The following is a 231,598-nucleotide window of genomic DNA, read 5'->3' on the forward strand; positions in this document are numbered from 1 at the left end:
AAAACAGGTAAGCTGTGGGTTGCAAAACCAAAATAATTAGCTGAAAGATGCTAAAATGATCTGAGTGGAACTAAATAACTCTATGTGGGTTTGTCAATAAGGGCAACTCCTGTCTTCTTTCAGTGTGATTCACTGTAATTTGAAAAATATTCATGAAAACGAAATGTTGCCAAATGATTATGTAGTAGAGTTCAGTGATGCAGCCTTCAGCATACTCTTGTTTTTGTGTGCGAGTCAGTGGTTTGGAGGTGGTGGCAGGGGATGCAGTGACAGGTGCAGACACCAGGTAACTGACGTGATGCAACGAGACAGGGCGATGAGTCACCCTGACCCTCAGCGCGCTCCTCTGCTTAACCTGCAGCAACTCCTATACCATCACCTATTTATAGCCCTTCCACAGTCGTCCCACAAACCACTAACAGACTGGGAAATCTGGCTTCCTCTCAGCTCTGTTTTGCTCAGCAGCATATTGAAGACACGTCGCTAAATCCTCTGCTGTTTAATGGGTGGTTTGATAGGTTTAATGGAAAATCCTAAAGCTGAGAGCTCTGACATATGCAGGCTGGGCCTGTGATACACCGGGGCTCTCAGCTCTGGCAGGGCTGGAAACATTGTATTGTTAATTCTTATTAGACTGTTGAGATAGACTGTGAATAAAAGCGTTTCCCTGCAAGTCATACAGCAGACCGTCATGCCTGGCTGACTCATCACCTGGTACACCAAACACTCTCTGCAGGATTAACGTGCTGCTCATTAGGACTGCTAATGTTTCAAATGGTAATCCTCTGAGGTATTACCTCTGAACAAATGTGTCACATGTTCGTATCAAATCATGCCTATTTTCATTCTACAAATCAATAATGCAAACAACACGGCTATTATATATTTTTTTCTTTTTTTTTTACAACCACGACTTCTGGCACAGCATCACCACATTAGAGGGAATCCATCATATTAATGATCCCAAGGCCACTTCATTATTCACAGAGAAGGAGCTCGGCTGTCCAAATAAATTATCATTGGTGTTCCATTAATGGAAGTTTTCAAATCTTGCCACAGAAGATGCCATTAATCTGCAAGCAGCTTCTCTCCAGAGTGGAACGGTCGACTACTGTACCACTGCCAGCGATCTGTGAAGATGAGAAGCTCCCCACTGTCCTCCTTCACTTTCCTTATGTGGGAGGAAGTCCAATTATGATTGACGTTAACTACTGCGGCTCCACACCGGATCTCTCCCAAGCTGCACACTTTGCATTTTTTATGCACTGCTATACAGATATGTGCTTACAGGTGAAGGGTAGAGCTACAAAGTGGTGCTTCTGTCTGAAACTGTGGATGACAAACTCCGACCTCTCGCCTCCTGATGGAGCACTTTCAGCTAATTCGACACATATTGCATTTGTGTGTTGGAAAATTGCAAAGCCAAAAGCCTCCGCCGCTCCCCTGGGACTCCCCGCACATCCATTCCCCCCGCACACAGACATGGGCCAAGTCCCAGACACATACTGTTAATATTCTGATTGGACATTTGTAGAAGGACCTTGAAAAGTCACATACTGTGCAACTTTCTAACACTTTAATGAAATTGCTTCTCATAATGTTGGCATTCACCGACTATTATGTTTTTCATTATGACAGCCTACTGTAGGAGTCAAACTCATTTTCATTTTCTCTGGATGTAAGAGGGCAATAAATCTATTTCCTTTAACGCCCTGCAGACCGCCTGGCTTTACTGTCAGACAAATAACTAAAGTGAAGTTCTGTAATACAGCACTCTGAAATTAATTCTGCGGGAGCCTGATAGCAGCTTTTTATGGTAAACAAAGTGAGCTATATGAAAGAGCTTTTGTTGTGTTTGTCGGCTCTTAAGCTCAATTTGCTTGGAAGAAATAGCCACTGCCTGAAGGTGCTCAGCTGGATCAGTTATTTATTTCCCCACCTACCTGCTATTATTCATCACCAACTCTGATTTAAATGCTCTCTCTCTGCCCATAACAGGACATGATGCCGTCATTGCCTTCCTGGCCAGCTCATTGTACCCTTGAGTCAGGTGGTGAATATGAGGCAGTATTTAGCTGCGGCTTGCTGTTCTCATGCGAGTTTTCAGTTGGAGGCTTGCAGCATGCCTCCAGGTCTGGAAGGAGCTCCAGCCTCCATTCCTGCCAAAACCTTCCCGTATGCCGAGCCTCCTCCTGTTCTTGCACCTGAACCTGGCGCTGCAGGGATTGAAGTCCCACTGTTTTCTGCAAACTGACCTCCTTGGCCAAATGGATGAGGTCTTCACACAGCACCTGATGTCTGCAACAAAAATAACCACCAATCTAAGAAATGCTTGACTCTTTTTCATATGAACAGAGTGGCACAGATACAACGTTGGTTTGAACGTGTGCTGTAAATACACAAATATGTCTTAATTACGCGGCAAATATGAACAACAATGTATCCACACAGATTTAATTGTGTGTTCTTCCTCTTTTTCCTCAGTCCCATGGGCTGTTTCAGTGGTCAGAGGAGCTCTATTGGTATACAGTTTGTTAGTGTTTAATCAAACAGGAAATAATGCACAGAATGGCCATTTGGGAAAAGCTGCTTAAATCCTCTCTTTCTTCGCAAAAGCCGGCTAGGCCAGATCAAATTAAGTGTTTTGATACTTTCCTTGCCAATCGGATTAAGCTGATTAATTCCCAAAAGTGTTTAAATGATTAAAAGCTGGTTAATGGGCCTTAGGAAAGTTCACGGTGTCAAGAGGTGGCTGCGATCTCAAACAGGGGTGGAGGAACGTCAATAATCTATGTAAGAACACTCTCTGCTCTAGTGTTGCTATTTGTCAATCAAGAGCACATGAATACCTGCACATTCAGCCTTAATCATCTTTTTGTTTCTCCAAATTACAAGACTCTGAGGAGAAAATGCTTGACAAATAGTGCATCTGCTCTGTAGTGACACAGTGCCTAAATATAGAGTGGAAAATGGAGCAGAAGAAGGGGGCACAGTGAGGACCATAAATATTCACAGTCCATCCACAGGAAAAGAAGGAAAAAGCCTGGTCCAAGGAGAAATCTGCTCATACACTATGCTTAATGTAGCACCAGCTATACTGGTTACGCCTTCATGGTGTCTTCATCTTCATTTGGACATGTTACTCTGAATCCTGCTGCAAATTCTGATGGACGGAGAGAGAGAGAGAGAGAGAGAGAGAGAGAGAGAGAGAGAGAGAGAGAGAGAGAGGGAGGAGAGAGAAAGAAAAAGAAATAATGGACAAATGGTTGCAGGTTTTGGTCCCCCTCCTCACCACATCTAATATACTCATACTCCCGAGGGAGTGGTATCCATCATGGAGACGGCAGGGCTGTTATGTCACATCGCTTCGTGCATGTGAACACAAGGTGACTCTGGGAGGGACGCGGCTCATGTGTGCCCAGTCTTATAAATGCAGCCCCATGTTTCTCCTATAAAATGTCCATCAGCACCTTAATGCATACCCCAGTGAAAGTGACAGAGCCTGGGCTTGCACATTATTAACTCCAGACATTTTTATGAGGCTGTGGAACAGAGTGCTCCTTCTGAATAAGATATGTGTCCAGGGTTCTGTATATCAGTCTTTTAGTTCTTGGCATAGCATTGCAACCTCTGATGGACACTATTTTCCGTGTGTTTCTACATGTGCCTAAACCACAGACGGTGGCCGTGTAACTGCTGCAGTTATGTCATTATTATTATCCAAGGGGATCAAAATAAATTAGACTTAGTTGTGCTGTGTGGAATCTATTATGTCACCCATTTGCTTGTATGGGAAATACATTTCTATTAATGTTATGTAAACAGCATTTACAATGATAAATTGCAGCATGGAATCATAAGCAGCTTAGCAGAGCAGGGTTAAAGGCATATCCAAATTGGCAGGCTCATGATAAATGCATGGGATTTGTCTGAAATATTAATCAAATATAAATGTGCAATGAATTTAATAGTGGCAATTATTCCTGAGCTATATTTGGAACAAGTTCAGGGTACATATTGCAGAGACATGGGGTGAGGAAATTAAGGTAAGGCTGGCATTTTTTCTGAAAGAAAATAAAAGCTGAAATTATGTGAAAAGGGGGACTCCTAAAATGTAGCAGGAAAGCTTCATAAGAATGATTTGTGAAGATGTTGTGTGTTAGTGGGCGGTCTCAGGGGGCGAAATAACACTTAAGCAGTTGTGCAAGTAATGCAAGCTCAGATGTTTCAGGATACAAATCTGTCTGTGAAGTGGCTCATGTGATCTAAAACTGGTTACCTCAGGAGGGAGACTGTTTCCAAAGGACGCTCTGCTAGATAGCCCCTCTGGGGAAGCGTAAACCCTCAGCCAGCACATGAGACACTGGGATGGAGGAAGGCAAGACAAGTAGAGTTTGGAAATGTCAAATCCGTGGTCGCTATTAGAGTTTACAGCGCGCCTCATACAGCCAATCAGTGGGCTGGAGTCAGCTCAGCCTCAGCCGGAGTTGTTTGGGAGCCTGAGCTCAGTGTGATACTGTGCGTAAAATCTACCTGTCATACGCAGCCGCGGTGCCATGGCGGGCAGAGCTCAGCGAGCAAAGTCCATGCTTACAACCAGGGAATAACTTCCTTTTTAACGGATGCCATATGTTGTGCTACGATGGCAGTTTCTTTAAAATTGATAACGTGAAGTAGAAGTGTGGCTGCGTCCGTCTCCAACGACTCAGTTGCGCCGAGGAACGATGCTGAAGAAAGCTGCGGGAGGATTTTCCACCACAGGTAAGATGATTTTAGGAGATGCTTAGCTTCTAGTATGCAAAAATATTCTTAGCCTGTTATTCCTGGGCAGATATGAGATGTCCCTATCACAGAAAAGAGCAAACAGTGAAAGAATAGGAAGATTTCCCTCGTGCTCAGTAAATGTGTAAATGAAGTATTTGCAATTTTATAAGGTTAAAAAAAGGTGTGATGTCATCAAAATAATAAAAAAATGTTTTGCGAGTGTGTGTGTGAGAGAGAGAGAGTTTATGAATATATGTATATATGAACATACATATATGAATAATCTGTAGTAAATGGACAGAAGCTGAGACAGTAGAGAAAGAGAGAGAATGAGCTCCTGACCATTAATAATTGTGGAGTCTGAGCACACACTTGCATGTGCTAAGTGCACATCTTCTGGTGTCAGATGAATTATTTGTGGATGTGGGACGTGGTTTTTGTTGTCTAATGTAGTGTGTAATGGAATTCCCTGTTATCTGGAGAGTGGCTCAGCCTCAGAAGCATGTCAGAAAGGAGTCGGCAGGACAGGCATTGAAGATATTGAGACTTGGGTGTGTGGGCTCAGATTCAGCCACTGGCCCACATTATTCATGCTTCTCCACGTCCAACAGCTCTGACACCTGCTGTGACAGCCCCAGCTTTTGTTCTGCAGGGGTCACAGAGGCCAAAGGTCTGCTGTAGATCCACAGGCTAAGAAACCATTGCAGACAATATGGTACACACAAACACATGTTCTGGACTGAATATCAGCTGTGTGATGGTTTTTACTGTTGAGGTCTTAGAGCTGTAGTTTGTGACGTTGATGCACTATATGGCATTTTTTGGGGGGTGTTCATGTTATTTTGTCCAGCCCCTGGATGTTTGTGTCCGGGTCTGTTCATCTCAATCAACTCCCAAACCTCACAAATGAAGCCCCGCCATACCCATTTTTCCTAATGTGGGAAAATCTCTAATTCTTCTTGTGTGTTTCCACCCTGTGGCTCATTTCTCGCCACAGCACTTTCAACAAAAAAGCATGAAATTACTTGATTTGCTACCTCAGTCATTCTAAAATACGATGCAGCTGCGGCTCAGTGGCTATTATCTTATTTCATCATAAGACAAGGATGCAAGATGAATTTGGTGGATGAGGTCTGCGTTGGCCAGACGGGACTGACCATTTGTGGCAGATTTGCAAAACAAAATAATGTATTTGCTTCCTCACAAGCTCTGAACACACAGCTTCTCATTTGCAGACTTGTTGCCTTAGTGACGGCCTCTCCTGACAGGCGTAACTTGGTTGTTTTGTTTTGTTCTTTTTCTGCTTTATTTTTTACATGAAGTGCAGATTTTTAACTGATATCCACTCATTTATCCCACTCTTCAGTTACATTTGAAAACCTTCAGGAGGATTCGCAGAGGCCAGTTCACAGACAGTCGAAGTCATCAGTATTCAGTGCAAAGTACAGCAGCACCTGCCACACTTTCCCCGGTTTTCAATATAGGCAGTTGTGATGTGTGGAATATATATTTTTTCCCTACATGTTTATGTGGATCTGGGGGTGTGGGATGCAACAGTTGAACATGCAGCAGATGGTGATTTTATGGCTCAACGTGATGAGAGCTTACGAGAAGAATGCTAATTACCAAACAAGATGAAATATTTCCTGCAATGAATTCATGTCCTCGATTAGTCCTCGATTATCACATGACTAAGAGCCCAGTGTTGGGTCTGATTGGATAGCTATACTACACCTAGATTAACTGCATGTTGCCAAGAATGTGACATGATTTAATTGAACTGCCTGTTATTTATTAATGTTTTTATTGATCAAATTTAATTGTTACTGTGCTTAACATGTATTTCCAGCTACCAGACTGCCAAATCTTTTGGACTGACCCACTAGACGTTTGAAGCTGCCATCATGGAGAGCCTCAGCGAGCTCCAGAACCCCCTGCTAGACAAAACCAGCAGACACGTGGTGCACAATGATTACCAGGGTTACCAGTGTGACTACCCGAGCCAGCCTTACCAGGACAGCCTCATTGGCTACAACTACAATGAGACTAACGGCAAGCATAAGACTCAACAGTTCCTGGATGCCACGTCCCTGCATCTAGCTGTGGAGGCCTTCTACAGGCCCAACTTCATCCTATACAAGGACGACGTCAGTCTTCACAGCAAGGACTCCAAGAGCGAGAGCTTTGAGACCACGTTCACAGAGAGTAAGGACACTGTGTTGGATGGAGTTTCCACAGAAAATCCTCTGGACAGCGTACAAGGAGAGAAGGATATGAAGATCCAGACGGTGTCATACGAGGTGGAGGAGGAGCAGGGTCCTGAGTATGAGGTCAGACGACATGCCAAAGAAAAATATGAATAAGTCCTCTGCATATATGTTTGCTGTGCGTTAGCTGTATTTTATTTGAAGATGTGTAATAATCTGGGCCACTGCAAGCGATATATGTTTAAACTGTAGCATTTATATTCTAAGTGTGCGGATGTAGAAACAAGTATGCTTCAAGTTTCTTCCTCCTGCTACAAGCTATATGGGGATAATTGGTGTAACTGCACATATTGAAGAGCAAATTGATGCAAGTGAGAGCCATTTGGCAGTGTTTGACGGAGTAATTAGAATATTGAGTTGCTATATGAAATTAAAGGCGTTACAACACTTTACTCGTAACTGTCAGGGCCATCTTTCATCTGAAAGTGAGTCATGGCGTTTATAATGATGCTTATTATTTCATTATTTCATTCTAATAGACTGCCAGTGTGATTCACGCTCATTTCTCACTCTGTTCTCTAAATGGTCAATTTACTGGAGTCTTTCAAACCTAGAGCAGAGCAATTGTACTTCTTTTCTGTAATTACATTCCAAGAAAATGACACATCTGAGTTTATCTATCAAGGCTATTGTTCTTTAAGGGAATATAACTTCCCTCTCCAAAGGAAGCCATCGCAGCAAAAGAGCAAAAGTCTTTTTAGAAGTAGCAAAAATCTAATTTCATCCAGGGACGCTTGTGAAATACCCAGCGCTCTGAGCTGGCAGAGGAAGAAGTATTGCAACCTAACTGGGCTGATGATCGCGCCAGCTCTTGTCACTCGGAGGCCTGGCAGATAGATAGAGATGTGGCAGCGACTGCCATTAATGCCATAAGTAATGCCGTGCTGTGAGGGTATTAAGCAGGACTCCGCTGATGCATGGCTGTCGGAGCAGGTGAGCCCGGAGCTGAAGTTATTCCACGTCAATTCAAAAGAGCAAATGAATCTGATGAACGGTGCTCAGATGAAAGTTGGCTTTGCTGCTGGAATATGAAAGTCTTTGCACAGCACCTGCATTTCTTCACTTTCCCTGCCTGTGTGTGTGTGTGTCTGTATGTGTGCTTCATGTGTTTTGTGCATCACATAAAGACACACAAACAGTGCCAGATGTTTGTTGAAGGGCATGTGAAACATTTGCATGACTTTCACAACAATGAAGATTAAAAATAAGGAGAGAGTTGAGGTGGTAAAGGTTCCACACTCATTCCAGAATATAGTCGGTGGCGGTTTCAAACCATAATCCATGTTTTGTCAGCAGTGTGTTTCTTTACACACCTCACTGCAAGCCATATCATCACTGCCCACATCCATGGTGCCACATCCATTGTTAAAGAGCCAGCACAGAAAAAAAAACAACTTTACGAGTCCACAGCTAGTTTTTGTCAGCAGATGTTTGACATCTGCATGACAGAAAAAGAAAATTGCAGCTACCAGAGAAAGAAGATAATGTGGTCGGTGCCACTGTGACTGCCCCGAGTAACAGGGTGCAGGGGTCTGTGTGTGCCCTGCTGTAGAGCCCACTGTCCCCTCCAGACTCTAACGAGGCCTCGGGGAGAGAGAGCTGTGACAGGGTTGTTAAAGGCACTGTACCTTGATGGAGCCCCATCAGTTAAACTGGCATCAGACCAGACTGGGAGTGTGTCCCCCCCGGCCGGCCTCTGTGTCAGGCAGACTGTCAGTGGGACTGAATGCACCAGTCACTCAGAACTGTTATCAGGTCTAGCTACAAAGATAAAAGGAGATTACGGCTGTTTGTTCCCACCAGTTTATTCATGTGATGTCAGATTATGTGGTTATGACCAGCTGCTGTTATGATGGATCACACCCGGCTGTCCAGGTGGACAGTGCTCATAAAGCAGATAACAGAGAGCTTCATCATTTTTTCTTGGCCAAGGCTTGGAAACGGTTTGGATAGTATAGCGCTACACTCCTCCACCCTAACAGCTACGCAAATAAGGTTTCTACACATAAACCCCCTCAGATTAGCACAAGATAATTTCAGTTAGATCCTGTGGTTTGTTCAATGAAGATCACATTAGAAGCTAAAGGAGAAAAATGTGCACAACATCCTTAAAATATGGTGGATGTCAGTGCAAAAGTATGGTTCCTTTCTTCTTCCCTGTCTGTTCTTTAATTACCTCTAAAATGCTTGGTTCAGTTCCTGCCTTACATATTGATTTCTATTTTGTTCCTTCCTTTTCCAAGCTTTGATTGATCCCTGCAGGCAGCAAGACTAACAAATGAAACCTGCTCCTCATCGAGGCTATTCATTCAGACAAGCATCCACTCTATCTCTGGGACAGCTAAGAGAGGTATCAGGCAACGTCCTTTTAAAGGTCACCCATGCAGTCACATTGCCATCCTTGCTGCAGGCACAATGTGCCAATGTAGCCTGAGTGGCGTCTGAATCTATCATTCATTAGCCCACTCAGCTCTTGTGGCCCTGAGTTTGAGTATCGAGGCTCAGTATTGGGAGCTTGTTGAACACTTGCAGACCTGTAAGACGCAGGGCGAATTGAGGAGAAATGGTAGAGGTCTCTCGTGATGTAGAAGCAATTTAGCACCTAAATGACGCTGTCTTCTTGCTGTTTCCCCTGTCACATTGCAATGATGGAACAATCCGTTAATCCTGTGTTATCTGTCAGGCCGCTCATGGGTGTTGACAGAGGCACCAAATCCTCTCTGGCTGGCTGAGCACATCCTGTCCTGGGTGGTGGTGAAACAAGGGCAGATACACCGGCCTGGGGGTGGGGGGGGGTTGTCAAGCAACACCTCTGTGAAGATGTCCAAAGTACATCTGACTATCCACACACGTCAACCTTACTCAATTATTACTTAGGCGTCAATATCAAGATCACTGCACTCATCTTTTGTCTCATTTTGCGAATGTTTAGTCTGCCTCGCAGATTTTATATAGCAGAACAGGAAGTCAAGTAAAAAGTGCATCATCCTTTCTTTTTCTGACATTTAATTATTCTTCATCAACTCGCCGTGTTCCAGAGTGACAGCTCCAGTGACAGCGAAAGTGAGGACAACTTCATCGTGCTGCCCCCTCGGGACTACCTGGGCCTAGCCATCTTCTCCATGCTCTGCTGCTTCTGGCCCTTGGGCATCGTTGCCTTTTACTACTCTCACAAGGTAAAGGCCCAGAGACCTCAAGCCTGTCATTAACTCTGATTACACTGCATTCTATTTAAGGTCAGCGAGCACAAGCACTCAGACTCGCTGCTACCGCAGCCCATTTTCCACCCTGTGACCCTCCTTGCAGTTATTTCACTTGATTGACTACGTAAATTCAGCAGGTTTGGCCCTCTTGTCAGTCTTTCATATTCACTTTAGGAAACCATTAACGCTGAGGATTTGGTCCGCAGTGTGTTCTGTGTGAGCAGTGCGCTGCAACTGCATTATGTTAATCTGCTGCATCCATAGCTGAGAGTGTGTTTGTAATTATAGCAGCACCATAGGTTCCGCTAATGTCAGTATGTTTATGGTCCGAGAAGATAAGGCTCACGCCCTGCAACCTCAAACAAAGCACAGCATATCTTAGTGGTTTTGCAACATCTTCCACAGTAATTGCAGAGACAATTATACCGGAGCAGCAAATAATGTGTCAGAAGAATAAATAAAAGGCCAGGTTCATTTTTTGATAGGAAACCAAAACACCCAAACAACACATTTGTCACTGTCAGAGGGATAATGACCTAATTGCCATGGTAACTAATGGCTCCCCAAGAGCATTTCTTGTTTTCTCTCTTTTAACCGTGGCTTAACACCTACTCATACACTCGGTGCTGATGAGTAACACACCGGCTCATTTCACTCTCTGCTTTGTTTTGTCAGACTGGCAAGGCCATCGCTAAGGGAGACTTCTCCAGAGCAGGAATGAGCTCCAGAAGAGCCCTATTCCTGGCTGCCCTTTCCATCACCATTGGAACAGGGATGTATGTGGGGGTGGTTGTGGCCCTCATAGCCTACCTGTCCAAGCCTGGACACGTATAGCACTGGGACTGCTTTGCTTGGGGGAAGATGGAGAGAAAGAGGAAGCAAGAGGGGAGGAAGGGAAGAGACGAGGAAGGACAGATCACTTCTCCTGAAGGCGTGTGGCTGAGCTGCTGTGTGGCTGTCTGTGAAAAGAAGAAGCTATATGAAGAGAAAATACCAGAAAGAGAGAGAAAACAAGATACAACAACATGTGTGGATGGAGTAGCCTATTACTTGGACTGCATCCAGACTCAATCTTTACTTCTGGGATGAAACACTCCCAGCGAGGTATTCCACTACCACCACCACCACCACCACCACCACCACCACACCAAGAGGACAAACAGTGATGACTACTCTTCCACAAAGGCCGTGCTGTACTTATATGTTAGACAAAAAAACTGAGCTCATAGCAGTAAAGAACTACCTACCTTTTACCACATTAGTCATTTACAGCAGTTTTATTTTAGATTTATAGTAGATGTATTCTCTGTCAATACTATTGCAGGTTGTGTATCGTCCACTTCGTAATTTCTTGGAAAAACAGTCAGCCGGCGGGTTTTTATGTGATTGTTTATTCGAGGAATATACCAGAAAATGATCCAGTCAGTAAACAGAGAGAAATGGACCCTTAATTGAAAGAAAACAAAGGTGATTTTCACAGTGTAAACAAAGTTGCTGAGCAGCAGTCAAGAGGGTTATTTGTGTTTATTGTGAACCGTAAAATTAGTTAATAAATACATTTGGCATGAATAATGAATAATCCTCTGCCATGTCTCTCATCTTCTTCATTCTTTGTCTCTGAGAGGAGTTGTGTCTGCCTTTCAGGGGCACTTTTAACCCATGGGGTACACTCTGCAGTTGCCAGGAAGTATGTGGAAAGCTTTTTAATCCACATATTTGTATTAGAGGTTGAAAATGAAGAGACAAATATGATTACAAATTGTTGTGATGCTGATAAACTGCCCACCAAAAGGAGTCAGTTGTAAACCACATTAGGAAGTAAGCAGAGAAACAGCCATAAGTAATAGACAGTTGAAATGGTTTGCTAAAAGAAATAGATTAAATAAGTGGTTCAAAATAATTGCTAAACACTTGAAATAAAACTGAGGAATAAACAGTTGACACAGTTAGCTAAAAGTACTCTAGTTGAAACATGCAGGGTTCTGTCACTCCAAGCACAAACCTGAGCACAGGAACCTTTATGTAAATGTCCAGTTTCTAATCCATACAGTAAGAATATATTTGGAACATGATGGCGAGGGTCAATGAGGGGGTAAATGAGCTCAACTGATGGGGCTGTCAGCGTACGTCAGACAACAAAGACCAGGAACCACTGAACAAGTCATGGATTGTGTGGTTAGCGAGGCCTGTCAGAGCGCGTTGTCGATCATGCGGCCTTATATTGACTACGGCCTCTGCTATAACTGCCATGGCTCTTCTCCTTCTTTTGGCATCACTCACTGTCTAGCCTCGAGGTGACTTTAGCTGCCAGAGCGCTGTGAGTGTCAAGAACAATGCCTGTTTTCTAAAGTCAGGATGTCAGAACAAAATGAGAGCAGCACTTTATCCCCCTCCAGGACTTGGACGGACCATCATGCACATCCTGTTCTCTTGCCCCACCCGCCATCCAATCAGAGCACTCACCTCTGGAGCCATGGTATCCTAAACCACTTAGAGCCCTTCAGGTTCAACTTGCAGACAGAACTGATCACGTACTGAGCTCAAGAAAGAGGAGAAAAGAGTCACTACATCTTATCATTCACTGCAACAGGATAAATGGAGCAGATGGCAAGGTAAGCAAGTCTTACAGGAGAGCTTGCACAGCCTGTCCTCTCCGATATTTGTCCATTTTCTCTTTTGCAGCTTCTCTTAAAGCAAGCCTCTAATGCATGTGGCTCGACGGGGGAGACGGAGGCGAAAAGTGCTGCTCTCATCAATGGGAGCTGTATGGGGTGCTGAAGTGGGCTCACTCTGTGAGTGAGTGCGGTGCTGCATGTGTTTTCTCTCCCTCAATAGATAGGAAGCTTCACCCACGCCTGCTCGCTCACTCGCTCGCTCACAGCATCCATAGCTAGCTCAGACCACCAGAAGCAAACTGATTTTATTAGTCATCCGCCCCCACGAGAATGAAAACTTTCCAAGAGGCAGCAGCAGCTTAAATCTAAACTTCTTTGTTTATTTCATTACATGTGCACACTACAGGTATAATGTGGATATTGCTGCATGTGTAATATGCACTTTAAAAGGATTATTAGTCATTGCTGTGTTTCTAAATATAATCCCCGTGTCTAAAAATTAACCAAATGTCTGCTTTTGTCAAGTTTGACAAAGTCATACCCCGAACTGTCACATCTAGCAAGTGACAAAAGCAGAGAATGAATGGGCCTTTGTGCACAGAAACGAAAGTGAGAAACATTTGTAGAGGAAAAGCAATGATGAATGGGCTAAAACAAAACGGATAAGATGCTGAAAGGGAGTGGAAAGACAAAAAGACATTAGAGCTGAGTGCCGCATTAATAAGGAGCATGATGCTCTTGACTGTTCATGTGACCGAAAGGCCTTATCAGATTCTTGTTGTTGCTTTGATGAAATACCTGTCACTGCTCTGCTCCTGGAAGGCAGACGCATAAACAATATCTTCAGTTTGTGCCATGCCTCTGCAACAGAGAATTTACTTGAAGTGGTTGCAACAATTCCAAAAAAAAAATGTGTGAATGTACAGACTGATGATGGACTGCTGATGGTTTGAAAAAAAAAAAAAAAAAAATCCTGGAAAACTATCAAGGAATTTCCCTTGTGAAAAGGATCGAGAAATCAAGTGTAATACTAATACTGTAATGAGATTCAGCAGGCACATCTACAGCTCACCATCCGAAAGCACTGTGGGAGGATGTGAAGGAGGAGTGTGGAAACAGTGTCCTGAAATTTCCAACTACTGGGGGAAACAGTGGTTATCTGGTAAAAGTGGAAAACCTCTTGGCTCTGTGCTGTTTGACAGATCTTAAATCAGAATCACATAGTTAATTTGGCAGATGACAAGACACTTGCATGCTGTTTGAAGTTCGTCCAGAGATCATTTTCCATGCAGGCGGATGTATTTAATGTATATTTGATTATTCCAGGGACACTTTCTAGTTCAACAGCAGCACCAAAGACATCATAGTGGATGGAGCTAAACTCATGTCTGATGCCCTTTGAGATTCCAATAGTTTACATGCAGATATGAATTGCAATGAGCGTATAATGGTACAAACTCTGCATTTCAACACGCCAGGAGTTTCAGATATTGGTATTCTAACATATCTGGAGCCAAATTCAAAAGCTTGTTACTGCAGTTAGCCTCGATTTTACAGTATTGTAATTTAATGAACTAGTGACCCATTAAAGGTGCAGAGCAATATGACTTGTTTTAGGTTTCCATCAGTCTCCTGCCAGGACCCCTTTATGTTTCAAACACATTTAGGTAACTTAGTTTAAATCCAGTTGTTGAACAGAAGAAAAAAGACTCATCTACTGTAGATCTAATAAAAAGCAACATCCTTACCAGGGATCCCATAATGACCTGCTGTCTGAACAACAAAATAACTTATTTATCAAATAATAATGCCAGCTAGAATTCATTTGCATCCCTCTGATGGTGTTCTTGAGGGATTAAATCCAATAACTCTTAGCCGAAGTGATGGATGTACTCAAGTAAAGTATTTCAATTTTTTGCTACTTTATACTTTTACTTTAGTACATTTCAGCAGGAAATAGTGCACTTTTTACTTCATTACATTTATGTGAAACATTTTTAGCTTGTGTTAGCAGCAGTGTCACCAATAAACTCTCCAATAATTAACCAAAAGCTAGAACCCTAAAATGTGACTGGTGTGTGGATGCATTTATATGCACATCTAATAACATTAATTATAATAGTGTATCTGTCAGATGGGACATTTATCATGCAGGATGAGTACTTTTAAGTGCATTTAGCAGGTCATACCTGCGTACTTCCACAGAAGGATTTTAAGCAGGACCGATCTGGATTCCCGACAGGCGTTTCCACAGCACTTTTTCAGTGTGCATGAGGAAATGAAGACAGCCCTGCAGCACAACAGATGTCAGCGTCCATTTTTGTAAACCCATCTCTCCCTCTCCACCCCCCCCCCCCCCCCAGCCCCCGCCTCTCTCCCTCTTCTTTTCAAACCCCACTTTAATATCAGAGTTAAGCTCATCTTTGAAGCATTTCACACATACGTGCTTATCTGTCCTCACACCTTTGTTGCACGGCAACATGTCTCTCTCTGTGCCAGGACACACTCTGGACTGATAAGGGCCTCAGAGCCTCATCATTTGGCTTTACTTATCACTCTTCAGCAACAAGGCTACACCGTCTATCTGTTCATGTTTCTCTTCTCTTGATAAGTCTACATTGGACACCTTCCTCACCCTCCTCCTCCTTTTTTGCTTTAAGCTTCCTTTTTTTCCTCAAAGCAGCTGTCTTGTGCCAGCAGAAGCATCTAATAAAGTTTTTTAATTGCATCCCAGGTACAAGACACTTCACAGGAGAGATGATGTCCACCTTATATATGGAGCAGGAAGAACTAAAGGCTGGTGAGATAATACTGAAATAAAGGCAGACTAACACAGTTTATGTCTGCCCATATGACTGGAGCTGGCATGTGAAACTGGCCACAGATGGCCTGCTGAAAATACCAAGCAGTGAGGGCTGGAGGGTGGCTGCAGTGGACGGCTGGTGGTGTTGTGCCACACATCATAAATCTTTCTGGGACAAGCAGTAAAGTCCAACTTCAAAAGATAACCGATGTTCGTTACTAGACAAGGCAGTGACAGAGAGGAGTGTAGGTCTGTGAAGCAGAGCACAGACAGTAAAGGTTATCCAGGGACAAAACTCCCATCATGCTACTGTAATCGGTCTAACCCCATAATCTTGATGCATAATATTTAAAGGGCTTTAATATCCAATGCCTTTTTCTGGAAAAAGAATAGAAATTGCATATGTTTTTTAGCGACTGAACGCTTCAGATGCCTGATATCAACACAAATTCATGAATGTCGCTGTTTGATTTTACAGCTGCAATGCTGAAGGAAATGCCAACAGGCCATCAGGTGAAATAAAATGTTGTTTGCTTCCCATTATGTAACTTCCTTGTTTCTTCTCCTGCTGTAGTCAGACTTTAATCTATCCTAATGAAAGCACAGAGCAGTATTCAACAGGCCACCGACATCAACAGCAGACTTCAATCAGCTGCTTAATCAAAAGGCTTGTGGGGCCAAATTAGCATTATTATTTCACAAATAAAGCGCTAATGCCCCGCACAAGCTCTGAATGCTGATTATCTCAGCTAGTTGGAGGCAATGAGATGACGGCTCTTATCCAGTAAGGGGTAACAGAGAGCTGGTTGGCTGCGTGTTATCAACCAAGGAAAAAAAATGAACCTTGGAGATGAAATCAGCCCCCAGCCAGGACAGATCATTTAGCCACTGTATCAATACAGTCTCCATTAACCCACAGCAGACAGCCTCATCACTGAGAGCACCAGATGACTGACAAGAGATGACAAATATTGATCAAGATATCAGATCATGTCTGCTCGAAAGCTTTGCACATAAGCCTTTTTTCAGCCTGACAGATATGAATCAATGGAAAGACGTGTGTGAGGTTTCAGCACCACCATGTTCCTATACTGACCGTGTAACAGAAAAGACTATGAAGGTGTAATTTAATTCACAGGAACACACGCCAAAGGATCTGAATTTGATTGAAGCTCAATACTGCCACCATGTGGAGAACATGTTACACTACACTCAGTGTTTTAATACCATGTTCGTGTTTTTGGCAGATTCATTGCGTGATTAAAAGACATGAGGACAAACATCGAATGTTAACAGAATTAACATAATGAATTAAATGCATTGTTCATTAATGTAAGTGTATATGTCAGACACATATTTTAGACATATATAAACATATGTTTTATTTATACAATGTAGGTACTGGTTGCATGTATATATATCTACAGTATACACACACACACACAAACACACGCACACATACACATGTATAGTATATTCACGCACCATAGTTTACATAAGCGTAACTTCTCACACTCACACATAAATACTGTAAAGCACGCACACACTGCAAAAAACATGTACACACATAAAAAAAATCCACTGTGTGTGTGTGTGTGTGTGTGTGTGTGTGTGTGTGTGTGTGTGTGTGTGTGTGTGTGTGTGTGTGTGTGTGTGTGTGTGTGTCTGCTGCATGCTTAACCAACAGATTGCAATCGCACAAGTGTTACAATTTGGACTCAATGGCAGACACACAGACAGGGAGCAACGGTAAAATAGGAATTTATTTGAATGGATAATGAAAGAAGACTCCAGGTATGCAGGAAACGAGTAGCTGCCAAAGTCCTGGCAAAAGCAGGTGAGGCACGAGGTACTGAGGTGGAGAGCAGCTCAGAGGTACGCGGCGTCGCACAGGGCTCAGGTGGTGTGAGTACCTGGTCAGAGGGCACATGGTGGTAGAGGCACAAGTGAACCTAGGTGGTGATGGTTGAGGACTTGAGGCTCAAGGGAGGTGGTCGCAGGAACAAACAGGAGATCGGGCACTGGTTATCGACACAAGAGAAACAGAACTAAATATACACTTAAACTCTCAGATAGCACCAACAATACCACAAAGCAGCAGAAACAACCAGGTCTCGAGTCCTCTGCAGTCCACAGTCTTTATGCTGTGCTTGATTGTGATGAGTCCCAGCTGTGATGGAGTCGGCTCCCAGTCACCTGGGACACACAGGAAACACACAGGGGGCCACACCTCTACACCCCCCCCCCCCCCCCCCAACTCTCTGCATGTTGTGTTGATTGTGACTAATAAAGGGATGTCTTTCGTCTTTAAGTTCAGTTCATTCACTCATGGCTGAACTCTGATACCATAGTTATTCAGTAATTTCTAAAATTCTGACACATTGTCATCAGCCTTTCTTTCTTTCTTTCTTTCTTTCTTTCTTTCTTTCTTTCTTTCTTTCTTTCTTTCTTTCTTTCTTTCTTATATTAAATGCATATTTAGGATTCAGTGTAAAAAACAACAGCTCTATATTCCACTGAGGTATGACCAGGCTTTAGTTGATAACTCCATGCAGCAGAGGGCAGAACAACACCACATTTCAGTCCTCTTCAGTCTAACTACATTTAATGTTTCATCTGAACTCAAGCACACATCCAGAGCCAGGAGCCCTCCAAAAACGATCTGCATGGACTTAATCTCACCAGCCAAGTCACATTGCTCTAAACCCTATCAAAAAGAAAATTCAATGTTAATATTATATTAGTCGAAATCTTCCCATAAACCTCCCTCTGAGCTCACTTTGCATGGATTGAGATGATCTTATGATGGTCTTCAACAGGCAGACTGTCCATCATAAGGGATACTGTGAATTACCTCTTCATATCCAATGTAACCAGCTTGATCTTCAGCAAATCTGATCTATCATATCCTTCTAGTCCACTCTCAGGGGATTAAATAGCTTTGCACTTTACTGGAATAATCCTCACTCTGTATGTGTCTTGGCCTCAATAACTGAATTGGGTGGAGGGTCTGTGGAGGTGAGGACTCGCTCTATTGCACATCATTTCAGTCACGCAGCCTCAGATCGTTACCGGGCTCCATGAGGATTCCACTTTAAAAGAGGATGTGCAAAATCAGATTTCTTATGATGATCTTTGTTGCTTAAAATGTGAATCTAATTCCTCTGAAATTTAGGACTAAACCAAAATCTTCCAACTTGTACCAGTTTAAATATCTAAATGTTCTTTACAAGTGATCAATTTAAAATTTTAATAAGGTTTGGGGTGTAAGGTTTTGGGCCTCACGCAGATCTGACTCAGATCAACAGTAAACAAGACAAACAGTGCAGCATGCTAACACCATGCATGTTAGCATTCTCATGACAGCTAATTGCTAACATGCTTACAGTGGCAATGCTAACACACTGGTGTTTAGCCAGTATAATATTTGTCATTCTAACCATTTTAGTTAAGTGTTAGCATGCTAACATATGCTAATTTGCATAAAAACACAAGGTACACATGAGGCCGACGAGAATGTCATAAGTTTTGCAGGTATTTGGCCAGAAACTAATATACTGGAGAGCTGAAATTTTGTCATGAAATTTCACAGCAATCCATCGGATTGTTGTTGAGATATTTCAGTCTGAACCAAAGTGGCACACCAAGCAAGCAGACTTAGCAACAGACCAGCGCTGCTGTCCCTGAAGCCAGGCTAGACGCTGAGAATCCCTTCTGGGTATCTCTATCATTGGATGGTTTAGAAAATAGAGGGTGCATATGTAGTTCAGCTGCGGGATGGTGAAACAAGAAAGCGATGAGATTTGCCGTTAACCACTGGTGTCAGGTCCAAGAAAATGTGTGAACAAGCACTTTCTGTGCTGAAGTGTTGCTTAACAAGATGCTGAATCTCAGCTCAGGGAGACGGCTGCGTGTCTGATTTTATGTTCCTCAAAATAAAACCACAAAAGTGTATTTGTTAAAGGGTGATGATGCATCGTGTCTTTTAATGTAAGCTTTTAAAGTAAAACAAAACTTCCTTAACGCTGCCGCAGGAGCTGTCCGTCACAAATTCAGCCTGTAAATCTCAAGCGTGCCACACTTTACTTCTCACACTGTTTATATGGTCAAACATCATCCTGAAAACACACCAATCAGTGTTACTTGCAGGTTCATGCCTCAACACTTCTCATTACTCTGACACACTCCAGTCCATCTCCCAGCCACTATTAATTATTGCATGTATACTTATCTCTGTCAACAATGTAATTAGCAACCTTTTTCCCATCCGGTGACATTATGGTTCCAATCTGAGGGCCATTCAGCGCTGAGACATGCAGCAGCATACTGATAATAGTTGTCCCTTGCCCTTTGAAATTGCTCTGTGTTTAATTGGAGTAGAACTCAATTGTTCAACTCATTAGGAAGGCTCGGCCACTAACTGAGGAGGAAGTGTAAAATGTGTTATGGATTACAGCTAATGCGTACACATAGATGTGTTATAAAGCTGCGTTCAAGTGGCCTGATACAACGTTTTATGAACAGCCTGTGGAAAATCAAGACTGCCGACAAATAAAGCTGTTAGACTCTGGCTAAGTGTTTCGATAAGAGGATGAAACGGCTTGAGAGTCGGCTGGTAATAGCATCTATTAAAGTGATTTCAAAACGGGCTGAGGTCACCCTTCTTGGGGAAGTGCTTTCACTCTTTCTTCTGTCCCAAAAGCACTGGTCCCCTAGTTTAATCTGAAATTGAAGGCTCTCAACTGCGACGGATTATAGGGACTAACCCAAGCATGCAGCTGTGGACTCTGTCCTAATGAGCCCAGCCAGCAGAGCATCAAGTGACAACAAGTAGCCACTCCAGCAAGGAGGGCAGCTTCACACCGCTGAAGAGTTACAGCCATGCCTCGACAATGAACTCATTTGTACAGAGCGTTGTTTGAAAGGAAAGCAGAATAGACACCAAAAAGCCACGTTTAATAAAAGGCGATGTCTGTTTTATGCTTTGTATTTTGAGTTATACATATTTCAAAATGGAAACACAAACATTGTTTAAGACTACAAGAAAACATGTTTCAAATTGTGCCTTAGTGAGAGAGGTTAATATATCAATTATATACAAAGCGATATAGGACAACAACTACTTCCCTTCTCTTAAAAGAGCACTGCCGCTGGGATGGTTCTTATTTCAAATGTCACCATTTAGCACAAGCAACATTAAGAATGAATGCCAACAATGAAATGTAGACCTTCAGGCACTGACTGCTCACTGGTCATTTGTAGTCCTAATTAACGTGTTATATCTGTAATACCGGATAAAACTTTACTCATCTGGCTCTACACATAATTGTGGGATCTATATACACTAATATTAACACTTTTACTCCCACTCGGTCAAATCCTCTCTACAACAACTGTATGTTTGGAAGTAAATCAGAGAAAGTGCTTTTACATCTTCTGCGCAGAGCCAGTGAGGGCCAGGTGAGCTTTCTTCTCAGAGAAGTCCAGATGCAGGCCAGTTTAGTGAAGTCAGTGAGGGATGAAGACCTGCCGGACACTCAGCTACGTTGGGCCGGACGCATGCTGGAAGCAGCCAGGCCATTGCATTCGCTCTCGAGAATAAGAGTCCTCAGGATGGTGAGAGTCTCTATGGACTTTTCTCCTCCTCTGCTGGACTCAGGCGATCACTGGCGTTCTCCTCGACCGCCTGTCTCTGCTGTTTTCCGTCCAGCAGTCTGTCGTGAGAAACCGTCCCCAGCACTTTGGCACTGTGCTCCTGTGCCTTGGCCCTGAGTGCAGCAATGCTGTTCTCCCTCAGTTCTTCTTTAGAAATGGTGGACTTGCCTTCCGACCTCTTCTCCTCCGCCTCAGCCTCCTCTGCCCTCTGAGAGCTCGGCTGCTGCGGCGCATCGCACTTTCCTGTTGGTGGGGGTGCTGCTGCCTCCGCGGACTTTTTGTGCATCCCTGCAAAGAGTTGCGGGTATTCAGATTTAGAATAGCGTCTGTTGATTGGTAAGCCATCTTGGACTGAAAATAGCAAGCAAAAATAGTTCCGGTTTAGAATGTAATGCTTGAATACATGACCAGCACTGAGGATGAAACTATTTCATGTAATGCAAAATGTTCTCTAAATGGCAATGCTTAGCATACTGAAGCATCTACTAAAGTTGTGCAAAGAAGACATGAGTGCCTGCACTCAGTCCTTCACTGCTGCAGTGAAACACTGACAGTGTATGGATTAAGCATGCATACCTTGATGAACAACCACGTTGAAAATGCTGTCCTCTTACTCCTGAATCATGTGGTACATAATGAGACAATGATACTGAATGTTTGGACACAGTCAGACATCAAGCCTTACCGAGCAGCCAGGGGGCGCAGGACTCCATGATGCCATCCTTGGCAGACTTGAGGATGGACTCTGGCAGGGGGATTGAATGCCTCACCATGGCTCCATACAGCCCATACTCAGCCATCACGGTGCTGCGGCCCCAGCACTTCTCCCTCTTCCTCCACTTGGCTCTGCGGTTCTGAAACCATACCTGTGAGAGGAGGACACCCAGATGTTAGTCAAAGATACATGAGATAGAACTACATAACACTGGTGCATCTGCTAACCCACATGGCACAGACTAGACAATGTTCCTGCTCATTAAGGGGTGGCAGAGATGGAAGCACATGAGATTAGTGGTCCTTTTGACTTCAGAGGGGATTTGTCTCAGCAGAGTGAAGGTAATGAGTGGATTCATGGATTCATTTGTCTTTTAAGGGTTGCAAACAGTCCAGCTGCAGCTTGTAATTTGTATTTCCTTGTTTGCAAGATGCAACAACAACAACCACTTCCTAATAAGGCACCCCAAAGAGGCTTGGCTTCATTAGTGAAATAACTTATTAATTCTTCATACATCAATTATAAACTATCAGCAATACTAAAATTTGTGCTGGTAGATTGTGGAAAATCCATGTGGCAGCTGTTTATCCTTTCTTTTGGGGTCTGGTCCATAAGTGCTCATGTGATCCAATCGGTCCAAATGACATGTTGCAGACTATGGTAAAAACTCTTTATTGATGACTTAATATTATTTATAACTGCAGACATGAAGGCTTATTAAAAAGTGCTAACCCTCAGTATTTATTTCTACAAGCACATTATTAGAAAGGACAAACACCATCAAAACCTGGCAACCCAAAAGCGGTTATTAATGGATTTTAATTGACCTGTAGAGCCTCAGTAAATGATTTATTAACCATCACTGGGGCCATTAGTCACACCTTATAAACCCTTAATGAAGGATGGATTATTAGAGAGTGGCATGAAAACTCAATTTCAGCATTTCAGCAGTTGTTTTAAAGATGACCTCTTTGGGAATCTGCAGGGTGATTCAGAAGAACTTAAGATAACAACTGCTCCGTTTGGATTCAGTCCATTGATTTCCCATAACCTGCCGACCACAGGTGTGAAGGATCTCTGCCTCCTGTCAGAGCTGATCTCCAGCTACCTGCTGTGGCATTATAGATGGTTTGACACATCAAGACACTTCACTCGGCCACAGCCAACAACTGCTTGAGGCCCTGCAGGCTATCTGTCAGCTCAGAGAGAGAGGGGGGGAGAGAGAGGCCAAATTGATTGTATAGCACAACACAGGATTGTTAAACACTCCACTCAGGGCAGCTCTGATGGCTCTGGGAGGAGAGGAGGGGGCCGCACAGAGGACTCAAGCGAGGGGACAGATATTAAATTGAAAACGATCAAACCGTTTTCAGCCTTTTTTCTCCTCTCTCTTCTTCTGGTAATTCTGATGATAACCCTTATTTCATATAAGATACTTTTTTTCCCTTTGCTTCTCCCTCCCTCAAAAGAAGCCAGTGTGGAAGCTGCGACGAGCAGTGACCCTGGGGCACGCCGAGGCTGATTGAAAAATAAGTTAATTTCAGGCCCAATCGATGGCGGGCAGGCGGGCAAATATCACGGGAAATTAAACTACCGGGACTCGGGGGAGCAGCGCCATTGACCCGTGCTAATAAATTCAATGTAGTTATTTCATCTGAACTCCCTGCGTCTCTCCAGCAGCCAGCCTCCCGAGCTCGTCTGATTTAACTAATTACACTCGATGAGAAAATTGGGTGTTAATTTTATTTAGGACAGGAGCAGGCCCGGCCTTATTTATTTATTTCCTTTTTATTATTTATTCGCGGCTGCACTGTTGCGAGCCCGTAATGAGAAGGAGATTAAAAGGCGCCCCGGCAGATGGATGGTCCAGGTCACACCGCAATCTTCTTCCGCCTTGATAGCTTGATTAGGTCGTTAGCGGCTCCTTCTCCGAGAACAAATTGTTTCACATCCAACTGCAGCCCGGGGAGAGATGATCTATCCTGGCGAGGATGCTGGAGGAGAGCGGGCTTTGTTCAGACAGGAGGGGAGCACCGCTGATCGATTTGCGGGGGCTCACTTAGAGCCCACCGCCCTTTAAACAGAGAGCAGCTGAGGCGGTCTGCAGGAGCTTATGGGCGCTGATGGGGAAGATTACAGGCGCATATTCATAAGGAAAATAATAATATTTACCTTCTAATACCCACACAGCTCAACTAGGCTCATCATTTCAGAAATACGTTGTTTTTTTATTAAATAATATACTGATGAGATATGCTTTGCAAAGTCATTCTAAAGATAATTATTATATAGATTATTATTATTATTATTATTATTATTAGTGTTATTATTAGTGTTATTATCATTGGATTAAGTCGAATCGTTTAAATACAATGAAATTAGCAACATAAAACACTACATGCTTTGACATTATTGTGTGGGAGCCTTGTTTGGCATTAATTAGTCAGAAATAGAATATATACATATTGCATCTGACAGAATAGATTAATAGATTACGCTATGCTTCAAATAATAAGAATAATAATGCTAATAATAACAACAACAATAATAATAATAATAAGAAGAATGCTAATAATAATAACAACAATAGTAATAGTAACAATAATAATAATAATAATTTTACGGACCTATTTGAATATTCTTTTTTTCTTTCTTTTTTTTTTTTGTTCATAGCCAGAATCTAATTTAAGATAAAAAGTAGCACCTTGTAACACCTTGATCTATCTGCGAATGCAGACATTTAAAATAAAGCTTAATTCATGAGTTAAAGAGCGGATTAAAGGAGGCATCTAATTCATATAATATATACAATACAATATAATATATATAATATAATGCAACTAATGAGACGCATCCCTTGTAACAATAAAAACTATATGTGTGAGAAAAATATCCAGGACTCCAGCAAACAAGATGATCCATGCTTAAAAACCGACAAGCAAAATTTAAATATTACTATCATAACACACACACACACACACACACACACACACACACACACACACACACACACACACACACACACACACACACACACACACACACCTGTATCCTGTCTTCAGGTAGCTCTGTTTTCATGGCCAGCATCTCTCGGGCGTAAACATCCGGGTAGTGCGCTTCGTTGAAGGCCTTTTCCAGCTCCTCCAGCTGATACGAGGTGAATATGGTCCTGTGGAAACGGGTGTCATTTTAAATACTTGAACACATTGAACAGAAAATGTGGTGAGCTGCAGAAATCGTTGGTCCAAAGTAAAGGGCAAGCCAAGCCTGCTTTATTTCAAACGGAAATAAAAGCGCAAAAGGTAGAACAACACTGAATGAATGTGCATGAATAATAGACGATTTCAGTAAAGTAAACCTTTTATTGTTCGTGTGCATGGATGTAAAAAAAAAAAAAAAAAAGCAAACCAAATAAAGACAAGCCAAACATTTCATGTCAGTAATGAGTGAAAATACAGACAAACTAGGGCTAATTTGTAACTGCATATCAGTGATTGGACTCGTTCATTATGAAAACTATAATAAAAATATAAAAACAAAAAAACATCACCAATGAACACTGGCTGCCGAAACTCTTCCTGTAAATTATTATTTTTCACTTTATTTTACAGGTTGGAAATGTCTAAAAAAAAATGTCATGAAGCAGAAATCATTCACTCACCGGTGGCGCCTTTTTTTGCGTTTCTTGCTCTGACTTATTGATGACTTTGAGACTTTTCGTTCGTTGGAAGATAAATCCTCCGAGTCTGGATTGAAACAAGAAGAAAAATGTTAAAGCTGATAACATCCGTGAGAATAAACCCTGATGACAATGATACGACACTGCTGTTCATGTTAGACCATTACGTTTTAGATATTTAAAATCACACAACAGGCCTAATAATAATAATAATAATAATAATAATAATAATAATAATAATAATAATAATAATAATAATAATAATAATAGACCAACAGTGTAAAAACAAATGGCAGTGCATGCACAGTAGCCCGGGCTGGAGATATGACAGTCAGACACCCTGCAGTGAGATCAGTATTTATTATCTCTGATTAGAAAGTGGTTGCAGATCACCTGAGCTGGCGGACTGGCTGGTGTCCAGCGGTCCTCCGGACCTGCTGTGGGGCTGCAGGTGAACATCCTGTGCGTCCGACAGCACCGTCTCCAAAAACGCTGGCTGGCTGTAAAACGACGGAATTCCACCAGGGCCGATTAATCCCATCCCGACACCCACACCCACCCCGACGGGGCCCAGCAAGGACCTGGCGGTGATCAGGTGCGCCCCGGCCGGCAGCGAGCCCGGGCTCCTCTGGGCCGCGGGCGGCTCCTTATTCAGCCCCAGTATCTCCTGGATGCCAAAGCCGGTGCACCTGGGCGGCGGATGGGTCGCGCTGCTCTTCGGCTGGTGGCTGTTACTCCCTCCATTTGCACCCAGAGAGGTTTTCTCCGACAGATTTAAACTTTCCGACAGCACGGCGCCTTGTTTCCCCGTCATGATATCTTCGATCAAAGGCCCTTTTCTCTCTACAGCGTCTTACAGGAGGGTCCCCAGTGCATGATCCTCTGTATAACACACAAGAGTCCTTTAGAAAATGGTCCTTTTATCCAACAGGTCCATCCCAACAAGAGGCAGGACCCAGCAGCCAATCAGCTGCAAGGATTCAGGATTCCTCTGGATCATGGATGCATTATACGCCCTCTCGGATACATATCTGCATTTTTCCTCGGGACTATATGGATAAAGCGGAAGGGATTTGGGTTACAGAAAGAAAGGGAGGAACGAAACGACTTTCTTCGAGACTACAGGCTGCAGGAAGAAAGGCGAGAGGCTGAGAAGGGAAATTTAATTACCGCACACGAGAGAACCGAATCCTTCACTTCTTACGGAGACAATAAATATGAATATTAGACGTATAGCAACAAACAGCACACCTTCCTCAAGCTATCAGACACTCACTGCTGACATATCAATGCTTGTGTCAGTTTTCGTTAGGAAGCCAGGCCTAATTAAATCGCCTATTTCACACCTCTCACTTACCTTTTTGCTATGCTATGGTTTAGAAAATTACCTCAATCTGTAGGTATAATTCAGTATGTACTGCACACACACACACACACACACACACACACACACACACACACACACACACACACACACACACACACACACACACACACACACACACACACAGAGCCAAGTAAGATCTCTCAACCACTAGCTCACACGAATGGATAATTGATCTCCAGATGCTATGGGAAACTCATCACACGCAAATCAAAGGCTCTCCCTAAAAAAAAAAAAAAAAAAACGCCAGCTGGACGGTCTGGACCCGGTGTGCGCGGCACGGTCCGGCACGGCTCTAATCCCACAGCAGCAGCAGCAGCAGCACGGGCTACAGAGCAGATTAAATCACTGAGATGTTGATGTTTCCTCCGAGGAAATGCGAAATCATACAGAATATGGGACCCAAGTGTAAGCCTAATGAATAATTAACTGACATTTTTAGCTTATATATGATGACATTAATAATAGGCATGATCACTAGTTCCAACTCATCTGAACATTACACTGAAATAGGGCTAATTATGGCTTGTGTCTAAGTCATGTATGTGCCTAAAACATTAACTTCAGTGAAATGATGGCAGGAACTTGATGAAACATGCTGGTTTATTGATGTTTTTAATGCAATTAGTGGATTTGCATTTTTACTTGGCGTCTTTCTTTGCATTTAGTCCTAATTGGGCAATAATGTATACGAAATTTCCTGTTTTGTGGCATAATTGTAGAGGGGAAAAGGCAAACATGTGCCTATTTTGGGCGTCGTGATTATTTTAGTAAGTTCAGGTATTCTAAAACTATTAAAGATGCAGACCTGGTGTTTCAGTGTCAAACAGATCATGAGTGTTGGGGATTAAAAGAGAGAATAGTGTCACTATCATGAAGCTAATTTTGACATATTTGTGCCAAAATTTTAACTCGTGGACTTAAATGAATATCTGTTGTGTACTGTGCTTGTAGTTTAATTTTAGTTTTGATCTCACTGAGTTCGTTTGGAAATCATTTAAAACAAAATGTGGATTGTCCCAGTTTCTGCATACATGGTCCAAGTGTGGCTTCCAATAGATTTACTCTGCCTGCATCGCCTGCATGCATGCAAAGTGATAAGTGATAGTGCAAAAATAATGCAATAAGGCAACTCTAAAGCAGAATAATAATGAATTAAAGAGCAAAAGAAGAAGATGCGGGCCCGTGCAGCCGCGTGGATCTACAAAATACATAAAACCATCAATCATCAAGTTAACCCAAAACTATATGAACTGTGACTGAGACATAGAAAAGTCATATTTTAAATCAAACAATATGAAATAAGCTGCTGATTAAGAGGAGAAAAACATCGCTGCTGCAATTAACGCTTGGCCAGTTGAAACTAATTAGGGCCTATTTAGAGGAAATTCTATTAATGAAGAAATCAATGTTATCAGGATATGCTAATGACACATCAGCGCGTTGGGATCAAGTCATTTATTAACATGGATGGCTGTGAGTCAGGATGACCCGTCAATTACAGGCAACTTGCAGCTCCCTCTCACTCCATCATCACTTCTGCCGCAATCTATACAGGCGGCTTTCCCTCTGTTTGTTGACAGCGCAGCGCGTCTCCTCTCTGTATGGCTTTTAATAACCCATCTCCTGGAAAAAGGCTGCATGCTGATTTACATGCACGAGAGAGGGCGCCTAATAAGGCTCTAGATTAAGGGAAGATTTAGTTCAGTCACTCGTGTAGATTGGGTTGCCCATCAAAGACCTGCAGGATCTGACGCCCGCAGATTAAAAAGCAAACAGCTGTTGGGAAATTTTTGTTTATCAGCCCCCCTTCTCCTCCTCCGACCCCACATCCTGCCTCTGCTCCATTCACTCCCCCTGTTGGGGCATTTTTCAGGCCTTATGCAAAAATTAGGAACAGCGTGTCCTGAAACCTGATTTCGAAATCAGCAGTGATAAACGCATCCAGTATGTAACCTTCAAACTGCAGCAGGTCAAAAACTCATAAGCAGCTGTGAGCAGAAACCGCCCCCTGTAATGAACAGCATACCTGGCTGATGCGACTGGTAAGGCTTGAAACGCATTTGTGATAATGAAGAAGCAGAAAACTTTTTCTTTGCGCGAAGGTCACAGCAGGAATGTACCTGAACGCATTGACTGATCACATGGATTGTGCACATTAGGCTGGAGTTATTCCTCAGCTATCGTCCCATATATGAACTTGTGCTCATGCAACACTGGTGCGTTCAACATCTCTATTTTCATCAGGCGGATCAAAGCGGTGTGAGAGTCTTCATCCGCTGCTGCGGTTCGGTATGCTGAATCCAGCTGCATCCTCGGTGTTGGAGCAGGGTGCAGGCAACTTGATGACAGCACACATGTGGAGCCGAGTCAGGGGAAAAACTAAAGCCCAGCCAGAGCCTCTGCTTTCCCAAAGCAGGGCAGGGCGTGATGTGATGCGATGCCCCCCCGCCTCCCGCCCCCTCCTCTTCCTCCTCCTCCCAGTTACAGTAAGAGTTTGCAGGCCCCGCAGCTTTCTCATGGCTCCTCCACAATGGCATGTTTGGTAGCTGCCCGTCGGCATTGCTTAATTAGGCGAGGAGTTGATTAATTTGCACTAATTGACAGCTAATTTAAGGACTCGGGGCACATTGGATTGACGTTTGTCGGGGCACTGAGGCTATGTGAGGTCAAGGTAACGCACTGCGGATGGGTGGATGAATGGATGGATGCAGAAGCTCGGATTTCCTCTCCATATGGATGACCAGCTCTGCAGGGGACTGACCCGCTTCTTGACGAGGCTGTTCGGCTGGAGGCAGGCTGCGGGTGACAGGCAGCCACTAGTGCGTGCAACATATTGAGGATGTCAGGTCGCTTACCACGTCAACGCTCCGCAGACTGAATGCTCATCACCGGGCAGCAACAAGTGTCCACAGGCAACCAGTCCCAGTGACAGCGGGGTCACCTCCAGCATTCAGGGCTGCACAAACTGCAGAGTGAAACTTTTCACTCACAGACAGCGCTTCATACTTTTACACTTCAGAGTGTAATTGTGCTTTTTATTGCACTATATTTATTTGAGCTATAGTTCCTTTACAAATGAAGAATTTACATAGAAAACATAAGGTCTTATACAATATGATAACCTATGCTGTTAATAATACATGCAACGTAACCGCAGGTCTAATATTCAGTATAACACTACAACAAAATAAGGGTCGTTTTTCTGCAGAGCCAAGACTTTGATTTTTTGTAAATTTTGCTAATAATATTTTTACTTGAGTAGCATTTTCAATGCATGACTTTTACTTGTAATAGAGTACTTTTTACCTTTACTTTTTACTTGGTAATAAATTCTAATAGTTTGCAATGCATTAATAAACACTAAGGGGGTTTTCACTTTTTATGGCCATCAAGTGTGCAGATATGAATGTTTAAATACACACACACACACACACACACACACACACACACACACACATATATATATATATATATATTTTTTTTTTTTTTTTTTTTTTTTTACAAAAATCCATTAAGGCTGGAGTATGAGTTGGTATAAATGGATGTTGGTCTATCTGCTATACAACTCTTTTATTGTTGGCAAAGCAAGTGTCATGCTGGAGGAGGATGAATGCCAAATGCCAAAAGAAATTTTACTCAACTTGGCAACCCAAACGTTTTCTCATTGTTGGTTTATTATTGATCAGTACAAAGCATTAATGAACGCTTTGTTAACCATTAATAAAGACAGGAATTGCAGCTTATAAACACTGTATAAATGGTGCCATATTGGAAAGTGGTGCTTAGCATGGAATGGGGATTTACATAGGCTGTTTTAATGCATTGATACTTAATTATGTAACAATACACAGAAAAGATTTGGTTTTTCTAACGGTCCATACTGTATTTCACAGGACAGTTTGTCTGTTATAGGTTATAATATGATTTGGGGAGGTGGGAGGGGGGAGGGTATTTTGTTAGTATTTGGACTGCCTATTGTGCTTTCACAAAGCCTAAGTAAAAAAACAAACAAACAAAAGAACTCCAAACAACAGTTGGTTATTCAGACACATAAAATTTCTTTCTGGCCCCCAGTCTTCCTGCTTCCAGGCCATGCTGCGTTCAAGGATCCACAAACTGTGTGTGAAAACTGCAGAGCTGTTTAAATAATCCATATTTTTTGAAAGGGGTGAACCAGGGTCCGTGCAAGAGGCAGGGGGTGAAGCCACTGAGGCAATGGCGGCCTCTGTCCGTGTGAATCGGAAAGACGATTAGGGGCTTATTAGTGGCCTGGGGAGAAGTGTAACTTGTTGAGAGTGAGTGGCCAGAGCCCCAGCGACATCTCCAGCCGAGAACAGTCCGAGGCATTGTCTTACCTAATTATGGCGGATGGACTTCTTTTTGTTTCCCATTCGGCATGCCTGTCTGATTCTCTTTTTGCCCGGCCGCTAGCTCCGACAAAGCCGAAGTGTGCTAATTAGAAAAGAAATGGTCCTAGTAATTATGTCAACTCTCATTAAAGGCGATGACAATGAGCAATATTATTTTTACGCAATGTTTTGTGTAGGGGACCCTGCTTCCAATGCTCATTAAATGGAAAACATGCCCTGGTAGCCGGGAAAGCACTCTCATGTCGGAGCTCCTTACATGTCCACAGCCACAGAGGTGCTGCACTTTGTGGAATGAGAGGCATGAAGTTATTGCCCTGATTAAAAGTTGAACAGTCTCCGAAAACTGTTGCATCACCAGCTACCGCCTAAGCTAGCTGCTTCGGCTGGAAACCTAATTATTCAAGGGGGTTTTGAATAAAAGGCAATCATCTTTTTGTTTTAAAACTTTATTATACAACTTCACAATTTGCAAAAAATGTAAATCATGTTTAAAATAGAAATGAAAATAAATAGGGAACATTTAATCAGAGCAGGTCTACAAGCTACAGAAAAATTCAGTGAGGAAGTAATAAATCATTTGAAGTTTCCATAAATGTAAAGGCATCTATCTATAGGAGGACAACAGATGCACCGAGGACCTCGGTGTGTGTGTGTGTGTGTGTGTGTGTGTGTGTGTGTGTGTGTGTGTGTGTGAGCATTCTGCTTCAATTCACGGTTTGAGTGCAAAGTCTTTGAACGTTGTTGTGAAGGTCTGAACATGTTCAGATCATATTGGTAAAGGCATAGATCAGATTCACCTTGCAGTCCCACATGTCCTGTTTTGTGTGTGTGTGTGTGGAGGGGGGAGTCACTTCTTGGGCCTCTCCAAGATGTTCAGAAACTTGCCTCTGGTCATTTCTCTGGCTGGAAAACAAGAAGACACAACATCACATGTACAAGATAAACCAGTGTACAGGCTAAAGGACCAGGTTTTTCATTCCTACGCCTGACTCTAGTTTGCTTCACACCTTTGATAATTTGGTAAAATAAAAATCAAAAGAAGTCTTACACAACATTTGCCTGCAGCTCAAACCACCTCAGAGCTGTTGTTTAGTAATGCAAAGCATGTATTTAATATCTGTAGTGTCACACCGGGAGGTAATTTATACAAACATCTGTTCATTCAGGACATGGAAAGCAACATAAAATGGAGACGTAGCTACCAGAGCCTTGTGATTTGCTTGGTTGTCGTCTCTGAGGTACAAGTGCTTGGTACATGCAAGTGTGTGTTTGTGTGTCTGCAATCCACCAAGATGAGAGAGAACAAAGCAAAATGTCTCCATTAGCCTCAATTTGTGATTATGGAATAAGGGCACGTCTAAAAGAAGTTACAAATGACGAGCAAAATAAAAATAACCACTTCAAAGGCAAAGGAGCAATATTCATCTAAGTAGTAAATAAATCATAGCAATTAACCCTTTAGTCCAGTGGTTTAGCCACAAAAGGGGTCGCAAAAGAAAGCTGAGGGTCAGGAGATGTTTGATAAAGTAGAAGACAATGACAACCAACTGTGCTTCTTTAGCTTTTTTACTACAATCAAATGCTATAATATCCATAGACTTCCCCCCCATAGATCATATTACAAACCCCATGAATGGATGTACCAACAAATCTACTAGAACTGCAATCACATAACTGGCATTATGGTATTGAATGCACAGATTTCCCAGCTCTAATCACGCTCTCACACCCTGTAGAGTTTCAGTGGCATCTGCAATGCAAGTAAAGCACATTACTAAAATGGTTAAAGGCCCAAAACACCGACATGTCTGGGTGGGATCCAGTGAACTAGGTTCTGCAGCGTTAACTCTGTCTAGACGGTCCTACAATAGAACTGTTCCTGCTCAAGACCCTCTGTGGAACAGGTCTTCACTGGGAGAGCAATCACTGCAGAGGCTTTTCTGTCAGAGACAAACCCTTGTGTTACTATGGAGACTGAAGGGACTTGTCTGCAGCATCATCATAAACCCTGCACAGGTGCCATGCAGGTACAGCAATTACTCTTTGTTAAAGATAAGAAGACACTGCAGGTTTATGGGCTCGCCTCAGCGACTCTGTTCAGTCTCTAACTAACCTTGTATATCACACAAATACGAGAGCACAGAGCAGCAGACAGAGGACGGATTTCAAACAGGCGTTTAGCAGAAAGCCATCCACCTTCATGATGCCTGCACGTGATCGGGATCTGTGCGCTGGTGTGAGGGGCCCCGCCTCCCCCAGCCCACAGCGGCTAATGAAAAATCCGGGCCAGTTAGTAATTTAGATGAGTTGCCCAGTGTGGAACGATAATGGTGCATCTGGGCGTGGGGGCCACGTCACCTTGAGGTGTCCCTCATTAGGTTAAAGATGATGCTAATTGGAATGGGATGGATTCATTTTGCACTTTGCTGTCTCTTCAAATCACCCTAAACAAAGTCATCAAGGGACCCCTGGACATGCAGAGGGTGCTTTAGATTGAAATCAAGCCATCAAAATTAGGCGAGGGAAAGCAATTACATTGGGATGACCCTAAAGCCGCAAGTACCTTGATGTCACTTTCTTATTAGAAGCAGTTACAATGAGAACGGTAAAAGGTAGCAGTTAATATTTTGGATTTTTAATGTGTCATGCTTCTCCCTCTCGCTCTCTTGTTATCGCTTTCTCCATCTCTTGATGAGGCCAAACTGTAAAACAGATCAAGGATGGCTGTGCCACTCCTCCCGAGACCCCTCGCCCCACTGAACGTCTCATTAATTACGGCTCAGTTCAGCCTCCCCCAACTCAGATAGAAATATCATTGATACCATCACATTAAAGACCCCATTAAACATAAATCAGTTCTCAATTTATGATGCGTGGCTCTCTTTTTAAAAATAGGAATCATGGGGAAAAGTGTTGTGATTGGCAAGGTGAAGGTGAGCTCTGTGTTGGTGACGAGCCCGACCAAAACTCAAACCTCAGCAGGTTATTACAGTGTATTAAAGGTTGGGAAGAACGCAAGATGAACTCTAATTAATGGTGTAAGCAGCAGGAGCATTGAAAGCTCTGCATCTGTAAACTGTAAAGCTCCTCAAATTAATACATAAAACAAACACGAATGGTTTTGTTTGAGGTTTGACTGACGCTCTTCTTCTGCAGTGGTTTAATGGCACCCGACTTGAGAAATATTGCCACCAGCTGTTTATCTCGATTCACCCGATTCCTAATATTTGCATAACAGTCGTAGATGGAAACATGCATTGATTCTCTTCTGCTGATTATCTGGAAATTCGTTCATAATTTGTGCTACATTTGGATGGAAACTTGGCTAGTGTCAGCATGCAAAACCAGAACCTCGAAACTGAAGCTGCTAAAGGGAATTCAGCCATAGTTAACTTTATTATTGACACTTGGACCGGCGGCTGCTGCACCACTTTGTGACAGTGCTTTAAGTTATTTCATCAAATTTATAGTTATTTTTGTCACCAGTGATTGTACGTTTTTGTAAAACCTACATAAACAGAAGAGGTTAGAAAGTCTCAAACCACACACACACACACACACACACACACACACACACACCACACACACACACACACACACACACACACACACACACACACACACACACACACACACACACACACACACACACACACACACACACAAGCTTTGTCATACAACAGGGGAGATCAATACTGATTAGGGGGACTTAGAGATTTGTTTAGTTGATTAGAAAGGTCAATTACTAATTTTGCACTAAGTTAATCAGCATCTTGTTACGACTGCCATCCATACTAAATAACACCGTATGGATTCTGTGAGCCATCTCCTTGCCCTGTTGATTTGTTGCTATCTAATTATCATTTAGCCTGAACCGGTGTGAGATTCCATCACAGTCAAGGAGCAGTTCAGTGAACACGGCCACATCGTACTGGATATAATCATTTTTTCCATATTAGATATTCTACCGTGCTTGACTGCAATCCATTTTTATCTAAGCAATTTGAAGTCAGTTTCATCCATAAATAGACACAACATGTAAACAAACGGGGCTTAGCCAGGTTATGATCAGATTGGGGGCTGAGGACATGTTGGCAGTGTGGAGCAGAGGAGCCTGCTGAAGGCTCCACTAGTTCCCACATCAGCCCACTAATCCTCTGGCTGTAGATTCAGGCCTGATTACTGCTGTTAAGGTTGCAACAATGGGGATTGACCTATATCTGCAAGCAGCTAAATATGCCCTGAGGCTATTTAAAATGCTGCCCTTTTTCACAATTATGCAGCAACGACTAAAACTACACTGTAGGGAAATACGCGGCCCAACCCGAACATTTCTGCAATTTATCTTTTCTGCATGGGCAAATCATTTGGATTTGGAAAATCCCAGGTGGCTCAAATGTAAATGCGGAGGGAATGCGGCAGTGTAACATCTTACTTTCCCCTCGTTTACGGTGAGTGATCTGGGTGTCATTGTCACAGCCCACTCCCAGCCCCCACCACCACTCCCCTGTGTATAAAATGAGAGTAATCATCACTTGGCACCCCCGCAGCCCCCCCCGCCTCTCTCGATGGCACGCTCCCGGTGAGCCGCTGGACCCCTGTTAGCTCCAAAGACAGATGACCACCTGGGTTAACTGGAGTCCTGGACCCCGGCCCCGACTGCCCCAATTCACTTTCATTAAGAGTTAAGAGGACTTATCTGACCCTCACTGCCCATCTCAGAGCGCTGCTCAGCTATTACGGCCTGTAAGCTTTATTTAATGGATTTAACATCCTCTTTCACTGCCCTCCTCCCCGGGGACAAGGGAGACACAGAGGAGATGAAACACACAAACACACAAGCAAAGAAACACTTGGAGGCACACACATTCAGCATACACCCCCCCACCCCCCAGCACCTCCCCGTCTTGCAACACATACACATGACGCTCATGTTTGTGTTCAAAATTCAATTACCCACTTATTGATACTTCACAGGGATATTTAAGATGCAGACACGAGCTGTGATTTCCCAGGGGAGCCACTGGTTCCTCTTTATGTCCCAACCGAGAGGGCCCACCCCTCCTCTCCTCCTCCTTCTCCGATGCATTTTCGCCTGGCTGACACACACACACATTCACACACCAAAACAAACACATCTGCACCTCCCAACCCCTGCCCCTGCCTCTGCCTGTTCAAGAGGTGTCCTTATTAATAGGCAATCAGTCAAAAATCATTCATTAAAAAGCCTAAAAGGTTTTACACCCGCGCTATGATTAGCTGGGAAAGAAAATCCAATGAATTCCTAATGCCTTTATGGAAATGAGGTGTCATTTCCGATCTGCTCAGGGAGGCGGCAGGCAGGCAGAACTGAAGAGCGGTGTGTGAGTGTGAGTGTGTGCATTAAGCTCTGCCTGCCTCTGTTTTCACACAGCTCCGACAGTGATCCTACCTAAGATATGGACAGGCTCCATCAGATGCAGCTGCAACCTGCTACACCAAGGAAGGAGACACTCGTGTCATCCTGTTGCAGATAATGAGCGGAGCTGCATAAGATTTTCCAACAGTGCACCATCACTTTAGCAGCAACACTATTACAAAATAGCACGTCTGATAATTAAAAAGATGGGAGCCAATTTGAGAGATCTAACCCCTCAAGGCCCAAGGTTACTGAATATTCAGATTATAAAAACGGAGCCATCCTAGATCCTTCTTTCACTTTCCTTCCAGCCGAGGCGTCACCTTCAAAACGGCGCTTCACCACACTGACATTCATTGCGGCTATGAGGCCACGCAGAGAGAGGGGAGAGGTGGAAAGACGAGCACAGAGGAGTAGTAGAGGTGAGGAGGAGGAGGAAGGGTGGTGGCAGTGGGGAGGCATCCCCTGTTCCTCATTCAGCGGCTGTCAGCTCAGCCACTTCATAACCGCCCGCCCCACGGTCAGCCTGCCTGATGGATTGATGGAGGCACATTAGCACCAGTGGGGCCCAGTGAATGCAATCATATTCAGCAGCGGCGTGCTTCTAATAGGCCCGAGATTGATCCCAAGGGTGAGGAGGAGGTGGTGGTGGTGGTGGTGAATGCAGGGGCCCATTAGGAGCTGTCAGGACAGGGCAACCTTCAGTCTCACCTTCACGCAGGGAGACGCAACAGGGGTCAGCCTGGGTCTACGCCAGGCGGCATCATGGCGGAGGACAGGTGCTGCATCAGAGACAACAGGTGGTCCTTCACCCAGAATACACTGACTGACGCTGGTTTTAGCTAGGTCTCCACATTTTTGACCACGTAATATGACGTCACCTGCATGTTTCTGGCTTCAAAATTAAGTGGTACATTTTTTAATGTGTTCTGGCTGAAAAGACAAGATGTTGGTACCACTCAGGTTGGCAAAATCCAGCTAACATTTACCAAAAGCTACAATAGTTTAGTATGAGTAACACTTATGAGTGGCAGCTTTGTCTCCGTCATCAGCTCAGGAAGCTACTCAGCCATGATAAATGGAATATTTTTAAAGGCTTGATTTTAGGACTTTATTAATCTTTTACTACAAGGTGTTTGATTTAAATAGAAATGGTACATTCTTAGCTTTCATTCAAGCCCTGTCCAGTCGTGTCATGTTGGACACACAGTTCACTTAAACTCTTCAATTTCTGCCTAAATGGTAATCTTCAGACTACACGCAGGCCTACAATCACTGTAGTTAGCTTGTCAGTAGAAGTTTTGTAATCTTCTGTAATTGGTTTCAGTTTGTTTTCTGTAAAACAAAAATCTACATTAATGTGTAGCGAGGGGCCGCCCCCCAAAAGTCAATTATTCCAGTCATCTGTAGAGAAGACCAAAAGTCAACGGCCACTTTGTCAGTTAAGTCAATGCAATTTTGTTTTTGAGCTGCATCATTAAGAGCAACATCACAGCAGGCTGAAAAATGATCACAAAACTCACTGTGATAGAAGCAGAGAAGGGCAACAGAAAGAGAAGGGAGTGTGACGCCGGACAGCGTGAGGCAGGGGTGTGTGGCTCTGACGCTCTCTGCTTCGGTGATGAGCATCAGTGAAGTCGGCTACACTGCTTTGGGACCGGACGGTGGTCGACTGTGATTGACTCTTCGGCTGGGAGCGCTGTCAGCAGCCCAGCACAAGAGATGCTGGGATTTTATAACTGAACTATGAGCAGGACACATGCTTTCACTTTCTCTGACTGGGTGGAAATCTGATGCTTTCACATCACAGATGCTGAAGAAAGACATTAAAATATGAGTCTTAGAGGTAAAACATGAGACTTATGCTGGCTGATATTGATTGGCAGGTAGTCTATATGAGGAAAAAAAAAAGTAAGAGACGCATCTTCGAGTCTAGAGTTGAAACCTTTCCTAATTAACAGCATGCCCTAGACATATAAGTGTTAAATGGTATTCAGTAGCCTTGAGCCCACAAGTGTGATAGAGCACCATCACCAACTCCAGCAGTTTGGTGCTCATCCCAAAGGAACACTCAGCTTTCAATTACCTCCAATAACAGCACTTATCAGAGTCCTCAGCTTTCCCCAGAGACTCGGGGCTTGATGCCCGTGCTCAGTGGCCCACGACAGGGGTATTCATCATGGGGTGGAGTAACAGCTGGGGCCTGAGGAAGAGGCACGCGTCAAGCCCCTGTGGGACTAGGCTGGGCCAGCGTCACGCAGCCATCACTGGGGGTGTTGGTGGGAGGTGGGCTGGGGGGAATTACGGATGTGTTACATCCCCCCACTTCATGTTAGGACATATGTACAAACATGAGGATACAGCAGAATGTGCACGATGCACAATTTGCAAGAAAAAGCAGAAACCAACACCACTGCTGCTTAGGCATATGATAACGGTGCTCCTGTAATAACGTTTGGTCCAGGTCTCCTTTCTCACTGCAGCAGGGTGGGTGAGTTTTCACTGCTTGATTGTGCTCTGCCCATTAACCAGCTTCCTCTTTAATGGTCCACATGTTGAAGGGGGAGGGGCAGTAAATCCTGTCCCCTGCCCTCGCTCTGCCGTGCCTCTGCGGAGTCTCGTTTACGGGTACTGAAGAGTGCACAAACATGATGAAAAAGTAGCTGAGATTTACAAGGCCTCCCCTGACAGCCAGGAAAAGGAGAAAATTAAACCAGAGAGCATTAAACAGGCACCCATTACAGGCCTGCTCCGACACCAATAATAACCATCATTGTGTCCCGTCATCCCGAGGTACATGACATGATTGCAAAGCCTGCAGGCCTGCACCTGTGACAGTGAACAACTTTTTACCAGCCGGATTACACGCTTTTCCAGGTCTGGGGGAGTCAGGGAGATTAGACGCTTTTTCAGCAAAATGAATTTGCGACTTATGCTAATAAAACACATGCAACACAATCTGTGGTCGGTGAATACGTAGCTACTCTTATTGAGGCTTCTGTGATTCCTGCGGTCTGTTTATTTGGATATTTGTGCACATCATTTCAGTCACTCTGGAGTCAAGGCTTTCAGTAATTAAAAAGTTCCACCTTTTGCATCTCTCAAATTTCATCAAAGCCCTTCCAAATTATCAAGTACAGGTTGTCTTTATGGAGTTTTACAAAGCAGTGCACTCATTACAAGCAGGCCGCAGTGCAACATCTCAACTGCTTTCACCTCACTGTCTATATCCCCGCACTGTGTAAAAGCATGTTGGTTGAATTAAACTGACTTGGGTAAAAAAAAATCAGTGTGCATTTATTCATATATGCCACTGCAGTAAGAGGGGTTCTATACCACAATTCTTCACTGCTTATGTGCCTTTTCAGTGGAAAAATAAATACCCATTTTTCTCTTTGGAAAATATGAGCACTTAGCTACATCTCTCTAATCCACACTCCATAAGGATTATGACAATGGAGGCAGTGGGGAATGGATTAAAACTAGATTTTGCATCCATCAAATGCTTGAGCACTTGTTGTATGGGCTCTTGCGGGCATGCCCTTGTTTCTTTACCATTTTCCAAATTAACACCATTGACCTCCAACATTTGACTTAAATTGAGACCTCAGAGTCCATTTATCACTGATGTCTGATGGCTGTGTGACTCTGAATGTCTCAAGTTTCAATCTGAACATCATTCATTCTGTCTTTGGATAAAAACGCCTATGTGCAGTCAGCCTGTTTGGATTTTGAATGAGAGCACACAAGGATGCTGTGAAACCCAGCAGCTCTACACGGAAAGGCTGTGAGCGCCATCTAGTGGAAACATGTGACTATGTTGCCTGTGTGATTGCTTTCCTGTCAGTTAGCTTTTTAATCAGGTTTTATCAGAAGAGGCAACAAACATTTTGAAATCAATTATATCAACACCTCTGCACCTGTTTCACAAATACAGTCTGTGGTGCACACTGTGGTGTTTGTGTACTCACACTCCTCTAATCCCAGCTGGAAAGCGAGGTTCTGAAGTGCTTTGACCTTCTCCATCAGGTTGGCGGTGGTCAGACTCCCCAGCTCTACAGACGGTTAACAGCAACCATCATGAAAACTCTTAGCGACGTGTAACTTTGAACAGCTTCAGCAGAATGTTTGATTATATATTGTTTCTGTCCACAGGTGGGCAGAAAACGTGACAAACGAACACTTACCTTTCAACATTTCAATATCCTCACTCTCTAGTTCAGCCATCCACTTGGGGGGTGAATTCGTGATGGGCTGTGATGTAATACACAACAAAGGTCTCAGTACACAACTCGTGACAGATTTATAGATCAGGCATATATATTACAGTGTGTGGAAGCTACTCCAGTTTGTAAATCAAACTCACATTTTTACAAGATGCAGCAAACTCTGCAACTCCAGGCACTGTATGAGACATCACAGGAGAATCGAGATTATAACGACATAAAGCACATTTCAAGAGTGAGTAAGAAGACGAGAGCAGGGAGGATTGAACTTACACTGCTCCGGCCACAGGTCTGGTGATGCTCGGTCCAACTTCTCAAAGCTCAGCAAAGAGGACTCAAAATCATCACCTGTCATGACACAGAAAGCATTTTGGAAGTTTAACATTTCACTCATTTTCATTTAATTTAATTTATCCATTGTCTGAGTGGCGGCTGGCACATCCCCAGTTTGAAGAAGCAGACAGTACTGACACGGAAGTAAAGCAGTGATCAGTGTCAGCAGCAAAATGTATTTGTTTAGCTGTCTAAAAAATGCCCACCTAAAAAATAACAATCAGTTTAAGTGAACACAATATTTACTTGCTTTCCAGAGTCCACAGTCAACATCATTTCATTGCTGCTGTCATACACAACATGTATGGCCTTCACAAACCACACAGTGTGCACCACAGACTGCTCATTTTGCTCATTTCTATTTTGTTGTATTTGTTGTCTCTTCCGTAAAGCACTGAAAGTCTGACCCAAACAGCTGATCAGCTGATGACACACGGCTTGTGTAGGAAGGTGGAGGTTCTACGGTTGAGAAAATGTGGTGCCAAAGAAAAGGGCTGTGTGACAGCAAGGCAAAAGAGTTAAAATGTTCAAAATATAACACACACTTAAAACGATATTGAGCGTTTTAGGTGAGCCTATTTTAGGTGGTCATTCACAGCAGTCTGTTGCTGTGCTTCTGTGCAGAATCTGAACTATCCCTATGTTTTATCTAGTCATTTGAGTATTATCGCTGTATAATTTAATTTTTATGAAAATTTAAGTTTAATGTGTTAATTATTTCTCCTGACACTGAACTGCTGTAAGTCTATGAAAAAAGAGGATTCAGCAGTTTCAGTTTTATATCCAAAAATAAAAAAGTTATATGAAACGCCACTTGTCTATCAGACAGTCAAGAAACAAAGTGAATGTAGAGCAGTTTTTTATGAACAAATTATTCAGGAGTTACTGTAAAATGTACAGATTATACAATATATCAAGATAACAATGTCTGTGTGTTCGATCTGATGTCAAAATTGCAAATTTCATACAACACATGTTACATATATAGATATAAAATATACAGATATTCACTTAGATACTAAGTTTATAGATATTGCAATATGTCTTCATCAGAGCTGGAAGAAGTACTCAGATGTTTTACTTAAGTAAAAGCAGCAACACTACGGGGTTGAAATACTCTGTTACAAGTAAAAGTCCTGCATTCAAAAATTTTACTTAAGTAAAAGTACAAAAGTAGTCTTCTAAATATACTTATAGTACCAAAAGTAAAGCACTCATTATGCAGACTGGTGATAATGTAAATAATATTATTGAGTTATGATACTTACTGATGCATTAATGTGTACATCACTTTAAAGTTGGTAAAGGTGGGGTTTATTTTAAATACTTAATATAATTTATCTGGTGGGTAGCTTGTGAATTTCTCTGGTGATCAATAAAAATGTATCTTAATCCACAACATTACATCACAATTTATTTGTGGATTATATTCTGTATTATTCATCAGAACCGGCAAAGTAACCTGGAAAAAAAGTTATTAAATAAATACTTTGGAAGTATAAGGTAAGATAAAATTGGAACACTCAAGTTAAGTACTAGTACCTCAAAATTGTGGTCAAGTAACGTTACTTGAGTAAATATACTCAGTTACATTCTACCGCTGGCCCTCATTTATGTTTATTCTGCTTTTCTAATTTTATGCAAATCGGTTAGTAACCAGGATTAGACAACTGCATCTTAACAAGGGCACGAGGGCAACTCGGGTTACTGTCATATACAGTGCTTCACTGTGAAAACGTGAAATGAAAACCCAACACAAGTACACAATCTGTAATAAAAACAATGCGGTTATGTGCGAGGCAAAGCTTGACAGACCACCGCCACTAAAACCCATAATGAATCACCATGTTGTGAAACAAAACACTGTAACTGTTACTCATAATGTAAATAGAGGTGATTCAGCCTGGGTATACTACAGCAGTAAGCTTCCGCGGGTAGCTAAGCTTAAAGCTAGCAGCAGCCACAGTTTGAGCTGTGTGGGTCAAACCGGACGGAGGGTCCCAGCTTGCCGTGTGTCTCTGTACACTGGTTAGACTCAACACTGGGGCTAGTGAAGGCTTTAGCCAACGGTAAAAACATCTCCAAACAGTAAAAATACAGCGTTCACAAGTGTGCTCTGTCGTCTCTGGGTGTTCGTGTAAGACAGCAACGAGTTCGCTGACGATTTAACGTCCTTAACAATGTCAAATTTACAGTTTATACACAGGATAGTAGGGTAAGGAATTAGAATTTACCTCCATTTGGAGACGCCATCTTCAGAATAAACACATGATGAACGACAACCAATCACAACAGCCGTCCTTGGAGTTGACGTATGCGGATGTACTTCACAAAAACGCCACCAGGGGGCCCGCTGGTTTACTGGCCATACCACCAGCATCCAGGTGAGCGTCAAGGTGAAGCCAGAGGTGTAAAAATACATTATGTACATTGACATTCACAGCGTAACCGCCTCCTTTGGCTACATGAATGTTAATACAGCAGCAAGTCAAGCAATCGAATCTCCTTTCATGTTTTTTAGCCTTTGAATTATGTTTCTATTTTCTGTGGTGTATACTTACATTCCCTATTCATAAATAATGCAGTGGCATCTCAGATTGAATCAGACTGTGAACAGAAATTTACACTTCCTGCTGATTTTATTCACAGTCACTTAAAGTAGTGTGTGTCCATTTTTTGCGTCTGCCCTTCCAGCTGTAACTGACAATGAAAAATCTCATCACTCCCACACTGACAGACCAGTCCTAAATAATTAAAGAATCACAGCTAAGTCAGGCCAGTCAGAAGTGGTCTTATTGCTTATTGGTTTAGACAGCTCTTATGCTGTTTTAAGGTACATAAGAAGAGATAGGTTGGTTAAAGAATATAGTAATAACAATGCATATTTCATGCAACAGTACAGCAAATGTATATATAAGAAAAGGTTTCTTGAAGTAGCTTGTTTTAAGCTTAATTATTGATGGCATGAATATAAGAACAGACTACAAGAATATCATAGTTTATTAAACATACTGAGATGTACATATGACACTGAAAGTAGTGTTATACTGTAAAAACAGAAGCCAGTACTGGACAGCACTAATAGAAAAATACTGGGCACTAAGATCAGGACAATCACACAAAAACAACACAGTCTCTGCAAACTCTGACACGTACCTACATAACAAAAAGCATTTCCTTTAAAACTGACCAACAGAGAGATGCAGCATTAGAACTTTCCAGATGTATTTTCACTACCTCCTTTCAGGCACTTTAGCTTATCATTATGATGTGCAGTATCCACACATACAAATACAGTACGTGAGATGTGTTGTGAGTTAAGGCAGCTCGATTAAAGAGTAGTTTCCACATCTTTATTTTCAAAAACTCCACAACACTCTGGCATTCATATTGCACTGATTTAGGTCTGTCTTACAAAGCATTATTTACACATTACAGACGACAACACTTGGAAATGTAAAGACAAATACCTGGACAGGTAGAGATTCAGAGTAGTGTGTACAGTCAGTACCTTAAGAAAACTATGTTTGTGTAAACTCTCTACGATCATAAGAACAGTTTTTATACATCACATTATTATTTTCTTCTTCGTGCAAAGCTGATTAGAACTCCCAGGAGTCCATCCACCTCAGGGCAGCCATGGCGCTGCCCGGCTCGTGTGCCAGGGGACCCGTCATGCCATAGGAGAGAGGATGGAACAGGTAGAAACTGACAGACAGAGAATGGATTATTATAAAGAGTAAAAGAAGAGCTTTCAAACAACAGAGGAGTGTTAAGTGTAAGTGATGTGACAGTTGATGAAGGAATAGTTCAGGAAATGTGTATCCGCTTTCTTGCCAAGTAACATGAGAAGGTCGATGCCACTCTCATATCTGTACATTAAACATGGAGCTACAACAACATTTAGCTTAGCATAAAAAACAGAAGCAGGGGCTAACAGCTAGTTTGGCTCTGCTCAACAGTAAAATCAAGAGGCCTAATCAATTAGCTCACTGATTCGTTATCTCAATTGTTACAGAATAAATGGAAACATGATACACAGTAACATGTTAATTAGTGAGCTTTAAATAGTCGGTTTCGGTAGGCTGTTTTTGTTTTATTTTTACCCTTGGACAGCCAGCTGTTTCTCCACGCTTACAATCTTTGTGCTAAGCTAAGCTAACTGCCAGCTGGCTGTGTATAGTCAGTAGTCTCAAATTTAACAGATTAATCTTGTGCCAAACTATTACTTTAATATCACTTACACTCTTCATCTACACTCACAGCAGACTGAAGGGAGTGCAAATATGTTTTTTGGGAGCTTCTGAAAGGGTTCAGGTGTATCAGGGGATGTACAGTCACAAGAAACCTCATAATATGCAACAGGCATCAAACACAAACTATAATAATGTTTTCCTTCACAATAATTACTCTGCTGGTCATCTCACCTGTAAAGAACACTCAACAGAAGTACCGTCAGGCCGACTCTCTGCAGCCAATCAGAATAAGGTGGGCGGAGCAGCAGGTCAATGCTTTCAAACAGAACGTCTAATGTAATTCCTGAGAAAAACAAGCAGAATGCTTTAAACAGGACCCCATGACCAACACCACTGTTTTGTCTACATCAGGGCTTTTCAAAGTGCGACCCTGTGGGCCCCCCATCAGACAAAACTGATATATATACACACTGATTGTGCAACATGAACAAGGTTATTATTAACGGCTTTTGTCACTCTTACTATTATGATTTAGGGAAATCAAGATGCTACAAGATCTGGAATTACAGTTCCTAAAACATGTAAACAGGGAATGTTTAACAGGTAGTATGATGCTGCCATTAAGTCAGTGAGCTGTAGTCAACAGTTTTAACCAATAATTGTTTAGATTTTGGTGAAAGTGATGATCAGAAGTATGCAGAATTAGCTATTAGCAGTTCTTGTTTACAAAGCACCCATGGACGTACAGACAAATATCACTCAGTTTCTTTGAAATTGAACAAAACTTAAAAATGTGATTCTCAGGCAAGTTCTGAGTTCAGGGTCCAGTGTGGAGGATTTAATGGATCTGGCAGTGAGGTTGTGACTCAGAGAAGAAGTATGACTTTTGATGTGCTTTAACTGTCTTTCACTTCATGTAGTATCTTTGCCTCACACCCCTCCCTCCGCCCTCCCCCTCACAGTTTCAATACCTCGGGTCTACTGTACATAATGCAGGTAACTAAAACGCAGTGAGGTGTGGTACCTGTTAGCATGCTGTTGAAGAGCATTGCAGGGAAGTAGTGGTGGTAGTAGAGTACACGGCCCATAGTGAAGAAAGGTGCATAGTGCAGCAGCCAGCCGAGGAGCAGCAGTCCTCCTTCTCTCTTGAGCACACGAGAGTGCTCTGAAAGACAGAGTGAAGAACAAAACCATCACTTGATGTTCAAATATTCTTTGTAATGCTGCTGTCAACAATCATACCTATTCTTTTTTGGCTCAGTGAGAAACCTCTGTGGAGGGCTATGGACGCGACTGCCACCATGATCAGATACAGTCCCAAACTGGCCAGATTCATCCACCAGACCACCTGAAAACCAGTGTTTCATCGTCAGCGCTCTGAGGTACTTTGGTCAGACAAGAGTAGCAAAAGGATAGATGAAGACTTACAGGGTTCCCCAGCAGGTAAACACGATAATCTGTGTCATTCACTCCAGAAAACCTCAATCCCTTCAGACAAACAAATCATTCACAGTTAAAAGCAGTTATGCATTTAATCTGACTTTTTACAAAAATGAACTTTATCCTGTAGCTCATTCAGTCCACCTGGTAGCTGATGGGCCAGTGCCAGGGTTTTGACTTCATCTCATAGTCTTTGGGTTTCAAGCCACTGTTCCCCTACAAAGACATTACTTATGTCAATAAATGCTCTCTGATGAAACTTGTTTTGTGAGCACAGATGGACTTTTCTCATCATTTCTTACTCTTAACATAACGATGTGGGACTCCAGCAAGATCTCCAGAAAATGGGGCTTCAGCACAGACAAACTAATGTTGGGCACTGCCAGAACACACAAGAGGAAACATGTTGGTTAGTGTTTGACATCATGTCATATTGACAAGAAACACAGGAGAGCAAGGAGTGTGTTTACCGTACATTTGGGATTAATATGATCTTCGATGTTCCACTGAGAGCTCGGAGTCTCCTTCAGGTAGGGACTGCAGGTCACCTCCACCTGTTCCCAGCCCCTGACCACAAACAAAACTTTCTGTCAATGCACATGATCGACCTTGAACAGAAGAGGAGGTGAAGTCAGAGCAGAAGAGACCAGTTTTTACCACTTTGGGAGAGTCTTGCCAGAGGAGTAAAGCACACAACCGGTAGCTCGGTGCAGAAAGCGGACTTTGCTACGCAGCACCTTCACCAGGTCACCCTTCCGGCCTCCACACACCTCCACCTGCCACAGGTCGTTGGTGTCGCCTGTGCCATTCTAAGAACACGTAAAAGGTGAAAATGTGACATAAAGTCTAATATATTATTAATGCTGAAGACGGCAGTGAAGGGTTCTTTTGAGTGCGGCTTTATGTAGCGGACCAACTCACAATGCCATAGCCTGTGACCTGGAAGTGTTTCTTGGTCAGAGGGGCCTCGTGGAGGTGACTGTGAAGGTTACGGGTTGTTCTGAAAGGACGAGGAAAAGTCACATTAATAAAACAAGGACACGCACCGAATCATTTAATCATTAAGTAATGTTTTTTTTTCATTTCACTGCTCTGTGGAGTCGTGATGCTCACTCTTTGTGCTCCAGGCGAATGATGTCGCCATGACGAACCAGATCAGGTGTCCCAGATCGAGCTGCAAAGAGATTAATAGATTATCAGTAAGACGCTCATATATTAGTTTCTTATGACAACTACTGGTATTTCTCAACCCCATGGTCTCACATTCATTATCACCCTGTCTGTGAACGAGCCACAGGTTGTTGTAGTCCTTATGGAGATAGGCTGTCACCTGTCAGGAAACAGGAAACACTTGATTTAGAATAAATAACAGACATTAGCATATGTATGAGAATGCTTCACACTTAGCTCTCTGTAGCCTGACCTGCTGCTGCTTTGCTCCCACTCCCTCCGGATATAAGTGCCAATGAGAGTGCAAATAGCCTCCAGCAATACGGAGGTTTTTTACTGTAATGGTGGACCCATATGCCAAATCTGCATCAGAAGAACAATTAGATACTGCCTCACATCATTAAAAAAACACGAGAAACAACAACATTTAATGAAAAACGTCTTTTGAAAAGTCACTTAATGTGACTCGTAACCACCACACTAACCAATGTACGTGTAATGTATATGCCACTTTGTGAGAGCATCAATACTAAAGGTAATTGAGCTAAGTTATATTCCTCATTGACCTCCTTTTCCATTTTTTAATAAGTATTCACTAATGGGACTCACACTCCGGCATGGATGCATTGTGCAGGTTATTCCCGATGAGACGAGACTGAAAGGCTGAACTGAAGAAACCATCCCCTGGTCCACTGATGAGAAAAGACAATTATTATAACTCAGACAATGAATTGGCGTCATCACGCAGTATTCTGTGAGAGGAGCAAGCAATGATGCTGTATCCATAACATAACAACGAGACACACCTTTTGTTCAACACAACAAAGTGGACTGCAAATATTGTGACGTAGAGGAAGAGCGGAAGCAGGATGAGTCCAACAGCCCGAGCCAGGAAGTGCTTGGCAATGTCCACCTGGGGCCAGAAAATAAGGTCAAACCTCAAGCATTACTCATCAACACCATCAGTTCACCAACACCATTAAATATATGCGGCTGTTTACCAGTGAGAGGCTCAGGTCTCCCAAAAGTCTCCACAGGTCCCAGACTGTGTTCAGTCCCACCAGCAGGATGACAAACAGACCCACAAACTTCACCCCCAATGCCCCAGCAAGGTTCACACCTGTCAGTACCAACCAGAGCCACCAGGAGGCAGTAAAGGGTCTGCAAGAAACAGCAAGCAAGAAGACTCAAATAAGTGTGCTGCTTCAAAAGTTCCGAGTTCATGTTAGGCCTATATACCACCTATTAATCCTTCAGACAAAGCAAGACTTGTTCCTGATGGTATATTTTCTTATCATATTGATTAATCTATAATTGTTTTCTAGTAATCATTTCATCATTTAGTCACCAAAATCTCCTAAACCAAAACAGACACTAGAGTCCAAAACAAGGTCTTAAATCTATTTATTCTGTCAAAAAAAAATAAAAAAATAAATAAAAATCAGCAACCAACCAACTAATCAATCCACTAACAGTTTCACAGCTGCATTGCATGGGACAGGTAGAAAAACTCAAATAACAACTCCAGCGGTGTCCTACCTGCATCTCTGCTGCTTGAACTTCACCATGCTCAGCACTGCTGCCATGATGAAGAACATGAGTATGGGGTCCAGCAGGATATACTGGGAAATGGTGATACAGCCTGTGTCTGTCAGAGGGGTGAGAACAAGTTGAATTTTCTTTTCTCCTTATTGCAGCATGATGCTCTGAATGACCTGACAAAGCACCGTCAGTGAGATCAGCAAAAGACACAAAAGTCATTTTGGACAGCTGCTTCTCCACTCCCAAAATGTGTATGTGTGTTTATGTTTTTGAGTTGTCAACTGTTTTAAACAAATGATTACTCACCAAATATGAGGAGGGTGGCAGAGATGAGAGCAGCAGTGTGAGACTGAGACAGTTCCAGTACTATGAGGTAGGCGAAGACGGGGAGAAAGGAGCCCAACACGGCACAAAACTGGAAGACACGATGTAGGACGGACACATCAGCAGCCCAATATGTGTGTGTATGTATTCAAAGTGCATGGTTAATGACAAGTGTAGGTTTTCTAGTGCAGGAAAGTGGCCTACTCCTCTCATTCCCCAGTAGTTGTGGTGTTCATATTTATCTCCCGGCCTTATAAAAGGAAAGGTTCCATCATAACCGGTCATGTAACCGGCGAGACCTATCAGCATCTGCAACAGAGTAGAGAAGGTCAGCGCTCATGGCAGAGAGGTTTCCCTAAAGACACTTATTATTCTGATCGTCTGCTGTCTCACTTTCCCAAGAGGAGGGTGGACATCAAAGAAGAAGGTCCTGTTGATGTAGTAGCTTCCCATCTTCCCAAAGTGCGTCTCATCCCAGCTGCAACACAATAATGAGTGTAAACAAACAAACAAACAATAAAAACGGCACACTCCAGATGCATTAAGCCTGAACACATGCACACATGCAGAGCAGAGTTACTCACCACACATGGGGGGGCTCTGTGATCTTGTAGAGGCGTGTGGACAGAGACAGACCGAGCACCAACAGCAGCAGCACCCTGCTTGGGGGCTCATTACTGACATTCCCTTTGGAAAACTGACCACATGTCCCATTTGAGGACTGGGTGTCACCTCCTAATAAGTGTCCGGCAGTTTGACTGTTTCTGTCCTTTGACAAAGGAGTGGATGAGGTCTTTTCTGAGGTGGGACAAATCTTTCTGTGTCGCAGCGTTGAGGCGTCCCCTGTTTTGTTCCATGTTGTTGTGCATTTTTCTTTTGCCATTAGGAATTAAACCTGTAATAAAATGACCAGACCCCCTTCCAACACAGGTAAGCCCGATGTTTTGGTAATACTACCTTATCATAAAATGAAAAGAGCTGGTTAATGAGTGATAGCTGGACGATGGGTCTGTACTATCTGGGACAAATAACTACAGTTAGCATTAACAAACTTAACGCTGTAGCACCAAGTAGCTGCTCTTAATACTTATGCCAAAACAGGCGATGTTGACAGTGAACGTCACACCGTTCCCATTCAAATGATCAGACATAGTATGTGTGCCACTGCTGCCAAGATATCAAGACATTTTCATCAATAACGTACTTATCCTAGCTTATCGTCGCTTGCTGCTTTCTAACCGAGTGTCCACTCGTCCAATGGCGGCATTCCAAATAACAGCAGCTGACAAACTACAAATGGTCTCTGTCGCCTCAAATGTCTGTATTATTATTCAAACATGTACATTAGCAACACAGCGAGAGCACGAGAGGTTGCGGCTGCTCTTTACGCATCCATAGTCGCAGCTCGTGTCAACCGAAAACGTAAAGAGCGATGTGGGTTCTGGGAGGTGTATTCCACTGTGTTATTCATGTGGGCATGATGTGGCAAGATAAACACAATTTCCCAGAATCCTTCTGGAATACATCCTCGTTCTCGGTTAACCAATGAGGAAACGATATGGAAAAGCTGGAAAAGCGGAATCTGTGATGTGCTGTTCTATTTGGCCACTAGAGGGAGATATAGTATTATGAATCATTTTGATGCTCTTTCTTTCTTTCTTTCTTTCTTTCTTTCTTTCTTTCTTTCTTTCTTTCTTTCTTTCTTTCTTTCTTTCTTTCTTTCTTTCTTTCTTTCTCTTTAAAATCATTTAAATGTGTGATTTTATTAATGCTATTATTTGGGACCAGTCCACATATGAGACTTTAGAAGATATAATGTCTAAGAAACTAATTACACCTTTACCATACAGTTTTGATGTGCCCATATTGTATATTGTACTTTTTACTGCACTACATTTGTTGTCAGCTATAACTACTTGAAGATTTCTATTTTACATAGTGAGAGATTAAAACTACCCAACAGCACATTAAGTGTAGAATTAAGTCTGCCTTGACCAGCACCCACTTTAAAATCTTGCTTACATGCTAATATACCAAATGATACTTTAATAACATTACTATTAACTATATAACAATCTGGAAGGTGTCATTCAGCATAATAAATCCTTCCAATAGCTTAAAGTACATTTGGTGGTAGCAATTCTGCACTTTTACTTAAATTAAGTAATGAATAAAATTAATCTACTAACATAACTTTGAGTAAGGAACTTTTACTTGTAACAGAGTACTTGTACTTGTAACAAACTGTATATAATAAAAGAAGTTATCAAAGAGATTTGTATTTTTTATGTTTTTATTTTGATGACTGGTAGTGATTACAGTCAAGAGGTAAACAAAATGAATGAGCATGATATTTCCAATGACCACAGCTTTACAACAAGACAGTTATCTCAAGTTATTTGTGGTTTTGAAAGACTTTAAATATTCCATCTTTTACCTAAATGTTAGACTTCTGGTCCGTTCAGGCGATGAATTGAACACAGCAGAACACATCATTTGTACACCTGTAGGTTTGTAGGTTATGAATGCATGTGAGCTTTAGTCACTGACCGAAGTTAGAATTACACTTGTATTTCTGCGCTGCTGAGATTTCTTGAGAGTTCAGTCCATTAGACAAATAATGCCATTAGTCTCTTACACCTGAACATAAAAGACAAAAACCATGGTGAGTGGGAGTTCAGAAACCAAATGAGGAGGCCGATTCTGTCCATGATACATTCATGACAAAAGGATCCAACAGAGACTAAAAGAAATAATGTTCACAATTTCTACGATTTAGCTGTAAAGTTGTGATGCACAGAAGTTGGTGCTTGCATTTCAAAAAGCATTGTCTTTGTAATGAACTTGAAGAGACAAAATGTCTGCAAGTAGAACAGTGCTGCCACTTCCAAAAAATATATTTCAATATTCTGCTCCACAGGGCAGGGTATACACACAGTTCCTCTGGTACAGTGTCAGCCACTCTCCTCATACATTAAAAGATATGCTTTAAAAAACATTTTTACAGACATGTATAAATCTACAAAGCTATAATGCCAGATTCTTCTTACATTTTATGCTTTATGTCAAACAAAATATTGGTTGTGCTATGATGCATTAAGAGAATATGTAACAAAAATAATACATAGTACTAGATCTGTACAAAATATACCAAACCTCTCCAACGAAGCCTTTGTCTTTACATGCATTCAGAGATGCACACATGGGAATGGTCTGATGTGAGATCTGGGATATGATTGCATTGCAGGTGAATGTAAAAATCCTTTTGCCTGTGTGACACTGGTACATAAAGCAGTGATATCTGTGGATAATTTCAACTAATAACCTTCCTGTCGTTTCAGAAGTTCGAGGCTCGAACCTGGAATCAAACTTCGCTAAGTCATGGTACATATACGGTTTTTACAGTATAAGTATAAAACAAATTAATACTGTTAAAAAGAAAAAAGATCAGGAGCAGCAACTGAGTCCATGTTTTCCTACTTCATTGCTGGTATTAAGATTGTAAAAATGGTGTCAAACAGAGGAAGGCAGGTTATACCTATTGCACCTTTTTTCAAAGCATTACATAGATCATCATATACATCTACAGTCTTTCTAGGTCCACGTAAGGGCTGAAGTTTTTAATAGTTTGGCTACGTTGACTTCCCGGTTCTTGGTCCAGACATTCTTCAGCTCGTAGTTAATCTTGAAGAATAGAAAAGAAAATCCGTTGTGGGAAAAGCTTTCTCTTGAATTTCTGATGGTGTGTCAGCCGTGGCATCCACTGAGTCCACAGTCAATGCTAATTACAACGACTGAGCGAGATAACATTGGTGAGAGGGTTTGACAGTGAAGCACAAGCTGATTTATGAGTGGCTGAATTCTTATGACATTCCTTCTTTGACAAAAGAAACAAAAAAAGAAAAAAAAAATTATTATCTCCCCACGCTGTCTGAGGTCAACTGGCGAGACGAATAAAACAAGAGGAATCGAGTGTGCCCTCTGAAATAGGTCGCTTTCTTAGTTTGCAGAGGCCCGTCATGTAAATGAAATAAATAACACAACAAAAAAAGTGACAGAGAAAATAATGTGGAAAATATATCTGCATATCAAATTGCCTGGGGTCACTGAATAAAAAAAAAAAAATCAGTCCACAAAATCCCTTTAAGGCAAATGGATATCTGGTGAATACTAAATCCCATGTAATACATTCACTGCACATTTCCTGGTCCTCTTGAGTGTGTATAAGGGGCATCTGAATGTGTTCTGTGCTGAATGTACGTGTGTGTGCTTTTGCATGTGTGTGTGTCATGTAGGGAAACGAGTTTGGACGTCTCAGCGTTACTGTTGGAGGTTTCGTGCCAGGCCCTGAAACAGGGCAGAGGGGTGTAAGGTGATTTTTGAGGGAGCAGGAGAAGCCGGCGCTCCAGCAGTCACCGCGTCAGTTTCCTGCCTCCCGGAGCTCGGACTCTGGGATGGCCGGGATGCATTTGTGTGGCTTGGCAGAGGCCACGAAGCCGGGCAAACAGGTGCACTTGTACGATCCCTCCGTGTTGGTGCACTGCCCGTTCTGACACAAGGGCACCTTGTCGCTGATGTCCTCGCACTCGTTTATGTCTGCAGGAAGACGAGACATGACGAGTTAGTCAGTGGGGAGATTTCACAGCTGAAACAGCTGCCTGCGCCACATCTGTGGAGGGATGCTGGAACGCTGAAGTACTTTAGGCTTCTGATTTCACTCTAACGCTCTTTCCTGCCTTTCTTCCTCCCTCCTTATCTTCTTTCCTTGATTCCATCCTTTCTCCCACCCTTTCTTTTCTTCCTCATTCCCTCCTTACTTTCTTTTTTCCTCTCTCCCCCCTTCTCCCTCCTTCCTTTTCCCCTCCTTCCATTTCACTTTACTTTTGCTTCCTTCCTTCCTTTCTCCCTCCCTCCCTCTTTCTTCTTTTCTTCCTCATTCCCTCCTTCCATTCTTTCATCCCCCTTCCTCCTTATTCCCCCCTCCTTCCCCTTTTCCCCTCCTTCCATTTCACTTTACCTTTGCTTCCTTCCTTCCTCCCTCCTGCCTTTACTCCATCCTTTCTCCTTGCCTCCTTTTTCCTCTCCTTCCTCTCTTTCATTCTTTGAATTTCAAAGCTCATTCTTGACCTTGGATGCAGCAGCTGACAAACAGCCTCACCTCAAGGTTCACTTAGCAGCTGTTTTGGAGCTCTCAATCATGTCGCAGCACGTCATCAACAGATGGAGTCAAAACTCAAACAATCAATGATTTTGAAACTGTTAATCTAACAGGAAATAAAAGTCCTTGAAATGCCCAGAAGAAAAGGAAATTTGGGCGTCAATTAATTGACTAGTTGACCAAAAGAAATGTGGTCAAAGCAGATTTATTTTGATAATCCATCAATATTTTAGAATATTCTCTGGTTTCAGCTTCCTAAATGTGACTATCTGCTGCTCATCTGACATTATAGTAAATTATAAAGTGAATTTTTTGGGATGTTTGGACTGTTGATCAGACAAAACAAGACGTTTAATTTCACTAAACAATGAATCAAGAAAATAATGGGCAGATGAATTGATTATGAAAAATAATAGAACAGTTGCACCCCTATGTAAATCCATGACAACTGGTCAAACTCCATGTGCTGATAAAGATCATGTCACATGATCACAAAGCTTCTGAATAGATCTGCATGTGAGTTTGCTGAAAACCTGACGTGATCTCATGAGCAACAAACAAACGTGTTTAAATTTGTTCCAGGAAAGTTTACATTTGGCGCTCCACGGCTTTCACTCAGCCCAATAATATGCTGCATAATACCTCATCTTGCATATCTTCAGTCAAACATGCAGTCATGTTGCGTGTTGGCCGGATAGGATGTGAACTTGAATTCCCGGCCATCTCGAGCACTGAACTATTCGGAGTGACGGTAAAAATTAACAATGCATCGGATTATGTTTCCTTTTGGCCTTCGAGCGGTTTTTCTTCCCCCCGTTCAGTATGGGAGGTCTCATTGTCATTTCATGGCAGTCAATCTCAAATGACCCTCCTTCTGTTTATGTCATGTTCTGCAGGGGAATCGCTAGTGGTGATATTTCTAAAAGGAGGCAAAGCACAAGTTGCATGGCTCCCACATGTTTCCACAGTGTTGGAATTCAATCATTTTCCTTGGGAAAACGTCTGGCCTTGGAGCTGATAAGCTTGTATGCAGGAAGAATACTGTAATCATAGTGTTTCATTACAACAAGACAGTCTCAGTTTCCTACAAAACAAACAAAGCACACTTAAAAGATACAGTATCTCATGGAATACACTGAGTGGCTGCGATTCAAGGCCTCCTTACTCTTGGCAGTGTGTGACAAGGGAATTTCAGGCCAAAGGGTAACACACAGCGGTTTTGAAGAGTACACTGCTTTCATTAGTGAACCATAAAATATAGCTTAATGCAAGGTTGTTAAATTCAAAGCTTCTCCTTGAGCCTGAGCATACAGTACGAGTTACCTCACTGAAATTAATCCCACCTGGCTCCAAAAGGCTTAATCCTGAAGCTCGCTGCGGTTTGATTTCAAGATTCAACACCACATTCTGAAACCAGATTAAACGAAGTGATTGATTCCGCATTTATTCTAAGAAGTCCCTCAACGTTTTTATTTGGAAAACTAAATGTGGGTGGTCTGTTGAGAAAGATATAAAAGATGCAGGGCAAAGAACTCACCTATACAGGCCATCTTGCTCAGGTCGAATTCGTAACCGTCGAAGCAGTCGCAGGTATAACCTTCTCGCACACGGACGCAGCGGCCATTCTCACACCCGTTCAGGATTCCACATTCCTCCGCTCGCAGACCCTCAAAGCTATCGTAGCGCTCTGATTGGATAAAGAGACATGTAAAAAAAATGTTGTGTTGCTGTTGTTTTGGAAAAGAACCTCGTTCTCTTATTTGCTTCGGTCTACAAGGAGGTCAGAGGCTGGTGGGAAATCTCGTGGCAGGATGGTCTACTTGATCTCTACACTGCCTTAAATCCTCATGAAGAACTGCATGTACTCAGAGGTTTCTTGAAGAGTACACAACCAGTTCAGCTAGAGGGGGCCATTAATGACGAGTTCACACACCTGTCTTTAAGTATTTACATAAACTATAGGGTTCAGAATTATTTAAGCTGCATCTATATAAAATTATACATTTACTAAAGTCGCTAATTACTTTGCAGCACATGTGTTTTATTTGTAGCACAATAAGCTTTTAAAACATTGTTCTAAACTACTCAGCAAAAGTGTAAAAGGAGTATTTATGCTGATGGAATAGCCGATTTTATGGCCACTTGGGGGCAGAGATAACAAGGTGTGAACACTGACCTACTATCGTCTTTAAGTTGAACTGACAAAATTGGTAGCAGACATTTGCTTATGCACAGATTCAGCAGTTAGAAAGCAACGTGAGCTTTCATTGTGAGTCATGTGTCTGGTTATCTGTTGGATATTCACTCTCTGCTAGCTTTCTTTCTGGTCTTTACCAACTCCTGAGGGTAAATACTGGCTCTTTTCTATCCTCCTCTATGCTCATCAGCTTGTCGCTAACTGTGTCTGAGTAGGTAGTGCGTGACAGTTTCCTGCTGCAGCCAAAAAAACAACTCTATGAGAGCAGTGAGAGAGAACCAAAACAGTCAGTTTGAAGGCTGGACAGCTGAACAATGAGCTGAAACTCACTGAACTCCATAAAGCAGATCTGGGTGAGAATTTTCTGCAGGTTTGTCACTAATGACCCCGTCCACTTCGCCACAGTTACACTACTTTGCAATAAAAATATCAATTATAGCCGCTTTCAGTTAGAGGTAATACCATCACTGGTCAGCTATGAGCAGACTTAAGGGAACAAATATCAGCGACTGTTTAACATTGTGATTATCAGAAGCTGAAGCTCATTGTTTACCAACATTTTACCAACTTCTGCATATAGCATACTGTATATTGTATACAAATCAATGAACTGGTGATGAAAACCCTTACATTACATCCTTGTCTAAGAAGGATGCATATACCCACCAGCATAGGGATCCACTGGCTGTGGCTGGTGCTCCTGAGGTTGTAGGATGGGGACACGGGCGGGTGGCTGTTGAACGCTGTAGTCATTGTCGGTGAAGAGAGGAACGCTCTCAGGAATGTCATAGGGTCCCGCTTGGTTGCCATAACTGTCAAAGTATGGAGTAACAAAAGGCTCCGCAGGATCCTCCGGCCCCTCAAGACCATACTCATATCCTGGCCGCTCTCTCAGACTGTCTGAACCTCCTCTCCGAGCCAGGTTGCACATTATTGCGTAGTCCGCTGAATACAGCAGCACAGAGCAGAGTTACTTTGGATATTAACAACGGTTCATATAAGACAGGAGTTATTAAACAGTTACACGCATCCTGCTTCTCACCAGAGTCTCTCCTGGGACAGAAGGCACACTGTCCACTCCAGGCGACGCCGTACAGGCAGCAGCATTCAGTGTATGTAGTTCTGCGTCCCCGGAGGGGCTGCGAACACATGTTGTCCCCCTCCAGATGCTGCCAGCAAATATCCATGTGCACATCGTGATCAGGCTCTACAGTTTCTGGGAGATAGAAAGAGGAGGGATTCACAAAGAGACTGAGAAAAAAAAACAAAGATACAGCTGTCTACATGACCTAAATCTCATTCTGTGGTACTGAATAGAAACTGTCCATTACAGTCGTCATGCACTGAAAACTGCATACGTGCAGCTCTAAGGACTGGACTGAGCTCCACCTCCATCCACGGCGAAACAACGGGCTCACAGATCCGCATATCTCATTATAGACATTATGTTCAGAAACTCAGAGCACTCTTTGTTGTCCCCCAGCTCCTGATGTTATGCCAATATGTATTTTTTTTCTTGTGAGACATGAACATGTGCAGATTATGAAAACAAATGTCCCTCTTGGGACAATGTTCTGGGACTATCTGTCAAAGCATGCTGGGTCAAAGAAGAAACAGGAAGTATCTCTGCAAAGCCTAACAGAACCAGGGCTGCAACTAACAATTACTTTCATGACTGATTAATCTGCAGATTATTGTCTTAATTTATCAATGAATTGTTTGATCTGGATTTTTGTGCTTGTTCTGACTTTGATGCCAGCACTTCATAAAACTGTATTCCTGATTGCATTGCATTATGGTTTAAACAGCATCCCAACTTTTAGGGAATTAGGGTTGTGTAAGAAGTACAAATGCTCTGACTGTGAAACATTTGAGCATAAAGGTTTGTCACACCTTCTGTGGTGTTGAGGCTGATGCAGCGCCGCCGTGTGCTGTCCAGGACTAACGGAGGACTGCAGAAACAGTTGAAAGACCCGGCTGTGTTCACACACACTCCATCCTCGCAGGCACTTCCAAAGCCACACTCGTCATAATCTAAAGACACAATTACAAAAAGAGGCACACAAACATTACAATATGAACAAATGATCATTTGAAAGAGGTAGAAATGATCCAGAAGCAAAATCCAGCATTTTAATCAGCAATAGAAACTGATTGGCGGCTTCTGAAGACCTTTACGATAGATTTTTGCCAGTTAGTTTCGCCAGAAACTAAAAGATAGATGTCATCTCTTACCCACACACTCCAGCCGGATGTTGTCATAGTAGAAGCCACTGCGACAGTAGCAGGTATAGGTAGAAAAGAGATTTGAACACTGTCCATTCTTACAAATGTCCGATCCAAACATCTCACACTCGTTTGCATCTGAGGGGAGAGAGAGAGAGAGAGAGAGAGAGAGAGAGAGAGAGAGAGAGAGAGAGAGAGAGAGAGAGAGCGAGCGAGAGAGATTCACACCTTGGTATTAACTAAGTGAGGTGGTCAGTTGAAACCTAACACTGTTATCCTGCTTGAAATGTCATTTGCTCCTCGTGTAAGAAGCTGTCAGGACACTAAGGTTACAGTAATTAGTCAGGTATGCAGGTATCTCATTAAGGCTTGGCTAACTATAGAGACACCCTCAAACACTGTCCAGGATTATGTCTATCTAGTTTGAAAGTGTGTACAGAAATGAAACAGGATGACTTTACACTTTTCTGTGCAAGTGTAAAGTTGCGTGTGAAGGGAAGCTGTACAAGCTCAAGAATATCAATAAAATAAGTTAGTGTGTACAAGAGTAAGAGTACCTATGTAAGCACGCTGTTCTCCCAGAGCTTGTGTAGAGGAAACAGGCCGGGGTAATAATCCGAAGCCATGAGGGCACAACTGGTTATAATCATCTGGAAAGTGAAAAGTGTCACAATCACATGTTATGAAGTGCAATGAACAATGTTAGACCCTTTCTTCTGATATATTAGCCTCTTATTGTACCTCTTCCTGGGACAGGACAGGCGTGGATCTCACAGTTGTCTCCCCAGCCCGCCCCCACCGTGCAGCAGCACTCCTGCTTGGTGGTGTTTCGAGACAAGACGTTGTCGCAGAAGTTGGCCACATTCAAGTTATAGTAACACTCTTTCCTCTCCTCGGCTGAGGGACTGGATGGAGGGACTCCGGCAGCAGGTTTTGGGGTGATATCAGCTGTAGGTGAACAAAGAAAGCATGGCTTTAGGCCCAGGGAGGTGAGAGGTCACAGTTAGCTCCAGAAAAGCACCTGTGAAGGGATTTTCAGGAGGGCAAATGCTCACTCGTAGAGCTGCTTGAACTCAAAACTCCCTATTAAGGTGGGATCCCTGCGTACATAAAGTAGATGCTACACTTCAGTCATACTTCATCACACAGTAAAACTGCTCTTCATCCTCCAGCAGGTAGTGCATTACCCTTGTCTGCCACTGCTGAGCCTGCTCATTTGTCCAAAGGCATGGGCTCAGGCATTTCACCGTTAAGCTGCCGGCTTAGCCAAATGGAAACACTGGCATGTGAGTCAACACACCATTCACTCTCACATGATTGATTAACACACGTCAAAAGCAAACAGCGGAATGTGGCAAAAAGGTACACAAAGGCATAGCTGGGGTTTAGTGCCCGGGCAGAAGAAAAAACATCCCCGCTGAGGGCGCGCCGCTTAATAATGTAAATACGGCCAATTTGTGTACACATAGGCCTATCTAGCTGAAGAGGTGATGGTATTTCCATGACTCAAAGGACCTTTTCTGTCCTTCTGAAATTGCAGTGTATTGCATATCCGTAACCTCTGCACTCAAGATCATTTTAGCACGGAAGAGAGCAATGTGTCTTCAGCGCTAATGGCCAATAGCTACACCTTATCCCTGTTTGTCTTGGTGAGGAAATGGGTTTGTAGTAACTAGGTCCTTTGGGTATTTACTTGGCTCTACTGGAGGAGTTACTTCATCAGTCATTCGAGGGATTAGGTTAATACAAATTTTTGTAGGCAACCCACCCAACCATAGCTCGAGCCTACAAAACAAATGGAAACAGCCAGGTCAAAAGATCCTCTAAGAGATGTGGAGTAAGTCATGTCCACCTCATCACCCTTGTTGTTTGGATAATGAGAGACGGCTCATTAAATCAGGGAAAACTCCGTCTCCCAATGATGGGATGGAGAATTAAGTCCTGTGAGTCACTGTGAGTGCTAGCCCTGCTCTATTACCCAGGGAGCGGCACTGGCTGGTGATGGGATCAAATTCCTCATTGTCGTTGGTGCAGATGCACAGGAAGCTGCCATCGAAGTTCTCACACAGGGCCTCCCCGCACAGCGCCAAGCTCATCTCGCACTCGTTCACATCTGAGAAAGATGGGAGAGGAGGGCACGAGGTCACCAAAGGATCACGCACGTACACACAGGCATGCGCTCCACAAGTCCGGGGCAAGGTCACGCAAAATAATCTTTATCATCTCGTTACTGGAAGAACAATTTCTATTCAATTAACTTTAAAAAAGTCAACACTTTTAAGCAGTACTGCACGATGACTATTTATTGGCGAGGGGATACAGACCAACACATTTGCTCATATCTCCCGGCGGGTTGGTGTAGCCTTGGTCACACTGGCAGCGGAAGGAGCCGTCTGTGTTCTCGCAGAAGCCGTGGTTGCCACAGATGGTTTCGTTGACACATTCGTCAATATCTGCAAGGTGAGGCGCACAGGAAGGTGAGCACGACATTAATAGTTACAGTCTCCCTATGCACAACAGACAAACTAGCAGGGTAAACACAGTGGCTTTCCAAAACAGATACTCACTACAGTTTTGGCTAATCAATTCAAATGGATTTCAAGCTCTGGTGGTTGTAAAATAATTCGGGGAGCCTTCGTCTCTGCAGCAACACAGTGAAAGTGAGAGTAGTGTGGATCTGGAAAAGTGCAAGTGAATGTTCTCTGGTTGTGTCAGTGGAGTGAGAAGTGACACGTAGGTCACTGGGATGTTGGCAAAATGCAAGAGATGGAGGAGTTTCCAGCATGCAGCCGGCACTCAGCATTTACCCAGATGCTTTGCAAGCAGTTGGAGAGTGATGGCTTGGCATCAAGAGATTCTTTAACAGCCTTTTGACAGGAATTGCTTTCACTCAGCATTTTACATGTTTTAACCAATTTTAATGTGCTTGACATCAGCTGTGGAGCTCCTTTGAAGCTAAAATGGTACAAGGACAGGATTCAGGAGCATAGGATCCGATTTTAGCCCAAATATGGTAGTTATGGGTCAAATCTGGCAGGGATTTTTTGCATCGTAATAAATCATGCTACAAGTTTAATGGAGAGACTATGCTATATGTCAGAGAGAGACATGAATGTTGAGGCTGTTAACACTGGCCCATATAACAGCAGTGCTGATTCAATACTACTTGCTGTTTTAAGGCAACATTTGTTAGCAATTTCTTACATAGATGATTTAGTATTTCTTGGCATCTTGAGTACAGCAGAGAGGCCAAAGACTGATACTGCTGGAGGCTAAGTCTGATTATAATTGTTTAAAAAACAATCAGAGAGTTTAACGATCACACGTTAGTCACATGAAGCTGTTCTCTGGTCAGTTTGGCCTGCTACTGGCTAATGTTAACCCAACTGAATTGGGACAAGTTAGCAAACTCTGACAGAACCACCATCAGTCAGTTTTTCAGTTGCACTGAACTGTTCGTTTTAGGGAGTGTTAATGCTCTAAACCACATAAACAGCCATGCAAAATGTCCTGCTCATCTGTTGCAGCCTCGGTGTGGTCTGGCATTTTTTGAGATACGATTATGAGAAATTTGTTCAACAATTCATGTTCGAAAACACATCTTGTTCTTTTCAGTTTAGATATTAAAAACAAAGTCCCCCCCCCCAAAAAAAGTCTCAGTCAGAGATAAAATTAAGTCAGCGCTTTTATATTTCCTGCAAGTCATTAAGTTGGGAACATTATGACAGACTGGCCTGTAACTTGATATGAACTGCACTAATGCAATTAGAGGACACACCACTATGTCTGTTTTATCGTAAGCATGATTAGATTTTTTTTCAGTTTCATAACAACCCTCAATGATCATTCCATTCAAAGTTTCCATGACTAAGAGAAACTCCACTGCAGTGCTCACAAGTTTTAGAAAAACATGTAGGCTTGTTTGAAATACGGACAAATGCAGAGAGCAAAATCACAACAACCTGAATATTTAAATGACATTTTTATCACTTTCACTAAACAGTCTCAAACCTCAGATGTTATAGTGAACAGCACTGTCATGTATTGTCTGAAGCATTTTTATTTTGCCTCTGAGCACTCGTAAAGGCTGTATCAACTGAAGAAAGGACAAAAGTGGGCCAGAGAAGCCACAAGCCGTTTGATTTGAACCGAGGGCTTGGACGAGGCTCTGTCCTCCCCTCCAACACAGACAAGTACTTTCTCAGGCTTGCTGGGGGACAACTCTGTCAGTGTTCCTGTCCCAACTTGGCCACTTCTCTAACATGCCTCTGGGGTCAGACACAGGGGCTCCCACAAGTGAATAAAACAGCAGAGACAAAATTGTCTTTGTTGTTTGTAAAACCTTTCACAGGAAATGCTGAAACTTGTGGGCTCAAATGGCTGCAGGATGATGGACGATGGAGGATGGATGGACACATACTGAAAACCGCCAACCCACTGGATTTGCATTTTGCAGCTGTGGATTCAAATGCAGAACTGGTGTAGGATGTATGATTTTTGGATACTGTGAGATATTACATGCAATTAAAAAACACATTTTTGAGAAGAATATTCCCAGAGCTCAATCATAGAATTTGCATTAAGGTGAAAAGTATTGCATATCAGAGTATGAGGAAGTTGTCGTAGTGTGAAGAGTTTAAGCAGAGTTTGGAATGTTGGAAAGACAGCGGCCACCGGCTGGGAGGTCTGAGACAAAAGTGATGAAAGGTCTTCGCTAATTTATGAAATGATCGGCGTTTGAAGGCAGCCTTTCATTCATGTGCAACATGGAACAAAATCTGCTGCAAACCACATGTTTTGATGGGATGCAATCAAAGTATCATCCCGGGGAGAAATGAGAGCATCGAGACCAGAACAATTTTAATGGCCTTTGTTTTTCTGTGTATCTGTCTCTGGTTGTGTCTGAGTGGCAGCATTACCGGACCAGCCATTTAGAAACTGTCATCCAAGCAGAGAGTCAGCTTTCTGATCACACCACTAATGGTTGACGGGGAAAAAACAAGCAATACCAAATGAGGTAGTCTCCCACCCGCAGGACTTGGGGTTGCCTTCTTAATCTTTCCACGCAGCAGTCAGTTACGTCACGACACATGCTGAGCTGTAAATTGCCCGCAGGAAAGAAGGAGTGGGTGAGGAGTTACAGCGTGACCCGGCCTAACAGGCACCCATCCTAATGGTCTGACCCAGGAGGACCTGCTTCCTGGTTCCGGTGATGTGGCAGATGGGGGGTGCAGAGGGTTAAGTGTGGGTCTCTGTGCCCTGTATTAATCTGGAGCACATGGTGGAAGGCAACAAGAATATAGGAATCAGTGACTGTTGGCTCACCCTCTGCAGCTCACACTTCTCCCATATTTTCTGGGCAACCCCTTGTCTGATTGGATCCATATGCACAGGTTGTTTCACAAGCGACTGGGCAAGGATGAGGTGGTAGGTATCTGTTTTCAGTGAAGCACGTTTGTGCTCTTTATCTGACACTATATCTACAACCTGTCTTGGGTTAACTGCAATGGAGGCTGAACTGTCATGTCTTCTAAGAAAATCCTCTTACATCTGCACAATGGCATGAGCAATCATACACATGGTAGAGTCTTTAGATTTCTATATGTTTAAAGTGGTGGGAGGTTGGCAAGAGCGTGACCACAGACAATTTCCGGCCTTGGGCAGGCCTTATTAAAAACAAGGCATAGCTTGAGGGAATTTATGAGCATGATGGCGAATTAAAGCTAAAAAACAATGACCTGTGAATACACACATGCTGCCCTCGCAGTGCAGTTGCAGCTGTCACAATGCTGCGGAAAAATCCCCAATTTTCCCTTTTGTATTATGGCCTCTAAATCTAAATGAGCACTGCAAGCAGAGCCAAAGACAACCGCTGCCCCTTCGAAGGCCGGTGAGTAAAAATAAAACAACGCCCCTCACAGAAACGGCAAATTACAGTCTCTGGCCTCTTCTTAAATATTTGATGATTTTTACAAGCAGACAAAAATGCCCCGGAGTAATTGAGCTCCCTCCCTGGACTTTTATTGGGGTGACGGCAGCATCTCCCACAACTTGCCATCGTGAGGTGAAACAAGCCACTATTGTGTGTGGTGTCGGGCTTCTGAGGGTAAGAGGGCTTGGTCCTCAAACTGGGGCTGTGACTCAATGCTGAGCTGTACGAGTGTTTGTTTTGTGGGGTCTAGAGAAAATACGAACAGCTGGCGTCACAACATAGCAACAGGGGAAAGATGGTCAGATGCGGTCATAACTGGGCACCCATTCAGACGAGTTAAACTGGGAGTTTTGTTGCACCACAGGGGACAATGTGAAAGCTTTTCAATCAGGTCCCGCCTAAAGATTCCATCACACGACATGTCAGGTAAGAAAATGTCTAACTTTTCGCACATAACATGACGGTGGATGTCTTTGGCCCTTAATACAGTTATCAGGGATGCATTTTTAAATCACACACCAATAAGCACTAAACTGATTTGAACCTGTATGATCTGCTTAGCAGGGTTTGGACTCTGACACTAAAGGAGCGCAGTGGTGAGCAGCTGGTTTCAATCTGCCCTTATCACTCTGCAGGCCCCTGCACTCTTCAGCTGGTGCCAGACAGACAACACCATAAAGTGCAGCGAAGAGGCAGCCACACGTAGCAGGGATCAGTGTGATGGAGGGGGCGGGGGTCTGATCTGTCACTGATCAACACTGCAGCAGCATATCCTCCCCCTGATCTCCATCTGTTGACAGTCCAATAAAAACTCAGGGTCATGAGAATATGCGAAGCCGCGCCGCAATCCGAGTGCATCTCTGCAACGGTTTCGGTCTCTGCCTCTCTTTCTCTAACACAAACACACAAGTAAGGATGCGAAAACCCACAGTTAACCACATGCACGCACACACTCGCACTCACATACACACAAGATCACCCGCAAACACCCACAGCTTCCATCTGCAGTCCAACACATCATTCCATTGTGATGCTCTCAGTCTGCTTTCCCCTCTTCGCCTGTCACTCTCCAGTGTCTGTTTGGACTCTGTCTTAATATGAGGAAAATATTTGGCCTTTTGTTTGTATCTCCCGTAGTCCTCATAAACCAGGCTTGTTGTTTTATGGTGCTAGGAGAGCAACGAAGACAACTGTGCTACAAAATAAAGAGTAATAAACTCAAATCCTTGAGCAACAAACCCCACTAATATCTCAAACCCCAGGTGTCTAATCCTGCCAGTAAACACAGAAGGCTTCATGTGTTCTGGAGGACATGGACATGTGTCCGTTGTTGTTGGCCAGCTGTGGACCCAGATGTAGCATAAGTACAAACCTAGCCAGTCAACCCAGGTGACCAGGCTGCTCCATAGAGAGGACAAAGAGGTAAGGGCCTGACAATCCTATCCCCTCTCAAAACATGAACAGCAGTGATCAGGTTCCACCGTCTCTCTGCCAGAGGCGCTCCGTTCGCTCCGATGTCAGGAGGAGCAGACCATTATCAGCCACTGGCCTCACACACCGCCTCCAATGACAGTGCACTCCTCTTTCTAAAGTGCCCCAATTTCAGGGGCCACTTCTCCTCATCTCCCCCACGGCCCCTTGTGCGGGAAGAACTCGAGTACCCGATAGCTTTTGATTCATGTCAGCCTCTTTGTGTCTGCATGCCAAACAGATATCATTATCTACGCATGAAGGGAGAGTCCTGCAGAGAATGCAGAGTTCTGAGTTGATTTGAGGCTACACTCTCCCCTATCTTGAAGCACAGCCCACGTGGTAAATGGAATGAATTAGGGTACATGTATGGCACAGAAATAGGTAGACAGCCTCAAGATCTGCCTGTTTTTTCTTAACATAATTAACTATAACTATACAGGGTTTAATCACTCACCACAGTCTGTGCCGTCTTCTCCCTCGAGGCCAGGCTGACAGCCCATGAAGCACCGATAGGAGCCGACGGTGTTCTCGCAGCGCCAGGTACCGCACACTGAGCTTCCAAACTCTTTGCACTCATTCTGGTCTATACAGTGAGAGAGTGACAGACAGATCAGTGAGTGACAAACACAGGCACAAATCAGACATTAGCACAGTCACATGCGTCCCCGCACGCACACTTATACTCCCTCCACTGCTCCTCTGCTTCCCATGTAACAGCCGTACAGCAGGAGTTGGCCAGGAGGCCTGTGGTGTAGCTGTCCTCAGTAAACGCAGCAGGCAACAGAAATGGCCAAGAACAATATTATCACAGCAACCAAAGAACTTGTGAAGGAGCTAAAGGGAGACGTTCCAGGGGGAGAAACACCTCCTGCTCACAATGGGGTCATTCATACTTCTCTCAGGGGAGAGCGAGCTCAGGGCTCCAGCCATGTTATCCAGGCACCCCTCAATCCTGAGACCATGGAGGAAAGCCTCTAAGCCAGGCTTGGACACTTTTACTGGAGCCCAGTCACCACTGGCTATAGATAATCAATCATAGCCAACTGTGCTATACTGAGTACGCTTAAGCCTAAATGTAGCGTGACAATCAAACAGCTAATGCTGACATGCTCGCTTACTCAGAGAGTAGAAACCCTAGGGTCAATCACTATGCACACCCAGGAGGACATCTCACACCGAGTTTTATTCCGTCTTACCTTCACAGTCAGACATGTCAGCATTGATCTTGAAGCCAGCTTCACACAAGCAGAAGAAAGAGCCATCAGTGTTGAGACACTGTCCCCGGCTGCACACGTTGTCTTTGCTGCATTCATCCACATCTAAGGCAGAGAGAAGGCAGACAAATTAAAAGAGATAATTAGAGAAAGGGTTGGTCAAGATTTATTGCCTATTGATTATCACTAAATATCCCCATATATCCTCTGTCTTCATTAAGTCCACAGGGAACACCCCTCCTTTTCATAAGTTTCACAAAAAGAATGTGTAATCAAGCGCTTGTCTGAGCACAAGATGCATTGCATCTACCTCAACTTTTCAAGCGGAAAACATTTTCCTCCGACTCGTAAAAATTAATAATGAATGCGGCATGCTTGATTAGCTGTAGATTGGTGGATAATTGCGGCATTACAGCATAACTTGTAAGGTACTTGGACCCGGGGTAAAAGGAGGGGGGAAAGGCAAGAAAGCGGGGGAAACTCATCGCTGGGGAAAAGCCTGTCTTCCTTTTCCAACCTTTGATAATCAGATGAATCTTTCAGAGACGACAAGGTAAACACCCATTTGCAAAGATAGGAAGAAAAAACAATATCCCAGACTTTAAGTAAACACATAAATATGCTGTGACTGGATAGTTTTGGAGTTAATTCAAAGACTTCAAAGCCTGTATTGAAAGGCACAGCAAGGCTATGGTACAACCTGTTGATTTGGATTAAATTGAGCTGTGTTTCATTCTGCTGTCAGTCCTTTATTACAAATGTTCTGTTTTTGCTGAAAGAGTGCTCTGGTCAAAGCCAAGCATCATTTTGGCCTCACCTGACTAAACCCATCTTTCACTCATAAACTCACATGCCCTCATCCTCCCTTCACCTCCCCCTGCAGACTCATGTCAGAGGGGTCTGGCTTTTATTGTGTCAGCACTGTACACACAATGGCAGACTGCAAGAAAATACATGACAGCTGCTGATTTATAGGATAATTAGAGGCCAGTATTTGTGGTGGCGGGCAGCCAAAGTACCTGATGCAGACTGGGCAGTTTGCTCCAAGGCCAAGTCTCAGTAGAAGCATGTCCCTGCTCAAGGACTGACCCTAGTCAAACCTACCTGCTTCACATCACAACAGGATATTTCACTGCCAGACAACCTGCAGTTTACTTAACATCACCTCTTACTATTCTGCAAGACACACCAGCAATAACACTGATCCAATTCTGACATCCGAGCCAAACTTATATCATGTATTTTGACAGCAAATGCCCCAGTTTGTTGAAAAGAAAAGCCTTGCTTAGCTGATGGTCAGGCTCCTTTTTTTTCCCATCGTTATGGCCAGTGGGTCACTGGGTGCGGCTGGAATAACATCAAACTGATGTCTAAGCAGAGAGGGACTGAGCTGAGAGGAGAGGCCATGGCCCATTACACAGAAAGCAGCCATGCCAGGGGTCCGAGGCCTGGCCTCAGCACCCAGGACAGCATAGTGAGGATACTGTCTGTCAGCCTGCCTGCACTGGATGAAGTAACTTGTGCAAGCCAGCTAGGTTACTGTAAAATGACTTGAGCAATAAGGGCTAAAAACCATTATTGCAGTATTACCAACTTTCTCCAATTTTGATGCTGCCTCACCCAATTACACAAAGCCCATAAAATCATGAGAAAAATAATTTCCCATTGCCATTGCAGTTCTCGCAGCAGTGTGTTACTGTACCTTGGCAGCCGGTCCTTTCATTAATGGTTGTATATCCGTCAGGACAGATGCATGTGTAGGAGCCGTCAGTGTTGAGACAGTCTCCTTCTCCACAGATCCCCACGATGGTTAAACACTCATTGATATCTGTCACACACACGCACAAATATACAGGTACAGCTGCGTCAAGATGCCAAAATGAGGTAAGCCACAAGAAACAATGAACCACTAATGGTATATTTCATGCGTCAGATGACCGAGAGTGTATGCGTGTGTGTGTGTGTGTGTGTGTGTGTGTGTGTGTGTGTGTGTGTGTGTGTGTGTGTGTGTGTGTGTGTGTGTGTGTGTATACCTCTGCAGGACGTCCCGTCCACCAGCTCCAACCCATCAGGGCAGGAGCAGCTGTAGGAACCGACGTTGTTGTTGCACAGGCCTCCTACACACAGGCTGTTGTCTTCACATTCATTCACATCTGCATTGACACACACACACACACACACACACACACACACACACACACACACACACACACACACACACACACACACACACACACACACACATTTACACACGTCATCAGCATGACACATTTGCACCAGCTGTAAATCACTGGGTCTCACTTCGATTTTGCCCATTTTGCCATTTGAATAAAGAACTCTCAGACTGCAATGAGAATGTCAGAAAAGTCATGCATCATCTACACCAGCGAGTAATGACTTAGTCTTACTGTGGTAGGTCATACTGCACTGGAACGAATGACTGTGAAAAATTATTGCACAGAAATCATAAGTTCTTGTGACCACAGTGAACCACCCACTGCACTGTACCTTCACATGAGAGCCCGCTGGGTGCCACTGTGAAGCCTGGGTCACAGGCCATGCATGAGAAGGAGCCTTCTGTGTTGGTGCAAACACCCGTGGGGCACATACCTGGGGTCTGGCACTCATCAATGTCTAAGGGACAGAAGAAGAAGAAGAAAAGGTTTGTTATAGGTCATCATCTTAAGCAAATGAACCTCTAAAGAGTCCACTTTCTGATCATTCACTGTCTTACCTGTTAAAAATGATTAATGGCTGACTGTGACTCAGCCTAACATACAGTAAGCAAAGCCTTCTTTATTAGATCGCTCTGACAGTGTTTTATTAAAAAGGGTGGAAAGATAAGTATGCGGGACGGTCACTGAATCCAAAACAGCAAGCTATTACAGGTGGCGTATAATTACTCTATCTACAAACAGTCACTGGCTCGCTGTTATGTGATCATTAGAAATTCCTCGAGCCGGTACAGATTGTATTTCTTACAGAGAAAATAGTGTGGGCCATTGTTAAGTGATTGAGACGGCTTCGTTTTGCCTTTGGGTGAACAGAGCGAGTTCAACAAGGCGAGCCCATTGCAGTACGTGGAAGGCTGGGGAGTGGTTGACTTCATTTCAAATTAAGCCCTTAATATTTTCCATGGCATCACAGGCATCCATTAAAATCCTATCAGAGGTCCACTTGGACTTGAAGTTGTTTTATAAAACTTTTTCCCAGCACAAAGACACATATCAGTGGGGGATCTTCCTCCTTGGCTAGATCCACACTTCCATTCAAAAACACACTGCAATATATACAGTATGACTAACTGAGGCCATGTTTGAATCCATTTAAATAATCATGCCTTTTCTGCTTCCCATGAAGTCATGACAGATCCAACCTCCCTGGATTCGTCAAAGGAGCCCTTTCACGGCATCCATCTCATAAATCATGTCACGACAAATTACTGAGCGCTGTAAAGATTTTCTGTAATCATGTTCTTGGTCTAATGCATTCCTTTCTTAATGTGATCTACTGTAACGTTGGTCCAATGTTTACCACAGCGACAGCCAAAGTTGCTCCAAGCAGGTAGGTAAACAAAGAGGAAGTTTTACCTTCACAGCCATGACCATCCACCGATAGCTGCAGGCCAGCTCCACAGCTCCTGCAGGTGTAGGATCCCGGGCTGTTCAAGCACAGCTGGCCTGGGCACACGTTAGCCACCAAGCACTCATCCACATCTGGACACAAAAACAAGGATACATCATAGCACAGATTACCATCTCTGGCTTCAAATAAATAAAGCCTGCCAGTTGTAATCACTTCAATCGGTAATCACTGGAACTAGGAATTACAAACGTCGACACCTCTGTCTTTTTTAGCTGAGCAATCTGCAGGACATTTGCCTGACATCATTGTTCTATTTGAGGGCTGGTGTCTCATTGTGAGCAGTGCCAGAGGTGGAGGGGTCCAGGATCCAGCTATGATGTGATGTCTAGAAAGAGTATTTTGGGATTTTGAGCCCAGATGATGGGGCTTTGGGGGTCAAAGCTGCCACACCTGATGCTGTTTACTTACAACCTGAACCAGCTGGCACATTCACCCTCAACCACAAGTTTGTTGGGTATTATAAGACAAGGTCTGGCATGTCTGAAAAGAGGCGGCACCCACACACCTGTGCTCAAGTGTACAAACATAACAAAAGCATATTCCTGCACAAACACAGCCAGAAGCCTCACCATCACACTGCTGTCCATCCTCAGAGACTCTGAAACCAGGCTGACAGACGATACACTTGAAGGAACCCTCTGTGTTAGTACAAGTTCCCTGGGGGCACGTAGTGGACACTGCACACTCATCAATATCTGGCATGAAACAACACAGACTGTTAGACATTCGCTGCAGGACGTCTCTACAGCCAAGACAAAAAAAGATGCAAATTCATAGCGAGAGCCAAGAACCACGAAACCCCACCAGTGTTAGTTCTTTCAGGCTGAATTCAATATACATGTGGTGTTATGCAGGAGTTCGTTTACAAGAGCGGTGTTGGATAAACTAACCTTCACAGAGCTCTCCATCATATGATACTCTGTACCCAGTGGGGCAGTTCTCACAGGTGTAAGAGCCTTCCGAGTTCAGACAGATCCCGTTGGCACAGGTAGACAAGGACTGACACTCATCAACATCTGCGTGCAAAACACCAGCACAGGCATGTATAGTAAATACTGAATAGTATATGTAGGGAACTCAGTTGCACAGCAAAGACATTTTAACGGTGAGTTGACAAACCGCCCATATGTGTTGAGTAAGTCTTTAACAATCGTAACAGTACTGATGGTTTTCACTGAATGACGAGCGCAGCTGGAGATTGAATTTACCTTCACACCTCTGCCGGTCTTGAGACACTCTATAGCCGGCCTTACATCTGGTACAGGTGTAGGATCCCTCCGTGTTGGCACACACCCCACCAAGACACAAGTCACCCTGGGAGCACTCGTCCACATCTGGAAATAAAAAATACCAAATTCACCACAACTGGGCAGACAAATCATCACTATCTGCTGGCTGCAGTTTAGTGCAAATCAGTCGATTTCACACCTTCACATCTCAGTCCATCAGCAGATGGTCCAAACCCAGGCCTGCAGTTCTGGCAAGTGTAGGAACCTGCAGCGTTGATGCAAATTCCCATGGGGCACACATTACCGGTTGCACACTCGTTGACATCTAACAAAAAGAAATAATTTGCAGGCATTATTCTGCTGTCGAGAGAGCGCCACAAGCTGAGAAGTATGCAGTGGTGAGTTACGCCCAACAGCTCTAGATAATCCTTTGCAGACCTTCGCAAGCTTTGCTGTCTGAGGTGACTTGGTAACCATGGTTACATGTGCATTTGTGGGTGCCGTCCAGATTGACACAGCGGCCGTGGAGACAGACTCCAGGGAGCACGCATTCATCCACATCTGGAGGGAGGATACAGAGGAAGAAAAGGGAGCATAAAGATAGCCGCTAACTCTTTGTAGCCTTTTCAGAAACCATAAATAGTGCTGTGAGGCTTCTGTGGTAGGAGAATATTCACAATAATGTCTTAATAATGTCTGACTACGCTTCTCATCGACTGTTACCTTGGCAAACGTTGTCCGGTGAGAGTTTGTATCCTTGGAAGCAGTTGCACCTATAGGAGCCCTCGGTGTTGACACACCTCCCACGGCCGCACACTGTTTGGTTCAAGCACTCGTTTACATCTGAGGACACAAGGGGTCAGGACAGGACGCAGCATAATGTGAGAAGGTGATTGTAGGTTTCATCCTGCCACAGTTACACTGTGTAATTAAAGGGTCAGTTCACCCAAATTTAAAGTCTCACTTCCTCTGCCTCTAGCGGTATCTACACATGTGGATAGTTTTTTCTTTGACATATGCCACCAACCCAATACGACAAAAGTAAATAAAAAGTTTAGTTGTCGTGTTTACGGCATACATGACATTTAAAGCATTCATGAGCAACCTATCGAGAGAAATTACATTACAAGTTTTCTTAGTAGTTCCAAAGAAGTCTTCACAGCATGTTGAATGAGCTGTTGAATGTGTATGATTTATTTTTTTAATGCTGTAAAAGCCAAAAATCCTAAAAAAAAACAAAAAACTATGTGCATGGCTAGATAGCCCTAGAGGTAAGTAAGTAATTGTGTTATTTTTGTAATTTTGGTGTAGAAAACTTTTAAGATAAGGTGAAATTGGACCATTACAGCAGGAAACAACAATAAGATACAGAAAATACAAATAAAGATGTGTATACAAACTAGGGGTCATATTGGCACAGTACAGCAGAAAAGGAGAGACAATTACAGCATAATTAGTGTGCAAAATGAGAGCAAAACAGCAGTCATTAAATTCCAGCAGTGCACAGACCCAAACCTCATTCATGATGGTCTTTTACTGTGTGCAGCAGTAGCTGCCTTTTCCACTTCAGGGGTCTGAAAAGTTTACCAAGGAATTATATTTGTGGAAAAGCACACACAGAAATAATGTTTTATAGTGCAATTTATCAAGTGTTAACAATGGCAGTATTTCAGGTTAGGTGAAGGTGTGGGAAGAAAAAGTCTGCAGTGAAGTCTGATTATGTAAGTGTAAGAGAGACAGAACAATATGTTAAAAGAGGAAGAGAAAGGGGGGAGAGAAAGGAAAAGCATTCTTCTGCAAAGGAGGGGGAGAGAGGACACTACAGAGAGGTGACAGATGCTGAAACAGAGAGCTTGCACAGTAAAAACACTGGGAGCGAGTCACAGACTGGGTTTTGTTTGCCTAGCCGTGCCCACTGCCAGACGTCTGTCAGCGTGGCCCCTTGCTTTGTTTCTGCAATCATCCGGCATCTCTCAGGCCTCCGCGATAAGCCCTGACAAGGGAGTGGAGTTGTTTTCTCTATCACACCAGCAATTAGGCTTATCCAGGATTCGGCCAATTGGGCCCAAACCACTGTGCTACTGTCAATTGACTGAAGCAAACGCTGGAAACCTTGTGCTCATGTTTTATGTGACTCCCACAGCGCCAGGCGTATACTGTAGGCCTGTTAGTGCTGCCTGGGTGGATGTTCTGAGAAAAAATATTTATCTCCAATGTTATCCCTCTTCTACATGGTTCCTCTCAGTTACTATTTATACACCACAGATTTAGACAGAATATCAGTAGACTCACAAACAGAAAGTAGCTCTGTGGTGTTTTCTTTGGCGGCAAGGAAACCATGAGATTTTAAACCGAGGCATCAGTCATCAGACTTGCTGAGAAATCGATTATAAAGATCCCCAAATTTCTACTAAAGCTAATTTCCATATTTTCCATCCTCATTCTGCCTTTCAGCTTTTCACATTTCTGGAATACTCAGTCCAGGAGCTTAAGTTTCAAAACAAATTAGAGGGGTGCAAGGTCATAGAGAGGGGATATGGTAAGTAACACCAGTCAGGCTCTTATGTAACAGGGCCACTCTCAGGTTGGGAGCTGCTGGAGAGTTAGCCGAAACACAACACACATCAAATGTAGTTTGTTGGCCATTTGTGGATTCAAATCTAATAATCGGCAGTGACACTATGGGTGAGTGAGAGGATTTGTTTGCAAGTCGGGACCTCTTTGCAGCAGGGAATTGACCCTCAGACCCTCTCATACATCTCCTGTGACTGCTTGGTCCTTTCACCTAGGCCTGCAGTGGTAATAAAGCTTCGCTGGCCTCCGCTGGGCCCAACAGTACAGTGGCCAGAGCTCTCCAACAATAATATGCTGTTTGTTCAAGGCTGTGGCCAAGAGAAAATATTTGGACTCTCCCAAATTGAAGTATTATAAACAATCTTTTTACGGAGGCCAGTGATATCGAAAGATCAGCAATAACATGGTGAATGTGTTTAAACAATATTGGGGATATGCAGAAGCTGCTGGGTGGAGGACTTGATATATCATACATGGAAACACTGAATGGAGAGAGAGAGAGAGAGAGAGAGTGGAGGGTTCTGCACAGCCTGCGCAGTATAGTCATCGTCACTGTGGTTTTGGGCTGTCGTGTGGCCCCAGTAGTGGCCCACACTGGACATAAAACATCCAATATAAGACTCTTGAAGCATAAAATGCAATTTATTTTATATAATTTCCATGCATATCAGCAGTCAAGAGTGTCCCCATTCAGTGAAACTAATTCAGCTGGTGCTATTTGGTGAACTGTACAGCATCACAAGCTGTCAGGAAGTCATTAACAGTGCGGCTTGGTGCCATGCTGCCTTGGTTATTTTTGGTGATGCCAACCGGGAGCAGCAGTTTTGTCTACGTCAATATGAGCTAATACAGGAAGCATTTACAGTGTACGAGGGAAACCCGGCTTATTTTCATGCGGGAACGGGAAACACCTTCGGGAGTTTGGGCAGTGGTGGTGCTCCTGTGCTATGATGGGGTGTGGGGTTGCCTTACCCACACATCTGTCATCGGCAGGCCTGAACCCTGGGCCACAACCCTGGCAGTGGAAGGAGCCCAGAGTGTTGACACAGACACCGTTGGGACAGAAGCTGGGATCTCTGCACTCGTCTACATCTGCTCAGGGAAAAGGCGGAACACGAAAATAATCCTTTGAATTAGTTTTTACTAAAACAATGTGCACATGCAGGGAGGAAAGAGGGTGTGAGGGCACAAATTCTAATATATACAAACACACAGTCACGAAGTGAGCATAGTTTTCTTCCTGGCTTCCACCAGAGGAAAATACATGTGTTTTGTTACTGGGCTACCCATTAACTCATGGCAGCAAACAAATAGGTCTGGTTAGGATTGTGCTGTTACGTGAACTTGATTATGTGTGCGTAGGCGCTTGTGCATGTATGTCACCTTCGCATAGGCCTCTCCAAGACTTGGCGTAGCCACCGTTGCATTCACAGGTGTAAGATCCCTCTGTGTTGACGCATTTGCCATTCTGGCACTTATTGGGCATGCTGCACTCATTAATGTCTGCCAGTTTGAATGAAAACCAAGGAGAACGGAAAAGAAAGTGACTATTGTGTTCCACAGCATTAATTAGGGCAGGACACTTTTTAAATGAACTGCGCTGACAGACAAGAACTTACAGTGCCCTAACAGTCAGAAAGCTAAAAGCAGCCTGTGGTGGCTTTCGTCCACTGGAAACATAATGTCTCCTGCTGTCATTTGGGCTGTGTCTCACCTTGACAGAACTTCCTGTTTTGGGTGATCACCTGGCTGTAGCCGCTGTGGCACTGGCAAGTATAGGAGCCATAGTTGTTCATGCAGAGGCCCTTCCCTTCACATGGGTCCTCGTCACACTCATCCACATCTGCAATGGGAGACAGCGAAAGAAAGAACAGGCAGAAGTCAGAGAAGGGAAGTATCGAATGTGACATTACATTGCAGTTAAGGAGAGACTGTTCACTTTCCAAGCCCTGACTCTGGAGCTCCTCTACTGCACAGGCATTCTTCAGTGATGGGCCTGAGCCCAATCGAGGCAGAGCAGGGGCCGCAGCCAAGGCCTTCACCGTGAGGTAAGGGATCACAGCACCGTGGCAGCTCTTTGGATGGCCTGTGCGCTGTTGTCAGGCATCACGGAATAGGTCAACATAAACAAACGGATCCCTTTCATTTTGGCTCGCTTCATTTCTCAAGGCTTCTGTGCCGTGTAATGTTTGGTGCCGAGGACTTGCTCGCACAGAAATGATGATAGACAGAACCGCTGGGGCCTCTGTTGTCAGCATGTGTGTGTGTTTGTGCACCCCTCCTTTCCTTTGAGTGTCCCACCATTCCCCCGTCTTACTCCATCTCCTTCTCTCTCCCGTTGTTGCTTACCAATGCAGTTGGTCTGCAGCGCACTGAGCTTGAATCCTGGCTCGCAGTGACAGGTGTAGCCAGTCTGCACGGGAATACATTTCCCACGGCCACATATGGCAGGGGTGGTGGCACACTTGTCGATACCTAGGAAAAGCCCCAGAGATGTGCACAGTTATTACTGAGAAAGCACACAAGAATATTTTTGACCTACGGTTACACAACAATATAGAAAAGATAAAAAAAATCAGCATTCCACTACCACATGTTGTTTTCCATGAGAACCCGTCTTACTGTTTTATGGGCGGGGTCTTGGATGAGAGGACAGGTTTTACAGTGCTGTAGTGTTCTAACAGGTGGTATGGCGCTCTTACAAAGGGGTCGGCAAGAAACAGGTCATGCACAGTAGAGCCTGACATTAGTGTTGTTCTTGTCTTTTTCCATCCAAATGGACTGTGGTATAGCAGAGACACTGAACTGGGCCCCTGAGTCTGGCTGAGGAGGAAAAACCCCACTGCAGTACACCTCTCTCTAAAGGATTACTGTAAATTTTCCTCACTTCCTTTATCTCCCGATCGCTCTTCCTCTCACCCTCTCCGTCACCCAAACACACTTTAACCCCGTCTTCCGCTCTCCCTCCATTTTTCATAAATCTGGCCTTTGTCCACTCAGCCGATCGCTTCCCCTTCCAAGAGGCACACTCTTTCTTGGTTTCTCGCCCTCTCACCCTCTGTGCAGCGCAGCATCTTCAAGCCAAATTGGCTCTGAGAAAAGGGGTCAAATAAAAGCATATGACAAGCTCTCCTCGGCTTAAGCCTGAAAAAATTAGATGCACTACTGTCTGCCAGCAGTTGACTGAGAGCATAAAATATGAAGAGTTGAGCTCTGTGCTGCTCTTGGTTGTTCTGCAGCTCCATACCCACCTGTCATCAGCCACTGGTAATCTTAGACGTGTATCCAGTGTAATGTACAGCAATGTATCCCAGTGATGTACAGCATGTTTTACCTGTGGTTGAGTCTGTGTGGGTTGTGTCCTTTGAATCCGGCCTCCGACTGATGATGGAGGAGTCCGGAGAACTCTCTGTGAAGAGGGATTGAGACAGGGTGAGCGTGAACACAGTGAAGCACTAACATTGTGACACGTAGTAAATTCTCATTCTCTACAACCTTAATGAGACACTGCTTGTTTTCCCAACCACCAGTGCCTCGGCTGTCACTCACTGGGCAGCTATATAAAATGATCTATTCTTTTCTCCAGGCTAAAAACGGTGCAATGACCAAAATAAATCAAGTAGACTCATTGAATATAATCAAGCTTCAGACTTTAATGTCAATGTTTTCCCTGGCGTTGAGGGCAGAGCAGACGAGGATTGAGACTGCCACCGCTGCGAAGGAGTGAGCAATTTATAGAAAATGCATCATGTGTCTGCGCTTGACTGAAACTGCTACTGACCTGCAGGCTTACAAATGCTTGACAAAAGTCAAACCACAAGGAGCATCATTTAGACAAATCTTTGAGTAGTGTTGGATGATCTGTGAGAGTAAAGCCAAGATACAAATACCTGGATATTTCAGTGGTGAGTCAGTCACAACAGCTGGCTAGAAAACATGCAAACAAGTTTTGGTTACATTTCATCACCACATCCATGTTCGTACAGTATGTCTGCTTTTGCTGTCATAGTCAGTGCTAATTAGGTGTGTGTATCTACCAAAATGTGGTCTGAATAAGTTATATAATCATAACAAACCCTCCAGCTGAGATAGCTAGAGCATATCGTTCTAAGATAAACATTTCAAAAGCATGTGCCAAGAGGTTGACAGAGAGGGAGAACTTACCGGGCTCAGAATTTCCACATCTGCAGAAGAAGAGGAAAAGTTTATCAGTAGCAAAAGTTGACATTCTGTTCGCATTAACGAGTACCATTACTGACTACACACAGCATATACAATGACCCACGTTCTCCTTAGTCACTTGACTTGCAGCTTTGAAGGCTTTTATTTCTAATAAAACAAAGCCTACGGCACATTTATCCTCTAAGCCAGACAGAGAAAGTTGTGTCAGAAAAGCTGTGCAGACTGCTGGCCAAGGAAAAATGCACAGAGACAAGGAAATAGATATCTCTGATAATGAAGACAAAAATCCACAAATATTTACAGAATTGTCTCCTCATATAACTCAAAATGGCGTAGCTTTGCCAAAAAAGTATCTCACAAGCATTAAATCAGGAGGGTACATTTACAGAAAATCCTGGGGATTTAGATGTATGGCCGATGTGGATTAGTTGTGTGTGCTGCTGTGATGCTCAGAGGAGTTTCGCTTTGATGGATGAGGGATGTGAGTACTACTCCGAATTGTTCGATGTTGGATCAAGCATTTATTTGTGGGGATCAAAACATGCTGTTGATGTTTGGATTCTCACAAAAAAATTATAACAATACTAATCCATCTGCATCCTGTAGAAAAAAAATTGTGTGTCACTCAGTTGCCCTTCAGGGTTTATGTTATGGGTTGTGGTGAAAATATGCAAGTGGTTACCGTGTTTGGATAAGTACAAAGCTAAGTGCATAATATGCAGAGAGCATTTAGCAGCAGCGACAGATTCATCTCTTTGCCATTCGGAGTAAACATTTACCAATCTTAATGTCAACTTGGCAGAGATTTAATGCAACATTTTATTCTCACCTTCCTGCCGTTTAGGTGTCTCTCTGGCTGGCTGAGAGGGATGGAGAGGCTGCTGTGGCGTCAGAGGGTGCTGGGGTGCTTGCGGTGTCTCAGGGTACTCGGGGTATTGGGGTACTTGAGGTGTCTCAGGGTACTCAGGGTACTGGGGTACTTGAGGTGTCTGTGGGTAGCTGGGGTGTTGTGGCCTGAAAGGCAGCAGCAGTGAGGGGTGGGAGGAGGGAGGCTGAGGGTACGTGGGGCTCTGGTCCTCCCATGACACTCCCGTGCTCTGCACATCATCTTCCCCCAGCAGTCTGAGAGAAATCTGAACATCAGAGCGCGAGTAGGTATATCCGTGACCAGCTGGGCAGATCTCCTTGAAATGATCTGCAGGGTAGCCAACACACAGCGGAAACAATGAACCATAGAAAAGATCACCTCTGTATCCTTCTCTTGGGCTCCTACAGCTACATAAACCTCTGCCAGAGTGTAATTATAGGTCATATTTCTGTCTGATGCTCGTAGCAATACTATAAGCCATCCGTGTAATACTCTTGTGCTGAGCATGCTGCGTTTTACTGTGTGCTGTGAATGAGGGGGTCGGGTTTTGGCTGTTTCTGCAGAACAAGCTAGCTGGCAGGCCATTGACAGCTGTCACAGAGGGCTACCAGCGAGGCGATTTGGAAAGCCTGGGGGATATCTGCACACTCAAACAGACACAGCAATGCCAGTGGGGGAAGTAGAGGATCATGTAATACTGACTGACCTTTGAACTTTTTGTTGTAGAGGCATGTGAGTGAGAGGCTAATGGAGGGTTGGCTGGCTAGATAATAGGAGGGAGACTGCACCTCTTTGTGTCGGAGCCCAACAAACCTCAGCAATGGTCAATCCATTACAAGTGAGAAGCACTGTGTCCCCTACCTGACCCGAAACCAGCAACACTATGCCAAAAGAGTCTGGAATACAGATATGAGCAATGACAGATATGTGGTCGTTGTAAATGCTTGCATAAATGCAGGAAACGTGGATACGATAGGCTACTGAATGATGAATCTAAAGCGGGGGGGAAATGGGGCTATACATGATCAGGAGCCACATCAAAGGAAACGGAGTAAATATGGAATGAAAGTCAACAAGCTCCTGTTACGAAGTCGCGAGGCCTGGCTGCTTTGTTCAGAGCACGGCTCGAACAGCTTGTCAGGCCACACAAAAGCCAGCATCCGAAATAATCAGAGGCTGTGTGTCTGTGCACTGTGTCAGTCCTGGCTGAGCAGCACCATGGAGGTCTGTGTCTGTGATATCTGATCTATGACAATCCCCATGAATCACTGGCCAGTACAGACACTCCATAAAACCAGCCTGTTTCTCTCAGAGACTTTGAAGATTAGATCGGTATGGAAAAAAAAAGATGACAACTACTTCCCATGTTTCACTTGGCCAAGCTATTTATTTCTGCTGTGAAGCTCTGCCGGTCTATTAGTGGGGTCTCTCTCTGAGGATTGGAGTGATAACACAAGACTGACTCCCACTATTATGTAGCCTCCAAAATATGAAAACTGTTATGTTTTTGGTCCCTTTCCACTCAAAACACATTTGGTTATTTTGAACTGCTTTACAAACCTGGCAAAGAGCACAATGGTGACTGAATGGTAAATATTCTTTGCCTGTGCTTTCACTACCATTGCTATCCCTTGCATAAGATTACATGTGACATTTTAAATCTGCAAAAGTATTTAACCCAGCAAATCGTTTTTCAGCAAGTACAGTAAAACCAGAAATGGAAGGTTACGTTTGCAGATGGACGACAAGACAAATCTTGAATTTAAACAGTCTTGTATGAGTCGTGGAGGAGGATTCAGGACATGCAGCAGCGAGTACAGGGTAACTCTTTGGGACTGTACCTGATCCCGGCAAAGGACAGCGATCACACTCGGGGCCCCAGGCCTTGCCCACTCGGCTGCAGCAGCAGATCTGCTTGGTGATGTGTTGAGGAAGGGGCAGAGAGCACGCACCTGCTGACACCGATCGGTAGCAGAATGCCCTCTGGTCAGACACAGCCTTGTCCGCTGTGGAGAGAAGTCGACACATCGATCAGATTCAAATGCAACACACAAGACATCAAGGCCACAGCCTTGAATGGTAAACTATGAAAAAGGGGCAATACTTACAGACACAGTGCTTGCTTTCAGGGTCTAACATGAAGCCTGGTTTGCACATGCACCTGTAACTTCCTCTGGTGTTGAGACATTCAGCGTTCTTACAGATCCCAGACAACAGGCACTCGTTGATGTCTGTAAAAAATGCAGCACGTCAGTCGTGGAGTATCTAGTACACTTCCTGATTATGGAAATATCATGAAGTCATGTTTTTCCTCTGACAAGAAATTTGTTTTGAACTCCCAGTGAACCCCTCAACCAAACTGATGCAGTGTGCTGCATTTCACATCAGATATACAAAGCTTTCCTTTTTGCAGACCAGCAGAGAAAGGTGACAAAATATTGAAATGGATCACGTAGTCAAAACCACTCGAAGAAGAAAGGAAACATGCACAATGAATTACAGTACACTCAGTCATCTATCCCTCTAAACTCTTTGGGCTGTGGTGACCTTGACTTTAAAATCGGGGTAGTCAGCCAGACTCAGAGGAAATAGCAGAATGTTTTGGATCATTATCCTCCTCAGCATCTTTCCTTTACAGTGTCCAAAAAGGGTCACAGCATCCTACAGCAGTCTACGTCAACGGGTGAAAGTCATTAAGAGGTTTTTTTTCCCCTCTGTCTGGCCTGAACCATGTGCTGGAGTGATAGCACACAGTGGCCAGTGGAGTTTGCTTACTGCTCCAACAGCTCCTGAGCCACTAAGCCAAATGGAGTCAAGCTAGCTAGTTAATGTGCCAGCCAGGAGCATAGGGGGACATATTTCAAGCGCTTAGTCATGCGATCACATTGGGACCAGGGAAAGTTTGTTTTTCTACCGTGTTAAACAAAGAGTACATCATTAGGTCTTTTCCCATTGCTTTGACGACTGGAACCCGACAGCCTGCCACCACACATTTTCCCAATTCTAATTAATCTGCTCTTGTTTTGTTGTTTTGCTTCCTCTTGGAAAAAGTGAGTTTATAAGGGATTGAGGCTGATAAATTCTGTGGACTGAAGTAAATCCAGGGAATGCCTCGATGTTCTTTTTGTTGTTCCTTCTTTTCTGATCTCTGTCGCCCTTTGATTTTCCATTTCTCCTTGCACTTTTATATCTGTCTTAGGAGGAGCTTATTCTAGAGCTAAAGCTGGCCTCGACAATGACAAAGCCTCCAGCCTCTTTGTTATGACAATGTAAACAAGCCTGTGTCTCTCTTCTGAAGAGGGACCTGTTTAGATGAGTAAGGATGAGACACATACTGTGAAGACAATGAAGCAGACCACAGATGTCATGTCTGCCTGTGTTGATATTCACGCTCTAAAGAGCTAGGAACAACAATATTCTGTACACAGGTACTGTGGGGACTTGGTTTTAGTTTAAGCAGCATGCTATCTGGTCAGAGTTCAGGTCAGCGTTGGGCTCAGTCTTCATCACATGGGGTCTTTAATCCATGGTTCGGTTGAGTCCCAGATTAGTGCTATTGTTACAGTCTGCTGGTGGGTTGATCGAGATTGAAACTGACTTCCACGACAACCTGTCATGACCAGCACTAATCTCGACATCTATTTTGAATCTATGCTTGGCTGCTCTCAGTGACAAATAGTCCTTGGAGGAACTCACAAGTGTCCCTTTTATCACGACTGTTTTTATAGTCTGATGATTCGTATTGGGGCTGCACGGTGGCGCAGCAGGTAGTGCGGGTGCCTCACAGCAAGAAGGTTGCCGGTTCGATCCCCGGGTCAGGCGGGGCCTCTCTGTGTGAAGTTTGCATGTTCTTCCCGTGCATGCGTGGGTTCTCTCCGGGTACTCCGGCTTCCTCCCACAGACCAAAAACATGCTCATTAGGTTAATTGATGACTCTAAAATTGTCCGTAGGTGTGAGTGTGAATGTTTGTCTGTCTTTGCATGTGGCCCTGCAATCGGCTGGCGACCGGTTCAGGGTGTACCCCGCCTCTCGCCCATTGTAGCTGGGATAGGCTCCAGCCCCCCGCAACCCCGAAAGGGATAGGCGGTATAGATAATGGATGGATGATTCGTATTGATGATCGCAAGGCATCCAAAAAGTGTCCAAACTCTCCATCCGCCAGTGTGCTGCAACCTTACTTGACCTTGCCCATTGTTACCTTCTGGAAAAACCAAGATTCAAATAAACACCAGCAGAAATATTTATGGACACTGTAAAGGAAACTGGCAACGTTACTCTCATAATACGTATTGGCTGTTATGGCCAAAGGGAGTACCTTATGACTACTTTGGAAGTCTCAAACCAGACATAAGTTATGGGGCCAAAAATGCATCCATTTAGAAAGTGTGAATAGAGGGAATGAACACGTTCAAAATACAGCCAAAGCAGCTATCAGTGGGAGAAGTATGTTCTCAGAGACAAATTCCAACTGTATAACCTAATGTATCGAAGTATCAACCTGTTGATCCAGGCAGTGTGCAATATGATGAATGTCAAACGTCAAAATTGTGTATAGCTTTTATTAGGTTGATCCAAAATGTCAAAAGAGAGTTATGCAAGACTTCCATCATCTCTTCTTTGAAGTGCTGTATGAGTAATATGACCTGCTCCCGGCACCAGTTTACCACCCACAACAGAGACTGCACATGCATCCATGTGCGCCTTTCATCTAACAAGCACAATTGAGCTGACCTAGTTTCTGAGAAGCAGCCTCTGAAGATAAGGAAATGTCTCTGAAGTCAGAGAGCAGTGTAGGGCATCTTATCGCATCGTAGCGTGGTCGTCATTGACCCTTTGCGGTCAGTGTACAAAGGAAGAGTGGTAAATCATGCCTGTTAACGAATATGAGTCAAGCTCTGCTCTGTTCCAATAAAACACCCTGCAAACAGCTCAGACTAGGAGCTCCAGTTTGGCAAGCTGGGACACCATCTTGATAATGATGACAAAATCCCAGAAAAGGCGAGTTTTGGATTCGTTGGCAGTTCCTGCAAGACTGAAATTAGAAATAATTTTTGGGACTGGAGCAGCTGAACGGGACACATTCTTTAAAGCGCTCCAGTAAATATTGTGGGTAACTGTCAGCTTTGCTTTTTTGGAACTCCACAAATGAGCAAGTGAAAAGGAAGAACATCTTGAAACAATCAGAAATGAAAAGTATGAATAATAGAAAGATACATTTCCACAGCTGTTGGCTAGTTGACACACTATTGGAAAATAAGTGCGTTCTTGTCCACAGGTCTCTGTTTTATTAAAATATGTTTCCCAGCTCAATCGTTACCTGAAAATATCAATAGGCCTGTAATGTGCAGATCAGAAAACATGTTGAACTTGCTGAACCAGTGGAAGAGGCCTGTTAGAGATGTAGTCAAAGCTGTCCATTGGACCGTTATGTTGTTGCACTTAATAGGCTTCAGTGAGCATTGCCCTTTGGATTATGACACCATTAATCAAGTCATTGACACAGCTCAAGTAGGCTGTCAGAAAGGCCACATATTGTTATTAAAAGTGTCAGCATCAGTTGCATTGTTCACAGATTAAGCAGTGCATTTTTCCTGCCTCTTTCAGCCTAAGTTTATTTGTTCGTTCCTATTAATTCTGGTGATGTATACTAATACCACCAACAAATATAAATAACCCCAAGCCTCGAGGGGAAGACCATCTACAGAGTTGACACTGTGGGTGGTTACTGAACTGAATTCCAGCTGACAACTAAACGACAACAAAACACCTCTGAAATGCTGCAATAGAGGAAAATACAGTGTATGTTCAAGAGCGACCTAAGTTTGTTTTTACATACAGATGGCTGGGTGAGCTGGCAGTTTAGGAGGGCTGAGCAACAAACAGGTCTGCAACTAAAGCTCCCTTCCAAGAGAGCCACATTTACCATAATCACAGCCTGCTGTACCAGTCTCCACTCAGAACCACAAAGACCAATTAAAACAGCAGCCCCAGGTGCTTATTGGCTGCTGAACTCTAACCCCGGACCGAGGCTAATTGTAGTCATGACCTGGTTCCCATAGAGGCCATACGTACAGCAAGGAATACTTTAGAGGTGCCCAGGGGTCCTGTTAGCATGGAAACACAGGGCCACTAAGCTTTCATCTATGGCATTATATTTAATATACTTTTATTATGGGTAAGCTACCTAATAAAATATGCAGGGGGTTGATTCATGTGATAACATTCAGGAAATACTCAACACATTCTTCAACATATTTAGCTTTCTTATGGCTTACCTTGACAGTGTGTGACATTCAATCTTTTGAAACCTTTGGGACATTCCACTTGTCCGTTTGCAATCACTGCGTATGCTGCAAACAGAAAGAGGAAGCACAGCTTTAGAAGAGTGCAATGATCTTACAGCACCGTGCCTCTCTGTCACAAAGCATTGCATTCATCGCAGAGGGAGGAGAGGAGCGCAGCTTTAGGAGGGGACCATATAACTTACAGATGTGAGCATCTTGGCAAGGGGAAGAATGAGGGGACCCACAGCTGGGCCTCGTGGGACTCTAGAGTGAGTGTATGGAAATGGATCCCCATCAAGCACATTTATAAGACAGCACTGCCATCCAGCAGAATGTAACGATAACACTCGACGTCATTTATAATCATATTACCTATAACTCTCCTCAACCCCTTGGGACAGACCAAGGAAGTGCTTACATCATAAATATGTTGAGGAAACCTACGTGACAGCCCTGACCTTAATCATCAACCACAGTGCGAATCTACTTAAACAAAAGACAAATACTTTAACAACACCAGGAATGACGATTAATGTACAACTTAGAGGAAGGAGACTGCCCCAAGCCTTTTTTCTTTTTGCTTGTTTTGGCAAAGCAATAAAAATCATGTGGTGTGTGCTTCAGGTGTGCACATTAGAAGTTCACAGAAGTCCTGCAGTAAATAACACGGTGTGTCTGTTAACGCCCCAGTGCGGTAATAGTGACAGAGGCTTGAAAACATTATGTCATTACTCATTCGGCACCCAGCGAAGCCCCTGCTTGCTACATTAAATGCACAGGGAGGTCAAAGTGGCCATCATATGGGAAAAAGCCAATCTCTGTTTGTGTTTGACTGAGAGAAAGAACTGGTGTCTACAAGGTTCTATAGGTTTCTAAACAGAGGCAGGCTGATTATTAGCAGCAGATCTTTCCATGACATAAACTGGGATGAAAAATTTAGCTTCATATCATGTTGAAAGGAGATGATCTAACTTCTGATTTTGGAGGGAAAAATGTGTGTTTGGGTGAGGAAAGCTCTATGAATAATGACGTGCTTATTAGAATGACAGAACTGTTTCTCACTGTTACAGTCTACTCACATTACAGTCATAAATCAGGCAGCTTACAGCAATGAAGGTAGAACTTTGCTAATCATGATAGCCACGATTCTGTTTTTCACTTTAGGCACCCAAATGAACTGGAAAAATTTCGTTTTTGCCAAGATTTCCAAAAAATATTTGGTGGTGTATGTACAACAAAGTTTGTTATGTCTCAGATCATGCAGACTTTTAAAATTCATGACATGAATGGGCATTTAACTTTTTCAAAACATGAAACAGACCTTGATTGACACACACCTTTACATTCCTTTTGACTTGCATCACCATTCAGTGAGAGTAAATGCAGAGGGAAATAGTATCCAAGATTTCAGGCTCAGAGAAAGCAGAAATGACAGTGATGAAAATCTTTGGATTCACACGATGGCCAGAAAAAATACGAGTTTACCAAAGTACAACATTGCTTTGAACTTGCTGCCACAGTGACGAAGGGTTGAACACAGAGGTGACGCATGCAAGAAACTACAGTTATAGCCTTGCCACAAAGAAAACACATCTCTTCCCCTGGCAGAGCGTTCTGGGAAAGGGAGAAAAGTTTCACTGTGTTTATGACCAAAGCTGCAGGAAACCTGTGAGCGATTGAAAAGGAGACTCTGGTCTGATCTAAATGGTGATCTGGATGTCTGACTGTGGGCAAGCAGGACCAGACAAGATCGCATCTCTGAAGCCAATCTGTCCTCTTCAGCCACCTATGCCTCCAGACATTAGAAGCAATATGTAACACATACAACGAATCCCCACAAGCATTCATTTGTGGGTAAGTGGAACAAATTAGGTACTCTGTGGACTGAGGTTCAAACCCTGTGGCAAGAAAACAAGACTTTATCATCCTTCAATGCGTACGGAATACCAATACAGCCATCCTGTAAACATCTAGCATCAATGCAAAACCCAGCAATCAGTCATAAGTTTGTGTCATTTTCCCAGGAGTGACTGGAATGTGTGCCACATAGAGGCTTTCTGGGAACGCAGTCCTGGAAGCTGAGTTATGTTTTGGTCCCGCTGTGACCCAGTGGACCAGGCAGGGTCAATGTACCTGAGGGTTGACAAAGCAGAAGTGGGTCAGCATGAAGGGGGCAATGTGAAAAGGGGGGAACTGTGTCAAAGCGACGCCCCTGTTCCTGTCTGCCCACCTCCTCATCTTCCTCCGCACGCTCCTAATCCCCCTTTCAAAGTTTCTGAGTAATGAGCTGTTGTGGTAGGGCGGTGGGCACGCCCTCCTGCAGCGATGGGATCAGGGAAAGTCTGGCCTGAGTGACAGCAGGGCGCACATGCCAAGGGAAGCCCAGTGGGGGAGGTCCGGGTGTCTCAATAAAGCTTATTAGCAGGGAGGTGAGGACCTCTGCAGTCAGTAACAATTTAAAAATGAATCTGAGAGACAGCTCATTTCAAAACTCAACTTGTCTTAAAATGGCTCAAGAGAAAAGAATGAGATGTTGCCAAAGTCTTGACCTTTAAAACCTAATTATGTAAGAAGCACTGCACAGACATTAGCAGTGATGTAAAGTTGGCATGTCTCCACACACACCAGACGTATTTACAGTATATGTTTGTAAAACTTCATTTGCACAATGGATCCAATTTGGCAGATTGTACTCAACCTTTCCTCATGTGCATCCTGGGTCTAAAAATGCTTTTATCACAGTTCAGAGATCTGCATTGTTCCCTCGGGGGAAATTTGTTTGAAGTAATGTTTAAAAACCAGCTGCCTGAACTCCACAGCCCTAACCACAGCCCACCAAAATACTGGTGGCCTTCTGTGCGATGCATTTATTAGAAGATACAGAGAGCCTTGGCTGCTTGATTAATTCAGCATTTTTATAACTTTGGAATGAGGTTTGATAAATCGCTGCTGTTGAGTCTCATGTCTGACTCTGAGGCTGCTGTACCAGCAAATCAGCCTTAGCCTTGTTTTCTGAACATTCACCTCAAGTTGATAAGCACCAGGACTAAAAATCAGTGACAACTTGGCCATGCAATTTTCATTGTTGTACAAAAAGCTGAGAATTACGTTATCCGAGGAGGATTTAATGATGTGTCCGTTCTCATGCTAGTTTCTACAGTCATTTGTGTAGAAAGCGGAGTTCTACAGGCAGTGGCTTGCAAGAGTGAGCTCAAGCTGCGCATCATTAGTGTCACCCTTGGTTACAAAGACTGTAGACCCCGACTGGTCTGTATCCACCGAGGGTACAGACAGAAACTTCCAATTGTTGTCTATCCATTTAGCCCTGTTCAACAAAAGACTTTGTCACCCCTTACTAATTTATTGTCCGTCTCCATTCAATTGTGTTGTGCATTCCACTGGCAACTGTTCAATAATATTTGCTCGAATTCCCTGACCTGAAAGTGTAATTCAAATTCCTTGGAGATTCTTGATTAGTGGCGCAGCCTAAAATTAAATCTGAATAAATCCCTTTAGTCTCCTTTCAACATTGAGGGGTAAGGGTATTCAAATGAAAGGACAGCTTATGCAAAATAAGAGAGAAAGTAAAGAGAGAAGGAGGCAGGAGGCTGAGAACGGAGAGACTTTATATGTTCTTCAGCTGTACAGCAATCTCTAATTGCTAATTTGGTATAATCACTCTGCAGACCACCCTGCCCGGGGGCTGCTCTTCTAAGGCGATCGAGAAGTCTGGTCCATCAATCACAGGGCACAGAGCCCTTCACCAGCATCCCCAAGGACCTGTCTGGGAGGCAACCTCAGTGTTGGACTTCTCCCCTTAGCTTGCTGGAAAAGCTGAGAGATGCATGGGAGACAAGAGAGAGGAGGGATTGATGCCATCCAAAGGACGGGAACAGGAGACTTCCTTTCCACTCCATTGGGGGCCACTCATAGGAAAACAACCCACATCCAAAGCCAAGTCCTCGTCAGGACCCTTTCCAGCAATTTACTTTCTGACATGCCGCCATGGGACAAACTGGTGCCGCAAAGAGAAAACCAGAAGCAAAGAGAGCTCTTTAATCACCGTGGAGGGTTTCAGGTCTTTTGAGTCTCTAAGATGGCAAAGCCATCTCTTCTTGGCCTTTGAGCCAATGCTTGATTGGAGCAAACAGTTTAAAGGGAAGTCATTTGCTGTCAAAACAGAATGTCTCCTTGGCACGCGCCACAGTTGCCATTTTGGCATGGTCCATATCACATGCCCTGTAAATAATGTATCGCTGGTAGTGAAGCAAAGGCTAATCAGTTAGGACACATGGGACTAATATCAACATCCTCCTGCTGATACAAACATAGACACAGAACCAACATACAAGCTACAATCATTAACAGTCTCACTTGTGTATCTGTATCACATTGCTTCAATGCTACCATGCCACAGCGCATGTAAAGCAGCAACAAAAAGGCTTTGAAGAGATTATTTTATTCTTCTGCAACATTAAATCTTCACTCAAAACATACTTTTCATTGTTTCTATTCATGAAAGTATGCATTTTACATCTCTGTTTGTAGTTTGACAATTTTGCTTAACGCCCTTCTCAAAGATGCTGATGGCAATGCAACCCGCATCAAACACACATTTAAAACAGACCCACATTCCTCTATAATCTGCAATTCACTGTGGTATATTAACCACCTGGGCTTGTTCCAAAAGAAGGCATGCCACGGTATTTTCCCAATAAAAATGTGCTTAACTTCGCTTGTATCCAATTAAGAAATGCAACACAAACTTCATATCCATGTGCCTCCAACTGGGTTTTATTCCTCGCAGTGGTTTGGTCTGCTCAGTCCTGATTAGCCACACTGCTGCCCGGCTAATGGATTCCATAATTCTAGTCGTGAAGGGATAACACTAAGTCAACATCAATGAATCAAATGCTGTCAAAGATATGTGACGTCTCTATCTAATCACCACGAGAAGCTGCTGTGGAGCTGTTCCAATGCATCTGTTCTCGAGTCGACTATTTCTGAGGCAAAGTCTTTGCATCTCTGGTTTTTGTTGGTCATTAACAAGTGTTCATGTTTGATCAGCTCTAATAAAAAGCAATATGCACGGGCTTTGGCCCCTCGATGGATGTCAGATTAAATGTCTGAGGAATGGATGGGAGATTTAGGGGGGATGAGTTCATGTGGGAAGATCTGGAAGTCGTGGAGCACTGCGGGCCCCCTCCTTCTTTGCCTCATCTGACTTTATTGATCTAAACCTCATGAAGAATAGTGTCCTCATTACAGAGAGACACAGAGAGGAGGGGGGAGTGAAACAGGCAGACAACTCCCACAGACAGAGGTGGAATAGAGGGCGGGCAAAGACAGCGCGAGGGCAGTGACATCATAATGACCTCGATGACCTAGGGAGGCAGAGTTAGAGGAAGAAGCCAAGGCTCCTGTGGGCGTGGTGGTTACTTCGGGCCCTGGGGAAGCCTGATCTGGCTCCCTGGGAAGCCTCCCAGCATCGCAGACAGGGAGAGTCACAGAGGGGGAAGCTGCCCAGCAATGACAGATGGAGAGACAAACGGCTTGTGGAATTCCATTAGCTGTGAAACTCTCAGTGAGGGAGGGGCTGCCAGCACAATTACACAGTCATGCCAGCACTACAGTATGGGTCAGATTAGGGCCACAGCAAACGGCACTCAGTTGTCTTATGGAACATCAAACTACTTCATTGACAGAAAGGGACCCTTAAGTAATCTCTGGAGTTGCACTAACGACACTATGCTGGCTTTTTGCTATTCAGGAATGAACTTCCTCTCAGTTTCTGTCATGCAGTTCTTACGGGACCAGCAACCAAATTGCCTCCTGCCCCTCTCACCAACCGACTCGACTCATCAAGCTACTGGTTATCTTAAAAAATGAAGCATTAGTTCAACCGAAAAAACACATTCCTATCAGGGTCATTGTAACTGATAACAATAATAATAATAATATAATATTGTGTTCGGTGATACCATGAAACCATGATAATTTCCGAGACGGTTATCGCACCATGAAAACCTCATACCGGTGCAACCGTACGTAGATTGAACTAGATTAAAACTGCAGTGCAGGCTGTTTTCACTCCACCTCATCATCAGAACCAGAGGGACGGAGCTCACTGCAGCCTGCTCTGCTTGATCTGGATCTCATTACAACCTAGGAATCCTCAGCATGTAACTTTTAAAGGCTCCTAAAGGCTTCAGCTCCCACTGAGATGGGACACGCTGGCATTCATGCCTCCATAACGTCAGCCCTCCACACACACACACATCACACACATGCATAATATCCTCCCATATTGCCACAACAGTTACATAAAGTCCTTGGTGTAGAGTAATGAATAATATAATGTCATATACATTCACAGACTTCACAAAGAGACAGACTGCAGCATATTATAAGTTTAGATTATTTGTATGAATCACTGCGGTGATTATCAGTTGACACTGTACCATTCACTATATGAAGTGAGGCTGATGCAAATACACTGACAGTGATGTGGAGGTGGACTGGGCCTACGATAGGATAATAGAAATATCAGAATAAATTCAGAGAGCAAGAATTACTAAAAACCCTGTCTGCAACAGAACTGTAGCCGTCATAGTGTGGTCATGTTGGCATCTATAAATGTCATAAAATAAATGAAGTAGCAATGCTTGCTCTCAGTCAGCAGTGCACTTTGTAACCAGCCATAAACTGACCTATGGTAGCGTTACACCCCTAAATACAAACTGGGCTTTCATGACATCATTATCACATACTCAACAAGAGACACAGGAGACTCTTATAAAGCTATATGACTTTTTCCCCACAGTGCAAGTCGACGAGTGGCTCATTCACTATGAAATGAAAAGAACAGCATCATTTTTCAGGGGCTGTTGTCTCCAGGTTGTATATCATTCCTGTCAAACACGTAAAAAAGCATACGTCTTGGCCAGTAGGGGAGGAATGCAGCTGAAAGATCTCGCCAAGTGTCTAAACTGAGAACAATAACACTCCAGAGGAATTCAAAGCATTTCTCTTATTAAAGCTCCCTCCAAGACTTCTGGGACATAGTACATGACTTCATTTTGACTTAGTTTTTCCTCTCCTTCATTCTCTCTATTCCCTGCCTGCGTGTGACCTGGGACCTGGGCTTACAGTATGCTCCCCCCCAAAAAAAATCCACAAAAATGAGCGAATGGAGTATTCACTCGGCTTCTCCCCCAAACTTCAAAGGAGGGAGCATAGGAAAACATCTGGGAGCCAAAAGAGATCGTGCCGGGGACTTAGGAAGAGCAGGAATCTGACATGCTGGGAGAGATAGAAAGTGGGAGGGAAAAGAATGGATCAGCATCTATGATAGATGGGGGAGACAGAGAGGGATGATGTCTGCTTCTGATTAAGGTCCGGTCAGACATTAAACATGGTTCAAGCACTTTGACAGCCAACTGACAGCTGCAGGCATGGCAGTGATATGACTGTATGTAAGGTGTGAGGAAAAAACTGAGTGTCCCCATGTGCCACCAAAGCTGCTTTGAGAGGCCTTAAAATAACATGCAGGGCTGTCAGGCCGAGCGGGCCTCCACCTACAGTGAAGGGTGTCACCACCCACTCTGCCTGCTGGTGTACCACCACCCTGCTGCTGTTTCTCAAACCTACCGCAGCTTTGTTGGGAGAGGCAGCTGAACTGCAGCAGTTCATTTCCTCACTCTTTCGAGGCCACGCTGGCTCAATCTGCCTGCAGGGTGGGTGGCACTCTTGCCAGGCTCTCATCTTCAGGCTAAATGTGTTTTCATTTGCTTCCTGGGGTGGTTTAATGGAAGCAAAGACAAATTCCTTTTTACAACTGGGTGCATGGGCAAATCTCACAGCCACCTCAGATGAGTTGAGGAATCCAGTGAAGACTGCTACTTGGCAATTCAGTATTTTTTAGGCCTGTGATAAATGCTGTAAAAATCCACCAAGCATAAACAACTGCTGCTAAGGAATATAACAGGCATCACTGACTAAACACCTTGAAATGCAGCACTATGTAAGAGGAGCCCAGCTGCATCTTGCTGTTTTGAACCAATGTGAATAAGAGTGTAAGAACACCAAGAGATCAACGTAACAATAACGCAACAGAACATAATACCAACAGAATTCGATTGGATTAGGAATAGATTCGATTTAAGTATGTAATGGAACAGAGCGGAACAAAAAAATTGCTCAGATCTAATGGCTTTAGTCAGGAGGGTTTACCTGGTTTGGTTGGACACTTTTGGCACTTGTTTAGACCCCAGGAGGCACCCACACTTCCACAGCAATCATCCTGTTTGGTTAGGCCTGGCAGAGGCTTGCCACACTAAAATGACACACATCTGTGTTAAATCTAAGAAATGAGTTTTGAGAATGAGTGTTACATGTTTGTGCATGCATGCTTGTTTGCGTGCAAAATAATGTGTGTATGCTGGCAGGAGCAGGATTTGTGCATGTGTTCATCTCAGAGTGTGTGTGTGTGTGTACCTATCGGGAAGGACAAAGTGAACCAGACACATCTGAGACTAGTTAGTTGGTGGAGGACATAAACACTGAGTCTCAAGAACAGCTATGAACCTCCTGGCATGCCTCATTAAGTCACTTGGCTAATTATGAAGAGAGATTCCTATCAGATCTTACTTATTGGATTTTTGGCCAATAGACATTTATGAAATTAAAGACGCGACAGAGAAGACATTCTTCTGGAGAACACCACACTGGCATACTGGCAGGAGAAGAGGGAAAACTACAGGATAAAGCTTTTATGCGCTCCTTTTCTGAGGCAGTGCTATTAGGGTTCTGAAAAATTACTGACTGGAAGGTTTAATTTCAAGCTCTCTATGAAACCAGAGTAGAGAAAATGGGAGTTGCAGCTCAGCACAAACAAGGAATAATGCTGGCAAAAACAGCTCTACTGCAGATCATTGTGCTGTTGCAACTGCAAACCTAAAGGCTAAGAGTCAAACATAACGCCTTATCACAGCCAAGGAAACAGATGCATTATCATGCCTCAGATTAGCCAAGCTCGCGCACTGCCACTTGCCTCTGCTAGCTTCTTTTCCCTACGATGCATGGCTGTTGTGACATCCATACATTATCCTGCCCATGCAAGGTCCTGTAAATCTGCAGTGCGTGCCAGACTGCATTCACGGTGCCATACAGACCATGAAAGTCTTCCCATTTGAGCCACAGAGGTGCACATGGGCTAAATTTCAAGCTTAACCTTTGTCCTCTGGATGTGCTCATAACATGCCAGTGTTGGGGGAACTGGTAGAACATGAGATGACCAGCATGGTCAGAGAACATACATTCTGGACATGACATAAATCATAGCCACAGGCTCGCATCCTGTTTGAGACAGCGGGCATCAGAGAAGGTGGTGGGATGGGAACTTAATGGTATCTGTGGTAAAATAACATCTCTCAGTGGTTTCAACACCTACGATGGGATGGGATACACCAGATGGCTTCAGTCAACTAGTGCTGACAGCGTACATGGTGTGTTTTAATGACTTAACACAATACCTGTCCATCAACTGTTTCCTGAAAGCATCTTCCCACATGTCCGTTCTGATGGTGGTGCGGTCTGCCGTGGCTATAACCATTCCCATTGGTGTGTGGGTGCCTGCTGCTATGCTCAGTGGTGGATTCATGCCCATTGCCAGGCTGCGAGCGTTGCTGGACTGAATGAGCCCCCTCCGTGGTGGCAGGTCTCTGCCCAGGCTGGACCCGAGCTACTTGGTGGATGTGGACTTCGGCCTCTGGAGGGTGCTGAATGTGGACGTTCACCAAGGATGGGTGGAGAGACACTGGAGGAGGAGGCATCCACATGTTCATAGAGTATGGTGGATAGTTTATCGTTTTTTAAAATTTTGAATAATGAAAGTGGAAGCAACCTGAGCCAAGGGCTAAAAGCTATAGATACTGCAGTTTGTGAGCTGTCGGCGAACATCCTGCACACACTTGTTCACCACACACTTAAGCTTGCTTCATCACAGTTACGAGGTCTACAAGGGGAATTCCCGGCAGAGAAGACATTATTAAGATACTACACAACAACAACACAAAGAGTTTTGGATTCTCTGGTTTAAATCAAATCATCTTAAAGACCAAAAACAGATTTGTTGAGGAGCTGAGAAGATGTTGCAATGTGGAGAATGAGCTCTTTTGTCCTTCTGACAGAGGGGAAGCATCTATCTTCAGGGAGTGCCAGGGTTTTTTCCCAGAATCCTGACCCACTCTCATAAATCATTGTCTCACAGACAGACGGCAAGGAGAGTCCAAGTAGAAGAAGTCGACCTTATCGAGATGCCTGGATATGAAACTGCCTCTGTGCATATATAAAGTGTACAGGGAGGAAAGATAATTTCTTTGGTGTTACATGACAATACAGACATTGAACTGGTGCCATTTAATTACCATTATTCATGCAATTTACTTCAAAATGGAGGAGGGTGGAAGATTTCTGATTGGATTATAAATTATCTAAAACAAAGCTTCTGCTTCTAGATGCTGAGTCAGACGCAAGGTTGATCGAGAAGGAGAGTGAACAGACCGCTCTCTTTTCTATTCTTTCTTATAAAGTCATGATGTTGCCGTGCTCTGTTTCTAATATCCACTCCTGTTTGATAAAAACAGCATTGTGTGAACAAAATGAGGACTTCCACTGACTCATCCATTACTTAATCTGCTGAAAATAGAGCCTGGCCTTCACTGCCAGCAAAGGCAGAGCACTACATGGTAAACAGTGTTCAAAATCAAGGAGTGGGCTATTGTGGTGGCCCCACCACACCAACATTTAAAAAAGCAAAATTAATTTCAGAGGAATTGTGGAATTGGGGGAGGGAAGAGCCAAAGAATTTAAAATGGGATGTGTGAGTTAGTTGCGTTGTACCATCCCCTTCAAACCCTCTAATAGAGTAGAAACTATTCTACAAAAGGGGAACTGTTTGCAGACAGTTGTTGACATGCTAACTGACAGTATTTGAGAACTTATGTTTCTCTCTTCAATATGTACAATCCCCAGAACAAAATATCAGGGGGGTAGTAAACACAACAGCGCAGAGAAAAAGGATATTAAGACTGACAGGTGCTAGCATGATAATGGCTAGCACTCCAGCTACAGTAGTTTGCCAACAGGCCATATGCTTATATTTCGTGGGCCACATATTTCATGAATTTTGCTGTCTCACAGACAGAGTTGGGGAAATACCTTGCTGATTGGAGAGCGGGAGAGTGTACATGGAGTGAGAGGGAGATTTGGGTCCCTGGCGGCTGGCATCCTTGTGACCATGAGGAGTGGGTCTGGCAGGAGGCGGGGCAGGCAGATGGCAAAACTTCCCTGTTGAGTTAGATGGACACCAGCACAGGTCCCTGCCGATGCATCGGCCTCCGTTAAGGCAGGGTATCTGACAGAAGACTGCAGAGAGGAAGAGAGGAGAAACACAGGGGTCAGAGGTCAATAAAAAAGGATGAAGGGGTTTGTTAGCTTAAACAACACACTACATTTAATTGCACAGATTTATGCATCCTCATACAGATGAATCCGGTAATGAAAAACAGAAGGAGCAGTCCTAATAGGAAGGGCATGTGCTGAGGCTTCATGTGGATAGGCTTTGTTTGCAAATGGTTAGCAATGGTCACGCTGCTCTCTACTTTGACTCTACCAGACACCTCATTCCACATGACGTTTAGAAAGTTTCAACTTTGTCCCGAGGGCAGAGCCGCGGCACTGTCTCGTGTTGCACCTCCTTCACTGGCACGTTGTGCCTCACATCAGTAAATACAAACTCCTGTGTGGAGTGATGAGTGATGATTCATCCTGTAATAATACACAGAAAATAACAAGTGCATGAATATCTGTGTGGATACTTACTTGGCTGGCAGCTGAAGAGAAACCAAGAATTTCCTAAACTATCAAATCTTCAAAGGAGGGCAACTGGCTCTTAACCATGTAAGTAAACTGAATCCCAAAACGTGCTACAGTTTGATTTATAGTTTGCAATTTAGCATGGGGAGAGAAAGAGAGGAAAGGCCGGTACTGGCCAGATGGTGTTTGACAGTACTGCTTTCACAACCTTTTCATTGGTCTTATCTTTTGGCATAAGGGATGGGTGCCAGCCCAGAGCCCTACATACCTGGGCTGGCTCGCATACAGACTCACTCTGACCTGACCTCACCTAACTCAAAACATCAAAGACTATCAAATGAAAATAATCTATCTGACCGTGAAGAACCATTTTGGGACACAAAGGATGAAAAAGTGAAGCATTGCACTTTTCAGGCCCGGCAGTACCACACACCACAACTATGAAGACTGCTTTACAAGGCAGTTGGAGATACAGATGGCCAACATACTGCGAGATGAAAGAGGACGCTAGTGATGGAAACATGCTGGGAGCTGCATCCCCTCTCCTCATCGAGACAAACTGTAACACACTGAAAGGGAGAAAACAGGGAGCAGGGAGACGCTGGACAGTCTCGATGGCATGTAGGGAATGAGCTCCCTGTCACAGAGCATTAACAACAGTGAGTCTGGAGGAGGTAGAAGAGGGAGGGGTGGAATAAGAATAGAAGAGCAACAGATACGGAATGAAAGGGATTAGGAGAGGAGAATGTGAATAGAAAAGGTTGAAAACAGAAAAGAGAGAGAGGGAATAAACAATACGAGAAGACTGATGAGGAAAGACAGACAGAGGTCCAGGGTTGGTGTCCACACACACTCGTGTGATTAGACATGCTGGTTAAATTATCAGCTCAAGGAGGCTATTAAATCCTTGTGGGATGCAGGTCTGCACTGGTTTGCGTCAGGCCGGTCCCACCCCAGCATGGGGCAGGAACTATTCTTAGACAACAACCTACTGTCGACTGCACACCACGCTCCCTGTCTGCCTATCTGTCTGTCCATTTAACAACCTCGAACAACCAAACACACACACACACACACACACACACACACAAACACACACACACACACACACACACACACACACACACACACACACACACACACACACACACACACACACACACACACACACACACACTTCTCACTCAATAAAAAGGACTTCTACCCACTCTAATATCAGGCTTTAAGTAAGTGTCGTACACAGGGTGCGTATCAAGGGAGCCTGTTGTAATTATCCAGGCAGATTTTACTGCACCATGTAAGGAACATAACAACAGCATGACATAACTGTTTGCTGTCCACTTGACATTCCTTGATGAACACGCACACCCAAGCAATAACAGGATGCAAGGCTAAATGGAAAGCAATCTCTTTTTAACACTCTTTACAACACATGCTTCTACATAATGAAGGGAGACGTCTAGAAAATTGAAAATGGGGCATAAAAACACACCACTGCTCAGGAAGAAGCGGAGGTGCCAGGAATGTAATCTTGTGCGTGGCCTCTGCCAGGACGATGAAGTGTTTGGACTATCTCCTCCGTGCTCCAAACCCCATTAATGGGCACATAAATCTGCAACATCAACCTGTTTATATATTCATAAGTCAGCTAAGTCCTCCTAAAGAGCCTTTTGTACCTACGTGTGAGCTGCATGTTCGTATGACTGTTTGAGTTTGTATGCATGCGAGTTGTGACTGGAGAGGAGCTGCATGTGTATGTGTGCGGTATGTGCACTCTGTAATCCACAAGTAGTAATTAGTCTGAGCCTTAGCTGGACCCTTAAAACTGATGAGAAAACTAAGAAACATGCAGGGGTACGACCCTCCCCTTGGCATTGACCGCCCCCTCCCTTCCCATGGACACTCCTGTGTGAATTTGGAGCAAAGCCCCCTGGATAAATGGAAGGTTTAATGTAATCCCTATAAAATCCTGTTCATGCTGCTACTCTTTCTCTCTTTCTCTCTTTCTGCCTCTCCCTCTCCTCTTTCATTCATTCCTGCTCTCCCAGGGAGCACGTTAAATGGTTAACGGCGGGGCCAACCGCGAGGTGTAAACCGCAAAGAGATGGGGCTAAGTGTTGGGAGCGTGGGACCACCAGCTCCACGTGTGTGTGTATGTGTATGTGTGTGTGCAAGGGGAGATTAGCCCCCTTTTACAGAGCCCGCTTTTAATCTGGTCTACCCCCATCTCTCCTGCTTTCCCTGCCTCTCTTTCTCTGTGACAGTGAGAGTTTTTAGCATAGCTCTCAGCTTTCATCTCCACAACTCTGCCTCCTCTCCAAGATTGGTATTCAGAACAGACAGCATGCTACTGGGAGCACATTTTGTCAAGCGCACCCCATAAAAAACCGAATGAGAGAGTCGGATATAGACACAGGGGAGGTGTGTGAGAATCAAAATGTAAGCAAGGGAGGCAGTGAGAGTAGACAAGTGACAAGAGGAAGCAGACAGGAAAGAGAAGGGTTAATGATAATCAGAGGGCCCAGAGTCGACACTCACAGAGTCGGAAGCCCTGGTTCTTTGGCTGCTGCTGCTGCTGCTGCTGCTGCTGCTGCTGCTGCTGCTGCTGCTGCTGCTGCTGCTGCGAGGTCTCACTGTAAACTGTGGTGATGTCTCCCTTCTCGCAGCTGTTGTAGCAGCGCCCGCCACTGCACACCCTGCGGCACAGCATAGGTGTGAAGACGATTTTGATGCGGTCCAGGTTGGAGGTGAGATTGGCCCCTGGAAAACACACAGACACCTGGATGAGAGGGAGCAGCAGCAGAGGCAGGCTGGAGACGAGCTGCATCCTTCCTCCGTTAGCCGCAATGTGACACACTCCCCATCTGGGCAAAGGGAGGTTTATAAGTGTGCGGGGTGTGTGCTGACGGCTGGCCAGTGGCACGCTGCAGCTGAATGAGCGATGTGCCACAGGCCAGCAAATGAGGGAGAGAATACTATTAGGTATCGGGCTGAAATCCAAGCCCTTTATCTCTAGGAGAAGGTGTTTTGGATGTGTGTATGTGTGAAGGAGACAAAGAGAGCGTGAGTGCAAGTGAACGTTGTGTAATGGTGGGAAGCTGTTCAAAAGCCGTTGCTCTGGTGCAGGGCTAAAAAACAAGAAAAGCTTGAACAGCGGACAGCTGTGTATGCTGGATAGTGGATCAGAGGGGGATGAAGTAGTGAAGGGAAAATAAAAATTAGGAAAGACAAGATCACATTTCTTCTTGTTGTGGGTAGAGGCGCCAGGGTTCAGAGCCTGTCATGTCAGAGAGGTGACAGCGCAGATTCCCAAAGATATCAAAGCATGTAACTGTGCAAACACACAAGAACACACACACACACGCTGCTCATACTCCTCCCCGGCAGATTGTGGACCAGCAGAGCACACATACAAATGATCACACACTGTACACATCTTTGATATCAAACGTCTGTCTGTCTGGCGATGCAGACCACAGAGGGGGTGGGGTGGGTGGACAGTGGTAGAAGGGAAGTTCAACCTGGGAAGCTGCCAACTTTTTTCTTGTGGCTAATGTTCCATTTAACGATGACACCACAGGATGTGTATGTATGTACTGTAGCCTCTGTGAATTGAGCCAGAGTGCTGTGTGTTTGTTTTGACGTGGCTAGGGAGAGTGGAAATGGTAAATATGCATGTTAAGTGGCAACAGCTCCAAGTTTTCTGACATCCATTTCACAGTGTGCGATAGACAGGCTTAGCTTTTTGTTCTTACCTGCTGGTAATAATGCATTGTTGAACTGTCCCTGGAGCTGGCTGTCACCTGCAGGCCTGTGAGTGTTAAACGAGTGCACGTTGCTGTGTCCATTCCTGTGTCCGTGCCAGTTCCTGTGCTCATTGCCATGGCTGTTAGCATAGCCATTGCCATTGGGTATAGCGTTGGAGGTAATAGGCCCAGAGGATGATGGATAACGTTTCACAGTACGGGAGGTCCCAGTCTGCTGAGGGGAGGAGTCAGGGGGTCCCCGTCTCACTTGGGTCCTGTCAATCACATCATCACAAGACCATAAACATATGACCTCAAAGGCTAATGTCACACACACATATATAAACTCTCTATGATACACCCATCAGCAACGTATGTGCATCACCGTGAAATCCATTTAAGCGTGGTCAGTGTGTGCAACAGAAAATAATATTCCTCAGAGCAAAACACGCTGTCTTAGGTCATAGCTTTGCTTAATTGATTTTATAGATGAGACACATTGATTTGAAAATAATTTTGTTTTAACCAAATTAATAATACCATAACATTCTTTAAGCACATAGGGTTTCAAAACAAACATCTGCTGTACCTCACTAATTACTGAGAGATTCTGTTCGACATTAAAGGAGTTTTGCAAGAGAAGATTTTTCATCACTGATTAGCAAAAAATGAAATATCAGGCAACCAAAGGGATTGAGACTCACAGGACTCACTCCAGTTTTTTGTGTGTGTGAGTGTCTGTGTGTGGCTGGTCTGTTTGCCTCAGAGAGAAGTGTGTGATTAAACACATTAGATCTTTCCATCAGGACTACAAAACCTTTCCATCACCCATTGTGTCTGCTTGACTAGATTATGAACTCCCTATTCTGTCTGACTGTGGCCAACCAGGGAGAAACATCCTGAGTGTTAAACTGGGCTGGAGGAAGTATTAAACCTGGGGTCGAAGAACAAAGCTCAAGCAGGGCTGCGAGGGCCACAGTTTTTACCGGTGAGCATTTGATTTGGGTCAATTGCTGAGTCTGTGTTGCACGACCTGGAAGCTGAGCTCATGTGAGCGACCTGGGGGAGGCGCGTGCCTCTCAGACAGACAGGCAGACGGACTACCTTGGCTCCAGTGGTCTCAGAAGGCTTGGGAGTGCTGTGATTCAGACCTGCAAAAAAAACATCTGGATTCCACTGATCTACCCTGACAGACAGTCAGCAGAGCAAGACAAAGACGGACCATGGCGGGTAGATCAGAGGAACAGCTCTACAGAGCACACCTGTGGTCTGTAAGGTAATTGAGGCTGTAATCAAACCTCAAATGAGAATATAAACCACGCATTAACATTTATTACATGTGGTTTTTAGCCACACACCACGTATTTACACACTGAACCAGCTTTGTCGACCCACAGACACACAACGATAACCGGGCAAATAAACACACGGGTGCTTGCTACACAGAAATGAATACACGCTTGCATACAAACACACACACACACACCCTCTCCCAGCTGTGCTTGATATAGCGCAAGCCTATACATGTCTCTTTATTCACAGAGTACAAACCACATTCCTGCTGCCAAGGGGAACAGGACACTAAATGAGAAGGGGAGAAGGGAGACAAACATTTGATAATGATTTCTCACGTCATCTTTTCAAAAGATGACAGGCCATATGTACAGATGACAGCTGCTGACCCAGATCCTGAATCTCCAGGGCGGGCCTGGGGATAGGATGTGACACAGGGAAACAGGAGGTGTCGGTGTCAAGGTGGTGAGGACTTACAGGAGGTGGCTAAACCCAGCTACACCATGCACGCCAAATTCTGACTGGGTTTTTCCATCACTAACGGTGACACCTGGCCTGAAGCATCCTGCCTGACTTCCTAGGCTCAGCCAGATGTTGCTCTTTCTGTCTCTCTCACTGTCAATGGCAAAGTGACTTCCTCTCAGCATGAGCTCATCACTGCCCTCTCTGCCTGCAGATCAGGGGGTGGCAAGGGCAAGCACGACTTGCTCTGAGTGTTTGATGTCATCATTAGGAACTTCAAGGCGATCCGAGGAGGAACCATTCCCCCGTCTTGTTCTGGATGACTTGAAAGCAATTTTGAAGACCTCTGCCAAGATTACGTGGAACATGGTTTTAACAGACAGAACAGACAGAAAATATGTTTTGGGTATCAAATGATGGCCATACAGTTTTAATTAAAGTCCTGATGGTGCTGATAAGAGAGCTGCTGAATGAGTAGATGTTAAACATGCAGAAATGAGTTCATTGGCTCATTTGTTTTTTACAGCCTGCAACTTTACTGTTTTGGTTCAGGTAAAATTGCTCTGACCAGCATAGGCAAGACCCAGTTAGCCAGAAGCATTAGCCGGTGAAGACAACAAATACCACTCTTAGCTTAGCATAAAGTCTGGAAACCACTAGCCTAGCTCTGTCAAAGGTTAAAAAATACACCTTGAAAAATACACTCAGATCAGAACTAGCTAACAGAGATATAAAGACAACAATTTGAGGTTTCAGAGAAACTAACCTGCTTCTTGACAAATAACAGTTTAACGGGCCCAGCTGTGTTGAGTTTCAGGCTAACATTACAGCACTAGTTCTCCTGCGAATTCACTATGACAAGAAGCTGAGAAATGACTGTGCCAAGCTGATGATCACCAAGAAATGCATGCAGCATTTTAACTCCAGCTAAAGCTAAGCCTGCCTCCAGTCTATATGCCAATCAAAGCTAACTGCCACCTGGCTCGAGCTCTATACTTGACACACAGACGCTACATTGGCATCAGTCATCAGCTCTAACTCTAAGAATAAAAGTGCAGGAGAGAACTTCCAAAAATGAGCAATTTCTGTAATTACATAAATTAGCAATGGACAAATAAAAAGCGTTATAGACACGTGATGTTGAAATCATGAGGCCAAATTAAGTTGTATCATTTATTTACTCTGATTACTTGCATAAAGTGTCAGGCTTGACTGGGTTTAGTACATGACATTTATTATTTCACGCTCAGAACATTTGCTCAATAATTACATCCAAAGATAAACAATCAGTTCATATACAACAATAAATCTCAGTCCAAACACTTGATCAAAGCATCAGTTTACATCTGATAGCAAAGGACGCCTCCAATAAAGACATAAAGCTATTGGCGCTGTTCACTTTCACTCATCATCATCATTCATTTTTTATGTACGGAAAGCAATTCAAAGTGAACCTCATCAATTTGAGGAAATTACAAATCACAATTATGGCCAAGAATGCACACAGTGCATGAAACAACTGTAAGGCTTCCAATGCATTGCAAAATTATAACTTGGCACTTAGTTGCTACGTATGTTTGAACTTATCTCTGTATTACGACATGTGAATATTAGCTCTCATGAAGGTATGACAGGCAGCATGAATGGCAGTTCCAGCTGCGCCTCTTGACCCAGATCAGTTGGAGAGGAGGCAGTTTTAGAGCACAAACAGCACACAGTCAAGAACTGTGGAAAGACAAGCCAGGACCGAGAACTGGAGGAAGGTCAAAAAGGCTGCAAACCCTCTGATGTCTTCTGCTGTTTCTGCTGATGCTGTACATAAACCATGTTGTTCATGGATCCTGATGAATTACACTGCAAAGCACAATGCTTGGTGTACTTTCAAGTTCTGAAGAAAGTTCACTGGGAGGGAGGGGGAGGGTTACGTTGAGAAATTCAGTTAGGTGAGGAATTCAGTTAGGTGGCTTTAAGTGCCAGGAACCCTCCATTGAGGGGGCTTGGAAACACTACTCTTCCTCTTAGATATACAGGGAAATTCTGGATTTATCTGCTGATCCTGTTCACCCCAAACACTCACACACTCACATGCACGCAGTGACCCAGATCCTCAGGAATAGGCCTATTGTTTACATCTTAAACCATCTCTGTAGCCCAGTCTGCATGACGAGGCCAGAAAAGTGTTTATGTGAAGCACTGCACAGTAACCTATGGGCCACAGCAGATTCATTCACTAACATTTCAGGCTGAGGTGCTTTCAGTATTTTCTCTCTCTATAAATCTCCATATGAAATACAGGACATTTGTCAGTTACATCTACTCTATTTAAGGCAGAGAAGGTAGTTTTTTGGGGCTTAGGATGGCAAATAGGTTGGAAGGAGGTAAAGGATTGTGATATTAAATGGTTTTTCACCAGCTCTTGAGGCTCTTGAGGCTCAGCACAAGTCTACCTTGGCAAAGCTCGTTTTTCATTTTGATTTGTTTGAGAATACCAAAGTCCAAACCCACATCTAATGGCTTGGATTGTTGGCTTATGGCAGCTAATGCAGAAAATAGACTGATATGAAGAGCTTGCCTGGTTGTTGGATGGAGCCATTTGGCTTTGAGCAGGCTGTCTAAACAAGACAGTCTGACAGCAGGCAGAAGTGTTTGGCATGAGCATCCCGGACTGGGTCACACCGCACAACCTGATAGCTCATTGTTCTGTCACAGGTCTCTCTGTGTTGGACTGTTAATGACCTCTAGAGTGACGAGTGGCAAACCTCTGGAACCATCGGCAGGTTTACGACCAATCAACACAAGAGTTGTTCTATCCTGCTGAGGAAAACCGAGTCATTATTCTTTTTATTTAAACAAAATGTTTAATGGTTCCATTTACTTCGTTCCAACACGGAGCGTCAGCCAAAAAACCCTTATTACATAAGAACTGCACATAATTAGGGCAATTTGAAGGCTACTTGGTAAATGGGAAAGTAAATGACGGTCATCAAAGACAAAGTGTAAATCAAAGTCTACACACATTCATCCCATTCAGGGAAAGCGTTAAAGACTATTGTTCATCTCCAACTCTGTGCTGGGATACGCAGATCATCAGTCTAACTGGAGGGAACAGCAGAAACCGAAAAAATTGTCCAAACAGCAGCTGAAACAATGAAAACCTTGTACTGCAAACACTGCTGGCAACAAAGGATGAGAAGATTTATGACCATATTTGCAACATGCACTTTTGGGGAGGACTGCGAGCTATAAGGAGCACTGTGTGAGGGGAACAAACAGTTTTTGGATGCAACAAAGCATATTGGCCCTATTCCAAAGCAAAGAGCTCCCTACCGAGCAGCAAAGCAACAGTTAAAAGATATGGTTTGCAGCCATGCAGCTCAATGACTTTCCCAAAACACTTATCAAAGGAGACCACCGTTAACACCTCAAAACAGACAGAGATTCTGCTCTCGATTTCAAATTTGAGGATGTCGAGAGAGAGATGTTTTTCAGCAACAAGCTCAGCAACAGATGGTGTTCTACATTTCACGGGCTAAAGCTTGCAGACATGGAAGGAGAGTGCAGACTGTTGAAACTGGTCCCAGGGGGTGTTATTCAAGAACATTAGCAAAGACACACACACTTGACTCTTGTTCATGTTTTGCTATTCAAAGGCCAACAGTGTTATGAATCTCTGTGACGTCCAAGACATTAACTATGATGTCGCTATGAAAAGAGAAAACATTCCAGATTAGCAAGATACCAATCGCAGGTTGATTTGGAGTCCTGCTCCAAGCATGACTTATTTGCCTCAGAATTTGATTTAGCAAAATGTTAGCTTTTCTATCTGATATTTGATAAGAAATTAATGACTAATTGGATATTTCAAATCTATCTTTTTTCTACTTTGAGAGGATAGGTTTGTTTTCCCATGTTTGATCACGTTCTCAGGGCCCACAGGCAAAGAGGGGAAAAGTTTAATTCAGAATTTGGTGTGTCTTAACAGCCTTGGTGTATTTTAGGAGGTGAAAGAAGTCTCTGCGGGATGAAAAAGAATTAATCCTCTCTTACCCACTCAGTCAGTGCACCGAATCATCTGCACCACCAGTGGTCAAATCCCACTGTGGTCATACATATCATTCCTCAGGCTTTATGCAGAACGCCCTCATCCATTCATCATTCACTGCTGAGGTCCCTGTGTGTTTCTTTCAATAAAATCCTGAGGTTTGAACCTTAGCATGCACCAATAAATATAATATCCAACCCCAAGGGCATTTTCATCGCACTGTTGTTGTGTGTTCCTCATAGCAACATGGTCATGCAATGGCATGGCAGTAAAGTTTGTGTTCCTTGGAAATTCAAAAATAACTCGACACCAGCCTCTGTCACATTAAAGTCTTACCCTAAATTACAGCTTTTTGTGAATGTTTAATCCCTGGTAGTAAATGCTTTAACGTCCACTGGCTTTTCTCACAGCTTGTTTTGCAAGATAATCCTAAAACTTGCACGTGAACTTCTTAATGCATCGTTAAAACTCACTGGAAAAAGCTGCAGCTATTTTGAAGGAATAGACCGACATTTCGGAAAAAACACTCTTTCTCTTTGGTGTTGAGAGTTAAATGAGAAGATTGCTAGCACTCTCATGGTATGGTAAATATGAAGCTACAGGCAGTAGGCAGATATCTTGGCTCAGAATAAAGACTGGAAATGGGGGAAACAGCTAGCCTGGCTCTTTTCAAAGGTTAAAAAAAAAATCTGTCAACCAGGATCTATAAAACTCACTAATTAACATGATATATCTTGTTTGTTTAATCCGCATAAAAACTAGAGTAAAAGTGACAAATTGTGGTTTTATGGGTGATTATGTGCTGGACTATTTCTTGGCCTGGAGCTGTGACTTCAGCCAAATAGTCCAGCGAACACAGTAACCTTTTGTCAAACAGTCAACTGACATTTTTAAACTTTGTTTTTTTACAGATTAGAGAAATTTAAACCACGTACGAGAGTGGTATCAGTCTTCTCATTTAACTCTCGACAAGAAAGCAAATAAGTGTATTTCCAAAAATGTTTAGTTTTTGGTGCCCAAACCTGATCAAATTACTGAAAACTGAAAATGATAAGTATATAAAAAAGAACAAGTAAACATTGGCTTTTGGTTTCACATCGGATTCAAACCCCAGCCTAATAAGTGAAAGTCCTGCGTTTGAGAAATTTATCCACCACAACCTCCTCCCTTTACAGACTTGGTCATTCTTTATACTACATTACCTGGTGACAGGTGTAAATAGCTGAATAGCTGCTGGGTGACTGTTCTCACCTGGGTGCAAGTAGACACTCACAATATATGAGCCTTATTGCAGAATATTCAGTGTGATCAAACCAAACTATGGTTAGCCCATGGAGAGGTCGTAGTTACTATAAGGCTGACAATGAAATGCAAAAAATCTGGGCGTACAACGGCAGAATTTATTCTTGGTTTCATAAATAACAAACAGGTAATGGCAACTCCTAGTGCTCAGTGAAGCATCTGAATACACAAAATGAACACGAAATGATGGAATTTTAAATGAATGCTCAATGGAAATGTCCTCTGACATTGCCAGTAGTCCGACGTGTCCCATACAATAAACCAGGAATAACAGGAAAGCACCTAGTCACAAAAACATGTGCAGCGCTTTAACGATAAGCTCCTTTCCCCTGAAACAAGGACAAGTTCTTCTCAAAAACGTGGCCGCATAAGGCCAAACATCAGTGAGCAATTAAGGTCCAGTCTCTCTTTGATAACATCTCTTGTCATTATGACTTGGATAATTGTGGGTCCTGGCAGAATATTTCCCCTTGTGAAAATCTGGGTGTGTCTGAGGGCTTATCGCACCAGCCACAGAGGCTGGATTAAATCATGTTCTCTCTGTCTGGACGGCCTTCCAGGAATCCCGCTAGTAGCAGCCAGAGCCTGGGTGAAATGAATTACAGTGGGGTTGGATTGATTCAGAAAGCTTTCTTTTTCTTGCCCCGGGGGATGAGGCTTATATTAGAGCAACAACTGGGCCTAGAGCAGAATTGAAAGCAGCAAAGGTTCTTGAGAAATTTATTTAGCACAGACTATTATTTGGATCAGCCAAAGGTCTACATAGACAAATGAAGCAATGAAGTTCCACTTAATTTCATAGGTATAACTTCCCCCACTGCCTGCATGAAAATAGATTTTCTGTAAAGTCACACTCATTGAGGTTTTCAGACACTCTGTGATCAAAACAGACGACTACTGCCATCTATTCAATCACAGGCCAAAAGCTGTGAAATAAACAGTTGCTTTTTTTATCTCCAGGGGGTCAGTAGCAGAGCCAATATGCCCATTTTCACATCAGCATTCTTAAAATGGGGTTTTCAAGCTCTAAGGAATCCAGAAAGCAGTGTGGTTACTGTGGTTTGGGGACCAGAATCAAAATGCTTGGAGACATGGTGAGCAGAGAGGCTATTCAATACTCTCTAGTTTATTGTAGCTGCTCTGATCATTCACTTACTAAAATGCCACAAGACAGGTCAGCAGGAAGAGCCATTACAAAGTGCTGACTGAGGCCATGCCGATGCTGGTCAGTGTCATATGTCAGACAATAAGGCAGTAAGGCATTGAGGGAAGTCTTGAACAGGCCTGTAACATCAGTTTAAGAAGCAATAAAAACTTTAGCAGAGGTTCATGTAGAAAATACTTGAAGAAGGCCAGAACAAAGCTGAGTTTTGATGTCTGGATATGAAAGAAGACATTCATGTGTGGGACTTGAGTATGTTGGGTGTGTGTGTGTGTTTGGTGGTCTTCTCCACCACTCAGCCACACTGGAACTCTTCATCCTGACATCTGACTGGATTAAGTGGTTCCATGCACAGCCATACTGCTTATTCATGCTGTCAACACCATGGCCAGTATCTAGAAGATGAGCCTGATTGATGCTGTCTTCATCTGCCTCAGCTCCGGAGCTGGAGGCTGAAGTGCATTCTGGGATAGGCATCCCTCTTCCTGTAACTACTGTACAGTATTTGTCCCTCCGACAGCTGCATCTGTACAGGCGCACTTGATGAGAAGGATTTGGCTGCGGACGCCGAGACCGCTGGCACTGCGGCTCAGAGAGTGTGTTTCGGATGGGGCTTTGGAGAGTTGGGATGGAGAGAGTGAAAGACATATCTGTCCCAAGCTGAATGCTGAGTTCTCTATGGTCCTTTGTTCCCTCTGGCCCAGCAGGAAGCCAAACACTCATGGGACTCGTTTGGCTCTGTGTTTGTAGAAAGAAACACAGCAACTCTTCCTGCCCTGGCCGGTCAATATCATTGTGTGTTAATTCAAAAATCTACAGTAGATTTAGACACACGTATTATAAAATCTAAAGCATATGCTGGATCAGTCCTGGTTCATTTTCTATCATCATTTGCTATGTAAAATAAGAAAATGCTTTGCCTTTAGGAGCCTGAGAGTTCACCTGAGGACAGGGCGGCTTCCACAGCTGAGTCTGCAGTTTGTCGATGTTATACCCACACCAGCAGAGATGCACAGTGCCCCCCTCCTCCCCAACACCACAAAACCATGGCAGAAGCTGTCCGGCCATGCTCCGGAAAGCCCTATCCCATTCATAAGACGAGTGAAAATGCTCACCAGGGACCGGGGTCAGCGCAAAGGTAAAGTTTGTAGAAGCGGCACGCAAGACAAACATGCCTACAGTCCACAAGCAGAAAGCCAGTTAACCCGACCCTGTTCAAGTTCATCCCCAGTCTGCCCATGCAGGGATTACAAATCACAGCTCCAGACGCACTGTCATATGCCTGGGTGAGAGGCGAAAGAGGACCCTATTCAGGAGAAGGAAGCACATGCAGCCTGTGGGAATTACCCTGCGCTTTACCTCTCTACTCTACTTTAGCCCGACTCCCCGCCTGCAGGCCTCCTCTGCTTTGGCAGCAGCCAAAAAAGGCAGACAAGAGGATGATTCTGGACACGTCCTCTATGAGTAGCAAAGCAGACTACCAGCTGGTACAGTAGGAAAACTTTCCCAGGCTGAATGTTTAGAGACATATTTCAGTCTTAAGACTACACATATTTGATCAAAGTCGAAGGCATCAAGCGTATTATGAGATGGAAAGCTACTGTGGGATCTGGGCTACTCTTTTAATTTATTATCCTCTCAACTGAGTAATGAGAACATTGTTGAGCGAATTTCCACTCCCGCCTTTCAACATTTATGATCATATTTTATTCAAGCTCTGGGTTTCTGTTACACTTGATATCTCAGCTTCTTCAGTCATCGTTACGACCGAGAACATTGGTGATGATAGCAAAACAGTATTTCTGTACAGGTGCTGAGTTCACCCAGAGGATTTTGACAGTGGCTCCCGTCAGCGCTGGTGGTGTGGTTTGTCTGGAGTGGGAGTGAAAGCAACCAGTGATCCATGATTAACATGGAGAACTCCCACTATAACCACAGTTTCCTCTGAGAAACGGCAGTGTGGCTATGTGCAAAGCCTTGAGTCAACAAGCCACATAACCGCCAGCCCTATTAGTCACCGGGCAAACGGTGGGGCTGATATAAGCAAAACAGTTAATGCAGAGAAAGCCGTATGCATCACCCTCTTTAGGGTCGCTCTGCTCCATGTTACAGGGTGTTTTTGTTTTCATTCAACATCTCAAAATGTTACTGGGTGTGACCCCATTTGTAATCATTCCTGAAGCAGATTGTACTTTGCAAAATTCTACAGCTCAATTACTTTAAGTAAGACATCGAAGCGTTGAAATTCAATTTGAAACACTTAGAATAAAGAGCCAGTGGTGATAACTCAAAATAAACCGATTCAGCGTTCTCTCCTCTGATTCAATACCTCAACTCAGGTGTCTGGTGCGTTGCCCAAATTTAAATTTTGTTGTGTGAAGAAATTATATTTAATGTGCACTGGACATTGCAGATACCCAATCAAATTGATGAGGTCAGTATCTGAACCAGTACTGATCCATTGTGTCAGACGTGTGCATCCCCTATCATGAAATTTACTTGCATTAGGGAGGTGAATATAATAAATCCCTAGTATCAAATCCACTGTATGTTTACTACAAGAACCATGACAACTTGAAGAATATGCAGTATGTCTTTACAGTTCTGCTATCCAGGTAGCTGCTGCCAGCTGTCCTCAGTCTGATTATGTAACAGACGACCTTTGGAGGGACGGCCTGCACACTGCACACACACATCCTGCCCTGCCCGGCTCTGTTTCCTGCAGGGCACTGATGTCAGAGAAAGGTGGGGGTATGGAGTTGATATGAAGGACTCATAGGAGGTGCTGAATACATCCTCTGTGCACTATCGCAGTTCCAGCTTATCCAGCAGCGTTCACCACTGGCCTTGACCTTCATACTGGGAGCTGACAGGCAAGCTGTGATCTACAGGGTCTTGCGTCGACAGGGACAAGCCTTTCGCTGCTGCTGCGCACAGTGCTGACAGGAAACGCTGGTTTACAGTGAAATGCATTTGCTCCACAGCAAGACAGAGGAAGACAGAGGAGGAAGCAGTTATTTGTTTGCCAGCTGCATATAGGATGTGCCTATTTTAAATTTTACAGTTTTAATCCCACAGACCAGGCAGCTGGGACATCGACTTGAAATGGTCAGAGGAGAGGTGGAAGGCTGAGACAGGAATACAACAAGAGGGAGTAGGGCATGCAGTTGTATTCCCATGTCCCAGAATCCCACTAAACAGACGAGTCCCCATATGTTTTGTCCATCCCAACAGGATTTTTACTCTCGGCAGTCACTCATAAATGTGCTGGATTCATTGAGTAGGACTATTCATGAAACAGTTCATTCTTTAAAATTACATTTCAGAGGGCAGCTGTGCCCACACAGGACGGACAGCACGTCAGTCGCCATTAAGATGCTGACTGAGACTGAGAAGTTAAACGTTTTCTGGAGGCACGGGAATGTCACTGTGGATGTGGCCAAAGTGGATGGAGAAATCATTCTGAAGATTTGTTCGGACAGAAGACATACAATCAGAGCATCTTAATGTTTCGAAAAGCTGTTTCCACATTTTGGCGAGCTACTATAAATCTCAGAATTCTGAATTATTGCTTTGGGTAATTGTCAAAAAGTATGGCTACTACAAGACCACGGGACCCTATAATTATATGATGCATGAGAATGTTGTTCAACCCAATACAATCCTGATTCCAAAAGAGTTGAGATGCTGTGTAAGATTTAAACAAAAACAGAATGACATACAGCACAAAGACAAGATGCTCATTTAATGTTCAAACTGACAAGCTTTATCACTGCGTTACATCAGCTTTTCTTTTAACAGCCCTCAGTACGTGTTTGGGAACTGAGGACACTAACAGGAAGTTTTGAAAGAGAAATACGACCTCGATTTCTCAGCAGTCGCATGCTCAACACTTCATAATGCAGCACACTGTTTCAATGAGAGACAGGTCTGGACTGCAGGCAGTCAGTTTAATACCCACACTCTTTTACTCTGAAGCCACGCTGCCAATCTGGATTTCCTCTTTAGCACAGAGGACACAATATCCATGATTTCCAAAAACTATTTGAAACGTGGCCTCATCAGACTACAGCACATTAAATATGTTGTCTTTTTACTGTTTTCGATGAGATATGCAGTGTGTCAAAACGGATGTTTAAAAACACACGCTGACGAGGCCACGCCAAAGAGAAGAGAGCTACTTCAATGAGATGTTAACAAAGCAGCCCTTTTGCTGGCAACCATGGAGACAGCAGGAAAATGTTGAAATCCTCTTCATTTGATTATTGAGTGAATAGTTTCGTAAAAAAACACTTACCGTCCAATAGAGTAACCCAACCATAAAATCTCTCTTCATTGCTCAATGCCTGATCGAAAACATCAGTGTCTAGCTGCACGAGTTTGTGGCGCTGGCTTACTGACAATCCAGTTCAGCATCATCTTTCCTGTGTTGTTGACAAACCTCTTGAAAACCACCACAGATTCTAAACTTTGCGTGTCTGCCACTCGCTGACATGTGCACAGGGTGGGATTTCATAGCTGTGAACCACAGCTGACTGGACGGTGAGGTCTGTAAAGCACAGACCAGTTCAGCTGGTTTTAGACTATACGGTGGAATTGACACCAAACTGTCATTTTACCTTTCTCAGCTGAACAGATGACTTTGTCTGTCTCTAATCAATGTTTTCGCTCATTATCTGTGTTTTTGTTCTCTCCCTTCTTGTCTTTTTCATTCCTTCTCTACACTATTTCTTGTTCTTGGCGCCACTTGACAAGCTAGGTCAGTAACAGGGTGCTGCTGACATAATAAGCCAACTCAGCTCCAAGAGAGACATATATAGTACCTCACACCTTCTCTAGTGGGGAGAAATGAAAGGAGACTGTCTGGGTGCTGCATGTATGGGGTGACCTTTGCTCTCTGACTATATATGTGGGTGCAAGACCAACATCTATCTGAGCCCGAGCATCTGTCCTCCCTGCTCCTCTTCTTACTCCTTAATTGAGCCTTGGCACTGGTCTTGTCTCTCTATCTGCCTCTCACTCTCTGTGACCTCACAGTGCTCGTGCTTTCCTGGCTTTGCAAACAGTGGAACCTCAGCCTGATATATGAAACCAAGACTTGCATCCACCACTTCTCCAGGGGGAACATTGTTCCACCCCAAAAAGATCATTCTGGGCCGGGAGAATGCGGAACATTTGCAGCCGTTCACAGGGGCTGAGCTTTAAATGTGAATTACACAAGTGCTCAAATAGCTTTCTGGAAGCACCAATGAAAGAGAGTTAAGTATTCCAACAATTCTTTGGCTTATGTTTAAATGAAGACATTTTGCAATTTTGTCTTTATTCTCTCCTGCAATTTTCTGAAAAATCTGTCAGTTACAACAACTAATGACTGGATTAGTCTGAGCTGTTTTCTTGGAAATGTTTTATACTCCAGAAGGGGGGGAAATGAGTTATCCTGAACTTAACAGAACAGTTAGTCAGCTTCAGCAGGAATACGAAAAGTGGACACAGTCATAGCACGAGCATTGGTGACTCAACAACACTGTCTGCTTCTTACAGTGTTGAACCTGCAGCCTCGTCTCTGTCTATTTGTCCCAGATCTGTGACTCAGGACACAAAAATGTCCTGTGAGTCAAGAACAAAGAAAACATATGCATAGCAACTGTGCAGTCTGCAGAGGTCTTGTATTGATGAGAACATTTACTATGACTCCAAAATAATCATTATGGGAAGGAGGATGTATTAAAACTCTTTCATGAACAATCTGCCAAAACATTTAGTTGAGTTTCACTGAGCTACCACAAACATGCGGATGGCTCATCCGGCTTAATTTCATAACACCAGCAAAAGCACAAAAATGACACAAGACCCTCCCAATTAGCATGGGGGCACCATAAATGTCAGATGTAATTGAGAATGTTTAAGTGGTTTGGTGGAGAGAAATTACCCAGATGACAAACTGGCTGAAAGTGAAAGATGACCTCAGTGCCCAAACAAATTATGGCTCTTTAACCGACTGCGAGCGGATTAGAAAAGCACAGGGCCCGAGTCCAAAATGGAACACAACTTGACAAGATAAGTCTGAACCTGTAAGCAATAACCGTCCATCAAAATATTCCCGGAAACAATTACTCCCTTTCAACATCCTTGATCAACAATATGGTTCTAGAGATTAATCAAGTCAAAATGTTATTTCCAACAAGATTGGAACTAAAAGAGTCAGATGTTCGAGCCAAGAAACTATTAGGTCTGTCTGATTAGCAGTCATTGGAGAATTTGCTGAATGCACTGGAAGAGGCCTTCATCTGAGCAATTATCAGCTGGATACATTATGGTCGCAGTAAAAAAAAAAAAAAAAAAAAAAAAAAACTGAAAGCCTAAAGAAAATGTAATCTTCCGGCTCTATTTTCAGAGCAAATAGCGTGGCGTAATACTTCTGTCTGGTGAATCGTGTTATAGTTTCCTATATTTTGCAGATTTACTTTAATGCTTTTTCAAGCATGGCAGCAAAGGGCAGCAAATGCTTACTTACTTTACTTCATATTTAACATATGAACCCATTCATCTGGTCTGATTTATTCTAACAATAAACACAACCCGTGCTGAACAGTGTGAGTGTAATGAACTATTGTTTGCTCAAGAGTGTTGGAATAATTTTTAATAGCGCAGTGTACCAATTTGTTTTGTGTAAGCCAGCCTGTATGACAGTAATGGTAGCTAGAGCAAATAAAAGTGAAAACCAAAACAATATTGAGGTGTATTAATATATATTCAGACAAAAAATGGTTTTCTATAGCATTGATGTCAAATAAAGAATCATCATGTATGTTGAAATACAGGAAACCCTGTAAACCCTGCTCATGTTAGAGGGTCTCTTGTCACATCATTTTCACAAGTTGGACATGCTCAAAACCACAATTAGAAAGACGACTTAAGAACCGCAAATGCTGAATGCAAAATGAGCATGACGGCCCGGTCGCCCCAGCGTTTAAAGCAAAATCGGCTCATTTTAATGGAATGGCTGCCATCTGTGAAAATATTTCCTGTGAAGTTCAAATCTCATACATCGTTGACCAGTAGCAAACCATCTGGACAGTAATGAGATTTGAGCAGCAAGAACAGCAAGGAAGGGAGAGTTAAAGAGGGGATGCTACCATAACTTATTAGCTGTGTTCCTCCATCCACTTCTATGTATCCCTCTTTGTCGACGTATAACTTCTCCACCAAACAGGAAAGGTTTGCAGACAGTTATGAAACAAGAGCCGATGGTACAAATACGTCTAAACTGTGTGAACTCCCGGGTGACAAGCTCTCTTGACAGTTAACACCAGCGTTAGCTAAATGGCAAGCTAGCTAGCCCTGATAGCTTTTTACTTTCTTCAATACGCTTTTATTTAATGAAATAATGTACAATCATGAGAACAATTGCGATTGTGATTGTGATTGTGACTGAGATGTGCTAGCATGTTCCTGGCTTGGTAATGTTATAGCTGTTAGCTCGCCAGCTACAGTAATTACCTGCAATATGTCACCACCTTCTCCTGTGGCCAGGCCATAATTTCGAGTTGATTTGAGACTTCACTTAAAATATTATTTTTTGACTCATCCTTATTTGGCAAAGCTGAAGCTCTTTCAGGCTATAATAAGCAGAGGTAGGGAAGCACAGCTGCATCACTTACACAGTGTGGCCAGGCTGTCTGGTGGTCGCAGGTCGTGGGGTCTGGACCTTGGTGGTATCAATGGCCTGCCTTTCTGAGGGCCTTCTCCGTGGTTGGTCTCTCTGGAAAGGGTTGGTCCCGGGTTGAACGCGCCTCAGGCTGCCTCCGTCACGGATGTACACCTGCTCTGGAGCCAACTCTTCACAGCGGGGCCCCTGGAAGCCTGAGCGACACACACAGGTATGTGGCCGGCTGCAGGAGCCACGGTTCTGGCAGGGGGGCTGGCAGTCAGCTGAAGAGAGACCACAGATGGAGATCAAGTTTTCAGTGGGTCATGTTAGAGCATGCCCGCCTTGAATGAAGGAGCAGTAGCAGAAATGGCTTTCCCTGATCTCAACACTGGGGCTCACTTTAAATTGATTCAATCAAGGGGCCATTAGTTTCACTTCTCAACTCTGTCTATCCTTTTCATTCAGCAGAGAGCCTGGAGGGGCTGTCATGTTCAATTTCTCTTGAGTCTTTAACTGCCCTGTTTAGACTGAATGTATATGATCACTTGCATTAAATCCTTATCCAATTTCTCTTTGAGGTAAAGCTAATACTCCTCATGGCTCAGTTAAGTGCCGCCGGCACTTCTGTACAGAGCAACTTCCTAAAAATATCTTTGGTCACTGGTCTAGAATCCAGCGTGCGCTCTCACTGTAACACAGCAGCTTAAAAAGGCAATAAAAGCAAAAGGTCATTAAAAAATGAGCAAATGGGAAAAACTGGTTATTGAGGGCCAAGTGCAAATAGCTGACACTTCATCAGAGCAGTGGCCTGCAGAGCTGCATCTTTTCCTGAAAAAAAAAAAACAAACGACATCTGAAGGGGCTTACTGTACCCGAAAGACGGATATGTGCATAATATTTATCAATAGTCTGCAAATACACAGCGCTGAGGTCGTCTCATGGTCATGGAAAAATAATCTGTGTCACCCTACCAGCCCACCCCCACATCCACGCACGCACTCCAGATACTTGAAGCACTGAAAGACCTACGGCACACAATTTAAAGTAAACGAGCTCTCAATCTTGTGACACAAATGTATGTAGTGGACGGCACTTGAGGATTTATGACATTGTCCTCAAACAGTAAATCAGGCCACTGGCCTGTGGTGGCTAAAGCAAACAGCAGCACTCTGTCAACAGGGCTATGGAATGCTATTGACACAGATGCTGTGGACACTGACAGATCGCAGGCAGGAACGCTGCCACAGCTTTTGGCAATGAGGAGTGCTGGCAGTCGAAAAGGGCCCCACTGGGTGCGAACAGCGCTCTACCTGCTGCACGCTTCCTGTTATTGCGATACTGCTCAGACTCTGGGGCCACTTCATGTTTGTTTTAGTCTTGAGTGAAAGCACGCCCCCAAAAACGCTGTTCCCGATGACATGAGCTCAAAACTGAAGTGACAGAAGGAAGCATGACAGGGCTGCGTAACGACTGCATTTCCGCAGACATGTTCCCACAAAAGAAGCCAAATCAAGCTCTGCGCTTAAGTTTTCTCAGATCACAATGCATGCTAATTGAAAGACCGCTGCATTAGGCATCGTCAGCCTGTGGTATGATGAGAAAAACTAACAGTTTGAGGATTAAATATCAGACAATCACCACTCTCTTCTGCTTTATGGCGAAGCAATTTTTCTCTAAACCAACAAATTCATTCAAGCATTTCCTTTTAACTGCTCTGAGGAAAATGTAGCCCCTTTTTTGATGAAGCATACACATTTAGAGAAATGTGGTTGTGGATTTGTATAACTTGGTATGTGATTCGAATTTTCCATCATGGGATAAAATAGGAATTGCCTGAGCTCTGTTTGGCAAGGAGTTAAATACATCATCTAACTAAAGTACAGGCTGGCGGGGTGCCACCGCCTTGTCCGGAGTCTGTTTAACCTCAAGTTTGGGGATGAAGCGGCGGATCAAACAGGCCACAGATTCCTGTGACATTATGCTGCAGGGGGAGAACTTGGTAATGTGTGAAACTGCATTCTTCAAATAAACTGTCTGAAATGAGAAACAGCGCAGGGCAGAAAAAATAACCCAATAAATGGAGGTTCACGGCTGACTTGCGACGCGATATGCACTCCATCGTGTGACGTGTGACCCGTTTTCGGCGACAGAATTGACACCAGACAAACATGTCGCCTGTGCTGACAATAGAGAGGACAGGTCAGTGACTCTGGGCCTGACATGTGCCCCACATGAAGCCTGTTGCGTGGCCATGGCGTACACCGTCACTGCCTGTCTGTGTTGTCTCTGGGCCCTGCCTCTGGGCTGTTGCACACATTGTCGCAGTAATTGCTGTCATGCAGATTTGTCTTGCACATCATTAAAACTAATTGCCTCACATTCCATCCATTTCACAAATATGTGCAGCAATTATTACTTTGCGAGAGTAATAATAAAATGGGAATCCATCGGAAATAAAAGAGGAGAAATGGCAAACATTCCTGGCATTGCCATTTCAGCCTTAATTATGACTAAGACAGCCTGGCCAAGTTTTGGGAGACTGTGTCCAGATCCAGTCATCTGAAAAGGGGAGACGATTAGACTGTTGTTGGCAGCTTTGAACCTACCAAACAAACATGCTGATCCAGACGAATCAGTTATAAAACACATAATTAATATGGAAGCATTTTCTTTGGGCTTTGCTAAAAAATCTTAATCTTCAAATTTAAGTGAAGTCTGTGTATCTCTTCTCCTTCCAGTCTTGTTAAACTTCAGCTACATAAGGATAGTTTACAGAAGTCTCTACTGGCTGAGTAACATCTCTAAAGAAATGTCTGGCAGCTACGGTTAATGCAAGTATCCATCCTACAAATAGCATTCATTTGGGGGTTAAACTATTACTTTTCCAATAATATAGACTGTAAAACAAAGCTATTTATATTGTCCAAGTTCTCAGTTGGATTTGATGCAATCAAACAGTAATTCTGCACTTATATTAAAGTCACCCCGGGGTCTTTATGAGGTAAGTATTCCTCATAATTTCTCTTGTGGGTTACAGTTACCTGTTACAAGCTTCGTTTTGCATGTGTGTGTATATCCAGGGAAAACTGCCATTCTCGTCCCCCCTGCACCGGACTCTCATTTCCAACTTCCAGCTCATTTCCAGTCCATTACAATCCACCAGAGATTCACCTTCCCCTCTCTCTGACTCAGAGTAACACAACCCATCAAAGCTTTACAGTCATTTCATTCAGCGAGGAGCAATTTGAAACCAATATCTGAAATAACTTAAACATGTCGAGAAATCTCTTCACTTTACACAGGTCAACGGTGTCACCAGGCCTAACTTGACATTTTTGAAAATAATATTGATAATGAAAGCATAATCGGAATAATCTTTCATGGACTGAAGGACTCCCTGCAGGCTGAGCCCATTATGTGCCATTATGAGATTTTTGAGGCTGGGAGCTGCTGCAGAGATTAGATGTTGGTAGAATATGACAAAAGGCTTCACTAAAGGCCCTTTCAAACCATGTAACCGAGAGACAGGAAATGGGAAACAAAAATGAGAGATAAAATGGCTTCAGAAATTACAGTTGCAGCAACTGACCTCCGATAAGAGGCTGCTGTAGGCTCCGATAAGAGGCTGCGGTCATTTTTGAATCTATTCTAGTGGATAAGGTCAAAATACTCACGTTAACACAGTAGGCAGAATGTGTGTACATACATGCATGTGGCTGCAGAGTTTGTGAAGAGGCTAAAGCCTTGATTTAGTTTAGACTATAAAAACTATACTATAAAAAAACTACACAACTTTGCACACAACTGTACAGAACATCACAGACAAGTGTAAAACTCTGAAAAATCTGAATACATAGTCTGGTAAAAGTCCTGTGATGACAGCAGGAGCCTCTCTTTAGGAGTCACCACAGAACCTGACAGATCTCATGAAATGGGTCAAGTGTTTCAGATTGTGGGAGGCAGCCGAGAGGGACAAGCTGAAAAATTCACCTCTCATCCAGACTCACTATCCACTGGAGAGGGAAGGATTGGTCTATTGAGCAGTTAATACAATTGCCTCCCAATGCTAATCATTTCAAGTGAGTGTTAATCTCTTTACAACATGTGATTTCCACATGGTTGGTGGTGCAAGTGCTATCGTTTCAGGCTTGCCAAACACTAACTTTGTTGTCTCCAACCAAACTGCTGTTACCGTAACTCTAAACTTCAGAATCAAAACTTCTCTATTGTTCTAATCAGGACCAGAAGGGGCGAGACGCTGACACTGTTTGACTGATCATTTATTTTCTCTTTGTGGTGAATCTTACAAGGGTTGTATTTCACCAGATTAAGGTGCCTCTGTCATAGATGCACATTTTTCAATCTCACTATGGGTTTTTTGGTCCAATACAGTAGTTGGAGCTTTTTATTCTCCTAACCCACCTCGGCTCTGTGGGGGGATTTTGTTAACCTACAGCTGACCCATGACACTGTGTACATTACTTTCAGCCACGCTATGCCGTGCCTCTACCGCACCCCTCAAACTCCAACATGCAGCCTCTAATGAGCCACATGCTGGGGCGCTCTGCGGAGGATATCTGGATCTGGGGGTGTGTGCCCGCAACTTGTAAAGCTGACTCTGTGAGACGTGGTGTTCACCAAAAAGCCACAAACCCCATCCTCCTGAGGGATCACATCCCAACAACTTCCATATGGTCTTTAAGCAGGAGGGTGCTATGATGTATGGTTGGCTATGGGCTGCCCTAAAAACACTGCGGCCTCCCTAAGCGTGTGTGTGACTGAGGGAGGGGGGCACTTGTTGTTAATGTTCTTTAGTAAGTGTCAATCAAGACGAGTCTTGCTTTTGAGACTTACTGCGCAGAGATCTGCTAGAGCACGTCTTCTTTTTTGCACCATGACACAGTGAAAAAAAGACAAGCAAACATGTTATTGAGGAATATGTTTCAATCTTCTCCCAGGACAAGTTTGTTCTGCTCTCTTCATTATATCCGCATCATAACATCTCATGAACAAAGACATATAAACAAGACAGAAATTCAAGGGAGAGACATCTAAGGTCCAGACGCAGAGCAGTACCTCATTTTCACCACGCTTTAGTCTATGGTAGCAATTAGAAAAACATGTGGTGCAGGAGGCCAAAACAGGACCCAATTGCAACCTACAAACAGACAAACCAGCTGGAGCGGAGAAAGCAGTACTCCTGCTTCAGGGAGACAAACTCAGAGCAAGCTGTCCAATGTCCATGTTAATGATGGGTTTTGGGATGATGGGGTGTGTATTGATTACAGGATCTGTCTAATGGGCCATAACTCTCTACAGGGCTGCCAAGGGAGTGTTGTGCCCGTGACCTGTGAACTGTGCAACTCCCACAAATCCACACACGACATATAAAGCTGAGGAGGGCCCTGTGGTTGTCTGTGCAGCAGTAATTTCAATGACGTCACCAGAGACGCCAGCCTTTTAAAAACCTCCTCCTGTTCTTGTAAAACAGAGGTCGTCGCTCAGGAGACATGGCTGTCATCGGTGTTAGGTCTCTCTTCTTTTTTACCTTTGGGAAAACAATGTTTCTTCTTTATTGCTTCTATTTAGATGTCTCGGTGCTACAGAGTGGCAAGTGTATGATTTAATCTCTGTTGGCCATCGTAAAATTCATGTCTATCATATGAACTGAAAAGCAAAGTCTGATCTCTTCAGCTGCCTATCGGATGTTGTGGATTTAACATAGCACATTTTACAGCACAGGATAATGACTCATATGATATCTACAGTAACTCCGCTGAAAAGCTAATGCATTTAGCAAGGCTGTAATTGGTGTCCTGGTGACTCAGTGGATCATTGCACACATGGCATCATGTGCTTGACTCTGGCTCATGACCTCTAGCTGCATGTCACTATCCTAGGAAGCGCACATGCCATAAACCCTATACAGTTCAGCTGAAACATTTGTTATGCACAATAAATCTCCTCTCTACCATTAAAAACCAAACACATGTGACTAATGTAGATGAGAGCAAGTATCATGCCTAAAGTGCAGCATGAGTTTTCGTCTGAATGAGGACAAATCTTACTGTAAGACTGGGTCCAGTATATGTGGATATTCTGTTGTGGAGGTTAACAAAAAGCAAACTGAGATGGCCTGTATCTATAAGGTGGGGTTTTTGTGGGTACTGTTTAGGAGGTCAGAAAACATTCCAACATCTATGTCCTTGATACTTATCCAGCTGCTTCACACATGTTGTAGCAAAGAAAAAAAAAAGTGTCTCACACACATAATCGAGTTTAAGTCTTAAGTTTAAGAGCAACTGTGATAAATGACTTAACAAATAAAGTAAAAAGGGTGGATTTTAGACTTTTGCTACGAATATACTATTACTTCACTAATTAATCCACATAAAACCCACATTGTGATGGTGATGATCTCATGGTGAACAGCTGAGGCCAGCCCTTAACATGACTTACTGTACATGACGCTTTAAACCTACTCAAACTACAATGGGGACATGATGGTATTATTTGTTTGGAAAGACGGAGAAAGTTACCTTGTGATGAAAGAGGTAAGCAAGAGCAAGAGACTTTCTGCCTGAGGAGTTATTTTAGGGTTAGGGATGGGGCCCTGAGCGGCACAGCAGGCCAAAGAAAGCTGGAAGGCAATCAAAAAGAAACTCCTCTCCACCGCGTTTTACTCTGTCAATCACCGACTGCTTAAGAGACTGAAAACAACTTTATTCCTCCACGTGAATGATGCACCTTTCATCTGCACTCTCTAAGACAGCAACACGTTTAAATCAAGAGCCATCTGTGTGCTTTTTTCTGGAGGGTCGTGCTCTAACTGTTGGCTATACTTGCAGCAAGTTGCCATATGTACCACATGCTTTCGCCAAGACACTGTGATGTATAGTGTGGTGAAATGAATTCATCTGTAGAATCTAAAAGCCTGCACTTTAGGGAGCACTATGAGCTCAGGTTAAATGTGAAGCCAGTTCCTGTCTGTGCTGCAGGGAGTCTTTTCCCTCTGTTCCCCGGTCTGAGGTATTCTATATTGTCCCATGCATTAACTCTGTGTGTGGTAGACCATGCCATTAATCCAATTACTAAAACAGCCATGTCAACCGAGGAAACCAGATCAACGTAACTCTGATGCATAGTGACCCTGTCAGTATGAGCTACTCCAACACCTAGCATTCCTTGCTATCATCCATGCTAGCAAAATGCTCTATGGAGGTGGTCCACCACTTTGGTCCAGACTGAAATATCTTGATAACTATTGAATAAATCCAGCTGAAATTGAAATAGAAACGTGTGTCCCCAATGAGCTCACATCCTCCATGTGATTCACTGACTTTTCCTCTAGCACAACCATGAGGTTGATTTGTCGTTTTTAGCAACATAACTACTTAATGGATTTCCATTAAATTTGGTTCAGGTTTTCATGTCCCCCTCAGAATGAATTGGAAGATTTTTGGTGATCCGTAACTTGTCATGGAGCACCACCGTCAGGACAAAATTTTAGGTTGTCTAATACTTTGTTTATGGCCAAATACCTGCAAAACTCTGTGCTTTGTGTTGGTGATGATTAGCAAATGCTAACACACTAACATAAGTTAGTGAACATGTAAACACTACACAGGCTACACATCAGCAATGTTGTCATTGTGAATATGTTGGCATGCTGACATTAGCATTTAGCTCAAAGCACCACAGTGTCTACAATAAGCCTCAGAGTGGCTTGCTTCCTGTAGACTCTCGTTGTAAACGAGTAGGTGCTGCATCTACACTACATTTGCCAAAGAACTCCTTTAGCTCAGACTGTCTGTGTTCTTCCTGGCAGCTTATCAAAGAATCCTTTAACCTCAAGGTATGAGTGAAAGCTGCATTCAAAGGTGCAAAGATAAGAGTGAAGCATCTGAAAACAGATACAAAAGAGAACCGGTAGCATTCAAAACTATTCTCCGGTCACAGTGGGTTTACAAGTTCTCACTTGGTTTCTTTCCAAGAAATGTTGTAAACCAAAACTTCAAAACAGTAATTCTACACTGATGTACAATACATCTAATTAAAGGTTTCGGTATTTATCCTAAAACTTGTCAGCAATTCAAACTTTCATCCTAATTCCACAGCTGAGCCGCTTACTATTTTGTAAACAGATTTCTGTGGCTGCTCCCAGTGCAATCTGATGGTAGAAATTTTACTGAACCAACTTGCTGGTCCCCCTTTTTGGTGATTATTATCAGGTGTGCAACATTCCCACGCCTTGCTGTTACAGGTGTATTTTATGAGAGATCTCTTGCAGTTCAAAGTGACATTTGATTCCATGAGAATCAGTAGAAAGATATGCATTAGGGCTGAAGACATTTTTGGCCACTGATCTGACCATCCACAGAGATCTGCATGAACCTTTCATCAGTTTTTGTCTTGAGACAGAGTTCAGAGTTGCAGAAATGCCGCTGACAGACGGTCTTCTATTATAACTCAGACAGGACTACTACTGGACAGTTACTGGGTGAGGCTGCAATGTGGCCTCCCTCTGCTCTTCTTCTTAGCAACAACACTTTCAGATGAACAGATGTGAATCTCAGCGCAGTGGGGAATAAGTATCAGTGCTGACCTAAAAACAAGATGCTCCATTCATCTCGACAGGAGCTTCAATCCTGCTTGCAAGTAAACAGACAGAAGTGCAGCCAAGCTTACACCTGGCCTCATTTTACAAGCCAAACATAAGACACACACACACCTTTGGTTCTTGGCCACCATTAATAAAATCAATATTGGTTAGGTAAAACATTGGTCGTAAAAACCTATGAAGTTTTACTATCTCTAATTACAGCGGTTAACTTAACTAGGGGAGAAATAAACATGACGCAGCAGTGGAAATGCAATGTTCTGTTCCTCTTAATGGATCAAAGCTTTCTATCACACACAACCCTGGCTATTTTCAGCACATGGAATTTACTTTAATACACAAACAAGTCTGCTAACCATCCATCCTGAAGCCAAAAGCAGAGACAGTCTGCACCAAACCTGCCAGGACATGGGCAGGACCGAGCCTCAAGAGAGCCAGACAACAATCTCCAACCAGACCCACGGAGACTCAGACGCAGACCGTTTTATAAACACATTTCTAAGGATGTGTAGGCGCACTCCCTGGACAACTAGTGATCCAATTCCTGTCATATATTTGCTCTGAGCTCAACCCAATTGAACAAGGAGGTATTGTTAGGAAGCCATAACTCTAGACACCCAATACAGCCTCACGGGTGAAGCCTGCAGCTGACACTTTTAATATTAGACATTACTTCAATCCCTTCAGCGAGAATTTCCTAGACGCAGCTCAGCCGCGATATGTTTTTACTTATGCTCCCACTCGACAGGTTTGTTCCTTTTCTTTCCCTGACTGTGAACATGTTTTCTCATGCTGCCATCTCCTAATAAAGCAACCCGGGTCTCAGGCGGGGATGGAATAAAGATAGCCTGAGCCTGTTTTCCTCCACGGAGGTCTTCTACGTGGGGGCTTCCAGTCCCAGCTCCAGTCTGGGGCCTTTGTGTTGGCACCTTGCCGGCCGTGGGGCTTCACTCAGCTGATGATAGCATAGCCTCCAGTCAGACCTGGGTGAGGGCCAAGCTGTAAGAGGGTCCAGATGGTTGGACAGACCCCTGGCTTGCGCAGATGCACTTCCTTGTTTAACATAGGCGCATTAGACTGGACCTGTTACTTTCTGGCAGATTAAAAGTATTTGCCCTTTTAATTTGAGTAACTGCAGCTCCATGTTAGATGTAATTTACACCTTGGTAAGTGTGCCTTTAGCTGGGACTTGAGAAAAAATGGAAGGAGGCTTTGCACTGGGCAGGAGGGAAGGAGATCTAATTAGGAGGCTGCTGAGGCCAATCAGCTTGTTGTGTAATCGAGTGGCTGAAATGTGTGTTAACTGTATGTGCGTGTGTGGGAGATAATTAGCAGAGAACAAACATGGAAACCAGTAAAAAATAAAAAATATAGATAGATAGATAGATAGATAGATAGATAGATAGATAGATAGATAGATAGATAGATAGATAGATAGATAGATAGATAGATAGATAGATAGATAGATAGATAGATAGATAGATAGATAGATAGATAGATAGATAGAAAAAGCAGACAAGTGTGTTAGTGAATAAATGCCAGCTGCTGTGTGGGTTTTACTTCACTCATAAAATTTAAAGATAACTTTCTCTAAAAAAGCTCCAATTCCAACCTGTTATTTCAGTCCGCAGCAAACAATGGAAGTCATAAACATGAAATTGAAACATGACACGCAACGGAAAAGTCTGGCATAAACTGAAGCCATTTCTGTATTGAACTGGATCCCTTATCAAGTCAGGTCAATGATAAGACACATAAGACAGTCTGCATGCACGTTAAAGACAAGGATATCAGTGGCGTAACAATTTTTTTTTAGGTCGATATTGCGTTTAAAGAAGCAGCCGATTATCCATTCACAGCCGGTGTCTTCTATTGCACTTTTAATTATCTGGCAGTTAGGATATCCAATACTGCTGTGGTCAAATAAAAGAAGAAGCTGTTCCACCCATAATTAAGGGCTTGTGTCAAAAAGAGAGCCAAGTGCTAAGTGGTGGTAATTTCCATGCGAGGATCTCGCATGAAAAGAAAAGGCAAACACCATATGACGAACATGACCATGGAGGCAATAACACCCTAGGAAATCTTTCATTGGGCAATTCCACTTGACAGGATAGTCATTAGTCGCCATTTACTGTGTTATTTTTCAGTCTGTGTGCATTAGAATTTTAAAACCTCTCTGTCTGCAAAGTTTACTAGCTCTAATATACATAATGCCTGTCAGCAGGCTTGTCCTTCAAAACTTCACAAACATGTAAAGAATAAACTGTTGTCTTTAGTAGCTGAATGAAAAAGAATATGTTTAAATGCGACATGCAATAGGTTAAGTTTTTTACTTACGTTTTATGCAGCGATTGGTTCCTGGTGCCAAAGCCCAGCCTGAGCAGCACTGATGGCCTCCACAGACATTAGGCCTGAGCAGGGGAAGACATACACAGACACTGGGGTTAACATGAGACAATTACTGTACTGTGTCAAGCATGCATTAATACAGAGGGCCTCATAATCCTAGAGAAATAGCCCTGAGGGCGGAAGGCCTCAAACCTTTGCATGATAAACTGATCTGATTGCAAGCGCTGTTATAGTTTCAGATCACTCTGATGCGGCTGGCCTACTGATACGAACACCTTGGAGACAGTGCTATAATTGCATTTTATTCGATAAAAATTTTAGGGCAAGTCACGAAACTCTATCTGAATGTGGACCCACAAGTCCCTCTTTCTGAGAGCGAAAACAAATACAGAGTTATCTGAGCCTTGAAAGGATTACGCGAGACACACGGGACATGAAAAGCACCCTGCATCTTCTATAAATCACTGAGCAAATGAGAGATGACAAGTTTTAAACAGTTATAACTGGATTCTTTGCACTCTTTAATCCGCACTTGCAGCGCAGGCCAATTTCTGCAGCGAGATAGATGAAAAGGCACCAGACCGCAAGAGCAACTTCAGGGCAACAGTCAACGCGCTGGCATGGATCTGTGCCCCATCATCTTTTCACAAGATATTACAGTAAGTGGATGTCTGACTCATGGTGATTCGAGGAGATAACGCGAATTGACTCGTTGACCTCAGTTGGATTGCACTCATTAGATTCTGCGAGTATTACTGAGGCGTCACAGGGATAACATAGAGTTGTTTGGGCCCTCTGGCAGGCTTACCTTTGTCATAAATCAAACACATCAGGCCAGACCCGTGCCAAAGACATCAGTCATCACATTCAAATTCCATCATGGGATATATATGTATGTAATGGATAACTTTATACATCATAATGAGGATCACGCCCCAGGTTAAAATATAGATAACACCATGTTCACACCTAGTTATATTTTTCTTTAAACACCAGCATGAGGCAGTGGAGTTTTATTTCACCGCTGAGCTATCTGAATCAGTCAAACGACTGACAGGTGCACTGAAAACAGAAAGCGAGTCATACTGAGTCAACGCGAATATAAAGGAGAGTAAGTGAACCCAGTGCTGCCGGTGCCGCAGGGTACAGTAAAAGACTAAGCTGAGTGGGAATTCCAAGAGGAAATGTGTCATGAAAACACTTTCTCTAACAAGCAGCGGATGATTCATCTGAAGCTAATGAATCAAAGTGTTAAAATTACAGTGCAGACTACTAAAAGGTAATGTTCCTGCAGAGTTTCTGTACGTAACACCACCTTTATGCTTCTTTAAAACTCAAAGAGCCCCATTCATTAAACACTGGAGTATGTTTTTTTGCCAATGTCAAGCAAGGCATTGGCCCTGTGCTGCAATAAAGCATGTTGGATCTAATACTTAAGACAGCTATTTTCTTCACGCTCCGCTTTAAATAGACAGCACCTCAATTCAACCATGCATAAGTGCAACTGACTGACTGACGTATATGTTGAGAAATGTTGTTTTTAAGGGGTGATCTATCAGGGCATGTTAAAGGTGAATGATGTGACACATTTATCCCATGGACAGAATCAGTAAAATGCAGATATAAGTGCTAGACAACACCCCCGTTTATCATTTCTCTAAGCCATCTTAACATAAGAAAGAAGCAAAAGCAAGCAGAAGGGAGAGGGGGGAACTCTTAAAACTTAAGTATGAAGTTAAATGTATAGTCAATTAGTGCTTTTCCTCCTGGTTTTTATCATGGTTTAGGCTTCAGGCAGGTGAAAGCACATCATATGTATGCCTACAGATGGTGAACCAATTGGCTGAATCCTCCCACTGCTTGTAAAGTGTTCCTCATAAATTGGCCATATAAATAATCCATTTCCCAAAGGCAGGAGGCTCTGTTATGACACACAAAAGAAATATTTCATTTATATTTCAGTGTCTGCAACCCAAGGTGAGCCATTCAAATCCCTCTCTGATTATTATGTAAACACTCTCCCCTCCTCATGCTTTGCCCCTATGGAACAAAGAGAACTGGAGGCACAAGGGTTCATTTAACAAAAATAAAAGGGCTTTAATATGGAAACAACCCATCGTCCTGTTTGGAGTTTAATAGAGACAAAAAAAAGAAAAAAATAAATAGGGATTTGCAGCACTGAGAGAGGGCCATCGGAGAAACAGGTGTTTCTGATCACTAGGCAAAATTGCAAATGTTCACCAGCCAAGGCTCTGGTTGAGCCACTACAATACTTGGCCACAGGCAACAGTACAAAACTGGGGCACACACAATGAAGTAGTCTGCAGCCACTCTCCTACTACGATTAAAATAATGTAATGTGTAGTAATGGAAGGAAATGGTGATAATGCAGAGTTGCATTAGTCTCAAAACAGTTCAAATGCAGTTCACCCATTCATATACATTTGCTGTTCATTACAGTATAAGTTTCCACTATCAGTAATCAGCAAAGTATTTAACCTCAGTCATTATTCCACGTCCTGCCATAACCCTGATGACAAAATACATATATTAGAGTAATTCACATTTGGTTGGAGTGCAGCTCTTTCAGCTACCGGATGACAGTTTCCATGCACTGTATCCAAGCTTTGTATTAATATGGAGCAAAACTTTGTAGCCATTTTCTGTGGGTTGTTATGTTACATCATCATTTGGTTTGCCTTACAGGAAGAGAGGTTCTGCCGAAGTGGGCCACCGCCACTTTACAGTAAACCACATGTGCTCATGTACAGTAAAACGGGTCACACAAATTCCTGAAAAAGCACTGCTCATACAATGAAACTGAGGGGCTTGAACAGCTTGATGAAGTAAAACGTTTTTCTAGTAGACTGTATAGCACATGGCTGTCACTCTTACCCAACAAGTCTCCTTGTGCTGGCAGAGCTGGGCTTGCTGCTCTGCCTGCGGTTCACTTTGGTTCTGTGCTGCTGGCTGGTCGGGTGTCTGGCGGTGCGCAGCGCACCATCCCGCGGCGCAGAGACGTGGTCTTCCCGAGAGGCGCCTGCAGCGTGAAGGGATATGTGCCTGCCATCCCCTTGGGATGATGTGCCTCTGGGCAGGCGGACGAGAAGCCTAGAGTGGCTGGACCCAGGAGAAGTTTCACCGAATGGTCTGGAGGATGCACCGTCCTCTGGTCCTCTTGGAGAGTGACCTTGACTCCTCAGCCGGGAATGCTGCTCGTCCCAGACCGCCCGGCCTGCCCCTGCACCCTCTTTCCTCCCACCTGTTGTGTCCTTTTGACTGTCACCCAGTCGCACCAGTGCAACAGTCAGAACCATTAACACAGTAAATCCTGCACGGTCCATTTTGGGCATGCAAAGTTTTGAAACTACCGCGTAAAAGCGCAGATCGCGTTACAGTTTTAGCGACAGCCACTAAAATATGAGCAAATTGAAAAATACGCGACAAGGCTACACGAGTTCAGCAAGACGGCATCCTCTCCCATGAATGAAAAAAGCCTGGATACCTCTTCATAATGCCCAGGTAAGACTTTGCGCAGAATGTCTTCAGGTTGTCAAATCAGCACCTAACTTCAGTCCAAAGTGAGAACCTCTAATCTTTTTCCCTTCCAGCGCTGATACAAATGTTATTTTAAGCAAGCATTAATCCATCTGTTTTAGTTTATGTTTAACAAGAAAAGAGGCGCAAAGAGAGCAGCGCGCTGGCTCCAGGGCTGCTGAAGCTGCTCTCCTACTCCAAGTGAGAGAGTTTGAATCGTGCTCCCATGAATATCACCACCTCCTTGGATCTGAAGTCACCGGGAATTTTTGTAGGGATTGCATGCGCTTTGCAAGAAGAAACTCCCCCTTGTCGGCTGCATTGTTGCTTCACTCACGGCACCGCTCGGTCCATGTGCCCACACGCACTTTCTCTGCCAAGTTACATCATGTTACTGAGCGCCTTTTTCTCTGATTCCTTTGAACAAGACTACTGGAATGATCACGAGTGCAGCTGCATTAATAGTTACCTTCAATTTGGATTTGAATTGACAGGCTACTGCAATATCATAAAAATTTAGAAACCAGATGTTTTGCTTTTAGACTCACTGATTGCTGGATTGTTTAAGTTAATGCTTTCTCTTTTATGATGATTTGAATGGAGTGTGGGCTTATTATTTCGTCTTATTACAGTGCCACAGCACAGTGTGATGCCTTTTGAATTCAATTTACAGTGCTGCAGTTCAACTTTTATAGATTACAACATGCAGAAATGTGCATCCTGACCATTTGTTGGCTTACAGATGTGCTTTGAGCAGTAAAAAGGTATAAGAAGCTAGCAGTTCAAACTGAAATCTTGGAAAACTGGTCAAGTTATGTAACAGATCCCATTCATCTCCCCCTCTCATCCATGCTGCATCATCACTTTCCCTCTGACTGTCTGGAAACAACACATTTCTCTTCTTCCATAAGATCTTAAACAACCCAAAGAAAGCTGGCTCCCTCCTCTCATTTCACCCACAAAGATGCACGCCTGTCTCTCTCATGAGTGGTCCCCGAGCACCATTACCACTCACAGGACTGCCATCCAAAACACACAGCAATGGAGAGGAAGACTAGTAGTCTGCCCATTCATTCTCCTTCCCACCACAGCTGAGATATACAAACCTCTCAAAGGGGAATTTTTACTAGGAAAACTTTTTTTTTAAAGGGTTTCTGAATGAACACTTTGAGAAGACAGAGGTATCTCCTTTTCAGATCTCCAAGGAAACATCATATCTGTCTGGAGACTCGGGCCAAGCACCACAGCTGATTACAGCTTGTCTTGCAACCCGTGAGAAATCTAATTAGAGTAGGAGGCTGCATTTTATGACTGTCCAATAGTCTCACTCCACCCCAGGCATGTACCCTGGCTGGTGTCGACTTCGTAGATCATGGCCAGTTGCTCCCAGCATCCTAGAGGGTAACCACGGCATGCACAGACAAATCCACGAGGACTATCTGCTCAGTGACTGTGTGAGTGAGCAGCTGGCTACAGCTCAGTTGTTTCTGTACTATAGTCTCAATCAGTGTCTTAATCTGTTTCTGTATCATGTTGTAAGCCTTGCGTTGTGTATGAGTGAGCGGTGGATCCCAGCCAATTCCTCCGCATGTAGAATCCAAGTTCATTAACACCACCTGTCATGTTCCAAATGTGTTCATTTGAGCTGACTTTTAACAAGATGTTGTTTAACACTATTAACTACGAAAAGGTAGAGTTATATTTTCATACAATTTTGTCAATATGGTTGAGTTTGCATTTTTATTACTACTATTACTTGGAGTAACAGAGACTGGACATTTCAGTTATTTTTGAGTATATAATATCGACACTATCTGCGTCATATCGAAAGGTGTTTATTTTGTTCACCTCATTTCTTTCATTCAGAGTAGGCTAAATAAACACTTCTAAGCAAATGCAATACACTTCAACAGCACCACAAAATGATCAAATAACTGAATCAACACGCCTCTAATATAGTTTAATTAAAAAATGAGAATCGTAAGCTACATGGGGGTGATGATTTATTGCAGGGCTGTTGTATTAGGCTAAATTAGTTTTTGCTTGGTTGACTTAATAAATTGGTTACTGAGTGTATTTCAACAATTTAATTACTCTTAGGTATTTCAACCATTTATGCATTACTTTTAACGGGCCAACAACAGCACTGTATATCCTGGGTGCACTATTAAAAGTGTTTATCCACTTAGCCTATCTATTTCAACCATTCATCCAATTATATTTAGCTATTTCAACTATTTATCCATTATGCTACATTTAGCTAGCTAACTCTTTAAAGTGTTTATCCATTAGGCTTTATTTAGCTAGCTAACTATTTAAAGTGTTTATCCATTAGGCTACATTTCGCTAGCTAACAATTTAAACCATTTGACCATTGACGTTCAAGTATTTCAGCTATTTATCCATTGCCTTTAACATTAGCTGTTTCAAGTGCTTATCATGATTATCAATTAGGCTACTTTTAGTAATTTCAAGTATTTATCCATTACCTTTGACTAGCTCATCGGCCTGCGTCAAGTGTTATTCAATTTACTTTTAACTAGCCTATCTATTTCTAACCTGACAAGCTCAGCTGGCGTGATCTGGCATGATCTGGTGTGATTTTGTGAATCCAGCTGCCCTACGAAGCTAAAATTGTTTCAACACTCATCCATTTACATTACGTAACTATTAATCCATTACTTTTACCTAACTACTATTTTTCACACACTCTGTGGATATATTTCTAATGAATAAGTTGAGCTGTTTAGAAATCTTTTATGTTCCCCGTGGCTACTGTAGAACTACCCCCTGGGGCACAAGTACCCCTGGTAGGGAATCACTGAAGATCTGTGGAGCAGCTATCCATGTTATGAAAGTGGTCTTTAATGTGGCCCAATTTGATACAATTTGCAGCATCTGGAGGAACTCTAGAATAAATACCAGGAGGATGTCTCTGGCTATGACCAATGCTTCTACACAAAGAGTCCTTTGAAAACTCTGGCATGACAACCAAGCCACTCCTATCATCTTTCAAACGCAGAGCAGACATATAACTGCATTACACTGCACAGTTTCTTACAAAGCACTGGGTCATAGTAACAATAACAATATCCAAGTCTTACAATTACACTGATGCAAACAACTTGTATGCGTGTGTGTATTTGACAAAGAAAGATCAAGGTGGATTTGGTTTGTCTCCAGACTACTTAGTGCATTTAATTGCTCCGTTTCCTACATGATTTTCAGCGTATAGTTGTGAGGCAAATGTTTTGAAGTGACTGAACATGGATTTGATGCCCTCTAATGAATCCTATCAGTGGGAACAAACTCTACATTTTACCTGTCAGCAAGAACTTCCCAAGAGAGACACATTTGCATCCATGTAGTTGAAAGTGACTGCCTCGTCACCGTTGAGCGAGTGAAGGGTCGAAGTTCAAGTGTACCCATTAGAAAGCCAAACAGTATCATTACACCCGGAATGTAGGGCTCTCATTATAAGCAAGCATCAACAGTGTATTCTTAGCCTTGCCTGCAGAATTTTAAGTGATCCATGTGAATCGGTCTCTGTGATGACTTTCAATGGGGAGAACCAACAAGGAACGTCAATCTCTTCGTCAGCTACCTTTTGCTATTTGTATCAAAGCCCTCAGCTCTCCTTCCTCTTTGCCCAGGAGCTAACATAATACTGACATTGTTCAGACTGGGCAACCATGAGGACCTGGTGGAAAACGTGGAAAAGGGAGGTTCATTTGGCACAGAAGCGCTTGGTAAAAGCTGAAATTATGTGCTTTATTAATATAGGGTTTTCTTTCATTGAACATGACAGCTTTCCCTTGGAAGGAATGCTACAGAAGACCTCCACCACACAACAGATTGAGCAGTGTATATAAAACAGGCATTCACGCAACAAGAGGAAACAGTTGAAGATAGAGGAGGATAAATGTAATGTGCTTAGGCCAAGGACTACAGGGTCTTTCCCAGCTTGTATGAATGAGGTGCTGTCAGCTGGGTAATAGAAGTAGGTCACATGGGCGTTATTTAAGACAGGCACTTCCACTTTGCCTTTCATGATATTCATACTTTTTTTCATATGAGTGTTGCGAGTGCTGGCTTGAAAAAACTTGTAAAACACTCGAGAAAAAATTTGAGAATTGAATGTGTGTGTTTCAAAGCCACACTGGACATGCAAGCCTGCGTTGTTGTTTGTTATGCTGGAGACAAAGGGAAAATCAATGAACTCCATCCACGTTTCCAAATGGTGGAGCCATCCAGAAACATGTTAAAGTTAGACAGACTTTAGCACCACTGGCTATGTTTCTGATGCATGTCATAGCACTGGCAACACATCCACCCTGCATGACTTCACGGTTGAATGATCGGCTCATTCATTTATGGGTGTGAGTTGTTAAGTTAACAAAGGCTTTAAGCTGCCTGGGATGTCAGCACTAAAAGAAATCGGCAAGAAAACTGAAACAAAGTTGAGATTAAGTACTTCCCTTTTACAAATTACACTTTTGCCCCTTCTGAAAAGCTTTACCAGAGGACAAGTGGTTTTGGCTTTGATACAGAAATCATTACACATCATGCATTACAGCATAGCCTGTTATATGGATGGACTTGAAGCAGAAGAATAGCCAACCGAGTGCCAACTGCATCAAATGAAGCCAAGCGTCATGTCCGAGGTCATGCTGGAGAAACAAGAAAGACTAAATTCATCATCCCATATCGTAGGCTTTGTTGATATCTTGCATGAATCAGTGATATTATCAGCATGGTGAGGTTTAAGATGAGGTCGAAACCATAGTTTGTTGCCTGACTTGATGGAGGCTAAATGAGTTTAGGGTTAGTCAGAAGGGGCTTGGAGGACAGATCTGTGTGTTTTCGGCTGGTGTAATAAATTGTGTGGTGGACAAGGGCAAGGCAGCCACTGCTGGTATCCACTGGCACATGAACCCCCGTAGAGCTGGTGCCCCGAATACCTCTGCTCTCTGAATATACGAGAGGACGCTGGGTCCTGAGATAGGAATTTAAAGAAAGACAGAGAGGCAGAGGCTGCCCTTCTGCTTCCATCTAGGGGCTAAATATGCCAAACGTAAAACAGTTCTCTCATTAGTCATGTTGTATCAGGGTCGGTTAGCTGACAGAGCCATTTTTGTTATTTGAAATGTAATTCAGGAAACTGCATTACATTATGACCAAGAAATCTGATCACCACTGTCCATTTCTCTCCACATTTAACTGTAAGTGAAATTTGTTGGAGCAAGGCAGTTGGTTCAAACACAGAAGGAGGAAGATTCCTGTGGATTTATTAGAATTTATCGTTCTGCTTTATCTCATTAAAATTGTTTTATCCATGGCAGGCTTGGTGGGCTTTTGAAATACACACTGGCTAATGTCTTCAGCTCTGGTCAGTTAGAAAATCTACTGCTCAGTTCCATAAATGTTCTCTAAATCCTCCACTTCAGCCTTGAATTTTGTGGTGTAGTCCTTCTGTCTGTTGAAGTTTGATTTAAGGGTGTCTCATATGAACAATACACAGAATGATGTCACGCTACTGCATGATAAATGCCACTGGAGTGGATTCAAAGGGTGGATCATACTGGCAGCCAATTAAGTCAAATAAGAACTTGCTATAACTTTCCAGACAACATACATTTTCCAAAGATGTGGGGCCTTCTAATCATTAGCCAGATGTATCCTAAAACATTCAAAATCACATGAAATCAATCACAGCATAAATCAATACTGGCAGTAATGTCTAAATAAGTGTGGGATGGAGATTGTGCCCTCTCGACATGAATTCTTGTAAATTCTGAGTGTTTAGTCATCGTGTTTTCTTTGGCTCTTGGAAGAATTGACAAAAGAAAAGGCAGAGGGAGGGGTTAATGTGTGTGATAGATCATCCAGGCTTTTCTCTCAGAGCTTTCTTCCTCCGTCTCCCCATTTTTCTCTCCCCTACCCTTTCGATTTTCCTGGCCCCTCACCCTCGATTCAGCGTGCCTCTCTAGCTGTTGGCCCGGGCTCCATGGGCTCTCCTCCTGTTGGTCCCTCTGGCTGGGACCTGGCCACAAGGCCTGCTGGACCTGCTCAGCTGCTTTTTGTCCTGAAGGGGAGATAGATCGCCAGTCCCTGTTCACGTTGTTTCACGGTGTCTCCACCAACCGACCATGGAAAATCAAGGTCAAGCATTTTCCACATTAGCAGCTTTACCAGGAGGATAGAAATGGATATCTGCTCCAATTACCCTACATCCCCCTCCCACCACAGGAGAGAAAAAGATTCTGCACACTTATCTCGCAAAATTACTAACTGATGGCTCTATTCAACACGGTTTCATAACAGACTAGATGAATGACGCAGAGGCAATATTTGATGGGATATTGTAGAAATTGGGGCAAAGGTGAGACAGGCACCTCTGAGTTCACGCCAACTGTCTGGCACCAAACTGCGAATGACTTTCCGGTAGTTAACCATCTAAATCCGGTGTGCGCAATTTTCAGACATGCAACTGGTGTAGTAAAGTGTAAAGGGATTCTTTGAGGCCTCTCTGGTCATATTGTAAAACAAATCCCCAGTTTTTCACCAAGTCAGCAGGCTTCAGTGGAAGCACTTCCTAGTTTTATATCTAATTTTAATGAGTGTCATGGAGATGTTATAAAAGTGCCTTTATTTTTGAACCAGGACCTGTAAAAATACTGTTCACACTTACACAGAAACATTATATTCCACTCACTTAGCTCCCTAAATGCCTCCAGAGGGTCAATCCTTTTTCAGCACATTTTCAACCAAGAAGCTATCAACAAAACAACCTATAAAGTTGATCATGTACAAAGTAAAACCTATATTTTGAATTCCCAAACATTTGCCTTGTAATCTTAGTGTATTTGCAACAGTGTCTGCTGTAATTTAACCCTGGCAGTTTTGTGGAAGTGAAGGTTTTGAATGTTCTTGCTTGTCTAGACTTACAAAATTACATTAGGGCTTCTAGAACAAACAGCTGTGGCACAGAAACTGTGATTGACAACGAAAAACAGTTTTTTTCATTTGATCCCCGAGCTGCCCACTCAACCGTCTGACCGCACGCAGGATAAAGGAAAGATTTAGCAAATTGTCATTTGTTTTGATATTAGAGTGCAGTCTGTTGAGTAATGCAGGTTGAGGTCTGTTTACCTTTTCTGCTGGGAATGGATGATGCATAAACCACATTTGCTGGTTGACTCACTGATGACACATGCCTTCCAGCCTCCAACATGACAGCACATCAGCTTGGTATGGTGCCGTAGTTTGGGCCCTACTAATTGCTAGCTGTGTTTTCAAGCAGTGTTCACCTTCCCATATGTAGCGTTGAGTTTCATGCTATGTTCCTGTTTGATTGCTGCTGGTCCCGCTGGATGGGCCTCATGCTTGGTTAGCTGTGAGCAGAGAATCATGTGCTTTCTCCTCAGCAACAGTTAGGTGAATGAAAAATCTTCTTCACTGCCCCCAATTAACAGTGAAGGTCGAGCGCCAGAAAGTTATGATGCGATTTAACCCCCCGCATGAGGTCAATTTGACCTGAATAGCTTCCTATTAAGCATGATAAATTTGTTATTTTTCAATCCATTAAACCTTTTCCCCATAGTCCATTTAGTCAGAACAAACCATTGGCCTGCTGTAACCTACGTTCTGCTTACCGCAAGCACGCTTCAAGGAAAAAGGGGATGACACAACAATTAGCCGAGATGACTTCAAAGTGTTTTCTGCCACGGGCTTTCGCTAATTATCAGTCACCAGCGTTGGGTGGGGATCCCTCCAGCGCGAGGGTCAATAGGGTAACATCAACAGCAGCATATAACAAAGACTAAACTTCAGTCCAGCCGGTACGAAGGCCATCAATGAAACCTTGTTATGACCATGGGATCCACAGCAGCAGGACTGAGACGAAGCATAGGCGTGTGAGGAAGCCCCTCTGACTGCGCTGACCTGTCTGCAAGAGCCCCCCAGGCAGACACACACCAAGGCCTCCGACAGATGTTTCAGAAAACTGCCCCATTCATCATGGCACTTTGGAGGAATCTCTTTGAACTGCTTTTTTTATTTTCGTGTGGAACTAGTCTTAGCCAGCACCGCACAAGTTCAGTGAAATAGATAAATTCCAGAGTCGTAGATAGATACATGGATAGACAGACAAGTAGATTATTCAGAATGGGATTTCCATGTCTGCTAATAGGCCTTAGTTCCTGGATGTCTTCCGTCACTGCCCAGCTCATAAATCACGCCCCTGAGGGAGCTGTTCAGTTGGACGTGTTATTGTGCAACTCTGTCTACAAGCCCACACCACGCTCAGCTTTGTCCTGCCTTCACATAAACACACATACACATACACAAACATAAATTGGCATGTCCACGATGGAGTATGAAGTCATGGCATGGTTGCAAGCTCTCAGTCAGCCCATGTGGAACTGCCTTTTCCTCCCACTCTCCCATGCCGCAGCAGTGGGGTTTAAATCACCCAAGGCAAAGATGACAAAATGACAACGACAAAACCATAAACAAAAAACAGTCACAGTGCCAATAAAACTGCTCTCCCCAGCTCGCGAAATTAATTTCCGCAAAAATAAAACACGGAGGAAGAACCACAGAATTTATTCTGCGGACCGTCTTTTGTTAACATTCCAGTTCACTGTAATGTAAAAGTGTTTATATGACTCTACCCCAGCCTGCCGGTACAGCTGAGTTTTATACTCGAGCGCTCCGTAGGGAGCAGGAAGAGAGGCCCCGTGTGTCCAGAGCCCCGTCTCCTGAGCAGCACTAAGCACTCAGCAGGCTTCAAGGGCGAATGTTCATTAGGGAGCCAAGTTTTAATAAGCCCGCAGACAGACATGCTGCTAAACAGCCTCAAGTGCCAGAAGAGGTGAGTTTACTTATCCTGCTGATCCTCGTGACTTCACATGGCATCATGAGCAACGCATCTACATAGATGACCAAATGGTCACCAACTGCACATCATTTTCCCTCCGGTCAGGGAGTTAAGTATGTGAAATGCATTAAATAGGTTACTCTGTGGAACTTGGATTAGATAGATGCAATTGAATGCAAGTGAAAGTTGACTCACACCAGCTCAGTGCAGCTACGCTCTAGGTTAGGCCAAAATGCCTTGCCAAAGGGCAAAGAGAGTGACAGGTGTTCATCATTCACTTGTCCAAAAATATTTTCCCAGCAGGCCATTGAATGTAAACCAGCATCAGCTGTCACGCTCTTATTTTCTCATCAGCAATGGAAGAAACATTCAGATCTGTTACTAATGTAAAGTGGCAATATAATAGTATATAAAGTAAACAGCAGATAAATATATTATATTACAGCAAAAGTCTGGTATTTAGGATTTGACTCAAGAAGGTACGTATATCAGAAAAGTGTGCTTAAAGTATAAAAAGTAAAACTACACATTTTGCAGCAGAACAGTCCATGTGAGTGTGAAATGTAAGCAGTATTAGCACAAAGCTAACCAGTTGCTGGCTTTACCTTCACTTTAACAGATAGCACAGAGCCTGCAGCCGGTAAGCTTAGCCTAGCGCAGACAAGCATGATGAATCAGCTAGCTTGCTTTTGTCTTTCACTCAGGAATAAAAATGGCTATCAACACTTCTAATGTTCACTAATTACCAGGTTAGACAAAGTGTAGAAATGACAAGCCTAACATGACAAGTGTTAGACTTATTCTTGGCTAGCTAGCTGTCCAGCCCACCCAATCTTTGTGCTCAGTTAAGCTAACCAGCTGCTGCCTGTAGCTTCATTTCAGACAGACATGAGAGTGGCATCCATCTTCTTACCTAACTCAGCAAGATACTGGTATTTCCCAAAATATTGAGCTATTCTTTTATGTGGAAAGTAACAAGTAGCCTAGCTATAGCGGTCAGATAAATGTAGAGGAGTGGTATAAGGTATAACATTTTCTTCATAAATAAGTGCAGTTCTTAAGCAAACTGGACTTTGTTACATTCCACCGCTGTTTTTCATATTCAAACTGAACTGGAACTGTATCATATCTATCAACAAAGTCCAAAAGCAGCTTTTTTATTTAAACAAATTATAGTCTGCAGTCCAAAGATAAGAACATGATCTCCACAGTGGAGCTTTGGTTTGTTTTCCATGACAAATGTGAAGCTGCAAGACAGCAGCAATATATAATGTAATGAAACAGGACAACACAAGAGCATATCAAGGTTGCACTTAATCACACTGTCATTATTTAGGATGATAACTGATCTCAGTGTTGTTTCTGCACTCTCAACGTGCCCAGCTTCCTTACTTCATGGACAGTCTTGGCCCAGTCTAGACCAGTGTTTATCCAAGAGGTCAGTTACTAAATGAATAAAAATAGTATCACAAATGAACAGAAAAATACATGATGACAAACATGACAATTATCAAGAGCTGTTAAAAAAGGATTACGCCATCAAATTGTCCTTCAACTGTTTCTACTTAACTGTGCTGGCCCCTGCGATAAGATAACCTAGAGGAATCAATCACAGGGCTTGTATATTAAGACCTGCATGACAACCTTAATATAAATTCATTCTGCGTGGGATGCCTCAGAGCAAATTCTGGCTTAAAATCCTGCATATTTTGCTCTGTACCAGTTTTTTTTTTTTTTTTTTTTAATTCGAAATTGTCTAAGGCTGCAGGAGATTTCATAATGGGCAAATAGAGAATGGAATGAAAGGGTGTAGTTGATGTTCATAAACAACTCAGTCTGTGTTTGTTGTTTGTGGATTGATCCCGAATATTTTAAGCCTCCCCCTGAAAACAAACAGATTCTGTGGCGCTCTAACAAAACAGCAAAGACAGATGCAGTCAGTGATATTATCCATAAAATGCCTGGTTAATATTACAGGCTGTGATGGTCAAATTCCTATTAGCCCTACTACTGTTTCCCACCACCTTATTGTTTTCCTCTTGCTAGATGATAGTGTGTGATGAGAAGTTTGGTAATCATTGGCTGTGATTGCTTGCAGAGGGCCCAACCATCTGTCCACCATTTAGCATAAAGAATGATTCCATGTTTGCAGCGAGGAGTCGGATCTACTTATTAGATCACTGCGTCATCCCTTATGATGATGGATAGTGTCGTGTAGGGTCATTCTTTTATTGGTGAATTGATCAAAAAAAATTACTCAGTGTGTGTCTGAAGCCAAGCCACATCTGGAGGCAACCTGAGGGCTGTTAATCACAAACCTAAACAGAAAATAGCTCAATCTTCATGTCACAAACACCCAGGAACTCCTTTACTTGCATAACGGCCTTTATTATATCATTTTCATACTTAACAAACGACAGAAAATGGAAGGTTTTCATAGCTATGTGGTAATACAGGGTGTCTGTGAATTTTGACAAAACTTAAGACTTACATATTTTCATAGAAGTTTGTTTCCATGCAAAACCTCGGACACGTCTTTCTGGGCAGATGTTTACTTTGCCACAAAAATCTTGCTGTTGCGTTCTCTAATGACTGCAACAAGATCACAGATCACTTCAGCGGATGGAAAATATCTCAACCACAGCCCCTGGACAGCGTTGGGTGTCTGACTAAATGTGTATGTCCTTGCAGAGGAGTTGGCCTGCTGTGCAAAGGCACACAGGCTTTGAAATGATGACAGCAGGCCGTAATGGATGCCTTCAAAGGTTGGGGGATTCCATCAGATCCCTGAAATATGCTGGGTGATTGGAAGGCTAGAGCTGGGGAAGAAGCAAAGACCGAGGGGGTTCAACATGTTAATAGCCAATCTGATTGATCATGATGACAGTATAATGGAATACAATGAATACCAATGAATACAAATGTGTTTTTGTATGCGCTCACAGCCTGGACACTGTCACCGGCGGGCCTTCTTCCCTAATCCTCAGTTTTGTCCAAATGAAGCAAATAAATCAAAGACATGTCATCATGGCTCTCTTCTGTCTTTCAGGCCAGAGGGGGAATCGGTATTTTCTTTGACTGACCTTGTGCAGAATTTCACAGTAACAATCCCTCTTCCTTTTAGATCTCAATCAGACTCTGTTGCATTCTGTTTTGCTGATATGTGTTGAAAACTGTAAACCATAAATGCATTCTTTGTTCTGTTAGCACCACATGACTCTTATCTTTGCTCACAAAGACCCCGAGTAACTTGTCTTGCTTATAGCGTAAAACACAAATGGCTCTTTTCTTTACTCAAAGAGAATGAGTCATATTTCTCATCATGTAAACAATTCTATGAAGTCATGTGTTCAGAAAAAGAGTCGAAGCAAAAGGTCTTTAAGCTCACATACTTTAAAGGTATAGTTAAAAGGACAGATTTGTTTACATGTTTCTCCCTGATATTCCTGGTGTAGCACTGTGGTGACCCGTGATGGGGGTTCCTCGACGGAGCCTCGTTTCAACCAGTCACCATAAAAAGAAAAATATACAGGCCGATCCTCGCATAGCTCACACCCAGAGCAAAGCAAACACTCTCTGCCATGTCCGTGGCCTCTCTCATGTCCTCACTTGTTTCTGGCCTTTAATGTCCTCCCCAGAGTGTCCTGGATGGTATCCTCATCATCCCGTTGGGTGGCTGACACCCTTAAACAGGAAGGGACTCCTGCCATGACCCACAGTGCTAACACAGAGAGCAGAGGAGCCTGGATGAGTTACATCATATCCTGCTCAGGCTGTCTTGCACCTGGAATGTGATAACTTCATGTAAAGGGGGGTCTGCAGAAGAGCAGATTTGTGAAAATATTATGAGGTTTATTCCTCATGAATACATACACTGAATCTGACTTTTACATGCAGCAATCACTGTCCTGAGGAGTCATGTGAATCTGCTGTTCATGAGAACATAGCTGAAATGAAATCAGGCTGAAAACATGCTCTCTTTTTCAAAGGGTTTGGGAGGCAGCCTGCCATTATCTAAACTGAGAGCCGGGCGCATTTTGGAAGCAGCAGCTGATAGGATGCAGTCAATCTTTCAGTCAGTCCGAAGAGAGCCTCACCCTGTTCCCCTCTCTCACCGGGGTGGTCCATACAGTGCTGACCATCTCTTGGCAGAGGACAGAAACACGCTTCCCTCAATCAGCAGTTTCCAGCAGGTGTGCTGTACCTCTCTTTTCTTTCATCCATATCTCAGCTCACTGGCTCCTGGCAGTTCCCCTTGAGTACACCTAACAGTATGTTGTGTGGCATGTGTTGCCAGCACACACTGACCGGCATTTCTGAGCCAAGCTAAATGTGCGCCAATGCAAAGTCTTATTACCATCCTGTCACACTGTTTTTCTCTCAGCAGATTCGACTTCACAGCACAGAGGTGAAGGTGATATGTGGCTCTGCACTGTAAACACACTGTAAGCTGGTCATTGCTGAACTGTACACAAAAAGAGATGCCACATGTGCAGGCCAGATGTGGCTGCTCTTGTTGTGGTTGCACGTTTGTGGTCAGTGGAAGCCATTTAAAAACCTCATCCTCTCACTGGAGAAAGTATGAATGAATTAATTCCCCTCTGAGTTGACAAACTCTGTGATGACTTTAAGCTCAAATGATGACTAAAAGCTGCAGAACTTCCACATTGTGATGTAGCCCAAACCGCAGACCAACGCAGTGGTTCATTCACAAATACTGAGCTTTAGGTATTGTGGTGTAGTACTGTGTGATACTCCATGTCCAGCTATTTTATTAGGTTCAGGCACAGCAGGAAGGTAAGTTAGAAACAACAACTTGACAAGAAACTCTTAAAATTTAATGTGTAATGTAATGAATGTGTAATGTAATTACAATTACAATCATTACAATAATTGTAATTCAAACAAACAGTATGTTTAATCTGTTGATACTCTTTGAACCTCCATACATTTGTTTCTTTCTGAGATTATACTTATGATCATCTACCCTTTAAAGATCTGTGGTAAGTATTCCTAATAATTCACAAATTAGCAACGTGTGCATCAATGCACATACTAAAGACTGGACAGTTCCACAAACACAGCATCCTGGCTCAGCATGTAGAGCCAAAAATGACCACTCTGTTGAGCCGGATTTGTTTGGAGACAGAGTCTGGCCTGGAAAGGAGTTACAGTACTGAGGATCAAACCAGTGGCCTGGAGCTCTTTACTGGCCTGCTGTGGTTGGAAAGAAGGCCAATGCCAGGCTTATTACTGGCCAATGCCAACCAGACTTTGGCACATTTCAAGACCTTCAGGGTGGCAAACATCCCATCAAGTCTTGCTTATTTTTCGATCTGTATAACTGCAGTAGTCAGGATTAATGACCTTGGTGCTGACCTTGTGACCCTAAACCAGAGCTTTTCACCACATTGGAAGGATATAGAGTAAACTACCCTGTTCTTCTCTGTGGTTCAGAAACTGTATGAAGAATTTTACATGCATGTACAATTAAAGGGACAATTTGACATGGTGAAGTTTATGAGCAGGCAGCCGACAGGACTAAGAGTCTGAAGCCAGGCTGGTGGTTCTGTGAGCTAAATGCTCAGTATGCTAACATGTTCACATTTAGCACCAAACACAAAGCACAGCTGAGACTGATGAGAATGTCATTAGTTTTGCAGGTATTGTAACTATTACACAAATAAAATGCTGCCCTGTTCACAGCACTAGAACAAAAGTTAAGGGATCACCAAAAGTATAACATTCATCCTGAGCGGGACTTGAATGTCCATTCCAGATTTCATGAAAATCCATCTAATGGTTGCTTACATATTCCATACAAAATCACATGGTGGCGCTCAAAGAGAAGTCAGGGAATCAGCAGAGAGATTACGCTTCATCCTCTGAGAACAATAAATGACTGCACACAGTGTGGTGTCAGTCCATGTGATACATGCTGAGATATTTCAGAGGATAAGTGATAACGCTGACCTGCTGGTAATGCTACAAGAAAAATCATCAAAGTCAGTAGGATGTCCTGTGGGGACAATTAATGCTTGCACAAAATTTCGTGGCAATCGATCCAACAGCTGTCAAGATATTTCACTAAAAAACAAAAACGACAACTTCATGATGTAGCAAGAGAAAAAAAAAAATCTGGGATCTCAAAGTCAGTCAGATTTATCCTCTGGGGACCATATATGTCTGTGCAAAATTTCACAGCAATCTTAGAAATACATGTTGAAATATTTCATCTGGCAGGCCTGCAGACTTCACACTGCCATCCCTTGAGGAATGCTGCTAGCATGACTAAAAACATTTGCTCTGCACTGTGCAGTCACACTGTACACTTACAGGTGGAATCAGGATGACAGAAAACAGGGTGACTCCCTGAATTTAATTGTTTGCACAATTAAAGGCTGCAAATCAGTCAGTGTGCTGGAGTCCCTTTTTCTCCCCCTGGAAGTTTGCTGTCCACAAACTGAGAAGAACCCAATTCAGCTGCATGTTGCTGGAAGATGAAGAAAGATGCTCTTTCAGCTAGAAATCAGGATGAATCCCACTTCACTGCATACCTGCTACGATGACAACCATACTGACAGTAAGGGCGGAGAGGCACAGGGGTGTTTGTCATACAGTTGGACAGTCTACATAAGAGGCCCTGTCTTCACAGAGGAAATATAAGGACTGAAATGTTTGCAGACACACCGAATGTAATGCAGCTGCACATCCCAGCAGAACAACTAACCTCATGAATCAATAGCCTCTGTCCAACATCATATATAACATAGACAGCCATCAGCTCGGGGACACTTAATCTCCACTCTAGCAGTTTTCCAAGACTGCTCGCGGCTGTAAGCTTCTGCTTGTCTCTGACCTCAGCTGTACACATGGACATTTATATCCTTCTGATGGAGGAATGTATTTTAATGAGGTCTTTTAAACTGTGTGTGGCAGCTTGGACATGTTGTCCGGTGTGGACTCACAGCATCCCAGCGCCAGTGTTGAGAGCCAGATCTCAGCACTTAAATCACAGAGGACTGATAGGGGCAACAGAGAATCTGTGAAATAGCAAGAGATAGGCGGTAAAATCTCTTTGATCAGCAGCAGCATCCCATCCATACATTCCTTTGCTGCACTTAGAAGCCAGACCATTGTCATTTCTTGCAGCCATTTTCCACATAATCCGCAGCCATGTCGACTGCAGAACCGCACTGTCACCAGTCATGAAAGGAGCCAGGTCAGACTCTGATGCAGCAGAAGACATGGATGAGGTACATCTCCCCCGAAAGAGCCAAATATACAAAGTAATTTCAGTGGTCAGCTGTTGTGAAAGAAGCAGGAGAACTCTTCTCTCTTTTGTCTTTGTTTCATGGTTGCTCTGGAGGAGGACATTGCATGCTCACACACAGCCCTGATGTTTGCCAGTGTTTAGACTGAGGCCTGAAGGACCATTCACGTGTAACATGGAGTCAGTATACTACAAAGTGAAGAGTAAACTTCCTGAGGAGAGCTTCAGTCCAGGCCTGCTGCTGGAGCGATGCTGTCCTGTCCCTCAACAAGCCTGATTAAGATTGGCCTCTAAATCAGCCCAATCATCACAGATGATGAATACCTGCAGCCAATCCAGTTGGCAGTTAATCAGTGGCGTCCAATCAGGTAATGAGAACCTGCATGTTGGAATGGGAAGCAGACAACCCCACGGCTGTTGAGAGGTCATGTTCTAAAGATACTTAGGGCGTGCCACAGTTGTGTTGTCTGTCTTGTGGAGATCAATGTCTGCAGTAAATTGTCTTTGATCAGAGAAACTGATGGACATCTCCTCAGAGGCAGGGTGTCTGACTCAGAGATGGGAAATGAGGCACTGCATTTTTGATTATGTAAATTCTTTAGATGAGGAGAACCACTCATATGTGGACTCCCCTTGGAACTTGGCAACCCTGAACCCCAAAACCAAGCTGCAGTCAGATCTGGAGATGTTTATGGAATAGTACATGGAAAATTTGTCAGAGAAACATGTTTTCCCAGGGAATTAGTATCATCGGATGAATTTGTAAAATGCACAGTATTGTTGCTGAGTGATCTCCCTCAGGTTCTCTGGGGAAGGACAACCATTCCAACATGGTACATTACTCGAAGTGATCGCCAGAGGATGACTTTCTGATTTGTGGTCCCTCTTTAGCAAGCATTCCTGGGGGAAATTTGAGCGAGACCATTATGCAAATCCACAGGTGCATGCCAAGACCAAATAACTGGACTCATGCCTCCAAGTACTTCAAGATGCCTTTCTGCTTGCTTCTGATAATGTTCAGACCACAGTGTGAGGAGACAAGCCAGGAACATGTGGGCGTAGCACAGAGGGTCATGGGGCCTGCATGTCCACAGCCTTCAAGCAAAGCAATTAAAAAAACATTTTTACTCGAAGAGTCCTTTATCAGACACTGTATTACTCAAGAAGCAAACACTCAGTCGTGCAACAGTGTGTTCTCATCATGTCTTGTGCTGATATGGCTGTCAGTAATGCCACCATGTGCATAAGGGAGCCCCTGGTTTCCAGGTATTATCACATTCCATAAACAGCAGAGCTCTCAAAAGATTGATTACACCTTCAGCTTATGTGAAACCAGCAGGTTTGAATGAACTTTATTTATTTTCATGTCTTCCTGAGGTATGCATTGTAAGTGTGTGAGGGAAATGAGAAATGTCTGAAAAGGAGCAAAAGATTCATTTTTTGCTCTCTGTGTTGAAGTGTGGAGGGTGAGATGAAGACAGGAAAGCTCCTCGTGATTTACTGTCGCTAAGATATCCCGAGGGACGACAGCAGGGAAAGCATGTGTCCTCTGTTCATGTCACATATAGAGCCACTGCCCTCTTGTGTCTAAAACATGCACTCTGCTGGCCAAGAAATGAAGTGGAATTTATACAGATGACAGTTTAGCTGACGCATTTTTATGTGTTCATACGGTCTCATAAAATATGGGAAGATGCACAAAAAATGAGATAAACTGGTCAGAGTTCAGTCCATCATTATTTATTCCCATAAACAAAGGGCCTGCAGTGCAGAGAATCTCAAACATTCATCAGCAAAGACTTGCCATTAAAAAAAGAAAAGAAAAAAGTACCCCAGCTTCAAAGTCATAGGCGAATATTTCACAATATCTACACTGCTAAAAGTCACACTCAGGTCATTTTATCCAGAAACAACCAAACATAAAACATAGTCGATGCTCATGAAAGCAAAACATTAAACAAGAACATAAAACTAGACAAACCTCCTTCATATTTGTTTGTAATGGACATATCTATATATAACAGGACAACTAACACGCATAATGCTTAGACTACCTTTACTTCAGATAAATACATCAGCCATTGGTATTGGTGCTGAAAACACACCCTTAACGAACCGTTTTCACTGCTCTCGTCAGCACATTAGGTCAACATTGCACTTCCCAAACAAACACAAATCCATAAACCCTCTTATAAACCTCTTGACACTGTATAAAGCCAGTTAAAGCACAAGCTAATACTCATCAGATCCCAAGTGGGCGCTGTATTGTCTTGGGTGAATCAATGCAGCTAATCCCAACCTGCAGCCAAAATGACACATCTCTGCCTCGAAACTTAAATCTCTTTGTGGCTCTTCAGTCAAGCCTTCCAGAGAAAAACGTGAAGAGTGAAACTGCATCCAGAGTGCTCTGTGGGCGAACATGAACGTGTCCCAATCAAAACCCCACTGACAAGAATCATCCATGAATGTTTTCTTCTTGCTTCTGAACCTAAACATGAATTTCCCTAAACGATCTACAAACACTCCAACTGGCAGCACACACTATTACAAAATGGCTAATGAACATGTAAACTCTGGAACAGCAAAGGGATTGCTACACAGTTATCAAGAGGAGAAAACAACTCTGTTGGCTCAGGATATTGTCAATATTAACAGCATTAAATATGCTTAGTTTACATTAACATAAAGGGCACAATTGCAACTGATCGAATGCTTTATATTACTGAGAATATGAGACAATATGGCTAATGGTTGCAGAGTGAGGACTGGAAGGAGGTAACTATCAACAAACTATATGTGTATGCTTTGCTATACGTGTGCTTGAACATGTGCCAGAGGATGCAAAGGTGGCATAGGAGATTCTGAGGTAAACCCATAAAAGGCTGTGACTGAAAAAGGAAAAATCATACAGCATATACAACAAAATGTTTGTTATATAAGGGCTCTCGCATCCACAGTGACCCCTGCATGTACAAGGACAAATGTCACGACGCATCTATTACCTGTCAGCTACGATTCTCTCACCTATGCACATCTCTGGATACAATCAGAGGCAAAGGGTATGATGAATAAGGCAGGTTATAAAACAAAACAGAAACATTTTCCCGCTCCGGACGAACATAATTTAAACAGTAGGGGTCAACACAAATATCGGTTTCAAGACGCAATAAGTTAAAAACATGTATAAACAATAGAAATTACTTGGCTTCTTTTAAAACCCATTCATTTCTGACAGAAAAAAAAAGCTTATAGAAATTATATAAACTCTCAACCCATCAAACGTGCAACAGTAAAGAAATCCCTTCTCCTCAAAGGTCAAATCAAAAAGGTAACCAGATGAAAACCTATGTATACACACAACTATGTACAAATATTCAAATAAAAGAGAGATATTATATATTTACATACACACATCAGTCCCTGATCGATTAAGGCCAAAGTGCTGTCGATGCACGTGTCACCCACATCACATGTAGGCTGCTGTTGCACTTAAGTGTTCCTCAGTTTGCAAAATGCATAATGCAACAAAAAAAAAGGAAAAAGCAGTTATACGGTAATACTCAAGGCCGTTGCTCTAGCGTCATGTCTTCCAGACATATAAAACTAAGCAATACTTCAGCATTAAGAAATAAAACTAGCCCAAACCTCACCTTTTCAGCAGTTCGTGGTTTCCTTTTTTTTCTTTTTTTCTTTTTTTTAACAAAAGTGAGATATTTTATATACATACAGAAGCACGACAGTTCATTTGATTGAGTCCCGATTTCAGGTCAGCCTTCTGGGACTTCCTGTAACACCATCTGATCCGGAGAGAGTATTTATGGGAGTCTGGCCCTCTGTTAAATGCAGATGAATGCAGGGAACCGGTGCACCGGAGCAGGCAGTGCTGGTCCCCTCTTGGACAAGCGGAACCACGGTGCCAGCGACGGCAGAGTCAGAGCATGCCGAAGCCCTCGCTGCCCTCGCTGATGGCCAGCTTCAACATCTTGTGCAGTTCCTCGTAGGAGTCGTAGGTAGGGAGGCACAGCTGGTTAAAACTAGACAGAAAAGCAGACCACGGAGGAGTGAGCTAATGTTTAGATCCTGATAAAACATTTACATAACATTTCTCCGCGACGTAACGTGCGATCAAAACATTCGCAGATCTAAACATTAAAAGTGGGGTGATATTCTATATTTCTGTTATTGTTGACAAATCCGATGAAAAGGCCAAAACCAACAATGGCTTTATCGTAAGTATTTCCTGGCCTGATGCATCTTGTACCTCTGTGACCAGGGGCGGGCTGGGATAACGACCTGGTCCAGGCCAATCTCCACATTCCCTCCGCTCATGGCAGACCACGTATACTGTAAGCATTCTGTTCAAATATTTTTTCTGTTTACTGTTTATACCAGTGACATATGTTTTTCTTTTGGTCGAAAAACTAATTCTAAAATAGCTAAAAAGCAGCCAAGTGTCTTCAGTTCCAACAGTTAGTCCATTGCATAATTTAGGCAATGGGAATAAATATTCATCTATATCATATTTGTGTACTTTGTTTTGCACCTGGCATGTCCTCAGAGCTCCGACTGGACTTATGTTTATCATCATGAAGCTCTGGGAGCTCTGAGTCACTGAAGATACTTGCACCTGACAGAAGAGAGTATACAGGTCTATATTTTCCTGATTATTTCCATGCACATACATCTCCTGCTTTCCGACATAGAAAGATTACATTTTTTTTAGAAAAGACTGAATTTCTCAGTGGTGGAATGCAACATAATGCATTTATTCAAGTACTGTACTTAAGCACAAATACCAGGTATACTTTACTAGAGTAGCTTGAGGACTACCTGAAAAATGTGTTATTAAGATGAAAACAGGGCTAAGAAAAGTTGACTCCACACTGCAAACATATGACGATCATATAGAATATGATGATCACTGCTATAGATTAAACTACTCATCAGTATATAAGTTGCTGAAATGATCTCAACCTTAAACATCTACAGCAATAAAATGCAAAAAACACGTAAACGCAGGAGTAATATCAAAGCAAAACATCATATATATATATAACAGTAAAACACTGACAGGGACTATGTTACTGCACAATGAGTACATTTTGATACTTTAACTACATTTTGCTTGTAATACATATTTTTACTTAGTAATGCAGGACTTTTACTGACTTACTTAGTGAAGTATTTTCATGGTGTGGTATGAGTACATTCTCTTCAGTAAAGGATCTGAATACTTTTTCCACCACTGCACAGAATGAGCTCAGGAGAGGTGGCTGTGACATGCCGTGCTTTCACCCTGCTGGTATGTTTTTTTTGTCTTCTAAACCATGTGCCTTGCTTGTGAAGATATCAGTCATTTTACAGCATCCAGCAGCACTTTCCTCTCTGGTTATTCTCCTTGTAATGTACTTCATGCGGCCATGCGCGCTCCATGCGTGTGACCAAACGTGTGTGACGACAGACAGCTCAAACCATCAGGGTGAAACTGACGGCCTACAGTACAGCTCTGTGGCTGCCCTGTTTCCTCTTTCCTTTAACCGTTTCACTGAGCACTTTTAACACTGGCCAGACACTCCAGGCCAATCAGCTCGCCAGGCCACTGGGAATTCTCCCGGTGCTCCCGCTGGCCGGTCTGGGTCTGTCTGTGCCATAGAGCTCCACCGTTGTCCACCGTTGACCGTTAAAACAATGAACCACACTGTTGTGCTGGGTGACAGATTTACCAGACACACCATCCTGCTGCTGAAAATACACACTACAGCAGCACATATGTATTAACCCACCACTGAAAATAGATGGAGAAGAAGCATACTATTTGCTCCTTTTGGGGTAAGTTTTGCAAACTGCAGTGTCTAGCTGTTTTGGGAAATAAATCTTTTAAGAAGAGAGAAGAAGAGGAACAGCCATGCTGGCAGCTTTGTGAGGTTGTACCTCTGCACAATGATGCTTTGGACTCAATGCTAACATCGGCTAACACGTCTACAATCACAATGTTAACATGCTTATGTTCATCAGGCATAATGACCCTGTTAAGTGTATTAGCATGCTAAAATTTGTTAACTGAACTAAACACAAAGTACATCTGAGGGTGATGTCAATGTCGCAATTTTTAAAATTATTTTTTAGGCCATTTTATGCCTCTAGTAAACAGAGATAGAGTAGAGATGACAGGAATCAAGGGAGAGCATGACGGTCTCCATCCAACCAAGACAAATAAAATTTATATCTATGATGGCACTAAATAAAAGGGATAGGATTAGGGATTAGGACACATCATCTGAGAACCTTGAATGTCTGTGCAAAGTTTGTATGCCAGACCATGGTGGGACTACATGAAAAGTCAGATATCACCAAAATCAGTAAGTCATCCTCTGAGGACCATGAACAACAGACAATCCATCGAATAGTTGTTGAGATATTTCAGTCTGCTCATGTAGAACCGACTGACGTGCCCCCCAAAAACCTCACATCTCATCCTTTCAGTGTGTGTGTTTTTCTACTCACCACGTGTGCGCAGTGGGCAAGGTGCTGTGCGTGGGAGCGGCGATGATCTGGAAGGAGGGGCAAAGGGTGTTGAATCCCCCAGGGGGAAGCTGAGAGGAGCCGGTGGTGAACTGCAGCAGACGAGCCAACTCTTCCTGGGTGAAGCTGGACACGACGGCCCAGAACCACTTCATCACCTGTGCACAAAATCAACACACTCAGACATTTTCATCGCTGGCCTGCTGCTGAAAGAACACAGAAACAGAGACTTTCCGTGGCCTACTTTCTCTCTGAAGTGCCACGATCCCCCGACAATCACAGCGTGGGCCTTGAAGTCCTGCACATTTATATCACCTGTGCCGCACATCAACAGCTGAGGAGATGAAACAGCAAAACTTGGAATTACCCAGTGGCCTTTGAAAGATCAACAGGATTTTATTATAAACATCACACATACCTCCAACTCATTCTCATCAAATATAGCTAGCAGGTTTTCTGGAACCAGTTCGTTCAAACCTGCAATTAATCAGGAAATTGAGCTAATTATGTGCATTACCGGAGATCTCAAATGAGGGAGATTAGCAAAAAAATGTCAGAGTGCAGCTGTGCTAGTTTCCTTACCTTTCAGAAAGTGTTCCACCTCATCTCTCACCTGGCTGGCCAGTCTGTACTGAGCCAGCAGGTTTAGATAATGCATCTTGTTTTCATTGGTAACAGCGATCTGAGCGCCCCCTGATATCAGCTCCACCACCTGCAAGAGAACATGGCCGGATATAAATGTCAGACAAAATATGGAAAACAGGAAAACAACATAAGACATGAAAGAGCTTTAAATTCTATTATTTTGTGGGTCACAAAGGCCAGGAGAGGCGAGATGGCAGAGAATCAGAACATGAGTTCAAGAAGAGTTCAGAAACTTCTTGGTCTGTCAAATCTATTTATGCAGGTCTAACGTGCGGGTGTGTTTGGCTGTCACACACTTGTCAGAATTTGTATAAATGTTTGGGCAATTAATCTAAGACTAAAAAATAAAAGATCAGCTTTGAGCAAAATGTTTCTCATTAAAAACAAGTAGGTTAAACTTTGTTTCAATACAGGGAGCTACGCTGCCAGCAGCAAAGTTTAAAAATGGCCGAGGGTGCCAAACTCTACTCTACTCCACCTTTATGTAAACGCACCACTCCCCCCACTTAAAGAAAAACTAGACACTTGCCAAACAATCAATATGGTTTCTTTTGTTTGGTTTATTGCTCCTATCTCCTGTGAAATTACATCAGGGATAAAAGCGGATGTTCCCTTCCAAAGCGTTGCCTCACCTTCTCCAGCTGTCCTGACTTGCTGTACTTCTCCTCAGCAAACACCAGGTCCATTTCGCTCACGTCATTGTTTAGGATGAAGCAGACTTTAGTTTTGTAGAACTCCTGGTCGTCTGTCTCAAAGTACTGTGCGTCGCAAACAAAAAGAAAACACAAAGAAAATGACGTTTTTTTAAATAAACACAGCGCTTCATCTTCTCGGTGGCGGGATAAAAAGATGATTGGTCCAGCTTCAGTTCTCAGCTTTGGAATCTTGGGAAGTTGGATAAACAGCAAAACATGCTGGCTTGTTCGCCATGAAACAAATAATGCCAAGAAACACATCAGGCTTCTTGGCTTTGTGAGGAATGTTAAAGTGATGAGACAGACCAGCCGACAGCACGAGGTAAACAACCAAAAATGACCTGTGCTATGTTCCATACCTTGTAGTTCATCCTGAGGCCAATGATCTGAGCCAGGAAGGACCGTGTAAAGCGAGCTCGCACCAGCTGTTTGTAGGCCCCACCCAGAGCTGACTCATAGAGGCACTTCCCTACGATGCGACCTGCAAACTCATACATCTTTAGACGCAGGTGGGCTGGCCGGTCAGCGTTTGGGTGCACCTGGAAAATGAAGATGAGCATGCTCTTATTTTTCAAACAGCACCTCAAAGTGATTCTGAATTGTGGTTTAAGTGCAAAAACAACCTAACTTACAAGGCCCTGGTTGTTGTCGCTGAAGCGGGTGAACAGATGATTGGAGGTGTCAAAGAGGGTCTTACAAATCAGCTCAAACCACTCCCTGCGAGGCCCTCCCCAGTCCAGAGCTGTACAGAAACTTAATGTTTTAGTGGTCACCTTTCATTAGGATGTCATTTCAGATCTTTTTGTTTTTAAGTGCTTGCTGCAACAGCAAGAACTTGTCAAATTTTTAAGACAAACTTTGTTATTTTTCAACCTGGAGCCTACTTTCCCATGTTTTTGTGATTAAGTACCTAATGGGGACAAACATTTTTGAAATCGCTCCAGTGCTGAGTGAGAGCGAAACGGAACGGGCTGCAATTCTGTCCTTCGGGGCAATCGCACAGTCACAGTTCATCCAGTAAAAGCACTTGTTTTCACCACTGACAGGCTCAGATTGTTATTCAAAGTGTCTGGCAACATTATGGACATGGCCCCTATGGAGACCTTTTTGTTCAAGTGGAAAATCCTTTTTGTTTAACCAGTTATGTTACTCTCCTCAAAGCCACCAGACTCCATTGAAAGAAGCAGCGATTTTACCTTACATATCAAAGATATCTACTGGACTGATTTCAAAAATTGTTGTCCCCATTAGTCACTAAGACACAAAAATGGAAAAATAAGGGTTCAGGATGATTAATATTGAAGTTTCCCTTTAAACCTAAGACACAGCACAGTATCTTGGATCTCACTCGGTTATATTCAGATGTTTTGTTTACCTTCCTCATCCTGAAACACGACCTCAAAGTTCTTACTCCAGTCTGACACAGAGAAGTTCCTTGTAGCCTTCAGGGACTAAGCAACAGCAAGTGGGACAGACAAATGAGAGAGTTAAAATTATCACTGGGGCCACATGACTGTTGTGATTACATGCCTACTTTCATGATGCACAGCTTATGAAACAGCTTCATGACACAGTAAGGCAGCACTCACTGAATCTAGAATGGAGTGTCGAGTGATTTTTAGGCAGGTCTTGGTGCGAGGTCTCTTGGAGTGGATGTGCCTGAGTTCACGTTGAAAGAAGTTCACTTTGTCTTGGAAGGTTTCAGAGCCACCTGTGGACAATATCATCAAATTAGTGCTACAGACCCCACAAAAGACAGTATTTACAACAGTGATCTCATCAGAATGAGACAAACCAATGTTCTTGTGCAGGAAGCGAATGAAAGTGGCTGCCATGATGTTCCTGTCTTTGCAGCTGAGCTCAACAGGAGGCTGTATCCCATCATCCACCACTAGAGTGAGGTACTTGTGTACCGGGTCAGGACCATAATAGGTAAACTGAAGAGAGAACAGATTACAATGAGCGTCAAACCAAATGAAAGTGAGCCGTTCTCCAGGCTTTTCTGACATGAGCTCTGCTTACCTTCGTTCCTGGACATACTCGAAAGGTGAAAAGGCGCCACGGAATAATTTTCAGGTAGAATTCCTTCACGGATAGTTGCTGTTTGACATAAAAGTCCAAGTCATGTTCCATTAGCACGTGTTGAGTTCTGCCCTCTCAAATACAAAACATACTTTTTCATGTTCACAAACCCAAAAGAAAAATCATACTTATTAAACCTGACCCTTACATGCCAGATCTTACCTTTGGCGATATGTAACAGTAGACCTTTTTTGGTTTCTTGACCTTCTCAGGTTGTCCCTCCACAGGAGAGTCATGCTCATCCTCCTCTTCTCCCATGGAGGGCCTCCTATGGGGAGCTAGCAAAGAGGAGGCTGGTAACTGCCACGAGGAACTGCTGTAGTTCCCACTGCTGTAAAGGTATGCCTCAAAGTAGATACTGATGCCTGGAGTGGACACGTTCTTCTCCACACAGGCCTTCTCATTCTCTGAAATATGCAATGAGAATACGGATCAGACTTGGATCAAACACACTGCATTTATGGGCCCAAATCCTATCACAATAGTGCATTTCATTTCGGCTTGGAAAGGATGCTCACCACTGAGAACAATAATGTCAAACTCCCCGTTGCTGAGCGGCTGGGCCTTGTAGGAGATGCGGGCCCTGAAACAGCCCGTCCTCCTCAGGGTCAGTCTCAGCAGAACCTGGCACTGCTGCTTGTTGAGTGAAACTGACTTGCTGTAGTACTCTTCCAGACTGTCATCATCCACTGTGCCCAGCTGGAAGACACAGGAAAACTAAAATGACTCCCAGCTCAGACTTTTGGAAATGACCGGTAAGAACTTGTTCTGCTGTACTGTGAAGATAGTGACTGTGCAATTGGCAACAGAAGGGGGGGGGGGGGAACGCTGGCTTTCATTTTTAGAATGGCAATCAAGAAATAAATCTTCAAATTACAGTATAATGTATAATAGAGGAGAGGTTTGTTGCCTTACAGAGTGCACATGGACGCTGTAGTTGGCTTCATCTGTCAGAGATGTGGAGTTACTGGTGGGGTTTCCATACTCGTCCCTGGGCTCAATCTGCAAAGTGTGCTGCTGGCCATTTGTTAGCACCAGTGTGGAGAAATGGTAGGCTATCTTGGTTTTGGATGGGACAACTGTACCTGAAGTGAAGGAAAGAACAGAAAAACACTCAATCAGTGATTCAAAAGTGTCAAATCAATAATTACATACAGCAACATGTGAGATAGATCTAAAACAGTATTAATACCTGGCTGGAATATCTTGTAATAAGGGCTGTAGGCCACATTGAGGCCACCCAGCTTCACAGCAACCTCATAGCGTCCGGCCTTGCGCACCGTGAAGGCCACTTTGACTACATTTGACTCTGGTTCTTGTAGAACCTCCTGTGTAACAGGAATGTCCAGAGCCAACTCAATGTGGGTGATGTTGACCCTCAGTCCCACAGGCCGATGAGCCGGGAAAGGCTGGCCATTCTTATAGAACAGCTGAGAAGACACAGGCACACACGGAGCACAAGTTAAAACAGAAAAAGTCAATTTTAGATTTCTGAACGGATTTTTTCCCGCTTTGCAAACCACATATTGACACTGCCGAAAGCATGAGCCACTTAGAAGAAAATCCATTCAGCAAGAGTTCACTTATCACCTGAACTCTGAAGCTCATAGTTTGGCCCACTTCCTGCGGTTCCTTCCAGTCCCAAGACACCTTGCAGGAACGTGGGTCCAGGTAGTTGCCCCGGACATAATCGTAGATGCTGCGGTCGCCGCGTCGCCCTGGATCCTCATTCTGCAGGAAGCTGACCACCCTCGCTGCAAGCTCGCAGAGGAACTTGATGGTAAAGACAAACGCTATGATGGAAACAGTAATTCCACCTGAAACAAGAGGGGAAGAAGCAGAGGAGACAGGTTCTTGGAACATGTGTTTGCAATAAATGAAAGGTATTTATTTGGCTATGAAAGAAGTTGATTCACCACTAAAACCCAGCAAAGTTTGATGTTTAACAAAGGTTTATGGGACCAAACATTTAAAACAAAACCTTAGGCTGTCGAAGCAATTTGTAAATCCTGAAGTACCACATCAAGATTAAAGCATATGCTTGCAGGAAGAATAAAAATGGTTCACTTCGTAGCATTTCCGGAACCAGCCATATCAACCCGAATCAGAAAGTCAACACAGGACTCACCAATCACGTAAAACATGAGGTCCCTTATCAAGAAGCACAGTGCCACAGTACAGCCAAATATGAGAGCTCCCGCTGAAAAGACAAGTAGACAATGTACCAAAGAATAATTAAAATGAAGACAATACACGTTTCCTGCTCTGAGCCTGCAGGTTAAATGTTGATGGATCTCACCAATTGACCACTTCTCATTCAGACGCCTCTCAGCAAGGCTGTGCACCAGCCGGATCTCGTAGTCCTGGTCACGAATCCCCCTGGATGTCTGGAGGATCTTGATGCCTGTAGACAACCTTATGTAGTCGTCGTAGTAGTAGCCCCAGGCAGCTAGAGACAGCTGCAGTTGACTGTCAAACTGAGACAGATCATCCAGATTCATACAACCCAAGGTTTTCAGCCTGCAGCAGGAAACAAAAGTGACAGCATGTGAAGCCGATAAATGGCAGCAATGCTTAATTACTTTCAAAATACAGCCATTAGAAATACAACCCTACCATGACTGCTAAATGTTGCTCCACATCTACTGAGCAAGACTGCTGACTAAATTGCACAAAAGGTTGTCCCACAGACAAAACAAGGACTGTTTTTTGTGAAACTCTGAATGAAGAGGAACCTCCATCTTAAGCTCAAGCTTAACTCTTTAACTATGACACCAGGGCAGACAGTATAGTTAATGTTTAAGTGCTGTAATCATACTTTAGTAACTTTAGTAATTTTTCCAACAAAGCTCAACGACCTGACGCAAAATATGAATTTAACTGGTATGCTGCAATTACTGTGCTTTTTTTTAAAAAAACATAATCATATCTTTTTTTCTTTCTTTCTCAGTTCTTTGACGAGTAATGAGAGGCTTATGCAACTTCAGCATTTACAGTGCAATATTTTTAGCCAACAAATGAAAGACCATCTTCTGTTACAACACAGTTGGTCACTGAATGGGGACAATGAACAATAAAGGCTGAATATCCAGTCAGTCAAAATAGCAACACAGGCAGTGATAGTGTGACAGTCATGACCTTCAGAAATGTGACACTGTGGCCCATTATAAATGTTTTCCTTAAAAATATCAAACTATCACATGATTATGTGAGACAAACAGCTGACTTTTAGACACATTACAGTTGGCTTTCCTTAAAGGGAAGCAGGGCAAAAGGGCAACATATTGATACATCAAACACTACTCATCACGGCTCTTTCTGTGGAGCGCACCCAACACACACAGTGCATAAACATCTGCATTGCTGCAGGGTCTCACAGTGACAGTCTCTAAAGAATACTTTTTACTGCAGTGACCCTCTGAAACACTGCAGCCTCCACAGCTCAGTGTCAGCAAACTCAGTTAACCATGAAAGGCGAGGGTGCCCTCAAGTGGCCATACATATATATAGCCTGTCTGAACCAGCATAGATGATGACCATTACCACATAACCAACTGAAGACATTATATAAAAAAAGAAAAAAAAGCATGCCAGGAAAAATCTGCATTTATGACATGCCAATGAGTAATTGTTTCCAGAAAAAAAGGAAAGCTGCGCATGATTGGTGCCAGATTGGTGTAAATGTTAAAGTTAGGACCTTTCAATGCTTACGTATGATAGTAATGCTCCAGGTTCTGGGAGCAAAGCCACTCCTGGAAGGCAAAGTCTCGGAGCAGCTGGATGTGGGCCTCTGCAATTTCCCTCCAGCGCCGCTGTTCCTTCACCACCTCTTCCAGACGACTCAGTACACTCAGACTCAGTTCCTCCAGTGTCTGTACATCTGGATGACACATGAACAGCACATGAAAATCCCCCAGCACATACCGGCCAACAAATGAGCATCAGCAATGCCCCAGCACAGGCTTAAATACTCATTAAAGTCTATTGTAATGAGTATTTAAGCCTGTGTTGATTGTCCATGCATGCCACATGTATTTCATAAGCCTGAATATTCAGTGTTCAAAACCAAAATATGACCAGAGTCAAAGTAATAAGAAATGCAATCTACTTGTATTAAAGAGAGTTCAAGTCCAGTTAAACATGACACTAATCCCAGGTATTTCTACAAAAAGCTCTGAAAGGTGCTGGATAAGATCTTGGTTAGAGAAACCATCATAGCCAGAAAGTTTCAAGCAGTAATAACCTGTCTTGCAGAGGTGTCATTGTGCAGGTCACTGAAGCTATCTCTGCTTACTCCATCCTGGATTAGACCATCAACCAGATTTCATCAATGCAATGGTCATTTAAAACTCCAGTGAAGATGACTGTAACCCACTGACCTTCAAATAAGTAGCTGTATTGAGAGAGGCTATGTCCTTGGAGCCATTCCTCAATCTGACTTTCTTTTCCTTTCTTCCAGCGAACTTCCCAGAAGAAGATCCACGACACTGAGCAAAAGAGGAAGGTCAGGAAGAAGCGGCGGTCCATCAGACCATCTTTCAGCCTTCACTCTGTCCCCTCCGAGCTCAAAGGACGACTGCCACTCACCAGGGGGCTAGTCTGAACTCCTACAACTGAAGAAAAAAACTGCTTAGGCTCAAAACAGCTGAACCAGTATACAGAACAAGAGTTTCAGTTTTCGTCAAATAATTCTAATGAGAAGCATTAGTCAAATTAGTCAAAACCTGTAAGCTTCACTATAACCTGCTCTGCCAAGAAAGCATAAATATTTAAGTGTCACCTTGGAGAAGCGCTCTCTGATGGGAGAATAACATTACATGTAATCCACAGCACTAAAATATGCATGAAGGACTTGGCTACAGAATAGCCATAAACTCTCAAGAGCATCTGTTAAGCCAGAACTAACTATCGAAATCAAAGAAGCCAGGTCAATTACAGTCTAATTACACTCCAGATCCCATTCAACAACAATCGTCCAGATGATGGTGATGGTACTGATAATGATGAGCGTCTTGACGTGCTAGCTCAGGTGTCAAAACGTTTCTAAATGTCATCCGCTGCCACTATCATAAACAATTACATAGCTAACTAAATAACATATCCAAACAATCAGCTTTTGTTAAGTTTACCGGACAGCTGTTAGAACGACGTTTCAAAAACCAGAAAACACCGGGAGAGGAACAACAGGCTAGCTGCAACATCATCAATTCTCGCTGGTCTATTGACACCAGGAGCGCAAGGTAAAGCTGTAGGCTAACAACTGTTAGCACCGTGCTGACAAACCGCTACAATAGCATCAGTTGACTAGCAAACGGCAGCATAATGCTAACAGCTAGCCACGTTAGCCAACAATGTCGGCGTAATTTCAGAAAGCTGGTCGCCAACTCATGGCGGTTATCAAGATGAACACCACAACACGTTCATAAGACGGCGCCTACAATAACATAGCTACCGTAAGCAAAACTGCAAATGCAAAAATGTCCTTAATCTATGCTATTAAACACTGCATCTACCTTCGTCTGTCAGGCATTAGCTTAGCAGCCGGAAAATGCGCAGAACAGGCGTCGAGTTTTGATTACGTCACTTGTAATCGCATCGATACACGAGGGGAACGGGAGCAATTTCTACACCACGAATGAATTCTGTTCTCTGAAATTTAAAACATGGTATGTAATCTCTACCTGTGTTACAGCTACACCACAGCTGTCTGGATTATTGTTGTCCCTAAAAGAATGCAATTTTGTGTAGTATTAATGCGGCGTTTAAGTTTTGTTTGGCTGAGTTAGCTAAATTAGCTAGCCTAGCGCCTAAACGTTAAGTAAACTAACTTACAGCTAAGTTAAACGTACAGCTAACGTTACTAAATGAAATATAAATCTAAATATATAGTTAATTTACATGAATCACTCAAGATCTTGGTCACGACGTTTATGAATTTCAGTTGTCAGTTGTTTCCCTAAACTGTTGTGGCCATAAATGTGGCCTAAATGAGGTTTTCAGCGTTTTGTAAATAACTTCACTGTAGCTATACAAGTCAACTTACTATCTAAAGAACAGCTTCAGTGATCATAGGAAACTGTGAGAAACGATAGTTGACAGTCTGTTTAATCGCTAGAGAACTTTTTCTGTGCGGTAGACTCAATCCCTCCACTAACACAGTTCAAACAACCTCTGTTCCTGCTACAAAAAATAGATCCTGTTGGTTGTAACCAATTTCTGTGTGTTTTAACTTGTCCATTCTAGGGGAAGCAGAAAACAAAGAAGTTTGCTGCGATGAAGAGAATGATCAATCTGAAAGATAATAGAATGTGAGTTTCAATAATTGCAACCTGTCTTCTGGCCACTGTCACCCTTGGTGTTACCATCTCATTCATGAGCTCTGTCCAGCATCATGATCCACATAGCAGTTACATAAAAAACCAGCAATACAAAGCATTCAGTAATCATGTGTGCAAGCACTCTAACTATTGGCTTGTTTTGTAGAAAAGAGAAAGACCGTGCTAAAGGAAAAGAGAAAAAGAAGAAGGATCCATCAGAGCTGAAGCAGAGAGAAGTGTAAGTTGGCCACACAAAAGCTTGAATTGGATGCTAGCTTGTGGGGGATGGCTCCTTAACTTGATTTCTTTTAACTTTTTGCACAGACCAAAACACCCATCATGCCTGTTCTTCCAGTACAACACTCAGCTGGGTCCACCATACCACATTCTAGTTGACACCAATTTCATCAACTTCTCTATCAAGGCCAAACTGGACATTGTTCAGTCTATGATGGACTGCCTGTATGCAAAATGTAAGTGCTGTTGCCAAGTGGGAAGTATTAATTGCAATAATAACCTTTTAGAATGAATGTATATCAATACAGAATGAAGATAGAATTTTTTTTTTTTTTTTCCCCTGAAATTTTGTCCAATCCAGGTATCCCACATATCACTGATTGTGTGATGGCTGAGATTGAAAAGCTTGGAATGAAGTACAGAGTCGCACTCAGGTACAGTCTACGAAATATGAAATGTATGGTGTCATGAACTTATTCTGTTTATTTATACATTTAAAAAAACAAAACAAGAACATGTAATTCCATTATTTGCTTGTTTTGTGTTTGCAGGATAGCAAAGGATCCGAGGTTTGAGCGCCTGCCGTGCACACACAAGGGAACATATGCTGATGACTGTTTAGTCCAAAGGGTAACACAGGTAACATGATTAATGTACAACTGTAGCTACATGCACATGTAATTGAATGTCAGCGTTCACTTCATTTTGAACACCAGAATATGTTGAGTAACAGACTTTTTTTTTTTTTTTTTCATATTTAAGGATGTAGTAATACATACAGAAATGTGTAAAATTACATTGCATGCAGAGACTGCATCACATGTCCAAGTACTTCAGGATTGTTTTTATAAACTGAGCCTTCAGCACAGGCGGTGTGGTCTCTTAAAGTTGATCAAATTGTCACTCCTCTGCTCTCACTGTGCATGTAGGTGCACAACTTTGCAGACACTTAGCTAGTATGATAACTAGCTTGGTTAGCAATAAGCTGATGGTAAGATAACTAAATTAAGGATTCATAAAACCCACAGTCACAAAAAAGCAGTAATAATTATGTGTATACTGCTCCAATAAAGTCATTTGGATTGTGGATTAAAGACACTTGTCAGTATTTGCTCTGTCACAGATTTGACAAAAGGCTGAATGTAACAACTCAGAGCACCCAAACTGACAAGAAATGCTGGTGGCACAGCAGTCATCATTTCATAGTGGCTAAAATTGTGTAGTTTTGGATCTTAATTACATAAACGTATTTTCACAGCACAAGTGTTACATCCTGGCTACTGTGGACAGAGATCTAAAGAGAAGGGTCAGGAAGATCCCCGGGGTGCCCATCATGTACATCTCAAACCACAGGTAACACTGTATGAAGTATAGCCTTAAAGACATGGCAGACCTTTTTGTGTTTGCCTTCTTTGCATAAAATGTAGCATTTTAGGAAGTACCTGCTTCATCAAACACAGTTTATACTGATTTTTCTTACCCTCTCCCCATACAGGTACAATATTGAACGGATGCCTGATGACTATGGTGCCCCAAGGTTTTAATATTTCTACAGCTGAGCCAGACCTGTAAATAGACCTGTTTCCTGTTTGATATTGCTTTTCTTTATATATAAACTGTTGTGAGGTTTGAAATTTGATTTGGTGATGATGGGGTGTGATTGATGTAACTGCAAAATACTTTTCAGTTTTGTGGTTCTTATAAAACATTTTGTTACAAGATTAAATTCATTGTTGCAATGCACGTCATCTTCAGTCTCTATGTTTATGAGCAAGGATGCTAACTTACCGTCGGAAACATAACCGAATTTTAGGCTAGGTAGTTGTGTCTGTCTTTTTAATTATACTATTTTAAGATGTTTAGTTGTACTGGGGATGTGTTCCACTAGTATAACTAATACATTAATGACAAATTAATCATTAATTAACTGGATTGTGACATGACCAGGGCATGTTGGAATTTAAATGGATTAAAAACAATTCTTTGGCATCTCATGTAAGTCAGCAAAATCGCTGGGACGTCTCTTTTAGTTGTTTTTTAATGGTTTCCATGTTATCTTAAAGAACTGTCAGAAATGTCGTTTTTCATTTTTTCACCACCGCACCAAACACTAAATTGTTAGATTAGTCAATTGAGAAAAAAAAAAAAAAAAGAAATGGTGCGTTTTGCCGGATTTCACCTTTCGTGGCGCACCTGAATGCAGCATTTGTCACGGCTGAGATCATCCGCTCGGCAGTGAGCATGCGCAGTAGACGGGGATCTGGGAGTGTCTGAGCGGCTCGTGAATCCAGCCCGCAGTCTCTGAACCCAGGAGCATCTGCGAACAATGAACCGGCCGGCCGGCAAACCTGGAAGGAAATGACCTGAAGCGGAGATGAAGCGGACGTTTGCGGGTTGTCGACGTGATGGGATTGACCAGCAGCAGAGATTTGCGGGCTATCTGGAGTGTGAATGACCTCTAACGGCGCAGGGAATTAGGAATTTCCAGTACTTTGTTGTCTGCAGAGTCAATCCTCTTACAGACTGTGACAGCGGTACATTGGCGGGCTTGTGTTTGCCTGTAGATGAACTTTCACAGCATCGTCATAAGAAAAGGCTCCATATCTAAAGGCGAAACCACCTCAGTGTCTTAAGTCTTTTATTGACATGAATAGGTAATTACTGAATGACCTGTGGTCAACTAGATTTCCCCAAAGTGCTGAGCCCCTCCAGAAAAACCATCCTGTATCCCAAAAGAAAGATATTTTTCGTCCATCACTTGTGAAATCTCCAGCTGCTTCAACCACAGAGGTGAGTTATTTCTTCATTACAGCAGATCGCCGTTAGATTTGAGAGAGCACCGGCACTGGCTTTTGTTTTGAGACACTGGTGGCACAAGCTGCTGGGTGTCATGAGCTGGCCATCTGTCGTGCGAACCTACTTAAACCTGCAAGCAGATTAAGCAGCGGAAAGGTCCAGGGCGTCAGTCGTTGTGTGCCTGGACTCAGTTGGCTTCCCGGCGGAGGAGGGATGCTGAGGGCCACCGGGGGCTCGATGCAGGAGAGGGACGAGGAGCAGGAGGATGAAGGTGAAGAGGAGCTGAGGGACGGAGGCGTGCCTTTCTACGTGAATAGAGGAGGCCTCCCGGTGGATGAGGAGACTTGGGAGAGGATGTGGCGCCATGTGGCTCGCATACACCCCAATGGTGAGGCTGTGGGGAAACAGATCCGGGGTGCCACCGACCTGCCCAAGGTAAAAGTGATGGATGTGCAAAAGCTGCAGCTGATGACACATGACAGGAGTAACTGGCTGCACATAGTGGAGAAGCAATTTCCACCCATGTGTTGTGTTCAAATGTTGAGCTACAGTGTTACTATGCAGTCCCACATGGCTGATAGAAATACAGACAGCCACGTGCCACTAAGTCAACCTCAAACACTTCACTGTAAGTGATTATTTACACTCATTAACCTCTTTTTTCCAATGGCGTGGCCGTAGGAAAACACACTGCTTGTTTTGTTCTCAGTGCACTTGAATGCCACAGATGTTTTTGGCAGAAGAATGAGACCTTTCATTCATTCCTCATCAGAATGGTTGAGGAGCAACTAAGATAACTCCGCTATGCCGGACAGAGGGGAGCATAGAGGTCACACAGGAGCTGCAGTGCATGTTGGGATTGTGACATTGTAATGCAGTTGTTTGGGTGCTCTGTCCTGCAGATTCCAATACCGAGTGTGCCTACATACCAACCTACCACCACGATCCCACAGCGCCTGGAAGCCATACAGAAATACATCAGGGAATTGCAGTATCCTTTGACTAAGTTGGTACTGGCTGCACAGTGGGCTTAAAGCAGCTGTTTTCGCAGTCAGAGAGACATGTTTTCACCACTAATTGTACTCAAATGGATGTAAGATATGAACACAATGATTAAAAACTTCCCTTTGCTAATCCCACTGACACGCTGTTTTCACACACTTGGATAAATATGGGCCAAACATGAGAAAGTAGGCCACTGTAGATACTATATTCCAAATTAAGCTTGATTTCCAGTCAGAGCAGAGATTCATCCATAATTAACCAACAGCCTATGAATATCACAAAGCACTTTAAGTGGTCGTCTCTCCTCCCCGCTGCATGCAGCAGAGCGTTCTCCCTGTTTTATCACCTTAACTGTGCCCTACAGGTACAATCACACAGGAACACAGTTTTTTGAAATCAAGAAGAGCCGGCCTCTTACTGCGTAAGCACTTTTTATTTTTAACCCAAGACTGATCATCCGCGATAGCCTCATGCAGCTTTGTGGAAGCGGTCACGGGATGTCAGTGACGGCGTCTGTTGATTTCTTATGGTATAGCTTGTGCTGCTGATGCATGTGGATTAGCTGTATCTCTGACTAACGTCAAGCAGCACAGGCCTGGAACTGTTTTAAGATCCTCTCTTTATTAGATTTAGTAGGACAGATTTTATTTCCCTGGCTCATGGGAAATGTTTTTGTTTGACTGCATGAAAATCAATAAGGTTGTGTTCACGTCATTTGTCGTGCACTCAGTAGTGTGCGAGTGTCTTCTGTCATGGATAAGCAGTAAAAGTGTTGCTCTCTTGTTCTGCGCAGGTTGATGGACATTGCTAAAGAGATGACGAGGGAGGCTCTGCCAATCAAATGCCTGGAGGCGGTGATCCTGGGGATGTATCCTTACAGCCAGGGTAGGAGCCACCTGGACACCCCTATGGAAAGTTTCTGGGGGCAGCACTGCTTGCATGATGCTATGTTTTGATGTTTTTAAAGTTATGTTGCATGTTTCATTGCAGTGTCTGCAGAGGCTGACAGCACTGTTTTACATGTGCACAGACCAGATGTGGTTTGTTAATGGGCTGTCATGTGTTATTGACTCAAGACTCCTTGACCCACCTTTCGCTCAGTTACCTCACCAACAACATGCCAGGTGTGGAGCGCTTCCCCCTCAGCTTTCAGTCTCAGTTCTCAGGGAACCACTTCCACCACATCGTGCTGGGAGTCCACAGCGGGGGACGCTTCGGCGCGCTGGGCATCAGCCGGAGGGAGGACCTCATGTTCAAGCCCCTGGAGCTGCGGACACTGATGGACTTGGTGCAAGAGTTTGAAGCAGCCTACAGGGGCTACTGGCACACCCTGCGCAAGGTCAGGATCGGCCAGTACGTGTCGCACGACCCTCACAGCGTGGAGCAGATAGAGTGGAAGCATTCAGTACTGGATGTGGACAAGCTGACCAAGGAGGAGCTAAGGAAGGAGCTGGAGAGGCACACTCGAGACATGAGGCTGAAGGTACAGCGCGATGCTGGAGTGGTCATAACCGCTGTGAATGGCAGTGCAGGAAAACTGCAATTTAAACATAAAGCACATGCACGTTTAGATTTTGCTTTTCATTTCTTGCTGCATCATTTAATTCAAATGTTAAAATTGTGCATTTTGAAGTTCTGCTGGCCTGACAACAGCACAAGCTGATGGCGCTCTTGCAGGACTAAAGACAATGAGAAGTATAAGTGAACCTGAGCAGAGGCGCTGCCTCTCCTGACTGCTTATTAGATTCCTGTTGATGTGCTGCATCTTCGCTCACTGTGACGCCGAGCTGACCTGCTGCTCGCCGAGAGACTTCTCTCAAACGATGCTCTCTCATCACCCATCATGCTAACATAATGACAGCAGCCTTGATGCCGAGCTCTGTGTATAATAAAACTAATGCGATGGCTCGCCTCTGCTGTGCGGTGCCTCATGCATGGCTGGCTCGATCCATCAATAGCTGATCTCTTACAGTGAGTGCTCTGCACAATCACATTAAAGATCACAGAGAGGTTTCAGACACTGACGCCGAGCCCCTCCCTGTACAGCAAGGACACGGGCGTAGTTAACCTTAAGTGGTGTTTGAAAGTGACCGAACTTCTGATGTGTGAATTGTTTTTGCAGATAGGAAAGCCCGCACCGCCCTCTCCCACCAAAGACAGGAGAAACAGTATGGGTTCCCCCCTCAGAGGACAAAGCAGCCCCATACGCAGGATCAGCCGCGTTGAGAGACGGTATGATTAATCATGTGCTCCAGATAGCTCGGCCCCTCTCTAAGAATACAGTCCACCGATGTGAAATGCTCTTAGTCACTGGAAAATATGGAGACTGCAACGGTCTCATGATCTAAGGAGAAGTACTGTATCAGTTAGTCACAGTTTCCTTCTCGTGTGAATAAAACTCATTGTCTTGTCTCATTTGTGCGTTTGTTTTGTTGCAGTCCCTCCGGAGAGAAGAAGGTTTTGGAGCAAAAACCGTCTGCAGACCTAAATGGATACCAGATTCGAGTCTGAAGGAGAATTTTAGCTCGCTTGTAAAGTCACAAGGTACCACAGCACTTGTTTCGTGGGGCCATTGATTTACTCTTAATTGTTTGTACACACATTGGCCTATTCACAGGATGCAGTGTTGAGTAGGTCACCAGCAACTTTTCCTCTCAGAGCAAATGCCTCATTCAGCTTCCCTGTGTCTGTGTTACTCGAGGCGTGTCCTGGAGCTGTCCTGTAGATAGCAGTTGGTGCTGGCAAAGTTCCCAAATTATAAAAAGGTGTCTAATGTGCAGTACTTTGTAAAGATTTTTAATTAACTGTAGAGTTTTGCTAACTCAACACAATGAGAAATATGATTCTCTGACGCTGGGCAAGACTACCGCTCAGTGTAAATCTGCTACTGGACATATCATAGCTGTCTGTATAGCTGTAAGCTCTTAAGGCTCGTCTGCAATCTGTATCGTCGTACTGTAACTGTGCAAATCCATGTGATGTGTTCTTAAATCCACGTAGGCTCTGCTGGGCAGCAACTGCTTGTGTAGTGACTAGTTTGCAAACCACTACCCTCGTGCCTTGTATGAAAATTCAAAGAGAAGAAAACGACTTTTTTCTATCCAGCCCATTATTCTCATTGCATAGCTAAACACAAAGCAGTGTAATCTCTGCTCTTCCAAAACACTGAAAGTGGATGAAAAGAATTGTGTGAGACGGTTCTTTGACATCTAATATCTGGATGCTAGTATGTTTAGCATGCTATTTACCCTATTGAGAAGTTGACTGAATGTGGGATTGAATACACAATATACAGTAGTGTATTTAAGAGTATACAGACATCTGTTGAGTGATAATATGAGAAACAGGAAATGAAAAATGACCTATGGCACCGCAGCTGACTGACCGGATCTGCATTTAATGTAGATGTAATGACAACTCAGTTTATATGTACTGTATAACTGCTCTCTGTAAACGTTTCCGACTTTTATTTGTAGCAACTTTATCCAATTTTTCACTTGCCTTAAGCGGTATCCGAGCAAATGACTTCCATTTAAGGTGTGAGAAAGTTTGTTTACAGCACTTTTATCTGCATTTTGTATTTTTTTTTTAATCAGAAATCCTGTCATTTTATACTTCCTTCAGTGTCGGTGACCACCAGTGGACCACTTCATATTTACCACGCACTGTTTCTGATTATGTTGCCACAGTCAACATTTTCATGTGCACAGTACTTTAGGTGTTGTCCATTTTTATTTCAGTGCTCTGTAACATAATTGTTTTGTACCAAAAGACTGTTGATTTACAAGATCACAATAAAGACTCGCTTGGATCGAGGCGACACAATTTTGCTCTCTTGCTCAAGTTTGTGATAAAAGGGATTTTTGATGTAGTTATTGCCTTTATTGTCTTTGTCCAGAAAGTCAGTATGTATGCTGTAATTAGTTCTTAGGTAGTGAATGGCGCCCGTTTTCTGTCAAACTGATCACAGGGTGTCCTCAGTGCAGGAGCTTGGCACCGAGGCAAATGATGGCAAGAGCAGACTGGAGAGATCGCTTAGCACCACTGTTAGGTTTATACAAACAAAACTTAACGCCAACAGCTCCTTAAAAGGGAAGAAAAAGCCTCTGTGTGCAGCTAAACTGAATTAAAACACTCAGTCAGAACATGTGGGACAGTTTCGACATGTTCACCCTCCAGATCTCACATCTATCAAAGCCTCGCACCAGCTGCAGTGGAAAAACTGTGCTGACAAAAGTAAGCTGAGTTTGTTTGCCATTATTATTCCATTCATCATGCTGTTTCGGTGGTCAGCGCTCGCTGCAGTCATTTCAATAATTGCTGTAGTATGCTGACAGCATGTGTTCACATGATCAGGGATCCTGCTGTTTAATGGATCCCCAAGTGGATGGATGCCAGTCCACCTCGCATCACAGCCATCTGCTAATACGGCTTAATGGCTGCTGCGTTCAATGAAAACCAACCAGGAAGGAACCACTTTCACTCACCGGCCAGTAGCGTACCTCTGAAAGTCATGTTACAACTGCACCACTGTAAAGCCACACCTGTGAGAGAGAGCGTGAAGAGATCTGAAGCGAGCTCCTTGAATCGAGGGTGAATGTTGTGGCAGCTGCCAATGGTGAATTATGAAGCCTTAGAAGTAATGATAAACAATTCCCTTTGCTCCCCTCCAGTGTATTCCAGATGTCAAACACTGTGTCCACCAGTTTGTATCATAGAGACACAGAAGGGAAAAAACCTACTGACCTACTTTGTTAACATGCATTCATCTGAGGCAACAGTGGGAGTAAACACACAATACAGTTAAGTTTACAACTTCTAGATGACTGCATCATACAGCAAACATATTTACAAAGCACACTGACGAGTGGAAGACTAATGGCAATCACCTTCGCAGACATCCTACAGCTCACACATAACACAAAGGTCTCTCGCTGAGCTCCATCATGCATGAACATTCAACCATCTACATGAATTATTCATCCATGCATCACGCAGACACACCCGCATACACACAGACATCTTGGCCCTGGCAAACAAGAGTGCCTCAGTGTGTGGGGATGAGGAGGGGCAGGGCCAACATTCAGGTCACAAGCTCATCGCTAGACCGAGCAGGATACACAGGGAGCCAGACACCAAGTGGAGGATTCAGTGCCGGTGGGTGCATTTGACAGTACACATTACGAATCCAGGCAGGATTGGAGCTTTCTCTAACACGCTAAAGAGCAGAAATCACGAAGGAGCCACAAATTAATGGAAAATATTTATTCAATATTTTTCCCATCTGAAAAAATAGAATTGACTCCTGATTGGTTTGAAAATTAAGTTTAAAATAAATTAAAACATGCTGGAGCGGTTGTCAACTGCAAAATGAGCAGGTCACAGTATTATCACATCAGTGCGGGCTGAAGCAATCACTGCTTTCATTTTTTAAATGAACTATTACAGCATCATCATTACCAAGATTTGTCATATCTCAGTCATAGCTATGCATCATTAACCTAATGAAAACCACACCAAACAAGACTGAATATTGGCATCCATTATTTTTCCTGGCTCTTTAGAACAAAAAATATTTACTTCTATTCAATTAGAAAACTATGATGCTGTGATGCCAGGAGTGAACCACAAGAAATGGCATTCATACTAACAAAAACAAGAAGAAGAAGAAAAACAAATGTGCAGAGCAGGACCTGAATCATCTGAACGGAAATATGCTTATCCTCTGACATCTCCTTCAGTCACGCAGCAGTCAGGTCCAGCTGGAATCTGGCCAGAAGACTGAGATGGTCGGAGGGAAATAAGTGATTGGGAAGGCCATTCATTGACCACAAGACATCCTCTGACAGGAGGGAGAGAGAGCCAATCAGCTTCAGACCCGCACTCATGAAGCGAGCACCAGCTGAGAAGAAAAAAACAAAAATCAAATAAGTTATCTACAGTTTCTGCAACGCTGTCCATTGTGTCATGTCCGCGTACCGTTTTGATCAGCAGTTAGGATGCGTCTTGGAGTGTAAAAGATGTAGTCGACAGTGGCCCCCCCTCCAGAGAGCAGGGTCGTGACTTCTGGATTGCCGGAGCCGGGAAGAATGTGTTTGTAGACCGACTCCAAGTCTAACTGATGTCTGATAGTGTGGCTGAACCTGCGACACAATATGATTGAAATCACACCTCAATTCCACCTAACAGAGCCTTCACTCCCCCTTTTTGCACATCACGCATTTACTCTATGTGTGATAGGTGACATGCAAACTGGCTTATGATATACTGACCTTTTCTCGTACGGGTGATTTCTCCTCGAAGATTCTGGGCATAAAAAGAAAGAAGACCCAGACATTTAAACCGATATGGTAAAAAAATGAACACCTGTAAGTGGTGCTGTGGTTTTTGTATTACAAGACTGTACCTGGTGTGTTATCAGTCACGCCATGGATCAGCTCCAAGTCCAGAGGACGGACACATGCAGCTGGACAGAAGCGCAGCTGCAGCAGGAAGTCGTGGCTGTACTGACATTTCTCTGCACAAGAAGGACAAATATAGGTCAGGAAGTGAAGACAGAACAAATGAAGCACAAAAGACTTACACCACCTGGCACTAAAATGTAATCTATATCCGGACACATTACCCAGATAAGGAAAAATGCGTGTAAATGTAGGGTGTGAATGCACTGCGATTTGGATGTGATCAGATCTGCAACTGTATGTGCAGTTAGTCTGGCTAACATTACGTTCTGACCACTTTAAACACTGACCTGGTTTCTGACTCTGGCTCTTAAATATCTCCTTGACAGTCGTGTACTGGCAGGTGTCAGTGATTCCCAGTCCACTGGGCCACAGGGGAGCAAACAGTCTGTGACAATGGACTTTGTGGGACAGGTTCTCTTGACCTGATATCTGTTGGATATGGTAAAGACACACATGGTTACAGAGACATTCCTTCAACTGCTGTGTCAGAAAACCTGAAACAGAGTCTCGACAGTCATGTGGGAGAAGCTAGATATTTTCCAGGTATTGAGTTGGTCTTTGCAGTGTTTTAGTCTCACCATCCATGCTGGTAGACCCTCAAAACAGAGCTCACCGGTGGTGATCAATTGGTACAGAGGCTTCTGGGGCACAGAGTTGAAGTCCCCACAAAATATGAGGTTACAGTGTTCGCCTTTGGCCTTACAGGATTTGACCACGCTGTTGATTTCTGCCAGCATTATGGCTAGCTGAGCCAGCTTCACATCACCTCTCCTAGGGTTGAAGAGGAGGTGGGTGTTGGCCACACACAGAGGTAGACCCTTCGCCTTGACCTCTGACCCCCGGGTAACCACCGGCCGAAGCAGCAAAACAATGCCGATGTTGTGCCGGTCCAGCAGCTCCATCTCAGGCCTAAAGAACTCCAGCGGGGTGACTGAGAGCTCAGAGAAGCAACTGCTACGATAGCAAGTAGCACAACCATCTGTCTTGGTCCCTGTACGCCGCTTGTACACACAGGTGTAGCCTGGAGTGACAACACAAAGATAACATCTATCATCTGTCATAATATCTTCCAACAACACTGTCCCTCTATATTGTCTCAGAAGACCCACCCATCTGAGACAGGACTGGATACAGGTGTTCATGGTAGTGGTTCTCCTGAACCTCTTGGAGACACAGAATCTACGAAGAGGGAGTAAACTACTCATTAGCAGACAGATTAGATATAAAATGTACCTTGTTTCAGAAACAAAAATGTACAATTGTCTCACGTCTGGTGTCCATTTCATTATTTCCTCCAGCAGCAGGCTGCAGCGGTAGCTCCAGTCCAGCACCTCCAGGGGGCAGTGTGTGTATAGCTCCCAGTTAGCCTCCAGTAAGTCCTGTGCCAGGACGTTGTAGGACATAACGGTGAAGTCCATTGAGGGTTTTGTGAAAGGGAAAAGCATCTGGACAGGCTCAGCTGCAGGGGCACTCTCATCCACCCCCTCCCACACCCGCCACACTACTGAGTGGAAAACAAATACATGCATATGAGTCCGTGTAACAGCTGGACATTAAACTGCTGGTGAGTCAGTGGAAATATTGTAATCGTGAAAAGATTCATATCCTCACCTTCAAATGGCACTGTTGGCTCTGTTGGTGGGTAATAGCTCACTGGTGGAAATTGCCAGAGTGGGCATTGCACTTCTTCTGCCAGGCCAGGTCCTGCAGGAAAATGCCACCCAGTTTGTGTATCGTGTTTCCCACTGAGTGTAGGGTGGGTATGAGTGTTAGAGGGAAGGGAGGCAAATACCAGGTGAGAGCTTTCCCCGCCATGCATGTCACCAGCAGCGGCCAGTACATATTCATCCCAGCACTCTGCTGCTGTAGCAGCTGTAGTTTTAGCTGGAGTCACTGACTCCTTCACACTTGGTATCTGGATTTGTACTGGACCAGTGGTGTCTTGGATTCTCCGTTCAGCTGGAGTTACTGACTCTTCATCTCTTTGCAGGCATTCTAACTGTGCCACAAGTTCTTGCTCTGGATTAATGTCCTCAGCTGGAAGAATAGGTCCATCCTCTGTGTTTTCCTTCATACGGGACACCTCATGGTGAACTGTTATTTCCCCCTCCTCTTGCTTCCGAGCATCTACTTTGTCTTGTTGCGGTCCACTTCTGGCCTCTGCTTTGTTATCATTCACTGCAGGTTGCACCTCACTCCTCTTCAAAGCAGCCTCATTCCTTCTGTCTTCATGCTGGACAGCCATCAGCTGTTCTTTGTCCGAGTCTTGTCTCCTATCATCTTCCTTTTCTGGGCTTGCTTCTGTCATCCTTTCTTTTCTTTCTCCCTTCATCCCACTGCTTGGGCTGAGACACTGGTCCAACAGGGCTGTCTGAGACTGGGTGAATGTCCTTGTTGTGACAGCACCACCATCCCACATTGCCCTGCCATTAACCACTTCAGGAGGGAGACCCTTCTTTGAGGCCTCTAGAAAACAAGATTAAAGTCTGAAAACAGTGAAGGTTTCTCTCACAGCTGAAACATACTGAGCTCTTTATCTTGCATCACTAATTTTGCCAAAGTAGTGATGCAAGAGGCTTTTAACAACCAGCCACATATAAACCTTGTCTTAGTGAATATGAATTATTATTTCTATTGGCAGAAAAAAAAATAGCAGCACATAAAAGTCAAATCTAAGCAAAAAAATATATAAAAGAAATAAAGTGGCAGTATTAAAAAATAAAGGCACAAACACATAAGTACAAACATATATGAATGTATCCATAAGTCTGATAATCAGTCTTTCTTATACTGAACATTAATCACACAGCAAAACAGTCCCACATGATGACGTCATGAGGGACGCCGAAAAAGTGCAAGCTAATAACAGACGCACGTTAACGTTTCCACGAGCTAAGTTCACAAGTTAGCTAAGTTAGCTACAATGCACAACATAACGAGCCATTCGCTCTTGTTTTTCCAAAGAAGGCACACTGCAGAACCGCTAGAAACGTGTCACACCGAGCTCGCCATGAAACACAAGTTTAAAGCCAAACACACATATCAACACAAACAGCGCAGTCAGCAGCGACCTCACTTCGACGTAAGCAATCATTAGCTCCTGCTGCTGGAGACAAACGCACGCATAACTTTGATTTAAACACAACCTGCTCAGCCGACCCTGAGACTTAAAAGACTTAAACACGGTCACCTCTGCAACATTTACCTGAGGGTCGACTGCTTAAGTACCGGGATAACGGGTAGAGCATGTAAAATAACATACTGCCAATCATGTTTCTGTACTGCGGTCGGCGCATGCGCGTTCTGGTCAGGCAGTGGGCGTGTCCTTCAGGGCTGCAGATACTAGACGCGCGGTTTGACATGAGTCAGTCCAAATGTCACCAGGTCACGGGTGTGGTTTCCTCACGCCTAGTCTTTTTTCCCCTAATTTTTTAATTGTGTTATTCCGATAAATCCCTCCAAAAATATACAGATAAGACACTATGAAATACGCAACATCCTATAAAATGCGATATTACTTAATCTTTCACATAGTGCGTCATGGCTTATGTGCAGTTTTGCTTGGAGTTTACACAATTGTAACCACACTGAGGTATAAATTGTTAATGTCACTACACGACACCTTACCTAAGGGGTAGAATTACGGGCTGACCATGCATAGGCCTATTTAATTTCACAGGGCTAGTGCATACAGAACAAACAGGAATACTTGAACGGACAACCTGAAGACTGTACTTCCGCTGAGCCTGGGGAATTGTTTCAGGCAGGACATAGACTCTGGCAGCAGACAGCAATGTCGACACTATCTTTTGAGTCCCTCTGCTTGAAAGATGATGATTGTTCATCCCCAATTCAACTCCAGGCCATGGAGGATGAGTTTGACACAGACTTAGAGCCAGATGGTAAGTACAATAAATTCCATTCTCAATTTCCAGAAATAATTCAACTAAATGACTTGTTTTGACATAGCACTGCCGTGAACATACTTTTATGTGCAGACAAGGGCCTATACAGTGTAGGGGCACTCATGTACCGGCTTACTCATTTCCAGAAAAAGAGGAGAGCAACAAGGAAATGTCTATATCTGAACTGTACCTCCAGGCCTGCGAGCTGGTGGGTGTGGTGCCAGTCTCCTACTTTTTACGAAACCTTGAGTCTGCAACCATAACCCTCAGCCACCATGGGCTAGGACCTTTGGGGTGCAAGGCACTTGCTATTGCTTTAGTGGTAAGTTAAAAATGCATGTGTGTTCATGAATGTCACTTTATTTAAATAGGCCGTTTCTGACAAGCTCTTGTATTTAGTCAGATATGCATATCAACACTCTGGAACTGGCAGACAATCACATTCAAGCTGAGGGAGCCAAATACCTTCTGGAGATGTTAAGAGCTAATTTCACCATTCACCACCTGGTATGTCACAATGCAAACCTAACACTAGAGGGCACAAGTAGTTTTCAAGTGACACTTTACTTGTCTTTTACAGCCAGTGCACTGTACCAGCATCTATTTTGCTTTCAGGATTTGTCCAACAACTGTCTGCAGTCTGCAGGAGCTGAGTGTGTGGCTAAAATCCTGCTGGACAACATTTCATTAAAATCTATGAAACTTTCAGGTATTGTGCACATTTGCAGCATTGAACTGTAGGATGATGCACTGAAACCAGGCTAGACACAATGATGGATACAGTTTTAAGCATCCACTGAGTCCACAATCAAACAGTGTATCACAACCAGATCATGCTGCTTGTCATGGTTGACCCCGTGCTTGAAGCAGTGAATTTAACAATAGCAATAAGATAATTACATTTAAAAATGTAATAAATTGTCCCAACAGGAAATGGATTTACTGACGATGATGCTAAGTACTTTGCAGATGCCTTGTCTGTAAGTGATTAATACTCAGTTATCCAAACATTTTAGTAAGTTATTTGGTTACTTTTAGCATTATTAAGTTGCTAATATTTTTGCATTTAGACCAATTCCAGATTAAAGGAACTAGACCTGAGCCATAATGAGTTTTGTGGAAAAGGAGGGGAACATTTGGGACAACTGCTGGGTATGGTAAAAAATCCCTCAGCTAATGTCTTTGTAGATGTTATCAAATGCATTGTTTCACTTTATGAACCAAGGAAAAGTGGACACAGGATCCAGGTACTTTTCTCTGACTTTACCTTCCATTTCTTCAGCAAACAATGAGGGTCTTGAATCGCTGGATCTGAGCTGGAACCATCTTAGAATGAAAGGGGCTGTAGCTTTTTCTGCTGGACTCAAGGTATGTGCTGTATGAGGAATCTGTTTCATCACTGACTCAGTATACAGCGTCTGATCACCTTCTCCGTACCTAGGTAAATATGATGTTAAAACACCTTGACCTATCATGGAACGGGTTTGGGAATGAAGGCGCCCTAGCCATGGGCGAGGCCTTAAAGTTCAACAACACTCTGGTGCACCTCAACCTCAACAACAACCGCCTCACCAATGAGGGTGTCGCCATGCTGTGCAGGGGTCTTGAATTTAATGACACTCTCCGAGTCCTTCTGGTAGGTGGACTAGGATGTGTTAAGCTTGCATGCATCCTTGACATGGCTACAGATTCATTTTATTCTCTTCCATTCTTGTAGCTGGCTTACAACTCTTTAACAGTAGAGGGCGCACTGGCTCTGGTTAATGTGGTAAAGAACACACCTAAAACTGCTTTGGAGGAGATCAACATATGTGTAAGTCACTGTGGCACCATTTCATATCCTAATCTGTTTTTGGTCTCAGTTCAAACAGATCACATCTTTCACCATTATTTATTTATTTATCTATTTATTTACCTTTTTACCAAGTAGAATGTGCTGGTAAACGAGAACTTTGTACATCTGCTGGAGGTGACATGTCAGGAGCATCCTGGGCTAGATGTACAGTATGGAGGGGTGGGAGGCTTCATCGCTAAGAAGCCTCCAAAACGTGTTGATCCAATGAAAGTCATTCAGGTCCGGTTGGTCACCTAATGAGAATCAATTGTCCTAAAAATCTGAAACAAATGCTAATAAATGCAAACTCATATTCATGTATAGTGTCTAATACTTATGTTAATCATGGATTAATTTGGGAAACCTGACGGCAACTTCTTTGTTTGGTCATGTATGAATTTCCGAACTCTCAAAATATCTTCTCCCCATGTTTTTGCAGGACTATTTGGATCAACGCAAGCTACGCCTGTGGGATTTCTTTCGGAACATTGACAAAGATGGTACCATGCGAGTCCCTGTCGCTGACTTCAGGAAGGCGGTGCAGGTTGACTGATTTATTGAACGGTGCAGAGTCAGTGACATTTGCAGGAAGCAGGGCGTAGATGAAGTTCACGGACAGAATACCTTGAAATTGTCCTCTCAAATGATGCATGATGAGCTCTCTTCTTGTCCTTTTCACAAATCTTTTCTGATGCTGGTCATTGACCAACAAACAGCACGCAGTGAATCAGTTAAAGAATACTGTAATGAGTACAGAAAGACAAAACTTTGTAACTGACTGACATTTTCCTTCTGTTTCCTTCTGTTCTGTGAAACCATCATAGCAATCAAGTATTCCTTTGAATCGCTACCAGATTGAGGAGCTGATTCAGAGACTTGATCGTGACAGGACAGGAATGGTAGACTATAGGTGAGCACGTCTCCCACTGTTTGCTCATTCCAAATAAATTTACAGAGCAGGCCTGTGATGTGTTAAGGTTTATTGCTACAAAACACTGAGTAATGGTGCTGCTGTGAATTTTTACAGCCACTTGTTTGACCACAGTTTCAATAATGGCATAGTTAAACCAAGTGTGTTTTATTTATGAGCTGGGAATTTGTCCATGTCTTCACCCTGCCTAAGCATTTCACAAATGGCTTTGAAAAAGAGTGATGTTTATGTATGGCACAGAGAGGAACATGCAGTAAACTGGCTGCAGTCCTAATGTTTGGCTCCACAAAGCAGTCCAAGAGGTTCACGGGGTTGTTTGATGTTTCTGTGCAGGGGACTGGCAGATACAAGGAAACAGATGATGAGGGATCACCGCCGCCAGCTGAGGAAGGTTGAGTCCCGTCAGAAGAAAGAGAAGCAGAAGAGCGACCGCATCCTCAAGACCTTCCAGAGTGCCGTGGAGGCCGTAACACCGCGCAGCTCCATGGTCATATCTCCAGGAGGTACCAAAGAGGATTCAAGTGGACCTCAGCACTTCTCTGCCACCCCTCTCAGTTCTTGGCACCACATCGTCATGTCCAACAGCAGTCGCTATTCCGTCACCAACCTGAGCAATGAGCACGTCCACCTGCCGATGTTAGGAAGCACCACGCCTTACCGTCCCACCAGTTCCCCAGCCATGCGCTCGTACTCCCAGCCAAACCTGCTGGATGACTCCCCTCGCTCTGCTCCAAGCAAGTCCATCTCAGCTCAGGGTTTACACTCCGATCCAGAGATGGGCCACAGCAAGCTGAGCCCCACTGCGAACCACCTGACCAGGTCCAGGCCAGCTCTCAATGCCAAGCTGCCACAGGTTAAAGCCAAAACCAAGAAAGTAAAGAAAAAGAAAGCTACAAAACGTGTGGATAAAGGCTCAAAGAATGCAACACAAACTGTTAAATGACAGCCACACTCTGTATAATGCTATGAAATGTTATTTTTCTTTTCGCCTGAAATTGTTGGCTGCTGTGTTAAACACAATTAATAAATAAAAATAGATTTACATTTTTCATCTTGCATCTTATCTTTAAAAATAACAAATATGCATGTCATATTCAGCTTTTGTGTCTCAGTCAACATCTCATTCAGTAGCAAACTGAATGAGATGGGCCATCTGGGGAAACAAAACATTTGTCCACACTTCAGATACATCCCCAAACATTGATGCATCACTTTCCCAAACATTGCAGTATTCCTTCTCTGTTTGCTGTGTTATATCCTGGCATGTGGCTTTGCTAATAATGCTGTGAACTAGGACAGGTGCTGCAACCTGCAAGATGTTGAAACAGGCTATATAACCCCCCAGAGATGCAGCTATCCTAATCATACCGACTCTGCGCCAGAATGATCGGCTCTCTGTATTTCTTAGCGCTGCTGAGCTCCACGATGGCGTGGGGGGTATGTATAGCATTACTTTGATCATCTGATTCATCTTTATTCTTTGAGGCTCTTCCCACATTAGAGGTAAGCTGTTACAGTATGTTCATGTGAACCTTTGCTCTTCAGCGTGTAGGCTTGTGGAGTGAGGGGAGGAATGAGACAGGAGGTAGCAGTGGGGACAGGTGCACTTGTGATGCCTTCTTGCCCAGTTCTACCTTTCCTATCAAAGACCTGGTGGTGGTGCAGCAGACAGTGGAGGAGATCTCACACAAACTGGAGCTGGAGATGGGAAAGGTACTCAGGCATATCAGAAGCATGTGCATAGAGGATGAAGATTTTAGATAAAGATGTGTAAAATGTTTTTTTCTTTCATTCTTTATTTCAGCTGGAAGATTATGAGACCAAGATGACATCATATGCAGAAAAGATAATAAAGCTGACTGTAGAAATTGAAGAAATGGAGAAGAACCCTGACGCCTACAATGAAGCAGACAAGGGTGACACAAAGGTGGAGATTAAACAAGTGGAGGCTCTGATTAAAGAGCTGCAGCTCTCCATCCGAGGCTCCACCACTGTCTTTGAACCTCTGCACATCCAGGTAAGTCCTGCTTATGCCGGTCACTGCATCATTTAGATACACATTATACCAATCCACCACCGACCCATGTCTTTCTGCTTAGATCACAGCCGTGGTGGCAGCCCTGAACAGGCTGGAGAATACCTATGACAGGAATGTGGTCCTGGCGACGCGTCGGGAGTTCATCAAGGTGCAGCTGCAGCTAGAGGAGTGTGAGAGACGCCACCAGGAGCTTTTCAACCCCGACATTGGTAAGCTCATTCACACTCATGGCAGCATCTAAATCTAAGTCCTCTTTGGAGTTATTTTAATAATCTAATTTGTCTCCTCTTTCTGCAGGATCTTGTGCTCACACAGGTATCATCAAGGTCAGCAAGCCCATTGTAAACCATCTGAATGCCCATCTTAACTCTGGCTACAGATATGGAAGCTGGGGGAAAGATTCAAAGCCTGTTCCCGACAGAGAATCTATTTACTGGTCCTCTGAGTCCACTAGTGAGTCCACCACTGACATTAGGCTCTACACTAACTACAAGAACCTCATTTTGAGAAACTACTTCAAGTATGAACATTTAACCAGCAGTTTGGTTGGCAGAGGGAACAATGTTATCATCCATGACAACACTCTGTATTATCAGATCAGCAGTTCGTTTGGGGTGGCCAAACTGAATTTCACCACCATGAAGTATGATTCTAAGAGGATTCCTCGAGCCAGTGCCAAATTGTCCTACGCTAACTCCGTCAGTCAGATCTTTGACTTTGCTGCTGATGAAACTGGCCTGTGGGTGACCTATGCTACAGAGGAGTCTGGTGGCCGTATGGCCATTGCTAAAATAAGTGAGCCTTCTTTTGAAGTTGAGGAGGAATGGCAGACTAGTGCCTATAAGCCTGAAGTGAGCAATGCCTTCATGGTGTGTGGCGTTCTGTATGCAGTCAGAACAGTTGATATCGAAACTGAAGAAATATTTTACAAGTATGACACCAAAACCAAACAAGAGAGTTACATCAGTGTTCCTTTTGAGAGGTTCCAGTATAGGTTTTCCAACCTGCACTACAATCCCTCCGACCAGAAGCTCTACATGTACAATGATGGCTACTATGTTACCTACCATCTGTGGTTTAACCACACAGCTAAAGCCACTGTGAAGCCACCATTACCCCTGGCCTAAGTCATGATCTGGGATTTCATATAATATGTGATAAATAAAACAATGATCACATACTATATTTTTCTTGTGTTTAGATCATAGTGCATCATTTATCCTTCTTCTTAATTGCTAATAAATGATCTCAAGCATTACAAATGTTTCAACTGCGTCCTTGTGTGAAAATGCTCATGAACATGAATTCACTTCACTCCTTTCACTCATTCACTTTAGTTCCTTACACACTCAAGTTGCTGTATTGACTATATTGGCAGTAACAACCCAAAACATAGAGTTTATTCCTATTTATTTAATCTAAACATTACAAATAACCCCCTAAACATCCACACAAAAGGAGGAATTTATTTCCACTATTAGATGAGCATTTTTAGGCATCAAATGTTTGTGAGACTTGATTCCAAACATTGGATTGTGGCATCAATAAATCAATTTACAATATTGATTTTGGCTTTCTTGGTTAATCTAATGGCTCTACGCATTTCCAGTCTGCAGATATAATGTTGACTCCCAAATGTGACATGACTGGCGTTGCAACATAATATATATTATATATTTTGAATTGCTTACAGTTGTGCAATAGTCCTTTTTCACAGAGGACATGTGGCCATGCCACAGTTGTAAAAGCACAAGTGTAAATAATCTGTGACGGATGGTTGAATTATTTTAGCTGCTTCAGTTTCAGGGTCCTGGTATTGTGCATGCTTGCTCACAGTCACACAGTCATGACTTACTAGGGCACTTGAATAGAACAGCACCTCCTTTGATGTTATCGGTGGCATCTGTGCTTTTCCTACTACGAAAACTCAACATTGGCTGTGAAAAAAAATATTTTTGCCAGATGAAAGACCAATATCCCAAGAAAATTAGAAAAATAAAAATGATAATGCTCACTTCATGCTTATGTAAGTTCTACATGTCACTGTTTCTTCTACATCTATAATGAACACTTTTTTTAAAGAAGAAACTTGTCATAGATGAAAAACCACAGATGTCCTTGTATTACTATTCCAGTGAGCCAATTTTTCACCTGTCTGCATGTAGAAACAGATTTATAGAGATGTGGAGATATATAATATTTGGAGATGGTCACCCATAAACATTTTTGGTTAAATAGACACCACGTTTTCCTCTGCTTTTTCTTTGCATGACAATTTAACTCCTTTCTATTCAAGCTGGATTAAATTATTTTTCAATGATTCTTTTTCATGTCATTCTGCCATACCTGCGAATCTTACTCTTTACAAGTCTATCTTTTCTTTCAGTGATGTCCTGCAGTTTGAGTTGGTACTTCACTCAAAAGTTTTTCCCCTGTTGCACAAAATCTCCTTCTTATGAACCACACTGTTCAAAAGCACCACCCAGATCACGTGCATAAGATTGTGCAGTTAACCATGCGGATAAAAAGCCATTTGATTCTTTCTTTTCTTTTGAGCCAGTGGTGGAAGATGTAAAAATAGCAATACCACAGTGTAAAAATAATACACTGTAGTATCATCCTGCATTCACAATTTTACTGATGTACAAGTACGAAGAAACATCCTTTATTTGTCACAGTGAACACAACATGCAGAGTATGTGGGGGAAACTGCACACGGCATGCATATGTGAAATTCCTTCTCCGCATTTGACCCATCCTTGGTCAGTCCTTCCTTCACGGCAGACCAGGAGCAGTGGGCTGCTAGCTTCCTGGCGCCCGGGGACCATTTCCTTAGTCATCACCATTGGTCAGGTGGTGATCTTCTTGCATGTTTTTAGTGGGGGTATTTTATGGAGCATACCACAGGTGAGCACGGGGAGAACATGCAAACTCCGCACAAAAGGCCCTTTTTTCCTCGAGCAGCAGGCACCGAAGGCATGGTGGAGGACACGCCACCAGCGCCCACAGCGGGAATCGAACCGGGACCTTCTAGGTGTGAGGCAACAGTGTTGCCACATTAGTGCCAAAGGTAAGAGTACTCATTATGCAAAATTGCCCATATGACCCATGCAGACTACAAGACATTATGCTATATCATTGGATTCTAATTATTGATGCATTAATGTGTTAATTCAATTTAATATTGCAGCTGGGAAAGGAGGGTCAAATCTGAATTACTTTATATACTGCAGCTTGTGAATTTCAGCTCGAGGATCAGCTGAGTCTTATCTCAATCTATTGCAACCCATCATATTTGATCGATTATATTTTGCATTATTAATCTGAATCTGCAAAGTAACTAGTAACTTAAGTTACCAAATGAATGTAGTGGAGTAAAACTATAAACTAGCACTCCTGAGAAGTGACTTCTAAGATGATGGCTATAAAAACATATATGATCTGTTAAATCTATTTGAATTTGATTAAATTTAACAACACTCAGTTAACAGGTCATAAACATAACAGGATGTCACCACATGTGCCATTTTTCTCATCCACAACCCATGTTTAGATCAAACCTGACGCTATGGCTTCCTTAAAGCTTAGTGTGAGCAAACAAGGATGAGGGGTGTCTGTCATGAGCTAATACATATGGGGATAATAAGTATGGGAAGAGAGAATGTGTCCTAGATGTGATAAGAGCTGTCTTTAAAATCCCTTTGACCAAACCACCAAGGAGACACTTGAGAGGTAAACTGAGACATGATGCTGCCAGTTCTGCTGCTGCTTCTACCAGCCCTCAGTCCTGCTTTGGCCTGGATTGTAAGTGACCCTTATATTCTTTTAAAACATGCAGGTAGATTGGTCGTTTATTATAATTGACTATAGTGGTGTTTTGTTTTGTTTTTTCAGCCAGTGGAGGATTGGGAGTCTGGCAATGTGACGGCATCAGTGGGTGGATTGGGTCAGTGCATTTGTCATGTATATCTGCCTGAGACCACCTTCCCTGCAGACAGGGTTCAGCACATGCAACAAGTCAGCAAAGATTTATTCCTGGAAGTGGAAACTCAAATGAACAAGGTGCGTCAAGACCATCAAGACTTGAGTCTGAACAGTTCCACAGCATTTAAACATTAGAAAATAGATTTTTTTTGAAACATCATCGTGCTATTTCATGTTTTTTCACTCTTCCAGATGGTGAGCTATGAAGGTAAGCTGGAGGTCTACTTGAGGGAACTGATAGACCTGATTGCGAGAATGGACATGCTGGAGATCGATCCTGACAATTTCATCAAACTGGACTTTGAGCTGCTCAGGACTGAGCTGAGAGAGTTTGAGGCTCTTGTGTCTCAGCTCAAATACTCCCTCAACTCCTCTTCGCCCATGTTTGACAGTCTGTACACTGAGGTGAAAGAGACTTCTTCCTAACCTACTTGCAAATAATGTGGCTTTCTTCAAAATTAGAATAGCAGATTTTATTTTGATTCGTTTATTCCCAGATCCGTAATATGACCCTCACTGTGAACCAACTGGAGACTTTGGACAAGAGCAACCTGGAAGTGATCCGCCTTGAGTTCGCTAAGCTGCAGAAGAAGCTGGAGGAGTGCCAGAAGGAGCAGGAGTTAATCAAGCCAGATATTGGTAAGACAACTGGTCAGAAGATTGTGGATACTGGTTTAAAAATCAGACGTTACCAGCCAATGTCAACATTTTTCTTTTCTTTCCAGGCAACTGTAATCACACAGGGATCATGACTGTCAGCAAACCAGTGGTGGTCCAGCTGGATGCTCATTTGAGTGCAGGATATCAGTACGGGGGCTGGGGAAAAGACTCTAAACCTGCTCGAGGCTATGAATCGATGTACTTCCTTGGTGACTCCAGCATTCCCTCTGTGAAAAACTTCTATTTGTACTCTAACTATGAAAACCTCATTCTGAAGTCTGCATTCGAAACACATAACACACCAAGTGGGTGGGAAGGTACCGGAAACAATTACATTGTTCACGGTAATGCCATATATTACCAGCACAACGCACCTCTCAGAATGACCAAACTGGATCTGAGCACTTCCATGTATGAGCACAGAGTGATCCCAGCTGCTAGTCACAAGTTCTCGTACAGTTACTCAGAAAAACAGAACTTGGACTTTGCAGCAGATGAAAATGGCTTGTGGGTAATGTATGCCTCAGAGGAGAGCAAAGGTAAAATCGTCCTCGCTAAAATAGATGAGAAATCCTTTGACATTGAGGAAGAGTGGAACACTGGCTTGTTCATGGAGAGGGCTGGCAATGCTTTCATGGCCTGTGGAGTCATGTATGCCACCAGGCCAGTGGATCTGAAAACGGAGGAGATCTACTATGCGTTCGACACTAAGACCAAGGAGGAGAAAGACCTCAACATTCGCTTTCAGAAGTACCAGGAGAAATACACCAACCTGCACTACAATCCCACTGATCAGAAGCTCTACATGTACAACAACGGCTACTATGTGTCCTACAGTGTCAAGTTTGACAAATAGTCCTCTCTCCTCTTTGTGATCCATCGTATTGTGATTGATGCGATTGATCTTTCGCTCTGTGAGGAGCTCTGTCAGGAGCTCTGTCAGGGTGTGTCCTGAATAAAATCAAACTGAAGCATTCAAACTGTGTGAATTGCTTAAATGTTTCATGCATATAAATTGCACACTTGCAAAATTACACACACACACACACACACACACACACACACACACACACACACACACACACACACACACACATTAATACTGCAACAGAACAGTGATGTACAGAATGTTACAGATGCAAAATCAAATACAAAATGTGCGTGCACTGCAGCAGACCATCATTCACTGTATCTTTCTGTGAGCACACAGAGTGGCAAGAGACATAGTCCACATGTCAATGGCTGCTTTTCCAGTCCAGAGGGATGCAATGATTCAAGAATTAGCCGCTTTGTTAGGCTCACATTACATTTCATTTCTTCTTCGGGGTGTAATGAAAGCTTTGAGATTAATACTGAACCAACAGGCCCAGCTAATTACAATACAAACTGACCGAAAAGATAAAACTGTATGCGGGTAAAATTGTCGTTGCCAAGACAGATGAGAAATCATTTGGCAATGAGGACGAATGAACTTCTGAGGATGGATGTAAAATAATCTCAGCCCTGTGATAAACGAGACTCCATCCTTTCTGCTTTTTGGCCAAGGTTGCAGCACTTGATACATCTTGGTTAGAGTTACACCCCTCCACCACCTACCCATCCTGTTCCATGCTGTAGCCTCCACCCCCCTCTGTAGGTTTTCCCTCCCTTGGGGGGGTAACGACTCTCCTTTGTGCTGTGGCTGGAGCCTGGTTCCATCTGGCACTGCGCACCAAGAGTCAGCAGATTAAGGATTCTGGGCAGGGTGATCCCTCCATTCATAGTGGATGGGAAACATCAAAGAAATACAGTGATTAATCAGATATTTTTTAATAAATTGAGCATTTTACACTCAAAACAAAACACAATCCGTTTTAGAAGTATAAGTCAGGGCCTTAAGCAAGGGCGCACAAAAACAGTACTGTGTCTTTAAATGGGTCAGCATCTGTCTATGGGGAAGAGAGTGCCTTGCATGAGATGGTACCTTAAAGTGACATCATGCTCGGCCAATCGGCAGCCTCGCCTGAGCTCTCTCCTCCTCTCCTGCCTCTGAGACGAGTGCGTTCAGGCACGGGTGGCTACTGCCGATGCTGCTGATGCTGCAGGGGTGGAGGGCTCGCCTCACATCAGGTACAGTGTGCGTATTTGAGCGTGTCTTCTGTGCTGTTTGTTCATTTATTTGCTATGGTGGATTGCTAAGCCGGTTGTGGAGGTGCATGCTGAGAAGATGATGGATGATGGTGGAGGAGACTGAGGATGGCTTTGTGTTTCATAACACTCCCCAGATGATGTCGCCTCCATGACTGTAACCAGGACGGGGTGTGTATGTGTGTGATGTTTGTTTTCCACTATGTGGCCGAATTGTGTGAAAACAAAGGTTATATTTAACATCCGTGAGAGCTGTTCTAGCAATAGCCTTCACCACCTGACTGGTAATACATTTGCATCATGGCACAAAGATTAATTGCACAATACTAGTGATTTAAAAAAAAAAAAATCTTCTCAGCAAATACATTAATTTGCTTAGAGATAATCCATGTCATGTCATGTGATTTGTATGAAGTGTGTGGGTTCCACACCGTTGACTAAATCAGTGTGTCTGCAGTGTAGAATACATAGATGTCTTTTTGGAGCCTGGGTGTCGACACCTTCTTCAGTGTACACTTTAGGTTTCCATCATCCTCGAGGAATAAATGCCTGCGTAATTCACCAGACACATCCCACAATGTGCCTTATTGCTCTGAGTCATCCCCCTGTCATCTTGTACGTTTGCAACTCTCCTTCTTTCCATTCATCAGAAATAGTCTGTATAAGCTTGTACCCACTTCCTGTGCTGTTCTGGAGGTTAACTCTTTGTTTTTTTTCCTGCCTGCTCAGATGATCATGCTCTGCCGCAAAGATCTGAGCCGTGGTGTCACTGGTGGCAGACACACACCGAGCCCGGTGACAACAGATAGAGATGTGTCCTGCTTTTGATGAACAAAGGTGAGCCTGTCTCAGAGTTGAACAGCAGCAGCAATATGATTCACTTAGAACAGCTTTAGATTTAGTTTCTCTTTCTAATTTAGTGAAGCAGCTTGTTCCCTCTACTATCAGCCGTATCTGAACTTAGCCCAGCTGAAATCAACAGTCATTTCTTACTTTTTAAGCTGTGCTCAGGCCCATCTGGTCCTTGACGGGTCCAAAACAAGGCAGCGATGGCAAAGAGGGATTACCTGGTGGAGGCGGCCAAGCAGATCCGCATGGCGCTGGACAGCGAGGTCAATGAGGACTACGAGGCAGCTTTCAGTTACTATAAGAATGGGGTGGACTTGCTGCTGAATGGAGTTCAGTGTAAGTGGAAAAGATTTCGTCTTTCAAACAAGTATTTAAGGCCCTGTGATATGGCAAATGGGGAATTTCAAGAGGCGTGTTTGCACAAGGCATGTGATGGAAGCATGTGGACCAAAATAAAAAGGGGAAGTCAGAAAACAAAGATTAAACACAGATTTCCTCACTGGCCAGACATTTTCCCCATGGTGTCAGTAGGTAGCTGTGTGTTACCAGACCTTATCCTAGATTTAGTGAGGACAGGTTTTTCTTAAAAGTGTCTGATAGAGCATAACTGTTTCACAGTGGACCCAAACAAGGATCGTCGGGAGGCAGTGAAGAGGAAGACAACCCAGTATTTGAAGAGAGCTGAAGAAATCTTCATAACACATCTGCAGGACAACCTCGGGAAGGGAAGCTCTCATTTAGGGGTAAGACAATCATCCTTTACTATCATTTGTGCAAAGTAAATTTTGTTGGCTACTTCAAGGCGTCACTGATTTGTTCAAAATGTATGGTGAATGTAATTTCTGTGTGGTGTCAAGGGAAGTTGATAAGAACGTAAAAGAGCACCTCCTCTCTTGCTTCTGCTTTTATACACTGTATAATTTGATATGTACACTAGAACCTCATTCAAGATGCATTTCTTGCTTGCGACATGCTCCACTGTACTGTCGCTAATCTCCTCCGTGGATTTCCCCACCAGGGTTACAGCAGTCTGAGATTCCGTCCAATCAGACACTTGAGTTCGCCTGTGGAGGACCTGGAGATGTGTAAAGTGGTGGGAGTGACAGATAAGGTGAGACCCGACCTGTGCGTCTCAGCACTGGCTTTGTTACAGCAGCCTAAAAATTGTATTTTTCTTTCCAAAGGTCCTGATTGTCCAAAGTATGGTCAATAAGGAGACATTTGTTGTGAAGGTGAGTAGTCTGTTGACTTCCACAGGTTAAGTTCTCCACTGAAGAAAATCAGTCTAGAGTAAAATAATGATTAGCTATTGCTTTGAGTTATACTCCGTTTAAATCAAAGACAGGTCCACTGGCCACCATCTATCCACTAATAGAGGAGATGTTTTGGGGGTTGCCGTCTGGCAGCAAGCCCGTCCTTGCGCTGTGTGGCAGGCCAGTCGATGGGAGCTCTCTCCATCCTGTCTCCCTGAGTATCATCCAGCATTGATCTGCCTGGAAGCTCTCACCCTTTTTGCCAGTGCAAGTGCACCTCAAATTTCAGTGACCAGAGGGACACGATAGCAGATAAGCACTAATCTCTAAAGGGGCAATCCAAGCAGTAGTTAGTCTTTTACTTTTAATCAGTGTGTTTTAATAAAGACTTTTTGCATATTAATACATCAATTTCCCCCTTTCTAAAACGATCAGTCGCTATGTGTATGTTCTTGCAGAGTCTGGTGAAGTCGAGCTGGGAGAGCAGGGACCAGCCAACCATCATTCCTCAGGGGGTGCCGTACATGGTTAAGCTGCTAAGATATTACGTCAGCGAGGACGCCGTGTACCTGCATCTCGAGCATGTCAAAGGTGAGTTGTGTGGATGTTTAGGGTCCTTTCCCCATAATGAGCATTTAAGTAAGGTTACACTGTGGCATTAGCAGCTTCTATTATTTGCTTATCTAGTGTTTCTTCCCCTATCCCCTATTAGGTGGGAGGCTCTTCTCCAAGCTGCACAAGCTGAAGAAGGAGAAGGCCAAGGAACACCCAGAATGCTTCACTTCTGGCCAGCACAGCGTCAAGCTGAAGACCAGCTACACCTCACCCACAATCAGCACAGACTACCAGCACAACAGCAGAGGGGGCACAGGAGTGAGTCCAGAAAAATTATGTGACGAGAGCCCAGATACGGACTTCCCCACGTCGTGGGACGAGACTCAGCAGCAGCTGGAGAGCTGCGGGACTCATTCCTACATCGAGGAGACGGGGTGCCTGCAGAACACACGCTCCGCAGCGTCGTTTTATAAAAAGTTCGATCAGCTGACTCTGCATTCTGGCTCAATGAGAACACAGGTCAACACCCGCATCCATCCACCAGCTCCTAGTTTGTGTTTGCACTCCGGTGAAACTCAGGAACAGCCTGCTCTTCCTCTCTCTTGCGCCCGTGTCAGTCTAGCACTCGATGTCATGTCAGAATGCCGCACAAAGACAGCTGGAATGGGACTGACAGAGTGCAGCTCGGAGTTTGAACTGGCTTGGAAAGCTGCCGATCCAGCACAAAACTGTGAGAAAACAAACCCCTATGCAGTGACTGACAGTCATTCACCTTGCACACTAGGACAAACTGCACCTCATACAAATCAGACCTCATTTATAAAAGCAGGATCACTGAACAATGAAAAAAACGGATTGAGTTCGTCACCTGCCATTTTGCATCTTCCTCTCCATTGCCAAACCCAGATCTGTGGCAGGGCATCATGGGATACCAATGGCTGCCACCAAGGATCTGTTTTGAGCAGTACCTCTGCAGATATGGTTACAGACTCAAAGCATGACAGCAGCAGTCCCACCACAGAGGAAAGAAATGGAATGGTAGTCATCAGGAGCACAGACAGGGCAGTTTTTTCTGACCACACAGACACAAGGACCACCTCAGAAAGCCCCTGGCCCTCCCCTGCTTTCCTCTACCACAGCACTGTAGGAAAACAGGAGACGTTATCAGGAGTTCCCCTGGCCCTCTCAGGCCTGAAGTACCAGGGGGAAACACGGTCCAGTGAGGCAACAGAGAGTGTAGAGGAGGCCTGGGAATTGGGTCCTAGAGAGAAGGTGGCACCTCCTAAAGAGCGATCATTTGTGAGCTGGTTCTCCACTGGCCCCCGTGGAGACCCACCCCACAGGAGGAGAGAGAACATGGATGCTTTCCTTAAATCAGAAGGATCTGAGGGGCAGGGGGAAGACCAGATCATAGAGGTGGATGGCTGGTGCCACCTGCCTCGGTTCCCTGTCAAGTCCTCCCCAACAGATAAGGCCATGCAGACCTGCTGGGGGCTTCCTGAGGCAGAGGTGCGTGTGTGGGGGGCTCAGATCCTGCTAGCCCTGGAGAGTCTGCATCAGCAAGGCATCCTGTGTCGAGACCTCAACCCTAGAAACGTTCTGCTCACCAGCAATGGTGAGTTCATCAGATACCCTTAAAGTATGCGGGGTGGTGTGACATGTAACAAAGGCCCTAGCTGGAATTGAACCTATGACATTGCAGTTATGTGTCATGCACAATAACCACTCTGCTGCCAATTTAATTTTAATGTTTTTACAGGAAAAGTGTGTTTGACATTTTTTGGCCAGTGGAGTGAGGTTCAGTCAGAGGTTTGCTCTAAAGCCACGGAACAGATGTACTGTGCCCCAGGTAAATATATGTTCCTGTCGGCTGAAACCAGTGGATGTTTCTTGGTGTAACCTGCCACCTAGTGGCAAGACTTAGTTAGTCTGAATAAGTGGCCACATGCAGCATATTATATGTGACTATAAAGAAATGTTGTGCATGAATGCAACTAAACTCAGCTCATTGTATGCTGACAGAAATTGGTGGGGTCTCCAGGGTGACAGAGGCATGTGATTGGTGGAGTCTTGGGGCTTTGTTGTTTGAACTCCTTACAGGAATGGTAAGCGAATGCTCTACAAGCATGTTCAGTCCTACAGAGTAAACTCTCTGTCACTGGGTTATGGTTTCTCTCACACTCTTGGTACTGTGCCTCCAGCCGCTGTGGCAGCTCCATCCTGCAGGAATCCACTCCCACACCCAGTTGCTCATCCCCGACCACCTGAGCACTGCAGCTGCGTCTCTGCTCACTGAGGTCGGATTTAAGGCTTGAAGCACCCGCAAGGCTTCTGTTCTAAATATTTTGCTGACTGACATTAAATCACAGCACACGCGGTGTAATTTAATCTTGTGTGTCTCCACTTTCCATTGTGCTGCTCCACAGTTGCTTCAGTTTGATGCTGGCTATCGTCTAGGCTCTGGAGGTGGAGGTGTGAGTGACATCAAGTGTCATCCCTTCTTCAGTGGCGTCTCCTGGAAAGCTCTGAGCTGCTAGCAGGTGCAGCTGCTGCACTTCTGATCCCTCCGTCCTGCACTGGAAGTGAACACTCACTTTCTGAGCGTCCTTGCGTGGCCAAAATGGATGCAGCACCAGATCCTGGTTTCCTTTGCATTTTGTGCTTCCCAAAGAAAAATCACGTAATAAAAACTGAAAAATGAACAGAACCAGTGAACCGTGTTCCTTTCAAAACGTTACAAATGTTTGGACTGTCTGCCATCAAATATTGTAGAAAAACAAGGATATTAGGCAATAAATTGTTACTTCCTCTTTATCTCTGGCATTTTACTCACTGTTGAGGCCTTTCTCTAAATGTGTTGCAATTGATATATAGCCTGTATGTCCCAAAGAGGACTGATTGCTCACTGTTGATCTAAGATGAGGAGATATAAACCTTATACCTAATCAAAATCTTGGACAGCCAGCATCAAGTATATCTCATCTAAAGCCAGTTGTTGCTAATACAAACTTGAGTCAAACATAACTTTGCTTCTTTGGACATCACGTTGGTCTCTGCTCCACCCTTATCATGAAAAGGTGACGGGTGAAGCTTTCATTTAAGGCGGTAAGACTTTTTTCATCTCATCAATCAAATGAAAAACCTGCATGAATGGAGTCACATTGCAAAAGCTCCATTCAGGTACACTGCATCAGATAAGCAGTTCATCACCTAACGCCATCTGAGTAAGACTTTACATCACCCATCTGTGCATTATATGTGATGAACCACCTCTCAATCGATCGATGTCCTGGATTCCTTCCTGTCAATGCAGCAATCCAAACTATCAGTATGACAGCACAAAAAAAAAATCCAACCAAAAAGTACAGTCGAGCAATGCGGCTTTTATTTTTTAAAACTTTCTTTTTCTTAAATAGTGTTTCGTACACAGCATATCGAGAATTTTTGTGAAACAGATGGCAGAGGATTTATTCACTTTGGACATTTTAGAACATTTTGTTTCTTGGTTTCTGGCCCAATATGTGCTCATTGTTCTTCTCTCAACCAAAATAATGAAATGATACAAAGCAGTTTTGTTTATGTTTGCCATTCATCTCACAATAAGTTGAAAACATTTCAGTTGTATGTAGAAAATGACATATGGCGCACATGAGTTATAGAATATCTTTTTTGATCTAGAGACCAGCACCACAGAAACCCCTGACCCAGACATGTGTCCACAACAGCATCAAACCTTTTATCCCTGCCTGCCTCACATATGTCCATTGCCTAACCCAACTGTTCTCCAAAAATCCTTTTTTCTAGTTAACCAATACAACAAAACATCAACTGCAGTTACGGTAATGTTTGTCAGGTGAGTATAGCCACTGTTTGTGTAGGGTGGTTTGTTTGGTTGAGCCTAGATTCCACAGGGGTTCACATGTCGAGGAGCAGCACCCTGGGGTCCTCCACCACTGACTTGATCTTGCGTAGGAAAGTGACGGCCTCTCTTCCATCAATCAGACGATGGTCATACGTCAGGGCAATATACATCATGGGACGGATCTCCACCTACACAAGAGAAAATCGCTGAGACCAAATTCTAATATGCTGAACAGAATACGCAAAAAAGGCTTAGCTTCTCAAAGCTGAGCTGGAGTTCATAAGTAGGATATAGCAAACTTGATTGAAGTCTACTATTCAAACCTTTGCAGCTATTATTGCCATGCAATCTTTGAATCAGTGTTGGAACATTATGTTTCACACTGGTCAGCTTGGAAAGCAATGTGCTCAACTCGAATATTCAGAATATTTTCCCTGTTAAGTGGGTGCAGAATTGCTGGCAAGTTAAAGGTACACTATGCAGGATTTTCCTAAAAAGTGACACTCATACAAAAGGAACCCCTCTCAATCATCACTTATGATGCAGTAGAGTGTGCAGCAGTGCATTAATCTGCACAGACTCTGCCCTCTGCCTGGATTTGTTATTTTTTTTCGCTGTGGTTAGGGCATTTCTGGACTGAAGGCTTTGGGCAGCGGGTGTGTAGCCCCCAGCCAACAACAGTGCACAGGTGAGTTTGAGATTTTACAAAAAGGTAGCAAGCAGGTGCCAGAAGATAAGCAGCACGCGTCAAAGAGGAAGCAGAAAATGACGGACGCAGCTGAGAGAAATGTAGTTTTGTATTTGCATGTTTAACATTGATGAAACAAACCTTGCCACCGACTGCCACAGGCCTGTCAAAGATGCCATGCATGCCCAAGATAGCAGACTGTGGTGGATTGATTATAGGTGTGCCGAACATGGACCCAAACACGCCACCATTGCTGATGGTGAAGGTTCCTCCATCCATATCCTCGACAGCCAGCTCATTCTTACGGGCCTGCAAACAAACACACATCCACAATTACTACCAATCACATCAGGAGGAAATCTCACGAGAAGGACCTTTCACAACAAGTGTTTAAAAAAAGAAAAAGACAGAACAAACAAACAAACAAACAAAAAAACCCAACAAAACAAAGAATTAACAACTATGATAGACATGTGATTTCAAATGTTTCAGAATATAAAATATTACCTTTTCTCCCAGCAAATTGATGGCCTTCTCAATATCAGCAAAATTCATTCCCTCTACGCTTCGGATTACAGGAACCACCAGACCCTGCCAGAGAAGTCAAATTACTGGATTTTCTGCCCTTCACATTAGAGACAAGTGGGCTATGAAGGACTTACACTAAACATAACAATATAATGCACTTGTCTTACTTTTGGCGTGGCCACAGCAACACTGATGTCGACGTAGTCCCTGTACACAATCTCTTTAGATGTGTCATCAATTACTGAAAACACAAAGAAAGCATGAACATTGTACATAGATAAAAATATGTGTACATAAACTGTAAATCATAGCTACATTACTGCTACTAATTTGCCACCAAGATTGATTTCCTTTTCAAATGTGCCATTTTCTGTAACATGCAAGTAAAGCCGTGGAAGGTGAAACCCACAGACTATTTCAGTTCTTTAAAAGGCAGCAATATAGACATCCCCCTGCTTCGCTGTGGTCTATCTAACTAGGTCAGGGTGGTCTAAAGGCAGTAAATAAGTCAGTGTTGGGTTTGAGGTTTGGCAGTATACCGAAACTTAAATCGTTCTCTTCACCAGACGCACTTGCAGTGACTTGATACCAGACATGCAAAGACCCAGTCTAAGTGACACCACAGAGCGAAGTCTTTCAAAGCAAAATCTATACCAGCATTGACAGCAGGTTGGTCAGCCAGAGCGTAGGCAGCAGCCTTCACGAACGCAGACATGAAGCCCAACTTGATGTTATGCTTTTTCAGGAAAGCATCTTTGTAACTCTTCCTCATCTCTGTTATGTTGCTGCAGGGAAAGGGAACAAAATGCTTGGATCAGCTGACATTAAGTCAACAAGAGGAAGTGAAGATAATGGGACGCAGCTGTGAAAAGCTGTGGGCCAACAGATTGGGGATTTATACATATTCATACAAAACATGACAGTCATAACCTAAGAATGACACCAAAAAACCCTGTAATTTTCTATTAAAGATGTTTGCCGTACCTATGAATCGCTGAAATTCACCTCACGAATCATGTGTGCTTCATAGAACTGATGAGTGACGAGTGATTACAGCCTCAGACAGACATTTAACGGTTTATCATGTCATTGAAATTATTTTCAATGTACTCAACAGGTTTTAAAATGTTTACGCATTTGTAAAAACTCTGATTAGAAAACTGGTAACTATTAGCAAAAATAAGACGATCAATATCTTTCCCTTGAAACAGGTCACGTTTATACAGAAGCCTTCAGGTTTACTAAACTGTTAGATACACTAGAAACAAGATAATACAAACTCCATGACAACTATTGCAAATATTGCAACCATGTTACGACAGATACAAATTTAACAATTTTAAAGTAAAAAAAAAAAGAAAAAAAAAGCGTTTTCATGGCTATAAAAGAATGCTGTTACAGATCACAGTGAATTAAAGCTATTGAAATTGGCCTGCTAATCGTTTCACCGTTGCTCATTTTTCTCTTGTATCTCTCTTTTTAATTGTTTGTTTTCCTGTCTCTAACCCTGTTGAAGCTCTAGGGTTTCTCCACTAACACAATTAGCCCCTCCCAAGACACAGACTCTACGAGAAAGGAGAGAAGAAGCGATAAAAATCTTCACTTTCTAGAGCCTGTAAATCTTATTGGGCTGTCATAAAAGCCCATATCGGTTGAGGCTGCTCTTTCACTCAGAGCGCAGGTCTCTGTGGGCCCCTGCAGATGCTCCAGCCTCCTGCTCTGACTAGCTCCTTCGGCTCCAGATGAGCCCTAGCCTGGGAAGTCTTCCTCCAGACCATCAATGTCAATCCAATTAGGATACATAGAAAACCCTGAATAGCTGAAAGCGGACACCACACATTTGCGGGGAAAAGAAATCCTCAAAGTGTCCTCTTCAGCACAGGGGGCAAGTGCAGACAATAATATTTCCTTGTAAATTAATAAAACCTGTTTTAACAATTCTTATCTTCGTTTTAGATGGCATTATGACCAAATATTTACATTCCAGCGTTTAAGAGGATCTCGGGTTTCAAAAAGCTTTTCCGATTGGGCAGATTCCAATCTATAACCATTTGTGCAAGTGCTGTTTTGGCTTGTAACACAACATACATACACTGTGTATACTACATACAAAGCGCATTTACAAACATGTTCAAAAGCTTTTCATGCCTGTACTCTGTAAAGTCTTTTCTCCAAAGTGGATTCTATTTGTATGCATTAACGTAGCAGATCACTTTTCACATTTCTTATCTAAAATAGCATTGAGAGCTCAATAATGTAGGTCAACTAAATTAGCATTTCCTACCTCATGTCAACCTCATTAAACGTGGTCAACATAGCGCAGGTGTTCTGGGCTTCCTTCAGTCTCTGGGCAATTCTCAGTCTCATGCGGTTCATCTTAACCTAAATCAAAAAACAAGAATCATCAGACTCTGTAAACAGTTTCCAACTCTGACTGTAATCTACTAGGCCAAAAAAAAAAAAACAAATGTTAAAGCCAGCAAATATCCTGAAATATTATTTTGAGTTTAGTAATTTTTGCACTTTACCCTGCTCTCCGTCCTGGCACCTTTAGCTCCACCCTCTGCTTGGGCTGCCGGTGCAGCTGGAGCAGCAGTGGGCTTGATGGCAGAAACTATGAAAAAGACATAAAGAAGCAGTTAGTATCTCTAGACATCGGCTTAGTGGAAGTGGCGAAAGCCGCTGCCTGCAGAATGCCAAACAATGATTAATCATGAAAGGTAGAGGTCAAGAGCACAGATGTCAAGCAAAACAGTTCTCACATGACATGGACCGTCTGTTTTATTACAACTAACCTGGTTTGGTGTCCATAGCATGTGCTGGCACAGGTGGCACAGGGGGCATAGTGGTGGGAATGGGGCCCACAGCTGAGGGGGGAGGAGGTGGAGGGGGAGGAGGGGGAGGAGGAGGAGCAGCAGAAGGTGGTGGGGGGGCTGCATCAGCTGGGGCCTCGGCTTTTGGAGCTTCTGCAGCTTTGGGAGCACCAGCTAAAGACATAGACATGAACTGTTAAGATAAAACTGACTTAAGAGTATTATCTTGATAACACCAAAAAAGATGTTTTGCATAAAAATACAATGTTTAAGACCTCCTTTTCGAAGCTTAAAGAGAGGAGTTCCTCCCTCCACCTTCCCTCCATCAGGGACCAAAAGCTCTTCAATCACCCCAGCAGCAGGAGAGGGAACCTGCACTGATGTCTAATTGCAAGGAACAGAATAAAAAGCATAAAGGAAAAGTTTAAAACAGAAACGTAAAAAATTCTAGGATATTATCTGAATAGCATACAGCGTTACATGTTGCGATTTGGCTGGTGCCAAACTAATGAATGCATACATTTATTTACAGTAAGTGTTAAGCCAACTATCATTGCAAGCTCAATGCTTTTGTTACAGCTTCAAAAGCCATTATTGAAAAAATATTCACAGTCGAGAATATTTACAGAAATATATGAAGGGAGACATTTCAGTCGTGATTTGGCGTTTTTCTTATCTCTCCCACAAAGTCAGCAACAAAATATACAAATTTACTAAGGATAAGTGTGATGCTATTTTTGTGAAAAAAAGTGTAAAAAAAACAAAACAAAACAACAAAACAAACAATTACCAGCAACCATAAACATTTGGAATTTATGTGACATTAATTAAGTACATGTTTTACCTTATCAGTCTCAATTTCACACACCACCTCATCCTCTGCAACAGTGTCTCCAACAGCTGAAGGAGAAGCATGTTTTAGCATCTGAGTACAAAGTGACTGCCTTTTGTTAAGCTTGGCTGTGGTTTGACTGGAAGCTAATGATTACTCATTGTTTAAAGGACTTACCTTTCTCCCACCTCACGTCCCCCTCTGTGACAGATTCTGCAAACGCAGGGGTCTTAACTGTGACAACTTCATCTCCTGGAGAACAAAGACAAGAGATAGGAAATACATTTTGTCAAGCCACACACTGGTGGCTGTGCCTCAAATCTGGATAACTGTAAAATTAAAGGCATGCAGGTTCAAACATACTGTAGGCTACAGACGTCCTGAAGTACTGGATTTGGAAGACGCTGGACCGGGGATCAACTTTTCTGAAGAGAACAGAAAAAATAAAATCAGACAGGTAATAATAATAATAACGATTTCATTTATCATCAGGGCATTAAAAAATAATTATTCAGATTTGGTGTGTGTGTATGGGATGGCACATGCTGTATTTGCTGTAATAATTGGAAAATAGCTTCATGGCAGTGCATGGGTGGTAAATGCTACAACTGATGGGCTGACAGCTGATTCGTGTCAGAAATAAACAACTTAGTCATCAGATCTACACTATGAATGGTAAAATGAATGAGTTAGTTTACTTACACGTTGTTGTTGACAGTGATAGAATGGCTAACTGATAGAGCTGCAGGAAAATGGACAAAAGCAATGTGTTAATATAAATTCTCGCAGCAGAACAAACCCAAAGCAGACAGGGATTTAAGACTTAATGCTTAAACAGTAAACACACTTACCTGCCGTGGCCCGACGAGCTAACACATTGTTCCCCTGTGCAAAGGTACAGTAAATTATTACAAAACGCCAGCAACCTTTAAATATTAAGTGCTGTGCAGAAGAACATCTCTTTACCGTTTCACAAGCTTAGCATTTCTGGGAAAATATAGCTCATAAATTCAAATTACAGACAAATTAAATAATCATGTCTACCAGTGATACAGTTGAAATTGTGCATGAACAGCAACAGAGTCAACAGGAGGACAGAAGACAGTGCTATCGGTCAAAGGTCACTTCTACAAGCTGGGCGATGACCTTTGACATAATCAATAAAGGTATCTATAAAACAAGTGGCTTGTGTGGCTTTGCATGAGAACTGAGCCAGCAAAATCAATGCAAACATTTGCAATTGAGCCGTTAATTGAACAGGTTCATCACAGCTTAGTTCTCTAGCTTTACTGCTAATCTTTTTAACAAGATGACAATTAAACACTATGCTATCTAAGACTTTACTAGCATTTGACTTTGCTGACCAACCTTCTAATACAGCAGCTACAGAAAGTTGCACCATAAAAAAAACACAACCTGTGCACTTTCATTAAGTTAACCACAATATGACCTCGGCATGACAGCTAAAAGCGCCTAGCTAACCTACTCGTACACTTAGCTTGAACAGCTAGCATGTTTTTGCTAGCTACATAAATAATAGTAGATCAGTTTGTGCTAACTGCTTGAACATGGACCGGTTACTATCTGCTTTGGTCAAACACCTCTAAGGTTCCTCGTCAAAAGTCGAAGCCAACCCAACACGGAGGGTACTGCATTTAACTTTAATACGGACTGCAGCAGTGACTTGTACAGGAAAGTGTCATACTGTCCTTGGCTTGCAATGTTACGGCGGCCTGTCCGTGGCCTACAGCAACGAGCTGGCTAATGCTAATGCTAGCTCGGATACAGCTGAACAGACAGAAGCTGCACTTTCTCCCGCTGCCAAAGACAGCGAGGAGGACTGTCGCGAGTGGCAACGACAACGTGTTATTTGCTTGTTGCCTACCTGGCGGATGGCAGAAAGGGAACGGCCAAAATTCCTGGTGAGACACCGGGAATGGGATAACATGGTGGCTGTGTGACAGCAGCCTGCCAGCGGAAGGGAAACTATGGTCACACCGATAAGCTAGGACAAGCACGCGCAAGAACCGAGGAAGTAGTGTGGGATAAACCAAGTGCGCCGTGGAGAGGGGGTGGGGGGAGTCCTCACTGCGATCCCCTCTGACCCCTTTACACTATCTGCTGGCCACATAGACATTATCTATAAATAATGTAGATTATACCAATCTACGTTACACCAATGTAAAAACATAGAATAGAATAAAATAGAATAGAATAGAATAGAATAGAATAGAATAGAATAGAGATAAGACAAAGTGTACAGATACCAATGTTAAATATAGAATAGAATAGAATAGAATAGAATAGAATAGAATAGAATAGAATAGAATAGAATAGAATACAGATAAGATAAGATAAGATAAGATAAGATAAGATAAGATAATGCCGGCGGGTAACGGTGTAACGGTGTATAGAATAGAAAAGTGAAAAGATAAGCTAAAATAAGTTTTTCAACTGACAAAGCTAATCATGCTGTTACCTTCAAATTCAATTCAACTTTATTCCAGACTCATAGGTCCATATCAGTATAAAAAATAATAACAATTTTAAAAAGATGCTGTAAGGAATACAGAGGACAGTTCCATTTTTATTCATAATCTAACTTTTTAAACTTGTGTACTCTGGTTTCCACTCCTGTCTTCTTGAGTGTGTGTGTGTGTGTGTGTGTGTGTGTGTGTGTGTGTGTGTGTGTGTGTGTGTGTGTGTGTGTGTGTGTGTGTGCTTCGTGTTGTATCCTGTCTCTTTTTCACTGCTAGGCTGTCTATTGGAGACACAGTGATTGACTGATTAAAGAATAGGACTTTTTTTTTTTTTTTTTTTCTTCTTGTTTTCCAGTCCTAAAGGAATACTAAGACCGAGTTGTTCATGCACATTTCCAAACAGCCTCAGCCACTATTATTCTATTTTGAATGCCACCGGCTCACCACAACGAGTAGACTGTCACTCCAACACCTTCCACACACTTTCCTCCTCCTGACATGATGTGAGTGGGTGGCGTGCGACCACCTCGTTGCTTTCACATGGCCACGCCCCAGCTCCGTGTGATGCATCGACTCTCCTGCACTGCTCCTGTCCGGCTGACAGTCTGCGCAGGCCAGCAGCTCGGCACCACGTCCCGGCGCAACAGGTAAGGTCCCGCCAGCACCGCTCACTCTGCCTCCTGCACCGCGGTTACACTGCAGCTCTGTAGGTGCCAGAGTGCATGTCTGCATCTCACCTCGCTCCGAAAGCCTCCTCAGTTTCGATATGCACTTGTGGGTGTTTTTCTTTTCTTTCTTTCTTTCTTTTTTTTTTTTTTTTTTTTTTTTTTTTTTTTTGAAAATCTCACGCATGCTTTTACAGCATAGCCAACTAACTATAATGACTTGCTTGGTGAGTTTTTAAATGGGTTATTGGTAAGTGTTCATTGACGGCTAAGTGAGTGTTTCAAGTTTATTAAGTCAAACACAGCCCATTTGGTTTGCTTGTTGGGATAATGTATAGTTGACTTTTATCTGAATAAAAGTGGACACCCAAACCAGTCTGCACCTTCACTTAAATTAGTTTCAAGTTGTAAATTGTATGTTCTTCTTCAGGCAGTTGATCAGCTAATTCACAATTTATTCACACAGTAGTTGCAAAGGAAACATTTAAATTACACCTATTATCCGGAAATTATCGGAGAATTAAATTATTTCAGATTTTGCTTTGTGGGAAAAGTGAGTACTTGTTTTTTACATATTCTCCCAAAGCAGTTTGATCTCTCTAATGAAATGTTTATTTGTATTAAATGTAAGAAATAGAAACTTAAGTGTGACTGGTATGAAATCAGTTGTCTACAGTAGAAACATCTTTTCTTTACAAGTCCACCCGTTCCATTTCATGCAGAAGTATTTTTAATTAGTCTAACAATGCACATGCAGCCAATTGTGTGAGTATAGTTTGTGTTACAGAACAGAAAATGTTCTAAACGGTTAAAGGGAATGAAGCAGAACCAGACTATCAAGCTTTTATTTGTAGTTCTGAAGATCATCTCTCGATCATCCCTTAAGATGAAAACCATGAAAAATAAAGCAGTTTTCATGATATTTTCTCCTGTAAATAATACATATATAGAGCCGTTTCTAGTGCATGGTCTGTGGCTTTCATAAGCTGAAACTGACCTTTCATGGGTACATCACATTCTTCTTTTTATCCTTTATGTTAACTATTATTGCAACCCCAAGATGAAATAATATAAGACAGCTCACCCTCTTTGCTCAAGTTCAAGGACTTTTCTTTCTTTCTTTCTTTCTTTCTTTCTTTCTTTCTTTCTTTCTTTCTTTCTTTCTTTCTTTCTTTCTTTCTTTCTTACACAACCAAGTGTCTTCCAATAATTTAGGGTTCTTAGATTTTCTGTCATATTAATTCTACATCTGCTTGCTAATATGGTAATTTTAAAATCACAACTGTAATGTCAAGTCTTAGAAACAAAATGACAAAATTACCTGTGAATGTTGTGCCTGGTATATTAATGTATTAATATACCATTACAAATAAATATACTTAATCTTTGCTACCTACATAAAGCATCAAGAGACATTACATGTGATTGCCATAAGTGTTTATCTGAATGCAGGCAAAAACAGAGAAAACAGTAAGATGTTTTTGTTTTTTTTTTACTTTGAAATGTAAAAGAGACAATAAGCAACATAAAAAATGACACACAGGATTTGAAAATACTGAAGGCTATCATTTTTGTCTTATTTAAATGTATTTTTTGCATTATTTATGACCTCAATTGTTTTTTTCTGTCATTTCAGATTATTGCATTTCACAGAGCTCTGATTCTGCAACGTGTGAAGCCGAAGCCTGAACCAGTTTTCTCAGTGAGGATGAACCTCAGTCATCCCGACCAGAACATGCACAGCTCAAGTGAAGGCTGCCTAGACGATGACAAGCCGGACGTCATGTTGCCTTGCTTCCGCAGAAACATGTATGATGAGTCTCTGGCCTCATACTCCAACGGATCCATCATCTCTCAACTCCTCCGCAAGACAATCCACAACAAGAGGGCACTAGATGAAAGCCATTTCTACCTTTCCGGCTCCGCTGCTGCTGACTCCGGCCAGGAAGACCAGAGCAGCATCTCCTCAAAGGACAGCACGGTGGAAGCTGCCTCTCCCAGCGCTCACATTTCTACAGTAGCCAGCCCAGAAGGGGAGCATCCCATGACTGACCACCTGCAGGCCAAGAGGGCCAGGGTGGAGAACATTATCAGGGTCATGGCAGGCTCTCCCAACAGCAGGCAGCACGGAGACAGTGAGAGGTCTGACGCGGATGCCAGAGACACCAGAGAGGCCAGAGAAGCATACAGGGAGAACAAACGTAAACAGAGGTTGCCTCAGCATCAGGAACACAGTGTTGGAGGACCGGCAAACAGAAGACCAGGTAGCAGCAGTAGTGATACCTACAACACCAAGGATGAGGAGTGTCACAAGCTGAAAGAGCAGCTCCACAGCATGCAAAGGCTCCTGCGTCAGCTCCAGGAAAAGTTCCTTCAGGTTTACAACCAGGAAGACCCTGAACACAACAACAGAGACGAGACGGAGGCCGCTGTTGAGCATGACACTGTGGGAGAAAGCATAGCATCACACTACATAAGCACTGAAGATGATTTTGACAGGAAGAACAGCAGAGTGACTGCAGACTGTAAGGACCGAATGAAAGTAGTTGGTTATCTGGTACACCAAAGAGAAAGTCAGAACCTGCAAGACACCCTGAAGCAGGAGCTCTCCAGGGCTGTGAATGACTGTGTGGACAGGGTGTTTAAGAAGGTGTCCTCCACAGGGCTGGACCTGTCCCCTCAGCAGCGCGTGTGCTCATCTCCAGAGATGCAGATCAGCATGGGTATGGACAGGAAGAGCCAGCAGGCCGGCTCCACCCAGGAACAGCCCCAGGCGGAGGAGGCAGCAGTCAAACCCCGCTCTTTGGAGTATTACGAAAGCTCCGAGGCTCAAAGCCCACAGGACCAGACAGAGGCGCTGTCGCTGGTGGTCCGCAAGCCTGCAGTGACCCCTCTGAGTGCAGTCACCCCGACAGTGAAGAGACCCTATCCTCTGCACCAGACACCATTTCAGTTCAATTACAGCACCCCTCTGCATGACAGCCAGATCCTAGAGCACCTACTTAAGTACGGGCCCCATTCCAACTTTGGTGGTCTCCCTTGCATGCCCCCATCAATGGACCGGACATCCCCAGACTCAGTGGACCTGCCCTGGGACACCATCGCCATGAGGTCCAAGGTGACATCCAGCCACCTCGGCCACCACCCTCGTCCCTCCGCCCTGGGGGCAGTGACAGTCGAGAATCTGTGTCTCCCTCACGTCAAGATTGAGTGCGGTGAACTGCAGAGCATGGCTGAACGAAACCCCTACATGTCACTCAACATATCCTTTCACTTAAAACAAGAAATAGCACCCAGAGTGCCTTTGCTTTTTGTTTAATACTGATAAAAAATGAAACAAAGAAATAATTAGGTGTTTGTTTTTGACACATATGTAGGCTGAAAGTGCAGTGATGTTAAAAAAAAAACCTTGACTTTACTGTATAAATGCAAAACAGCTTTTACAGAATGACTACATTTTATCAGAAATTAATTTACTCAGAAATCTACCTGCACAAAATGGAAAAAAATTGCGGTGGAAACCTCATAGTATTGTCTACACTCCTCATTACAGCAGAGTATGTTTGATAATGTCTTATATACTGAATCCACCTTTTTATTTTAAACAAACTCTCTATATTCCAGCTCTCATCTGAACAATGGCTGGTTGAGGTTCATTGCAGCATGGGCAGTTCCAGTAACAAACTTCAAGGAGAATTTTTTCTTTGATCTTGCTAACCCCATAGAAAATTACAGCGTCTTCTTTAATCTGAGCAGAGTAATGACTTTAAGTTTAGAAAAAGACAAATAAAAAGGAATACAAGGCTTTGATAAGAATTGCCAGGAACAAAAGCCAATTTTTCAAAGGCAGAGAAAGCATCGGTTTCTGTTTCAGGAAGCGTCGTTTTTTCAGACTTGAAAAGGTGCAGGATCTATTTCTCCATCATCAGAGTGATAGGGGTGCATCTGAAAGGTCACATCTGAGTGCTGGTGGAAATCAAAAGTGCCTCCCAACCATAACACTTGAGCTCTTGTCTTGAGCATTTGTTGTTGGATACCTTTGTCAGAATGTACATGATTGAAATAGACTGCAGAATAACAGTATTTCGCCTCAAAGAAATACTGTAAGTTGATCTATTCAGGGAAAAATCTGGCTAATATTTGGAAATTAAATTTTTTTTAATTTATGTGGATGTTGACATCCATGATCAATCGGATCATAATAATATCTACTTTTCATCATTCTTTGCCTAATTTCAGTTAAACACTTAATTTATTTTCTATCTCTCATTATTAGATAAATAATGTTTTAGAAAAACATCCTGAAATTGTCCCAGAAGTGTTCAGATTTGTGAATCTCTTGTGTTAGAGAGGAATATTATGTGGTGCCTCTCAGGATTCGCTTTATCTTTACAGTGCAAAGAGCTCTGCTTCTCTTTGAACAATGCCACATAAATCTTTCATCCCAACTTCCTTATTTCAAAGGTAGGGTTCCCTAATAAAATGTATGGTGTGGTGACCTGATAAGGAAATATTATGACCTAAGGCATGGTGGTGGACTACAGAGGAAATGCTCCAGAGCGTCTTCATTGCCACAGGGGGAAAACTTGAGAAGGTATTGAATTTATTCATATTTGCAATAAAGGAAATATATGTTCTAAAAGTGCTGAACACCAATTTGTTGAACAACAATTATACACAATTTTAAATATACCACATAACCCAAGAAACAATTTAAAATATGTTAACTTTAGCTTTTTTTGCAATATTTGACCAAATATCCCATTTTTGCGTTGTTTTTTTTTTTTTTCAGAGGAAAATATATATGGCGACATATGTCGTCTTTAAATCAAGTCAGCTCCTTTTTCAAAACATTTCAAAACAAGCCGTCCTAACTGCCAGGCATGAAGTGCTTCGCGCTCTAATTAAAAATCCCTAATCTAATTCGTAATTCTGTTTTGCCAATAAGCACATGTTAGGGTCATTATTGACTCCCTGGTTAATGCCGAGCTGTTCTTTAGGGAAATTCAATTTAGCTGAAGATTGAGGCAACACAATACTCTGGTCTGCTGTCACTTTGCACACGACTGTATGCAGTGTGTTATATTTAATTGTCAGCTTTTCTGCCTTAACGTAAATGTGAACATCCAGGAGGGTCTCACCCCGAGCCATCTGAAGAAGGCAAAGCTGATGTTCTTCTACACCCGCTACCCCAGCTCCAATGTGCTGAAAACCTTCTTCCCTGATGTCAAGGTATGCTTTTACGTGTATATATAAAATAAGTTTTTACTGAACGCGTCGTACAACCTGCAGAATTGTTTGTCCCGCATTTCGCTCCCCGGTATCGACTTGTCAGTGTGTGTTTGGGACAGAAAAATTCAGCAGTGTGTCGGAGGAGAGAAACAAAAACGCAGAGGGTTTAAATAACAAAGCCACTGAGCTGCTAGTGTGTCCTGGGGGCAGAGGGAGATACGGGGGCATTCTCTCTTTAAAAAAGCCACTCCAGTCAGCAAATGGAGTGACAAAGGACTCTGTAGGCAAGGCATTACTATTGAGTGTCAACAGAGAGTTGGTATTAGAGACTTGTGCGGCAGCAACCAGGCGGCGGTGAGCTGGCCCTAAACACAACATCCTGTGTATTTTGGCCTTGGTCTCGTGTCATGCCTCCTCCTCTATCTCCTCTTTTTGTCTTCTCTCTTGTCTCCTTATCTGCGTCCTGCTGTTCACTCGTCTCATTCACCCTATTTATCCCCACTCCCTTCCTTTTAGTCTTTTCCAGGAGGGACAGTATGTCACTCCTGCTTACGGCACAAGCTCCCACTCATGCCTCCCTTCTAGTTTTCTCCAAACACCTCTCAAGTTTCTCTCCCATCCACTCTCCTATCACCTCTCCTTCCACCACGGCCCTGGGTCTGTGCGGGCCCCTGCCTCTCAATCTGCTCTGACCCCCGGGGTCAGGGGGGAGGATGCTGTCGCTGCAGCCCTGCGAACTTCTCCTCCTTGCTTACAATCCTGTGGTGGGAAGTGGCACTGAACAAAAGGGCACCTAATCCCAGTGTCTGATTCCATCCTATCAGCCCGAGTCAATGAGAGGGAAGCTTCCTTCTGTCCTTATGCTGCCGCTTTCTCACCCACCACACCAGAGAGAAGAAGCGTCTTTGATGCCTGCCCAGCCCTTAGGCATTTTTTTCTGTCTTTCTGGATGAGGAGATAGAATAACAAGACTAATGTCAAGACTGAGTTTAGAAATACAGAGCTCTGACAGATGTTTTTTTACCCCGAACATTGGTGGGAAAGGATCAGAACAATTAATGTCGCGTAGAGTGACAGACCATTTGGTGGCGTTTTGCCCTACAGGTACCAAATACAGGTTTTCACTCAATTATGGAAAGGGTTTGGTTTTAATTGAAAGGCCTTTGAGATTAATATTTAGAAATTTCTGCATGCTCTCCCTGAAGTCTGAAATTAAATTCTCAAATTGCGTATTTCATTTATTCTGAAAAGGACGATCTGTGCTTTCATTTGCCCTCTTCACAGGGAGATCAAAGGTCATAAAAGCACTCCTGCAGCTGCTGGATATTCATTGTTTTGCTCAGGGATGCTTTAGCTGAGCAGATTTTTGTGAATGCAGGGGTTTCGGTTTGCTGGATGGTCTCTTTAATCTTTGGCTATAAACTTATGAGCAGTATTAAGTGAAGTATTTTTCTCTCTCTATTTCCAGTTCAACCGCTGCATCACCTCTCAGCTGATCAAGTGGTTCAGCAACTTTAGGGAGTTCTACTACATCCAGATGGAGAAGTTTGCCCGCCAGTCCATCGTTGACGGCATCAGCGATGTCAAAGACATTACAGTTAGCAGGGACTCAGAGCTATTCCGGGCGCTGAACATGCACTACAACAAAGCCAATGACTTCCACGTAAGTGTCACTCATTAGTCATCCATTCTTTTATGTTGCCTTTTGTATTGTTTGCATTGAGATCATTCTAGCTGATTTTTTTTGCTCATGAGGTTTTGTCAAAGGAGGTCCTGCTCTCATTGTGTACATACACTGTGGGACAGATTAACAAGGTTTTGTTAAATTGGAAGAAATTGTTTCAGTTCTGTCAGTAATCCCTCTGGATTTTTTTTTTTTTTTAAATCTTTTTAAGTAGGCTTATTTGTTTTCTGGCAGAGAGAGAGAGAGTGTGTCTGTGCGTTAGATATGAAGCTACAGCCAGCAGCCAATTAGCTTAGCCTAGCTTAGCATAAAGACTGGAAACAGGTGGAAACAGCTAGCCTGACTCTGTAGAAAAGTAACAATATGCACCACATCTGAAGCTCAATAATAAACACATTGTCTTTTTTTTTTTTTTTTTAAATCCTGAGCATTTTCCAGGCACTCGTGAATTGCACAGATTGAACAAATGATTATATGATTAATGTGCTGTAGAGGTGCCATTAGGTGGATTTTGTTGTCTTTGGACAGAGCCAAGCTAGATGTTTCCTCCTGTTTCCACTCTTTATGCTAAGATAAACTAACTGGATCCAGCTTCATATTTAATGGACGGATATGAGAGAGATCGAACTCTTCGCCAGAAAGCGAATAAGCGTGTTGACTGTTGAACTCCTCCTTTAAAGCACTGGACTTGACACATTCATCACAGCAGTTAGTAACCTACTGAAGTATGTCCTCCTGTCAGCATGTAGCTGTGGTCACGTATGTCCGTGTGCTGACCTGTTTGTCACACTGCACCTGTGGCTGGCCAGCCTTTACAGCCATTATCTAAACTCCAGAGTGATGCTTTATCAAACTGTGGGAAGAGGAAGCCGCAAAATCCCACTAAAACAACTCAGGATTAGAGGACCAGTACGCCTGAGCGAGACTGAGATTGCTACTGATGCGGAATGCTGAGAAAGACGCTGTGGATTCCGAGGGAGAAGGCCGTTTGGTGGGAAAGGGACGAGACCGTTTTCTTTACCTTGGGACCAAGACATTCCTTTCCCAGGGATGCTTTTGTGTCAGGAGATGAGGGGAAAGAAAAATAACTTATGCCAACAACTGTTGTGCTAACTGGTCAGTGGATGGGAAACAAGGGCTGCAGGGCGGTTTTCTCCCAGCACCCCTTGCATCTACACTTTTTATGGATCCTGCTGTAGTTATGGCTCCCTCTCAGATCCATCCATCCATTCATTCATCGATCCATCCATTCATTTCCTTCCTCTTAGTGTTAGGGTGGCACCAGGCTAAGCAAGGTAGTCCAGATGTCCTCCTCTTGGAGTACCCTGAGATGTTCCCAGGTCAGATAATATATCTAATTGCTCTAACATGTGAAGAAAACCTTTAAGAAGAAGCGCCAGGAGGCAACAACCACCTCAACTAGTTCCTTTCAACAAGAAGGAGCCGTGGTTTTACTCCAAGCTCCTCCAGATGTCTGAACTCCTCACCCTTTCTCTTAGTCTGAGCCTCAGTCTCAGCCCCCCTGTGGAGGAAGCTCACTTCTGCTTCTTTTATCAACAGTCTCATCATTTCAATCACTACCCAAACCTTGTGACCATAGCTGAGCCGACGCTCCTGGATTCTTACCCCATTTTTAACCACACCAGATCCTTACCTAACCACAACTATCTTGAAGCCTACACCTAAAGCTAACCACTCTATCAAGTCCTATCAAAGATCATGTTAATCTTCAGCTTCTGGCCATATTCCTGCTGAGATTCATTATCATGCGTTGTTGACTCGTCCTGACAGTGCTGCGTAGAATCCCAGGGAAGAGTTCTCAGCAGTGGTTCATTTGTGTTCAAGAAAACAAGACGAGCTAATCAAAAAGGCCTCTAAATGAGAGTTAATGATTGCAGTCTTGCATTTATTGTATGTGTGCAGAGAACAAAGAGATGAGCTCCCTTTCATCAGCTTGAGTGTTTGAAGAATTGCGCTACAGGTCTTCATTTCATGTGTTTTTGACTTTGAGAAAGCCGAAGACAGATTGTAGCATTGCATGAAATACTTTCTCACTATTAGAATAACTAGACTGAGTTCAATTAGAAGTTTCTACCTTTCCCTACCTCCTCTCTACCTTTACAGGTCCCGGACAGATTCCTGGAGGTTGCTGAGATCACCTTGCATGAGTTTTACAATGCCATTTCTGCAACCAAAGATTCAGACCCCTCTTGGAAGAAGGCCATATACAAGGTGATCTGTAAACTGGACAGCGACGTCCCTGAGGAGTTCAAGACATCTTCCTATTTATAGACCGAAGTGAGAGGAGAGTTATAACAGCGGAGGAATTGAAGTTAGTCACTTGGCAGTATTATTTCATCCTTTCTTATAGTGCATTTTAGTGAGGTGAACTGTAGATGTTGCATAATTAATTATTTTGTAGATCTGTAAAAAAAACACACACTCACTCACTCACTCACTCACTCACTCACTCACTCACTCACTCACTCACTCACTCACTCACTCACTCACTCACTCACTCACTCACGCACACACACCATTTTATCTTTAGTCTAAAATTCTGTGTTCTACTTTTATCGACAAGCAGATAAATATTAATGCTCTTGTGGTTTACTCTGTTTATTGGTGTTTTCTTATATAATCTGCCTCAACACATTTTGAGAGTAACTGAGTTTGTAGGTGTGTAAAAATGTTTACAACGTGTAATCATGCTTTTTGATATTATTAAACTATAGTGTAGCCTGATGAAGTTGAACTGGAAGAGATTTTGGGGGGGCAATTACCGTCAGTATTACTTTGCTTTTAATTGCATTTCTTTGCATAGCTGTGTGCGTTGTGTAAATGTACACGTGCCGCTGTCGTATGTTGCGTAATGTTCTATGATTATGTTGTAAAGTATTAGCTTGACAGAATGTGCATGTGAAAATAATGCAAGTGACTGTCATGGGTTTTATTATCATGTATAAAGGTCATGTAAAGTACAATCATTTTCAGACATTTCAGTCAGACATTGTAATGGATGATTATTAAAATTAAAGATGCACTAAATTATAATATCAAACTTGTGTGTGATGGTCTTCTTTATCGAGAATCCCTACTTCAACGAACTTTTAAAGAAACAAGACACAGCAGGTGAATCCTTTGTTTTTAGGTGCAAATGTTTGACTATGAAAATACTGTGTGCCGCTGCCGAGCCCCTAAGGTGCCTCTAATCCACGTCCAGCAGCCAGCTGTTAAATGTCCCCCAAACTATGCTGTTCACATTGTTCACCCAAGCCAATTCAAGTCAACTTTCTAAGGCCTGCATTCATTGTGTGGCTGCTGCGGATACAGACAACTGCCATGTCTTAAAAACAGCCACAATGCATTCCCTCCTAATGACTAATGCCCGAGGTGACCTCATATTGCAGTTGTGCCACCAAAGCAAAATTCCACAAACCCGTTGACGCTTTCTTCCAGGCACCCACTCAAAGCACGCTGATCGCAAAACACACACACACACACAGTTTGGTGATGTCACAAAAATCACAGATGAGCTACTTTTGGTGCCTTGAGCTCAGCGCAAACCGGAAAATCACAGCAGTGAATTAAATGTGATTAAACTCCAATTGTACATTTCACTGTCAATAAGCAGCGTCGAGTATTTAGCACATAAACACAGTTATTGTATGTTTCATAGTAATTTTAGAAGCGAAACCTTGACAAAAAGGCGACACAGTGCCTTTAACATAAAAGAACAAAGATAGGTATGCACCATGCATAACAGCATGATCCACCTCTATAAAAGTACACTGTTTCTTGTCACTGTGTGAGATTACATTGTCAGTGCCCAAAACCAAACATTTAATTGGAAAACCTGTTAGGCACCCAAGCACCAATTACATCAGAAATGATAACATTAAGGAAATTAAAACATTAGTTGGATTGGCTGATGACAAAGACTGGAGACAATAAACCTCACTAATCTTTTAATGGACATTTCTTTTCAATTAGATCTGTCTTCTTCTTCAGCAAATTGATTTACATTCTCAACTCAATTAAAATGCCTCTGGTCGAACCAAAGTGCTTTGCTCAAATTAATTTGTTGTGCAACATTTTCTGAACAAGACTTGGTCACCTCTGATATAATGAAAGAAAACAAAGAAAATACCTTCAGTTGTTTCACTGCCTCTGGCTGACAAGGCTTCAACTTAAACAGTATGAGATGAAATTACATTCTGTATTAGAGTCTCAGATAAAACAAAGCATGCTCTGCAATGAAGATGAAATGAAAAGCAAAAGGCAGCAGGACGTGTTCAAATTCAAACAAACACACTGCGTCTGAAAGGATGCTTTGTGTTCTGTGTTTAACCTCCTGGATAGACACATTTATACACTTTACTTTTCTCACTTTCACACTAAATGAAGAGAATTTCAATCAGGGCCGCTGACTTCTTGGAGATGGATGAACAGAAAAGAGTAACAGCATCATCTAGTGATCCTCTCTGTAACTCCCACAGCCCAGCTCCCATGAAAGCATGTTCACTCATCTGTAACTGTGCAAGTATCACATTCTTTGGATATAGAAATTATATATTTTTTTTAACATTTTAGCCAATACTAGCAATGCTTTCTACACTATAAATCAGTTTCAAGCCTTTAAATGAAATTAATCTGCTATGTACAATACTCTCCACAGAGGGGTGCCCTTGTCCCTGTATAGAAACTGAAATACACTTTCAACGCAGCTCTGCAAGGACTTGAGGGAGGTGGACACCGTGAAATCTTTTCTAATTGTCAACGTCATATTTTATACATTTAGGAGTTAAAAAAAAGCCTGGCTGATTGTGCACAGTCAGTGTATATCTGTGGTTTAATATTAACGGGAAAATGAGCCAGTGTCTCCTTAGCAGGGTCCTGAAAAGACAAAGGCAGGATCAAACATCCCTGAGCTGGAGACAAAAGGGTCTCCAGCTCAGGGATGTTTGATCCTGGGGGACATGGGGCATTGGGACAGTCCCTCTGTTTAATCTCCTGCTCAGAGATACTGGCTTTTTGGCAGGCTCACACTGGGAGGGCGCAGGGAGCAAAAGGGAGTGCAACTTGAGAATGGAGGCCGCTGACTTTAGGCTGCCCTTCAGACAACCACTTCTTGGTGTAGTTTGGTGTGATCACCAGTAAATCTTTATTAATTTTAATTGGAGCCCCCATTTAAAAGAGCAATTAAAGCGGATTAATCGAGCCCATCCCGTATAATGTCTTCTGTTAATTAGTTTGTCAGCACTGTTTTAATATCGCTTAATGACTTCATATTTCAGGGATGACATTAAAGGGATGCTGAAGGAAAAGAAATGGCCTTATCACAATGCGCTGCTTTAATGGGAGATGTCCCCCGCCAGCGGGCAAGGTCAGGCCTGGGGCCGCTGGGGAGGAAGAGGCTTCAGGGTGGCACCGAGGCAGCCACCTCCAGGGTTACAATGCCTCACAGTCAGTGCTGAACATACACTCTCCCTCATGCATCCAGTCTGCAAATAATTCTGGGAGAGGGATGAATGTGGATCCTGTCAGATTCTGCTGTGTTGTTGAAAATACCTCAGTTATTCAGATGAAAGTGGAAGATCAGCCTTTTTCTCACTTATATTATATGTTATTTTTTGGCCCCTTGTTTAGAAAGATGGGAAAGTTTATGGGAAACAGATGAAGATTATTTAACTGCAGGCAACCAAGTCACCAGGTGCTATCCTCACATCAACGCTGACTGACATCAGGAGCTGTGGCTCCCACCGTGGGTGCCATCGCTACCTCAAGGATGGGCTGAGAGTGCTGCAAAAAATTCATTTTTCACTGTACGTTTTATCAACATCACATCCATATTTAACTTCATAATCTGTGTCTTTTGCTCTTCCCAACATCTTGTATATGTGAGCTGGTTTTCTCATCCCTGATATACACGGAAAACAAGGAAGCAACTGTCAGTGTAACACCTCTCTCATTTCTGTATACTGTTTGTTTTAAAGTCAGCGACATACAATAGTAACCTATGACAAGCAGCTGATTTATTTTTTTCTGACAGACTTAGACCAGACCTTTATTGTTGTACTTAACGCCGGTGTTAGTTTATGTGTGTTGTTTGATAAAATAAATATGTACAACAGGTGGATGTCAACAAAGGGTTGAAGTGCTGTAACAGTGCTGGTTTTATATGGTGCCTGTGATGCTCTATTCACAGTGACGCTCTATTCACAGTGACACTGAGCCAAAGGTGGCCAGGCAGCAAGAAGTTGATAAAAACCAACAGCACATCCTCCTTATTGCAGCTCTGGCTGGCGTGCATCCCTGCTAATTTGAGTGTGCCCTCGCACCTCCACTCTCCTCAGCAGATTCATAAATCTCATTCCCATTATCCCGCTAATTAGCCGGGATTACAGGAGCATGTAATGCCCCCGCTTCCCAATAGATTGATTGGAGGACGGTCTCTTTGTTTTGAAATCACTTCCTGATTGATGTACAGAGCCCTAGTTTGCAATTGTAATGGCCCAGATGTTAACAATCAAATGCGTTTCCGCTCCAGGAAGTAACAGTCTGTCATGGAAGAGGAGCCAGCCGAGCGTGTAACGACACATCACAGGAGTGTGGGGAAGGAGGGACTGTGGAGGGGGGGATGGAGGGATGGAGGGGGGTTAGGTACTGGAGCTCTGGCTTGAACTGCTGCTGAGAGAGGGCATAATGTCCATGTCTACACTTCCATCTGAACTGTACCTTTCTTGCAGCAGTGAATTGTTTATATTGGCTTTTCTGATGCTGTATTCTGAATGTGGATTTGTTTTTTCTTTGCTTGAATCGTCCCCTCTTTCAGTTTGGCCATTGTAATTAGAGATAGTTGTACTTAAAGGCTCTCATAAACTGGTTTTTGGCTGTAATACATACAGATCCCCTTTCCACAACTTCATGCACACCAGTGCTGAAGATGTTATCAGTGACAGTTTCCACCTCTGTTGAATAGATCCACTTTGCAAACAGTAGAGGGCACTATTGTCTAACCAAACCGACTCCTTTGCCTTCCTCCTCACTCCTTTTTTTCTTACCCTTCACCAATAAATCACTTTTCCCAGATAGTTAATGGATATAGAAGCAGATCATGAGTGAGCTATCTGTGGGGCGATAATTTAAGTGAAGATCCCCACACTGATTGCAGTGAAAGGTTATTTATTTCAACAATAATGCAGGACACAAAGGGGGAATCTGGGCAAGATTACCAGCTAGGGTACGCTAGAGTGCTCATCTCCAATGGAGCAGCGTGTAAATTGGGTTCACTTTCCCCAATGAAAATACAGACTGCAGTTTATTTCAACTTTATGCACATGGAAGGCTGTACTTCCCTCTCAAGGGTGGCTGGGGACTTAGAGATGGCTGTGCATATGAGGGGAGGGTGGGTTTAGACCTTGAAAAATGCCCCTTTTGTCCCTGAGTCTCTGGAAGGCTGAACTATTGAGGTATGGTCCCCCATCCAGTAGTTCCCACTCTTCTCTAATTAAAAACCATGATGACAATAAGGAAATGGTTTAAAGCATGTTGGCCTGAATAATGAACAGAATAAGCATGTGCTCCTAAAAGGGACACAGGTAAACTCTTTGTGAGTATCGGTCGTTGTGTGCTTGTGTGTCTTTAAGTGTGCATGTGTATGTTATGTACACAGTGGTGCATGGGCACTATTGATTGACCGGGCTGGCGGAGAACTGTGGGGCACAGGAGCCAGCTCGGCACAGATACTCCAGTTCTCCCCTCATGCAGAAAAATGCATGATTAAGGCCCAACTGACATGTCTAAAAAGTCCTGGAGAGGGAAGAGGAAATAGCTCCATATGCTGCCCCATGTGGTCACAGCATCCTGAAAGTATGGCACCGCTCGCTGTCTGGTTCTGCATCACTTCCAATAGCCTCTAATCACCGGGCTCTACAAACAATGCCACTGGTAAACACATGCCATGGCAGAGTATAGCAACTTAAAAGCCACAGCATGCAATGCTCAGCCCACTTGGGTGTACAATGTACACTTTTACATGTCTATCATGCTCCAGGCTTTCAACTATGCTGTCAGCCAAGATATGCATCAGACATGGATCCAATGCTGTGTGAGATGTAACCATTGGGTAAAGGATGGGAGCCCTTGAGCTGCATGATAAGCACTGTCACAGAGACATAACATATGTATCTATGCTATGCTGCTTAACGCTCCAGCAGGCTTTGGTTGACTTTTCCTGGGGTGGCAGGTGAATTCCTCTACTCGGTGCCATCGCTCAGGAGTGAGAGGATCAAAGCAGCCGTGTCTAAAGAAGTGAAAAGAATAAGCAGGCATGAATGGCAAAGAGAGGTAAGGGACGTCTTTAGGACTCCAAGGGTTGGACTCTCTAGGGGGGATCTCTATCCCCAGATGGGCCTCACGATCATCAGACTCCTTCCTCAGGGTGATGGAAGCTAAGCAGCCCTCTCAGTGCAACCTTCCATCCAGATGGGTGGATCACAGGTCAAATCGTCCCAGACAACAGTACTGGCTGGGGACATTTGGGTGGCTGGTCCCAGGGGGACAGCATGAGACGAGAGGGAACCTGCCTAAGACTGGCAGCTGCAGCACTCCCTCCTGGCCTAACACACCCGAGGGTGTGCCTGCTGCTCAGCTTGTGCCCCAGTGGCATGTGACAAATGGTGACATGCTTCTGCTCCCCTGCTTTGTTAGATCGGTGGCCCTGATTGAAAGCAACGCAGCAGGCATCTCTCCAATCCATATGTCTGCAGAGAGGGGGCAGACTCATCTGCAGCTTTAGCCCAGACAAATGAAAATAAAGTGATATCATTCCAGCGCATAAACGTATGCAATTTTCTGCAATAATGGGATAGTGGAGATGATCATATGCACTGCCATCATTTTATTTACATATGGATGAGTCCATTTTTGTTTTTATGCACACCACTCTCTTCATTAAAATGTGCAGCTCAAGTCATTCAAAGAAGGATCATATTTCATGGAGGAATAAGGAGAGTTCCAAAGGATTTTGAAGAAATAAAACAAGAAAGAAGACAACTGAGCCAGGCCTACCACTGAAGTTCCAGCAGCCTTTATTAAAAGTGCGGCATGATTGATATCCTGTCAGTCATCGGAATAATCACGACCAATCCCGTCTCTCGCAGCCAGCTCTGCTTCCCGCCCTCATCCTTTATGCCCCTATCACCCCCAACACATCCACTTGCCATTGAAATCCTGTAATTGAATGAGTTTTTGTCATTATTGTGATTAATCATATTAATTTGAACTAATTAAGAGATGGTTCGAAGTTATGACAATTAGATTAATGAAATTAGTTTTAACTTTTTTTTCACCCAACCTAATAAAAAAGGGAAAATCAGACCAGGACTGTTATGAAACAGTTGGCAATCTGGATTTTGGGACTAATTGAATGTCTGATTTTATTAATGATGAAATTTATAAAAGTCCTTGAGGGGGGAATTAACGCAGATTCAGCTGCTAAGAGTGGAAAATTAATTAAAATTCCTGGAGATATTCCTGTCATTAAAGGCACAGGCTCTCTTAACCCTGGTCCTACTGTGAATGGCTAGTGTGTACACACAGCGGCTCTCCACAGTGACTGGAAGGAGATATATGAGGTTTTACACATGACAAATAAGCTTTAAGAATCCCTCACTTAACTGGGGTTATTAGAGGTTCAGTGCTGGAACTCTTTGTATTTGTTCAGGTTTCCCTTAGATGGTTTCTTTACACTAGATCTCAATCAAGTCCAGAAAACAGTTCAAGGCTTTTGTGTTAATTTTTAGAGCTCTGCGAGGTCTGATGAAATTTTGTGCAGACATTCATGGTGCCCAGAGGATAAATCCAACTGATTTAGGTGATCCCTGACTTTCCTTTTTGCACCACCGTGAAGTTTTGAGTCAAAAGTCTACTGGATGGATTGCTATGAAATCTGGCAGAGACATTCATGTTGCTCTCAGGATGAACTGTAAAAACTCTGGTAATCCCTTTACTTTTCAACTAGCACCACAATCGAGTAAAAATTGTAATTTGTCCAAACAGTTGCCCAACCAATGACATTCCCATTGGCCTCAACTGGTCTTTATGTTTAGTGCTAATTAACAAATGTTAGCACGCTAAGTGCTAAACGAAGGTGGTGACCATGGTAGACATTATACCTTTAGCACCATTAGCATGCTGCTGTCAGTGTTAAGGTCACAGCACTGTTGTACCTAATAGCTGCCACAGAGCTGCTAGCATTGCTGTAGACTCTTCGTCTTCATCTAAAATCATGAATGTATTTTATGTCTGTTGCTTTTGCCTCATACTGGGAAGCACTTCAGCTCTAGAAGGATTTTATATATGCATAAATGTCACTCACTTTCTCTTGCGATGCTCTTGGTGTCCAAATTGCATTGATCCACGACTCAAACTGCAGTTCCAAGTTGCATTACGTGCGCAGACCATGATTAGCCTGCAGGTAGTCACAAATTGTGAGTAGCAGGCAAGTTACTACATCTAAGTAGCTGTGGGAACTTAAAAACCAAACACTCTAAATTCCCTTGAAATGTTATTGGAGATTGTACAGAGATTAAACCGTTCCCATTTTGCCGTGTAACAAACTCTTGAGCCTTTTCTTTGAATATTTGTCAGGAAGACGTGTTACTTAACTTTCCCGTGCTACCATCAAATAAAAAAGTTAATTTCCATGTGAGTCAAACTGCAGTTTTTTGGGTCGTTTCCAAGTAATCCCTGTCCTGTTGCTTGGCCGGTGCTAGTGATTGACACCCAGGTCAACCCCTGCCACTCCGGGTGCAGTGGGGGTCTGACACTTGTGTTGCATGGGCTCTGCGCGTTCCTTCAGCTCTGCATATTCACCAGCCTGTCTCCCTCTCTGCAGGCCAATTCATAATTAACAGCTGTTGGCTTGTCAAGAGTGGCCCTGGCCGTGGCACACACACATATATTTATATTCACTGTGAAGACCCCCTTGCCATGGATGGATTTCAGGGGCCATGAACCCATCCTCTTTCCCTGAATGATGGACACTCACCTGAAAGCTCAAATACATACTCAGTCAACCTGCTCTCACCATCCCACCACCTTCCGCTTCTCTCTCTCTCTCTTGCTTTTTCAGTTTCTCTCCCACCTCCCTTTTCTCTTCTCCCTCCTGCTCAGCACCTTCTGCGACCATGTCAGGAACTTTTGCATTAAGTCCAGTCTGTCTGGTCTGCGAGCAGGCAATATGAAAATGAAGCGTGGCCGCGGCTGGCCCTTTGCTATGTGTGTTTGTCATGCCTGTTTAGCTGAAGTTGAAATGTAAATATAGACCACGGGAGATCTCGGCTGCGATAGGCTGCTTGAAATTCTAATAAACAAGTAGCTGTCCACCTGTAATAAATGATACCCATAAAAAGGGGTGATTCCTTGAGCAGATAAAGATGAAAAGTAATTGTTTGTGCTCACACAAAATTAATCAGATCAAAACAGGGGCAATCATTTTAAAGAGACACCAGACCCATAAAAAAGGCAAAGCTGTGATAAAGTATTGACTATCAGGCATGCAGTCTGGAGGTTAGCATTACAATAATATGGAGGGCCAGTATTCATGTGGCTGTAGATAGGATTATTGCATATATTCAAAGAGGGGAAATGTTTATGGTACATACGTATAGAAGCAGAGGTTCACAAAGACATTCAAGGTACAAGGTCATAAGCAATGGAGAGTTTCATCCCAGGGTGTATGTTGCATTAAGCGATACCAATCAAGACCAGAATTGTTGCAAATATTTAAACCCTTTACGGTGCAAGAATAATATTTTAATAACTGTAAGGAGTGATTATAAATGACAATCCAATCAATGAAGAAGGATCTATGCATTACATAAATTATTTCAATAATTAATAGAAATAGCAATGAATCTTGTGAATTACTGTCTTAATGATTTATGAAATAATAATTACAAGGGCATGCACAGCACTGTACCTGATGGCATTCATCTATCACCAATTTCACATTGGTGCAGAAAAGAAGCCCAGCTGGAACAAGGTTTGTGTCTTGTTTGCTTTGTCATGGCTGCCATCACTTGTATTGAAACTAACACACTTGCAGTGCCAGCCAGGGGTGTTCCCCTTACCCAGATGCCATTGTGATCAACACACACAGTGTGTGCCATCCGGTCTGAGGGTCCAGATATGATAGACCACCTGGAAAGAGAAGAGGCATTGCAAACATGGTTATTTTCACAGCTTTGATATGCTAAACATACAAAACCCACTCCAGCAAAAGGGCCAATTTCTGTTGCTCAGTGTTTAGTCATACACATGGCGAGGACATAGAGGAGCTCTGTTCAGCTCTTATGCACTGGCTGTGGTCCTATGTAATGTGTTTACCAGAGCAGTGGAGAGAGACCCTGATACACACAAACAACAGTAGAGCTCATTGCCCACTTGCCACCTTGGAGACCATCCATAATCTATTTCTAGCATGAGGACTGTTCAGTCTGTGAAATAATGCCTGTTTGAATACTTTGACTGCTACAGTTTTGTCTTAACTAAATCCTCTTCCCTCTGTGCTCCCTTCTTGTAGTGTTTGATATGGTAAAACATCAGTGCCAGAGGGTCAGCTCGCCATTTCCGGACACAGTGTTTGAGCTCAGATGAATCACAGTTCACTGGAACAATTCTGCCCTGTCAGCTGACAATGACCTGCTTTTCTATTTGAGTGCAAAGCTGCCAAACTAAAGTACAATGAACTCCGATGGTGTCAAATAGAAGAGATCAACAGGTCTTCCATTTAGCAGCTGTCCTAATTGAGTGGGTGATGAGGCTATAAGGCTTCTCTGGAGGGTATTGTATGCTTTGGCAAGTGTCTCATCTAGTTACAGGCAAAAGATTGCATTTGAGGAGAGCCAGCAGCCGAAGGCAGCACTTGTGTGAAACTCTTAACGCCGACCAAATTCCCTGCTCTCTTTATTCTTGTCTGGCAGGTTGTAATGGAGTTAATTGTACAATAAAAGCTATTCTCTAAATCATTTCCTCTCTGTCCATACAAGATTGATCACGGAACCAATCTTTTCTACTGCTGTAATTTTCATATTTAATGAGCGTGACTCCAAAACTATTACACTAATTAGTCAAATCTCACATATCGGTAATGATGCTCGCAGTAATTAATATTGTATTTAATTAAAAAATGACCCATTTCAATGGCTTGCATGCAGGCGTTGCTGGTTGGTTTGCCTGCGGGTAGGAGGGGATGTTAGAGAGGGGGGAGGATGGGGGTTGGGCTGTTGGACAGTGCGGTGGAGATGGATAGAGAGCTAGAAGAGATGGGGAGAGGTGTGTGGGGGGGTAGACAGGTGTAGGTGCTGTGAGTGTCTCTCTCTAGCTGTGCCACTGCAGATTTCCTGCAGCATATGTCTGTGTGGTTAGCATGTGCTCGAAACCCCCTCTTTCTTTCACTGGAGGCAGTCAGCCTGTGTGATTTATGTGGGGCCCCTGTTCCACTGTGCATACACTGGAAAATCTCCAGTTTACACAAGAATTGCCTGAAAAATGAGATCTGTGACTACATTCTTTTCATTAGCGGCTTACGCTAGCGTGGAGCCTGGGAGCCTCTGAGCTCCTAATGATGCGCACGCAGGCCTGTAGCCTCCCAGCTGCTCTCAGGCTCTCATTACCTACAACACTCATGTCACAAACACTCTTATTTAATTTCCACAACAATTAAAAAGAAAAACAGTTGCTAAACTTGTGCTGCTTGAGGCAGCTGAGTGCTGCGTCTTTGCTGGCTCAAACACAATGTTTGTGCAACAAATACGCACACGCCAACACACATTTTGATGTTCAGCTATAAAGGGAAGCCATAAACAACAGCTATATTTTGATATTGTATTCCATGCAATGCACAGTCAAAGGGCTCTGAGATAGGAAACGACATTAGGATGGATATACTACAATGAAATTTTATTACCAAGGGACTCAGTTCACAAATGCACACTTAAAAAACAAAAACCATACCTGTCTATCTGTATAGTGACAGATATTCTCTGCATGTGGTCTGTACGCCTGCGCCCCTGCAAACACACAAACAACATTCAATCTCTCTTATAGCATAAGAACATGCAAAGAGCTGCCACTTTTCCCGAGCTCACCCCTCCTCCTCCTCTCTTCCTCTCCAGCCATCAGTAACAAACAATGATGCTCTCGTCCCGGGCAGCAGTTCAGTTCTCTTATCTAAATAAGATTTAGCCTTCATTTAAACGGGGCCTCCATCAGTTTGGAGAGATGGCAGAGGAGTAGTCAGCGGGATAGAAGACCTAGGGCACCTCATTTTATCTTTATTTATGTCTCTCTGCCTCGCTCTTTACCCAGCAGCAGGACTGGGTGTGCACATGCCACCGCCGAGATGCACTCAACAATGTAATTGGGGTGATGAAAAATTATCGTGATTGGGGGCATTGCCTCTCTCCCTCTCACCCCCCTCTCCTCCCTGTGCTCCCCAGCCCACACCCTCTCCTCCCAACATCCTCTCCCCGACTGCCTCCCCCGACCAGTAATAACATCTCCGGGCCCATCTGTCACCATCTAATGTGACAAAGTTTTTATCGCATGTATTAAGGCGGCCAGATTAAAAAGTAAATACGGCAATCTCACCAGGCCCCTGCGCTGGCAGGTTATGGCGCATTTCACGGTGGCCTGAGCACCTCATCAGTGTTCCGCCGCCTGTGCCCCTGGCAGGGAAACAAACAGGCCCCCAGGGAGCAGAGCCTGAGGGGGGTGGAGGTAGAGGGGACCGTGGTGGGGTTGTGAGTGTGTTGCGGTTGGCTGCAGGGGAAAAAAAAGGGGATGGGAGGTGCTCGGCAAGCAAGCGGGATTGGGGTTAAGGAGATGTTAACGGATACCATTAATGTTATATGTCTTCTTCCCCAAGAGGTAGACGGCAGCCTACATTGCCCCTTTGTTCCCCCCACATTTTCTGCTCTTGCTCTCCATGGGTTAACAGTGCAGAAGAAATCGAGAAACCGCATGGAAGGCCTGGAGGAGGCGAAGGGCCAACATACCCAAGTAGACACGGAACCATAGCTTTTAGAAAAAGGATTCCACATAACAACTAAAGTGCTGAATTGGATGTTGATTCTCCCAAACTTCACACTCCCACCAGGTGATTCATCCATGGTGTGACCACACTCTCAGCCATCCTCTTCCTCCCGGCATGTTTCTGCAGCCATGGTCAGTGGCTTGCCTCTAAAGTAGGGTGTTTTCCATCTGGCCCATCCATCCCGCTCTGCACTCAGGAGGAACACACTGCGGCTCTCAGCACCGCGGCTGGCAGATGGGGAACTGAATGCAGTATGCCTGTCAGATTAGCTCCTGTAATGGCTCATTTGGGCTCCTATGAGGAGATATTAGCACATGTGTTCCATACGTCTGTGCTGAGCTCCATTGCACTACCAGGAGAATCCCTCATAAACACAAAACGCACACCTCAGGAGTCATCTTAACAAGGGAGCCCGAGTGGAACAGGGCAGTGAGGGTTTTCTGGAAATTTACCACCGGAGCACGAGATGACTGACCAACGTTGAGCGCGGAAGACTCCGGACAACAATTCAAAGCATGAAAAGTGCTGTTTATTTGTGTCCCACACTCTCTTAGGTGTGTTCATAACGAAATGGCCAAGGCCGCTTTGAATAAAGCCTTAATGAATCTTAGCAGCAGCAGGCTTGGCAGAGCAGCCGACAGAACAGGGTGTGGAGATTGTCAGCCGAGCACCTGGGATAGCTGGGCTGCGTGCTGGGCTGCATGGCTGACAGGCTGGCTGCTGACAGCTTTGTGACAGGTCAGTGTCTGTGCCGGAGCGCTATCTGTAGCCTCCTCCAGAGGGAGAGCCAGCGAACATGTGTAGCTGTCTCTCTGCCTGTCATTAGGGGCTGCTTAGCGAGAGGGCCCCAACGCGCCACTCCAGTTCACAATTAACTTTGCAGGGCGCCGGGTGTGACAGACAGTGGATAGTGCGGTATGGTGTCGGGCCAACAGCGAGGACAGGGCGGCCGCTGTGCTGCTCCCGTCTGCAACAGATGCTAGTTCAGATGCCTGGGACCTCGGTGTCACTGACCAGTCTCATTGCCACCACACTCCATGGCCCTGAGATGGCACTTGGACAAAGACCAGGAAATTCAGTGGCAGCAAATACCCAATACACGTGTCTCACTCTGCATAATGTAGTGGACGGGATCATTGACAGGCTAGTATGCTGTGTAGAACTATACCTGCAGTACAGTTTAATAGGCTGCATACATGCTGTAGGTCAACAAAGTAGAATGTCACATGGCGCTTTCATGCAACAACTTGTTTTCCATCTGCCTACACTGCAAGTCTGAGCAAAATGCAGCTGCATGCAGCCCAAGATGGACACACCGTTCTGCATTGAGGCCTTCTCTGTCGCATCTCAGCACTTCAGCACACTTGTGTATGCGTGTGTGAGAGAGAAAGAGTGCGTCTGCATTTGTACAGTGAGCGGGATGTGCTGACAGGCTGCTGATGTCTGCCAGCCGGGCCACACTGCAGATGGAGGACACCCATGGTGCTGAAAAGGCCAGGGCCAAACACTTAGGAGTCAATTCACCAGAAAGGAGCCCACCAAGAAAGGTCAAGTGGACACATTACTGCATCCAGCGAGGAAGACATGGGCTTTATAGGGCGGAAGAAATCAATTCATAATCTCCTAACTGAAGGTTTTTCTGTGTGCGTGCGTGCGTGTGGGCCGATACCTGCTATATCTCTCTCTTTCCAGATGTGTGTATCACAATGCAGCATTATTGAATGACCTATTGTGTATCTAGTTTTAACACACACAAACACACGTTTCAGTCACAACACTCACCTTATCCAGCTCCAGAGTGTTGAACTGAGAATCTAAATAACACAGCTGAGTTACTTGACTTATAGGCATTGACTATAATACCACAGGAATGAAAAGAAGCAATCTTAGAGCCTTTTAAAGGTTGGAAAGAGATATTTTACACTCAGTGATACAACACTCTCAGGTACACAGTGCAGAGGGGGAATATCTAATAAAGTCTTAACAGATTCACTTGGGTTTTTTCAGCACCTCAGTATTTCTGCCAAGTGGCCATCTATCATTGATTCCTGTAGCCACTGTGATCAGATATGTGAATGACCTCTCATTAAGTCAAATGCAGCAGATTAATCAGGGCCAATGGGTCCCGTTCAGGAGCAGGATGAGAGAAGGGGGAGAGACGTAATGACTGGGGTATGAAATGAGATTGAGAGGAGGAGGAATGGAATGTAAAGACAGAAGAGAGAAATGGATCATCCTACCAAGGCAGAGAAATGTGAGAGCCAGGGATGAGTATGCAAACCGGGCAACGGATGTAGCTCCACCACTTACTGAATTACTCCGTTTTAAAATATTGTCTGGACGTACAGCGTGATATGGGGAACATTTTAGTGCCTATTCATTTCTTTTTTTCTTTCTTTTTTTTGCGGTAATGGGAAAAACAAAGTAAATGCAACACATTCATTTATTGTAGAAGAAGAGAGTCAAATGCAAAAAAGAGAGAACCGTCTGATGTTAAAATGAAGAGTTTGAGTGAAATATGGATACTTTAATACTAAGGATGATATGGAAAAACTCATTCGTTGATAATCTCCGTAGACAACCTAGCCTTCTTTTGTAGGTTTATTCCTTTAACATTTTGACACAATTTTATATATATTTATACATCAGTTCAATTTGCAGCAACACCTTCTTGATATTTTGAGTATGCATAATGTCAAGGGGCTACAGGAACATACATGTCTATTACAAAGCTGTATATTACAAAAGCTATATATTATAGGTGGTGGAATCAGCCGATGAAGATAGACTTGTCACTGTATAGGCTGCTGATCATTTTGGATAATTTTTAGAAAACAAAATTAAGATACAAAATAATAGTTTAGGGCTGCAGAAGAAGAAGAAGATCGCTGGTTCGATTCCCGGGTCGGGCCTTTCTGTGTGAAGTTTGCATGTTCTTCCCGTGCATGCGTGGGTTCTCTCCGGGTACTCCGGCTTCCTCCCACAGACCAAAAAAATGCTCATTAGGTTAATTGGTGACTCTAGGTGTGAGTGTGAGCGTGAATGGCTGTTTGTGTATATATATGTTGCCCTGCGATCGGCTGGTGACCAGTCCAGGGTGTACCCCGCCTGCCGCCCGTTGACAGCTGAGATAGGCTCTAGCCCCCCCGCGACCCCGAAAAGGGATAAGCGGCATACAAAATGGATGGATGGATGGATAATAGTTTTTAAAATGTGTGCATTATCTCCAACCAGGCTAAGATGTTACTTAGCTTAACATATTTAAAATTGAAATGAAACTTATTTATAGTCTTCAGCTCTTATAAACTGATTTTTCCAAACACAAAATCTGTGTCTGCAAAGTAATTTCTGCATTTAACGTCAGTCCCTCTATTCACACTTTGTCTCTCTTAACCTGCAAATAAAGACATTCTCCCTTTGGAGGAAGGTTTCAAATCCATCAGTCAGTCTCTCAAAAACACAGATTATTTCATCTTCATCAGCTCTTTAGCAGGAAAAGGCTTTTTATAATGACTCAAAACATTTATAATATGATAATGTATCATAT

At 43.4% G+C, this 231,598-nt stretch overlaps 15 protein-coding genes across 21 annotated transcripts; 8 read left to right on the forward strand and 7 right to left on the reverse strand.

Annotated features, from left to right (window-relative positions):
• The first annotated feature begins 4,194 nt into the window (after positions 1-4,194).
• On the forward strand, positions 4,195-11,975 carry LOC139341824 (synapse differentiation-inducing gene protein 1-like). Its single transcript, XM_070978524.1, has 4 exons — positions 4,195-4,761; positions 6,614-7,094; positions 10,070-10,207; positions 10,910-11,975. Exons 2-4 carry the CDS (start codon positions 6,669-6,671, stop codon positions 11,066-11,068), a joined length of 723 nt encoding a protein of 240 aa, XP_070834625.1. The 5' UTR covers positions 4,195-4,761; positions 6,614-6,668; the 3' UTR covers positions 11,069-11,975.
• Positions 11,976-20,587: 8,612 nt separating this feature from the next.
• vsx2 (visual system homeobox 2) lies at positions 20,588-26,624 on the reverse strand. Of its 2 annotated transcripts, none has more exons than XM_070979415.1 (5): positions 26,095-26,624; positions 25,684-25,768; positions 25,068-25,191; positions 21,993-22,173; positions 20,588-21,595 (listed from the first exon to the last, which is right to left on the reverse strand). In XM_070979415.1, the coding sequence occupies exons 1-5, from the start codon at positions 26,513-26,515 to the stop codon at positions 21,279-21,281; spliced, it is 1,128 nt and encodes a 375-aa protein (XP_070835516.1). In that variant the 5' UTR covers positions 26,516-26,624; the 3' UTR covers positions 20,588-21,278. The 2 variants fall into 2 exon arrangements, with proteins under 2 accessions (XP_070835516.1, XP_070835515.1); XM_070979414.1 differs by having other exon boundaries at positions 20,588-21,658.
• Positions 26,625-31,898: 5,274 nt separating this feature from the next.
• lin52 (lin-52 DREAM MuvB core complex component) lies at positions 31,899-43,677 on the reverse strand. The gene is made up of 6 exons (XM_070979449.1): positions 43,650-43,677; positions 41,356-41,430; positions 41,223-41,260; positions 41,044-41,110; positions 40,828-40,911; positions 31,899-32,361 (listed from the first exon to the last, which is right to left on the reverse strand). The coding sequence occupies exons 1-6, from the start codon at positions 43,666-43,668 to the stop codon at positions 32,306-32,308; spliced, it is 339 nt and encodes a 112-aa protein (XP_070835550.1). The 5' UTR covers positions 43,669-43,677; the 3' UTR covers positions 31,899-32,305.
• Positions 43,678-44,397: 720 nt separating this feature from the next.
• pomt2 (protein-O-mannosyltransferase 2) lies at positions 44,398-51,511 on the reverse strand. The gene is made up of 21 exons (XM_070978519.1): positions 50,672-51,511; positions 50,481-50,565; positions 50,292-50,396; positions 50,070-50,178; positions 49,761-49,869; positions 49,223-49,382; positions 49,028-49,134; positions 48,831-48,913; positions 48,475-48,584; positions 48,315-48,381; positions 48,165-48,225; positions 47,973-48,051; positions 47,709-47,860; positions 47,527-47,618; positions 47,354-47,430; positions 47,196-47,267; positions 47,040-47,099; positions 46,854-46,959; positions 46,636-46,776; positions 45,843-45,954; positions 44,398-45,123 (listed from the first exon to the last, which is right to left on the reverse strand). The coding sequence occupies exons 1-21, from the start codon at positions 50,968-50,970 to the stop codon at positions 45,018-45,020; spliced, it is 2,292 nt and encodes a 763-aa protein (XP_070834620.1). The 5' UTR covers positions 50,971-51,511; the 3' UTR covers positions 44,398-45,017.
• Positions 51,512-52,375: 864 nt separating this feature from the next.
• LOC139342095 (latent-transforming growth factor beta-binding protein 2-like) lies at positions 52,376-133,290 on the reverse strand. The gene is made up of 41 exons (XM_070978998.1): positions 132,470-133,290; positions 129,563-129,636; positions 118,616-118,886; positions 102,703-102,968; positions 101,486-101,707; positions 98,291-98,497; positions 96,604-96,887; positions 95,303-95,405; positions 87,062-87,136; positions 82,894-83,016; positions 82,627-82,791; positions 80,747-81,112; positions 79,900-79,919; positions 79,626-79,662; positions 79,070-79,144; positions 78,085-78,210; positions 77,450-77,578; positions 77,119-77,238; positions 76,708-76,827; positions 73,885-74,004; positions 73,600-73,722; positions 73,361-73,486; positions 73,141-73,266; positions 72,823-72,948; positions 72,502-72,627; positions 71,878-72,003; positions 70,796-70,921; positions 70,321-70,440; positions 69,990-70,115; positions 68,270-68,392; positions 67,528-67,656; positions 61,993-62,121; positions 61,647-61,781; positions 60,410-60,616; positions 60,226-60,318; positions 59,678-59,806; positions 59,336-59,476; positions 58,485-58,658; positions 58,109-58,387; positions 56,783-56,932; positions 52,376-54,683 (listed from the first exon to the last, which is right to left on the reverse strand). Exons 1-41 carry the CDS (start codon positions 132,925-132,927, stop codon positions 54,508-54,510), a joined length of 6,351 nt encoding a protein of 2,116 aa, XP_070835099.1. The 5' UTR covers positions 132,928-133,290; the 3' UTR covers positions 52,376-54,507.
• A 17,699-nt stretch (positions 133,291-150,989) lies between these two features.
• On the reverse strand, positions 150,990-164,782 carry arel1 (apoptosis resistant E3 ubiquitin protein ligase 1). 2 transcript variants are annotated; one of them, XM_070979023.1, is made up of 22 exons: positions 164,723-164,782; positions 163,589-163,822; positions 162,921-163,089; positions 161,509-161,729; positions 161,338-161,409; positions 160,800-161,026; positions 160,402-160,639; positions 160,125-160,294; positions 159,728-159,908; positions 159,372-159,616; positions 159,150-159,227; positions 158,923-159,064; positions 158,717-158,838; positions 158,503-158,578; positions 157,760-157,869; positions 157,487-157,666; positions 157,065-157,190; positions 156,370-156,499; positions 156,206-156,264; positions 156,032-156,121; positions 155,770-155,945; positions 150,990-153,299 (listed from the first exon to the last, which is right to left on the reverse strand). In XM_070979023.1, exons 2-22 carry the CDS (start codon positions 163,734-163,736, stop codon positions 153,197-153,199), a joined length of 3,063 nt encoding a protein of 1,020 aa, XP_070835124.1. In that variant the 5' UTR covers positions 163,737-163,822; positions 164,723-164,782; the 3' UTR covers positions 150,990-153,196. The 2 variants fall into 2 exon arrangements, with proteins under 2 accessions (XP_070835124.1, XP_070835125.1); XM_070979024.1 differs by lacking the exon at positions 164,723-164,782 and having other exon boundaries at positions 163,589-163,828.
• A 9-nt stretch (positions 164,783-164,791) lies between these two features.
• On the forward strand, positions 164,792-167,506 carry fcf1 (FCF1 rRNA-processing protein). The gene is made up of 8 exons (XM_070979025.1): positions 164,792-164,875; positions 165,453-165,517; positions 165,693-165,764; positions 165,851-165,999; positions 166,125-166,197; positions 166,315-166,402; positions 167,022-167,116; positions 167,259-167,506. The coding sequence occupies exons 1-8, from the start codon at positions 164,873-164,875 to the stop codon at positions 167,305-167,307; spliced, it is 594 nt and encodes a 197-aa protein (XP_070835126.1). The 5' UTR covers positions 164,792-164,872; the 3' UTR covers positions 167,308-167,506.
• A 520-nt stretch (positions 167,507-168,026) lies between these two features.
• vash1 (vasohibin 1) lies at positions 168,027-173,388 on the forward strand. Of its 2 annotated transcripts, XM_070979915.1 has the most exons (8): positions 168,475-168,553; positions 168,700-168,994; positions 169,462-169,550; positions 169,929-169,985; positions 170,358-170,432; positions 170,666-171,047; positions 171,687-171,796; positions 172,003-173,388. In XM_070979915.1, exons 2-8 carry the CDS (start codon positions 168,773-168,775, stop codon positions 172,073-172,075), a joined length of 1,008 nt encoding a protein of 335 aa, XP_070836016.1. In that variant the 5' UTR covers positions 168,475-168,553; positions 168,700-168,772; the 3' UTR covers positions 172,076-173,388. The 2 variants fall into 2 exon arrangements, with proteins under 2 accessions (XP_070836015.1, XP_070836016.1); XM_070979914.1 differs by having other exon boundaries at positions 168,027-168,994.
• A 1,428-nt stretch (positions 173,389-174,816) lies between these two features.
• On the reverse strand, positions 174,817-179,328 carry angel1 (angel homolog 1 (Drosophila)). The gene is made up of 10 exons (XM_070980102.1): positions 179,234-179,328; positions 177,640-178,494; positions 177,297-177,532; positions 177,138-177,207; positions 176,607-177,049; positions 176,316-176,457; positions 175,971-176,081; positions 175,837-175,870; positions 175,544-175,707; positions 174,817-175,466 (listed from the first exon to the last, which is right to left on the reverse strand). Exons 1-10 carry the CDS (start codon positions 179,322-179,324, stop codon positions 175,306-175,308), a joined length of 2,307 nt encoding a protein of 768 aa, XP_070836203.1. The 5' UTR covers positions 179,325-179,328; the 3' UTR covers positions 174,817-175,305.
• Positions 179,329-179,821: 493 nt separating this feature from the next.
• On the forward strand, positions 179,822-183,641 carry LOC139342587 (leucine-rich repeat-containing protein 74A). The gene is made up of 13 exons (XM_070979782.1): positions 179,822-179,930; positions 180,080-180,255; positions 180,333-180,440; positions 180,549-180,642; positions 180,864-180,913; positions 181,004-181,085; positions 181,216-181,301; positions 181,375-181,569; positions 181,651-181,746; positions 181,864-182,007; positions 182,207-182,311; positions 182,592-182,677; positions 183,032-183,641. The coding sequence occupies exons 1-13, from the start codon at positions 179,822-179,824 to the stop codon at positions 183,639-183,641; spliced, it is 1,941 nt and encodes a 646-aa protein (XP_070835883.1).
• Positions 183,642-184,081: 440 nt separating this feature from the next.
• On the forward strand, positions 184,082-185,863 carry olfm4.1 (olfactomedin 4, tandem duplicate 1). The gene is made up of 5 exons (XM_070978563.1): positions 184,082-184,135; positions 184,244-184,411; positions 184,503-184,715; positions 184,798-184,945; positions 185,034-185,863. Exons 1-5 carry the CDS (start codon positions 184,082-184,084, stop codon positions 185,861-185,863), a joined length of 1,413 nt encoding a protein of 470 aa, XP_070834664.1.
• A 2,617-nt stretch (positions 185,864-188,480) lies between these two features.
• Positions 188,481-190,236, forward strand: olfm4.2 (olfactomedin 4, tandem duplicate 2). The gene is made up of 5 exons (XM_070980111.1): positions 188,481-188,540; positions 188,631-188,798; positions 188,913-189,125; positions 189,218-189,359; positions 189,446-190,236. Exons 1-5 carry the CDS (start codon positions 188,481-188,483, stop codon positions 190,234-190,236), a joined length of 1,374 nt encoding a protein of 457 aa, XP_070836212.1.
• Positions 190,237-191,384: 1,148 nt separating this feature from the next.
• Positions 191,385-196,978, forward strand: rps6kl1 (ribosomal protein S6 kinase-like 1). Of its 4 annotated transcripts, XM_070979742.1 has the most exons (13): positions 191,416-191,489; positions 191,645-191,678; positions 192,237-192,344; positions 192,509-192,692; positions 192,975-193,099; positions 193,375-193,467; positions 193,541-193,588; positions 194,068-194,200; positions 194,322-195,779; positions 195,924-196,013; positions 196,187-196,269; positions 196,366-196,461; positions 196,591-196,978. In XM_070979742.1, the coding sequence occupies exons 4-13, from the start codon at positions 192,557-192,559 to the stop codon at positions 196,699-196,701; spliced, it is 2,373 nt and encodes a 790-aa protein (XP_070835843.1). In that variant the 5' UTR covers positions 191,416-191,489; positions 191,645-191,678; positions 192,237-192,344; positions 192,509-192,556; the 3' UTR covers positions 196,702-196,978. The 4 variants fall into 4 exon arrangements, with proteins under 4 accessions (XP_070835841.1, XP_070835843.1, XP_070835842.1 ...); XM_070979740.1 differs by lacking the exon at positions 191,645-191,678 and having other exon boundaries at positions 191,385-191,489; XM_070979741.1 differs by having other exon boundaries at positions 191,463-191,678.
• A 549-nt stretch (positions 196,979-197,527) lies between these two features.
• Positions 197,528-204,916, reverse strand: dlst (dihydrolipoamide S-succinyltransferase). The gene is made up of 15 exons (XM_070979467.1): positions 204,773-204,916; positions 203,739-203,772; positions 203,590-203,629; positions 203,251-203,312; positions 203,065-203,139; positions 202,900-202,955; positions 202,331-202,439; positions 202,038-202,229; positions 201,771-201,856; positions 201,527-201,624; positions 199,897-200,027; positions 199,410-199,483; positions 199,222-199,305; positions 198,856-199,023; positions 197,528-198,214 (listed from the first exon to the last, which is right to left on the reverse strand). Exons 1-15 carry the CDS (start codon positions 204,833-204,835, stop codon positions 198,080-198,082), a joined length of 1,407 nt encoding a protein of 468 aa, XP_070835568.1. The 5' UTR covers positions 204,836-204,916; the 3' UTR covers positions 197,528-198,079.
• Positions 204,917-207,740: 2,824 nt separating this feature from the next.
• prox2 (prospero homeobox 2) lies at positions 207,741-215,240 on the forward strand. The gene is made up of 4 exons (XM_070979785.1): positions 207,741-209,294; positions 211,157-211,264; positions 212,733-212,927; positions 215,073-215,240. The coding sequence occupies exons 1-4, from the start codon at positions 207,741-207,743 to the stop codon at positions 215,238-215,240; spliced, it is 2,025 nt and encodes a 674-aa protein (XP_070835886.1).
• Positions 215,241-231,598: the final 16,358 nt, after the last annotated feature.

The sequence above is a fragment of the Chaetodon trifascialis genome, chromosome 14 (assembly GCF_039877785.1).
Source record: "Chaetodon trifascialis isolate fChaTrf1 chromosome 14, fChaTrf1.hap1, whole genome shotgun sequence".
In the NCBI taxonomy this organism is placed as follows: Eukaryota; Metazoa; Chordata; class Actinopteri; order Chaetodontiformes; family Chaetodontidae; genus Chaetodon; species Chaetodon trifascialis.

Coding starts and splice junctions, on each gene's coding strand:
- olfm4.1 (XM_070978563.1), top strand. CDS start 184,082: ATGATCGGCTCTCTGTATTTCTTAGCGCTGCTGAGCTCCACGATGGCG. Junction 184,412..184,502: donor TGGAGCTGGAGATGGGAAAG/GTACTCAGGCAT, acceptor TCTTTATTTCAG/CTGGAAGATTATGAGACCAA. Junction 184,946..185,033: donor GCTTTTCAACCCCGACATTG/GTAAGCTCATTC, acceptor CTCTTTCTGCAG/GATCTTGTGCTCACACAGGT.
- LOC139342095 (XM_070978998.1), bottom strand. CDS start 132,927: ATGCCCAAAATGGACCGTGCAGGATTTACTGTGTTAATGGTTCTGACT. Junction 101,708..102,702: donor CAATGCATTATTACCAGCAG/GTAAGAACAAAA, acceptor TGTGTTTTCCAG/GGGCCAATCTCACCTCCAAC. Junction 54,684..56,782: donor GAGCAAGATGGCCTGTATAG/GTGAGTTCTTTG, acceptor GTCTTCCTGCAG/ACATAAACGAGTGCGAGGAC.
- olfm4.2 (XM_070980111.1), top strand. CDS start 188,481: ATGATGCTGCCAGTTCTGCTGCTGCTTCTACCAGCCCTCAGTCCTGCT. Junction 188,799..188,912: donor TGGAAACTCAAATGAACAAG/GTGCGTCAAGAC, acceptor TCACTCTTCCAG/ATGGTGAGCTATGAAGGTAA. Junction 189,126..189,217: donor TTGACAGTCTGTACACTGAG/GTGAAAGAGACT, acceptor GTTTATTCCCAG/ATCCGTAATATGACCCTCAC.
- dlst (XM_070979467.1), bottom strand. CDS start 204,835: ATGTTATCCCATTCCCGGTGTCTCACCAGGAATTTTGGCCGTTCCCTT. Junction 199,024..199,221: donor TCAATTTGCTGGGAGAAAAG/GTAATATTTTAT, acceptor GTTTGTTTGCAG/GCCCGTAAGAATGAGCTGGC. Junction 198,215..198,855: donor CTGTGGCAGTCGGTGGCAAG/GTTTGTTTCATC, acceptor TCTCTTGTGTAG/GTGGAGATCCGTCCCATGAT.
- prox2 (XM_070979785.1), top strand. CDS start 207,741: ATGAACCTCAGTCATCCCGACCAGAACATGCACAGCTCAAGTGAAGGC. Junction 211,265..212,732: donor CCTTCTTCCCTGATGTCAAG/GTATGCTTTTAC, acceptor CTCTATTTCCAG/TTCAACCGCTGCATCACCTC. Junction 212,928..215,072: donor ACAAAGCCAATGACTTCCAC/GTAAGTGTCACT, acceptor CTACCTTTACAG/GTCCCGGACAGATTCCTGGA.
- fcf1 (XM_070979025.1), top strand. Junction 166,403..167,021: donor TAGTCCAAAGGGTAACACAG/GTAACATGATTA, acceptor GTATTTTCACAG/CACAAGTGTTACATCCTGGC. Junction 167,117..167,258: donor ATGTACATCTCAAACCACAG/GTAACACTGTAT, acceptor CTCCCCATACAG/GTACAATATTGAACGGATGC.
- rps6kl1 (XM_070979740.1), top strand. CDS start 192,557: ATGGCAAAGAGGGATTACCTGGTGGAGGCGGCCAAGCAGATCCGCATG. Junction 193,589..194,067: donor AGGAGACATTTGTTGTGAAG/GTGAGTAGTCTG, acceptor ATGTTCTTGCAG/AGTCTGGTGAAGTCGAGCTG. Junction 195,780..195,923: donor CGTTCTGCTCACCAGCAATG/GTGAGTTCATCA, acceptor ATGTTTTTACAG/GAAAAGTGTGTTTGACATTT.
- LOC139342587 (XM_070979782.1), top strand. CDS start 179,822: ATGTCGACACTATCTTTTGAGTCCCTCTGCTTGAAAGATGATGATTGT. Junction 180,441..180,548: donor ATTTCACCATTCACCACCTG/GTATGTCACAAT, acceptor TTTTGCTTTCAG/GATTTGTCCAACAACTGTCT. Junction 182,008..182,206: donor ATCCAATGAAAGTCATTCAG/GTCCGGTTGGTC, acceptor ATGTTTTTGCAG/GACTATTTGGATCAACGCAA.
- vsx2 (XM_070979414.1), bottom strand. CDS start 26,515: ATGACGGGGAAACAAGGCGCCGTGCTGTCGGAAAGTTTAAATCTGTCG. Junction 25,192..25,683: donor CGCAAAAAAAGGCGCCACCG/GTGAGTGAATGA, acceptor CCGTTTCCACAG/GACCATATTCACCTCGTATC. Junction 21,659..21,992: donor CTGCGCCCCCTGGCTGCTCG/GTAAGGCTTGAT, acceptor TGCTATTTTCAG/TCCAAGATGGCTTACCAATC.
- vash1 (XM_070979914.1), top strand. CDS start 168,773: ATGCTGAGGGCCACCGGGGGCTCGATGCAGGAGAGGGACGAGGAGCAG. Junction 169,551..169,928: donor AAATACATCAGGGAATTGCA/GTATCCTTTGAC, acceptor TGTGCCCTACAG/GTACAATCACACAGGAACAC. Junction 171,797..172,002: donor ATCAGCCGCGTTGAGAGACG/GTATGATTAATC, acceptor GTTTTGTTGCAG/TCCCTCCGGAGAGAAGAAGG.
- arel1 (XM_070979023.1), bottom strand. CDS start 163,736: ATGGACCGCCGCTTCTTCCTGACCTTCCTCTTTTGCTCAGTGTCGTGG. Junction 161,730..162,920: donor CTGGAGCATTACTATCATAC/GTAAGCATTGAA, acceptor TTCCTGCTGCAG/GCTGAAAACCTTGGGTTGTA. Junction 159,909..160,124: donor ACAGCGTCCATGTGCACTCT/GTAAGGCAACAA, acceptor TGTGTCTTCCAG/CTGGGCACAGTGGATGATGA.
- pomt2 (XM_070978519.1), bottom strand. CDS start 50,970: ATGGCAAAAGAAAAATGCACAACAACATGGAACAAAACAGGGGACGCC. Junction 47,619..47,708: donor GGCAAGACTCTCCCAAAGTG/GTAAAAACTGGT, acceptor GTTTGTGGTCAG/GGGCTGGGAACAGGTGGAGG. Junction 47,431..47,526: donor AGATCATATTAATCCCAAAT/GTACGGTAAACA, acceptor GTGTTCTGGCAG/TGCCCAACATTAGTTTGTCT.
- lin52 (XM_070979449.1), bottom strand. Junction 41,261..41,355: donor AGACCTGTGGCCGGAGCAGT/GTAAGTTCAATC, acceptor TGTCTCATACAG/TGCCTGGAGTTGCAGAGTTT. Junction 41,111..41,222: donor TTGCTGCATCTTGTAAAAAT/GTGAGTTTGATT, acceptor ATTACATCACAG/CCCATCACGAATTCACCCCC.
- LOC139341824 (XM_070978524.1), top strand. CDS start 6,669: ATGGAGAGCCTCAGCGAGCTCCAGAACCCCCTGCTAGACAAAACCAGC. Junction 7,095..10,069: donor AGCAGGGTCCTGAGTATGAG/GTCAGACGACAT, acceptor GCCGTGTTCCAG/AGTGACAGCTCCAGTGACAG. Junction 10,208..10,909: donor CCTTTTACTACTCTCACAAG/GTAAAGGCCCAG, acceptor TTGTTTTGTCAG/ACTGGCAAGGCCATCGCTAA.
- angel1 (XM_070980102.1), bottom strand. CDS start 179,324: ATGCGCCGACCGCAGTACAGAAACATGATTGGCAGTATGTTATTTTAC. Junction 177,208..177,296: donor TAATGAAATGGACACCAGAC/GTGAGACAATTG, acceptor CCCTCTTCGTAG/ATTCTGTGTCTCCAAGAGGT. Junction 176,458..176,606: donor AGGGTCTACCAGCATGGATG/GTGAGACTAAAA, acceptor CATATCCAACAG/ATATCAGGTCAAGAGAACCT.